This window comes from Crassostrea angulata, chromosome 7, assembly GCF_025612915.1.
Source record: "Crassostrea angulata isolate pt1a10 chromosome 7, ASM2561291v2, whole genome shotgun sequence".
NCBI classification, from domain to species: domain Eukaryota; kingdom Metazoa; phylum Mollusca; class Bivalvia; order Ostreida; family Ostreidae; genus Magallana; species Magallana angulata.
The window spans coordinates 38767582-39030056 of record NC_069117.1 but is presented as its reverse complement, the minus strand read 5'-3'; the positions used below and the strand labels follow the sequence as shown (position 1 = coordinate 39030056).

General features: G+C 32.8%; 25 protein-coding genes across 33 annotated transcripts; 14 read left to right on the top strand and 11 right to left on the bottom strand.

Annotated features, from left to right (window-relative positions):
- The first annotated feature begins 1509 nt into the window (after window positions 1–1509).
- Window positions 1510–8179, top strand: LOC128156003 (uncharacterized). Of its 2 annotated transcripts, none has more exons than XM_052817953.1 (6): window positions 1510–1644; window positions 1739–1800; window positions 2073–2203; window positions 2495–2650; window positions 7092–7138; window positions 8097–8179. In XM_052817953.1, the coding sequence occupies exons 1-6, from the start codon at window positions 1558–1560 to the stop codon at window positions 8127–8129; spliced, it is 516 nt and encodes a 171-aa protein (XP_052673913.1). In that variant the 5' UTR covers window positions 1510–1557; the 3' UTR covers window positions 8130–8179. The 2 variants fall into 2 exon arrangements, with proteins under 2 accessions (XP_052673913.1, XP_052673914.1); XM_052817954.1 differs by having other exon boundaries at window positions 1590–1644; window positions 1754–1800.
- A 3156-nt stretch (window positions 8180–11335) lies between these two features.
- Window positions 11336–17228, top strand: LOC128191473 (uncharacterized). The gene is made up of 6 exons (XM_052863557.1): window positions 11336–11417; window positions 11566–11611; window positions 11855–11985; window positions 12331–12486; window positions 16985–17031; window positions 17151–17228. Exons 2-6 carry the CDS (start codon window positions 11568–11570, stop codon window positions 17181–17183), a joined length of 411 nt encoding a protein of 136 aa, XP_052719517.1. The 5' UTR covers window positions 11336–11417; window positions 11566–11567; the 3' UTR covers window positions 17184–17228.
- A 1659-nt stretch (window positions 17229–18887) lies between these two features.
- LOC128156969 (uncharacterized) lies at window positions 18888–30011 on the top strand. The gene is made up of 6 exons (XM_052819316.1): window positions 18888–18984; window positions 19073–19126; window positions 21314–21471; window positions 27567–27719; window positions 28487–28533; window positions 29691–30011. The coding sequence occupies exons 2-6, from the start codon at window positions 19077–19079 to the stop codon at window positions 29742–29744; spliced, it is 462 nt and encodes a 153-aa protein (XP_052675276.1). The 5' UTR covers window positions 18888–18984; window positions 19073–19076; the 3' UTR covers window positions 29745–30011.
- A 1158-nt stretch (window positions 30012–31169) lies between these two features.
- On the top strand, window positions 31170–34846 carry LOC128156968 (uncharacterized). Of its 2 annotated transcripts, none has more exons than XM_052819314.1 (6): window positions 31170–31254; window positions 31343–31396; window positions 32082–32209; window positions 32374–32526; window positions 33294–33340; window positions 34515–34846. In XM_052819314.1, the coding sequence occupies exons 1-6, from the start codon at window positions 31211–31213 to the stop codon at window positions 34569–34571; spliced, it is 483 nt and encodes a 160-aa protein (XP_052675274.1). In that variant the 5' UTR covers window positions 31170–31210; the 3' UTR covers window positions 34572–34846. The 2 variants fall into 2 exon arrangements, with proteins under 2 accessions (XP_052675274.1, XP_052675275.1); XM_052819315.1 differs by having other exon boundaries at window positions 31194–31254; window positions 31336–31396.
- Window positions 34847–36855: 2009 nt separating this feature from the next.
- On the top strand, window positions 36856–40998 carry LOC128156625 (uncharacterized). The gene is made up of 6 exons (XM_052818842.1): window positions 36856–36942; window positions 37019–37079; window positions 38345–38472; window positions 38642–38794; window positions 39656–39702; window positions 40905–40998. Exons 2-6 carry the CDS (start codon window positions 37030–37032, stop codon window positions 40950–40952), a joined length of 426 nt encoding a protein of 141 aa, XP_052674802.1. The 5' UTR covers window positions 36856–36942; window positions 37019–37029; the 3' UTR covers window positions 40953–40998.
- A 1874-nt stretch (window positions 40999–42872) lies between these two features.
- On the top strand, window positions 42873–47002 carry LOC128156090 (uncharacterized). The gene is made up of 6 exons (XM_052818091.1): window positions 42873–42945; window positions 43041–43095; window positions 43366–43493; window positions 46097–46252; window positions 46667–46713; window positions 46897–47002. Exons 2-6 carry the CDS (start codon window positions 43052–43054, stop codon window positions 46939–46941), a joined length of 420 nt encoding a protein of 139 aa, XP_052674051.1. The 5' UTR covers window positions 42873–42945; window positions 43041–43051; the 3' UTR covers window positions 46942–47002.
- Window positions 47003–48283: 1281 nt separating this feature from the next.
- Window positions 48284–50143, top strand: LOC128156630 (uncharacterized). The gene is made up of 6 exons (XM_052818849.1): window positions 48284–48385; window positions 48488–48542; window positions 48994–49121; window positions 49284–49442; window positions 49543–49589; window positions 50055–50143. Exons 2-6 carry the CDS (start codon window positions 48499–48501, stop codon window positions 50094–50096), a joined length of 420 nt encoding a protein of 139 aa, XP_052674809.1. The 5' UTR covers window positions 48284–48385; window positions 48488–48498; the 3' UTR covers window positions 50097–50143.
- An 11670-nt stretch (window positions 50144–61813) lies between these two features.
- Window positions 61814–64699, top strand: LOC128191791 (uncharacterized). The gene is made up of 6 exons (XM_052864090.1): window positions 61814–61914; window positions 62010–62055; window positions 62238–62362; window positions 63233–63385; window positions 64036–64082; window positions 64617–64699. The coding sequence occupies exons 2-6, from the start codon at window positions 62012–62014 to the stop codon at window positions 64656–64658; spliced, it is 411 nt and encodes a 136-aa protein (XP_052720050.1). The 5' UTR covers window positions 61814–61914; window positions 62010–62011; the 3' UTR covers window positions 64659–64699.
- Window positions 64700–77260: 12561 nt separating this feature from the next.
- On the top strand, window positions 77261–79390 carry LOC128191793 (uncharacterized). Its single transcript, XM_052864094.1, has 6 exons — window positions 77261–77366; window positions 77454–77499; window positions 77698–77822; window positions 78144–78281; window positions 78373–78419; window positions 79313–79390. The coding sequence occupies exons 2-6, from the start codon at window positions 77456–77458 to the stop codon at window positions 79349–79351; spliced, it is 393 nt and encodes a 130-aa protein (XP_052720054.1). The 5' UTR covers window positions 77261–77366; window positions 77454–77455; the 3' UTR covers window positions 79352–79390.
- An 8719-nt stretch (window positions 79391–88109) lies between these two features.
- LOC128191792 (uncharacterized) lies at window positions 88110–89723 on the top strand. 2 transcript variants are annotated; one of them, XM_052864092.1, is made up of 5 exons: window positions 88110–88219; window positions 88366–88490; window positions 88870–89022; window positions 89127–89173; window positions 89654–89723. In XM_052864092.1, the coding sequence occupies exons 1-5, from the start codon at window positions 88176–88178 to the stop codon at window positions 89684–89686; spliced, it is 402 nt and encodes a 133-aa protein (XP_052720052.1). In that variant the 5' UTR covers window positions 88110–88175; the 3' UTR covers window positions 89687–89723. The 2 variants fall into 2 exon arrangements, with proteins under 2 accessions (XP_052720052.1, XP_052720053.1); XM_052864093.1 differs by having other exon boundaries at window positions 88116–88213.
- An 880-nt stretch (window positions 89724–90603) lies between these two features.
- Window positions 90604–95400, top strand: LOC128191790 (uncharacterized). 2 transcript variants are annotated; one of them, XM_052864088.1, is made up of 5 exons: window positions 90604–91488; window positions 91667–91791; window positions 91969–92121; window positions 92223–92269; window positions 95291–95400. In XM_052864088.1, exons 1-5 carry the CDS (start codon window positions 91445–91447, stop codon window positions 95339–95341), a joined length of 420 nt encoding a protein of 139 aa, XP_052720048.1. In that variant the 5' UTR covers window positions 90604–91444; the 3' UTR covers window positions 95342–95400. The 2 variants fall into 2 exon arrangements, with proteins under 2 accessions (XP_052720048.1, XP_052720049.1); XM_052864089.1 differs by lacking the exon at window positions 95291–95400 and adding an exon at window positions 92545–92625 and having other exon boundaries at window positions 90619–91488.
- On the bottom strand, window positions 93524–95839 carry LOC128191784 (uncharacterized). Its single transcript, XM_052864082.1, has 3 exons — window positions 95717–95839; window positions 94580–94612; window positions 93524–94123 (listed from the first exon to the last, which is right to left on the bottom strand). The coding sequence occupies exons 1-3, from the start codon at window positions 95769–95771 to the stop codon at window positions 93624–93626; spliced, it is 588 nt and encodes a 195-aa protein (XP_052720042.1). The 5' UTR covers window positions 95772–95839; the 3' UTR covers window positions 93524–93623.
- A 2159-nt stretch (window positions 95840–97998) lies between these two features.
- LOC128191782 (cholinesterase 1-like) lies at window positions 97999–114501 on the bottom strand. Its single transcript, XM_052864080.1, is given in 10 exon segments — window positions 97999–98474; window positions 103040–103223; window positions 103655–103784; window positions 104386–104700; window positions 105433–105632; window positions 105778–105885; window positions 105888–105962; window positions 106188–106341; window positions 106912–106981; window positions 114145–114501. Coding segments are annotated over 10 exon segments (1719 nt in total). The 5' UTR covers window positions 114429–114501; the 3' UTR covers window positions 97999–98275.
- On the top strand, window positions 109145–111109 carry LOC128191783 (zinc finger MYM-type protein 3-like). The gene is made up of 2 exons (XM_052864081.1): window positions 109145–110447; window positions 110566–111109. The coding sequence occupies exons 1-2, from the start codon at window positions 109319–109321 to the stop codon at window positions 110826–110828; spliced, it is 1392 nt and encodes a 463-aa protein (XP_052720041.1). The 5' UTR covers window positions 109145–109318; the 3' UTR covers window positions 110829–111109.
- A 6489-nt stretch (window positions 114502–120990) lies between the features above and the next one.
- LOC128191788 (phospholipase A and acyltransferase 3-like) lies at window positions 120991–124937 on the bottom strand. Its single transcript, XM_052864087.1, has 4 exons — window positions 124801–124937; window positions 123934–124075; window positions 123260–123389; window positions 120991–121180 (listed from the first exon to the last, which is right to left on the bottom strand). The coding sequence occupies exons 1-4, from the start codon at window positions 124910–124912 to the stop codon at window positions 121082–121084; spliced, it is 483 nt and encodes a 160-aa protein (XP_052720047.1). The 5' UTR covers window positions 124913–124937; the 3' UTR covers window positions 120991–121081.
- Window positions 124938–128712: 3775 nt separating this feature from the next.
- On the bottom strand, window positions 128713–130809 carry LOC128191785 (phospholipase A and acyltransferase 3-like). Its single transcript, XM_052864083.1, has 4 exons — window positions 130658–130809; window positions 129523–129703; window positions 129239–129368; window positions 128713–129088 (listed from the first exon to the last, which is right to left on the bottom strand). Exons 1-4 carry the CDS (start codon window positions 130767–130769, stop codon window positions 128933–128935), a joined length of 579 nt encoding a protein of 192 aa, XP_052720043.1. The 5' UTR covers window positions 130770–130809; the 3' UTR covers window positions 128713–128932.
- Window positions 130810–135666: 4857 nt separating this feature from the next.
- LOC128191786 (phospholipase A and acyltransferase 3-like) lies at window positions 135667–149075 on the bottom strand. The gene is made up of 4 exons (XM_052864084.1): window positions 148652–149075; window positions 142909–143095; window positions 141503–141632; window positions 135667–136702 (listed from the first exon to the last, which is right to left on the bottom strand). The coding sequence occupies exons 1-4, from the start codon at window positions 148773–148775 to the stop codon at window positions 136568–136570; spliced, it is 576 nt and encodes a 191-aa protein (XP_052720044.1). The 5' UTR covers window positions 148776–149075; the 3' UTR covers window positions 135667–136567.
- Window positions 149076–154442: 5367 nt separating this feature from the next.
- On the bottom strand, window positions 154443–169310 carry LOC128191787 (phospholipase A and acyltransferase 3-like). Of its 2 annotated transcripts, none has more exons than XM_052864085.1 (4): window positions 169097–169309; window positions 166339–166525; window positions 155939–156068; window positions 154443–155282 (listed from the first exon to the last, which is right to left on the bottom strand). In XM_052864085.1, exons 1-4 carry the CDS (start codon window positions 169206–169208, stop codon window positions 155175–155177), a joined length of 537 nt encoding a protein of 178 aa, XP_052720045.1. In that variant the 5' UTR covers window positions 169209–169309; the 3' UTR covers window positions 154443–155174. The 2 variants fall into 2 exon arrangements, with proteins under 2 accessions (XP_052720045.1, XP_052720046.1); XM_052864086.1 differs by lacking the exons at window positions 154443–155282; window positions 155939–156068 and adding exons at window positions 163623–164034; window positions 165775–165904 and having other exon boundaries at window positions 169097–169310.
- Window positions 169311–172927: 3617 nt separating this feature from the next.
- Window positions 172928–184603, bottom strand: LOC128191459 (phospholipase A and acyltransferase 2-like). The gene is made up of 4 exons (XM_052863530.1): window positions 184492–184603; window positions 183070–183256; window positions 176677–176806; window positions 172928–173053 (listed from the first exon to the last, which is right to left on the bottom strand). The coding sequence occupies exons 1-4, from the start codon at window positions 184601–184603 to the stop codon at window positions 172988–172990; spliced, it is 495 nt and encodes a 164-aa protein (XP_052719490.1). The 3' UTR covers window positions 172928–172987.
- Window positions 184604–193374: 8771 nt separating this feature from the next.
- Window positions 193375–212680, bottom strand: LOC128155791 (phospholipase A and acyltransferase 2-like). 3 transcript variants are annotated; one of them, XM_052817652.1, is made up of 5 exons: window positions 212586–212680; window positions 202848–203064; window positions 200379–200565; window positions 195936–196065; window positions 193375–193902 (listed from the first exon to the last, which is right to left on the bottom strand). In XM_052817652.1, the coding sequence occupies exons 2-5, from the start codon at window positions 202987–202989 to the stop codon at window positions 193804–193806; spliced, it is 558 nt and encodes a 185-aa protein (XP_052673612.1). In that variant the 5' UTR covers window positions 202990–203064; window positions 212586–212680; the 3' UTR covers window positions 193375–193803. The 3 variants fall into 3 exon arrangements, with proteins under 3 accessions (XP_052673612.1, XP_052673611.1, XP_052673613.1); XM_052817651.1 differs by lacking the exon at window positions 212586–212680 and adding an exon at window positions 209711–209920; XM_052817653.1 differs by lacking the exon at window positions 212586–212680 and adding an exon at window positions 209559–209694.
- Window positions 203725–204966, top strand: LOC128155790 (uncharacterized). The gene has a single exon (XM_052817650.1). It carries the CDS (start codon window positions 203896–203898, stop codon window positions 204922–204924), a length of 1029 nt encoding a protein of 342 aa, XP_052673610.1. The 5' UTR covers window positions 203725–203895; the 3' UTR covers window positions 204925–204966.
- Window positions 212681–213322: 642 nt separating the features above from the next.
- LOC128155788 (polypeptide N-acetylgalactosaminyltransferase 5-like) lies at window positions 213323–223307 on the bottom strand. The gene is made up of 11 exons (XM_052817646.1): window positions 223034–223307; window positions 217204–217360; window positions 216676–216842; window positions 216411–216575; window positions 216060–216276; window positions 215816–215933; window positions 215229–215408; window positions 214739–214876; window positions 214527–214631; window positions 214017–214139; window positions 213323–213725 (listed from the first exon to the last, which is right to left on the bottom strand). The coding sequence occupies exons 1-11, from the start codon at window positions 223305–223307 to the stop codon at window positions 213603–213605; spliced, it is 1767 nt and encodes a 588-aa protein (XP_052673606.1). The 3' UTR covers window positions 213323–213602.
- Window positions 218556–220940, top strand: LOC128155789 (uncharacterized). Of its 2 annotated transcripts, none has more exons than XM_052817649.1 (4): window positions 218556–219876; window positions 220076–220111; window positions 220243–220311; window positions 220411–220940. In XM_052817649.1, exons 1-4 carry the CDS (start codon window positions 218829–218831, stop codon window positions 220686–220688), a joined length of 1431 nt encoding a protein of 476 aa, XP_052673609.1. In that variant the 5' UTR covers window positions 218556–218828; the 3' UTR covers window positions 220689–220940. The 2 variants fall into 2 exon arrangements, with proteins under 2 accessions (XP_052673609.1, XP_052673608.1); XM_052817648.1 differs by having other exon boundaries at window positions 220064–220111; window positions 220411–220938.
- Window positions 223308–230044: 6737 nt separating the features above from the next.
- On the bottom strand, window positions 230045–234605 carry LOC128155480 (uncharacterized). Its single transcript, XM_052817201.1, has 6 exons — window positions 234518–234605; window positions 233031–233135; window positions 232511–232712; window positions 231929–232073; window positions 231696–231755; window positions 230045–230396 (listed from the first exon to the last, which is right to left on the bottom strand). The coding sequence occupies exons 2-6, from the start codon at window positions 233124–233126 to the stop codon at window positions 230273–230275; spliced, it is 627 nt and encodes a 208-aa protein (XP_052673161.1). The 5' UTR covers window positions 233127–233135; window positions 234518–234605; the 3' UTR covers window positions 230045–230272.
- A 6479-nt stretch (window positions 234606–241084) lies between these two features.
- LOC128156692 (heat shock 70 kDa protein 12A-like) lies at window positions 241085–254640 on the bottom strand. Its single transcript, XM_052818925.1, has 4 exons — window positions 254317–254640; window positions 250208–250438; window positions 248102–248258; window positions 241085–243045 (listed from the first exon to the last, which is right to left on the bottom strand). Exons 1-4 carry the CDS (start codon window positions 254638–254640, stop codon window positions 241931–241933), a joined length of 1827 nt encoding a protein of 608 aa, XP_052674885.1. The 3' UTR covers window positions 241085–241930.
- Window positions 254641–262475: the final 7835 nt, after the last annotated feature.

The window sequence follows — 262475 nt, the reverse complement described above, 5'->3', positions numbered from 1 at the left end:
GTCGTTTAAAAAAGTTTATAGGATGTGAAAATGCCAAAACTTGCACGCATTATGTAATAAATTAAATATGATAATTTGAACAAAAAAGTCCAAAGGTATGTGTCGAGATTTCAAGTCACAGAACAGAGGAATATTTATTGACGAGCAATTTACGTTTAATCGTAATAAATCTAAAGTTTTGTTCAGTCATTGTACCGAAAATTCTTCTATATTTGACATGCCATGATAAAATTCATTTTGACTAGGTAAAAATGTTTTTTTTTTTTTTTAAAAATTATGCTGAAATCCTAGTCAGCACAATCCTTTTTTGGGGAGGGGAATATATATATATGTATATAAATATATATATATATAATATATATATATATATATATATATATATATATATATATATATATATATATATGCTATTCCAAATAACATTATTAAGATTTTTTTTTATTTAATTGATTATTCAATATGTTGAATATGCTGATGTAGTACTAAGGAGTGTGGAAGCGTATTCTTCTTTTACATACAAAACTTTCAAACCAACATCTACTGAAATTATGATGAGAGATATATGCAATATTTATTTCAGATCTGGAGACCATATTCATTGCTAAGACCGATGCCATAACTTTAAAACAAAATTTTAAAAAGTTTCAACGAATGATAGATAGGTATACTATTGCTTCTATTTAATACATAAAAACAAGTTGCAAACGATCAGCTAGACTTAAGCCATTTGATGCAGGTTAAATAAAAATAGATCAGGAATGATCTTGTACCTTTTATCTAGAGCTAAACATGCAAAATTCAGTCAGCATTTACTTGGAGTATGTTATAATAACCCAGTTTTAAATGTCCTTTGCTTGTATGTCATAATTCCACAATGTTGTGATAACCTTTCTCTCCTTTTTGATACTCTGTTCAACTCGGAACTGTCTAGAGCTTGGCATACTTCTTTATCAAAATTTTCTATGGAACTAAAAACAGCCGGCGCAGTTTTACAACCGCAGTTAATGCATGTAGTGACTTCTACCTTAGGGCAGTGGAAGGACAAAAACACCCGAATTTCAATTGCTATCAATACGTTAATATTGAGATTAAATGCATGACCGACAAGCAAAACAAATATGAATTGAGGCAAATTTACCAATAAAAGCACAACCTTGGCGAGGGGTCTTCTTAAAAAAAAAACAAATTAAAAGACCAACCATATAAATGATTCTAAATGTACGAAAAACTTTGTTCATTGCAACACTGAACTGAGGTAAATCAAAACAAAGGCGTCAATGCTCACACATTCATACTGAAATCAAAACACATTGGTGCGAAATAAACAAATACAAAATCATAACGTACTGACACAAATCAGTCGTCGGATTGGCGCTCTGACGATTTTGACTCTACAATAATTCGTAATTGCAAATCATGATTTATTGCGTACATATATTGTGAAATATCATATTTGAAAAGAATTACTAAAAATTTTCAAACTCGTTAATAGATAGAAAATGTGAACATTACATCTATCAGTTTGAACTTGATATAAGTTTGATCTTTTGACTATCTATGCTACGATATACTTCTAAACTTATAACAAAACCAGATCAGATCGTGATCAAGTGTATATCAAAACGGAACTCTAGATTTGAACAGGTAGTATGAATATAGAAAAACAAATGATTAAAGAGAATCTCTAATTTTTGGTTTACCAGATATACAAATAAATGTATATATTGTAAATTTTTAGTCCAATCAAATTCAGAAAATGAAGTTGATGGTGTTTGCGTCCTTGGCCGTGATTGTGTTTGGGTAAATATTTTAATTAAACATTTTTTTGTACATTACATTACAGGTGAATTGATTATACACGATTGACATAACAATTTTCGGAAAATGCGTTATAAAACGAAATTCTTAAATATATATGTGAAATTGTGAAATATATAATTTACTAGAATAATTTGTATAAGTAGTTTACCAGCATACTGTTGAAACTCTCGATGATATATATATATATATATATATATATATATATATATATATATATATATATATATATATATATATATATATGTAAACAGCCAGCATTTGAATACCCATGAACTCCAGCAACTTGTTGATGCTGGATTTGTTTCATTGGATGTTAACCCCAAAGACAACCTTCTGGAATACGACGAACTCGTCACTTTATTTAACCAGAAAGATGTGGACGGTAACGAATCGACTTATTTAAATATTTGAATGTAATGTTATAATTATATAACATCGTTTAAATTGAGATAAAAAAAATCACAACTTAGTATTACGCATTTTATTCAAAGAATAAGAAATATTGATTAAAAACATTTTCATATAGGTGTTTGCTTTGCTATTTAGTTGATTTGTATTTACCAATTACAAACAAAACTGCAAATAAGTAGAAAGCTATAACATTTAACAATAACACGTGTAATTATACGAGAAGATTTGAATGAATATCCTGCGGTATTTGTCCTTATTTCAGGCGATGGCCTATTGTCTATGACCGAGTTTCAGGCTCATGTTGGGGCGGACTTTTTATTCGCTGAACCACTATTCAACAATTATGACGTTAATAAAGACCAGAAACTGAGCGTGCAGGAATTTGTGGACAATGCCTACCATGCAATGAACACAAATGGTATTCTCTCTAATCACTTTTATAATTGAAAACACTTAGTGCATATTATTGCTTATATAGAATAATCTGCCCTTTGATACAAATTATAATCAAATAGGTAAACATGAGTTATAGTCAATAAAAAAATTAAAACCTTGTCATTTAAGTTTTGTCAGAACTCTGGTGTGTAAGTGATGACTTTTCTATGAAACAAATAGCATAACGTACTATATACTGTACACCATTTTGTTTATTAATTTTGCAATTTACAGAAAATTAACTAATTTGTGGACATGACAACTAACAGATGCAGTTTTCAATTGGGCTTAAGTTAAATGAAAATATATAATCAACAATACAAAAATAATACCTGCATGTAATGTATGTCTTTTTGGTGAATTAAATTGTAAAAATCAATATTCTTAGGAAAATAGCAAACACATAAAGTTATAATAGCTATATCTAAATGGAAGTACAAATTTCAAAATGCCAATGAATATATATATATATACAGTACAGGTCACGAGTATCCCGTCACCCACCTTGTAAAAAACACGGTGGAAAACGGTCTGTGTCACACCGTGTACACGGTGTGACACAATGTATGTGTATTGGAAAATTCAAGAAAAAGCACCGTGTCGCACCGTGGCCGCCCGTGTAACTCCGTGGGCACAGTGTCACTCCGTGGATATCGTTACCTGAGACGTTGATAGAAATAGCGTATGTTTAGAAATAGATAAATTATGGCTAAACAATGGTTGAAACAATCTCAAATAAAAAAAAAAGAATCTCCACTTAAGTTACGCGGACCCAGAAAATTGTCGGGGCTTTCAATGTGAAGTTAATTTTTTGTGATCTAAAAACTCGACGTAAATGGGTACCTTTTAATTCATTTGTTCTAATATAAATTGAAATAAATTCACTAAATATATTTTAACTATCAATTGATATATAATCAAAATTCAAACCAATTAAATTCATCAGGTTTATTTTTCTAAACACACGTGATGTTGTAACTGACGATCCGATTAAAATGTCGGGAACATAAACGACTTTAAGTTATTTTCTGTTATCTGGAAACTCTGTTTTATTCATTAATTTACAGCCTTACTTTAAACCAAATAAAAAATGAGAAATGAAAACATTTCAGATCATGTTTTTTTTTTTTAAATACATGTTTACGTGCTGTAGTAAATGACAACCCCTATTACCGGTGACTCGAATGATTAGTATTTCAGCTATTTATGTAGCAATAAATAAACAAAAAAAATCAGTTTTATATGATAGAATATAGATAAATACATGAACAAACTCTTGTTAATTTATATTAAAGCATTGTAAATGTACTAAAAATATACCCGCATTTCATAAAATAACTTTCAACTTTATTTCCCGTAAAGCTGGTAATTGCATCGTGATTTCACACTCGTGCGATACCTGTACGGAAGCTGATCAGATACACAGCATTGTCTTTCATCTTGGGTTCTATACACAACAGGTGTTATTGTCTGTCTTGTTAGGTGTCATTGTAATTTACAACTAACTCTGTATATTTGGACGTCTGAACAGGTGTACTCGAGATGCCGTTATTCACACCTTTCCGCGGACACCTGTTTGGTAACTCATCACAACCTGTCGTGTGTATGGTCTGAATATATCTTACTTCTACTTTGTTAGTTCCATGGTTTTTCTTAATCTCTAACAAACAAAAAAATTGTCTGTAGATATGTACACAAACAACTAAACGGAAGACTATCGGCGCAAGGATTCGAAGAACTAGAACTGAACAGCAACTCTATAGATGCGGGAATTTCACAAAGCATTAATTTGCGATAAGAAATCATTTACCGAGTACATATATGTACGAAAAAAAAACATGAAATAGATAAATGAGATAATACTGGTAACTTTTTGCAAGCATTTAGAACAAACACAACTTTATTTACTTTATAACCAATCTAATATGTGTGTTGTGAAATACTGTCGAAACTTTAACGATTAGGAAAAATCTGATTATGTACATCGTCTACTGTACAAACTTTTCGTCATTTTGCTGAAATCGTTATTAAAACCATGGGTCTAAAATAAATGAATTAAATTCCTACAAATAGAACTCTTATAATTCGAAAATGATTGCACACAATTATATGCTCTGAGAGAGAGAGAGAGAGAGAGAGAGAGAGAGAGAGATAGAGAGAGACAGAGAGAGAGTTTGTTTTAACAACGCATTATTCCAAAACTCATACATGCACATGCAGATTAAAAATGAAGAAACTAAACATTGCAAACACTTAATACTTCATTGTTTAACATTTATCTATTTTGCGGATTTAAAAAACAATAAAACAACATTTTTTTCCTTATCATGGAAGGAGCACGTGGTGTATCTCGCAGGCTGATTTGATTGACAGGGGTAGCACGTGGACTCTGACTGCATGGATTCTATCGCATTTTTGGGGAAAAGGGTCAATATAATGGAAAATAATATAAAACTAACTTATTACACTGAATTACAAGCAAAATGTACTGAAAGTTAAGTCTAACATATACCAGTATTCTCTGTCTCTCTCTCTCTCTTTTACGACGATCATTAAACAATCAAACGATTATTTTTGCAATACTGAATAGTTTGTTAGAACACAAATGATTTCTAAACTATAGTTGAGTGAAGATGAAATAAAAATTATCTATAGTACCGATTCACGAATCCTACGTGCTATGAATATGTACCGTGCGGTACTACATGGACAAGTACATCACACATATGTATCATAATAGAAAGAAAAATTACAAATGTAAAGCAATTTAATTATATTATTTAGAGAAAATGCGGTTGTTTTCAACAACCCGTTAGATTTGTGATCGTTGAATAGAGTCTAAGTGTAAAAAGATCACCGTTACTATTCAATGCACTATTGAAACTGTGGAACTACTACGATTACTACTACGTTTAAAAACGGACTCAAACACAAACTTATTTAACTGTATATTTCAATTTTAAAAAGGAAAAGCTTTATGTGGGCGATATCGATTTCTTTTTGTTCCCAATATCAACAAAAATCAACCGTAACAATTGCATATGTCTAAAAATTGCGTGCCTTCAAATTTTCTTTATTTTAATTTTCTATTTCCTTAATTCTTTTACGTACATCAATAAATATCTTATTCTAACAAGTTTTATTCCTAAATCCTCCTCCTTTTTTTTTCACAAGTAAATACTGCATGTTACACCGTGTAACTGTCGGTGTTGCATCGCGTTGCACCGTGTCGCATCGTGTTTTTTGTCGTTTCGATGCCGCAACAGAGAACAATAGATCAAAGGTACCGACACTTCCACGCTCAGCGTGGACTTTTGAACACGGTGGTCGATGTTTTTGTCGGGATACTCGTGAGCTGTACTGTATATATATAGCATAACGTACAATTTCCTGAAGATTATAATGAAACCGGTAGTGTTTTGAATCGGCTTTCTGTTATTTTATATATATATATATATATATATATACACACACACACACACACACACACACACACACACACACACACACACACACATATATATATATATATATATATATATATATATATATATATATATATATATATATATATATAAGAAGCACTAGCAAACCAACAACACTCGTTATCTAAAGTGTCGGATCAAAAGATACAAGGTTATAAGATGAGATATAAAAAAGCACAAAAAATAACCAACGACACGAACAATAAAGTAAAATATTGTCAAATTTTCGGGACAACCCGTCCCTTCTTCAGGACAACAAAATAAAAACTACATAAGAAAGAAGAAAAACATCTACAAAACTAGCACTAAACTAAACTAAATAATATATAAAAACTAGATAATGTTTAAACACCGGATCAAAACATGGCAGCTACATCTTTATATTTAAGAATTCGAGCCCGAGAAAGAAAAATCCCGTCCGACGCAGCGGACGGTCTGTGAAGAAGTGCTGAAAGATAACGCGAACGAATTAACTTGCTAATTGGGGGTTGCTGTTAATTAAGTTGTACTAGTAAGATAATTCGTAGTGAAAGTTTGTAGGGAAGATTGGCCCTGTAAAAGACCACATAAATAATCATGAATGTAAAAACTAATGGAAGTGAAATAAAGCAAAAGAACAAAACCGATTAAGGAAATAGCTAATAATTTGAATAAATAACATGATTAATAGTTTGTACATGGACCGAAAAAGATGAAGATGGTGATATTGCTAAGAAAACAAATCAGTACTTAGTTGATGTTCATTTTGGTGAAGTCACTTAATTTGTGCTTTTATATATATATATATATATATATATATATATATATATATATATATATATATATATATATATATATATATATATATATATATATATATATATATATAATCATACTTCTGATATTTTGAATGCAATTTGTAAGACAACATAACTATATAATTTTGATCATCTTAAACAGGAGATACTCAAGTGACAAGACATGAGTTTGACCACTACTACACGCAGGTATCTATATAGCCAATTTCTTACGTATGTTACATTAAAAGGGTTCTGGTAATAGGAAGATTTCTTTTCTACTTTGACACTATAGTGGTAGATAAACTAAATAGCATGGTAAATGATATTTACAAATTTCCCTACCAAATTGTGAAATTCATAGCCTAGCAATTGTGAAATAGCCCCTTAGGCTGTGTCAATATGGCCATATAGGGAACACGTATTCTTGAAATTTAAATAATGTTCTGTTTAACATTCAAAACAGGGGAAAATAAATGAATGCATGATTATGATGTCCATGAAGTGCCAGACATAAATTAATTATTAAGTTCATGGATACATAATGAAAATTTATGAATTGTATATTTTTTCTGTACCTACACTCTTGGTTTATATTGTCCATTATGCCCTCTTCCTAAATTGTTATATTGTTATTAGACATTGAAAGCATCAGCTTGTAATCAACTGCTATAAATCGCTTTGTCTTTATATTCATTTACTTGTTTGCTGAAGATTATAAGAAGGTTCACTTTAATCAGAACCCTGCAGCAAGGCTGTTAATTCTCACAATATTTTTGGGTACACACTTTCATTTTACTTATTGACAAGTCACCATTAAAGGCCTTCAAGTAATCTTTTTAACGCAAAGTTACATGTTTTGGACCGGGAGCGATTGTTTGGACAATCAAAGATCCCTCTGACTTCTCATTTTATGAATTGACGTTTGCAGAAATCAACTGATAAAAGGGGGTGGTAACAGTAAGAGGAGTCTCTGATTAGGATTCAGACTCCCCCCCCCCCCCCAAAAAAAAAACAAAAAAAACATTAAATGCGAATCCATGATACATTTTTCTACGGTTACATTGTGCTCAGGCGACGGTCTAAACTTTGGACCTCTAGTTATTTTAATCGTATTTTTTATCATAAGATTTACTTTTAATATATCATTTATTGTTTATATTTGTAGCTACTTCATCATTTGAATCAGCATCATGGATAGTGCAGAGCAATGTTTGTTTTAAAAAAACAATAAAGATATTACTGTAAATATGCAAATGGTTCAATTTTTCATTGGCATCAAATAGATGAAAAATACTTACACGTACATGTATGTTATGAAGACAAGTAACAGTGCATTATATGAAAAAGGCGAATTAAATCAAGATGTGAACTGTAACCTTTTCATAAATTCTCATTAACAATAAACTTTTATAAAGTATTTTCATAATTAAATAAGAAATGGGCAAACTAAGTACATAGTAAACACATGTCATCATTCTATGTTGTAAACTTTATCAACCTTATGATAGTTGATACCTTATATTACATCAATCAATTATGGCATTTTGAATGATACTGTTATAGAAAATTAATTATTAAAAAAAGCTCTAAAACCTAATTCTCATATTCTTCTCTAGAAGCCAATAGATGTCACGTTGGGAAGATAACCGACAGCCGGAAGACGATTTTTTTCACAATTGGCATCAACAAGCTTCTGATTTTTACAAATATATCCACGTCTTTCAAGAGGGCTGGCTGGTTGTAATCATGTTTGGCTATACTAACCCTTTTAGATGAAGAGCTTTGTCTAATTATATAGAACAGTGTCCAGTTTCAAAGCTGAAATATTGGAATTTCTTCTATAATAATAAATTGTTAAAAAAAAATCATATTTGAAAATTCAAGGCAAATCTTGTGGTTAATTTGTTGACCCACCAGCCTTCTTGAATAAAGATATAAGAACTTGAAGCTGACTTTAAATAACTATTCATGTTAACGTTTGGTTGTCAATTTTAGTGATGCATGTTTTGTCTATTTGCTGTTGATTAACTCTTTGAACATGTCCGACAGACATAACCAGGGCTGTTTAAATTTTATTTATATTATACATTACATACAAGAATCATTATTTTATTATTCTCCAATGTGTTGACTCGTGTTTCCAAATCATTTACAAAATAAAATTCGCTACACATAAAAAAATGTGTCTCTTTGACGTCTAAATTGCAAGTATGGAAATGGATAATTAAAACATTTATTTACAAAATGTTTCCCTTACTGATTTTGTTCTCAATCTTATGTTCAGATCGTATTAAGCTTGTGTATCCGAAAGTGCATTGCATGCTCTTTATTATTATGCAGGAATGAATGATGGGAAAAACTCAAAAAAAAATTTCTTGTAAATGTAGTATTTCTTTCTTGTTTTAAGATATAATGTGATCTATGGTACTGTTTTAACCTTGACTTTACAAACTCACATTCTTGACTCCGACGACGACAGTCTGTTTAAATCCAATGTAAATGCTTAAAGCTGACATGAATTCTTAAAAACATTTGATCGTCATATTAGTTTCGATCGCTCCTGTACTGCCACTTGGGTAAATATACTTGTTGAGAAAGTACATGTTACGGTTGTTTGTTTTGCGATCGAGGCATTCAGGTTGCACTGACTTCTAAATGCATGAAATACACATTGTTGTAAAATGTTTGTTATAAAGAATAGAGGAAACTACTATCAATAAAATATAAAATATATCTACTCTTTGAACAATTTTTCAATGTATCCGTATCATTTTGCACAGATAGTGCTGCCTTACTTTCGCATGCACACCGAACACGCATGTTGTTCATACAGAGTGCAAATTTTTGAAAACCCCGGCGGCACTACATCTAACACAGCAGATAACTGGGAAAGTAACAACGTAACATCGTTTTCATCGGTTTCTACAAAAACGCTCCGTTTTTTAAATCCATGCGATAATTGAGATTTCTCGATCCGCCGCAGTGTGTGGTTTGCGCATGTGCATTGTTATAGCATACACAGGAAAACAGTCTACAATTATCGAAGATTTTTTAAGTATGTGTGCCAGGATTTCAGCCTGTCTTGTTTCGTCGTTCATATTCCTTGTCATATCTTTTTTTATTCCAACGGTGTTTCTACAAGTCTTTCCGTGCAGTGTAACGTATTCGGGTTTATAAACTACCTGAATGCAGTGAAGCATAAATAGTGCTCTCCGCCTTTTATAGGGGTGTGTGTAGCGATGAGCAGAACAATAGTAATCCACAACTAATACGGCAATAGTCAAAGATAAAAGAGGAATAATGCGTATTTATGAATTTCTTGGTCGACGTGTAGTACCTGTATTCCGTTCTTGGTCTTTGGATTTTATGCATGTATTTCTTATTTTATGTCTATATTCTGTTTGTAAATAATTCGTTGACCTGTTTATTTGATGTTTGTGTTTTCCTGGTTTAAAAAAGTACCTAAATTTAATAATTTTATGACGACCGAGTAACATGGCGAGGCAAGATGTACGTCCAAACAGGCAAAATACTTTAAACTGTTAAGAGGTCTGCGACTTACATAGAGGTTATAGGAATAGCGGCGATGAAAGAGAAATATGGCGACAGTGTCTATTTACAATTATACATCGTCATCTTGTTTTATTTTAATTTTGCTTTCTTACATGTCTACTTTACTTAAACCAAAAATTAAATTGAATAGGTACGCTTTCCAATATTAAAAGACTGGCTTTCGATTATTCCTGAACTTTGCAATACTGGGATAACGGATATCTCATCTCAAACAGTGTCTGACGCCTGCTTCTTTCCAGAAGTAAAATCCTTTTTCTAGAATTTGAAATAGAAATATAGGAAAAAGAAATTGTTGTAAAAATTGAGATACGAGGATTTTTTTCGTTGTGTATATACACCCACCCCCCCCCCCCCCCCCCAAAAAAAACCAAAAACCACTACAACAACCAAAAACCGACGTAGTCTTATCAGTGACAAAGTGGTATATGCGTAGAATACGCAGCACAATTGCGCACTGCCTGACGTACTGTAGATTCCAGATAACTCAGTTTTACATAAAAGAGCAGACCACGTGTACTCTTACCAGTACTAAAAAAATAGAGTGTATCTTTGTTTTGTACATAACATGCATGTGAAATTGTACATAACTTGCATGTAACAGCTTCCATATTATGAAACTTTCGTACTCCAGATTATACTGTTATTATTTCAGAAGGAGCTTCCTCTCGTATTTCAATGGACATATCTTATATTTATAATTATATATACATTTTATGCATACAAAACAACATTTTTAAAACGTAAAAAAATTAAAAATTAAAAACGTACCAAACTATAAATTATCAGTTTGAACTTTGTTCACAGATGTCTGATCTTTGAACGATTTTTGTTAAGATATAACTCTAGATTTATACTTAAACTAGATCTTATCGTGATCAAGTGTAATTGGAAGCGGAACCCTCGACTTGAACAGGTAGAATGAATATATGTATTATAAAGAAAGCTTGTAAATCATTTAATGTAAAAATAAAATCCGGTTTTATTGCTTCATTTAAAAAAAAATATAAATGTATTGTGATCTAAAAGGATTTTTTCAATGAGTTATGAATTTTTTTTAAAAGAAATGAAACTCTTGGTCTTTGTGTCTTTGGCTGTCATTGTGTCAGGGTAAGATACAGATTTAATATTTCTATTTTGAGATTGCTCTACACAATATAATCATACATGTATTTAATTGGTATTACATTTTGAGGGTGTTTTATTGCACTTTTGGTGAAAAAATTAATGCCCATATTTTATGGAAAGAAAATTTTACGGGGAAAGAAAGTCGGCAAATACTAGTACATGTATTTATCTATACAAGAGATAAATTACAAAATACTCGATGCATTCTCGTGACATTCACTGCAGCCAGTATCTGAATACCCATGAGATTCAGCAGATCGTCGACTCCGGATTTTTAGGACTGGATGTTAACCCCAAAGACAATCTTCTGGAATACGAGGAACTCGTCACTCTATTCAACCAGAAAGATGTGGATGGTAATAAATCAATCTAATTAAAATTAGATCTTTGATCCACTCCTATTAGATCGCTACACAAAGTAATCTAATAGGAGCGGATCAAAGATCTAATTTTAATTTGATTGGTAATAAATCGACTTTTTTAGATATTTAAATTTGGATTTATACCACACGTGGAGCTCGTCACTCTATTCAAGCAAAAAGATGTTCATGGTAAATCTGTTACAAAAAGAAGACAAATTTAAGAAAAAAAAACCTCCCCAAAACCTTATGTCAATAAGACTACACAAACAAACAAACGTTATTTTTTTTAAATGCATGTAGATTGTATTATTTTTAATTGTTTGATCATACGATTTCCAGGTGATGGACATTTGTCTTTGACCGAGTTTGAGGCTCATGTTGGGGCTGACTTCTTATTCACGGAGCCTCTTTTCAACTATTTTGATGGCGATAAGAACCAGATGCTGAGCGTGAGGGAATTTGTGGACATTCCATTCAACGAAATGAATACTAACGGTATGCATGCATTTTAACAAAAAAAATTATCTGATTCCATTTATTGATATGCATCCCGTACTGTTGATAAAGAAGATTACAGGGAAACAAGTAATTATTTCATTATAAATGGTGGAATTACTCTAAAGAATTTCCAATAGGTTATCTGATTGGAAGATATATTATAATCAAGATGGCCGATTGAGTTTTCATTTCGAATGTTTTCGCGCAATCCAATACAACACAGTGAATTTATACCTTTTAAACAATTAATTTTGTTTCGATATCATTTATTTATAAAATTGAACACAATAATTTAAAAAATGCGGAATTTTTTAAGTATGAGATTTTTATAGGTAATTTTAATCTTTTTAAAACAGTTTTTTCTTTGTTTGGTAGTTGAGCGTTGCTATTGTGCTGTTATGATGTTATAACAAAATAAAGCTATGTATGATTACGCTATAAGAAATAACATAAAAGGGAAAATATAAAGTATATGCCTTCGAAATTTTACACACCCAATATTATGCTATCTTCGGGGTTATTTTTCTTAAAATTTTGAAGGAATTCGTTGTACGAATCTACATTGTAATGCTTTAAATAAATGTCAAAATTAGGTGCATTGTGATATTTTGAGATGATCGTTTCGAAAAACGAGACTATTCTTATATAGAAAGTAGAAAATGATATAATCACATATTACAATCGCTCTTGTAATATTCTGTTATATGCTTTGAAACGCATAATGTACATGTATGACAATTTCCTTTATATTCCTATAGTACATTGTATATGTACCTGCATTTCGAGATGGCCCCTGAAACAAACCTGGTAGATTTTCTTGAAACTTCGCAAATATATGTATACTAGAGTTGATGTATATTACATATGGTAAAAAAAAACCAAGGCGTTTGGCTGTTGTAGTTTTTACGCTAAAAAAAATCCCAAAATTGGCTTCCATATATTCAATAAAAGACAACCCATGAAAATTGAATTCCTTGAAGATTTAAAAGACCTTATGAATTAATTATTATAAACAACATTTTACGAGAAGGTATGTTTTTCCTTGAGTATTAATTTTCCCACTGTATATCGTTTTTTTTAAGTTGAATTTTAACGCTTTATATACCATATATATTCAATGACCCACCATACAAATGGTAGGTGTGTTAATATTTAAGGAATAAGGAATCATTCTTTAAAAATTATGAGGAAATATTTTTGGTCGTGGCGTGATAGAATCCAATAAAGCCCGAAGAGCTTCATGATAAATTTGATCACACCCGACAAAAATAATTCCTTATTACTTATATTTATATAATTTTAAGCCATCGTGCGATTAAACATTTAAATATAAACAAGCATTCTGAGAGTATTGCATAAGCAATACACGTCCCCTACCGGTTTGTATTATTCTATGAAAGGTTCCAAGCACACAGCTATTTCAGAGCTATTGTAAACGAGATGTCATGCTTTAATCAGAGATAAAAGAACAGAGGAAATTAAAACTATAAAGTTGATATAGAAATTAAATAGGAAATAGGTAAAATAATACTCTTTATTTCATCTCCTGTAATTTCGTCAAGTCTATTCTGTATTCGCTGGTAAAAATTTGTGAAAACAATGCACTGTTATGCACAATATAATTTCTTACCGTCTTCTGTACCCCGAATCAGGTGTCATAACAGTATTTCACTGAAGGTTCACGTCAAAACATGGCTGAGCCAAAATAATTCCCGAATTTTCCTTTGAATTCGGGGCGGTTCCGCTCGAGACAGGAGCTGATTTTTTGTATGAGATGAAAAACAATGTGTAAGAGGTCTAACTATCCCAGTTTTGTAATAATGCGAGGTCATTTGAATTTTTGATGCGCGTTGTTTCTGGAGGGGGGTGAAAAGTCCCGGGCTTGATTTTCAAGCACATGTGTAACTTCGATGTAAACAAAGTCGCACGCCTTGCTGGATGCACGTGTGTATTTTGCTAGAAACTTGTAAATGAAGCGTTGTTTAAAAAGATGTCAAGAGGATTTTTTCCAGAAGTTCGTTTTGAATTTTTAATCTGTATGTAAAGTTGTGCAATTTTGGTAAGAATATATAGTAGAATTTAATACTGTAGTGCAACCTGCAGGAAAACGGGTTTGCTATGTTAAAAATTGTTTTACCTGTGTTTTAGGTGTTAAATCAGTGTGTTTAGACGAAAAATGACAAACAATGGGGTTTTGTAGCCAGCAGCACGCTTATTTTGCTTTTAATGATGCATACAAAATTAGCCCAGATTTCCTCTGAAATGTTCTACTGCCTCAAAACAATGAGCCATTTATAGTAGATCGGACCGTCTAAACTGTCCGGAAAATTTTTAGCAGATCAAATACGATGTAGTATTCATCGTCGTAAACAACAAAATATTCAACGGGGTGTGAATATCAAATAAAATCGGTTGTTTAGGCCCTTGTGTTACAGTAAGAAATGCTCAATTTATGTCCAAAATTGAGAAATATTGATACGAAAGCGGAAAACAGCTGAGATGTATCACTCATGTTAGTTAGATTAGAACAATACCATGCTATTTTGGACAAAGGTTCTCACCATTTTCATAAATTGTATGAAATAATGACGTTTTCTCTACCCCACCCCCCAGAGGCAGGGTCATTGAATTATTGGCCGACATAATTTCTGGGGTCCACATGATATTAATTAATTTGCGTCATTTTATACATTTTCATACATCACTTGTCAATTTAAAACCAAAAAATCACTGAATATCAAAACACCGTGTAAATGCATACAGTATAACTTTGATCATATTTTCATAAATCAGTGGCCACCGTGTACACCGTGGTGTTAAAAAATCGCTCATAACTTTCTGAAATGAGTAGATATCTTCATAATTTTTTGTTAGTCACACAACACATTGAGTATTAATCAATTTATTAATGTTGATTTGGCGATAACAAAAAATGAGTTATATTGCAGGTGTCATAACAGTATTTCACTGAAGGTTCACGTCAAAACATGGCTGAGCCAAAATAATTCCCGAATTTTCCTTTGAATTCGGGGCGGTTCCGCTCGAGACAGGAGCTGATTTTTTGTATGAGATGAAAAACAATGTGTAAGAGGTCTAACTATCCCAGTTTTGTAATAATGCGAGGTCATTTGAATTTTTGATGCGCGTTGTTTCTGGAGGGGGGTGAAAAGTCCCGGGCTTGATTTTCAAGCACATGTGTAACTTCGATGTAAACAAAGTCGCACGCCTTGCTGGATGCACGTGTGTATTTTGCTAGAAACTTGTAAATGAAGCGTTGTTTAAAAAGATGTCAAGAGGATTTTTTCCAGAAGTTCGTTTTGAATTTTTAATCTGTATGTAAAGTTGTGCAATTTTGGTAAGAATATATAGTAGAATTTAATACTGTAGTGCAACCTGCAAACGAAACAGTTAAACAGCCCAACCCGACAACGAACCCGATTGTAATAATACTACAAAAAAACCCTGCCGATTAAATTTACAACACAATGCTTGACACTATTTTATAGAATTCATTTGTTTGTTAGAAATGATAAAAGGAATGGTACAGGAAAAGGAATGGTACAAGTAACGCACGATATTATTACTGACTACATACTGACCTCGTTTATTCAGGTACACACCGAACCCGATAACGAACCCGAACATTAAAAAATTGGAATATAAAAAATTAATTTTTTCGAAAATATGTCAATCAGACGCTACAAAAGTGTAAACTTGATCTGTAGTTTGACATTTTAAAGCTGTTCAGCAAGTTTCATATTATTCCTCAAATGCATAAAGAAAAAAAGTGTGGAAAACTGAAGTGGGACAGACAGACGGACTGACGGACGGACAGACAGACGGACGGACGGACGGACAGACGGACTGACGGACGCAGAGGAAAGCTATAGTCCCCTCCGGTGAAACCGGTAGGGGACTAATAAGCAAACCCCGATGGCGCCTCAATTTGACGGCATTTGAAGTTATGGGTTATATAGTGCAAAATCGATACGTAGTGTTATCAGTGGCAAGGAAACTGGAAAATGTAAATATTTTTTTTATATTTATCATCGGAACGTCATTATATGTTACATTAATGAGCAAGCATAAATTGCTCGGATGTAACACAAGATGATCATCATTTTTGAGTAGGAATAGAAGAATTCTTATAATATTGGACCAATGATGTCAGTTATTGGCTGTCTTTTAAAGAATAGGATTAAATAAAAATCAAAAAATGATATTTTAAACAATAACCCCCCCCCCCTCCGAAAAAATATATAGGGTAAGGGTAATGATTACTAGAACCCGTGATTGGATAACGGTTGAAGTATTCCTTCTGCAAAAATAGCTACCTTCAAACCCGCATGGAGCACCAAAGAAAGCATTTTATTGTTTAAATCAAATCAAGGATGATCTCGATGGCGTCTTACTGATTGTAACGCAGTGCATGGTACAGTTAAAATGTAAGATTCGATATTGATTCGTAACATGTACATGTAACTTTCTGATACAGGAGACTCTCAAGTGACAAGACACGAGTTCGACCACTACTACACGCAGGTAAGAATAATGGCTTTCTCATAGATTTTCTGCTTTATTGACGATTGTTTAATGCTAAACACTGAATTTCTTTACTTGTTAAACAAATTATTTAAAATAAAACTTTTTACTGTTTGTAGCTTATTCACCATTTGGACCAGCATCATGGATAATGCAATTGTGGCATTACCTTAAAAATCATTAAACTTAAAATAGTTTTTCTTCTGCGTTTATCGAATGTTGCTCCCTTTATCAGGTTGGGCACACTTACCGCATTGAGGAATAATTACGCTAAACGGGAACTATTCCCCGTTTCAGTAATAAAAACATTCCCGCAAATGCGGGATTTTGACATGTTTTTTCATTCACGCCTTGTTTTCTTTAAACTGAACAATAAGTGCAAGAATATTTTTACATTTTATTATCAACAAGGACCCACTTACTATGTTTATGCTTCAAATTTTAACATTCACAGCTGCGTTTCAGTGAATTCCAGTAACAAACAAAATCTATTCAGCAAATTTCTTCGGTAGCCTCCATGGATACATTTGTAAATGGAACATCTATAATTGTGTGATTTTATATTTGCTTTATCCAACGAGTAAAGATTGTGTATATATTCGCAAGGCTTGCCGTTTCAACGAGATAACTTTATATTTATATAGTGAGAATATACTACTGAATTTAACAATTTTGTATATTGCATAAATGATCAGTTATTAATAATTTACATATAGAAACTTTATTTTAACAGCCCTGAAATTTATTGTGCCAATTATTCAATGTCAGCCTTCTACCTTAGTTATCTCCTGGAGATGCGACTGTTGTTCAGTAACCACGAAGTCCAGTACTTCTTTCACAAATAGTTTATCAATAAGCATGATCGTACAGTCAAAATTACATTATCAACCCAAATCAAGAATCTGCTAATAAAACATCATTTTACATGGTTATATAACATTTTAGTTATGATGGACAGTCATGACTAGTTCGGCCCATCTACGATGATCATGAGTGAACATTTAGTGGTCAAATTTTAGAGTTATATTTTATAAATAATTTACTTCTGGTTGTAACGTGCTTTCTGACTGGTTAAAAAAATTATTTTTTTGTCGTATAAAGAATGTTGCCTACTTAATAGTAAGACTAACGTCAAAAAATATCAATCCGCCTGACGTTACGTCTGAATTTTGTATAATTTGATGTCATTTTATAGATCAAATAACAGTTTTTATCAACAATTGATTAAAAAAATTAAAATTATTAGGAATGAATTCAAAATTTTAAATTATTAGTTTTATACGATATAAAATGGTTTGGGACATTTTACGCTTTTTTATAATCCGCTTCGCGGTGTATAAAGCATGAACTGCCCCAAACAATTTTAATATCTTATAAAAAACAAATAAATATTGAATTCTTTTTTTAAATAAACTAACAAAACTGTCAAAACTGCCTATCAAAGAGTATATATGCAGGATATGAGTCTCCGAGTTCTGAGTCTCGGAGTCCCTCTCCTAGGTATGATGCATCACTTACTCAAAATACATTCATTCAAACATGGCATAAAAGGTTACAAAAGTTATATAAAATATGCAATACATGACTCAATATAGAGTACCAGAGCGATCGTTGCAGACACAGAATCGCCAAATATGACACTTATTTATAAACTCTCAATTTGGATATCATTATGCCCGTATTACATGTATGCACCTGGTTTCATAATATCACTTAGGAATACTACGCAGGGCTACAAGAGTCACATAGTTCATTCTGTTAGTTATCATTACCCCAATTCAGTGCGCATTATCTAGGTATACATAAATATCATAATAATCAATATTAAATAATAGCATTTCAAGGTCAGAGCATGACTATCAGTTATTACGCAACTCTTATCGGTTTCCAATAAATATCGGTTGTTCATATAATCTTACTATACCTTTCTACACTCTCTTCCACGTAAAAGAGGTAACACTTTTTGACATTTTCAATAAGCTAATGCATGGAAAACAACCTATTAAACATATCCTCTTATTCTGTCTTACTCAATTTTCAGCAAGATGCTGTTATATTCTGTAGCGTTTGCCGGATTTTTTTCCGTAGTACTTTCGTAAGTAGGTTTACCCCAGTACTGTAGAGCAGCATACATTGATCCTCTTTGAACCGAAAATTACAGAATAAGCATACATTAGTAACAATTCAAGATTTTGATTATATGTATGACATAAGAGTCCAAAATGTAGTATTTGAAATTGCTTGAATTTATATCATTAGATTTTTCTTTTTCAAAAAAGTGTATGCACTGAAATGATAATTCAAGGCACAGTGTTTTTATCTGTATGAAAGTTTTGGTAATAACTTTTAAACTGCAATATATGCACAACGCATAACATAATACCGGTATGTACATATGTATGCGAATATTAAACCACGGTATTTACACAATGTGCAATATCACTTTGAAATCAATGCCGTTCCGTTGAGGCTATCCGACCTTCGCCTTAGGGTGAAGATGCGAGAGTGCAAAATTGTGAAAGGGAAAGTGCGATGTATCCCCGAGTAACCAAACTCCGTCACCATAAGCAGAAAACCTCCCGCGTTTCTCTGTAAATTATTTTTTGTGGTTTTTATCATTTGCAATCACTTAATATAATCTGAAACAATATAATTTATAAAATAATTAACAGAAATATTTTTATTTTTATTCAAATAAGCCCTCTGAATACGACGTTTATCACGCGTGCTTATTGTATCTTATGAACCTAGCTCCGTCACCCACATGCTCTATGATATGGAAGGGAGTGAAGACACATTAACAATTTAGCTAAAACTCCATTTGTATCTAGGCCAAGTTATAATAAATAAAAATGGTACTTACAATATAAATTGTATTTAATTTCATGGAAATGAAATGATCGCCAGAAAAAAAAATTGGTCCATGTAACAACAATTACAATGGTCTTTTCAGAATGTATGGATGCCGTTTGATTTATGTCCTTACATATTTCAAATATTTTATATCATTAATTAATGTATAACTTATCACATTATTTATTTATTACATTTTTAGAAATGTAACATATTCTAAATAGCGATATACCGGATATATCTGTAACCCTGTATAAGGCAAAAGTATCGGCATGAGCGATTTGACGTTATCATCAAGAGTAGTGCATAGAGGCTATTGCGGACTGAAAAAAAATGTATTGATTACCTTAATCCAAGATGTATTACAAGTGAAATGTTTCATCTTGACCTCTCTTGAAATGACTGTCCACTGTAAATGATCGAATGGGCCTGCATGTCAGAAATATCGATATTTTAGTGCACCCGTGAAAAAAGTTTTAGCTGATTTCACGCTATTAATGGTGCATAAAATGAACAAGGTTTATTTCTGTTATTTTTGACACATTCTTAAATTTAACCGTTGCATATTGTTGACATTTGATTAAAGATTTTTGACATGCAAAAAATGACGTCTTCGCTTATATTTCTTTCTCTTGGTTAATAACATATAATTTGATGCAGGTATGCCGAATGCTCTCGAATGTTTTTGCGCTAGACAGTGTGGCGGCCATCATGCTTACTATGAAAGTTCATAAGTACTTTACTAAGTTATCTGACATATCTTTTAACAAATGCTGGTTTAGCCAAATTATTATGTACTCCATATAAAATACAATGCCCGCCGTAATGTTTGGCTCTTCCAAACTTCTGTCAATTACAAAATATGAACCAGTTTGCATACCTTAGTTCAATACCGTGGTTTTAGTAAAGAAACATTTATACTTTATCATAGGACAAAATGTTTGGTTTCATAGTTGTTAAGTATATTTCATCAAATATCGTCTTTTTTTTTGCAGACGCCATTTTTTATATATCGCTTTTGCACCTTTGCACCTTCGCGCTACGCTTTTGCATCTGCGCACTTTCGCTCCTTAGACTGCGCACCATCGCACTTTTGCCTTCGCAGGTTTGCACTCTCTCATCTTTGCCCTATAGGCAAAAGTGCAGAGGTCGAATTGGCCCAACGGAACATCAAAAAACTATGCCAGAGTATATTTTTTACAACTCATAACAATTTACGAAATCAGATAACTTTTGAACCAAGGCATATGCGCAACGCTAGAATAACCACTGATTTTTGATCAGAATTTACACCCATTTTTATAATAACATTAACTAACTGAAGAAAAAAAACTTTCATTGTTTAAATAACACATTTTGTTTCTTTTTTAATTTCTAATAAAGTTTTGTAGAGTTGAGTTTTTTGCACAACTTGACCTTTTTGGTACAGTAATGGACACTCCAAACCGAAGAGTCTAAGTCAAGATCAATATAATTACATCGCTCAAGATGTGGACAGGAGCTTTGATTTGGTTGATGTCAACCCTAAGGACGGCAGTCTACAATACCAGGAGCTTAGCATGGCATTCGCTTATATAGACACTAATAGTAATACAGTTTTATGATTTCAAATCGAAGAACCGTGCAATATAAGAAAACATGAGAAACTTAAAACATTATAATCCAACATGTTTCCTTACTAATCGATTTTTGGTTTTTTTTTTTAATTTTATAAATCTTTTTTTTTTAAACAAAAGAGCTAGAGCCACGAAGCATCAAAAATGTGCCTTAAAATTTTCACAAAACTCAAGTTTGAAACAATACAAATTGTAATTACTTATAATGTAGGGCACAATATTCTGCTTCTATGCATATGAATTTTTTTCACTTCGGCCCCACCGTTTAGCACATGTGCATCATCAAACATACTATGATCGTTAAAAATAGCTGAAAATTGTAGATTTTACTGCAGTATTTCCCAAATTTGAATGTGGCCACACTTGAGTACCTCTTTGAAACTTTTAAAACTGAGAGATATTGCATAAATGCTTCCGCCTGCAAAATTTCGTAGAGGTACTCAAGTGTGGCCAATGTGTATTTTACAAATTTTGAAAATTTTAATAACAGAAAATAACACTGACCACTCTATTTTTAGGGTAATTATTTGTTTCCTTTTTATTGCAATAGCAGAATTTAATTAATAATTATGATAATGAATTATTAGTGATTATTTACAAAATCATCATTTTATTAAATATTTGAGGAAGAAATGCATATAATCTGAACTTTAACATGTTTTATCTAGTAATTTTATACTGTGTATTCATGCTTACATCGTGCATCATCAATGACGTCATAGTTTGACGTTTGCGACGTCAGTTGAATCTGTACATGGAATCTTGAGTTCTTTCAGTATTTTGCCAATAGAATTGACCAGTAAAGTATGCATTTTTAAAAAGCATTATTTCTATGTTCCACGGTATTATTCAATTACAGTAGAATATGAGATACATGAACATTGCTATAAACAGAAAAAAAATTAATTGGCAAAGTTAACATTGTACGTACGTAAGTAAATATATATTCCTATACCTTTATGTAGAATAAGCGATAGCATGTATACGTAGCTAGTTGTGGGTTTTTTGTCAAACGGTGAAATGCATTAAACGAAAGGAAAGATGCAAGAGATTTTTTTCACACAAGTACGTGTTCCTGAATACCGCGGGAGAAAGACAGTCGACATCACATGAAAACATGTACATATATGATAAACTTAATTTATTCCGTCAAAAAACTTGATTATTTAATTCCTAAGTACAGCTGTAATTGAATATTAAGCCAATCGTCCCTTGCATAAAAAAATTTTGCAAATGCATACGTCTTTTCTTTATCAGCCACCTGTTGACCAGTGTTGATTTGTCGCGTGGTCAATATATTTCCGGTGAACCGTTACATGCAGTTACACTCCTTTCTAAAAGATCGATTGTGTCCGTTTCGATGAAGACGGCTTTTGGTATACACAGCTTAGAATACATTATCAGCATGTGCTCTATATAGAAGTCTAATCCTAATTGCGATGTCTTTGTTGATAATTTGTCCAATAAAATAAAAAATCACCCTAAATGTGTGTACATCGGTGACTTACTTTTGCCTATAAAATTCTCGATTGAAATCATCTTTGATTATTTTATGCGTATTAAATCTAATTAAAGTTTTTCTTGTATGGAATATAGAAAAAAATCAGATTGCCGGGCCCTTTCTTAAAAAAAAAACATCGATGAGTACAGAGAGATTTAAAACAGTATTTGTTTCCATTCAACCCCCCCCCCTTCCATACCCTCTGAAAAAATCGATTTACGGCCGAGTTCACTACAAATCTATAGATATGATAACACAAATTCTACAGGCTTGCTATGAACTCGATTTTTAAAGACAATTTTACAACATTATTTATGTGCTACTGCTTGATGTTTTAAATAAAAATGTTCATTTTAACCTATCTTCGCTCCGAAATAGTAAACCCACATTCTCTCTCTCTCTCTCTCTCTCTCTCTCTCTCTCTCTCTCTCTCTCTCTCTCTCTCTGAAATATGATCTTAATTCTCAAGACATTTACGGATAGCTTATCACTTGTAACAATTCTCAAAGGACATGAATATCACTAGAAAAAATGAAATGTAAAATAGACATTATGGCATTTATAAGGAATAATTAACTCATAAGAATATTTTTAAAGAAATCGATATTCTTTTTTCATTTAATTAATAAAAATTAAAACACTTATGTAATGTCATTCCTTTGTTCCAGCAGTCAAAAATTTTACTTGTGACAGTCCGATATATTAGAGAGCTTCTTGATATCAGACCATTATCAGTGGTTACAACACTGTTATTCTGTAAAATCAGGCTGTCTCAGGAATCAACAATGATATTCAATTGCTATATATGCCTCAAACACTTCTGTATGAAAAAATATCACTGTTCTCGGCCCTATAACGGGCCTCGAAACTGTTTTATATTATTTCATACAGAACTGCTTTCGGCATACTAGTACATCCATTACATAAACACAGTCGCTAAAAGGTTTTATTTTTCACTTGAACAGTTCGTGAACGGTGAGCGCACAGTGATTGTGCTCTAAACGAACGGCGAGTGCACGCTGAGCCGAATTTGGATAGCGCTTATGAACGGTGAACTGAGAGCGAACGCAGAGTGCAAAGTGAACGTTGAACGATATATGTACTCTATGTGAACGCAAGATGAACGATTTATTCGGAGTGCCCCGGGCGGTATTGTTACATTGTGTTTCGTTGGTAATCAGGAAATTATGGAAGGGAATTACCGCCAAAATTCTATGTATCTTGCTTTTATTCTTATTATGCTTACTTCTTTATTCTTCATTACATTTACACTTGCATGTCACTTTATTGTTTTCATATTCATGCTTATCCAATTTCACTTTGATTCTCTTTGATCCTTCATTGTTTGCTTAATTCTATGTTGCAACATTCTCTTCTTACTATCTCTGTTACAAACGTGAATTCAAACACGCAAACCATAAAGCACTTTCAATAAAGACGAATACAAGTTGCATGAATTTAATGCTGCATTATGACGCCAGGCGGCAGTGTGCGCGCTACAATCGCTGCTCCCCGAAAAAAAACTAACGTAGCTAGCTAAATGTGGGATGTTTCGCACCATGACATTTCGCTCCAATGTTTATATGTTCAGATCAAGAAATGGAGGGGAGGTTAATGTACTAAGGGATAATTTATAATTTTGTTTGCCGGGAGGGGGGGGGTAGGTCGAGTTCTATTTTCAGTAGGTTTACTTCATATGTGAATTTAAAAAAGTTTGAATATTCAAGGGTGGTGGGGTGACTGGACCCCCCTCCTAAAATAAAATAAAATTCTAAGTCTGCCCATCAGTTATATTTATGAGACGATATAATCTTACAGTTCTCATAATTAGCACCCGTATCATAATTATCATCATCGCAAGCTTGATATGGAAGTCGGTCAATTCAACTATTCATTTAATCAAGACGACATGTATGAGGTTCATGTCTCTAAGTTACATGTATCATAGCCTAAACACCTTCAAATCTAAACATGGACATTCAGTTACATGTACATGATTTATATTAGAATAAACAAACCTACAATAAGCATGGTTGTGAGTGATACATACACATTTTTATCACTTCAAAAATCTGTGTAAATAAAAAGCATACATTATTAATGTTTTGTATTTTGGAAGAAAAAAAATATTTTATTTAGAACTTTATATAAGAATTTTTAGTTAGATTTGATTTAGATTTTAAACCAAAACGCATAAACAGTCATATCACATACCGTATTTTAATCTCTCTGTCTGGTTTGTTTTCGTATACTCATTGTGTAATTAATTCACTGATAATTTAGATTCGTTAATTTTACCGCGTTTACTTCTGCGACTCCACCGTTCTGTGCCGAATCGCAAGAATATAAAATCGCGTGCACCAAACTTAGTTTTCATATCACAAGTTCAAAACTTTTAGAAAATAAAATAAGTGAGATTTTAAAACCTGCAGTTTTATGTTTTTCAACCCGGAATTTCACGCGGATATTCATTCATCGCATTTTATCAGGGATACACAGTACTGTAGCCTAACGAGAGGTACATAGTGATTCATGCAAGTGATAATTTTCACACGTACTGGAGTACAAGAAAAGCTACTTCTAATTATTTCGTACCCCAGTCCTTTTATTGTTTTTCAAAAACATCTTTAAATTTGGTTTAAATTTATTTCTATTTCATCTACATATTCCGCGGGTACCTGTGGACAGAACCGTGCATCACCCCACTTCTTTTCACCTCAAATGAAAATAAAGTCCTGTCGACAAGTACTTGTGACATGTTCCTCTTCTAAAAATTAAGCGTTACTGCAAATAATTTGCAAATAATTTGTTACTGCATATATATAAGGTACATCATTGCATTGCGGATCTAGAATGAGATCAGATCCACCCCCAATGGAAAATTCACCCTTATTTAATCAACCAATAAAAATGTTATATTAAAAGTTTAAAAATTTATCAATTTAAACTTAACTGTTATATAAACTTTTATAGTTAAGTTTAAATTGATAAATTATAAACTTTTAATGTAACAAAAACATTAATACAAAATTATCTCTCAGATTACCCCCCCTCTGATTTTTTTTAGAACCGCGCGGAGGCATTTTACATGTACACAAAAAAACTCCGTATCTTTTTAAGTCTGCGTATATCGTGGCTTGTTAAAAGTTGATTATATTAACATGTATTTTATATTCCTATACTAAGCCCTTAATTTGAGATGTTTTCACGAATTTATTAAATTTATGCCATTTGTTAGTTTCGTTTTAATAAATCTTCGGGAGCAGCAATTGTAGCGCACACACTGCCGCCTGGCGTCATAATGCAGCATTAAATTCATGCAACTTGTATTCGTTTTTATTGAAAGTGCCTTATGGTTTGCTTGTTTGAATTCACGTTTGTAACAGAGATAGAAGAAAGAATTTACACGAATAAGAAGAGAATGTTGCAACATAGAATTAAGCAAACAATGAAGGATCAAAGAGAATCAAAGTGAAATTGGATAAGCATGAATATGAAAACAATAAAGTGACATGCAAGTGAAAATGTAATGAAGAATAAAGAAGTAAGCATAATAAGAATAAAAGCAAGATACATAGAATTTTGGCGGCAATTCCCTTCCATAGGAAATAATAACAATAAACTACATGTTTGTATTGTTATAAGCCTAAATATAATATTATCTGACTAAATAATAAGTGAACACTGAACGAACGCAGTGAGCGCATGCAAGGCGAAATCTTTGTGAACGCACGGTGGGCGATTTGTGCACGATGAGCGGGAACGGAGCGGAGCGGAGAGCGCACATGAACGCACGGTGAGCCCACGGGAAACTGGGAAAATTAAACATTTCAAAGAACTGAACCCTGGCATCTAACTGCTCTAAAGCGCCAGGATTGGGTGAAAATATCGAAGCCTTGAAACAAGTAAAATAATCTTGTAGAATAATGTACACAGACTGTTACAGTAATGCATCAAAATTGGAGATTACATATATCTCTATTAAATTCAATTACCGTATCTCTGACATATTCATATATTTATTTTTAATAATTTGTGATTACATTGGTAGAATTCAATGATTAATCCTCAGTTATACATTGCGCATCATCAGCATTACTTCATGCAGTTTCAAATTGCAGAAAAAAGAACTTTTAAGACACTGACATATATAAATGTACCGCCGTTATATTGACCTTCAGCACTGGTCCCTGTAATATGTTTTAAACTATATTGTAAATAAGCTTTTCATGCTATTTTCATCAATAAATTTATTTTTATAAATTAATTATAATGTTTACATGATAATTTTATTGATGTTTTTTGGTTTATTTTATTAGATTCAAGTCATACGTAGTTTTATCATTTCATGACGTTACTTAACAAAAATGACGTCTGTTCTATATTTTTCATCAAAACAATGCCATATTATAAACTCCGTTTATAAAAAAGTATGATAGATATCGAAAAAAGAAAAAGAGTTATGAAAAGCTAAGATCCTACCCTATATTTTACCAAAATATGGTAATTTTTAATGATAGGGCATTTTTTGATGCTTCGTGGCTCTAGCTCTTTGTCTACTGCAGACGATGGCGTGCTATCATTTGAGGAATACCTCAAGGTTACAAGCTCTGAACCAATTCAGCGAGACATCTTCAACCACTACGATACAAACAGAGATGGAGTCCTTCAGAAAACAGAATATGTTGACACTCCATTCAGGGCAATGGACCCCAATGGTTAGCCAATAGATGTTTTGTAAATTTCATCCCGTTTTGCTAACGTTAATTAACGTTTTGAGATTCAATGAGTTAATTGATTATGCAAAACTGCAAGGCTTTTAACTTTACAATTTGTCATCTATGATATCTTTTATGAAAGAAAAAATTGTTCCTTTAAACAGATATGCATTTAATCTTTGAAACTACATGTACCTTTGGACGAATTTCTTTGCATTTGCTTCACTTCTAGTAAATCGTGTTACAAAATTGTCTTTTGTTTATAAAATATTAAATTTTTAATAATGGAGTGCTTAAAAAATGAAACGAACTTTTTCAGAAAAAATGTTTTATTTCTTTCAATACGTATTTTCCAAAAAGACAATGATTAGGTATCAGTAATTATTGATCTACATTATTCAATATGATACTTATAGACATTATTGCCCGAAACTAAAATAGTTCTCTGAATGAATTTGATGCATTACGAAATAAAGTAACTTTTTTGAATATAGAAGACTTGAAATTAACATCCATCTAAATGTATATAATTCGAGATAATTGACATATGTAAACGTGGGATAAATACATGTAGGTGGAATTAAAAAACAATAAGATTGATAGAAATGATGGTAATATTGGTTCCTGGTACCTAGCGAGTTAATCAGAAATTAAACATAAATTTAGCACTAGGTAATGAGAGCTTGATATCTGTCATTTAACGTGACACTTGTATCATGTAATATGATTTGTTCGAATTTGAAAAGATTTTGTCTGATATTTTACAGGGGACTACGTAGTGACAAGACATGATTATGTTAACTTCTACACCAATGTAAGTAATCTAGTAACTAACTTATTATTCATTGGAAAAATTGAAAGGTTGCTTGATATAACTTAAACATATTGTATAAGGTAAACAATGGAGTTTGTTCAAATCATAATCCCAAGGGTAGGTTGGGACCACAGTTAGGGTTTGATGTTAAACATAGGAATAAAGAAAGACTACAAATGTTACACTTCTGTTCGAGTTGAAATACGGATATGGTACAGATATATTTACGAAGCAGTAGAAATCTGACAACGACGGTATACTGAATTTTGACGTCAAGGCGGCGCAGCGATTATACATCAAATTGGTGGAAATTTTGGAAAAAACCTTTTCAGGGCACCCAATTGCTTTAACAAAAAATATACGATGGCAAGGGATATAGGGCTTCGGTTTATTGTCTTCTTTTACTGATTGTTTAGCTAGAATTCAGACAAAGTGACTAAATATCAAGTACCCTTTGCACACTAAATGATGTCAACACTTCTAAAATATGTACAAAGAATGACTGCAGGAGACATTTCACAGTTATTTTACTTTCGGTTAGAAATAACCCGATTTTTTTCACAAAAATCAAGAATGGAGAGAATATGTGAATGTTGACATCTTGTAATGTAAACAAAAAGATGAAAAATAAGGAATTAATTCTTATATCCTTTTGTTTGTTTGGTGTTTAAAACAAAGAATCAATGAGAAGCGTTAAAACGACGTTGCGGTAAGTTTGCGGTTGCGCCAGGTCACTGGACGAAGGCAAGATGGCCCGTTTACCAGGAATAATCAAATCATTCCATGGACACGAAACTTTTCACATTGATAAACTTTATCTGTACTGAACTGTACTGTATTGTATGTATTGTATATAATGCATGTATGTATGTATTTTACATTACAAATAATAGAGTACAATGTGTTTAAAACATGTCCGATTTTAGTCAATTAACAACCTTCAGAATTTTCTTATATTCTGTTAATTTTCCACATCATTGCATAAACGAAGCACTCTTGTTGGTGTTAAATATTTCATTAATTTGTTTTATTTTTTCATTACTGATAGGAACAATAAGTGTTCATTAACGTCTAGAATTAAGTGCGTAAGAAATTTGAACAAAGTACTGGTTTGGTTTGAAAAACGTGTAACTATCTTTTCTTTATATTTCTTATAGGTTATATATAATATTCTACAGCAGCAGCCGCAGCTCGGACAGATTGGACGTTAGGGATCCTTTACACATGGACTGTGTTTTACTAAAGAACTAACGACTTACAACCAACATTATGAATACTAATTAATCACAAACTATTCAATTTTTTGTTCTTTCATCTGTGAAGTATAATTATGGATATCAAAAATGTTGTAAAAAAATGGTTTTAATAAAAATTTGTTCCTTAAAGATTATTCCATTAAACTGAATATGTTTACGACTTTGTCGTAAGCTCTTTTGTAGAACGCAGTCCATACACTTAAAATAAAATTATGAATTCAAGTGACTTTAATTCTTGATTTATGTATGTCGTAAAATTTTCAAGCCAAGATCAATTTGAAATAAGGGCAACCCTTGACTTTTTTTTTTAGTATATTCTTGACTTATAAGAATATGTAGTTAAGTATGACGTAGTTTTCTCCAAGTTAATACCTCTGGTCGCTTTATAAAGGTAAAACTGGTGAAACATCCTTTTTTGATTTCAAGTCCGTTTCACCCAGATGCTCTTTTTGCGCAACGCTATGAAGCTTTGTGGAGAGAGAGAGAGAGAGAGAGAGAGAGAGAGAGAGAGAGAGAGAGAGAGAGAGAGAGAGAGAGAGAGAGATTTTTCCCGTAATCTCAACAAGAGAAAATAAAAAATAAAACAATACTGATTGATTGAAGTCATTATCTTAAGACATCATCTGAAAACAAGAAGTTAATGTTTTTTTCAGCATGCACTTTATATAAATGACAAGTTTTTGCGATTTATTTTACTTCTTTAGTCTGATTAAAATTCAAATCTTGCCGAGCGACCATTGAGGAAGAACTACAGTCGTTGGAATTTTGATGTCTTAATTGTTCTATCGACAGGTTGTACTCACTCTAAACTATTGTTTTAACATAATTTTTGAATGCAATAAGTGTGCCGTCATTTCTTTTGACAACCAACAACGATCCTAAAGTCAACCAAACCCGAAGTGCCCATGATATACATGTGGCATAGACCCAGGTGTCGGGTCGAAACCAGAAGTTTATATTGCTACATCATTTTTTACCACTCGGAAGTTAGATGAAATTCAGCCACCCCAACAGCAAGACAAACGAATGTGTTTATTTTATATGATCAAAATACTGCTTGAACATTTAAAGATTTGGGTCCGAGTATACTATTCCTGTTTATTCTAAAAAAAAACCAACCCAAGTCTTATTGTGTTTTCTTATCTAATTTGCAATATTATAAAAGTGCCAGATGAGTATAAACCGCTCCGAAACATGAACTACTAGTATTCAGAACTACTAGTAAGTGTGCGGAATATTCACTTTATTGATGCTGTTCTTGGTTTTGATATTAACCTATATAAATATTTTTATATTGTATTTTTGAGCATTTATATTATACATTTAGAAACTTGGTTTTAACAGCCTTGAAATTCATTGTGCCAATTATTAACCTAGATATTACACAACTCTTATCGCTTTCCAATAAATAACGGTTGTTCATGCAATCTTACTATACCTTTCTACAATCTCTTCCAAAAAAGAGGTAACACTTTTTGATGAATTCAATATGCCAATGCATTGAAAGCAACCTATTAAACATAGTATCTTATTCTTTGTTACTCAATTTTCAGCAGGATGCAGTTACACGTTGTGGCGTTTGCGGGTTTTATCTCCACAGTGCTCTCGTAAGTAGGTTTACCTAATAATATTGTAAAACAACATAGATTGATCCTTTCTAAACGGAAAATTACAGGATAAGCATACATTAGTAACCATACAAGATTTTGATTACATGTATGATATAAGAGTCCAAAGTGTAGATTTTGAAATTGAATAAATTTATATCATTAGATATTTCTGTTACAAAAAGGCAAGGGAGCGATATAGCAGTATCGCTACTTTGCCTTCGCAACCCAGCACTTTCGCCATAGCACCTTTGCCTTTCGAATTTGCCGTCGCATCTTCGCACTTTCGCTCCTTCGACTTCGCACCTTTGCACTATTGCCTTCGCAACTTTGCACTCTCTCTTCTTCGCCCTATAGGCAAAAAGGCAAATGTCGAAGTTGCCCCAACGGAACACCATAAAACCATGCCAGAGTATATTTACATCTCATAACAATTTACTTAAAGAGATTTTGCGATAACTTTTAAACCACGGCATGTGCGCAATGCTAGAATAACCAAATATTTTCGATCAGAATTTACACACAATTTCATAATCACATTGACTAAATAACTTTCATTGTTTAACAATCACATTTTTATTCTTTTTTATGTCTGATAAAGTTTTGTCGAGTTGAGTTTTTTCACAACTTGACCTTCTTGGTACAGTAATGGACACTCCAAACCGAAGATTTAATTTTCTTTCAGTCAAAGTCAATATGATGTCATTGCTCAAGCCGTGGACAAGACCTTTGATTTGGTTGATTTCAACCCCAAGGACGGCCATGTGCAATACCAGGAGCTTAGCATGGGATTCGATTATATAGACACCAATGGTAATAGAATTTTATCTTTCAAATCGAAGAAACCGCGCAATGTATAAAAACATGAGAAAATTAAAACATTATCATCCAACATTGTTTTTTTATTAATCAATTTTAATTGTTTTTTTTTTAAATTTATATATCATTTTTCAAAAAATAAAATTCGTCTACTGCAGACGATGGCGTGTTATCATTTGAGGAATACATCAAGGTTACAAACTCTGAACCAATTCAGCGAGACATCTTCAACCACTACGATACAAACAAAGATGGAGTCCTTCAGAAAACAGAATATGTTGACACTCCATTTAGGGCAATGGACCCCAATGGTTAGCCAATAGATGACTAGTACATTTCATCCCATTTTGCTAACGTAAATTAACGTTTTGAGATTTAATGAGTAAATTGATTATGCAAAACTGCAAGGTTTTTAAACTATACAATTGGTCATCTATGATATCTGTTAGAAAAGATAAAATTGTTCCTTTCAAACAAATATGCATTAAATTTTTGAAACTACCTTTGCATGAATTTCTTTGCATTTGCTTCACTTCTTGTAAATCGTGTTACAAAAATGTCTTTATATTAAATTTTAATAATGAAGTTATTTAAAGATGAAGCAAATTTTTCAAAAAAATGTTGTATTTCTGTCAATACATATTTTCCTAAAAGATAATGACTAGTTATCAATAATTATTGGTCTACATTATTCAATAGGATACTTAAAGACAATATCGCACAAAACTAAAATAGTTCTTTGAATGAATTTGATGGATTACGAAATCAAGTAATTTCTTTGAATATAGAACACCTGAAATTAACATCCATCTAAATGCAATTCGAGACAATTGACTATTTACTATACATGTGTAAGCGTAGGGTAAATACATGTAGGTGGAGTAAGAAAACAATAAGATTGATAGAAATGATGGTAATTTAGGTTCCTGGTACCTAGCGAGTTAATCAGAAATTAAACATAAATCTAGCACCAAGTAATGAGAGCATGATATCTATGATTTTCCGTGACAGTTTACAGCAGTTGTATCATCTTATATGATTTGTTCGAATTTTAAAGGTTTTGTCTGACATTTTACAGGGGACAACGTAGTGACAAGACATGATTATGATCACTTCTACACCAATGTAAGTAATCTAGTAACTAACTTATTAATTCATTTGAAAAAATCAAAGGTTGCTTTATTTAACTTGAACATATTGTTTAAGGTAAACAATTGAGTTTGTTCAAATCATAATCCCAAAGGTAGGTTGGGACCACAAATACGGTTTGATGTTAAACATAGGAATAAAGAAAGAACATCTTTTTTTTCTACAAAATCAATCAGCCGGTAAAGCTGAAACTTGTGTGGAAGCAGCCTGAGGTTAGTGTAGATTTACGAATTATCATGATCGCCAGGGGTAGGATCGGGCCTCACTGAAGAGGGTGAATTTTTAATTTAACATTGGAACAATACACAAAAATCTTTAAAAATCTTCTTAAGAATCATATCACCAGGAAAGCTGACAATTGTGTAAAAGCATCTCTAGGTAGTGTAGAATCAAATTGATTTAAATCATGATCCCCGTTAATGTGGGACCAGAATGTTTGGGGGGGGGGGTAGATTTTTATATAGAAATTAATCGATATCAATCTTGATCAATAAAGTTTAAACTTGCATGGAAGCGTCCACAGGTTGTGTAGATTGAAATTTCTTGAAAAATATTTTTAAACAAGATTTACTCTACTTGATCGGCATATATTTTGTGTTTGATCAGTTATGGCTATCGTTACTTAGGTGAGCAATGTGGCCAATGGGCCTCTTGTTTTTGTAGTTGTAATCATAGTGCATTTTTTGAGGATTTTTTTTGTTTAAACTTCCCGACACTTTCTTCGTATGATGTGTTAATGATACATTCATTAACAAATCTAAAGAAATCGTAAATTACATGGCCTAAAATTAAAATATTTTTAAAAAGTGTGTGTGTGTGTGCGTCTGTGTGTGTGTGTGTGTGTGTGTGTGTGTGTGTGTGTGTGTGTTTAGCATTACAAATGATAGAGTACAATGTGTTTAAAAAATTTCCGATTTGAGTCAACTAACAACCTTAAGAATTTTCTTCTTATCTGTTAATTTTTCTCCATAAATGCATAAATGAAGCACTCTTGTTGGTGTTTAATATTTTATTAATTTTATTATTTTTTCATAAAAGATAAGAACAGTGAGTGTTCATTTATGTCTAGAATTAAGTGCTTAAGATATTTGAACAATGTACTGATTTGGTTTGAAAACGTGTAACTATCTTTTCTTTATATTTCTTATAGATGGTATATCATATTGTACAGCAGCAGCAGCTGCAGCACGGACAGTTTGGACGTTAGGGATCCTGTACACCTGGACTGCGTTTTACTTTTACTTTTACTTACGACTTGCAACAAAAATAATGACTGCTTATTAATCACAAACTAATCAATTTTTTGTTCTAATATCTGTAGAGTATAATTATGGATATCAAAAAAGTTGTAAAAATTGGTTTTATAAAAAATGTGTTCTTTAAAGATTATTCTATGAAACTGAAAATGTTTAGGACTTTGTCGTAAGTTCTTTTGTAAAACGCAGTCCATACACTTAAAATAAAATTATGAATTCAAATGACTTTAATTTTTGTTTTATGTATGTCGTAAAATTTTCAAGCCAAGAGCAATTTGAAATAAGGGCAACCCTTGACTTTTTTTTTAGTATATTCTTCACTTATAAGAATATGTAGTTTAGTATGACGTAGTTTTCTCCAAGTTAATACCTCTGGTAGCTTAATAAAGGTGAAACTGGTGAAACACGCAATTTTAATTTCAAGTCCGTTTCACCCAGATGCTCTTTTTGCGCAACGCTATGAAGCTTTGTGGAGAGAGAGAGAGAGAGAGAGAGAGAGAGAGAGAGAGAGAGAGAGAGAGAAGTAAATCAGTGTTTTTCTGGTTCCGATATCACAAACATAACTTAAGTAAAATCTCTGACTTTAGTCTGAGTTTTCTCTCCAACTATTTGTGTGTTTTTTCCCCCTCAAATCTGAGAAAACATAGCAGACTTAAGTCAAATCTCAAATACACATGTATGTATATGTCATAAACATCATAAATACCGTATTATTTTGTTTGAATGTTCATTTCGTAGATCTATTCCAATCAATAATCAGTGTATATGCAATATTTCATGCAGGTGTGATAATTTTTTTTTTCATTAAAAGATAATAATTTTGGCGGAGTTATCTCCCTTGACAAAAATGTAAACAAAGGAAACTAATTCATTCGTTTGTGTTAAATGGAATAACTGTGCAGTGAATCTTTCTAATGATATAAAGGTAACCATAATGTAAATAATGTATTTTTTTGTTTTCTATATATTATGATAGATCATGTTGTTATGTAATCTATATTTAGCATAACAAAGTTTCAATTTCATGACTGATTAACATTTTATGACTCTTGTTAATTTAATCCGATTTTCCCCTTTAAATACATAAGCAGATGATTGTTTTTATTGAGAATCAATAGAAAAAAATATATAGAAGTTTTAAGAGGCCGCTTGAGACTATGAATATTCTTGACTCAGCTTAGTAAAAAATTCAGATCAGTTGAGAATTGACTAAGTTTGTTTCCTGAAACGTAATTTGAGAAAAATCTCAGCTGAAAAATTCTCAGGATTTGAGAATAAACTTAGGTAAAAACTTAAGTTTTTTTGTGAATTCAGAGCAAGGACACCGAACACGTGACTATCATTGCAATGACGCTTTGATGTGCTAACTGTATCATGACGTCTATATTGATTTGATCGTATGATGCTATGACGTCGTTTATCCATTATGACGTCACACATGATTTGATAGATCTTTTTTCCGTACTTAATGGCTCTAAAGTAGTCATTTTCACAACATGAGTTGGGGTAAATTAACATTTTTAATTTTAGAAATGTAAATATACAAAACCATTTTATTTATTTTACTTTTTTAGTCTGATAAAAACTTTAAATCTTGCCGACCGACCATTGAGGAAAAACTACAATCGTTGGAATTTTGGTGTCTTCATTGTTCTTTCGACAGGTTGTACTGACTCTAAACTATTGTTTTAACATGAATTTTAAATGCAATAAGTGTGCCGTCATTTCTTTTGACAACCAACAACGATCCTAAAGTCAAACAAACCCGAAGTGTCCACGATATGGCATAGACCCAGGTCTTGGGTCGAAACCAGAAGTTTATATTGATACATCATTTTTTTACCACTTGGAAGTTAGATGGAAGTCAGCCCCCTCAACAGAAAGACAAACGATGGTTTTATTTATATGATTAATATACTGCTTTAACATTTAAAGCTTTTGGTCAGTGTATTCTATTCCTGTTTATTCTAAAAAAAAAACTAGTCTAATTGTGTTTTCTTATCTAATTTGTAATAATATAAAAGTGCCAGATGAGTATTATCAGTTCTGAAACATGATGTACTAGTATTCAGAACTACTAGTAAGTGTGCGGAATATTCACTTTATTGATGCTGTTCTTGGTTTTGATATTAACCTATATTTTTTTATATTGTATTTTTGCGCAATTATATTATATATTAAGAAACTTTGTTTTAACGGCCTTGAAATTTATTGTGCCAATTATTCACCTAGATATTACACAACTCTTATCACTTTCCAATAAATAACGGTTGTTCTTACAATCTTACTATACCTTTCTACAATCTCTTCCACGTAAAAGAGGTAACACTTTTTGACGAATTCAATATGTCAATGCATTGAAAGCAACCTATTAAACATCTTATTCTGTGTTACTCAGTTTTCAGGAGGATGCAGTTACATGCTGTAGCGTTTGCCGGTTTTATCTCCGTGGTACTTTCGTAAGTAGGTTTACCTCAATATTGTAGAACAACATAGATTAATCCTTTCTAAACGGAAAATTACAGGATAAGCAAATCCTGGTAACAATACAAGATTTTGATTACTTGTATGATATTAGAGTCCAAAAAGTAGTATTTAAAATTGCTTAAATTTATATCATTAGATTTCTATTCAAAAAAATTTATTCACAGGAATGATAATTCAAGGCACAGTGTTTTTGTCGGTATGAAAGTTTTGGTAATAACTTTTAAACCACAGTATATGCACAACACATAACATAATACCGGTATGTACATATATATGCGAATATTAAACCACAGCATAGCATATACACAGCACATATTGCAATATGCGATATCCCTTTAAAATCAATGCTGTTCCTTTAGAGCAACTCCGAAATTTGCACTTTCGCATATAGGGTGAAGATGCAAGAGTGCGAAATTGTGAAAAGGAAAGTGTGAAGTAACGAAGGTGAACTAGCGAAAAGTCCAAGTTGCGAAGGCGAAAGTGCAAAAATGCGAGGACAAAGGAACGATCTACTATCGCTCTTTTGCCATGGCACTCCTTTGCCTTCGCCTATTTTTCTTTCGCTTGGTTGAGGTTTGCAATTGCTGGTTAAGCCTTATTAATATGTAGTCCATATAAAATGCAATGTCCGCCATAATATGTGTGCTCTTCCAAACTTCTGTCAATTTCAAAATATGAACCAGTTTTCAGACCTTAGTTCAATAACATGGTTTAAATAAAGAAACATTTGAATTTTATCATAGGACAAAATGTTTACTTTGGTAGTTGTTAAACATGTTTGATCAAAATGTCGTCTTTTTTATGCAAGCGCCATTTTCAATATTTGTATTTCACCTTCGCACCTTCGCGCTTCGCAGCGCATCTGCGAACTTTCGCTCCTTTGACTGCGCACCTTCGCACTTTTGCACTATAGGCGATAGTGCAAAGGTTAAGTTAGCCCCAACGGAACATCAAAACACAATGCCAGAGAATTTTTACAAGTCAACAATTTACAAAATGAGAATCGGCGATAACCTTTAAACAACGGCATATGCGCATCGCTAGAATAACCATTGATTTTCTAACTGAAGAAAAAAACTTTCATTGTTCAAATTATACATTTTATCTCTCTCTCTCTCTCTCTCTCTCTCTCTCTTTTATTTCTTATCAAGTTTTGTAGAGTTGAGTTTGTTCATATCTTTTCCTACCTGGTACAGTAATGGACATTTCAAATCGACCATTGATGGTATTTTTTTAGTCAAAGTCACCATCATGACATTGCTTTAGCTGTGGATAGGACCTTTGATTTGATTGATTTCAACCCCAAGGACGGTAACCTACAATACCAGGAGCTTAGCATGGGATTCGATTATATAGACACTAATGGTAATACAATTTTATCATTTCAAATCGAAGAACCGTGCAATATAAGAAAACATGAGAAACTTAAAAACATGATTTATTACCCAACATTATTTCTTTATTAATTGATTTTAATCGTTATTTTTTCTTGTTTTATAAATTATTTTTTAGATATAAAATTTGTATACTGCAGATGATGGCGTGCTTTCATTTGAGGAATACATCAATGTTACAAACTCTGAACCAATTCAGCGAGACATCTTCAACCACTACGATACAAACAAAGATGGAGTCCTTCAGAAAACAGAATATGTTGACACTCCATTCAGGGCAATGGACCCCAATGGTTAGCTAATACATGTAGATGACTTGTACATCTCATCCCGTTTTGCTAACGTTAATTAACGTTTTGAGATTCAATGAGTAAATTGATTGTGCAAGACTGCAAGGATTATAACTATACAAGTGGTCATCTAAGATATCTATTATACTATTAATAGTAATAGTTAAAATCGTTCCTTTCAAGCAAATTTGCATTTATTCTTTGAAACTATTTTTTGCATTTGCTTCACTTCTTGTAAATCATTTAAATCTTGTAAGTTAAGAGATAAATACATTAGATTTTCAATAACGGAGTTATTTAAAAATGAAATGAACTTTTCAGACAAAATTGTTGTATTTCGATCAATACATATTTTCCAAAAAAGATAACAGATTCGCAGTTTAACATAACTACTATTTAATGTTTAGTTATAAGTATAAGTAAATAATGGACTACGATATTCAAGGTGATACTTATCGACATAAATACAAAAAAAACTACACGAGTTCTTTGAATGAATTTAATGCATTACGAAGTAAACTAATTTCTTTTGATATAGAACACCTGAAGTTGAAATCCACCTATTAAATGTGATTCGAGACAGTTGACTATTTACTATACATGTAATAGCGTAGAGAAAATAAGTGGAATTAGAAAACAATTAGATTGATGGAAATGATGGTAATATTGATACATGGTACCTACAGAGTTAATAAGAAATTAAACATAAATCTAGTACCAAGTAATGAGAGCATGATATCTGTCATTTACAATAAGATCCTTTTTGTCAAACTGTGCACAGCGTATTATTATAGAGTAAAACACAGTTGTATCATCTAATATGATTTGTTTGAATTTGAAAAGATTTTGTCTGATATTTGACAGGGGACAACGTAGTGACAAGACATGATTACGATCACTTCTACACCAATGTAAGTAAGCTACTAACTAACCTATTATATTCATTTGAAAAAAATCAAACGTTGCTTGATTTGATTTAAACACATTGTATTAGGTGTAAAATGGAGTTTGCTCAAATCATAATCCCAAGGGCAGGTTGAGACCACATTTGGGGTTTGAAATTTTACTTAGGAATAAAGAGAGAAACTCTCTTTATTCCTAAAAATCATTTGACCAGTAAAGCTGAAACATGTTCTGAAGCATCTAAATGGTAGTGTAAATTTAATTTACCTCCAGGGGTAGGATGGGGCCTCAATGAAGGGAAGGGGGTTATTTTTACATTTACATAGGAATAACAGACAATTTTTTTTAAATTTTCTTAAAAATCATTTCACCAGAGAGGCTGACACTTGTGTCAAAGCATTGTCAGGTAGTGTAGATTCACGTTTGTTCAAATCATAATCCCCGTGTATAGGATGGAACTACAATGTGTAGGGAGGGGGGGGGGTAATTTTTTACATAGGAAACAATCGATATAAATCTTTGAACATCTTCTCTAAATCATTTGGCCAGAAAAGTTGAAACTTGTATGGAAGCATCATCAGGTTGTGTAAATTTAAGTTTGTTTAAATTTACTCTACTTAATCGCCATGTATTTTTTGTTTGATCAATTACGGCTTTTGCTGCTTAGTTGACAAATGTGGCAAAAGGGCCTCTTGTTTTTGTATGTGCAATCATTGTGCATTTTTTAAAGATCTGTATGCGTAAACTAACAGACACATTCTTCATATGATGTGTTCATAAAACATTCTTTAAATCTAACGACAACAAAGACAACAAATCTAAAGAAACCGTAAGATTTATATTTTGAAATGCGTTCGCCCTTACCTAGCATCAAATTACTTGGCCTAAAATAAATATATTTTTTAAAAATGTATGTATACATGAATTTTGCATTGCAAAATTAAAATGAAAGAACCGGAATGATATAATACAATGTGTTTAAAAAAGTTCTGATTTTCTAAACAAGTATAATAACCTCCTTCGGAATTTGCTTATTTTCTGTTAATTTTTCTTGATTAATGCATAGATGAAGCACTCTCTCTCTCTCTCTCTCTCTCTCTCTCTCTCTCTCTCTTGGTATACTTTTCTTCATTATTTTAAAAAGTTGAAGAAAGTATTGATTTGGTTTTAAAAAAAGAGTAACTATCTTTTCTTTATATTTTTTTTATAGATGATTCATCATATTCTACAGCAGCAGCACGGACATAATGGACGTTAGGGATTCCATGTACACCTGAAAATAAATGATGAATATTTCAAATGAACTTGAGTCTTGTTTCATACATTTTGTCTTAAATAAACGTAAAATTGAAAAGTCAAAAGAAATTTCCAATAAGGACAACCCTTGTCCTCTTTAGTCTCTTTTAGAGAGAGAGAGAGAGAGAGAGAGAGAGAGAGAGAGAGAGAGACTTATCAAAGTTTTTTACTTCTGAACATATTATTCAAAAGATAATAACTAAATGATTAAATTAAATTCGATGATAGATGATGTTAATGGTGCTTTCTAATTTTAAAAGCGTTTAAAAGAAACACCGAATAGATTTACTTATTAAAATATGAATAATCATGCTGGTATTTAGAATCACCTGAAACAAAGTATTTCTTTGACTCAATCAAGTGTGCAATTCTTGATGTTACTATACTTGACATTATTCTTTTTTTTCAATTAGCGTTGATACGTTTCATGTTCCCCCCAACAAAAAAATAATGTTTGATTCGACTCGACAAGAAAATGAGTATAATGCTTGATGTAATTTGTGGCATTCATTTTCCCGTAATATTTAATGCAGAACGAAAATCTATACGCTGGGTGTTTTTTTTTATTATTATTAGAGTTGCTACGTTTTTCCCTAAAGCTTAATGGGGTTCAGTGTACTGCAGTTGAAGAGTTAACTTTATTGTGATAAGATTATTAATATACGTTCATTTGATATCCTTTTTCAGTTTTAAAGAAGAATCTCTCGATGAATTACGAGGCATATTTCTGTGTCAAAGACGTTTGTGTTAATTTTCCTTATTGTCGGGGTGACTGATTTCTACGTGCACTTTCAAATAATTTAGAACTATGCACTGACCTTGACCTCAGGTTGCGACACGAACCTTTGGCTGTTGCTAAATATCACAAACACTTCCGGTTTGGTTGAATTTCGTTTAGAGCTTTTGGATTGTTTTAAGTTGCTGATGGAAATAATCTTACACTTATGAAAGTGAAAAAATTATATCAAAATAACGTCTCCTTTGGATTGCTTTATTTTTTCTACAACAATATTGAGGACAAAATAAATAGCAAATTTAAAGTTAGCACAATCTGTTGTTGAAACAATGCAAACACAATATTCCAACGGCTCTTGCTAATGTCTTAATGATCAACTTGGCCATGTTAAGTGGGTTGTTTTTTTAAACGGTCACCAAAAACTCATATCAATCACAAAAAAGTGTCAATTATGTTAAGCAAGCGCAGAAAAATACCAATTTAATGTTTTGAAGTTTCGTCACGGTAATTAATTTCAATCGCTGCTGTCCTATTTTATCTGTGGTATAGATAAAAAGACAAATCAATTACAAAATACTAAAAATTGTACTTTATTTTATCTTGTTATTTTTAAAATATTCTATTCATCAGGGTGTACACTTGAAATTTTTGTTGAATGTATAAAAAATTGTATACAGATATAAATTTACGCTCATTTATTCCATTACAATTACATTCTTTGCATTTTAACTTCACGTAAATAAGATCTAGACATGCTAACCTTTTGTTAAAAACAAAAACGAATGGCTTGAAACTGTTTTTTGACACTTGGGTCAATTAATGTCTTGAAACTTTTCTTGAATTAGGTATTTTACAATTCGACAAGTTTCCTAAGCATTTAAAAGCAGTTTTAAAATGTTAAAGGTGTGCGTTTGAATTCATACTCTGACAAGACATTTAAAACTAAAAAGTGTATACTTTTTATGTCAATGTTGTTACTTCTGATTTTAAATTAACAATATGCACAATTATCAATTGATTTTTTAAGCTTTAAAAATCGCAATCATCTCCCGCTTAATATACGGGCTATATTATAATAATATTTAAGGCAAAGTCTTACATGTGAAGTTCATTATATGTGTGTTAATCGTCTGTGCCTTATCTTCAAGACAGTATACCACCATATAAAGACAATCAAATTTACCAGTTGTCATAGAAACGTGCCTTACGTGTCCGAAAGGTAGAATGAGTGTTGTGTTGAATGGATATTGATAGTTTTATTTACAATAATAAATAAGTTTTCCTTAAATTTCTATTTTGTTATATTTCTTTTAGGAAACCACAGAATGAAGTACACAATACTTGCGGTTTTGATTGCCTCAGTGCTTTCGTAAGTACAATATGGTTTCATAATTTTTTTTACCCTCAGAAAATGTTCTTTATGCTTTCACTGTCATACACAAAAAAATGTGAAAAAATTAAGTAAACCTGCTTCTGGTAAGATTAATTACAATTTTCAGATTTTAAAATATAGGAATATTAAAATATTTTGGAATCAACAAATTTTAAAAAGGTACGCTGAAGTTTACTAAAAATATTTCAAATAAATTATGTTTAAAACCTTGTTGCAATGTGAAAAATGATAAACTTCTTATTACAGGCAGTATCATCATCATGATATGGCATTGATTATAGACGGTACATTCAAATATGTTGACACCAACCCATTAGATGGTCTGCTAGAAAAAGAGGAACTCTCTAGAGCTTTTGAGAATCTAGACGCTAACGGTAAACTTTTTAATTCATTGATCAAATCTGATTTAATCTGATAAGTACAGAAGGACAACTTCCAAAATGTCAAAGGAAATTTTGGATACAAAAAGTATAGATAATATTTTATTAAGAAATTTCATTGAAAAGTTTTCTATTGGCTTTTCCGCGTATGTTCTAATGTTCGAAACATGAAACAACAATTCTAATAATGAAATAATAAAATAATTTTTGAAACCACATCCATTGTTAGCTTACCTGAGCAGAAAGCTCAAGTGAGCTATTCTGATCACATTTTGTCCGTCGTCCGTCCGTCCGTCTGCAAACTTTTTACATTTTGAATTTCTTCTCTAAGGCCTATTTCAACCAAATTTGGCACAAAGCATTGTTTTGGGAAGGCAAATATAAATTGCAGAAATTATGGGCTAATTCTGTTTCAAATCTGAGTTATTACGACGATAATAATAACGGAAAGGCGTGTTTCAATCAGTTTATAGCTTCGGGTTCGGTATTCCATACAAATCTTGGTAAAATGGGTAGGCAAATCCGGCCTGGGACAAAAAAAAAAGAAGCCGGGGCAGATCGAGATTTTTCGATTTATGTCGATAATAGTTAACAAATATCATTGAAATTTTAAGAATATGTTACAGACTGGTATATTTGTATTCGCTGTAAATATTGATAGACAATGCGTATTTTGGAATTTATTGACGATTGATGATTTCCAAGTTGGTAAAATGGGTAGGCAAACCCAGGTCGACATTTTATGGGTTTGTGGACTTATTTAAAAAGAAACTTAATTCATGTTTGATTTCATACTTCTAAAACGAGGCTCTTTGTTTAAAGTAACCTTGACGTATAATGAACGGGTCGATCTGACAAAGATGAATTTGTTTGTTGTGCAATAGTTCGCGTGCGAAGGGAATCTGAAAAATGCGAAATACATTGATGCCGATTTCGTGTAGTAAATTAAGGTTAAATATTTCAATGCGTTGACAGTTTTCACATTTGACGGTTGTGTTAGCTTGTTTTGATTTTGTTTCGTTTTCATTATTTATGCTTTGTAACCTGGGAACTATCGCCTGTATTTTGTAATTTTTACGTATCAAATCAAACAGAGACTTCAGAGAGTTGACTGTTTACCTGCGCAAATTAACAAACTACTAGAATACGATTCATCCTATCGGCAATTCGATATGATCTTTCGCATAATGGTTGATTAATGCAATGTGTTTTGTTGACATGCTCAGCATTTTCTCTAATTTATTCAGTTTAAATAGAGTTTAATATCGCTGACGGAAATATGTAGGTATATATATGATTCATTTTGAAAAATAAATTGTGCTCTTTATTTTTTATAGCGCATGTTTCTTATGTTTAATTGTTTACAATTCCTATTTACTAACCATATTTGAGTGTTAAGGTTCGAGTTTTAGCAAGATACAGAGTTTTGCTTAGAATTCTATGTTTGTATACAGATCTGAGGCCATTCTTTTGTTTTTTGTTTTAAATCCATTTTAAATGCTGAATTGGAAATACCAGGTTAAAAATCGTAAGCTGAATGTAATAAACTCATGTGAACAAAATATGACTCAAACCCAGCAGAATTTGAGCTCTGTATCTTGCTTATGATTCTACGATTGACGCTGAAATTTTGGTTGATCATTAGAAATGTCTCGCTAAACGTTAAATACTAGTACAAAAAAAAATTAAGAATGATATGCTGTAATTACTCTCTGGGGCCCCTCTTTATACAATGAATATAATATGAAATCTTCTTAAAAACGGCACCGTTAAAACAGTTCACATAGTCTGACAGCTGTTAAGGGGATAAAGGCATTATCGCTATTCCTAAGAAAATATTACAACGGAAAATTATCCTTGTTTGTAGCCATTTGTTATTTTTGAATAAAGATAAAAAAAATTGGTGGACCTTAGTAGAATAGAGTGATATGCCTGGCAGCACATTGAATTTTATAGCTCTTTAACATGTCACGTGACAACATTTTTCATTCCAGTGTATGCATCAATCAAGTGTGAGTAAGGTTACTAAAGTCACATGAGTTTACGCCAGGTAAACAACAGTCGTTTAATTATAATGGGGAATAAAAATTAAATTTTTGAATTGAGCCCATTGAGGTACAATTTCTTCTTCACATCTATTGGAATATTTTTAATAAAATACAATAACTATAAGAATATTTTCTAAAAAAAAATACAATAACTAGTAGGTAGTTGAGGAAGTGAAATGTATCTATATGCTCATATATTTTGATCGCTTTGTAAAGTGGGGTGGGGGGGAGAGAACGAAAATATAGGGAATAGTAAGTTAACAGTGTAGTTACTTAGTGTACCCCTACCAAATGTTTAGTTTAATATCTTGCGTAGGATTTTCTCGGTAAAAATAGTATTCCATAAAGGTACAATGGCAAAGATTACGTGTATGCAAAAAAAGTGCAAAATTTGAATACTTTACAATATTTAATTTTTGTTATTCTACAATATCTTTTGAACGTCCATTTAAAGTCATTGTTGCTCAGGTAAGCGATGTGGCCCCATGCCATTTTTTTAAAGTCTTCGTAGCAGTTAACATTACACGTATGTACGTTTTGAATTTATAGCTGATGGACAGCTCACCTTTGTTGAATATACAAAATACACCAATTCTGAGAGCCAACTTCAACACGATCTATTTAACCACTTTGATACAAACAAAGACGGTGCCCTACAGAGATCAGAATATGTCGATACAATCTTCAGCCAAATGGACCACAATGGTACGTGATAAGTACATGCGTTCTTATTCAAGGTTAACTGAACCTCTGACAAGTAAGATAACCCAATTGAGATAAAAATAGCCAAGGTACGGTGGTTTTAATGATCTTTGTGAGAAGATTTCCAAGATTTTCGTTCTTGAAATTAAACATTCATTGAAGAAAAAATGGCCATGACATACAACTTTAAGACTGTTGATCAAACTCTCTTGCGACGTGTATTTATATCTAGTAAACTGTTTCACCAATGTGATGATTAGGAGCGTACGTCGTAACATATTTTTATGGTTAAATTTGCGAACTTTTGGAAAATGATTATTATAAAACCTTGTTTATTTGAATAAGAAGAAAGATTTGACCTTTTACCGAACAATTTTATCAGTTTAGCTAGAATTAAAATTTCTGTCTGCTACGCAGGTGACAGTCAAGTGACGAGAACCGATTATGATCATTTCTTTACTCATGTAAGTATTGTATTTAGATAATAGAAAACCATGTTAAATGTAAGAAAACGTGCTCGTGATCACTAAATGCTACCGTTTTAAACGTTTGAAATAAAAATCATCTTTTCAAATAAAGATAATGTTCCTTTTAGGTAGTGATTAAAACGCTTAGAAACTTTATACAATGCAAAATATTTTTTGTAGGTCATACAACAACTGATGCACCATCATGGACACAATGGCCGTTAAACCTTTTATCTTCTTCATACAATATTACACACTTTAACAATTAAACAATATAATTGTGTCAGATTGTGTTTCCTTTATAATGAACATAATCATGTATGTACCTTTTCTTTTTCTAAAAATCTCATGCTATTAATTTTGCATTAAAATGATCACTCACAACTGGAAAGGCTTCCATGTAGAGAGTTCTATTAGTGTTTTATTTTGTTGCGATATTCGCTTAATTAGACACTATCATAAAACAAAGAGTGAGGTTAATTTTTAATTCAAAAGAATGTCAATTTATTGGTTTCTTCTTTTTCAAATACTGAGTGTGGCACCACGAAATACATAAATGCAAAGGAGAACTGCTAAAATTCATTATCTTGAAGAAAAAAAACAACCTCATTAACATGTAACATTATTAGAAACAATGACTCTAAGTAAACATCAATGAAAGCATTTGCTACAAGTTGTAAACTTTAAGAAAAGTAATCAGAAGGCATAAAATCTATGAATAACATTGTTTGGTCAAACATAAATTATATCATTTTTAGAAATAAACCGTTTCTGTTACAACTTTTATATCAGTTCAGGAAACTGTTTCTTATTTGTTAAGTTAGTGAATCAACCAACTTTAATTGTGAATATATTGTATTTTTTAAAATGAAAAATTCCGCAAAATTTTAAAAAATTGTTAATTTGAATATATCAAAAATGACTGGACGAATTGCAAACAATGGACAAGAAAGCGAGAATGTAATTAGCATGGCATTCAAAACAAAGCGAATTACATTATAACGTATCAAAGAAGGGTAAAACAAATAGACAATCAATCCAAGTAATAAAAGCACAAGTCTATTTTTTTTTGGGGGGGGGGATTTGTTGTTGAAAGAATTCCCATTGATATAAAACTATGAAGTTTAAGCAATTACAATAAAAACACGTGTGAAAAGAGAGGCAAGAAACATATTTATCAATTTCTTACGAAGCATAAAATGAATAAACCTTCATTTTTATTTGAAATTGTCGCCATCATTTATTTTCGTTGAAAATAAAATGTCACTATTGCTCAATTACTGGCTAAATTTTCATATCAATGCACTCTTAAGTCAAATAATGTTTATTGGTGACACTGGGCCGAATCTTATCTTTACGAATATACAATATTAGTATTATCGACTCTATATTCTTTATTTATCAGTCATGTTCATGAAAGGGGATTGTGCCGATTATTAAGCAACTAAGATAACTTTCACTGTATGAGTTGCGAAATAAAACGAATCGAAATTTTTGTACATCAGAAAGATACCAAAGTTAATACATCTTTTTATAACAGTATCAATGCAATTATATATTGACCCCATCTACCTTGTATCTTATCTATTAAGACATTTACCAACTTATAAAGGCAATTACGTCTCCCCGTTACAATACTAACTGGAACCGTGTCCCACGTGAACTAAAGGTAAAATTGAAAAAGCTCCTATCTTTTTTCATTCCATATTTCTATTTTCGCCCTCATTCTTCGATTCTTTGAAAAAGTATTCTGTACATTATTTTTTTTTAGAAAACAGCAACATGAAGTGCATAATCTTTACCCTTATTGTGGGAACTGTGCTTTCGTAAGTTTTTATTTTCAATGTTGTGGATAAAAATGAACTTCAAATCATGTTTTCATCATTTTATACATACTTTATCATTTTACTCTAGTATCAGTTTTTTGTGCTGTACACCTATTGCCAATAGAAAACAAAGGATTTAACATTATATTTTTGTCGACGCAATTCGGTGATATTTAATGAAATAGACGCGTAGAACATTTCAGAGAAAAGTCTTAACCCTTTTTATTTTACGTTTGATAGGAAATGTATAAGCTATGACATACCCACAGTTAAGTTTTAGGTAACAATATGGCCACTGATATAATAATAAAAACCAAAAAATTCACTGAAAAAACCAAAGATTTCAAAGTCTTTGAAATTGCATTGGAAATGATATTGTTTTGTTTTAAAAAGTAACGCCATGTGGATAGAAATGGAGATGATGAAAAGTAAATTCATTTTCCCTTTGTAGACAAACGTACCATCACCATGACATAGAAATGTTTATAGACAGAACATTTAAATACGTTGATACCGATCACGACGGTGTAATGGTTAAGGCGGAACTCGCTGGAGCATTTGACTTCTTAGATGTTGATCGTAAGAATTTTAAAATCATTAGTTAATAACGAAGAGTGTTTATCAGGAGTCCTTTTACGAACAGTACTGTATGATGCTGTGAAATTTGCTGGCAAGAGCAATAAAAACATTCGTAAATAAGTAACAATAAATAACATTCGTTTGTGTATGGATTATTTTAAGATGACGACCAACTCTCCTATGCTGAATATACAAAATATTCACAATCTGCTGAAAGCCAACTTTCTCACGATGTTTACAACCACTATGATACCAACAAGGACGGTTTTCTGCAAAGATCCGAATACGTTGATTCGTTGTTCAGCCAAATGGACCACAATGGTACATGCCAATTATTTACATCTTAAAATTATCTACATTTTAAATAATAACTGATGTCTTATTGGAAGAAAGCTCAATTAAATTTCTAAGTATATTACAGGTGACGGTCAGGTGACCAGACACGATTATGATCATTTCTTTACAAATGTAAGTGTATTTTTGTATTGAGATAAATGGATGGTCGGGGACATCTATAGAATATAGCCACATAAATCTCCTTGAGATGAAACGCTTTGTATAAAGAGATAAGAAAATATACAAATTCAAAAAGCGAAATATTTAACAAATAGAGGTTTATGACCAAATGCAGTAAACTAAAAACTTTTAGATGGATCGCCAGGATAGTTTGTCGACCATCCATCGTCTTTTAGTTATCGTTATTGTAATACGCTTTACTTCATCAAAGCTGTTTTTGTTTTTAAATATAGTATGTAAAATTGATAAAAAGATAAATGTTCACACTTTTATTAAAGATTCCTTTTAATGGAGTATTTATTTTTTTGTACCAAAAGTATAAATGGGGACTACTTTCAAAAAAAAAAATAAATAAAATAAACGTTGTTTTTTGCTTATTGAATAATTTGAAAAAAACCTTTTCTCCTATTCATTTAGGTGATTCATCATGAGATGCACCATGGACATAACGGTCGATAATTTTGTTCTTGCCACAGGTTTCTAATAAAAGAAAAATTCCTTAAAAATATTTATGATTAAGAACTCAGAAAATATGCCAGTGAAATAAATACATGTTAATGAGTCGGATATAAAAGAGTTTTACTAAAATTAAAAAATTAAAAAAAACCCAACATAAACATTCAATAAATACATGTATTTTACGTTCTGCTTTTAAGCTATTTTAAAATACTTTACCCGTTAAAAACCCTTGAAAGCTAAATTTCATTTGATTAAAACCTCTGAAAACAATTCTGAGAAACATTTCTTTTTAGAAAATACCTTTGATTTTTTGTTTCAAAGTTCCCATTTCGTGGTGTCTGAATGCTTTCAGGACAGATCATTAATCGAAGAGATCCTTAACTAATCATAAGATGAATATATGATACACCAGGTTTACCAAGATCTCTTCAAAATACACTTAATATGAGCAAAATATGTTTGAGAAGAATATTGAACGTCTTCCAATTCATTTGTGAAATTACTGCAGTCTACACCCATTTTATAATGTAATTGTCCTTTACATGTCCATGTAACGAACTAATACTGCTGATTTGTTTGCATTGAGGGTCACCTTTAGATATAATTTTTAGATGTATTTAATTCTAGAAAAAATATTTCATTTTTTACACAGAACAAACCACAGAAACGTTTTTAAACCAGTACAAAGTCAGTTATGGGAATTAGGAGTAACGTGAACAACCTCATGTGCCATACGTCTTATGCACAACAAGAGATGACGTCGCTAATTACGTTTTCTGCTTGTGTATTTCACAGATAGGGAGGCCTTTTTGAATGGGAGAGAAAAATAGCACGTATGTTTAAACTTTTCTGACGTTATTTCGAAAGAATTTAAAGTGTTAGAAGAAAAAGTAAGAAAGTTATCGCAAAGAATTACACTAGCTCAGTCGGGGGCCGATTATATGTGACTGTTTGGACAATCGTTATCTGCTATTTGGTAGTACCCCAATCAATAGTGCACTGAACAACACAGTCCTATTTCTGCATGTACCGCTGGGGCAGACCCTTAAAAAGTACTTTGAATATAATAAAACTTCCATCTAAACTCAAGGTAGACAAATTGCGCCAACAGATTAAGCAGTGCACAACGTTTAAACAAAATGGGCTAGCTCTGCAGAAACTTTTTTACAACTTTTCAGGTCACCTGAGTCACTCAGGTGACCTATTGCAATTGGTCTTCGTCAATCGTCGTGCGTTAACAATTTTACATTTTCAACTTCTTCTTGAAAACTACCAGGCCAATCGTTACCATTTTTGGTGTGAATCATCTCTATGGTAAGAAAAATCTTAATTGTGAAATTCATGGCTCTACCACCCTTGGGGTCCCACGGGCAGGGCCAAATATGCAAAAAAGCTAAATTTTCAAAAATATTCTTCTCTACTCCCACGCATGTGAGGAAAAAACTGGTTGCATGGTTATGATGTCCATGAAGCCCTCTACCAAAATTATGAAATTCATGGCCCCAGGGTTAGGGGTTCTGGCTCTAGGGTGGAGCCAATATGGCCATATAGAAAAAATGTATTAAATCTTAGAAAATCTTCTTCTCTACTACCATATACATTTTTTTTAAAACTAAATGCATGATTATGATGTCCATGAAGCCCTCTACCTAAATTATGAAATTCATGACCCCTGGGTCAGGGGTTCAGGCTCTAGGGTGGGGCGAATATTGCCAAATAGTAAAAATGTATTAAATCTTAGAAACTCTACCTCTTTTCTATCATATATATTTGTCAAAAACTAAATGCATTATAATGATGCCCATGAAGCCCTCAACCTAAATTGAGAAATTCATGACCCCTGGGTCAGGGGTTCAGGCTCTAGGGTGGGGCCAATATGGCCATATAGTAAAAATGTTTTAAATCTTAGAAAATCTTCTTCTCTATTCCCATATATATTTGTTAAAAACTAAATGCATGATTATGATTGCCATGAAGCCCCATATCAAAATTGTGAAATTTATGACCCCTGGGTCAGGGGTTCAGGCTCTAGGGTGGGGCCAATATGGCCAAATAGTAAAAATGTATTAAATCTTAGAAAATCTTCTTCTCTATTCTCATTCATATTTGTTAAAAACTAAATGCAATGTTATGATGTCCATGAACCCCTCTACCTTAATTGTGAAATTCATTACTCCTGGTTCAGGGGTTCAGGTTCTAGGGTGGGGCCAATAGGGCCATATAGTAAAAATGTTTTAAATCTTAAAAAATCTTCTCTACTCCCACACATGTGGGCAAAAAACTGAATACATGGATATTATATCCACAATCTCCTTTACCTAAATTGTGAAAGTCATGGCCCCTTGGTCAGGGCTTCAGGACATGAGGGGGGGGGGGCATTATGGCAATATAGTGTTAATGCATATAATGTTTAAAAATCTTCTTCTCTATTCTCACACATCTGTATAAAAAACTGACTGATAATTATGTTTACCAGGAAGGCCTCTACTGAAATTTTAATTTTCATGTCCCCTCAAGGATGGATTTTGACTCTAGGGCAGGGCCAAAATGGTTGTATAGATGTTAAGCATATAACGTTAAAAAATTATCTTCTTTACTCTCACACACCTGAAAGGAAAACTGAATTCATGATTTTGTAGACCAGACATTTTAGTTTTTCACCAAAATTATGGGTTTCACAGTTTTTTTTGAAATGTGTTCGTCATCACAAATTTATAATTTTCTACTCCAGTATGAAACCTTATTAATTAGATGCATATATGAGACTCCCTGACAAGTTTGTGTATGGGATATATGCTACTCAGGTGACCGTTAAGGCCAATTGTCCTCGTGTTTCTACAATAAAGCCAACAGCAAAAATTTCCTCGGAAAAATTCGAACAATTTTTTTGATCAACCAAGCTCAGATTCAGTATCTACTCATCCATTTTAGTCAACAGCTAGTTCGACTCAATGACATCAAAAATCGTTCAAGCACTACAAAAAAACACATCCGGAGTTATCGCCAGCTCTCTGGAGACGTTTTGATCAGTGGCTTCCTGATCAGCGGCGGCCAAATCCACTATTAACCAGACAGTATACTGGACTTAGCAATTGCGAATATTATAGGGGCGGATCCCGAAAAGGTTATAAAAATATAGGACCGGACTAGACACGTTAGATTATTTGATCTACCGTGATCTACCAAAAGAAGACCTGACGACGGTTTGTCGGACAAGGCAATATTTGACATCCTGTTAAATTCTTATTATGTAAAGTGACTTAATTAAAGGAAGAGTATCTCACACTGGAATACGGTTAGTACATATAATGTTGTAAAGCAGTGGATATTGGAGGGTGTGAAAGTGCCTTTCCACGAAGTTCCTGATAACTTTGATCTATAAAATCATACATTTTCCAAAGCACAAGAATTGTTTATAAGTTCTGAAATTCAAAGACTCATTAAGTGTGGACTGTGTGCCGAAACAAAATGGTAAATATAGGTTAATTAATGACTTGACGAAATTTTATTTGCTCACCTTTTAGATATTAAAATAAGGAAGTGAGAGATCTTGCATCAATTTTAAAACCTCAAGACAGTTTATTTTAATTTATTAGATTTAAAAGAAGAGGTTTACCATATTCATGTCCGTCCATTAGATAGAGAGTATTTAAGTGTTTACTGGGTTTGTTTATTTGTTTGTTTTTAATTTTATTGTCCTAGACCTATAGTTTAAACAATTATTTCACACTACTTTAATCTTATGGCAGCTGCCAGGGATGGGCCTTGACTAAGCTCCAACCTAATACGAAAAAGTAATAGTTTTTTTATATAATCTCGAAGGATGACATATTCAATTTTTTTACGATAATAACAATAGAATAAAAAGAAAGATATATAATGAATGTATGACATTTTAAGTATATTTGAAATATATACATGTATCATAGAAACATAAAAGTACACGTATGTAACAGACGAAACTATTTTGTTTAAACAAATATGGTATGGTGGATGTTTTCGTCCTTGAACTTTTGTGTACATATAATCTAATATACATCTCATTAGATGGGAAAATTATTCTTGTACATTTCTGTATTGTAACCACCCTCATGAAACAATTTGACATTTACTATATGATTGTTGTGACAGAAAGGTCTCCTACCTCTAATCTTTCATTCCAAAACATGATATTCATTAACTTAAAGTAAAAGTAAAAGAAATGAAGTAGGCTTTTTTTTTTTATAAATTAAGTACAGTGATATTGTAAAAAAACCCCACAAACTGGCCAAACAGTTTTTCTCGAATGATATGTTAAAGTATCTGAAACTGTATCGACTTAAAATCTCTGTTCAAATTCTAATCAAATAAATCACTGCAATATAAAAAAAAGTTAGATTGACAAATATACCACACTGAGCTAAACGAGGTTAAAACAATCATGTATTGTATAGAAAAGTATCAATTTTTTCAACTAAACCCTAGACAATTGTTTTGTTCAAAGTTAATATCAACGATATCAACGTACTATGAAAAAGAAATTTTTTTTTTCAAAGCGCATTAAACTGGTCCCAAATTAAGTTAAAAATAGATTATTACCTCTTTGTACTGCGTTGTTAGATCTGTTCTTTGATTTGACATATAATATCAATACATATAACATGTAGAAACTAAAGGAATTCACTAATTTCCGAGAGCTTCATAGCGCAGTTGAACGCCTGATAGCACAATTATGTATTGAATAGTCTACGATTTTGTGCATTACCGTATGATAATAAACGAAATTTTTTATGAGGTATGTTTATTATGTATAATAACCCCTATAACTTTAATCTGTGCCCACAGAGGGGCATAATTCAAACTACATTTAGCAGGGTATAAAATCAACATGTACAGGGATTTTACTATGTTATTATCACGAAGCCGATAACTACTACAGTATATCGTAAAAAACTCGGAAAATTCGGGGTGTGTTCAAAAGCAAAACACAAAATGTTTTGGGTTGTAAATAATGATATAATCTTACAGATTGATAAATAAGGAGTTCACTATTTAAAGTATGTCAAGTTTTATCCAAAAATATCAAGAAATAAGCAACTACGAAAAAAAAACCGTAAAATTTTAGCCGATAACTTGTTCAGTGCCAGTACTCTAGAGCCGTGTGGTACGTAAAAAATATGTAATGTATCAAATCCTGTATGACGTCATAATGAATAACAATATACAATCAAATCAATTATGACGTCATAATAGAGTTAGCTTATCAAAGCATCATGGCAATGATAGTTACGTGATATGTGTCCTACACGTACGTGGTATGTGTCCTGTTTCCCCTCAATCTAAAATTGAAATCGTACAAAAACACAGAAAAATGCACATTAAAAATGATTTTATTTGAAGCGAATCTAAATTTTTATCGTCCATGTCCATGTTGATTCTGAATGACGTGGTGAATCACCTGGAGGGAAAAAAATATCCTTGCATAATTCATAGCAAAGGAACACAAATAAGTATTCTATTGATAGATAAATGTAATCGGACTGACGATAATCAGATACATTACATGTATGTCCTTAAAGGGTCATGGCCCCGATTTTGGTAAAAAACAATTTTCCTGATTTTAATGTTAACAATGCTTTATTAAGGCATTTTCATAGGCAACCAGAATTTGGGTGTCATTCGTTGAGTTTTAAGCAAGCTATAGAGCTTGAAATTCTTTGCTCTTGAAACAACGCTTTTGTTTACATTCGGAATGTTGAAGTAAAGATTACAGTTTTAGATCTTAAATGAATGTGTTAAACGCTAAAAACTGTTTAATTATCCATAAAATGAATAGGAAGATAGAAAAAGCTTGACAAAGATTTTTTTACAGCTTTATTGAACCTATGTAAACAAATACAGAACACGAGCCTTGTTTACATGACAAAGAATTGCAAACCCTGTATCTTGCTTATAACTCTAAGACTGACTCTTAAATTTCATTTGATCATTAGAAATGCATTCCTTAAGCATTATGAATAACAAAAAAAAGAATTTAATTAAAATCGTGACCATGCCCATTAAAGTTATATATGCCGTACTTGATTAATGTTTCAAAGAAGTTTCGGCGTATTTTTTTCATCATGCTACATTAGTTACATGTATATTAAATTTCTAGCAAATCATTCAATACAATTCACATGAATTTAAAAGTATTAATCATAAGTTCCAATCAAAGTCTTATTTTAAAAATATTCATTTTGATGTCATGTAACAAGCATTTCAGTATGTAAAAGAGAAATCGACATGAGAGCCTGATCGACAATGAAGTGGTACATGTACATGTAGTCTCAGGCATTTGTAGACAGAGGAGGAAAAGACAAAGACATAAGAAATGTTAAAGAGGAAGGCCCTCGAAAAACATGACATCGATTCTCCATTCAAATAATCTCGTTAAGTGTGAAAATGATGATCTATGTTTATTGATATTGTTAACATTTATTCCTTCTTATTAAAAGGTATGAAAGAGTCGATCATTTAAATTCTGACAATGGCATAATAAACTTGTTCTCATACTTTTTAAATTTGTAAATATTTTTTTTTCTGACATGCCTTTTTATCCCATGATGTTTTCTCTCGATTACTTTCCCAAGCAAATTAGCAAATCTACACTTACGTGAAATGTTTATAGATATTGCATAAGAAGATTAACGATTCTATATTGAATTATATAATTATCTTAAAAGATCTAAAGGTTAATCCAATGTAATTAATTTTTCATGCGAGAACTTTTACATATATGATGCCGTTGAATTACAATTGCAAGACATGTCAACAAGATGTTCATCAGAAAACAAACAATCTGTTCAACTTACGTTTGTGTAGTAATGGTCATAATCGTGTCTCGATACAACATTGTCACCTTCATCAAAACAAAAAAAAACATACATAACAATGTATTCGATTGTCGCAAATATATGTCTATATTTGAACTTTACAGTGACTACCATTATGGTCCATATCTCTGAATGGAGTTTCAACATATTCTGCTGGCTGTAGGGTGCCATCTTTGTTAGTATCAAAATAATCGAATATGTCGTGTTGAAGATTAGTGTCCAATGAATGTTTAATGTATTCTTCGAAAGACAACTGACTGTCACCTATGGAATATATAAAGACAAATTGTCGGTCTTTGTATATGTAACTTTCACGTTGATGTATCTTATATATATATATAAATAAATAAATATATATATATATATATATATATATATATATATATATATATATATATATATATATATATATATATATATATATTTAACGTCCATTTTGTTCAAAGAAAAAAAAGGAAAGAACATTTAACGATCTCTTATCCTCACCCATGTTTCAAAACTCTAAATTATTCGAATTTTCAATCGCATAATCCGATCACGATCAGTTATTAAACAAAATGTTTAGCATGGCGGGTCCTCAGATATCTACAGTATTTACAAATAGTACAGGAGCTTTAACAACCGATGTACAACCTTTTTATAAATTTAATCTTTGTCTATTTACTCCATCATAATTAAATTTCTTTTAGAATTAATTTTTTTTTTGGAATGATGAATAACACTTTTCATAATAATTATTTTAAAGCCGAGAGTCACAAAATCTTATACGCCTTTAAAAACCCAACATCTTGTGTGTTTTTCTTTAATTGAATAAGATTTGAGCATTAAATGCAATTTAATTTTCGTATATATACCGTTTGCGTCAAGGTAATTGAAAGCCCCCATTAATTCTTGTTGTTGCAGATTACCATCTGTAGGATTCCGATCAAGAAACTGAAACGTATTGTCTACCTACATCTCAATGTCATGATGATGATGAAGCTGACTGAAAGACAAAATCCATTTTACGATATTTAAGTGTAAGTTATCAAGGCCTTCGCTACAGACGTGTGTTAACTTTAAAAAGAATGTTCATTTTGAAATACATGTAATAGCAATATTTCTAAAATATACAGTGATATACATGTAGTTTAAGTGTGTAGTTTAAGTGATTATATTTAACAATAATTCTACTTACTTTTTTCCCCAAAAGAATCACATTCAACTAAAATGTATTAAATCAAACGAGGACCCCTATTATTTTAAACTTACGAATATACGATGGCGACTGCTGTGATTATTATTATATATTTCATGGTGTAAACCTTAAATAAGAAAAAAATGTCATAAAATAGTAATCATTAAACTCTTGTATATTACTGTTTAAATCTATAATCAGTGTCTCTTCATTTTTCTTACCGCAGCACCTCTTGGTTATATGGCTTTTGCGACTTCTTTGGAAGATTGTGTAACTCTAGATAAGAGGCCTGGTCAAAAAATTAGACCTCAATATTGAGAAATCACATAAACGATTTGCTAATCATAGTCAGCCATTTGTCACTGAGACCACACTTTGATAAAAGGTCTAGAACTAGAACATGAACTCATATTACAACATAATAGACTTTGATGCCATATGTTTATTACAATAAATATTCCAACCTTAATGGTTAAGAGATTATAATAAAATTCCTTTTAAAAATAAATTAATTGGGATAGTCATAGTAAATCTTATTATTGTTCTGCAGTACTATGTCAAGTTAAACACTTAAATAATACAAATTATAAATAATATCCCTAAAACGATATTCTTTATGTACTGGTAAAATTTTCTAACGCCCTTTTTTTGATATTCTATGAAAGACTTTAACATCAGTTCTAAAAGCTGATTTGAATTCAGAAATACGCATTATTTCCCTTTTTTCTCCGACTACCGCCATATTAGTTGTCGATTTCTATTGTTCTTCTTATTGCTACACATCCCCTATATAAAACGAGAGCACTATTCATGCTTCATCGCATTCAGGTATTTCATTCACCCGATCACGGTTCACTGGATAAACGCGTCTTGAACAAATATGACAACCACTGCACTGGTAAGGAATATCCAATGAAAGACGAAACAGAACAGACTGAAATCCAAGGACATATATTTCAAAACTTCACGATCATTGTAGAACGTTCTCCTGTGTCGAACTGTTATAATGTCGGACATGCGCAAACCACACAATATGGCAGATCGTGCAGTGGCAACATGGACTTTAGAACACAGATTGGCTTTTCTTAGAAACTGATAAAGGTGATGTTACGTAATACATTCTTGGATTCACTATCACTTATCTACTGTGTTTGATGAAGTGCAGCCAGGGTCTACAATAAGATGCAGACTTAATGCATTCTGTATGAACGACTGTCATGTTCGATGTACATGCGAAAGAAGACAGCATCACACTACCTGTGCAAAACAGGCACGTAGCATCGGGGGGGGGGGGGGGGGGAGGCAGGGGGGGCTGCCCCCCCCCCCTCTTTTTCTTGCAGCAACAATTTTTTTTTAAATTTACATATTAAAAAATGAATCATAATGGAGTTGGCCCCCCACTTTTTTGGAAGGAAGTAAAAAATTGATATGAAAATAAGGAAATGAGGAGTGAAATTGAAGTTACCCCCCCCCTCCCCTCATGGATTAGGAATTTCATGATTTGGAGGGAGAAAAATTTTGGTAGGGAAGAATGTTTTTTTTTGGAAGTATAGTTTAGAACCCCCCCCCCCCCCCCCCCCCCCCCACAGTTAAGGATTTTTGAAGATTTTTGGAAACTTTAAATTTCCTTTTTTTTTTTTTTTTTTTTTTTGCTTGTTGAGATTTTTTGGATGGGTCTGGCCCCCCCCCCCACTTTCAAAAACGATGCTACGTGCCTACAAAATATCGTGGATACATTGGAAGTTCTATTTAAGAATAAACCATCTTTTACTTTTTTTGATTGTAGTTTCATTTATCCAGTTTTACAAACATATTACTACATTGTTTAGTTAGTCCGTGCAACCTGAATGCCTTAATCGAAAAGCAAACGACCGTAACTTTCTTGGCTGGTATATAATTATAATACCCCAGCGACAGTTGAGCGATTAAAACTGATATGGCGTCCTAATGCTTTTTTTAAATTCATCTCAGCCTTAAGTCGTTACCACAGTCGTCCGCTGTTTTAAATGTACAACTTTTTATATTAAAAAAAAAACGTTATCAGTTAAGTAATTACGCGACCAAGACCGTTTTTGTTGAAAAGCGTGGAGCGTTTGTTCGTAATGGTTATCGGATGTTCTTGAAAATGACTCGATTTGATCGGCTCCCTGCTTATAAAAAGAAGCGTAAAACCAATTGAGTATATGGTTTGAAAACGCCATTATAGGACGTACTTTTTTAAATAGTAAATGTCGAGGGATATTGAAGGCTTGTGGTAAAATGTTATGGTAAAAAGTTGCAGTTATATATCATTTATTTCAACATGTTCAGTGTCTATAAAGCCGAACTAATAAATATTATGGGTTTTTTTTTTCATATAAAACAACGAGTATTAAACATTAAAAAAGCGTTTTTAATACAAATAAAAATGTCTTTACCACATTGAATTTTCCCCAGGATTTAGATATTTTTGTTTTGTTACTCAGTTACATGTATCATAACATTTTAAGGTTTTTATATGAAACTTCTTTTAAATTGGATTATTATTTCTTCATTATGTGTCTGTTGGTGATCTTGAGATGTGACACAATTTTACTAGGTTCAACTAGATGAATAATAAGAAACATCATTTAAAATTATATCCAAAAGTTATATAATCATATGCATACAGTATTCCCAAAGCCCTTTAAACAAATGACCTTAGATTGTTAAGTATTTACCAATTAAAATAGAATTGCAAAATTACTTCGAAGCGTTGGTCGTCGTTATTTATTTTTTACAAGAAAGGGGGGGGGGGGTTGAAGAATGATAATAAAAAAAGACAAGTACTTTTTTTTCAATATAAAACATTATATAATGGGGGTACAAATAATGTTTTAAGATAAACTCTTTAATCAAATTGAAGGTGAACAATCTAAATTGCCAAGGTTTTTTTTATTATGTAAAAACTGGATTGCTTTTTCAAAGTAAATTTGATTTTGTAATGGATCAGACAGCAATAAAATGTTAATCAATTGCATGTTCCACTGTATTCATGCTGTAATTTTTTAAAATAATTTTGTTTTTTACTTTTGCTGGTTTAAATTGTGATTTTGTGAAACTTTTCAAATTCAGAATTTTATATACTTGAGAAGAAGAGATCCATATAAACAAATAACAAAATATCAAATTCTAAAGCTAAAAAAGTAATGCAATTTTCTTTAATCAACAGTATTTCATAGTTTTCAATTGATGGTTTATTTGGTTATAATTCAGTTTCAAAGAAAAAGAAAAACACCGCCTCTATGGTACTTCAAGAATTTGATATTGTAGTTATGACTGATAATAAAACTGTTATATATAAGTTAGTATACCTCAATTCATAAACAATATTTAAAAAAAAAATTTGGGGGGGGGGATAAATTTTGCTAGCTTTAAAACAAGAATTTAAAATGCAAAGGTAAAAGCAGACTATGCTAAAAGAATAGTGTCACAAGATACATGTTTTCGAGATCTCTGTACAACACACAATTTACTTGAATGGGTTTAAATGGGGAAAATAACGTAATAAACAACTCTTTAACACCAAATGGTTTTACAATCACCAACAGATTACTAAGTTACGTTTGTCGGTTTTAGTCGTTTTAAGTAAAATAGGTTAAGGTTAAACAAGAACAAGTGTACTTAAATTTTGCGTAAAGACGCTTTATCATTTTGAAATCAAAAGCGTTCCCCCTTGTGACTTTTGCCTTATCTTTACTCGTATATGAAAGTGTATAAAATCTCACCTTAAGCCAATCTATAGTCACATAAACGAAAACAACAGTAGGTAAGCGTGCCTTCTTCGAAATATTTGAGATTTATGAAACTATTTATATGAAGAATTAAATGGGACAGAGTCATTTCTTTTAAAATATTTTTCAGCAATGAAGCATTTAATCTTCGCCATAGCCATCTCTTTCGTGTTTGCGTAAGTGAAATAATGGATCTAGAATTTTGCATCATTCATTACGTCTAAACACACAATATGTTCTGCTTCAATTTAGTAAAAGATTAATATATTTAAGAGGTTCGAGCCTTTTTTAAATGGATGAACCTTTCTTAAGAAAGGGTTACTAGATGACATCACGTCACGTCATTTCGTGATTTCAGGCAACACCATCATGACATCGCGCAGTTAGTCGACACAGCGTTTCTCCGGCTAGATCTTCACCCTAAAGATGGCCTTCTGGAAATGAACGAATTAACAACTATTTTTACACAACGGGATACAGACGGTAGTTGGTTTGACATTCATTCTACCATTCAGTTTACTATAGATGATCATTTTATAAACCCTGTTTAGTAATATTGTAATACCGGTATTTCAGAACAACGTTATATGTATATTCAAATGCATCAAATACTAGTAGTTCTAACTGAGCATTCAAAGACTACAACTTAGTGGATCTGTTTTATATTTACATTGAATGTATATTTTTCATAATTTTTGTACAGGAAATCAGTGACATCCAATGTTCAATAACAAACGACAAAGCCTAATCAGTAATCACTGCGCATAGGCACACGTTTTGAATAGAAATACTTTGTATTATTGTCACTTTTAATAACGCGTTCAAACGTATATGTACCCAGCAAATTTAATAGGTAGTTTGATAAAAAAAAAATATTGTTAAATCTTCTATTCTATCCCACAAAAAATTGATGAAATGAATGTTTTGTGGGTGCTGCATCTTCTGTCCTTATCCCTTACAGAGAGCGTATATGATGGTTAAAAATCTTTAGAGCGACGATGCATAACTACTTTATAAAAATCAACATAAAAAAAAACTTAAAGCATCAAATGCACGTGTTTGGATATTGTCGGTCCTATAAAACGCGGTATTCAATTTGTCTAAACAGTTTTGTGTGTTATAGGACCGACTATATCCAAAAAATTAAGCGATAAAATGATACTCTCAACGACTAACTTGGTCCCTGTTTAAGTTCCCGCCAATAATCAGTCTTTACCGTGTAAGCCACTCGTAATATATTTTTTACCACCGATAATCAACACTATTTGAATTCTAAAACAATTAATATATTAAACTAAATCAACTGTAACACACGTAATTAAAGATATATTTTCAAGTTATATCTTTTTATAGGAAATGGAAAACTGTCATACGTCGAATTTACAGCCCATGCTCACGATAACCCTATGCGACACGATTTATTCAACTACTTTGACACCAACAAAGATGGATTTCTAACAAAGGAAGAAATGGTAGATAACAATTACCATGCAATGGATCATAACGGTAGGTTAAATAATGATCAATACTATACTCTGACCAAGGAATTGTATGCGGTACATTTCGTTTATTATTTAATATTCATAAACCCCCCAAAATAATGTTCAATAAATATTAATATATAATTCCGTAGATTTCTCCTTTGTAAAGTCACCCCTCTACCTCCATTTATGTTTTGATCGCTCCTCAATTGCCATTTGGGTATGCATAACAGTCAAGAAAAATCAATTTGTCTGCTCACCTGACGGCAGTTATTGACACGACGACGTCAAAAATAAATCATTCAATGCTAAAGTAGACGCCACTCCCATTACATGTAAATACAGGGAAAAAATGCATACATATAAAATTAAGCTAGCTTGAAAGTATACAGGATTTTGCGTTGCAAGCGAGATGAAGTACCCGGATAATAACGTTGAAAAGTGTGCTAGGTGTTCATAGTGACTTCTGAATGAAGGAAAGACGTCAACATTTCCAATTATAAGTTTCCGTAGGAAATTTGTTTTTGATTTTTTGATCATTTCCGAATGAAAAATGATCTGTGTCATCATCAAAAAATCGTCCTAATGTGTTGCATAAGTTTAGCCTCAATTATCTTCATGTGAATTATATAATCATTTATGTGAAGAATTTCAACCATAGTCTTTTTCTAATAGGTGACAATCAAGTCTCGAGAACTGACTTTGACCATTACTACACAAATGTAAGTTAATTTCATGTTATTTATTAAATAGTTGTAAAAATAAGGAACTCTTTTATCATAAAAGCTGTTTTCAGTCTACCTTCCTTGATTATTGAACTACATTTAGATTAAAGATGCAAAAGCATTTCCAATTGTGGATAAAGATAATTTCAAGCTATTTTTTTATTTATTATTTTAGACAGGATAGAAGCACAGTGCATCAAAATTAAAAGATAATAAAATGTGTAGACGTTTCAGCATTTAAAAATAAGATAAGTCATCGAAAGACCTCCACATAAAAAAGCATAATTGATGAACTATTATAACGATCAATTTGAGGGTTTTAATTATTGAATCTTGTTTATACCTCCCAAAATTGTCTGTACGTAATGTTAGAAATAGTATTACCGGTATATTTGTTGATTTGATTGTATTTATATGTGATGCTAAAAGCGCATAAAACTAAACAACAGTGTTTCACTGTTAATCATTAATGCTGTTCTTTAATATCAATTTAATAATGTATCAACTAATAATTATAAATTTCCTTTTTAGATAATACACCACCTTCTTCAACAACAGCAACATGGGCATTGATGTTAATCTTTATCAAATATATTTATCACAAAACAATGAAAGGGATTTGTTGTTTCGATATCATTAAAGAGCGAGAGTAACGAGGCATCAACTGCCTTAAATATTTACAATATTCAGGTTTTAAACAACACAGACTGTGTACGTAGGACATAGTATATTGTGCTGAATGTATTTGATAAAGAGAATTACTGAATTGTAAGAAAAAACGTGTGTAAGACTTTCGTTTGTCCTTTTACATATACCATCCTGTCATTTGTATAACTAGTTGAATTCAAAACGTATCGTCAAATTTCATGTCAAATCTTGACAAGACCTTCAAATTTTAATACGTATTCGTTGTTGTTGTTTGTAGAGGTAACTTTTTAAAAAAAACCTTTCATAACCCATTTAACCAATCAATTGACGAATTCAATAATATTGACATTTAGAAGCTCATTGGGATAATCCTTTCTCTTGAAAAAGGACATAACAGTTAAAAAACCAAAAAAATAGATATCCTTGAGAAAAAATATTTCAATTAGTAACAGTATTGCATAATTATTCTGGTCATAAATAAAAGAAATCGTATTTCGTGTTTTTCGTTCAAAACATTTTAGCTGATTTTGGAACTTTTAACCCTCTCTTTTGTGTTTGCGTAAGTGACATCTCGGATTTCAACATTTAAAATGATTTACTGCACATGTAATATCATCTTTATACGTATTGGAATTGCAAATCTTTTCAGTGGATGAACCTTTCGTTATGTTTTTGGTAAGTTTGATAACATAAGTTGACATCAGGTCACACTATTTCATGATTTTAGACAAAACAATTCTAAACATGCGCAGATGGTCAACCAACAGTTTCTAGATCTTCACCCTGAAGATGGTCTTTTGGAGATTAAAGAATTAACTATTTTCACTAATCTGGATACTGATGGTATTTGGCTTATGGCTACTGGCGTGTAACCAGATCTCGCCGTGTACCATTTCTCGCCAGTGCATTGTTAACTTATTTTTTGTACATAAACTTAAACACGAAAAATGACGTTAAAATGCACTGGCGAGAAATGCTACTCAGCGAGAACTGGTCGCAGGCCAGTAGTTGTATCAGATCTTTTTGAAGGTCTATTCTACACATATTGTAAAGTCTATGAATATTCAGAAATCAGTCAAATTGGTCAGTTAAAGGACTATGTTCGGTATTGTGCATTTTCGCCTCCAAAATTCAAGTTTTTTTTTTCTGAAATAAAATTCAAAATAAGGTGGAAGATAGTAAAAATCACATTAAATATAAATGTGTAAAAAGTTATCACCACAGTGACGCAATAAAATAGAAATGACGTCATGAAGATTGTCTTAATTTGATGAATAAAACAATTCGTTTGTTTACTTGATCAAAATTAAATAAACAGAGCCGATCAAGATAGGGAACTGCGTTTTCTTTAAAAAATGTACAATTAGAAATGAATTAATACAAAGCAGGAGAAAAAACATAAATTTTATGGAATTTGTTCTTGTTTTTAAACCCAAAAGTACAGAATATAAACTTTAAGAACAAAGTCTCCATCCAAAGTCATAAAATGTTTACTTTGAAAATAATTTGCTTCCTTTTAAACTATTCTTTATTTTATCTAAATATGATAAAAATGATATTGTAAAGTATACATATATGAGTGAAATAGAGAAAATAATGGGATATTGATCGATTTGTATAGCTCTCTCCGAATAATACATTCTTAAATCATAGAAATTGTAAGTCTAACTGTTTGATATATCTGTAAATGCAGCACATACCAAAATATGAAATAGAATGTTGGATTAGACACTAAATGATGTTATGGTTTAACTTAGTACTACACGTTATTTGCCTTTTTTTCTTTAACTGCGTACAAAACTTAAACAAAAGCATTCAACAAGTTATTATTTTCTTTCGGAGATGGTGGATGCACAGCTCGGATTGCTGAATAAACAGTTTAAATATAATTTTTAAATGGCCGTTTTAATTCAATTTATCTATCAACGAATTAAGAACTAACATTTTCTACTAAATACATCCAAACAAAAACTTTCAATTGTTGAAATATGTTAAACAAACAACGGTAGCATTTCCGAGTAAAGGCTATATAATAAACTACGATAGCTAATGTATTACCTGTTAAAAAGAGCGTCAAATTAAAATTACATTTGAATGTTTAATACGCATCCTTTTCTGTCACTGAAACTTTCTAGCAAAAATGTGCGTATTATACCCGACAAATTGCGGTACATGTTAATCTGTTACACGCAAAACTGGCCATTTAATAACTTTGTCATGAATTGAGTATATGAATAGATATATAATCAACACAAAACAGGTGGTATTATCAATTATCTACGATACTTATCAATTATCTTAACATCTTACATTCAAATATTGGCTAGTCTTTGACTGTACACAGAGCTTCGTGTTTAATATGTTTATTCGCCTCAATGAACAGTGCTACCCAAAACTGTACACTTCTGATCTTACGCTGCGAAAATATATAGAATAAACTGTCTATATTGTACATTAGTCTAGAATATTGCTTTTGAAATACTAATCAATAATAAAAATTGTTATTAAGAAGGCTGGGTGGTAAACAAATTAACCATCAGATATGCCTTAAACATTAGCATATTATATTTTTGCCCCTGAAATAACATTCACTGTTCGTTATTACCACATGTCATTTACTGGAAAAAATCCAAATAAATAAGCTTTAAAATTTGAGCATTTCACAATGTTTTTGTACAGAGCTCTTCTTGACTTGCAGGTACATTATGTAAATATTTCCTAAAGATGATCATGGGCATTTTGCCCTCAGAACACCAGGGATAAAGTCTTTTACAGAATTTCAACGTCACTAGTTTTTGCAATTTAACATAAAATGTAAAAAAAGGATACGTTATTTAGATGTGAGAATAGAACACAATTACTGCGGTCGATTGGTTGAAACGTTTGTAGTTTGTGGAGAGTAGTAAAGGTCTATTAATATATGATATTAGAAATCAAGAAATAATAATGGTATCGTATTTGCACGTAGAATGTTTTTCCAGTCAAATGTGTAGATAAATCAACATTGTTGGATTAATCACAAAGCAATGACAAACAACATGTGTAATTTATACATATCTTTAAAACGCTTTCAGCAACATATTAAAAACGTTACTAGGCTTAAATTAAAAAAATGAAAAGTTTTTTTTAAAACATTAAAAGATTTTAGAATCATCAGCAGACTAGTAAGAAACGCATGTTGGTTTTGGCAGTACAACGCTAAATAGATCAAAGTTTATCTAAAAACTGTGTTAGAAAATTCTGTCTAGACACGCTTAAATACAATGTTGAAATCAAAATCGTTCTATCTTGTGACTTTCTCTTATCATTACCCATATACGACAGTATGTATATAACCTGACCTGAACCCCACAGAAAAGTTACAGAAAATAGAACATCGGTAGGTTAGTGCACTTTTTTGAAATAGTTTTAATAGTCATTTATAGAACTATTCACCAAAAGAAAATATTATATTAAAAAAAATCTTTCAGCAATGAAGCACTTCATCTTCGTCCTAGCCGTGTCTTCTGTGTTTACGTAAGTGGCATCTTGGATTTTAATATTTAAAATAATTTACTTCATTTCAAATATTGATACATTCATTATTATTGGAATTGCAAACCTTTTCAGTAGACAAACCTTTACTTAGATAACTGGTAAGAATAATATTTTAAGTTAGCATCACGTTAAACTAATTCGGAATTTCAGACAGAACCACCCTGAACATACACAAATGGTCGAACAAGCATTTCTCCGGCTAGATCTTCACCCTAAAGATGGTCTTCCAGAGGAAAACGAATTAACAACAATTTTTACAGACCTGGATACAGATAGTATATTTTCAAAACTCCTTGAAATGAATCATTTTTGACGTCCGTTTCAGATGTTCCTGCAATTTTTTATGCATTTGTACTATGTTCTTGCAACTTCATATTCAGCATTTAGCAAATTCTTGATAAATGTTAAAAACTATCCGTCATGTGCGTCTGATTTGCTTTATTTAATGATTTGGGGCTCAATGGCAAAATTTTAACATTGTGTTTGCTAAAATAAGTCCTGACTACAAACGTTTTCTGTACCTGTATAACTTATTTTACCCCATGACCTTACTATAGTATAATTTGAACGTAATTCATATCTGAAGCTGAAATTTAGTCATAAGGCAATGGGAAACTGACATACGCTGAGTTTGCAGCCCATGCTATTGATAATCTCCAGCGACATCAGTTATTCGACTCCTTTGACACCAACAAAGATGGATTTCTGACGAAGATTGAATTGGTAGATGCAATGGATGTGAACGGTAGGTGTATTCATGATCAAAATTTAGAATGTGTTATGTTTCAATTTCATTCAATTCAAATGAAACACATTTGTTAGTAATTGTCTTTCTTTTACAGGTGACAACCAAGTTACAAAAAATGAATTTACCCATTACTACTTAAATGTACGTGTATTTTCATACATTGTACCAAATGGTTGTTAGAAAGATATAAAGAACATTGCCTTTCTCAAAATAAAAATAATTAAATTAATTTTATTGAAACACTAGTGATCAATAGAAAATAGATGCCATTAATGTTTTAACATTCATTCATAAATTATCCTTCTAACGTTTCATTACCTTTATCATTTAACTTCTGGTAAATTTATTTTCCTTAGAAGTATAGCTGTCTCTCTAAATGAAGATCATTTTAGGTCCCTTGAAATTCATATCAAGTTTTAGATTCTCCAAGATGGGTGCAATGTTTTCTATATTACATTCAGAGCGCATGAAACAAAACAATAGTGTTGAATTGTGTCATCCTCAATATTCAAGTCTTAATTTTGTTCTTTCACATGATTTAAATTTATCATTTTTGTATAAAATTCAACACCTTCAACAGCCGCTGCTTGTTAATGTTTATATATTTTATATAAATATAAAATAAACCAGGGAATTTGTTGAGTTGATTTATACTAGCGACTCTTTGTGTGCAATCAATATCTTGTTGTTCACAATGCATGAAATCTATAATATACCAATTATTAAGAAAATAAATAATTCTTTGTTAGATAAAAAAAACAAGATCATGTGGAATCAGTTTGAAATTTATTTGGGAAGAAATCAGAAGACCTAAGAAATTAGTAGCTTTCATTTAAATTCGCCTAAGGTTGTTCGAGATCTTTTAATATATCGTATCACGGCCTCGAGCTAGAGAGTCGAAAAAGCTTTATTTGTCAAATCTGTTCTATAAATGTCTGGTGTTGTCATTTTTTAATTTCACCTTTTACATGAAATGCTAGACTTATTTAAACTATCTTTTCGTTATGATTCAATTAAAATCAATACGGTTTAAAAAGAGGAAATATTCATGACAACATTGCTGCTCTTTGTATTACAGTTGTTCAATCATTAAGGTCCTCCGTTTTAAACGGACGACCCTATTTTCCCCTATTATTTTTTTTTTAACGTTTTCTCAAAAAAGCTTCAGCCGATTATCACAAAACCTACAGATCTTATTCAGCATACAATTTGTAAGAAATTAATTGATCAACATTTTGGTCGTCACTTCTGATCCCGAGATATTTAAGATTTTTTTTTTTTTTTGCTTGTTCACAATTTTTCTCCAAAAGCGTTAAAGATAGAAATTTCAAACTTTCAGAGATGTTGGAGAGTCTTTAGCCGCAGTGTCTTTTGAATATCCGAATGTCGGCCGTCTCTTCTGGTCGTCACAGGAAGGAAATGAAAAACCTTAATTTTTCATTTTTTCTTACTTTTTTGCTATTTTTTCGATAGCAACGTTTTCAAAACTTCGGAATACGAAATTTGTTTGAAAATTGATCCTCGCATTCTCGAGATTTTTGGCTCCAAAGTCATAAAGCCAGAGTCCGCGTAGCATAGTTGTTAAAGTGGTGGACTTGTGCCCTGTCGACTCGGTTAGTCCCCGAGTGCCGAAAATTTTTTCTTCCTCAATTGTGTTAAGATTTATAATTTTATATTTGAAATGATAGATTTTACTTATTTCCATTTTAGTTTTATCAAAAAATCACAATAATAGCGACATTTTTAAGTATAATTTAAGTATAAATCTTTTGAAATTTCAATAGACGGTTCAATGGAATTTGATGAAGTGTTAAGAAATGATAGAAAAGAACAACTATCCCTATTGTTTACTATGGTACACTCAAACGGAAGACCTTTCGTCTAGTTCTTTTTATATTCCGATTATTTTTTTTTAAACAATGATTTATTGACTGATATGACTGCATCATTTGGAATGGGAAAAAGAACCTATACAAAGAAAATAACAAAATCTTTGAATAGAAAAAATGTACAACTGAAACATAGTAACGCAAAAAAGGCAGATACCATTTCATTAAAATAAGTTAAAGCAGTTATCGATTTTCTGTCAATGAGAGCAAATAAATAATGTAGCGAAGTTCTTCGACAAAAAAAATCATTATAAATTTATCTTTAAAAGTTATGGCGGTCTGAATGGATCACTTCGGCTTTCACACTTCCACATGTACATTTAACGTCAAATATGACCTAACGTTCATTATTCTCAATTTTTTCTACCTCCGCAAAGTGAAGACCTGAACTTCTTAATTTAAAAATTAAATTTTTTGTTAGATATGATATTTCTGTATTGGAAAATAGTTTCAATAGAAAATAAATACTATGAATATTAAGAATTCGATGGCAAAACGCCTGCTATTATATGGAACAATAAAAATGTTGCAACTCCAAAAAAAAGCTTGGTAATGTACCCTGAATTTTTGGGTATTAGCATGTTCAAATGCGAATAAATAAGGAATAATATATCAAGGAAATTTATTTTAAAGTGAGAAACGTCTCGTGTGTCCTTAATAGCGAAGGTGCAAGAGTGCAGTGGTGCGTAGTCGAAAGTTCAAAGGGAAAAGGCAAAGGAGCGAAAAGGCAAAGGTGCGAAAATGCGAAACACGAAGATGCGAAGGCGAAAATGCGAAGGCGAAGGGGTGATTCTACTATCGCCATTTTGCCTTTGCAACTTCGCACTCCCTCCTTCGGAAAGTCGCAAGTTCGCCTTAGACTTTTTTTTATTGCATTCAACAACATAGAATTTGATGCAGGTGTAACGAAGAATATTGACCCGGGTTGAAAATTGACCCGGGGGTCATTTTTCAACGTTGAATATTGACCCGGGGGGTCATTTTTCAACGTTGAAAATTGAGACCAAAATCGTGAAATTTATACCCGGGGTCATTTTTCAACGGTATGAGAAAGATTTTTCTAAACTCTGATGTCCTCGACCCGTTGAAAATTGATCCTGTTGAGAATTGACCCAAACCTCAGAGTTTTGATCTGAACTGTAACTTACTCTACACGGTTTAAATGTACAATCATGCACATATTTGAAAGTTTCAGTTTTAAAATGTACATACTGTCCGATACATATGCGGACGTGGCTAATTTCTTTTCGGCTGATATGTCCAATTAATCATTTAGTTTTTAGATTGAAAATATGATACCCATTTATTATTACAATACTATGTATAAAAGCTAAGAAGATGACCGTTTGCTTCGGAATGGAGCAGGCGGGTAGGGCTAGAATATTTTTTGACATAGATGCCATGGTTTTTATTCCCTCATGTGACAGAATTTAAAGTTTAAACTTGTCACAATCTCTGATAAATACATCTAACAAACATATTGTCCGTCACTTTTAAGGCAATTCAACAATTTTCATATATACTGGGTTTTTTTTTATACGTATATATACAGCATATACATATTTACACATGTTTATAATTTTCTACGACTTAAAAATGATTTTTCATAAACTTGTCTGATTAACTTTATTGAAGCACCATCCAATTTTCTGCATATACAGTCATGGTTCTTCTTAAAAATGCAATTTATTTCTATTATTTTGAGTTTTCAATTCTATTATTTACCTGTAAATTAGAAACACAGGCAACTGACGTAATATATTTTCTCAAAATTAAAAACATATACCCTCTACAGCAAAAATGTTATCAATTTTAAAAAAAAAGTAGGTTTGCATCTAAATATACAGTCGGAGGATGGTTGATCTAATTATATTAATGGTATATACATTAAAAAGGTATGCGAAAAGTATACAACTGATAGATATGTTGTTTGGAGCAGCTGTATCAAGGAAAAATCCGAATTGCTTAAACATGTACAAATTGAAGCAACCAGGACAGTGACAGGGATCAGAGTTAATTCTTCTAAAATTATTTTATATAGTGAGCTTAATTTGGAAACCTTGCAATCTCGAAGGGATAACCATAAACTAATTATATTCTACAAGAATATAAATGGTTTAGCACCATAAGATATGTTAGATTGAATTCAATCATATTTTCTTACTGAACATGCATATAATCATAGATCGAATTAGCTTTTTTACTATATACCACTATATACTTATTACAATAGCTTTGCTCCGTCTACATGTAAATTATGGAATAAAGAAAATTTCATCAACTTTATCTTTCTATTAAGTCAAAACTTTAAAAAACAAAATATACCTAGAGTTTACAAACCTTTCAGTTAAGACAATAGGAAATATTATTTTACGTCAATTACGGAATAAAGCTAGTAAAGCTTACTTATTTAAGGATTTTTTTTCTGATGTGAGTCGATGTTTATACTGTGGGTCTGAATCTGAAGGAAATGTGATTTTTCCCCTGGATATCCAAGATACACTCAACAAAAAGACGAACTTTTTAAACAACTTTTTGACATCAGTGTACCATTTTATATGAACTATATACTTTGTGGTAGTTCTGATTTTTCATATAGATAAAATTGTAAAACTGTTCCCCATGTTTATACTTATATTAGATCTCCAAAGCGTTTTTGATTCTATTAAGGTACACTGTTTAAATTTAAGTATTATACCTGTATATTTACTTAATATATAGTTCCCTTTTATTTACTGTTCTTTTCAAATGGGCTGGATCATGAAAATCTCATTCTTATGTTTGTATCTCTGCAGGTATAAATGAAGGTGATATGTTTGTTAATATAGGTGTGAGTGAACATGTCTACCAACAATATGTCATACAATCATACATGATAAATATTCAGATAATTATTTAATATTCAAGTACATCATGTCTTATATACACATAATATACACATTAAACACGTTTAAATTAAATTAATAATGTAGGTGGCTGTGATAGGAAGGTCAATCATCTACTCCAACGCTGCTGTATGATCTTCTACTACTTATTTCTATTCACAAAATGCAATTTACCAATTCATTGACGAAAACAATTACTGTTAGTAAATTTATGATAAATTTTTGTGATCAAAGCAATTTAGAAACTTTAAAGCAAAATTCTATTGTCATCCTGTACAAAAATTAGGTTGCTAACTTGCTACAGATTCCATGAAGCAGAATTGTTAATGCCTAGAAAAATTAGCGATTTGATGATATTTAGTTACATCAAAAGTTATTCTAACGGAACAAATAAAACACCAAAATTCGGCTTTCAAGGTATAGTTACTACAGCATTGTTCATGAAAGAGTACAATCATGTTAGAATACCTTCATTTTGTAAACTGTTATTGGCTGGATGGGTGTGAATACAAAATTCAGACAGTCACAGTTTTAACAAACTGAGTGGGTGCAAACACAAAAATCTCAATATGACATACTGTAATTTTTTTTATTTACATCCACTCAGAAAATTTACAATGAACAATATCAAAGTTTCAATTTACTGGGTGAACGTAAAACCAAAATTAAATAATATGACGTATTGTAATTTTTTAAAAATTATTTACATTTGTACACTTTTCCAGCAAATTAAAAAAAGAGTTTTACTGAATTGAATATTTTAACGTGTAACCATGTATACTAATACATGTATTATTAAAAACATATATTTCTTTAAAAATATATAGATATCACACACAGCAATTATACGCGAAAAGTTTATTATGAATAAAATAGTTATTACATGTACATATTTAAAGGGATACTATGTAAATTCAAAATTCAAAATAATTATTTAAGTCTCAATTTAACCCCCCCCCCCCCCCCCCGTTGAAACATGTGAACATGTATATCTAAAGAATAAATATATAAAAATTGATAATTTTTAATTAAATAAACTCAAGTTATAAAATTGATTCGTTAATTTGTGCTTCTTTGCTGTTGAATTTTGAACCGGTTTCATGATCAAAATTCCACGATGCGGGTCAATTTTCAACGGATTAGGGTCTTTATTCAACACCTTTGGTCTCAATATTCAACGTGGAATAATGACACCCGGGTCAATTTTCAACTCGGGTCAATATTCTTCGTTACACCAGCACCGAACAGATTTAGCCAGTATCATTTTTTTAAAGGGATTGATTGAAAAAGAACTAGTCTAGTGGTTAAGACAGAAATTGCGCAGTTACTCCAATGAAGAAAACATTTAGAAACACTTAGATTTCTAGCTACCGGAAAATACAATTATGCACTGGAGACGACATAGGTTAGTTGCAGTCCACCCTTTTTAGGGCAGTTACTGCTGCTCTTAGAGTCTTTCTTCTCTAAGAAGTTGTGCACAGTTTATTACATTTTCTCTGAATCTTCAGGAAATTCGCAAAAACCAAGAACAGATTTTTAAAATCGCTGGATTTCCTGGATTGTTGGGGTTAAGGAAGAAGGAGACATTCTTAGAGGATATATTTGACAACGCCCCTCAAAAATTATCACTTCATAATATTCAAAGTGTATATATATATATATGAATATATATTATCATATCCAATTTCTACCCTTTTTAACATTTTAAAACCAACTATTTTCTCATGTAGCACATGCTGTTTATTTCTACGCGGCGCAGCCAATACCTTTTTGGTTTTGCTTTAAGACGCGCCAATTTTGTGTTGCTCATCATTAATCAAATAATTGAGCTAAAGGCTTCAAAATTGATGTGACACCAGCAAGTGTTAGAAGAGAACAAAATATACTCAAATTAAACAAATTAATTCTTTAATTTAAAAAAATAGGTACAATTTGAAATATATTAATACAAGAGAATAGTTAAAGTGAAACATTGATTTTAACTATCCACAGACCATTTAAGGGCAAATACATGGTATAGTGGACGATAGATCTTCCAAAAATACCATCATAAAATATCATGAAAAGTAAGTATCATTTTTGAGCATTAAACGTTAACATTTTTAGTATTAATAACAACAAATCTCTGTTTTTAAAATCAGAACACATCCCTTTTTACCCAGGATTTGCTAACAAGTTGAATGAAGAATTTGTTTAGAAAATAAAAAGATAATACATTTAAAATGTGTTAAGAGCACATTGCAGTTCACGTTACACGATTTAATAAATATCACTTAAAGGATAGGATGTAAGGTAAGGTTTCCGGTCACTGGGATATAACTCAAATATTTTAATTGTGACGCAACAGCAACTACCCATTATTTCAGCCATGACATTAACATTTATATGACTTTATAATTGATTTCAGGTCTTTTTTTGTTCGCTTGGTTTTAATACAGAAAGAGGATGTAGTGAAAAACCTTTGTTTATAGGTTCGGCTTTGGTCCCTTCAAGACTTTGTTATTGTGACGTAACACAAACTTCCCATTATTTCAGCTATGACGTCCAAATTTATATGGCGTCATAAGTAATTACAGGTTTTTTTTGGCGGGGTTTCAATAAATAGAAAAGATGAAGTGATAAACCTTTGTTCTTAGGTTCGGATTCGATCCCTTCAAAACTGTTTCCCTTTTTATAATCGGCAAATCGTTTGCTTTCTTGATCATTTTTAAACACAATGACAATGAAAATAGAAATGATCTGATTAGCATGTTTTTTTTCAATAAAAAATTATACAACTGGAAATATATTACAACAAGGAGCGGAGCAAATTCAATGTGGATTTTTTCCTCAAATGTTTCGATACGCAAGGTCATGCTACATGTAGACGTATGTACAATTTCTAAAAAAAAAAAGAAGGCAAGCTACTAAAAACAAGTTGATAAAACAAGAATATCAACAGTGTCGATTTAAGTCTACATTTCAGAAGTTCTATGTCAGCAATTACAATCTTAGCTTCCGCTTAGCTTCATGCAGATAATCTTGACAAGCAACAAAAAAGGGAGAAAGGCTTACTTGGGTAGCGAGGCGTACTTAACCTACATGAATACCTTCAATTTTACTCGTATTTCCTTATTTTCATTTTCATTTTTACTTTCTCCCTAAAATGTGTGTGTAAGGGGGGCAACTCCATGATAAATCAATTTTTTCATATGCCAACTTAAAAATCCGCAACGAAAAGCTTAAGAAAAAAAAGGCGCAAATTTTAAGTATCTATGACTATGAGTTACATTTAAAACAAAAACGTTCTATTCCTTGCATTAAAAATAAATGAAATAGTATTAAACACTAAACGGGGTCTTTATGATCAACAAAGCATTATGTAACACATGTTGGCTTTGGCAATTTTACGTTAAATAGATTAAAGTTTATCTGGACTTTCTGTTCGCGAATTCTGCATAGACACGCTTTAATACAATGTTGAAATAAAAACCGTTCTATCTTGCGGCTTTTGCCTTATCACTTCTCATATTTGACAGTATATATAACCCCATCAAAACCTACAGTAAAGGTACAGGAAAAGGAACATCGGTAGGTAAGTACAGTTCTGTGAAAGAATATCCATTATAGAACTATTCAGCAAGAAATAAAACTTTTTTTTTTTTTTAAACAAATATTTCAGCTATGAAGCACTTAATCTTCGTCCTAGTCATCTCTTCTGTGTTTGCGTAAGTGACATCTTAGATTTAAACTTTTTGAAATATTTTACTGCATTTTGTATGCTTTCAATTACGATTCCTTTCATTAATACCTTGTAAATAAGTATTAAAATTGCAAACTTTTTTAGTTGACTAACCTTTACTTGCATGTATATTGCTGGTAAGATTAATAACACAAGTTGAAATCATGTCATTTTGTGATTTCAGACAAAACCATCCTGAACAAACACAAGTGGCCGACCAAGCGTTTCTACGTCTAGATCTTCACCCTAAAGATGGTGTTCTGGAGAAAAACGAATTAACAGCTATATTCACTGAGAGGGATACAGATGGTATATTGTTTAAATTTATTGTATTGAACCATTTTGAACGTCCATTTTACACATTCTGTAATTTTATACATTAGAGAGAAATGCACGTGTATCCTCTATTTGCAGCATTTAGCAAATTACAGATAAATGGTAAAATCTCGTGTCTTACTTTGATTTTTATTTTATATGATTTGACTTTCACTGATACGGGGTTAACCAAAAAAAGTCGTGAATACGAGGGTTTTATTTCATGACTTTAATATAGTTTGATTTGACAATTTTTATAACAAACTGAATTGATTGATGCTTTTTTTTTTTAAACGCACTTCATTTATTCATAAGGTAATGGAAAACTGGTATACTCCGATATGGATAATCTTATGCAACGCGAAGTTTTCAACTACCTTGACACCAACACAGATGGATTTCTAACGAAGGTTGAACTGGTAGATAACACTTACAAAGCAATGGATATTAACGGTAGGTGTACTCATGATCAACATGTATGAATAAGTTTAACCTTTATTTCATTCAAGTGAACTGTTTATTAACAATTGTTTTTCTTGTATAGGTGACAACCAAGTTACAAAAAATGAATTTTCCCATTACTACTTAAATGTAAGTGTATTTTCATATCAAACCAAATGGTTTTTAGAAAGATACAGATATTTTTGTCTTTCTCAAAGTTGAAATATTCTTATTAATTCATCTTATTCAAACAATAATTTTCATTGGAACATAAATGCCTTCAATGTTTTAACAAAATACCGTATATCAGTTATTTCCCGTCAATTTTCCGCGAATCAGAACCTAGAAAGGTATATTAGATTTACGCAAATCAAATTTTCACTATTTCAAAGTCATGATGAATTTATAATTCACGATTGTTTTAACCTCTGAAGTGACCGTTTTAATAAGCTTGCCAATGGATTATTTAATAAACAACGAGGCTTGCTTACTTGACAATTATCTGGCGCTTGTCCTTTAATCCCGTAATTCTACCTCTAACTTAACTAACTGAACACAGTTCACCGTACTTTTGTTTACCTGCTTACTTTATGAGGAAAGAGACCTCTAATGCAAGATCTAAACTTTGCATCAAAATAACATTGATTCATTTTCTGCGTTTCGCAAATCGTCCTGAAAAAAGCGGAAATTGGATACACGCGGAAAGAAAACTAATATACGGTATGCTTCATCCGTCTCATTACCTTAATCATTTAACCTATGTTAAATTTAATTTCTGTAGAAGCATAATTGTCTTTTAGAAGAGAATCTTTTTAAGTACTCTAAAATTTATATCAAGTTAATATCTTCCCCTAGATGGGAAGTTAAAATAAGTATATGTACTTGTAATTATCGCGTAAACATATGTATGTGTTCAAAATGTTGATCTTACAATGTCAATTTGTGACGTTAAGAGTCCGTAAAAAAATAAATGTTAGCTTTTCTCAAAGTTTTGGCCTTAATTTTGTTATTTGACATGATTAAAATTTAACTTTGTCTTGTAGCTAATCCAACACCTTCAACAGGCGCAGCTTGGGCGTTAATGTTTATATTTTCTTAATAAAATTACTTTAAAAAGTGTATGGAATTTGTTGAGTTGATTTATATTTAGTGACTTTTTGTGTCCAATTAATATCTTACAGTTCCCAGTTCCTGAACTTCACAATCAAGCAATTATTCAGAGAAAAATCATGATCATGTAAAACCGGTTTAGAGTGTATTTTGGGAAGTAATCACTACCTAAAAAATTCTACATGTTTTATTTTAATTCAACCGAGATATTTCAAGAATTTTTCAAAATATTTTTTTTTGGTTAGAAATAGCGCATCATTTGTTTTACTTGTTAACCAGGTTTTTAATTTATTTCTACTCTTCTGATATCGACCGAGAGAGTCAAGTAGGCTTTGTTGGTTAAAATTGTTAATAAGTGTGTAGCTTTGTCGTTTGTTTTTTTGAGTTCACATGAAATATAACACTTATTCAATCAATCCTGAAATAACACAGTTTTCGCTTTGATTGGAATTTAGATTAATACTATTTAAAAACAAAACAGAAGCCAACATGCCTTAACGGTCACTCGAGTACTTAGCCCATACACAAATCTGTTGAGGATTATCATTTGCGTTTGATTAAGCGTCATTCTGAATTATAATGAAATCCAAAATATGATAATGACCACCATCTCCTACCTGAAATCTTGCAACAAGGAAAATTAAGCCTATAACATTGGCGAAAAACTTTTCAAAAAGACAAGAGTGCACGACCGAACATTAAATCATATTGGAAATAATTTTCTATATTAGTTAACTTCAAACAACAATTATGTTAATAATTGTATTTATGTGTTTTCATTCATTCATTCATTCATACTTTATTTCCCTCATATGAGGATTATTTCAGAACATACAAGTATACATACATGCAACAAAAATCATTATAAGACAAAGCATAAGTATTTACATATATACAAATAATAATAAGGGGGGGGGGGGGGGAGGTCCTACACGGGGGACGGGGCACACACGTACACAGGTTATGCTGCTAACATTCGGTTGGGTTGAGATTTGAGGGTCTGATTATAGCGTGCAGCAGTGTCTCGGATGTAACGGAAATTAAGTATACGAACTGCACGTAGATCTTTTTCTGACAACCATGTGAAGTATTTCCCACCTAGAAGAAAGAAGAATATATCATTCTCAGTCATGGCACACAGGTCCGCGGAGAGGTGAATATCAAAAGAGTTGGTGATCTGATCCCACCAGTATGTACGTAAGTCATTAGTAGAGGGACAGGAACAAGCGATATGTTGAAAAACGTCTACAAACATGGTGTTGCATAGTAGGCAGATAAAGGGAGTCTGTTCCGGAGGGCAAGCTATAAGCTTGCAGATAAATTTACAAAGAGAGATTTCGTATGAGTTGGACGGAATAGACCAGATGAAACTTGGGTTTTGGTTTTGGATAATGGATTTGAAACGGTAAAAATCATTGTCATTTATCATTCTAATGTTACGGTTTGTTTGGTGTAGCTTAGATACAGCAGATCTCACTATCTTTTTCCAAGTCTGTTTCGGTGGAAATGAGCAATCAAGGAGCCACGTTTGTAGGTATTCAGTGAGGCTGTAAGTGGACAAAATATTGATGACATCCGGAATAAACCCTCGCTGTTTATTGGAAATGTTCTCCAGGAATGAAAATAGGCGTGTTGAAAATATCTTCTTTGAAAGAGACTGGTGATCCATGAGACAGAGTCGGCCTAGAAATAAGAGTTTGCGGATATCTATTTCCGATTTGATAGGTAGAACGTTGAAAACACTTTCACAGATATCGGATCTTGTTTTGGTCGGAAGATTTTGTGCATTTTTGCAAACAAAATGTTGAAAAACATTTAGGCGTTGAAGATCGTTGGTAGATATATTGCTCCATAATTCACAACCGTAGAGGACTGTGGGAAGAACGATCGTCTTATAGAGGTGTGACAAAGTAAGCGGGTTAAGATAGTTGGAGCCTATATCGTTGAGAGCAAAATATGATTTTTGTCCTTTTCTACAAGCTGTTATAATCCTATCTGAGAGTGTAAGTTTGTTGTTGATAATAATGCCTAGGTGATTATAGTTGTCAGCACATGGAATTATTGTATCACCAAGTTTCCATATATAATCAAAATCTAGTTTGGAGCCTTTGGAGCGGACTTGTAAAATGCACGATTTTTGAGCATTGAAGGAAAAACGCCACTTCCTGGAATATTCGGAAGAGACATCAAGCATGCGCTGTAACGCCGTAGGTGTTATTGCAATACACGCGATATCATCAGCAAGCGATGGACAGTTGCTGGTTATACTAAAAATACCAGTATTTGTACAGGATTTTTCAAGGTTAACAACAAGTTCGTTAATATACACAAGATATAAATAGGTTGACAGAACTCCACCTTGTCGTACACCTTGTGACACGGGAAACCAGTCTGATTGGGTTTGATTGACAACAATTGCACTGGTTGTGTTTGTATGACAATCATTAATGATTGACCAAAGTTTTCCAGATATACCCATTTCGCGTAATTTGATAAGGAGGCCATGCCTCCAAACCGTATCGAAAGCTTTTGAGATATCTAAAAAGCATACGTAAATATTGCTGCCCTGTTCAACGTTATGGTATATAGTTTCTTGCATATTGAAGGAAGCGGTTAAACACCCAAGGTGCTTTTGAAAACCCTGCTGTTGTCCGCAGGGGAAATGTCTGTCAATAACAAACTCTGATATTCTTGAATTGATAACATTTTCAAAAACTTTAAGGAAACATGACAACAGGGCAACTGGTCTGTAGCTATTGCAAGATGTCTTAGGTTTGTCTCCTCCCTTGTATAATGGTACGATGAATCCACGTTTCCAGAATTCTGGGATTTTCCCGATATATACAATTGCGTTAAAGAGTTTAACGAGACACATATTCAAAAGGTCACCGCCAAAAATTAGATGTTCATAGGTAACAAGGTCTGGTCCCGGAACTTTGCGGCGTTTGAGTTTGTTGAACACTGCTAATATGTCATTGGTTGATATTTGGCCACCAGGTAGTTCGTCATGCGACTGAGTACATTCGGTTTCGATGTTCGTGTATTTAGATTCAGTTTGAACATAAAAGGTTTCATCAAATGACGAATCCTTAGACGGGGTATATATATTTTCATAGTACGTCGCAAATGCACTTGCGACGCCCAGGGGATCGCGAAAGGATACGCCCTCTGTCGAAATGATTTCTGGGTATGTGCGGGAAGTTTTAACTTTGTGTTTTTTCACAAGTTTCCAAAACAGACGTATATCGCACTCAGCGGCTTCATCTAGATCTTGATATACTTTGCGCATGTGATCTTCGTATTGTTTAGTGAGCGCATCTCTAAAGCGTCTTTTAGCGCGCTTATAGTTGCGATAGGAGTCAAAGACCATGCCACGTGGCCTCCCTTCGCCTACCCATATGCGCCGGAAGTTTCGTTCGGTGGAGTGCAGTTGCTTAATTTCCTTGGTCCATCCTGGTCGAGTGTGAGGGTTATAACCTGAATGGGGGATGCATTGCCGTGAAGCTACGATAATAATGTTACACAGTTGTTCACAAAAATGATTCAAATCGGCAACTGAGTGCATTTCACATTTTAATAGACTGCGAAGATCGGGTAGCATAGTTGCCTTGTAGCAATCTATAGCCTCAGCAGTTGCTTTATGCCAAGCTGGTAATTTTAGTGTGGATGTCTGAAGACAATGGCGTGAACATTGAGATTTAAAAGAAGCTAATACAGGCAAATGGTCTGAGGTGTTACAAAAATAGCCCTCTTGAAAAATCTGATAGGTAACTAGTGAATCCAACATGCATTTGTTAAATAAAATGTAGTCAAGCATTGTGTTTTTAGGAACAAATGTAAACAATTCGCCTGAAGTTTTAAAATCTCTACCAGGCATACAAAATTCGCATTTGCTAACAAAGTCAATCAACAGTTTGGACTTGTAAGCGTTTGTGTTAAGATGACTTATAATACTACCGTTGAGATCACCTGCTATAATAACATTACCATAGGATCTATAATGACAATATAAACTTTCCACATGGTTAAGCTCTTGTATATAAGTATCTACATTACTATCAGCAGGGAGATATACACCAAAAATATACAGCACTTCACCATTGTTGTATGTAAGTACAACACCAACAATCCGATTTGAGTTAAAACATGGTATTTCTCTGATTGAATATTGTAGTGACCTTTTAAACATTATACCCACCCCACCTTTGCCAACAAAATGTTGGTAGGTAGGCAATTTAACATCTGTATCTACCTTAACAAAACTCAAATAATCTTCATGTACAGAATTAAGGTAATTTATACAAGTTGCATTGTCTTTCAACTTATGTTCAGAAATAACAGCTAAGTCGCATTGAGTTTGGTCTAACAGCTTTGACAAACTCATAGTCGATGACATAATCCCTCTAACATTCCATGATAAAATAACTACCATAGCAAATGATAATAATACATTTAGTACAATTGTGATATTGTGAAAGTACATAAAACAAATTTAGTAATAGGCACTTCGTTAAATTAGTCATACTCTTGCCACCGTTCTGGTTGTCGGTGGTACCTTTCATTGTCACTTCGATTTTGCCATTTATTCTCCCATTCATGAGAGCTGTACCACCTGCGGCACGAAATACCGTCAGGCCAGAATCCGCGACTCTCTACACGTTGCGCGTGTTGGTGAGGTACGTTGATTTTTGCTGCCAATTGCGACCGATGAGAGCGACCGGAAAACAAGACGATGTGTGCTATTTTAACACCTTTGCTTGCGACATAGTTTATTATGCCTTGTTTTGATGATTCGGGATCAATTCCTGAGAGATAAAATCTGGAGTTTCTCTTGTAAGTTACCCCTCGGAAAATGTCTTGTGTAGAATTTCCGGAGCCTTTGCTGTCGTCAAAGGTAACGTTCAGATCAGCCGAATGAAGACTAACATCTGTGACAAGGTCGTGCCTGACCGGTTGTGGTTGACGAGACACGGTTACACGAGTACCGCTATCTGCTTGATTGACCTGGCTTGTAGAGTCGGTGGAGCGTGCTGTACACTGAGACACAGGTGTTTGTACGTTTGTTGTTTTTATTTGCTGATTTATTGTATTTTTCATGTTTATGTTTGATTAGATAAGTTGCATTTCCCAGGCCTTGTAGAGGTCGTTGGCCATATTATGTAATTTCCCTGCAGTGGTCACTGTCCATGTCTATTTTTAGCCCAAATTCCTAGTTTAAAAACCTCCCAGTGACCTATTAAGTAATTGCTAAAAATTCCATGGTGTAATTCTCCCCAAATTTAATTTTATAGCCAATCAAATTAAGCGATACGGTCACGTGGTTTGATGCGGTCAGTATCTGACCAGTGAGAGTAGGGTCATTCTGTCTTCATCTATGAGAGTGTTAGCACGAGTAATGTTTTGATACAGTAGGTTTTTGAAACGCAGTTTCTAGTTTTTTTGTTGTATGCGATATCGCATGATTATTTCTGCTGGTTCCGGTTGGGGTACAATATGTAAACAATGAGTATTTTAAATGCGTGCGTGATTGGACATTCTTACATCAGAAGATTAAGAGATTATTGTATGCAGACAGAAACAGACAATCTGAATTTAGACCCTAAAGTGTTTAAAGTATCATTTAGAGGAAAAGGCGGGTTGAGATTAAGCAAGCGTGTCTTCAGGGCGGAGATTCTGCATTTTGACTCAATTTCTGATGTGGCGTTTTTACAGATTGGTGAAAATGATATCTGTGAAAGTACAAACGGTGAGAAATTAGCTAGGGATATTATATCTGTTGGACAGTATTTAAGAGATGGTGTTGGAGTAAAATTAGTGATAATAGGCCAGTTAATTCGCCGAATGCAGTTTGCATCATGCCAAAGTGGTTCAGACTAATGAACATTTGAAACGTTTTGCTGAGCCCCTTGGTGGAATTTATTTCTGGGGACATCGGGGGTTTTGAAAGGACTTTCATTATTTAGGCCCGGATGTGTCCATCTGCTGTGTACCCCTGCCGAGGACCAGCCCATGAGGAAGTTTCGCCGCAGCATTAGGAATGCGGTGATCCTGCACTCAAAGTTTTGAGGCCAGTATGATTTTAGATCGTATGTGCTACCACTCTAGAATAATGATATTCAATGATATGCAGGCACGTAGCATCGTTTTTGAAAGTGGGGGGGCCAGACTCATCCAAAAAATCTTGACAAGCAAAAAAAAAAGAAAAAAAAAAAGGGAAATTTAAACTTTTCCAAAAAATCCTAATCCGGGGGGGGGGGGGGGGGCTGGCGTAGTAATATAACTTCAATTTCACTCCTCATTTCCTTATTTTCATATCAATTTTTTACATACACCCGAAAAAGTGGGGGGGCCAACACCATGATAATTCAATTTTTTATATGTAAATTTTAAAAAATTTGTTGCTGCAAGAAAAAGTGGGGGGGGGGGGCAGGCCCCCCCTGGCCCCCCCTGATGCTACGTGCCTGATATGTGAATATATATATCCATATTTATATATATTTACATTTTATTTGTTTTAATTAAGACAGTGTAGGGGCAGTTTATGTCTTAACTCCCTGAAATTTAAATGCGTGATTTTTTCATGTTGATGAGTATCAGTTCAAGTTTTACCTTTCATTTTGAACTAAGTGTTTTGGCTTGAACTGATAAATTTTATGTTTGGTGTTTACCGTATAGCTGGTCATTTTGACGGGGATATAGTTTTGGCCTATTTTGGCGATTTATAAAGATTCACCAAAATTACAAACACCTCAATTAAGTACTTTATAGATTTTGTTGGTAAATTTGGCCTATTTTGGCGATTTATAAAGATCCATCAAAATTACAAACACCAAAATTAAGTACTTTTTAGATTTTGTTGGTAAACATGTAGACATTACCTTTTTGAGCTTATTTTTCAGTCTATGTCCATCATTAAAAATTGTCAGTTGTAACAAGCACAAAGTGTTTCAGATACTTATGTTTTTTTTTCTCACAATCAATACAAAACTGGTGTGAATAAAAAAAAACTAATTTTACTATAAATAAGAAGTTCAAACACCATTTCACTTTCCTGAAACTTCAGGTGTGCAATTAATCCCAATTACAGGGGTGTTAGATAGTGTTATTTTATGAGACCTGTGATCCATGATCGACTCAGGTGCAGATAATTATTTGATTAAGGGTAATTTCCTTTATAATTATAATAAGATTGATTGTGAATATTAGGTATAATTTTAAACATATTTTGATTACTATTATTTCTGTTGAAAATATTCAAGTGTTCAGTATCTTACATAAAATTGTATCGCCTCCTAAAAGCGACTTACGAAGCCTGAGTACATTTATTTTTCCGAATGTTCAAAATGAATTTCCAGTCGGTATACATAATACAGAAAAAGGGGATTCACCAAAATTAAATTTATCCGCAAAAATAAATGGTATACCTTATAGGCCAAAATCCGCCAAATTTATGTCCCGTCAAAAAAATCTCTACGGTATTTAGAAACTTTAAAAACTCTTTTGGTTGTTTTGTTTTATATAGTTAAAATACTTTTTTAAGGTAAGTATTCATACATCTGACGTAATTCACGCGTTATTACCTCTTGTCCGTACCAGACCTAATCGAGACTTTAAAGATGCATTTCACAAAGAAACCAAGCTGACTTAATTGATCCCATTGTGATCGGATCCTATGTCATACTGGCCCCGCACTGGGCCTGAACCTCTGTCCCAGGGGTCATGAATTTCACAATTTAGGTAGAAGGCTTCATGACCATGCATTTATTTTTTTTTCAAAATTTTTATTTGAGAAGGAAAGAAAATTTTCTTAGATTTAAAACATTATTACTATATAACAATATTAGTTTAACCCTGTAGCCTAAATCCCTGTCCCTGAGGCCATGGATTTCATGGGGCCTCATTGACATCATTACTAATGTGGTGGAGCCATGAGTTTCACAATTAAGATTTTATTTGCCATAGAGATGCTTCACATCAAAAATAGTTACAACTGGCCTTTGTAGTTTTCAAGAAGAGGTTATAATGTAAACTTGTAAACGAACGGCTCTCGACGACGGACGAAGGCTAATTGCAATAATGTACGTCACCATAGTGACTCAGGTGACCTAAAAAGGAAAATATTTATGAAAACATAACTACAATTTGTAACAGAGTTGTTTAAATATTCTTGTTATAATTCTTTTTTAGGTAAAATATAGATCAGTATGTGTTACATTACAAACGTATATACCGCAGAATATCTAGTGTTGTTTAGATAAGAGAACGGAACACAAAAAAAAAATGACAGCGGTCGACTTGTTGAAATGTTTGCAGTCTTTGTAAAGTTTTATCTATAATATTAGACATGTAAAAACAAGACAGGGATCGTGTGTGCACGTAGAACTAAATGTTTTCAGACAAAATATAAAATAAATCCACTTTTTGGATTCGGCAACGAAATGTCGAGCACCATGAACAATTGATAAATATGGTCAGAAAGCTATGAGCAACATATATAAAATGTTGCTGTGTTAAAATGATAAAGAAATAAATAAAAATAATTAGCAAATTATTAAGTAACGCATGTTGGTTTTTGAAGTTTTTCGCTAATTCAAAGCAGTTAGATCACAGTTGATCTTGGAACTTGTGCTACTGAATTCTTAATACAATGTTGAAATAAAAAAAAACATTCTATCACGTGACTTTTGTATTATCGTGACTCATGTACGACCGTATATATAATCTCACTTACACCTACAATAAAGTTACAGAAAATAGTACATCAGTACGTTTGTACACTATTTAAATATTTCAGCAATGAGACACTTAATCTTCGTCCTAGCCATCTCTTCTATGTATGCGTAAGTGACATCTCGGATTTAAATTTGATTCACTGCAATTTATACAGATTTAACTGAGTTTCATTTCACTTGTACATTTTTTGTTGTTGGATTTGCAAATCCAAGTAAAATTGATAATGTAAATTGACATCACGTCGTGATTTCAGACAAAACCATTTTGAGCATGCGCAGCTGGTGGACCAAGAGTTTCTTCATATAGATCTTCACCCTAAAGATGGTTTTCTGGATATGAACGAATTTACAACTTTTTTCAACGTCCTGGATACTGATAGTATTTAAAACAAATTGTTTCAAATCATTTTGAATGTCTATATCACACATATTGTAAAGTCTTATTCGCTTGTATGATGCACTTGTAATTGAATACTAGTATATCACTTTTCAGAATTATGCAAAGTCTGAATTATGCAAAGATAACTGTTAAAAATTGTCAGGTGTCTCGGTGTAATTTGGGATTTTTTATAACGTGGCGTTCAATGACAAGACGTTATAATATCAGATTTTACACAAAGTAGCCGTGACTTCAAAATAAAGAGTACTTGTACATGTTTTACTTTTTCATCCAGTGACTTTATTGTAGTTGAATTCGATACAAATTCATGACAAACTGATTTGGTTGATTAAAAAAAGTTACTTGATATCTTTATAAGGAAATAGAAAACTGACATACGCCGAGTTTGCAGACCCTGATATTGATAACCTTGTGCAACACTGGTTATTCAGCTATTACGACACCAACAAAGATGGATCTCTGACGAAGGTTGAATTCGTAGATAACAATTTCAGTGCAATGGATATTAACGGTAAATGTTATCATGATCAACATTTAAAAATAAGTTCAGCTTCAATTTCATTCATCTGAATTATCAATGTAACGAAATAGCAAGCAGCCATCTTTCTCTTATAGGTGACAAGCTAGTGACAAAAAATGAATTTGCCAATTACTACTCAAATGTAAGTGTTTTTTATATATTAAATCAAAATAATGTTTATTTTAAAGAGAGAAAATTTAAAAACCTTTCTCTTTATCAAAATATTAATTACTTTTTGTTTTGTCCAAACACCATCTATGCCCTTTTTGTTTTGAACATTCATTCATAATTAAGACATGCCTCGTCCGTCACATTAACTTTATTATTAAACTTCTGTTAAAGTTAAGCTCTGTAGTAGAAGGATGATTGTCTTTTAAAAGTAGATCCTTTTAATTGCCTTGAAATTCATATCAAGATTTAAACTTCCCCCAGATGGGCAGTTAAAAAGTAACTATTGCTTCAACTAGTGTAAACATATGTATATATGAAGGATTTTGATCATATTATATGTGAGGTATAGAGCTCATTAAACAGAACAATAAAACTGAAATGTTTCATTGTTAAAATTTTAGCCTTAGTATTGTTCTTTCACATGATTTTAAATATATTTTTTGTTTTGCAGTTAATTCAACACCTTCAACAACATGGGCGTTAATGTTTATATTTTCTAAATAAATGTTCTTTTAAATTGCGGAGGGAATTTGTCGTGTCGATTTTACTAGATTTTTGTGCGCAAAAAATATGTTACAGTTCACGGTTTATGAAACCCGCATGGTACAGAAACGATTCAGAAAATTAAAAGAATTGGTTTGAGAAAAAAAAATAGTTTTTGTATAATTTAAAATTAAGATCGATTATGATTCAGGCGCGTAGCATCTTTTTTGAAAGTATGGGGAAGGGGGAATTAATTCAAAAAATCTTGACATGCAGGAAAAAAAGAAAAAGAAAACTTCTCAAATTCCCCTGGGGGGGGGGGGGGGGGGGGTTGGGGTTAGTTGCGTAGCTAGTAGAATACGTGCTATCTTACACGTAACGTGACGGGAGTTTAGTTTTCAAAAAATCAACTGCGGTTAAAAATCACGTAATGAATTATAATATTCAACAACTACCAGGTCAAAATACCGTTTACAACAGAGAACGCCAACACAAGAAGGATATTTTTTAACTATGAGCGCATGTTCCTCCATTGGTCTCATTTAAACATAAGATTATTTATGTACAACTACGGTATCAACAAATAAAGAACAATAAATAAACATGCACTAAACATGTTTTATTTCTGTAAAAAAAAAAAGAGCATTCCCAATATCCTCTGGACTTCGAAAGTTGTAAATACGAACCCAACAATACTTTCTTTTTTGTTAGTGTGGTTTATTTTGTTGTTGTTCTTCAAATGTGTGTGTGTGGGTTTTTTTGTGGTTTTTTTTGGTTTTTTTTTTTTTTTTATTTTTTTTTTGTTTTTTTTTATTTTTTGTTCGTTTATTATTCCTATTTGCAAATCGTTTGTTACCTTGATCAATATCATATAATTTGCGCAGATCAGTTAAGGAATTCCAAAGTAAGAGTATTATTCAAGAAAAACAAAAGTACAATTGGAATGAAAAAAATATTTTTTTTTAAAACAAATAATCTTATGTGTAAAGCATTAGATTTCCCCACCGAGTTTCCATCCAAAATGCAAATTATGCACACAAGAGAATAACAATGCATTTTTTATCACTTAGAACTCCGTAGCTACAGACATGAATTCAAGAATAAAGATCTGAAAAAATCTGAAAGGAGTTGGTGGATATTGTCCACTCTGCAACAATCTGTTGAGGAAAGAGTATAGGCTTGCTTATTTTGCAACTTTGTCTCAAAGGAGTGTAACCTATTCTTAAAATTGGTCAAAGAAACTATCAATTCTCACGAGATATTTTTGTCTGTGAGGGTACGTTGAAATTATCTATATGTGGTTGATTGTTGTTAATTCAATATGTTTGTTTACATGTAACCATGTGGTACATCTTTATTTGTAAATTATAGAGACAAACTCAGATCAAAAAAAAAAAATTCCGTCAAATAATTTTTTTTCGTAAAACCCTATAGCGTAATGATGCAAATGTTATACCGGTGTTCATGTCTAATACACAAGAGAGGTGAAGTGGAGTTTTGGAAGACACTAAATCGTTCTGTAATCTAACTTTTGCGTTATCTGCCCGTTTTGACAGTGTATAAAACTTCAACAAAAGCGTCGCTGTGCAAACTTTGCAGTGTAAACCTGAGCAGCTGGTAAGAGTTCTTTGTTATAATCATGACGACTTGAGTAATATTCATTCCTATCGTAGTTCCTACTTAATGATTTTTTTTATTTTTTTCTACTGTTCAAGAAATAGTTTATTCATTAATTCCTTTTTTGCCATATGTTTTAGCAATGAGACATTTAATTTTGGCCTTTGTCGTTTCTTCTGTATTGGCGTAAGTTAATTTTTTGTTTTGAAATAAATGGTTTTATTTTTACGTTGATATTATACAAAGTCTCAATTTCATCTTATTAGTTAAAGAATTTTCTAGACAATAAAGATGTGATTCATATTGTCTCTCTTTATATATAAGACTTGATGACATTTTTTATTACTTGGTGGCATCCTTTTAGTCAACACCATCATGACATTGCTCAGCTGGTAGACCAAGCTTTCCTCAGGTTGGATGTTCACCCGAAAGATGGCCTCTTGGAATTAGAAGAGCTAGCCAGTGTTTTTGATGTTCGTGACACAGACGGTAGTTAAGATTGGAAATATGCTGTCATTTCCAATGCCAATACAAAAACCTTTTATGGTCGAGGGATCAATTTTATTTAGAGCGATCAATTTTATATACGGCATACAGATATTTGTGAATTGCGAAATCTTAGCAATTATGAACATATACACTTTATAATCATTTTCTACGTTTAAGGGGATGCAAAACTATCCTATGCCGAGTTTACAGCCCATGCCAACGATAACCCCTTAAGACACGAGCTGTTCAACCATTTTGACACCAACAAGGATGGTTTTCTCCAAAAACATGAACTTGTCTACGCCAACTTTTTAGCAATGGATCATAATGGTTTGTATGATGATGACAATAATAATCGTAAAAACATTACCACCAACAGTTCACAATTTGTAGTATTACTTGTATTAATGTACTTAAATATTTGTTGGAAGGTGACAACCAAGTTACAAGGCACGACTTTGACCATTACTACACAAATGTACGTATATTGCCAGTTAAGTGACTATAAAAGCTGATTTAGATTTTTTGATTTAATACAAGACTTTCAGTTACTCAATAATCAATAAAAACATACAGGATAAGTACATAATTATTCTTAAATTGTTTTGCAATAGAATGTATGTTTATTCTTTAAACACTTATTCGGATTAGTATTAGTTACATGTATGTAAGTACATACTTGTACGTTAAACCTTTAATAATAGCATATTTTGCAACAATTTTTGGCTAACTAAATCTCACTTGATATTTTAGATTATCCAGCATATTCAGCACCATGGACGCTGATGTTTAATATTTCTATTAATGTGCTTATTAAACAAAATTGTTTTAAAATATTCATTTGTAAGTTTGATAAGCAAGGAATATTTAGAGGTTTCAATGCAGGTTCCAAATTACTAAATGTACGTTTCAGCAAGAAACACTATGTATGGTTTTTGGGGTTGGATTTTTTTTTTATTTGTGAGGGACGTAGTTGTGGTTGGATGGGAGCCTACGTGTGTCAATGAAAATACGTGTAGTCTACAGTGAGTAGGTGTGCAAGTCAGTGTGGATCGAAGTAGGCGTGTTTTAAGATAACAAACTTGGAAATATTTAATCTCGGTTTTCGTGACTTGTCAAACAATGTATGGTTAATGCAGCCTAACATATTTGATTGACAAACGGAAAATCGGTATTGTGTTGATAATATTTTGGGGACGTCCATCTCGGATTAAGAGCAATGCATGGTTACAGGAGAAGCTTTATCCTTTGATTCAAAAGATGATTAATGTGCCATAAACTTAAGAACTTCTCTGCACTACAATGCATTTCAGATATTGGCAGATTTGAAGAGTTATGCTTATATTGACAATATCAATAATGGAAGTCTAAAACTTTTGCAACATTTGCCGTATAATGCCTTAAATGTATACAGTCAAACATGTATATATACATGTAGGTATATTAAATATTTGAAATATTATTTCGTCTGAAAATATTTATGATCTTTTTAAAACTTTAGTGTTTCATTTTGATGCGATTCCAATCATATTGATATCTGTCAAAGCATCTGATGCTATGGACTAAACGGCCGTTTTAAAGCAACAGCAACGAGAGTTGTTGAGACTTGACTCGTGCTAGAGTCTGGTCAGATTCCTGTTTAGTCTCGCTCCCCGCAGACTTTCTACCTCGAGAATTGACTCGTGCGAGAGTCTGGTCCGATTCCTATTCGTTAATATAATATAAAATCCAGTTAGATATTTCAATTCTTTATTTATCAATTAAATATTAGCCCTATAATTTCAATGAATACAGCAACAGCAAGAGAAATCCGCCTTCATGAGGTTCGTACTTTATCGTTTCTTAAATGTGGCGACTGAAACATCAGGTACACAGAAACAGCTGATTGGACACTTCTTTCCATTGATTGTCTTGTACTGTGTGTATGTGGAGACACAATAAGGATTAGCCGGGTCTGGCTTGGGACATTTGACCTCCTTTTTACAACACTGGTGAATGCATCCGAACGGACATTCCGTGTTGTCGATAATCTTATTTCTATTTATAGTAACACAGTCTGCCGATGGGGCAGGAGGGCAGGTAGGGGGGACGGGGCACTCGCACTTGAGTTCACATCTTGTTGGACAGACCTTGTCTGATCTGATGTGAGAGTACTTGTACATTGGGCTGCAGCCTTCTCTGGGTTCTGGACATTGGGGTAGAGGCGGGCACCGGCTGTCGCACTTAGTTTCGCATCTGACGGCACACACGTTTGTTCCTATTTTTTCGTACACGAGAGATGCCCGGCAGTTGGGTGAGCCTGAGTTAGAACAGTGAGGCTTTGGAGGGCATTCTGCAAAATACATATCACATTTGTGAAAAAAGATGTATGCTTATTTTGTGATTAAAACCATTTCAAATTACGTGTCATTGATTTATATGAAAATCAGTATTGATCTTAAGAAGGTTCGGTGGTTGTGGCCATTTTAGACTGTATTGATCTCCTTCAGAAGAAGAGCTATCTTGTAAAATTATAGGAAAATTCCCAAATTTTAAAGTCAAAATTTATGATTTTTTTTCTCTAGGTGATAATTATTTATATGTAAACAAGCCATATCGTCAAATTTTAGGTAGGTCTGATTGTTACTTTAACTTGTTGACCACCGAGCCTTTTTAATCACGATCTATATTTAATGAAAGATTTAGAATATCAAAATAAGTTTCAAAATGTGGAAACTGACAATATCGTGACAAAATCGTGACATTTCAAAAAAAGAATTACATAAGATCGACTTGGATAGAGTCTTACCTGCATAATCTGCAGTGATCACCTGGGTAGCTCCTACAATTAACAAAAAAACTGTGCATTATTTACATGTAGGTCTTTCAAACATTACTTAGTATGTACAAGAGTTACACGTTGGAATACTTTTTCATGGAGAGAGAGAAACACAATTAAGGACTCAGAGGGCAGATGAATGTTGTTACATACATAAGACGCACAGAAATCGCGACTTAAAGAACATTTACTGCCTTTGCTATTTAATTAAAACGCGCACAGGTGAGAAATGTATTCTTTATTCATTATTTTTCATAAACTAGGATCGACCTTGAGCTGTGTTACTTTCACAAGAATTCGAAGAACATATAGTTGATAATAATAATGATTTCTTTACTGCATAACTTTATCAAGTACCTGAAAATATTTTCTATGAATAATATTTAAATCTAAAAAGAAATCACATGAATTGATGGCACAAACGCGCACCTTGCTGGCTTGCAGTACAAGTTAACAGTTGTTAACATGGTCATAAATAATCTGTAGGCGCTGTTACTAACTTCCGCTTACATGTTTTCTCTCGTTACGTATCTTGTTATGTTTGAATATTTCTCTCTCTCTCTCTCTCTCTCTCTCTCTCTCTCTCTCTCTCTCTCTCTCTCTCTCTCTCTCTCTCTCTCTCATCTTTTTTACCGAATAACGAAAGACCATATAGTGTATATTTTATATGTTTGTTTCCAGTATTTATTCTGCGGATTTATTTGGAACAAAAGAAAAGGAGGGAGGAATTGATTTATACATTCATCGCGTACAAGAAGTTAACATAAGAAGTTATTCACCATACTGCGTCAAGTTAACATGAATAGCAGTTTACACACAACACTAGATTAACATTTTTGTTCTTTGTAAGACCATCGGCCAGTTGTTTAATCATCGATTCAGCGTTTAGCTGTGTGTTCTGATTGTCAAATTGTAATTGTTTACGTTTTTCAGAATGTATTTTTAACAATTATTATGATCATCAAATTTAATAATTATCATATTAAACGTTAACCTTGCAGTTAAATGTTTTGTTCCTATTGTTTCGTTGTATTTAGGATTCAATGTTACAAATATGGTTTTTTTCTAAAATTCTGCTCGGATATTTACATAAAATGCCTTGCTTACCTGTTGTACAAGAGAATATTGCACATGCAAAAGTAATAACCTCTTTCAGTAACATGACTAGAACGGTATTTGGTCGTAATACGTTGTCAGCGCGGGGATTTATATATATAGGGATGTCACGCCTGATGTACTTCTCATAAACAAGATGTCATCATTTGAATACATTACTTGCCTACGGACCTACGCACCAATAAAAAATCTGCGTCAAAATCACGGGTTTTAACTAGTGTAACTTTTAGTAATTTATGTTGATGAAAATAACTTATGACTAAAAAGCTGTTGATTTTGTTATTCAAAATATGTGTGTTTTAGCAGAACAGTTACATGTAATTATCTTTTGGTAATTATATGATGACTAATCAAGATAAACAAAACACAAAAAACAACAATAAAAATACCATGAAAACAAAAAAGACCCCAAAAACGTTATGCGATAAAATTATCCATTGAATACTAAGTTTTGAATTTCTAGTAGATTATTTATTCATATATTTATATTATTTCTATTATAGTGCTATTGATAATGAAGATTATTTTACACAAACAATAGCTCTACACTGTTAATGCTTTTTTGGTAAATATGCAGGTTGACAGTTGCAGTAAAATGAAAAAAAAATGTTTACAAACAAACATAAGTATCTTTAGTCTTTGAATGAAAACATTCCTAAATCTTTTCAATGTAAACATTAAAATAAGATTATTATCTTTTTGTTGTGATAAAACATATTCCTGGTCGTAAACATGTACGTAGCAAAAATAATATTCAAAAATTTTGATAAAAGCAAAGTAACTCTCAACTGAAATGCTCCCAACAATAAATCTAAGGTTGCAATGTATGTTACATCACTTCTATAATTATAGTTAAGTTTCTGCATATCAATTTGTGTGTAGTTTACAAAATAGTGATGCTGATATATTCAAATGAATTTTTTTCTGTAATCCATTTTACAAACTACATTTATTTCCTATCATATTAGTATTTGAATTTTATTAAGGTTTGTTTAACTTGTCAAATAGACGTGATAAATTTTTTTACACTCCATTCTATCTTAAAATTCAATTTATGCACACATATATCATATTATACAAAGTCAGGCTAAATCAATGGCGGGACAAAGTCGTATGAATGGATACATGTACATGTGTTTTTTGCAAAAAGGCGGAGATTTTTAATCAGATTAATTCAACGCATGTCCATAGGTAGACGTAATTTTCTTAGTCTGTATGCAGAAAACTTCAAAAAATGTTTGACACATTTTAGTAAAATTACAGTGGTTTGTTTGAATTTCAGTTAATGAAGTAAATATTAACATGTAAGTATATAGCTACCTGTGTAAGTATACTGGTATAACTTGTATATCAATTGTTGTAGATAAATATTGATTTTGGTTTAGTGAACTTAGTCAATTGTAGCTCAATGTATACTTCAGTATTACATTTTTCCTTGACTGAATTTTTACAATTTCCATTACTCAGTTGCTGCGGAGTGTACAGTCTGTTTACATACAAAGAGAAAACACGTGGTTTTGAGGGTAGACTTGTTGGAGCTACATGTAGATATTTTGAGAAAATGTGTATCGTGTGTCCTTAATGTGTGTCTGCTAATTCGATAGGTAACAGTTAAATAAAATTTCTTCCGAATACTTTTGTCAAGAGAAATGCAAACTGATTTTTGATATTTTTTCCCTCTAGTTATATAGTAAAAAAATACCGGTGTGATACCTCAATACTGACACAGCTTGGATGCTGGTGAAGGCCTTCAAATGTATTTGCGCATGATTGGTGCTCGGGGCAACCAATCAGTGAGCTCGGGGGACCTTAATTTTTAACAGTGACCTTGGATTTTGATGTCGCTCGATTTTCCCCTCTAGTTTCACATCAATTTTGCTGAGCGAAGAAAAACTAAAACGCTTTTACGAAAAGCATATGTCGCAAACCGAGATGCACCTTAATAGTTTAGAGCCCATGCTGATGATTAACTATTTGAATAAGTCTGTGGTTAACAGACTGATAAAAAAAAAGCCACGGTAATTGCGCAGAATTTTGTTTGGGGGAGTCTACGGGGATTGTGCATTACAACAGAAATCAAAAGTACTCGAATGATAACGTTGAAAAATTGTGTCCCGAGTATTTCCGAATAGGAAAAAGAGGTAAACATTATTCATCATAAATCTACGAAAGAAATTTGTTTTTGTTCATGACTGTTAATTTCTTAATATAATATAAAAAAGATGAATTGTCAATGAAAAAGTGTTTGGTTTCTTTCTCTTTTTTCAGATTTTATTACTACTTTGACATGTGTAAGTATATAAATTGCAAGGAAAACAGTAATCTGGGACAGATTATAGTTTTAAACGTGTATCGGTTATTATTTAACGGTTGGGTATCTTCGAAAAAAGGTCTTAATTAGAATAAAGAGCCTTAAGGAGCATTAAATTAAACACATTATACAATTCACATAATATCGTAATTTTAATATTCGTATATTCTTTCCCAATTTTTCTAACGTTATCTTTCACTTGGTCGACATGACAATTCTACGATGGACTCCAGGATACATTAATTAACGCAATGGCTCTGTGGATCTGGCTCTGCATAAAAATTTAGGTAATCAAATTTATCCCAAAGAGCTAGCATCCGCTGCCTGGGGTGGTTTTTAATTTCAAGCGTGGAGTTGATGACTAGGAACTCTTTTCTTTCATCAAATGGATTCCATACATCGCCGCTGGGTAGAATTAGAGAAGTCTGATGGGTAGCTCTTAAAAGAGAAAAATAACTGAATGACAAAATTTGTAGATTTCCTGTTACCTTTTTGCTTTACATAAATTCTAAGTTATGTCGGATAAACTTATACTTCAGAGGAATTTGCTTGTAACCGGTGTAACGAAGAATTTTGACCCGGGTTGAAAATTGACCCGGGGGTCATTTTTCCACGTTGAATATTGAGACCAAAGGTGTTGAATAAAGACCCTAAACCGTTGAAAATTGACCCGCATCGTGGAAGTTTGATCATGAAACCGGTTCAAAATTCAACAGCAAAGAAACACAAATTAACGAATCAATATTATAACTTGAGTTTATTTAATTAAAAATTATCAGTTTTTATATATTTATTCTTTAGATTTACATGTTCACATGTTTCAACGGGGGGGGGGGGGGGGGGTTATTAAAATGAGACTTAAATAATTATTTTTTGAATTTACATAGTATACCTTTAAATATGTACATGTAATAACTATTATATTCATAATAAACTTATCGCGTATAACTGCTGTTTTGTGTGATATCTATATATTTTTAAAGAGATATATGTTTTTTTAATAATATTAGTATACATTGTTACACGTTAAAATATTCAATTCAGTAAAACTCTTTTTTAAAATTTGCTGGAGAAGTGTACAAATATAAATATTTTAAAAAAAATTACAATACGTCATATTATTTAATTTTGGTTTTACGTTCACCCAGTAAATTGAAACTTTGATATTGTTCATTGTAAATTTTCTGAGTGGGTGTAAATAAAAAAAATTACAGTATATGTCATATTGAGATTTTTGTGTTTGCACCCACTCAGATTGTTAAAACTGTGACTATCTGAATTTTGTATTCACACCCATCCAGACAATAACAGTTTTACAAATTGATGATATGCTAAAATGATTGTACTCTTTCATGAACAATGCTGTAGTAACTATATCTTGAAGCCGATTTTTGGTGTTTTATTTGAGAATAACTTCTGATATAACTAAATATCATCAAACCGCTAATTTTTCTAGGCATTAACAATTCTGCTTCATGGAATCTGTAGCAAGTTAGCAACCTAATTTTTGTACAGGATGACAATAGAATTTTGCTCTTAAGTTTCTAAATTGCTTTGATCACAAAACTTTATCATAAATTTACTAACAGTAATTGTTTTCGTCAATAAATTGGTAATTAAAATTGCATTTTTTTGAATAGAAATAAGTAGTAGAAGATCATGCAGCAGCGTTGGAGTAGATGATTGACCCTCCTATCACAGCCACCTACATTATTGATTCAATTTAAACGTGTTAAATGTGTATATTATGTGTATATAAGACATGATGTACTTGAATATTAAATAATTATCTGAATATTTATCATATATGATTGTATGACATATTGTTGGTAGACATGTTCACTCACACCTATATTAACAAACATATCACCTTCATTTATACCTGCAGAGATACAAACATAAGAATGAGATTTTCATGATCCAGCCCATTTGCAAAGAACAGTAAATAAAAGGGAACTGTATATTAAGTAAATATACAGGTATAATACTTAAATAGGTTTAACAGTGTACCTTAAGAGAATCAAAAACGCTTTGGAGATCTAATATAAGTATAAACATGGGAAACAATTTTACAATTTTATCTATATGAAAAATCAGAACTACCATAAAGTATATAGTTCATATAAAATGGTACACTAATGTCAATATTTAAAAGTTCGTCTCTTTGTTCAAGGGAAAAATCACATTTCCTTCAGATTCAGACCCACATTATAAACATCGACTCACATCAGATAAAAAAATCCTTAAATAAGTAAGCTTTACTACCTTTATTCCGTAATTGACGTAAATTAATATTTTCTATTGTCTTAACTGAAAGGTTTGTAAGCTCTAGGTATATTTTGTTTTTTTAAGTTTTGACTTCAAAGAAAGATAAAGTTGATGAAATTTTCTTTTCTGCATGAAGATTATTCCATAATTTACATGTAGACGGAGCAAAACTATTGTAATAAGTATATAGTGGTAGATAGTAAACAAGCTAATTTGATCTATGATTATATGCATGTTCAGTAAGAAAATATGATTGAATTCAATCTAACATATCTTGTGGTGCTAAACCATTTATATTCTTGTAGAATATAATTAGTTTATGGTTATCCCTTCGAGATTGCAAGGTTTCCAAATTAAGCTCACTATATAAAATTATTTTAGAAGAATTAACTCTGATCCCTGTCACTGTCCTGGTTGTTTCAATTTGTACATGTTTAAGCAATTCGGATTTTCCCCTGATACAGCTGCTCCAAACAACATATCTATCAGTTGTATACTTTCCGCATACCTTTTCATGTACATGTATATACCATTAATATAATTAGATCAACCATCCTCCGACTGTATATTTAGATGCAAACCTACTTTTTTTTTAAATTGATAACATTTTTGCTGTAGAGGGTATATATTTTTAATTTTGAGAAAATATATTACGTCAGTTGCCGGTGTTTCTAATTTACAGGTAAATAACAGAATTGAAAACTCAAAATAATAGAAATAAATTGCATTTTTAAGAAGAACTATGACTGTATATGCAGAAAATTGGATGGTGCTTCAATAAAGTTAATCAGACAAGTTTATGAAAAATTATTTTGAAGTCGTAAAAAATTAAAAACATGTGTAAATATGTATATGCTGTATATATACGTATAAAAAAAACCCAGTATATAAGAAAAAGGATAAAAATATGACAACCATTCATTTATTATTTTGTCAGTGAAATATTCTGACTTCTTCAAATTAAGCATAGGTATCTGACATTATACCCTTTTGTCTTGATATAAATATATATTTACCCTTTACCCAATAAAGCAGTGTAGAGGTTATATATTTTCAATTATTTGAAAAATATACAACGTCAGGTGCCTGTCGAAAAGAGCTCTGTTGAACTGTCTTAAAAGTGACGATAACGGGCAATATGTTTGTTAGATATATTTATCAGATATTGTGACAAGTTTAAACTATGAGGGAATGAAAACCATGTCATCTATGTCAAAAAGTATTCTAGCCCTACTCGCCTGCTCCATTCCGAAGCAAACGGTCATCTTCTTAGCTTTATTTACATAGTATTGTAATAATAAATGGATATCATATTTTCAATCTAAAAACTAAATGATTAATTGGACATATCAGCATAAAAGAAATTAGCCACGTCCGCATATGTATCGGACAGTATGTACATTTTAAAACTAAAAGTTTCAAATATGTGCATGATTGTACATTTAAACCGTGTAGGGTAAGTTCCAGTTCAGATCAAAACTCTGAGGTTTGGGTCAATTCTTAACAGGATCAATTTTCAACGGGTCGACGTCATCAGAGTTTAGAAAAATCTTTCTCATACCGTTGAAAAATAACCCCGGGTATAAATTTCACGATTTTGGTCTCAATTTTCAACGTTGAAAAATGACCCCCCCCCCCCCCCCGGGTCAATATTCAACGTTGAAAAATGACCCCCGGGTCAATTTTCAAACCGGGTCAATATTCTTCGTTACACCGGCATCAAATATTGAAAGGTTAACGTGCATTGAACAACTTTTTGAACACATATCCTACTTGAAATGATAATTATTAAAAATATGTATGGTAAATAATAAATTTTTTAGCATTGTGAAAGTAAAGGAAAGCTTTTGTAACTTTTTACCAAGATATATTCAAAAATGCATTTTTTCCCATAGACTTCAATGTTAACTTCAAGATGGGATAAATTTGTTAATTTTCAAAATTTTTAAAGTTTTAAAGATGAATCTTTATTATTAAATAAACCCCTAAAATCACACTAAGATTTTAGTAATCAAACTTGCAATCTATTACATATGAAATGTGATAGTTATGGATGGACTATCTTAATTAATTCCCTTGTCAAAACAAGTTTAAAATGTCGCTGTTTCAAGCATAATATGCACCGATTGCGTAGTCCTAGCTAACAAGCCAGACAAATCTTGTCGATTTCAGAGAGCCATGGCGGAGTGGCTGACAATGAAATAGACAGGCCTACGTCACATCGCTGTTTGACACAGCTACCCAAAGTCCAAACTCTTGTAAAAATGGTTCTAGTTTTATTGTACATGTTCATGAAAACTCTATGAGTAATACAAAAGAACGTGAAACTACAGTCAGATAAGATTAATTTAAAGGTTGTTTATGCCTCCTCATTCTCCTACCTACACATCAAACAAACTCACAAATGTGTTGAAATGTTATTGATCAGAATATGATTATATCCTGATCAAAACATATAAACATTGATGTACATCATCTCTAGTACATACCAATAATTCAAGTAGAACAAATATCAAAATACTGTAACTGTAAACACATGTTAAAACCAACTGCAACATATATAATATGTAGAGCAGAATATTATGCAAGGTTGTTTATATTACAGTCACTTTGAGGCATGGACCCCTTTCCCTTTTTTCAAGTGCAGCCAAAATATTAAATGATCATACATGTACTAAATGTAATATGTTTAAGGACATAATCACATGCATGAACCCGTTTTGTAAACACTGTACCTTAATTTAGCAAATGAAACCCAAATATTGATCAGAATATCGCTGATTCTCTCATCCTCTGAGTCCCAAGTTTGATCTGTCTCCCATATCTGAGGGCAAGTGGTGTTCCGAAGTCCTGGACACGGCATCGAATTGAACAGAGGAGCCCCGAATACAAAATACAGTTCACTGGAATGGTACACACCTGCAGCACATTTTATATATCACACTCTCATCTAGCATCCCTCACACGAAAAGCACTCTTATTCTGATTGGAGGGTTGGATTTGGGGGATAACATTCAGCAATGGGTTTGGAAGTTATATGAGGCAACGGTGCTAGATATAAATGTAATATCATGCAAGACATACAAATGTAAGATATACCGGTATATGAGAGAGAGAGAGAGAGAGAGAGAGAGAGAGAGAGAGAGAGAGAGAGAGAGAGAGAGAGAGAGCGCGTTCGTGCCGATTACCAATTTGATAATATGCAATTGAATTTAACTAGTTTAAACAAGTTATATCTATCAAAACTAACGTTTTGGCACTGTGACCGTATGGAACCTATAGAAACTAAAGGAGAAATATCAAGACTCAGCTCGAATAGAAAGTACTAAAAAAGTTCTGGAATTTTATACCTTTCCACTCAGGTTCCGGTGTATGCGCAGAGAGATAATCAAACTGGTACATCCATGTAAGAACTCCCTTACTGGTAAGATCAGCTGACATATGTATAGTGGGAAATCGAAACTCATAGTCAGACGCCAGCTGTTAAACAGGAAGTATCAAAAGGTCTTACAAAAATACCAGAAAAGCATTCATCTAAAAATATTTCTTCTATTTTTCTTAACCTAAATAAAGACCATTTTCTCTTATTTTCTGTTCTAAATATTTCTGACATATAGCAGATATAATTTGAAAAACAATATACATGTATGTCAGAAACGACATAATTATGTATAAATATTATATTAAATTAACATTGACATGTAAATTAACTTCCTCACAAGTTAAAATTCAAACTAATACCCAAAACTTATTCATTTTTTACTCTATAATAAAAGTTATTACACTAAGCAAACGGAATTCCTATGGATTTGGTTACGTTGGTCACTCTTTTTCTAAAATGTCCTTATGCTTATTTGGGGCAAACGTTTTTGGTCAAAATAAGTTACATGTACGTCATGATTTTACTGTCGTCTGTAACGAAATCATGCGAATTATGTTTATCCGAGTTTATATTCCTTAAACAGTCAAATTCAACATAAAAATAAAAACACCCATGAATGTTTCCTGACATGCACACAAATTTACATAAAAATATTTGCTATAATATTTATACTTTGTATTCCTTTAAAAGGATAAGCACCTGCATGTATGTCTCCACGTTCTTTCGTGAATTGTTTATCGCAGGTGGATAAAGACAAATCAAAGCAGACTGCACCTTTTCTCTGTGGAGAAACCCTGAGCTAAGTTCGTCTAACAATGCTTCATAGAAATGGACGTCATATCCGCCAGATTTGTCGAAGATACTTGGTATAAAGATGGACGCTTCATCATCTACAAACCCGGTCATAACCCGTATATTGTTATGAAACTCTCCTCTTTTGAGCAAATTTTCGGGGACGTCGTGTAAAAAGTAACCATCGACTCTGGGAGCAAACGCTAGAGATAGTTTGGGGTACTAGGAAAATGCAAAATTAAAGATGTCATATTAATTCCAAAGATACACTGTAAAATAGGAAATTTCTTCGAAGCTAAGAAAACCACTATTCATGAAGATTCCATTCTGAAGGTTTTTTTTCGAATGATTTTCTAAAACAATGAATTAAACTAGATTCAATCCAAATTAAAAACAAAAATAAAACTTAATAGGTTTGATATGATTATTTTCACAAAATTTAATTTTCGTAAACAGTATTAAGGTGGTATGGGACACCTTCATTATTTTGAGGAGCATCCTAGCAAAATAAACAATAGAATTAAGCATAAGTTTATGATTCTTTTTCTTCCATAAATTGTTCCCACAGAGAGAAGCTCTTGATGAGCCTTTCGCAATCTTTACCTATCCAAAAACAATTTCAAAACATTTATTTTGGTCAAATATTTTAAAACTTGGAAATTCTAAAACGGTGAAAGTATTTCTGATTATAACGTTTATCCATAAAATCTACAGGTGTCTCATGCCACCTTGAGTACCCAAGGCCTGGTAGTCGTTGTTTTATCTCCGTTATAAGAAATTAAAACTCAGTTTAAAGTTTTAGAAAATTATTTAAATTAGTTGGATTTTTTCTTTACTCAATGATAGTTTATGCCAATAAAACCGTATCTAAAATTTCAATGTAGTGTGTTGACCATCGGGCCATCTTATGAATTATTAGAGAAAACAAAAGTGTCGGCGACTCAGCCATCATACATGTACTACTGGCTTCACTTCAACAATCTCTTGAGCTGATTTAGTCCTTAAGCATTCAATCATTGCCCTGGAAGAGGTGGCTGGACAACCCAGTGAAAGAGCCACGCTTCTGGTGTTGCTAAGTTGCGAGTAAGGCGGTCTATATATAGCAAAAGGACTTAATGCACATCCGCTCTGGGTGATCAGGCCATGAAATAATCCTAGTGTTGAAAATAAAATGCAGCACTTTTTTCAACTGCGGAAACATGTAGATTTCTTTTTCAAATATCATGAAACGAGAGAGAGAGAGAGAGAGAGAGAGAGAGAGAGAGAGAGAGAGAGAGAGAGAGAGAGGGGGGGGGGTACCCTCAGATAAAGGAGAAAACATATGCAGTGAAACAGCCGCCCCTCCTGCACTTTCTCCGAAAATGGTCACCCTATCAGGATCTCCACCAAAGCTACGAATATTTTTTGGACCCACTTTAATGCAAGCACTTGGTCTAGAAGTGCTTGATTTCCGGTTGCCATTGAATCAAACGTTGATAGGAACCCTGTGATACATTGTGTCAATCATGTACATCTGCATTATGTAACAAGGAATTGTAATGCAAATAACTGCAAAACATGTAGGTTCTAACAAGAGAGAATAATCTTTATTTGAAGGTATTGATAGAAAACGATTTTGCACATTTTTGAAATGGCATTTTGCCAACCATTTTTGCATAAAGTCGTTAAAAAATAATCAATTTTTAATAAAAGTAACTGAATCTAAATACCAAGGGCTCCGAGTCTGTAATTCACAGTGACTACAATAACTTCTCCCCGTGAGGCCAATATTCTTCCGTCGTATGCCGATCCCGATGACGCTTCATAATATCCTCCATGAATCCATACCATAACAGGGAGTAATTCCGCTGGGTGGTTGATGTTCTTTTAAAGTTTAGGTACTTTGTTAGTTAATTTTGTTGATTTTTGCTTATAATGCGAAAAGTTGTAAATTTAACGTTTGAAGCAATTTTCCCAATATTTTTGCTAAAACCTTCTTTTAAAAATTATAATAGTGTATCCCAGGTTGCCATTTCCGCCACTTTTTGACGATTTTATTCGTGTACAATCACATTTGACAAAAGAGTACAATGGAAATCGATATAACAATATTTATTCACACGTAATCGCTACTTACCCGGAGAATTTCACTAATAAGAAAAAAAACGATTTCTTTTTTATTTATTTATACCCATCCAACCCCCACAAACATGGTATCTTTTGAGAACTTTTCAGGCACGTAGTCTAGGAAGGGGGTGGGGACGCCCGGGGGCACTTTTTCTCGCAGCAAACATCTTAAATTTACATTTAAAAAAAATTAATTATCATGGGGTTGGCCCTCATTTTTTGGAGCATGTGAGAATAAGGATTTTAATAGTAAAATTGAAGTTATAGATATACGCACATCCCCCTACCCCATTTTTTAAAAATTATTTTTTACTCATTCATACTCACCTTAGGTGCGTAGATATTAAGATACAAACAGTCTTCATTTATTTTTGTATATCCATTTCCAAAATGTGTACTATTAAAAAAATGTTTCAATAATTATGTTGACATAAGTTTTGGAGCTTGTTTGATATAATTCAAGATGTGTTCACCATTTGTGTAAAAGTCGTTTCTTAAAAGATTTATTTGATATTTATCTTGTACGCTTTTCATCTGCTCCTATAAGGGATCATACGAATGAAATTCAAAGACAAAGTGCGAGATACATGTACATATATACTAATTAATTTTATAAATAAAAAGCTTAGAATGCAATTGCTTTGTATCGTCAATGAAACATAAAACCATCTGAAATTTTTGTAACCTTTACTATACATAAATCGTATTGAAATTAAAAGTTAATACATTAATAACTATAAAAGTTAAACATCTAAGCTACTACATCCCCTTCCTTTAATAGATTGTGATTTTTTGACAAGTGTTTTGTGTTGTTGAGATTTTAGTGTAGATCTTCTCCCTCCCCTTTTGCATGTCACCTATGAAAGCCAAAAACAAAAACCCAAAGAAAATACTGTAAAACGAACAGTCGACGGTTCACTTGCTTCTCAGATGGAGCGATTACAATTTCCGAATGCAAAAACTGAACGCTACTTTGTCAAGTATGTACGAAAGCCGAGAAGGATCATTCGAGATTCGAGATTCGAAATACGAGATTCGAAATACGAGATTCGAGATTCGAAATTCGAGATTCAATATCTAAATTAACCAATCAAATCAAGGATCTGAAAATATGTATCCTAGCGACATCAAACTGTTCTAAATAAAAATCATACGTACATGCTCTTATATACAAATAAATGCTATGTTCACTTCTCCCTACCTAACTAAATTATTATTGGTATTTACTTTTACACAGAATATCTGAGTAGGCTAGTAATAATGCAGTGTGCTTCGCGGATCTAAGTGATTTTGTTTGCCCTGGTGCATTTCAACCTGATGCGTTTGAACCCTAAGGTATTTCACCACCAGTAATAGTTTAAAACCCGGGTTTATTCACCCCTTTTGTGTAAAAATGCGGTTATGGTAGAGAACTTCATAAGCGTAGCTAATTTTTTCTGTAGGGGATCCTAAAAGCATAAAAGCATATGTTTCACAGCCAAGTTAAGTTTCTCTGTAGTCCCCCCCCCCCCCACCGCACCAAAATTGACAATAATTACATATACATGTAAGTGATATAAATGTTTACTTTTTTTGTAAGTAAATCTCTCAAGATGTAAATAAGCACTGCAAACAAAGATGTGTATATTTAATATACTACTACATTACACTTAGCCAGATAAAATGTAATCAGGATGTAGCTACAAGGGGTGCGTGGTGCAAATTTACCAATTTGTCGCCATACACACAGAACACCAAATAAAGAAACTGTGAGTAGGGTGTGTGGAATGCATAAAAGATGGCGGCAAATTATCTCAAATAATCAGTGCAAAAACCCACAAATAGGCTGTTATTCGTTACATATCCTGCAAAAACATTGATAAAAAATGTTATCGTCCCATAACATAGCCGATTAAGTTAATGTGTACATATGGTCAACGTACATGTAATTCTAATGTCCATGGAGGCGGACGTATCAGGCGGGGATCCAGAAAATTAAATTTCAAAAATGATCGGTTGAATTACATTAAATGCTTTGAAAATTGTTGTAAACTATCGTACGGGTCAAAATGCGTGATAGAAGCTATGTACAGTGTAATTGGAAACTTTCATTTTATATCAATATGTAGTTTAACCTATTATAACAAATGAGAGTATAGCACAACTGCCACAAGCAATACATGTCCTTTACCGGCACCACCTCCCTCCCCATAAAAAAATGAAACAATTGTCGTTTTATTTGCTAAAATGTGTTTAGTTCAAGATTTTTCTATAGGACATACCCGATTAGAATTGAAAAGGAGTCGTACGTTTAAAACTAATTTTGTCAAAATTTTTAGATTCATTTGGTTATATTTTGGTCCATTTGGGTAAATATATACACCAGCGCAGCTCTAATTTATATATAATCAGGCCATAAATTCAAAATATTTTAAAAAATTAATAGCTTTATATCCAGTAGATATATATTCTTTATTTGCACAAGACATACATCTTATGGCATAGGTTAGTTATAGTTACATGATGACCCGAGAGCATGTACGGAATATATCGCCTCACTTTTTGGCACGAGGGGGCGGAGCCCCCGAGTGTCAAAAGGTGAGGCGATATATTCCGTACATGCTCGAGCTGTCAATCATGTAACTGATTTGTCCAATGGTTTTGGCACATTTTCCCGCCATCCGGTGATATTTTCACTTTTTCCCGCTCTCTGGTACAAATTAAATGCGCAGTTTCAGAAATTCGGTGGAGGAAGATGGACGTACTCGGCGACTCCGATGACTTGATTTTAAGCCAAGCGCTTGAATCTTTTGAAAACTTTGATGAATTGGACGAAAAAGATGTTGAATTTGGAAACTTTACTTTCGACGTTGATGAATTTTTAAAGGAGTTAGAAAAACAGGATAACATTAAAACTGAACAATATGACGTCAGAACCGACCCTCCGGAACGTTTCGGCAAACCAGTGAATTCTACAGAAATAAAGGAGCTTCACAAAAGTCAGGAAAGTACCAATACACGACGCAATACATCTTGGGGAGTTAAAGTTTTTGACGACTGGCGAAAATCGAGAAACGCTAATTCAGGTTTAGAAATGCAACTTCCTGATTTACTATCGTGCAGCTCACAAGATTTAGACCATATTTTGTCCTGCTTTGTGATCGAGTGCCGCAGGGCTGATGGTAGTCCATATCCACCTAAAACCTTGTACCAGTTGTGTGCTGCTATTTTAAGATTTATGCGAGATAATGAAATCGACTTAAATTTTCTTGACGGTAAAGATATGCGTTTTCGGAATTTCCGCAAAACATTAGATGCCCGAATGAAACAACTCGCCACGGAGGGAATAGGTGTGACAATTCGACAGGCGGATCCAATTTCCCCCGAAATGGAGAACGCGTTATGGGAAGGCGGACATCTGGGTATGAAAACGTCAGTTGCACTTACCAACACAATATTCTTCTACAACTGTAAATTATTTGGGCTCAGAGGTCTTGATGAACATCGTTCATTAGTGACGGAGCAGTTCAAGCTCGACAAGATTAGTGACAAAATGTTTATTACATTTTACGGTCGTACTTCCAAGAACTTTGCGGGGGGATTAAATCAGCGAAACCTAACTGCCAAGGAAGTAAAACACGACTGTGGACCCGACGGACCTCGGAATTTATTTCATGTGTACCAAACTTACATTGACATGGTTGGACCGGGAAGCATGTACCGTCGTCCATTAGCAGGTGAGGGACTGAAGTATTCCAAGCAGGTCATGGGAGTAAACAAACTCGGGAAAATCATCAAGGATATGTGTAGTGGGGCTGGCTTCCATGGGAATTTCTCCAACCATTCGGGCAAACGAACATGTGCTACAAATCTATTTCAATCAGGTAATATTTATCTCTCTCTCTCTCTCTCTCTCTCTCTCTCTCTCTCTCTCTCTCTCTCTCTCTCTCTCTGGCGTAGTTTTTTAATTTTCTTTTGTATTCATAAATTTTTATTTGTCAGGAATAGAGGAACAGCTTGTAATGTCCAGAACAGGACACAGAAGCACGGCAGTTCGGAACTACAAACGACCAAGCCAGGAACAACTTAGTGCAGTAAGCATGGCGCTAAATCCACCGAAATTGGGCTCGGAAGAAAACGAATGCGCGGCAGAATTCGAAGCCAATAATAGCAAACTTCCAAAGTTAATGGTTGATCCAATGCGCACCCCAATGATCAACATTACAAACTGTAATGTCCATATTTTTGATGCAGGAAACAAGTAGGCCTAATGTGTATATTGATCACGTAACATTTTAAAGAACTGTTCAGTTTTTGTTTCAAACTGTTAAAGAAACAGAACATTTCAATTTTAAATTTTCATTTTTTTTTTTCATGTTTACAATTTGTTGAATAAAGTTTGTTGCCAGTATTGTGTGTTTTCTTTAGCCAATCGCCATGAGGGGGCGTATCTAATTAGTATGCAAAAATATCACATATGTGATATTCAAATAACAAAATTGTATGCGATATATCAGTCGAGAAACATCAAAGAAAAAACACCGCACCATTGGACAATTACATATAAATAATAGCAATATTGAAATAATGGTATGGTACATGAACATGTAAAGTACATTGACAATATATATAAAATAAAATTTTACTAACAGACGAAGAAACCAGAGAAATTTTTCTTAATTATCATGAATATTGAAAGCTAGATGGAGATACTTCCCCAAATTACACAGTTCTTTAAAATTTTGAACACTTAATAATTGTATAAATTTGAATACAGATGGTTTTTTCCAATAATATTTCTTAATATATTTTACTCGGATTTCTCTATACTGCTGACATTTCAAAACAAAATGGAAAAAAAGGAAAGCAAGTCGAACTCGATGAGTGCTAATACCTGTGTTGAATGAATGGTACAGTAGGATATGCGCAAAAAAGTCCCGTCTACTCTTTCCTTCCCTATAAATATTGGAATATTAAATCCGATTATAAGAGTCAAATTAAATATCAAGTACGGATATGTACCTGTTTATCAAAAGTAAAACTACTCATAATTTATCTACAGTGCATCGTTATGGAGGTAAACAGAAAGTTTTATATTAATTTGCCGAGCCAAATAAAAAAAACCTGGAAAACGAAGAGAAAACAAAGTGGGGACAGAATAACTGACAAATTAATTAGGACTAAATAGCCCCCCCCCCCCCCCTCTTGAAATGTATATACTGAAAACAGATTATTGGCGTACAACATCCGCACACAATTTAAAGAAAATTTCATGTTTTTTTATTATTTTCGCTAGCTAATGTAAGACATCACAAATACCCCAAACCCCCTCACGGAAAAGGAAATGCTAGGTGATGAGAGAGAGAGAGAGAGAGAGAGAGAGAGAGAGAGAGAGAGAGAGAGAGAGAGAGAGAGAGAGAGAGAGAGAGAGAGAGAGAGTCGATGTAAATCACAGGTGCGCTAACACCGTTAAAATTAAAGCTTGCTAGTTGGTCTGCCCTGCCCTAGCTACCTCCTCTCTTTTTCGTTTTAGAGGCTTAATTATTGTCTATATATGCTTGTAACAAATCAAATCAATTTCAAATTCTAAATCAAAACTGAATTTGACACTACAAAACTCTCTCTGTGTCTGTCTGTCTGTCTGTCTGTCTCTCTCTCTCTCTCTCTCTTTCTCTCTCTCTCTCTCATATCGACAATGGCATTGCCATACCCTACAATACACTATTCTTATCTGTATTTTTGTCTTTGAGTTGTAAATCAGTATATCTTCTATGGTTTAAAACTTTATCAATACCTATATTTTGACATGTCGATTATTTCATTGAGTTTCGTTTCATAGCTAAAACATTTAGATTCAACAGATCTTACTTCGCGAGCCGATTTTTACACAGTTGGGGCGAATACACTTCGGGTTAAAATTGTTCGGGGGGAAATACATACAGGGCAAACAAAACCACTTAGATTTGTTTATACTGTGTGGGGTTTATTCATCAATGTTAATTTAACCATTTTATAACCACTATATAAGAGCTATTAAGACATGTATTTGTAGGAAAGAGCATGTACGAATGATCTTTATTTAGAACAGTTTGATGTTGCTAGGATACAGGTTTCAGATCCATGATTTGATTGGTTAATTTAGATATTGAATCTCGAATTTCGAATCTCGAATCTCGTATTTCGAATCTCGTATTTCGAATCTCGAATCTCGAATGATCCTTCTCGGCTTTCGTAAGTATGGTATTAACAGCGGGAGTTCAGGAATAGGACTTTGCATTATTTCGCAGAGAAAAATAAAACTAAAGAAAACATTAATTCAGTGGAGACTAAGAAATGTGTCCCCCGTGCATATTCTATTCAAAAAGTAGAAAAATTCAACTAATGGAAACGAATCACGTCATATTGTAAGAAATTATTAAAAAGTTGTACTGGGAGGCATTGATTATTAACCTTTTCGAGATGATATTTGTTGTATTAAAAACGTAATTTAGCATGGTTCGATGATTGTTATTTCTAAACTTTGAGTAAAAGAGTAAGGTTTGCACAGGTAGGGCACATAAGCAATGTTGGGACAAAGCAACGGCAACAGTTTGGTGGCCTGGTTAATATAAGGAAGTGAAGAGGTAAGTGAATGCCCTTGATTCCAGATAACATATCTAAAACAATCAGGTCAAATCAGCCCAGCACATTTACCGACGGACTCATAGAAGGAATTTTTTTTAGCCAAAGACTTAGAACATATAAGTACTACGGGATGATATGTGTTACATGTACATTAACTTGATGCATTGTAAAGATTTAAATTTTGATTCGAATGATCTTCAGGTGTAAATACACTGTACATGTATCCAATTCTCCTTTAACATTTTTTTCTAGATCTTAGGGAATCAAAGTTTGTACATGACAATTATGTGTAGAATGATAAATGAATTATAATAAATCAGACCATGACATCTGAGTAAATTACCTGGCCAATTAATCCCCTTTGAACTATTTAATGCCTGTAAGTGACTTTAGTAGCAATATGAAGATGTTCATTTGATATGAAGAAATATGAACAATAAAAACAAGTGAGGAAATTCAATTATCTGAACCCCTATGACATTTGACTTTTTTTACTATCATGAAAATATATAATAAGCATTTACATGAGATTAATTTTACGCTAAAACATAACAAATGCGTTTCCTAAACAACAATCATAAATCTAAACCTGAAAAATTATTTTGATCAAAGTTGCGCTCAAATTTAGAAGAAAAAGATAATAAATACAAGAGAAACCTTTGAAACGATAATTTTCTGCAAAATTGTGTTGATTGGACTTTTACTTGATAAAACCATACATGTATACTATGTTTTCCTAAGTGCCATGTGCAAACGATCTAATATATAATTGTTTGTGCAAAAAAGTAAAACTTCAGTATACTAATAAGTCACACATTGTGCATTTTTATCGTTTTCAGCAGTATACTTCTGTGTTGTTTTTATCGGACCATAATACATTGCATATTTTACTATGACCATATACAAACAGTGAATTACAACAGAATTTTGTAGGGCCCCCATCATTTGAGATCTTACCGTATGTATTTGATATTCTGTGGACACACTGCACCAAATTCGGTGGCATTAAGAACCTGGGGTCTCCAATGCCTTTTCTCGACAGGTGGAGCAAAACGCAAGTCCCCAACAGGGGGTTCAGCAAAAGGTATCCCCAGGTAAATCTCTAGCTGTCCATCTGGTGGTGTGGAGACCATGTAACCACGTACGACCCCAGCATGTGTTTCAGTGGTAACAAACGTGCTCACTGTCAGAGAGACCCGACAGAGAAATACAAATAGCACCAATGCATGCATATGTGACATGTTCACCTTTGAGCAAGAACTTTATCTGACTATCGTTTAACCTGTAATGTGCATTGCTATATAAAGATGTTTTTGCAAAGACATACGGAAACCAATTTAGGACTTAAGAACAGAATTGAATTCAACACTATTTTTTGTATATTACCCTATTGAAATATTTTTTAGATTTTTTTTTCTCTCATGAATTATATTTTTCGAGTCGGCCTTGGGATACTGCAATGTACAAGTTAATCGTTATTGAAATCGTATTTAAAATATATCTCTCTTCTTCTTTTTTCTTCTTCTTTTTTTCTACTTCATTTGTGTACATTGACAAGCTTATTTTTACTTTCAGTGTCAGTTTCTAATTTTATACTGTTAAAACACGGACGCTTTTGAAGTTTATTTTTATTCTTTCTTTCTTTGTTTTTGTTTTTTACATACATGTATTCATTACATTTCGTAATAGCACGTTTCCTAACAGGCATAAATTCATCAAATTATCGTAATTTAAGTACAGCCAATGAATATTTGTATCATTATTAGTATGATTTAATTAAATTTAAAAATCTTAAACACGACATTCAACAACTGTTCTGTATGGATGTACGTGTACGTGACCCAGTTTCGATGTTGACATGTCGCTTTTTAAATACGGTTTCTCATCGTCATCACAGGGTGATGAAGATAAAAAAAAAAGAAAAGGCAGAGAGGAAACTAAACAAAAATATGAGAAAGAAAAGCGATCACGATCGTCTTCTGCCAAATGGACTGAGGAATTTCCATGGGTTAAATATGATGAAAGCGAAACGTTATGATTTGCATGGCGTGCAAAAAATTAAATACGGAAAAGAAGGGAGATTTGTAGAAGGCACAAGTAATTTTCGAATTGATTCCTTAAAGCAGCATGACTCAAGCAGCTCACATACAGGAGCATAGAAGAGGTTTAGAGTAGAAAAAATGAGAGAAACATCGTCCACTGTTTTCTTTTTATACACTGGTGAGGTTGAGACTGACGATGCAAAGTACACAAGAGACTGCCAATTGTCGGGGGGGGGGGGGGGGGGGGGGGGGCTAACGATCGTATGCCGGGGGTTGTTGGGCCTTTAGACCTTTCTCTAAGAAAACTGAACCAAGAACAAAGGGTTCAGTTAGTTTCTTGTTTTGACACTGCATATTTTATAGCTAAAAAGAATTACCATTTTCTCATTATCCCGATTTAATTCAACTTCAAATGAAAAATGGAATCCAGATTCCATTACGTTACCGAACAAACAAAGCATGTGGTAGATTTATGGAGTTTATCCATAAAAATATTATGCAAGAAACGGCTAGATCTTTGTCAAATGCACGAGTTATTTCTATAATGTTTGATGGAGCCACAGGTGTTTCAATTTGTGAAAATGAAATAGTTTATGCCAGGTTTGTTGAGAATGGGATACCTAAAAATTTGTTTGTGAAAATTCAAGATGTTAAACATGCCCATGCTGCTGGTGTGTTTGAGGCAATTGAAACGTCCCTTGACAGTTTTTAAGTGACAACTGGAACTGGAAAGAAAAGCTTATTGCAATAGGGTCAGATGGGGCAAAAGTAAACATTGGAAGGAAAAACAATGCTGCGGCTCTTTTGAAAAATGATGTCCCACATTTAGTGGAAATGCATGGAGTTTGTCATCGGTTAGAGCTAGGGGCACTTGATGCTATGAAAGAGAGAGATAATAAAATTTTCTCTGATTTGAAATAGGTTTTCCTTAATCTATACAAACATTACCATTAGGTCCAAAGGCTTTAAGGGAACTAAATTGGTATCAGAGGCAATGGAGCAAAAGACGATAAAGCCGGTGAAGTTGCAAGGCACACGATGGATGCCCCATCTAAGTGGTTGTCTGGATATTTTGTTGAGATAATACAATGTATTCATTACTCACTTTGAAAATAGAGTGGAGGGGAAAATCGTCGAGCTAAACTAGTATTGAAACATCTAAAAGAGTACGATCTTTTACTCTATAAGCATTTTCTGAAAGACGTACTTGCAGTTCTGAGCGAACTTTCCCTTCAGTTTCAAAAAAGATGGTTGTTGCTCGCCTGATGCTAGTGAGGCCCTGGAAACAACCTGTCTCCAGCTTGTTGCATTACAAAAAAGACCTGGTAAAAGCCTGAATATGTTTCTTGAAGGTGTTACACATGAAAATGACGAGTATAAATTTCGAGATGTCAAACTAAAACCACCTACAGTAAATGCAGATCAGTTCAAAAGAAAACAAAAAATACTTATTGAGTCTGTTTTGAATCATATCAACAAAAGGATAGGTGACTTAGACACAAATCATCTTTTGAGGTTCATGCAGATATTTTACCCAGCAAACAAGCCTGTCACTGAAGCTGAAGAAGCTGTGAAGACCTATGAGTTGTTTGCGGGTGTGTTAAACAGGTTTGAATGTGATATAGACCATCTAAAGCAGACGGAGTTGCCAGCCTTAAAGGTTAGAATGAAAAGAGATGGCAACAACACAAGCGTCCAGGATTTCTACCGCAGACTGTTCACGAATCCCAATCAAAAAGAAACCCTGAAAAATATCCTAGTATTGGGCAGAGATTATTCTTTGCATCCTTGTGTATTCTGATATATGTGAGCGTGGCTTTTTTTCTATGGCCAGAATAAAATCAGATTGGCTTTCAAGGCTCACCCTAGACATGTTGAATTTTCTAATGGCGGTATCCATCCACCCTGAACCCATGGACTACCGGTAAAATGCAGCAAGGGCACTAAATTTATGGTGGCATGGTGGTGAACGTGCAAGGAGACCATATTTTGAATGATTTACCATTACCTTGGCTACAAACAAGCATTAAGGAAAAAAAAGAGACTGTGAATTGAAATTATTATTCATATTCAAACAGAAACAAGTGAAAAGCTGTCAATGTGACAGCAAACCGGGTATTCTTTTATGTGAACTGTATCCATAATCCATGTCAACCCGTATCCAGTGAAATGGAGTACCCTATATGCAACATTTTGCCAAAAAAAATGACTAAGTTCAAAAGCTAGTATTTTTGTCATAAATCATCGGAAATCAATATGCACACCTCTGATATATGTACAATTGATCTGCAAAAGAACAACTTCCTATCTTGAAAACTGTAGGAGGAGTTATCCGTATAATGAAGGTACCCTATATGCAACATTTTGCCAAAAAATGACTAAGTTTAAAATGATATTTTTTCGATAAATTATCGGAAATCAAAATCCTAGCAATATGCACACCTCTGATATATGTACAATTGATCTGCAAAAGAACAACTTCCTATCTTGAAAACTGTAGGAGGAGTTATCCGTACAATGGGGGTACCCTTTTTGCAGCCGCCCGCCCGCTATTTTCACCATTTTAATAACCGGATTTTTCCGTTGGAAAACCCGGTTAATAAAAGTAGTTTAAAATTTGAGAATTGTAAATGAGTTTAAAAAATAATTTTCTGTTATATTGGTAGGATATACCAATACAATTAAACAGAGAAATCTTTAATATTTGGTGTTTGTTGTTACTTTTAGTCTATTTTCAATTGTTAAAATTGGTCAGGGCTAGTGGAAAAAGGGTCAGGGTTAGTGAAACATTGCTGAGGAAGCCCGACTGGTCTAGTAAATCAAAAACTTAATGTCAAACCCTGTAAGGAAATAAAATTATAACAAAATTGATAACTAGTGAAAATGAAAGTAGATTAAAAACTTCATTTTTGCTGTTCATAAAGCTCATTCATGTTTTAGTAACTCTGTGCAAAGTTTTCATTACAGTTAGTCACCTTTCTCACGTCCATGTTTTGACGCTAAGTTTTTCATGCAATATATCAATTTGATATCAAACACCCTTCAAGTCCACAGCCGTAACGCAATGTAGGCAAATGCCTCACGTTTGAAACGACGATGAATTTTTTAAAATATTTTTTATGTCCCAGAACTCGCCAAATTTACAATAAAAAAAATTATTATGAAAAATTTAAATTACAGAAAATGTATATACATGTAATGTCTTGAAGATGACAACAAAACTTTCATTCTTGATTCATATCAAACGAACCGACTCTCATGTCTCCCTTAAACCATCAAGCTGCTGTCCTCACTGTACCTTTAGAGATGATCCTTAAAGATAAACTATCCAAGTTTGACGAATCTTTCCTCTAAAAAAAACAGAGCAAAATATTGAAATCCCATTTGTGTGCATGTTTGTTCAAGGCTACAAAGCCCACACATGCAATGCATAAGGTACTTGGTGAGATAAAAGAAGCAAGAACTTAAAAAGAATCATTCAATCCTTTATACTAACGAAACTTTGTGCAAGTACAGCACTACCGTGGACAGAATTACTTGTTTCAGAATGGGTCGCACGTACAAAATATTAAGTAACGCGTCTTGTCGTACAAACAATTGCATTTATCTCATCGTATCTAATGTTTGCTTAAAGCAATACGACCTCCGCAAAAGCAACCACCGTTCCACCATAAAGACCAAAAACAAATCGAAAATCAAAGAGTCCGACGGCATCGACCATTTCAACCTCAGTGGTTACAAATAAGCTATTGACATTGGTTCTCACTGAACGGACACCAAGAGGGAAGTTTTGGATCCACATACTTGTAAAGTTCAGATATAAGGAGAATCATCTGGCTGTTCCCTCTGCATAACGTTTTAGTCAACATTAATGATGATTTCATATTGTAAAATAGTTTTTTATGTAAAATTCATTGTATAATTCAGTAATATAAACGGTAATATTAATAGGTCGTTCGTTGGTGTTTCGTACGGGCTATGAAGTGAGCTAGCATTGCAGAAAAAATGGGGGGGGGGGGGTTTCTCTGCAATGTAAGCTACTTTTACACTCGCATGAAACACCAAAAGAAAGAATTCTTTTGTATGCTTGTCTTCGAGGACTTTATATACTTGCCCTTGAGGTTATTCTATTGCTTTTCTCTAGAACTTCTCTCCTTTATTTCATGTTAGAAGCAAAAATTATAGTCTTATACTAAACATGGACCTTTTGCCTCAATTGCAAAAGGGTGGCGCTAGGAGGATAGTTTACAGCCAGTGCCAACATATAAACCAAGTTCACCTATTTGATATGATTAATATACATGTATTACGTCTTTGGTAGGTGGACAGAATAAAAAAGCGAAACAATTTAAATTGCAGATAACAGCAGATTGATTAATCACTAGAGAACATCACTTTGTATTCACTGTAGTCTGTTTTTATGGATATATCTAGGTCATAAGTATTTATCTTTTGTCAAGAACATCTGTGGTTTGAAAATTTCATCCCTTGGGAAATATTGCAGTCATATTTAATGATGCTAAGTATGGGTCTCTTAATTATGAAGTGTTTCAAATGTTCACATGATAATTTATTTATCTTCGTTTATTTATTTTTATTTATTTGCACTTACTGGCACTACATGACGTCAGAGGTTATGCTATTTGTGCAATTCAATCAAAATCACATTTTAGATAGCGATGAAAAGGACAGGCAAATCAAGCTTGAACAACAAAAACAATATATGTTAGTTATTTAAGCATTGAATGCTTATTTTTTGGATGACACACCAAGCGGTGCAGACAAATTGAATCTAAGCAAAGAATCGATAATTTCTGCAAAATAGCCCAGTTGAACCTGCCATTCTGAGTATTAAATGGCTACTACAACTGTAGCTAACCTGTTTTATAAGATAAAATTATGGTGGCCTAAAGCTAAAGCAGTGGCTTGTACCCCGAAACACCGAAGTGCATGACAAAGTCGTACCGAAAATCATTCTTATACGTGACAACAACAACAACATTTGACGTTGTGTATATATTAAAAGGCGTTTTTTTTTTAATTTTTAAACCGAAAAAAAAAGAATTGGTATATATATATATATATATATATATATATATATATATATATATATATATATATATATATGTAGATAAATAAAGCCTTGGTACAGCAAAATATATATATATATATATATATATATATATATATATATATATATATATATATATATATATATATATATTAATACTGTATTTTTATAACAATAATATGAGAAATATAAGACAAAGAAGAAAATAATCAATCATTATAACAAATTGATGAATCAAAATTGTCAGTTACTGACGCGTGATACATTTGAAAGTTCGCTTTGTGATGATTTATTATGGTAAAACATTGTAGACAAGCAAGGTCCTCTGATCGATCTACTCTTAACAAACGTGCGAAAGGCGTATGTACAGAGAATTAACAATCATTATTTGACATATTTCGCATAGAATTGTAGAGAGGTTTTTTTTAAATAATGAAAATGCATAATAATTGTTTGATTCATTAGTATTTCATATTAACAACACTGTCTTGACTCTGAGCATAAAGGAGACTGCTGAGTAGTCAACAAATTTCTTATCAGGTCTATGTTAAAATTATACTGATTTTACAGATTTATAAGTATATCTTATGTTATTAAGTATTATTTAGTCAAGAAAAAATGTCAAACACTTTAAGCTCCAAAATTTAAATATTTTACCTAATCTTTATACCGGGCTCTTTTTATTCTTAATATAGTTTCAAAACTATAACGGAAACTAAGCATAATGCGTGTGTATGAAAAAGGTTAACAAGCTTGTGGGTTAGCAAAAGCAGAAGAAAAACTAGCAATTTTTAAGTCTTCTATGTTCTTGAATAATATTTTCTTTCAAACGCCACAACTCCGTAGCTACGTGCAATCCAAGCATAACAGCATCTTTGACCTGAAATTAATTATAACATCTCATATTATACCGGCTCGTTCAGATATTTATCAGCTATAATTATAATATTACTAGACTTTGACCCGTGCGTGCACGGGTTGACATTGCATATGGTATCGGGCATTTACAAAATAAATACCATCGAATCACCGTATATTGTTGACACTTGCATAATCAAACTTCAAGCCTACAATAATGCTATCTGCTGAGTTAGAATAATCTAACTGTCTCTCGGGAAAGGCCTTCACAACAGTTAAAATGCCTCCCATATACCCGTAATATAGCAGAAAATGGCAGAATCGCTTCAAAACGATTTTGGAGAAAATAAATAAAGTTGCATTGAAAATAACAGTCAAATTGTTCACAACAAACCATTTTGAAGCTGTAAATATCTTTCTTCGAAAAGTTTAATTCTATAATTGCAGAATTCAACATATTCAACAACGTTTTTTGCACACAATGTTGACATTTGAAACTCTCGGGATTTTTTTTATAGTAAATGCACTGTGTTAGCGTTATCTCCCGTATTTTTTTTAATGAACTGAAAAAAATTTCAAATGAAAATTAACACGCATTTGTTTTATCGTTTCCAAGTTTATCCATGCAAATGTGATATTCCATGATATTGGGGAAACATAAAATAAAGAGCCTCCCGTGATTTATCGTGAATGTAATGCACATGCGCAAGATTGTAAAATTCAAAAAATTCAGATGATTTCCGGAATTTTTGGAGGAATTTTCGTTGATTATTCATTAACGAAGCTTGATTGAGAAAAAATAAAAACAAATTGGTAATCATCAAGTACCAATGATGTTTAAAATATATAAAACAAAAGACAGTACTCTTCCGATTTATCGGTATTAAAGCTCAAATTCGAGTCTATTATTTAAAAATAGTAGCATAGATGTCTGCATTGATTCAATGAAATGAAGGTTTCTGTCCATGTATTCAATATATAGAGGATTTCTATATTGTGTGATTTTATATTTGCTTTATCCAACGAGTTGAATTGGTGTATATATATATATATATATATATATATATATATATATATATATATATATATATATATATATATATATATATATATATATATATATATTCGCGAGGGATAGGGATGAAGATGTTTTCGCCATATTGTGATAATTTATTGATTTAATTGTGTTTAAAACGTGTAGCTTGGATACATTTAATATACAATATAGCCTCTTTAAATTCCAGATAAAAGTCTGCATTTCTTTTCTCCTCATTATTCGTTCCGCGGTAAAGAAGTGACTTTTCATCTATTTAAAGCTGCTTGGTCCGATTTTATATCAAATTTTATGCACGCTTTTAAACGATGGCTATGCTTAGTATATGTATAATAATAGACATTGCAGTAGTTTTACCCGTCAATTATGCCAAATTTCAATGAAAAAAAAAATACGTACAAAATTTGCTAACAAAACAAACGACATTAAAAGGTAACTCGTTATTTCGCCTCATGTTAAATTTCACCCCTGACGACGAGACGGGTATAGTTGTATTACGAATTTGACATCGCTTAAAATAAAGGTCGAAATGTTCAGACAAATAACAAATAAACATGTGTACGTTTTGTTCGCTAATATTTCTAAAGTCTGCTTTCTTTACAATCGATGCATAGCATGCGGGTTGAATAACCCCAATCATTCGGGGGACGAAACCAAGCGGTTTCCTTTTCTAAACATTCCCGTGATGCATTTTGGTTTGTTTTTTCGTTTGCCCAAAGAGAAATTATTTTTATTTACTTTGAATATTTCTATCTTTGAAAGGAGACTGGTTCTGCTGGTGTAAATAGGAGAAAGTCCATAACTTTCTAAGATAAATTATTTGTATGAAAAAAAATTTGATACTATAATTACAAAAAAATCGGACCAAGCAGCTTTAAGATACCTGAAATCGTTTAACCTTAAAATTAGCTTTGTGCCCATTTTCAGTTTAACAAATAAAAAGAAAATGTCGCAGACACATGTCCACTAAATTTTCCGAAGATATTTCGCTTGACCTATAAGTGCTTTGATACAGTTATTAATAATTTATAAATTGAAATAACATACCTGCTGGGAGGAGTTAACACCATATCTACAGAAGGTGGCAAAGTGCTCGCAGTTTTGCCAGAACATGTTGTATTTAGTGTTTCCAATTTTTGAAACGGCGTCCTGAACTTTTTCTTGAGCACTTCGTTGTCTGAAATTTAGCATAATTTAAAGTACTCAAATAAACATCATTAATCAACATGTGTTATACCTTGGCTTAAATTTTCGAAAATTCGGGTAAAAATAAATAATAAACCCTTAAAATAATGCATATCAATACAGACGCATTTTACCGGAAAACTACATGTAACTAGACATCCCACCACGAAGTTTTAATTTTAATAGGAGAGAGACACAATTTAATGAGCTGTTCCTTATTGCTGAACAAAAATAAGGACCAGAGTTAATGAACCTTATTGGTAAGATTGCTTTAATGGAAAATGCATAGGTGGACTATACTCAATTTTGATTAACAAAAACAAGTTTGATATACATGTACGTGTAAATTTTTTTAATAAAATCAGATTTATCGAAATTGACAAATGTTCATTATATCAAATTTTAAACACTAAACGTTCTAAACGTGTATCCATTGGGCATTTCAAACGGCAATGATGAAAATTTTTTATGATAAAAGAAATTCAGTACTTTCTTTACATGTAATTGATCACGTCATACAATTGCTTTGAGCTAACCTGTGTTTGGTATCGAGTTTATTATTGATGTCGACTCTGGAATCCTTTACTTGGTCCCAAACGCTCTCTCTTACGACTTCGCCCTTGGTAGTGATAAGTTGCATACCTTCCTTACTTTTTAGATGTACAATCTCTTCGTTCCCTGTATAGAACGAGTTAATTGGACAAAAATCTTAAAAGAAACATTACGAAATTATACGAAACATCATCTGCGTAAGCCAAGGGTTCTCGGTCCACTTTGGTCCTCATAAACCCTTGGCGGACTCGGTGATGTGGTGGCGCTATCTAGCGAGCAACTTGAGTTGCGCCCCTTGCATATTTACATTTTAATCGAATTAAACAACGGGCTACATACACATCATAGCATTACTACAACTTGAAAACATGTTGACTACCGAATATCGAAACATAATTAACGATGGTATGAAACACGAACTAGGTTATAACTAAGGGAAAGCACGGGATGTTTTATTTATAATGTTTTGTAAGGACCTGTACAGGGAGTGAAAAAGTCGCCGATTTTTATGAAAGCTTTCATCCCATAAAACCAGGTATCGTTGTCGTAAATATTGCGGAACAAAGAAATTAAATAAAAAGGTCTTGATTATTTTGGTAAGTATGCATCATATCAATGAATTTAACTGCATAATTATAACAATTTTAGTTTGACCCAAACGTCCAACGATTCAAACATACAATTACTATTTACATATTAGATTCTACTATTAAAAAAGTTCAAAAAATCACACATAACAAACATTATGGATTTTTTTAATCTTATTCTGGTTTTAAATATAAACAATGATAACTTTATAATAGCAAAATGAGTCTCGAATCCCATATTCTTGTGTTTCTACGTATATTTACCTATGTACACGGCCCAGTGGTTATACCAACTGCGATGGAATTCCAGTAGATCCCCTGGTTGTGCTCTCTGTATTACTTTTTTATTGTGAGATTCATACGATTGTGTTGCCATTTTCTAAACGTTAAAGGTAAAAAAAAAATCAAGATTGTAAATTTAAAAAAAAAATTGAAACTAATGTCTAGACCGAAAATGGTATCTAAATTTGTGGGCTAAAACATTCTGAAAATTTAGATGAACATGTTATTGAATATGTTATCTATTACAAAATATGGCTATATTAACAGAACTAAATGATTGATTTAAAGGGGCATGGTCACGATTTTGGTCTAATTCTATTTTGCTGTTTCTATTATTTACAATGCTTTAGGAAAGCATTTTTAAGGATCAAATGGAATTTGAGAGTCAGTCGTAGAATTATATAATAAGCAAGATGAAGGGCTCCCAATTCTTTGTCATGTAAACAAGGCTCGTGCCATAGGCCCGTTTATGTTTACATAGGTTCAATATACTAGTAAAAAATCTTTTTCAAGGTGATTTGTCACCTTCTTATTCAATTTAAGCATAAATAAACAGTACCTAACGCTTTACACATTCATTTTAGGTCTAAAACTTGAATTTTACTCCAACATTTAAAATGTAAACAAACGCTTTGTTTACATAGCGAAAAATTGTAAGTTCGAATTCTGTAACTCGCTTATAACTCAACGAATGACACCTAAATTTTGATTGCCTGTTAAAATTGTTTTACTGAAGCATTGTAATTATTAAAATCAGAAAAATAGAATTTGATAAAAATCGTGACCATGCCCCTTTAATCAGACTAGCAAACTACTTTAAGATTAGCCTACAGTAGTACAAAGTAAAACCTTTATTATTTTAAAACATTTTTAAACTACATATAAAGTTAAATACGACTTTTAACTTTTTGGTCTTATCAGATACAGTTCGCAAAAACTTATCGTGTCTTTCCTGCAGTGTTTGGAAAAACGTTTTACAAATATGGTTTCCATGATAACTAGCATGTGCTATGCTTACTAATAGCCGTGTTTAACATTAAGTAAAGACTTAACCAAAGACGCATTAAACATTTTATGTAAGTTTGATGTCTATGATTTAATTCAAATAGTTGACTTTTTCAAACTATGAGATTTAAGTCTGACTACATCAAATGTAAATTTTCTCTATAATTTATTTTCCCTTCCTCTGAAATAAGCTATTGTACTACTTCCCTTCTTTTCATCCCTCCAATGAAAATTAAAGAGAAATTTGTTTACCTTATTTTTCCAGGCACCCTTTAGCTGTCTTGGTTAAAGCTCTTCAGTGTTTCCTTTTTATTCTTTTAATATTGCTCTTAAATTCCTAGAAAAACCTTACGTCATATCCTTATTTGTCTGTATTATATTCAATTGTATGGTAAGGTATGGCTTGATTTCAATGGAGTTTTTTATCTTGACTCTGGATCAAATTGCAAATTAAAAAGCTGTTTTAGCCTATTGTATTCAACAGCTCAGTGCTAATGTAGTATGAAAACCCGGTTTTAAGAATGCTTGCTAACCCTTTTCCAGGAATAAATGGATAGAATGAAATAAATTCAACAAAAAATACCAATTATGTCACAAGGTAGTCATCAACATGATTAAAATTTAAATAAAAACATAATTATGCGTTTGTAACTTTAAAAAAGCAGTTTCTTTCTTTGATATTACACCTTTGATATTACACCTTATGATAGGCTTAAAGAGATTTGAAAAAAGAAAGAATGCATTGTGTAGTGCCGATTATCAGATCTGTCAATAAGAAAACTGTCATACAGATTGGGTTTATTGGGAGAGCCAAACTTTGACTTAAATTTAAACAAGAAAATAATCATATTATTATTTATATACAGATTTCTTTTATCCTTAAGCCCACAAATCAAAATAATGAAGAAGTCAATCCAGCTTCAAAGCAATCTATTCATAGGATTTAAAAAATATTGCTACACTAGAAGCAGAAAAAATCGTTGAGGATTTAATTTCGTTAATTTCGTTGGCAGTAGGAATCAAAAAAATTTTAACATTACTGTTAATAAATACGGAGTTGATCCGCGATGTATTTTAGGTATTACAATATGACAATATTAAATGCCAACAAAGTTGTTTTTGGTTTAAAAACAACGAAATTTTAACCCAGAGAAAACATGTGCTTCTATATTAGACTTGATGTTTATGAAAATAAAAGCTGAAGTATCTTTTAAACTTATATACATATAATTATGTATAATGTAATAAGGAGTCCAATATATTCAATAAATATTCTTCAGATTTTAGAACTAAAATTAGAGATTTTATCGTTTGAATGTAAATAATATCTGCATAGTATGTATGTAAGTATTGCTTATATTCGATTCAACGAGACAACTCTGGAATTGTTTTGATGTAACCTTCTCTCTCTCTCTCTCATCAAAAGAAGATGAAATAGACATTGTTTACAAGCAAAATATACTTCTATAATTATGTAGGCGCTGCTTTAGAGTATGACAAATATTTTCAAAGAGCCATAATGGCGAAATAGCTGACGATGTAATAGGCAGGCATAAAAAAATAGTTATGAAAGTCAGGGATCTTATTTTAACTTTGATCTATGAAAACGATTTGTTTTTTTAGTCAACCTGAGAATCGAGCTGTTCTTGTTACACTACAGGATATCAAATCGGTACTGCGTTGTTTCGTAAGGAGGAAGATGAAATTTGGACCACAGCTATTGAAAGGCATAAATTTGATTGTATGGAATTTATTGAATACTCTCTCTCTCTCTCTCTCTCTCTCTCTCTCTCTCTCTCTCTCTGCCAACTACTATGTCAAACGTTTTTTTGTAATTTCTTATTCGGTGACTAAGGTCCAAGAAAGCTGATAATATTCTACCCCGACCTATCTACATGTAGATAAGATGCAGTTAACTTTAAATCTAAAGACGTTATGCAACAAATCATATGACCTGCCCACTAGAAATCCACAATTAAATCCCAATTCTAGGAAGTTCATTGAGTCTTTAAAGGGCAAGTCGCCTAATTCCGCTTAATTCCGCAAACAGTTAAAATACTCTATTGTAGTGAAGCATTCATCTGATTAAGTTCGGTAATGCATAATTCATTCAATCGGTTCTATAGAAAAACATTGGAGATTTACGGAAAGCCGAACAATGGTCAACAGGAAGGTACATGTAGATAATTATGAGCTTATACAGTTTATAGAAGAAACGTATTTCTCTGTCTATTAACATTTACATTTGTAACATGTTTTCTTTCTCAATCTCAATCAGCACCCTTTTTTGTCTCTCGTTGGGTTATATCAAAATTTTAAATCTTTAAAAATCATTTTCTCAAATTTCATAAGCCAAAAAAGATAGAGTTAGTGTTGAAGCATCTTTAGGTAGTGTAGATTCAAGTCTGTTCAAATCATGGTCTCTATAGATTCAGGCATGGTAGCTCTGTAATGGGGCGGGGATAACTTTTTTAACATAGGAAGATAGTGATACTAAAATCTTTAAACATCTTCTGGAAAAGTATTCAGCCTAAACAACTGAAACTTGGTGAAGGCACAGATTGTGCAGATTACAATTTGATGAAACCATTATTCTCTGGAGCAAAGTTGAGCCCCAGGGTGAAAATTTTATATAGGAATAGAGAAAAATTCTCTCACTAATACTAAAACAACAAATTGGGTTTGGTATTTACCATAAAAATATGTTGATAAAAGTGTCAGATTTTTTAACCTTTTGTGCAAGATCCACTGTTCTTAGTTGTCAAGTTACTTGATAAGAGTTAAGGCTGTTGTTGCATGCTCAGTGAGCGATGTGGCTTCTGGACCACTTGTTTAGTTATCGGTTAATAGTTGTAAGACTTTATTTTCATAATTTTAATAAAATTCTCCGATAAAAATATTTTATTTTCAAAACTTTCTTAAAGTTAATAATTACAACAGAATATTGCACTCATTGGTAACTATTATTACATTACAAAAGGTTTCTTTTAATTTGATTATTACACATTAAAATTCAACAAATTCATCATGATATAACAACTAATAAAATAGTGAAACTATCGTGCCTCTACAAGTTAATGTTTACTTTATGCACATTTGAAAAGTTCGTTTAGGACTCTTTGTTTTCCTTTTTCTTCCCTAAGCTGTTGTTGAAGAATGCCATCATCTTCTCTGTGTAAAAAACTATCTTGTTCTTCGTATTGTAAAACAAGGCTGCGATCGTTATCAGAATGAAGATCAAAAGCATTCCAAGAAAAGTGTTAGCCTGAAATAACATGAATGGGAAATGTTTAGTATAGCATATAACCTTTAGAACAGAGAAACAAACTGGCCTTAAAATGCCATTAAATTTTAAAAAGCATTCATTACAAACTTAAACATGCATTTAGGATCACGTTACTTATACTAAACATACCTTTTTGGACCACACTTCGTCATATCTGCAGAAGGCGGCGAACTGCTCGCAGTTTTGCCACAGAGCATCATATTCAATTTTCCCAACTTTCTTTTTAGCAACCTCAACGATTTTCTGTGGTTCTTGTGGCCTAAATTTATAAGTAAATGCAAAATTAATTCAAAAATTTCATACAAGTACTTTTTTCACTGATTTCAATCATACAATGGCATGGGTTACAATAGCTCGTCAATGTACAATTAAGATTGGCATGCTTCATAAATAAACAAACCTTTGATAAATACCTGCAGACACGGTCTTTGGTGTTGTTAATGTCCACCTTAGAATCTTGAACTACGTTCCATACACTCTCTTTTTTGACCGAGGCCTTGTTGAAAGTTTCGCCACAGATTGTGAACACCGAATCTGGTTGGTTGGCAACGCCATCCTTTTTGCTACCGACTAGATGTACCACCTCATCTTTCCCTATTCCAAAGAGAAACAACAACAATTCGGCATTAGATAAAAAAACAAACATTGAGCCTCAAATGCATAGTAAAATCTGGTTTAAAATATTATTCGTGACAAGTTTACGATTTAAAGGAGCTCGATGTATGATTTAACGTATGCTATGTGATATTTTGAAAACTCATGTCAGTTTATGTAAGTGAATATTGCATGCATTTCTTTTTAGAACTAAGATGGCATTGGTAAGATCATCTTCATTCATGAATCAATATCTCATACAAAGAAAAATAGACAATAGTTTTTAAAATATCACATGAAAAAAATTTACATTGTTTATAAAGATTCAAAGTGTATGATATCCTGAATTTTTCTTAAAATTACATCTATAATACTGGTGTTTTAAATAAGCCTCAAATTTTAAACAAAAAAAAATATTTATATTGGTGGATACATTCAAAAATTAAATTCAGCATAAAGAAGTAAAACGTAAAGAAAAGTTACTTTCTCTTATCAAAATACCTGAATAAGAGTTTTAATCTCAAGTATTACAAAAAGTCAAGCGAATTTACAATGGTATGCGTGATTTATTTGACAATTGCACCTAGAATGATTTAGACGAAATAGATTATAAATCTCCTAAACAGAACATGCTTCAACCGAAAACACCACATATAGACATTTAACAAACCAGAACATTATCGGAATGGAGTCCCGGTATCTTTATCAAACCGAAAGTAATCTTAAATATTTATTCACAATTCAATAAAACTAAATAACTCTTTCATTCTATATCGGTTATATAATTTTTTATCACGTACCAAATTAAAATATCTTTTCTTAAACCTGGTCTGATTCTGGTTTTTTTTTAAATTTAATCTAACAATGATAAGACTGAAACCGAAACTTGTCCTTAAACATCAACAATTCTATCATATAGAATGTTAAACATCTTTTTCGTGTGTTCTCATTCACCTATGTAAACGGCCCAATGCGAATTACATCCTCGGTTAATTTCCAGTAAGTCCCCTTCTTTTGCTTTGCTAATAACACTTCTATTGTGGGATTCGTATGCCTTTGCTGCCATTTTACGTCTTATTGAACGGAAATCAATTTATGATGATCACGTGATTCTTTTTTTTTCTATTTTCATTTTTTATATTTATTTTTTTATTTTTCATTCAAACAATTCTGATACACAACTTTGCATATGTATGAATGATCATTGAGAAACAACATAGTTTTTTACTGCAGAAAAGTTAAATTAAAACAAGTGCTTTCTTCATGTACATTTTAAATATAGACTATCACTTCATTGTGCCCCATTATTAGCAGATCTATTTTTGTATTCTTATGAAGCAGAATTTATTCAAAAACTTGTGCGTGAAAAAATAAATCACTCGCTGTGGCCCTCAACTCAACATTCAGGTATATCGACGACGTATTATCAATTAACAATTGTTATTTCCATACTTACGTCGACTCGATATATCCCAGTGAACTTGAAATAAAAGATGCCATAGAGTCTGCGTCATCTGTTTCATATTTGGATATTTTACTGGACATGGACATTGATGGTAATCTAACAACAAGACTTTATGATAAACGCGATGACTTCAATTTTTCTATAGTCAACTTTCCTTACTTATGTAGCAATATACCTTCCTCTCCTGCATATGGTGTTTTTGTCTCTCAGTTGATTCGATACACAAGATCATGCTTTTCGTATGAACAGTTTCTAAGACGAAGCAAGCTACTGACAAACAAGTTGATAAAACAGGACTATCGACAGTCTCGCTTGAAGTTATCTTTCCGTAAGTTCTATGTAAGTTCTATGGTCGATACAACGACTTTGTCATCAAATACAATCTTCCACTGGGTCGCATGCTGACTGACATGTTTCATACTAATTGTTTGACCATAATTAATCACCTAATTGTCTACGGACTTTTCTGATTTTTTTTCCCAATTAAGACAAAGAGCACACGGCGGGTGTGACCTGTCAGCAGAGGATGCTCACTCTTCCTAGGCACTTGATCCTACCTCTATCTATTTGGAGGTTCGTGTTGCTCTGCTTTGAATATGTATTTCGTTTTATGGATTTTTGAGATGGTTCACGGTTTGTTATTATCGTAAGATAACTTTTGTCCGGCGTCGACATTACGTGTAAAAATTTATTTGGATTGGACATGTTCTAAATGCAGAAAGTGACCATTATTCAGAATTTGAAGCGTTTCACCTTTTATAAAATTTTAAGTCATGCAATTTGCAGTCTTATGAGATGATGTATTATACCAAAACTGCTTTGTACATGTTACTACACAGTAACATTTTACTTCCTGAATGTTGATTTCTTTTCGGATGATATTTTTGTTGATTAGTCCAACACTCATAAAACTTTACAAAGATACAGATAAAAAAGTATTAAAATTTAGCATTAATTTATGCAATTGATTTGTTTTAAAATTTCTCAAGAATTTAAATTGATGTAAAATAATAACAAGAACTGGACACGATCTCGTTGCGAGCAACGGGGAGTTTACCTAACCGAATTTTAGAATGTGAAATAAGACTTTGACTTCAATATTCGACAACCCAACATGATCTGTAAATGGGGGACGGGGGGATTTTCATTCGAAGGATCAAAGACTATTTTGTTTTAAGTTTTAAGAAAAAGAGATGAAAATCTTTAGAACCCAGCTCGCCCCTGAATTGAGGGGCCAGTCCCTTTTTAGCTCACCTCAGCTGAAAGCTGAAGTAGTCTTTTCTGATCACATTTTGTATGTCCGTAAACTTTGAAATTCACTTTCCAACATCCTTTCCAGAACCACTTGGCCAATTTCATCCACACTTGGCACAAAGTACCCTTAGGTAAAGGGGATTCAAAGTTGTTAAAATTAAGGACCACGCCGTTTCTCAAGGGGGGATAATTGGGAAATATTAGCAAACTTTGAGAAATTTTTAAAAATCCTCTTCTCAAGAACATTTTTGCCAGGAAAGCTGAAACTTGTGTGGAAGCATTCTCAGATAGTGTTAATTCAAGTTTGTTCGTATCATGATCCCCGAGGGGTAGGATAGGGCCACAATGCGGATGGGTCGAATTTTTACATAGAAATTCAAGTTTGTTTAAACCATGATCGCGGGGGATAAATGGGTCACAACGGGGGGGGGGGGGGGGGGGGCAGGGTTTTTTTTACATAGGAATACTAAATAAAATCTTTAAAAATCTTCTAAAAATAGAAAAACTGTAAATTTGGGTAAATTTAGTGAAAGCGACATAAATGTAGATTCAAATTCATTAAAATCAAAATATTGAAGAGTAGGGTGGAGCCACTTTAAGGATCGAATTTTTCAAAGGAAAACATTTTAATTCACAAAAACTAAAATGTTATAATGTTTTTTTTTATTTACTTTTAAATTCTGATTGTTTATGCTTAATTATGTTCTGATAAGATTGTCCAGACAGAATTTTGAAGTTGTAAATACAAAGATTACAACATGACAAGTTGACAACATTGTCGTGTTGTAAATTTTGTATTTAAACCTACCCAGTAAATTCAAATTTTACAACGACCCTGAACCGAACATCATGACACAAGTCTCCGAGTTGGGACGCTTGTGTAGGTGCAGGTACATGTACGTTCGTATACATTACGGTACGTTCATTACGTACCGGTGTGCTCTTTTGCGATAGGAATGATAAAAATGGCACTTCTTTTCACAATTAAGATGGAAGATGATCACTATTTGAGCTACGATTCGGCTTCGGCAATATAAATACATGTAGTAAGTCAAAACTAAACGCAAAGTCTTAGACAGCTCTGCATAATGGCTAATTTGATAACTATCCAGGCTTCTTTAATGAATTTTTATTCATTAAATTTATTTTATCTTATATTTAACTCTTTCAGTCTATGAACATGTATGAAAAAGACAGAGACAAAGAGAGAGAGGGAGAGAGCGGAGAGGTCATTTATTGATACATAGATGTTAAAAGTCCTAATTAGTTTTCGTGATCTTGCGCGGATCCAGAAAAATTTTCCCGGGGGAGGGGGTCTGAGAGTAAAGCTTTTGCTCCTCTACCCTGCCACTCCTCTAGATCCGCACATTAAGTACCCACTCTAGGCAAGACAGGTTTTTGTAACAATGAAAAAAAATCCCATCCGCTGCATAGGCCAGAACAAATAATACAACTCCCTCCCCTTCATAAATAAACACGCACAGTTGTGAAAGATTTTGAGAACCGGGCTTATATTCTGGCATCGAAATATTGTGTTAATATCATTGACTATTACATGCTTCGCATCTATATATACATGTTTAAGACAATTTATTATTTGTAGAAAAAACGACATTCCAGAAAAGTGTGGAGGCGCTTGAGCACAGATCCTCATCCCATCTCCTTCATTTAATTTATTGCCAGATCAGAAAGTCTAAATATCTCGTCAAAAATACTATAAATAATAACTTATCCATCTGAACACATAAAAATTCGTCCGAACAATCCCAATTTGTCCGAACAAATATCAAGTTCGAACAAATAGATTATTCATCCGAGCAATTCCCGAATGCGTCCGAACAAATCCCAAATTCGTCCGAACAAAACATTTATTCAAACATATAATAATTTGTCCGAACAAATGAAAATTTCCCAGAAGAAATAGCTTAATCGGTTAAAAAATGATAAGGATCCTCGATATTCCGTGACCTCTCCTTTTAAAGACAGTATGTCACAACATGGCGATTTGAACGCATTATTGAACAGTTTATATCGCCAAATTTTGCTCTCTATATGTTTTGCGTAAAGGGTGTAGCTTCAATCTACTGATCTGCAGGTCCCGAGTTCGAATTCTACCGGGATAGTAGTACATGTACAATTTAATAAAAATATTTCCCCCAAAAATTGAAGTTTTTCCTGTTATTTTCAAGTTAAACACATGCTAGAAATCCATATCTCTAAGTAATTTAAAAGGTCATGTTTGTATGCAGAACCTTTTTTAAGTGTGTAGAGGACCCTAAAGATTTTTGTTTTAAATCACCTGACCCTTCACCACCGCCATTCACAACTAATAGCACATTTTAATTTAAGATATAATAACCTACATGTACCACGAACGTAAAAATAAATTTTGATGTAAAGTAGTCATAACTCTTCTTATTTTTAAATAAATATTATTTTATGGAAAGACAAGAAATACAAATTTGCAATACTAGCTATTTATATGGCCCTTAACACATTGACACATTTTACTTTTCTGTGATGTTTCTTGGCAGGTGGGGGAATAAATTTTTACATTCACCTTTAAAGTTTACATTTGTTTCATATTGAAAACGATTTACATACTAGATATAAATTAAAAAGTAACAATATGAATTGAATTGAACATAGTTTATTGATTAAATCAAATGGATTAGACACAAGTTCTAAATAACTTACATGTAGATAGTCTTCTCCTTATAATGAAATTTTATAAATATTGCCAGTAATAACGTTAGATATGAATACACATAAATATACATGAATATACAATCTGCTAGTACTTCATATATAAAATCACCTTATAAATTCAGACATTTTTTGAAAAGCGATCATATTCACTCAAAAAAATTTGTACCGTCTTGAAAATTTCAGTGTGTTGTGTATTTGTCAAAGAATCACCCCCCCCCCCATAACAGTAAATGCATCTATAATGTGTACATAAAGTAATGTCAATAGCTTATCGATTAGAGAATTCCGAGCTCTTGTATACTTTTTACAGACAAAAACAAATGATAATGCATCCTCTAATAAGCCACACGAACAGTTTGGACTGGCTATTAAGTTACAGCGGAATAAGTCAGAATTTAAAATACAGTTGTGTCTCAAACGTGTATGAGTTATGTTTAAAAATCTTTTTCCGAATGAAAGATGTTTCTGAGGCTTTACATTAATTAAATATTTTAATAGAAGTTGCCTCCCTTGTATTAAGACTAAGGGCATGAAAGATGTTTCTGAGGCTTTACATTAATTAAATATTTTAATAGAAGTTGCCTCCCTTGTATTAAGACTAAGGGCATTAAATAAGGCCACTAATTTAACATTTTGTGACTGATGCAATAAGGACCAACTGCCTTTAAGTTATTAACTGGAATGATAGATATGATATCTAACTATTATGACTATATATCTATCTATTTTATATCTAACTATTAAACTGCCTTTAAGTTATTAAATGGAATGATGGATATGATATCTGTAATCTCATGCTCTTGTATTTTTATATCTGAAAAAGAGTTATTAAATCTACACCCCCTATAGTTGGAATGTCATGGTTGCTGTCATCTTAGAAAGTAATAGATGTAAAGTAATTGTTAAGTAATTCAATCTTATCAGTGTCTGAAAATGCATAACCCTCCTTATCATTGTCCATGGTATACCTTATACATGTAGGTGGGATGTCGTGTGTTAGTTTAGTGTGGAAACAATCTTTCAATAATTTCCAGTATAATTTTTGACTGTTTAAGCTAGCATCCTTAAGATGAGAGTCTATATTGTCATAATAGTTTGCAATTGCATGTTTTTTTAACAATATGATATAAGCGATGCATAAAATATCTCAGTCTAGACTAAGAAAATTTTGTGAATTAGTTATGACACATGCGCGGATCCGGAAAAAAACTTTCTAGGGAGGATATTTAAGTTAGTCGAAGGGGGATCCGATCGCGATGCATAGTTTTAGTAAATTAACTATGTAAATTAAAGAAATTTGAAATTTCTAAGGGAGAGAGGAAGGGAGATCAAACCGGACCCTCTATCTCCTCTAGATCCGCGCATGTCACAAATCTTAGGAGCCTCCTAAGTTATAAATCCTCCCTTATTAAACATTTGTAAAACGGATTCTAGAACTATAACCTAGATTTCATCTTTTCCTTATCCTTCCGAGCTAATATCCTCTTCCACACGAACAGAGTAGATAAAGCGGTCACAGAGACATATGGCATCATCCAATAGGTACCGACGAGAATGCCAAGGTTTCTGACCTAAAATAACAGTTTAAAATATTCATACAGGAAGACTTTTATACCTTATGACTGTTTGTCTTTAAGCATGTTAATTTGAAGCAGGGTATGCAAAAACGTGGGAAATACTCATATTTCCCAGGACGGTGGGATATACTGGGAATTCCGGGAATTATTAGTATTTCCCGGGAAATACTGGGAAATAAAGTTTAACTACATATTACTAGTATAGTACTTCTTTCGTAGTCTTAATCAACTCTATTGGGATGTAGACAATAGTACACCTTGTCAGTTATGAAATATTATAATAGTATTTGATTTTAACAAGTTTTGACTGGCCAGTAATGCATTGGTTATCTTCTTATGAATATTCCAAACATGGTTCATTCATACACCATTGTTATTTGTTTTTAAGACTTAAGTCAGGTATAAATGCATCTATACAGTTATCATAAACATGATACCAAAAGTTCCATTTTCTGGTTATTTAGTGTAAGTGAAAAATGGGCCAGGAAAATTATGAATATAAAGTGTGACCAGTGTCACTTCCTCAGTATGCAACACACTTGAGAAGCCAAATATAATTAGCCCCACTCATTGTTTTCATCTCCCAAAACAGGAGCACAAGCTTTAAGACTGTCAAGAGTCAATTATTAAAACTACACGTGTGATTATTTAATTGTTACTTGTAACAGTTATTATAACAGTTTAGTTTGTGCTTTGAATTATAAATCTGTAAAGCACTAAACTTGGGATACAAAAAGGTAGACTAAAATATGTAGTCTAGCAGCTATAGAAGTCTTTGGGAATAGGTGATCTGTTAAATATATTCATAAACTGACAGTGAAATTGCGAAATATACAAAATGGTTTGTTTGATGCTTGTTGTTAATATCTTATATCCTAAACATACATTTTACATTCATTTGAGCAAACTAAAGAAATAAATATTATAAATTTTTATTTCCCAGTATTTCCCAGTTTAATGAAAATCAGTGGTATTTACCAGGACGGAAAATACAATATTTACCACAGGTAATTCCCAACACTGGTTTTTCCCGGCTAACCCTGATTTGAAGTACATGTACATTTAGTTTTCTCTCTCATACTTATTTTTAAATCAAACGTATAGTTAAGGTGGCTCGACACACTTGTGTATAATTTGATGTATCGAGAATCAGTTTGAAATGTAACAGTCCCGATACAAAAATGAGACCAATATCGGCTTCAATAATTTTATTTTTTTTTTATACAAATATTTTTCATAGAAACCAAAAATCCATTTAGCTTTGAAAAGGATACACGTAATTTATCGCTAAAAATATTTTTGATAAATAAATATTCATGAAATTCAAGGATTGTAGATATTTTTAAACCTATCAACTGTAACAACTGTAATTATTGTTTTACTATCCTATTTTAACCTGAAATTGATACGAAATTGTAAAATTCGAGATAAAAAGGAAAATCTTAAATTCGAAGTGATCAAGATTGTAAATAAAATGATCCCGTACAAAATTATGTAAAGTTGAAATATATCTCAATTTTGCTCAAATTCCAGCTTTAAGATAGTTTGTTCATTTATTGATTTAATAAGACATATCAATTTCTCAGAATTAGCTGCAGCATATTTGAAATTTTTAATTCTAAACTGCTTCTGATAAGGATAAGTGTTTCCTCATTCGGTATTGGTTGAAAGTATGAAAATTTGTGCATATTTTCTACAATTATACATAAAACTGTTCCAGATTATGCCAGAGCCAAGATGGCATTTTTGTATCCGCTTAAGATGCAGTTTCGAAAAACAATGATGTACATGTATATATCAAATGAGAGACCATTGTCGAAAGAGTGCATAACATAACTTCTTTTGTTTTTAGTGTGTCTCATCAGACAGGTGAGGAATTGTTTTATCATTTAGCATGCATATATTTGTATTTTTTCAATACATGCAGCTTAGATGAGTGCGAATATGCCACCTTGGCATTGGCATAATAATCAGGCACAGTGTTACATTTTGTTTCAATTTCTTTGTAAATATCATTGTTTGATAAGTGCTTTATGTGATTACTAGTATTTGTTATTCTTTAGATTTCATACATAGATTTAAAAGATATAAGAGAAAACTAATTTTTATTTTTTTATATTTTAGAAACATTTTTACATAATCTGAAAATTATAAACTTGACCAGACACTTTTTGGCATGTATTTATTGATTTTTATATTACGCATCAATTGAGACCAAATTTCATGCTTTAAAATACCCTGTTTAAAGTCAAATTTATATTTCCTATATCATTGAACAAAATTAATACAAAACAATCATATATATAAAAAAAAAAGCCGATATCAGTCTCTGTTTCTTAAATCATATTTGTAAAAAGATTCTATATTAATCCATCATATAAAATTTCGTTGTGTCAAGGAACATTAAATTTAAAATATTTTCAAAAGATTAACAATTTTTTTCTTTCAATTTTTTAATATAAATGCTAAAGGGAATAACTTTACCCCCCCCCCCCCAAAAAAAAATAACAATGTTAAAATCAAAGATCGATATTGATGGCCATGTTCTGTTTATTTTAGGAAGCTGCGACAAAGGGACAAAGGCAGATTAATGTTGAAACAGAGGAAATGCGGACTAAATTTTTCATTTTTCTTTTAAAAAAAATTATAACGATAATATCGCAAAGTTACTGGTTTGCATGCTTAATTAAAAATCTATAATACATGTCAACCAAAAAAAAAAAAAACAATTTTCAGTTAGCATAGCTTAAAAATGGGTTCATTAACATTTTTTATTTACATCCACCACGTATGATGCCCTCTTTATTTCAATTCAGTGCTCTTTAGAAACTGACAGGTCTGAATTTTACAGGCCACGCTTATCTATGATAAAAACCTTCATCGACCTTGGAAAAATCAGGGACTGTACAAAATAATCATAATGATGTGAGACTCGTATAAGACTCATAGGAGACGATTTGGCTATGTCAGCAATGGTAATTCATATGGGTTATGAAGATAGCGATCATTGCAAAAAAATACACAACCCGATAAATAACACGGGTTATTGCTGCAATATCGCCACCTTCATATCCCGCATGAATCACAAAAGAAAGCACTTTATTGTTTAAATAATAACTGCTCCTTATCAACAAAAAGAAAAAAATGTTATAAGTAGATAAGTAAGTTACAAATTGTTAACAATTCATCCCGTCAGATTTTGCGCAGTCTTAGAAAGTCATTACCCAGCATTTTTGGTTATTCTAAATGTCGAAATTACTATTTAAAAGTTTTATATATTGTGTATTCCTTTGGCGTGCATTGCCAATCGAGGATGTATGAGTGGTGAATGAGTGAATAATTATTATACCCCCGTTTCGAAGGAGAGGGGGTATACTGTTTTACCCTTGTGTGTCTGTCTGTCCGTCCGTAACCAATATTTCTGTCGCATTTATCTCAGCAACTATTTATCGCAGATGCTTGAAATTTTTACACAGTATTTGTATAGGCATGCCATATCGTGGGGTATATTTTTGTACCAATCAGACGTCAACTTCTTGTTAAATGAGTTCTTTTTTTATTTTAGCCAAAATTTTAAAACAAATTTTTGTCAAAGATTTTTCAGCATCTATTTATCGCAGATGCTTGAAATTTTAACACACTATTTGTTTAGGCATGCCATATTGTGGGATATATTCATGTACCAATCGGATGCCAGCTTTCCCTTTATTTCTTACGTAAACTATTTGTTAATCCTGGGCACCTGATCCTACCTCCAATAAAATGGAGGTCCGTGTTGAGTCAAGGTTTGTATTTTGACCATCACACAGACCAAATCATCAACGTTTCGTTTTTACTTTATTATGACATTTTACTGACTTAACATTTACCTCGATTATGACATGTCCAATTGTGACAAGTATCGCGCTATGGGTGCGGCCGGTCGGCTGAGGATGCTCACTCCTCCTAAGCACCTGATCCTACCTCTATCAATTTGGAGGTCCCTGTTGCTCTGCTTTGAATTTGTATTTCGTTTAATGAATTTTTGAGATGGTTCACGGTTTGTTATTGTCATTTTTTCATTCATACATACTCTATAGATACTGACAGGACTGAAATCAACAAGCCCCGTTTATCGATTAGTCGAAACCTACAGCGACTGACACTGACAGGAAACTGACATGACTGAAATCTACACGCTCTGTTTATCGAACATTGCAGAAAAAATTAGATAACTCTCTAACGCGGGTTATGTATATTTTTTCCAAAGTCGCCACCTTTATCCCGCATAAATCAACAAAAATTGCCTTTTATTGTTCAAATAATTGAGTGTTTTCTATCAAGTTAGAATGTTGTTTACTGGTTTGGGTTGACTACCTGTTTTCTGTGTACTACTACATTAATGCTGACAAATACGACTGAATTCATTAATTATCATGATTTACTAATTTACCATTAATATAGTCCCTTACCCCACGACTTTTACGGTTTAGCTTGTAACTGAAATATCTATTAAATATTCAATTATTGTAAATAACTATCATTTCAATTTATTCAAATGCTCTCAATAACCGTGCAATGTTGCGTATGAATTGTGTGACTGTTTGTGAGGCTAAGTGTGTTTATACTTATATGTTGTAGGTTATTTTTTACAAACAAAAATCCTCGAAATGAAAGAACCAGTACATATAAACTAGCTGAAATCTATGTCAGGAATCAGTGCTATCAATTTAAATAACGAATTAAAATGTTTCCTTTGATATTAATTTACAATGTATATTATTTTATATAACAATTTTAAAAAAGTATTGATACCTGTTCAGACCATTTGATACCATATCTGCAGTAGGCAGCGAAATGCTCACAATTGTCCCACAGCAAGTTGTATCCAATTTCTCCAATTTTTAATATGGCTTCCTCTACAATTTTATTGGGCTCAAGTGGTCTAAAATAATGCACAATAACACAGCTATAAATATATTATGTATATTAATTCATTACTTTCAAACACTTAAAAATGTATAATGTTAACGTACAATTATTTGATACATAATTGATTTTGATACAGAGAAAAATGGACCTTCTGAAATGTAGGAGGACTTAGGCATGATTTGAGCTCACATTTTTAATGTCTTAAATAGTCAGTATGGGTGCTTTTAATGCTTTGCTTTAATTTGAAAGTCAAATATCGAGTTACAAACGAGTAACAGAGGGTTGAATACTAATTTGAAAACAAAGTTTGAGTCCTGTTGTTGTTAACATGTACATATATGTTTTGTATTGGTATGGTATAAGTTTTAATCTAATGTGCTTTTTGTTGTTGACAAAATTATTAATGAACACATTAAATCAGTTTATTTTGTTTGTCACAAGTTACTTTGTTAAATAATGGTTATGTTTGCCAGAAGTTATTTTGTCCAACAATGTTAATTTCTGTGCTTTACATAATTTGTAAACAAATACAAGATTCGAGCTTTATTTATATAACACTGTTTTTCGCTTGTAACTTGACTTCCAACATTAAAATTTGGTGAATCATTCAAAATAAGCACGTAAACCATTTTATACATAAAAAACTAACAAATAAATTTCCATTTCAAATCATGTCTAATCTCTTCACAGGTAACTGCGGTTTTAGGACTGTTATGATATCATGATGATCAGTATAAACGAGATTCATGATTTTGATTTTTGTTTAATGACATGGCAAACCATGTTCACTTTTTAACGATCTCCGGTCCTCAGCGATGTTCAATTACTCTGAATTATCTACATTTTTCATTATTCGTACTATAAATCTACCTTTTACAAAGAAAAATTTAATTAGTATTGTAGTGTTATTACTAACCATGACTATTCAACGACCTGCTTGGCCTAGTGCCTCCACGGAGACCTACTAAATAAAGGTCGAGGCCTTCGAGCCACCGATGAACAGGTACTTTTAATTTGAATTCAACTTGCATGTTTATTTCATTACATCCATTGTGACCAAAATTGCAATAACTCCCTAAAATGCATGGATACCATAAATTTTTTTTTTTAATTTATTTCATTTACAAAGTTTGAACGATAAATAACTTTTTTTATGATTTGAAAAAAACGAGGACCAAAAACCTTATAATAACGTCAACAAATAGTTGAAAAAATGTGTTAAAACAATAAAAAATATTTTTTTATTAAAAAATAACTTTTCTATCAACACACTAATTTCGCATGCTTACTGGCATTTTCGATCTTTCTCATTGTTTATCTTGACTTTGGAGTCTATCAGCACATCCCAAACACGCTCTCGTTTGACCATTGCCTTGTTAAATTGTCTTCCACAAATAGTGAAGACGTGACTGGGATTGATGTTATTACTATTAATACCATTTTCAATACCAGCTAAGTGTACCACCTCCTCGTTACCTGTCAAACGATACAAATAAAGTTTAATAAAACTCATTTAACAAGACACATCCACCACGATATGTCTGTCTGTAAACTTTTTTTTAATGTTAGAATTCCCAAGAACCCCAAGACCCATTTTAACCAATGTTGGCTCAAAGCATTTTAAGGAAAAGGGATTAAAGTTATTTGAAATGAAGGACCAAACCGTCTTTTAAGATGGATGATAATTTGTAATTGTTGAAAAAAGAATTCATAAATTTTCTCTCCAAAAATATCGTCCAGAAAATCTGGAACTGATGTGGAAGCATCCCCATGTAGTATAGATTCAAGCGTGTTAAAATAATGATCCCCGGAAGTAACAATAGAGGTTCAAGTGTAACATTAAAAAAATCTAAAAAGAAATCGCCGCACCGCTATTTTTTAAGAATTATAATTATACATCACTTATGAGAAAGAACCATGCAAAATTGTTGATTTTGGAATAAATTTTAGACTGTGCAAACCATGAACCCAAAACTACCTGGATCTTCTGAAGGTTCACATTAGTAAAGGAATACGAAAAAATCTATTTAAAAATTTTTCAATGAATGCAAAGCTGCAGTTTGCAATAATACAGGTTTCTCAGATTATCCATGCAAATGTGATATTGTGGAAACATAAATTTAAGAGCCTCCTGTGATTTAGCGTGAATGTAATCCGCATGCACAAAATTGCAAAATCCAAAAAGTCCAGATGTTTTCAAGATTCTTCGTTGATTATAATTAGCGAAGCTTGATTGAGAAAAAATAATAATAAATTGGTAATCTTCAAGTACCAATGAATTTTAAAATATATAAAACAAAAGACAGTATAGTAGTATAGATTAATACCATGCCTTTATTCAAAACAAATTTTAATACTATACAGTGTGATTCTTGCAATCGAAACAAAAAATACACAAAAAAATCAGAAATCCATCTTTGAACAACAAAATAATTTTTTATAAAACGATCCACAAAATAAATTTCTGTCGTAGCATTCAACCTTAAAATTGCTATTTCCTGCCTTTTTACCTGCCAGCTTTCAGTCTGCCAATACTGTCATAAACTACCATGTACAATGGAGGGACATTACTATTAGTTTTTATTTCCACTCCAATCCATAAATTTACTATATTCTATATTCTTGACTGTATAGAATAAAAGAAACTATTGTATATTTATGCACTATGTACACCGTAAGCTCATTATTAATCTAATTAGTAAATTTTAACTGATCATTTTTGTATTTCTTATTAAAGACGCAGCTACGATTGACAACTCTGCACTTGTTAATACAAAAAATATGAATTGTTTTGTACGTGTTCTCAATCAAATTATGCTATGATCAGGTTAATCGTGAAGATCGTTCAATGCGATAATACGTTAATCGTTAACACCGTTTATCCATTCCTCTCGTGTATCAATTCTATCGTTTCGTGCATTAACCCAATTCTATTGTACGTGAATCATATTAAAATGTTTATCTTATACACTAATATCTCCAATATAACGTAATGATTATCATACTTTCACATACAAACCGCATTATATATTCAGGAGAATTGATCTTTACACACAATTTATTTAACATAAATCCATTCTCTCAAATTTGCTTGATAAATGTCGTCCTTTTTTGTATAAAATTTGGTTTGAAAAAGTACCCTTCAAATCGATTAATTTATTTGTAATGACTTTAAAATAAAGAAAATCTTCAGTTGGTACATGATGTACACTTTTAACGGATTTTTCGATAATCTCCAAGCAAGAAATGTAGGCCATTGACCTAGTTATCTGAAAGTAAAAAAATACATTATAATTATTATAATAGTTTTATTTTGCTCCTCTGAGTAACCGTAATCCTTAAGGGAATTATAATAAAAATGAAACATTTCATAATTCTATTTAAATTGTGTAAAAAGCAATCTCAATATCTATGTAGATATAAAGATGATTTTCCTTACATTATTATAGTTGAAGTATATGGGTTTCTTCTTTCTGCATTTAATAGCTAAATAAGTCATCTTTAAAAAATATAATCAAGATTTTATGGTTAATTGGTTGACTCCAATTACTCCACTCAGCCTCCTTATCTCAGCTTTTGATAGAGAAATCAGTTTTCAAAATTTTAATAACCTGAAGGGTTTTTCTAATCACTACTAGAAAATCGTTTAATAGATAAGTCGATATAGACGCCTAAACAATGCATCTGCTCTTTTGTATTATTTATTCATTTTTATCAATTATAAACTTTTAAAAAAATGGTATTCTTAATATTTATTAGGGCTTTTCTACTTGCGGTCGAAAAGACCCTTTTTTTTGTTTTGTTTTATTGGGGCTTTTTGACTTTCGGTCGAAAAGTCCTATTGTTATTCTTCTTTTTTATTAGGGCTTTTCGACCTTCTGTCGTAAAGCAAAAAAAGATTTTTCTGTTACCATTTCAATCGGAAAATCCGATCAGGCGAAAGCGCTCTGGATTAAATTTGAGAGAAATGGATTATTGTGTTATCGTCTACTGAAAACTTTTTTTCTATATTGTTACTTATACCAAGGCCTTATATATATATATATATATATATATATATATATATATATATATATATATATATATATATATATATATATATATATATACAGTACCGATCAGACCCAACCTAACACCAAAGTAAACCCCAACTATGCCCCGGGTTTACTTTCTGGGTTTACTTTTTGAAAATTTGGGTCCGCTCGGGGTTTACTTCGGGTTTACTCAGGGTTTACTTTGAGTTTACTCGAGAATTGCTTTTGGAGTCAACTATACGCACTGAAGTGTGAAGCAGACCTGTATTTTATCATATCATCCTACTGCCTGTAATTTCTGCCCCTTGTATATTCCGAATACACATGTAGCGTCTGCTTTCAGGGTATTCTTCTGATCGGGGTTTACTCTCTGTGTCCACTCTGGGTGTACTTGGGTTTACTCTGGGTCCACTCTAGTAAACCCAGAATAAACCCAGAAAGTAAACCCAGAGTTTAGTTGGTGTTTACTTTCTGTTAGGTTGGGTCTGATCGGTATATATATATTTGCATTAGATACTCATGATTTAGAAAAACAAAACACTATGAAATAAATAAGCAACAAAACATATATAAGCTATAAGTTCAAGGTAACAGCTTGCACTTGGCAATCTACAGCTATGTGCGTGCATGAACAAACGGGACGAAATGTATCATGACCCATACCGATGACGTATTGCAAATATTTTGCCCTGTACACGTACATCAACGAGTACGCGTTGATTCGCTAAACTCTCTATTATATTTAGTTGAGCAGTGCAGCAGTGATCAATACAGTTAAATATAAGTACAAGTATAGTGTAGAGCAAAGCGTCGAGCAAGCTGTATTTCACATGATATTATTATGCAGGTGGAAATGAATGATACTAACTTGTATATAATCTGTTGAAATTGCTATTCTAAATTTAAAAGAAAATACGAAATAAAGATATTCTGTCAATTTTTAAAATATTCGAACATTGTGTATCCGACATATACATGTAAGCTAGATCTTTGAATTAATGAAAGCACTGGCTACCATATATCAAGGGAAATAAAAAAAAATTCTAAATGAGTAAATCTACAATCGATAATTTATGATTTGATACATCTGAAACTTTGTGAGAAACCTTTTTTCACTTAGACGCGACTCTCAATACTCTGTTTAACTGTTCGTTCGGTAACCGTTCAATTTGACACCGCACTCAAATCCACTTTCATTTAAGGAGCTTCACACCTCAAAGTTGTTGTATCAAAATTTTCACTAATTTGATTTATATCATATAGAATAAGTTTAAACTATATGCCATGGTCCAATCCAATAAAACATGATAGAGAAAAAAGCGATATATGTCAAAAGTACCATAGCGCCAAAAAAGCATATTGATCCCCAATTTTTGTTTTGAGCTTAGGTTGAACTTTGTGATTTTAACTAAAGAGATACTTTAAAAATAACTTTAAAACTTTTGAATCAGGATCCAATCCCCTTAAAATGTTTTACTACAAGATTTGTTGAGATTTTTTTTCTAATTTAATATTTTTTATTTATATGTTTATTATTATATTGTATTTATATTTTTGAGCTTCTCAAGTTAGCTGTTCTGATTATTTTTTTTCCGGTGTCCGTCTTTCTGTCTGTCCGTTTACATTTTCCACTTCTTATTTGATGGCATTTTCAAAATTCTTCTCAAAAACAGAGAAAAGTTAGAAAAGTTGTAGCTTGTTTGGAAGCATTGTCAGGTAGAGTAGGTTCAAGTTTATAAAAATTATGATCCCCGGGGGTAGAGTGGGTGATCCACATTGAAGAAGTCAAATTTTCACATGAGAATATACATGTATAGAGAAAATCTTTAAAAGTCTTTTTTCAAAACCCATTTCGCCAATGTGCGTGAGCATCCTAAGGTAGTGTCAATTTACATTAATTTGTTCAAATCATCATCCTCGGAGATAGGATGGGCCTACAATAGCGGCATATATTTTTACATTGGAATAAAAAGAAAAAATGGGGGTTTTTTTTACAACAATAGGCTTGAAAATATTTAACTTGTTTTTCTTGTGCGGAAGCATTCTCATGTTTTGTAGATTGAAGGTTTTTTTTTTAAATATTGCAGTTTCGGCTTCAAAGGGGGGTATATCGGGATACATAAAGAAAAATCTTTGAAAAATTTCTTTTCAAAACCCATCTGTAACTTGTGTGTAAACATCCTTAGGTAGTGTTTGTTCATTTTATGATCCTCATGGTATGTTTCAGCCATAGTGGTGGTTGGATTTTTACGGAGAAAGATCTTTTAAATCTTTTTAAAAACTTTTTTGCTAGAAAATTTGTTACTTGTTTGGAAGCACCTTCAGGTTGTGTAAATTCAAGTTGGTTAAAATCATAATCTTTAGGAATAAAGTTAGGCAAGATCTCAAGATCTTCTTGAGAACTGCAAAGCTCAATGTGCGATAAGACTATAAAACATTTTGTTACAAAAGGGACTCAATGTTAAACTAAAGAATATTTGCAGAAAAACTTCATTTTTTATACATGTACTATGTTACTACATTGTCAATATATTTTGTATAACTCCTTAGAGCTGATTTACTATGGCTATTGTTGCTCAAGGGAGCGATTTGTAATGTTGTTTTTGTTTGGTGGTTTGTTTGGGGTTTTTTCACCATTAACAATTTTCTAGTATACTCTTCACTTAAAATGTGAAGACTGACTGCAAAGACAATCGAATGACTTGTTATATATGATGAATTATACAATGCTAAAATTTATATTACCCTCCATATTGTATTTCATGGAATAAAAATAATTGAATGGTCAATAGTGATACTTAACAAGAGATAAATCTTGTCTACAGATCAATCAGAAATATAATATTAAGGTATATCAATACACATTCATACAGGTCCAACGACGTCCCATTGCGCTTGAAGCATCAACCAAATGTTTGTTATTAACTATCAAACCTTCATATATATATATATGTAGGGTTTAATATGTATATACTTTATATTACCCCATTTTACTTACCTATGTAAACAGCCCAGTGTGAATACAACGAGCGTTCGATTTCCAGAAGATCCCCTTTTCGCGCAGTTTGTATCACACTTCTGTTGTGTGAGTCGAACTGTTTCGCTGCCATTTTCATTTTCATACCATAGATTTTTTTTTAAATTGGAAATACCTAGTATTTTCTATTTTTAGACAAACGACGAATGTCAAGGCTATGAATGGTGAAAGACAAATTGATCTATAGCGAGCGAAGCAAGCTCTAAGAACCAGTGTGCGCGGGAAAAAGAACGAACTAAACCTACAGATTCATCAAACAAAATTTTTGTTTACGTTCCATGGTGCTATACCAAAAATGGCCGACATTTAACTCGTCTTGAGGTTTGAAGACACGTTTTGAGTACCGCACAAGCTTTAACGAGACCCAAGAGATTTGTTACATACTTCCATTCCTTTGTATTGAGTCGAGATACGTTAACAAAGACAAAAAGGTCATGGATGACGTCACAGTGCTCTCGCGCTATATTTCCCGAGATAAAGAAGTGGATCAAACATCTGTAATGCGTGTACTTGCTATTTTAATATAGACTGCGATACTTGCCTCATTGACAAGTGATTTGTTTTTTTTTTTCATTTTTTTATATAGAGATTATATAGATATTTACTAGCAAGAGCCATACTTTCCTGTTATATCGATCCAATTTTAAGCTAATTGTGCATGCATGTACAGTAAGCAGTTTAGCATATGAGTAGGGAGGAAATAATCAATAGGACATTTTGAGCAATTAAATAAAGAAGAAGTCAAACCATTAAATTTGAAAGTGGGAAATTACACACAGGGTCTACAACCACGGATCGCTCTCTCTCTCTCTCTCTCTCTCTCTCTCTCTCTCTCTCTCTCAATAATTCTTTGACGATCGTCGATACCTAAATAACACTAAGTTGACAATGATGCAAGGTATGTGTAATTCTTGCTGCGCTCACCACAACGGTAGCCCCGTAAAACATATTATTTAACAGAAATGTTTTGAGACTTACACCTGTCCTAAGAATCAAACAAAATATCATAAGCCTGGCCTCAGGAACGTGAAACATCTATAGAGTGACTTAAGGATGAAGTTTACGCAGAATGAAATAAAAAAAAAACCACTGATGATAATGAAAAACCGTCTATTGTATGATATGGATCTTTGATTGTGGTGTTATTTTTCACTTTCAAAAAAGTAGGTCAATGACCTACTTTTTGAGTAAATGGTTATTGAATATTTTTTGAAAGAATTTTTCAAATTTTACACTACAATTGAAATTTTCTTAATTGTAAATATATTACAAATAATAAAACACTTTGAAAAAAGAACTACAGTTAATGAATGGTAGTGGCACTTAATAGGTACAAAGCATTAAGATTTCAGCAACAATTTTAAGAACTATTCAAGTTCGAATTTCCTCTATCAGTTTTCAAATCCCTACCAATTTTTGATCCAATTTTACAAAAAATTGAATGAAGATAATACAAAAACATTTATATTATGAAAATACCCATATTGACGTTATTCTATTGACATAAAATTTATATGAGGTCAATGAACAAAATTTTGAGATATTGTGTTTTTTATCAGTTTTAAGCATTTTTAGGTCCTCAGGTGACCTACTACTATCCCTTTTCGTCCGTCGTCGTGCGTCGTCCGTCGTGCGTTAACAATTTTACATTTTTAACTTCTTAAAAACGACGAGGATAATTGTTACGATTTTATGTGTGAGGCATCTCTATGGTAAGACAAATCTAAGTTGTGAAATTCGTGGCTCTACCACCCCCGGGGCACCACAAGTGGTGCAAAATATGCAAAAAAAGCCAAATTTTCAAAATCTTCTACTCTACTCCAAAACATGTGAGGAAAAAACTGGTTGCATGATTATGATGTCCATGAGTCCCTCTACCAAAATTGTGAAATTCATGGCCCCTGGGTCAGGGGTTCTGATTCTAGGGTGGGGCCATTATGTATATGTATATATATATATATATATATATATATATATATATATATATATATATATATATATATATATATATATATATATATATATATATATATATATATATATAGTAAAAATTTATTAAATCTTAGAAAATCTTCTTCTCTACTCCCATACATATTTTTTAAAAACTAAATGCATGATTATGATGTCCATGAAGCCCTCTGCCAAAATAGTGAAATTCATTACCCCTGTGTCAGGGGTTTAGGCTCTAGGGTGGGGGGGGGGGTCAATATGGCCATATAGTAAAAATGTGTTAAATCTTTAAAAAAATCTTCTTCTTTACTTCCAAACATGTGGGCAAAAAACTGAATACATGGTTATGATGTCCACTACCTAAATTGTGAAATCCATGGCCCTTGGGTCAGGGGTTCAGGACATGGGGGGGGGGGGGCATATAGCAATATAGGGTTAATGCATATAATGTTTTAAAATTTTCTTCTCTATTCTCACACATATGTATGAAAAACTGACTTCATAATTATGTTTACCAGGAAGTCCTTTACTAAAATTTTAAATTTCATATATTTCCCCTGGAGTATGGGTTTTGACTCTAGGGCACGACCAGTAGGGATGTATAGGTGTTAATGCACATAATGTTTAACAATTATTTTCTTTACTCCCACACACATGAAAGAAAACTGAATTCATGATTTTGTAGCCCAAATCTTTAAGTTTTTCGTCAAAATTGTAGGTTTCATAGTTCTTTTTGAAAAATTTCAGGCAGGGAGGTGGTCGGCATTACAAATCTATAATTTTTCTACTCCAGAATGAAACCCAAATAAATGAATATATGAGACTCCTCGACAAGTTTGTGTATGGGTTATATGCTACTCAGGTGACCTTTAAGGCCTATTGGCCTCTTTTTCGATATTTTTGCAATTCGTGCCATACGCTTATTTTAATGAATAAATGAAGTAAAACCATCAGAAAATATGTAAAGTATATAGACTAAAATATAGAACCTTTCCTTTTAATATTAGTGTACTGCCAAAAATGTTTAAGCGAAAAACAAAATCTGCAAAATTTAGTCCTAATTTCCTCTGTTCGGCTAAAAGTCTATTTTTGTTTGAGCCTTATTCCATGATAAAGTAAAAATATCGAATTTTTTATCAGTAATAATTCATTTCATTAATACTTTTGTGTTTAGAACAAATTTCACTCATTACATTGATCTTTATAACAATCTGAATTTGAGAACTCAAACCCTGAGTTAACACTTCCTTAAGTCAAAATTTCAATATTCAATAATATTAAATTTTCAACGTAATATAGAGACACTTCATATACCGGTTTCTTTTTCGTTGTTGTCAATCGCAAGACAATAAGACAGTGCCCCATGATCCTTGGGCCAGGGCAGTACTTTTGAAATTCATTACATTGTTGTAATTTCAAAAGTAAACCTAAGTAAGTAAAAATCATTGAAAACAGATATTCTTTGTCAATAGTTTGTGTGTGATTAACGCTTTTTAAATTGATTCTTTAATTGTAACGAAATGCATGCAAACGAACGTTTGAGTTTTAACATTTTGCCATCTCTAAACAGTCCAAGTTAATTTTTCAGTTTAAAAGATTATTTTTCTTCTATATTTTTTTTGGTTATTCAATACAGGTGAAGGCCCTAATGGTATATAAAATCAATCGAATTTCCAAAACTCGAAGTTTCAGTGGATGTTGTATGTTTGGAGCCCAAATTGACTTTTTAAAGTTCACATAATCTATGAACTTTAATTATACACGAAGAAAGCACAGGTATAAAAAGAAACAAAATAACATTACATTTTGTAATTAAACTTTGTTTTAATAAATGTTGTTTTTAGATATTTGACACTTCAATGCACTTGAAAAACATTTTAAGATAAAAACTAACTTAAAGTCAATTTGACTCGGTTGGCTCAGTCGATAAATCTGGGGCTTTAGAGTACTCGTTTATTTATTTGAAACCCTGTGTCGTTTTCAAATCATCGTATCTAAATTGAGAACACTGATGGTATGGCAGTTCAGCTACTTTATTTCATATAACTGTACGCAACAAAAATTTGTATAAAAAAGAGGCCCAGGGGCAACATCGCTCACCTGAGCAACACAAGCCTTAACTCTGATCAAATTTGCATTACAGTATCAAAATCAAAATATCTTGACAACTAAGTACAGTAGATCTTGCTCAATTTTTTTTTAAATCTGCCAATTTTTATCCACATATTTTTATGGAAAATACCAAGCCCCTTTTGTTGTACCTGTAAGAAGATTTTTCTCTATTCCTATATACAACCCATGCTTTCACACAAGTTACTGCTTTTTGAACTGAAAACCTTCCCAGAATATTTTTAAAGATTTTCTCTATACATTCTGTAAAAATTCATCCCCAATTGTGGCCCCACCCTGCCCTGGGGAAAATGATTTAAACAAACTTGAATTTACACTATCTGAGGATGCTTCCACTCAAATTTGAACTTTCCTGACCTAACAGTTTTTAAGAAGATTGTAAAAGATTTTATTTTTATATATTATCTATGTTAAAGTTCATCCCTCCCATTGTAGCTCCACCCTACCCCCGGGGACCATGGTTTGAACAAACTTGAATCTACACTACCTGAGGATGCTTCCGCACACGTGTAAGCTTTTCTGGCCTAAATGATTTTTAAAGAAGACGATTTTATAAGATTTTCTCTGTACATTCTTATGTAAAAATCCATCCCCCCATTGTGGCCCAACCCTACCCCCGGGGACCATATGCATGATTTGTACCAACTTGATTCTACACTACCTGAGGATGCTTTCACACAAATTACAGCTTTTCTGGCCAATTACTTTTTGAGAAGAAGATTTTTTCAAAAATACCAACAAATTTTCAATAATTCTAAATTATCTCCCCTTTAAAGATGGTGTGGCCCTTCATTTGAACAAACTTGAATCCCCTTCACCCAGTGATGCTTTGAGCTAAGGTAAGTTGAAATCTGCCCAGTGGTTCTGGAGAAGAAGATGAAAATGTGAAAAGATTACAACGACAACGCCAACGACAACGCCAGACAACGAACAAATTTTGATCAGAAAAGCTCACTTGAGCTTTCAGCTGAGGTGAGCTAAAAACTAAAAGGATAACGTTGCGTCATGTTTTTTTTTTATTTGAATAATGGATAACACAGGATGAATCTCTGCCATTCAGTGAAAACTGAAATGATACTGATCGGTTTCTGAAAGGTGACTGAATGGCATAGCTATGCCATTCCGTCACCTTTCCAGACCATTCAGTTATCATTCAGTTGACTGAATGACAAAGGTTCATCCTGTGTAATTTAATTTTCTTCGAAAAAGAAGGACACAAATGGTGCTAAAATTCTAGCCTCCAAAGAGATCATAGCTTTTTTCAATATCTCTCTATCAGTTAAAGTTAATTAACACAAAATCTTAGAATTATATTTTGAATGTTCAAATAATCATGGATATTGATCAGATCTGTTTATGATGCATTAACTAATGCAATTCAGGACAGGAAAAGTTTTCTTCAAGTACAAATATGGAATTATATTAACACTTAAGTTGGGTACACTCCATTAAGGGAAAAATAAAAATAAATAATGATCACGAATTATCAATTTTAATTTTGAAATATAGATCCCAAAGTTTATGTCAAATTATGAAAAGTACATGTACTTATAATACCACATTGTATTTTATTAATTTCCTTGTAAACAGCTTAATAGTCCCAATCAAACTTCCTGTTGATTGCATGAAATGGCAATAAACTTCATTTTAAAAAAATAAAATTCAAGGACAGTGTAAATTAAAACAGATTTATTTCAAACACAACAAAATTCAAGTATGGATTTCTCAATAAATAAACAAATACATAATGAATAAAACCAAATAAATATCAAACATTAACATAACAAACCCTGAAGCGATGTGTTAGACACTGCTAAAGTCAAACTTAACAGAAAATATTGCCATATGATGGGCAGTATAATTAATGATATATACACAATTCTTAAATTCAATCACAGCAAAAAAATCTATGTACATACACAATCTTTGAGATCATGAAAAAATATCTCTTTTTTTTTGGTTTACAAAGCTTTAAACATTGTTTTTCACTTTGTGATAATTGTCATGTTACACATTGCTTGAATATTGTAACAAATGAGTTATACGTCTATTAGAAAATTAAGATACAAGCATTGAAACGAGGAGTATTATTTTACATTAGAGTCATTTCAGACGCAATGAATAGTGGAAAGATGACCACGATTTTATATAGACTTACTAAACAACGACCGACTAGTCCTGAATACTTTAACTATAAGATAACAATATCTATCACCAGGTATCATTACAATCACAGGAAAGATATAAAACAGAAGATTGGATTAATTAAAACAATAAATATGACATGTCTATAGAGATTCAGGCAGGATATTTTTGAGAGAAAATGGTAGAAGAGTTTTAACATAGCAGAGTCAGCTAGCTAGGATATCCTGCTGTATCGAGTCAACACAAACCGCGGCAATAACTAAGCTTTCTCCTTTTCCTTCTTATCTCCAATGAACATCTCTTTGAATAGTGAACCCAGAACTACAACTGCTCCGGTGGCAACCACTGCACCCAAAAAGTTGTTGGCCTGAAATTAAAATTAGGAGTATCAATGTGTTGACGTCCGAAGTTTAAATGGCTGTCTGTATAAGAGTCAGGCAATGTTTAAAACTCCATCATCGCTATATATTTTGAAAACAAATTATCATTTTGGAAAAATTAAAAATTTGGTTTAAATATATCCATAAATGTCGTTATATCAACGCATCCTATGATACATGTATACATACACTGTATAATACTAGGTATGGATATAAAAAAGTCTTATCTTCTCTACATGCAATATCATGATTTATTTTTTAAAGTACATCAAAAGTAATTTAATTGCTATTTCATGCATAGTGTTTACTTTTACACCCTCTATAAATAATTGGCTGTAAGGGGGGGGGGGGTAGCATTTAATGATTCTCTGTTATCCTTCTCTCTATCTTTCCTTAAAAACACTGTATGAAATACACTTAATCATATGTCATCCTTTTGATATTAAGACAAAAACTGTATCAATTACATTTACTTCTGATATTTTCATCGAAAATGTCACAATTGTAACGCATATTAGAAAACACGTACTAATTGCACAAAACAAACTTACATGTAGGATACCCAGTCGTGTTTTTTTTTCTATATATTTTAAAGTGGACTTAGCCTTGTTTACGATAGAAAAAAATTATAAAGTATTGCTACCTGTTCGGACCAGTTCACACCATATCTGCAGAAGGCGGCGAAATGTTCGCAGTTTTTCCAAAGCACGTTGTATCCAATGTCTCCGATTTTCATTATGGCTTCCTCCACGATTTCATGGGGCCTACGTGGTCTGAAAAAGTTTAAACAATAGAAAACTATGAATATGTTAGGAAATTTTTAAACTTTCAACTTTCAAATTCATATAATAATAAAAAAGTGCGTAATTCAAATACAGACTAGAAATTGATTGCCATCCAAGATAAGTTGATTTTAAAATAAATGATAATCGATAAAATCAACTCCCGTCAGTACTTCAGTACTTTGATTTTTAACTTGTTTTGACGCACGTATTAGATAGCTGCGTCCTACTGAAAGTCCAAGGTCTTGTTAAAATTGTTCTAAAATTAGAATTTCATCCGCTCCCCAGATTTCGATACACGCGGCTTGTCGATCGTAGCCGGGGAGCCGACTGCAGTTCCAAAATTTATCTTAATTAGTATCGTCATCCTTATACATATAAAATAAAACTGGTGATAAATGAATGATTTTTCTTCGAATAATTATGAATAAATGATAAATGATGAATAGCTTGCTGAATATCTTTAACATAAAATGAATCTGTGAATATCCTAGTCGAAATATGGTTTACTTGATTTCGAACACCTATCGGTGTGGTGGGCTGCTCTTTAACAGAAGGGAAAGGACTTAACCATTGCAGCGACTTATTAATTAACATGAGTAATTTGCATTTCTAGAATAAATTTTAACTTTAGATTGAAAATTGGTAAAAGACATGCTTTAGATTAATTTTTTTTTCTCCCGTTCCTTCTGTTCACATGCGCCTAATATACAAAAGCATACATTCATAACTAATACATGGTGTGTCATCAACAGAAGGGTATTGAATTTCCAACTGTTTGATAAACTACTTATATATTGTTAAATACCTTGAGTCAAGACCATTTAAAAAAGTAGTCAACAGTCAACACCGTTCCCTGCTCCTGTGTATTATTTTTCGATTAGTAGTTGTACAAATGAAATATATGAAATACGTATGCAAGCCATTCGTGCGTGATTTATACAATATAAAGCAAAGCCCCTGTACTGATCATCAATTATTTTAAGAGGTGTCCTGTATTAAAAAGCAATATAGGAAACTTTAGGCCTATAAAAAAAAGTTGTGTGTTTAGGGTAACACTGAAGAAAAAAATAGGTTAGGTAGGTAGGGATTTTTTTTTATTTTATCATATTTTTTTCTACTTGAATTCTAAGAATGTTTGTTTGTGTCATATTTAAAAACAGATTTTTTAATAGAAATAATATAAAATTCACAATCGGATAAAAACAGACTCTGAAAATGGTAGGATCGGGGCATTTTTCTAGGTTATGTCGGGTTACCCTAAACACACAACTTCTTTTTTAGGCCTTACGTATACTGAGCTAAAAGATACATTATGGCCTCATCCTATCAGACAAATTTGCTCTTTTCCGCTGTGTGCATACAAACCTTGAAGAGTAGGTTGAGCGCACCCTACCCTCAGCCATGATACAGATAAATGTAGGATTGTTGGACATGCACTATTAATACTTACATGTTGCTAGTCTGTTGAAATGAATTTTCGAAAAGAAAATACCAAACTAAAAGAAACCGTCTGATTGAAAATATATACATGATGTACCCGATGTTTGAATTGATCAATTTTTGATTTAAATAAAAAGAGTTTTCGTTATCATGTATTGAAGACATGTGTGCGAGGACACAGTATAGTGAGATTTATTTTCATATCGTAATATAAATGATTGATGAAACATTGACAAATCAACTATCGTTTAAGCTACATGGCAATATAGAGGGATTAAAGAATTCATTTATTAATAAATGTTTGACGGGGTTTTTTTTTTTTTTGGACAACTGAAAAAAATCAATTTGCTCATTTTACTATAGTAATAATGCATTTGTTGATGTTTTGTACAATGCATTGCGAAAAAGAATGAAACTATAGAGAAACATGAAAAGGGATATTTTGGTGTACCCCAAATATAATATTTAATAATAATAAATTTTAATGTACGTTCGTAGCCACGTACGTGTTAGTCGTATGGTACCTAGGAATAATGAAAGGCTACAATAACGTACACTGAGCGCTACCAGTTGACTTAGGTGATCTATAAATAGTTGGGAAAGGCCCCTTCGATACGTCAAAGTGTTACGTCACACTTTTTACGTCTAGCTGTACATGTTATATGGACATGTTTACTTGACTGTACATACAGTAATATAATAAAATATCTATAAATACACATATTACTTATACAAATCCAAAGACTTCCCCTTGTTAAATATGATTCATCAATTCAATATTGTCAGGTATAACAAACTCGAGCTAACATGTATACATCAACATGTCCCGAATGATCGTAACCATGCAATAAACAACCTCTATATGTTATAATGAGTTCTTTTCTACGCTCTACGCTAAATATGACTACCTGATTTATATCTGACTTCACTCATAACTAAGTACCAGGTCAAATTTAAAGAATATTAAACACGGAATTGTTTAGCAGTATACATAATATTTATGTACTTACCTATGTACACAGCCCAGTGTGAATACCATCCGCGATGGAATTCCAGTTGATCTCCTTTACGGGCCCTCCGTATGACACTTCTGTTGTGAGAGTCAAACTGTTTCGCTGCCATTTTCCTTTCTTTCGCTTTATCAAGGCAAGTGGAACTGGACTATACACTACCTGTGTACTTAGTTTTATTCGTCCAAGGGAAAAAGAGGAAATACCTAATTTCTATTTATAGACAAATCAACCAAGGCCAAGGCTAGCGATGCTATTTTTAACCCACAGAGAGAGAGAGAGAGAGAGAGAGAGAGAGAAAGATAGATGGATTTGGAAAATTTTATATTCTGTAGTGTATGTAGTGTAAAAGAATTTTTAAAAAAGTGATTTACTTGTTGTAAGTTACGATAAACATATCTATCTTTAAACTAAGTCTTGATTAACAACTCGCCATGTCAGTACTTTTCCGATCTGCGGTGACTTCAAGGACAAAATTATGATAAAATTTCGTACATGAACTATCAAAACATTGACGATATAAAGGTTGTTAACATATATCATACTCGTACATGTTTCTGCATCAGACATTTTTTGAAAACTTCTGTCCTATTTTCACGAAATTCATTTGAACGTGTAAGTACATGTGTGAGTTTTGAACTTATGCAAATTGTACGTACGACCCATATAAATATTTCATTCCTTAGTGTTAACTTTGGGGTGAATTTTCTTTAAATTTTCTTACAAAATCGAGAGATTACAAAAAAAAAATTCTAAAATTCAAGTTGACCTAGTACATGTATATATTCAACACGCAAAACAACCATTTCCATGCTTGTATAATTCTAACAATTTTAATGACGAACACTTGATCAATAAATAATTATTTCCTGAATAGTTCTGATTGTAAATTATCGCTAAATATTACAAATATCGTGCAACATTATTGAATTATACATGTGAATTTCAGTTACAAATTGACGTACAGCTTTTATGCAATGTTAACAATATTAATTACAATCAATTCTAATGGTTTATAACGGGTTACTAAGATTTTGTAGAAATTTAATTTAAAAAAGAAAGACGAAAAAGTAATAAAATAATATTATATGTCAAGATTTTTTTTCAAAAGTGGAGATTCTAACTTACACAAAACAGCTTAATGAAAAGTTTCCAATACATGTATTTCTAAAAGACTGAAGTAATTAACGTTTTGAATTTTATGAAATATGAAATGAAAATTGTCACAAGTATAGGTTTAAAAATATATTTAATCATTTCATCAGCATTTCTATACATAGACTATGCTAAAGCTATCAATAATGTTTGTTCATCAAATAAATCGCTCGAGGCCTTGCAATGATCCAAAATATCTAGTTTCAGAATTTCGCAGGACAGTTGAAGGTTACATTTTTTCATTACTTGTGTATTTCTGTTTAGATAGAAATTACATCTATGTAGTATAATTTCCTGTATTTCCTACGGAAACTTATAAATAATTTATAACTCTATAGAACAGCTGAAGAAACTGACAGGGCTTAAATTTACACGCCCCGTTTACCGATCGGTCGAAACCTACAGCGACCTAAGAAAAAAAAACACGGACTGCACGAGATAATCATGCTGATGTCTGATTTAAATTCCAATAGAAGACATTTGATTGTTTCTTTTAGCTAACACACTGATGTACATGAACAGTAATTTAGTGAATTTTACTTACTTTTCACAATCAATTTATTAACTTGTTAAAAAAATTTAAATATAAACAATATAATGCTTTCTTTGACAATTCATGCGTGTTATAAAGCGATCATTGTAGAAAAAAAAATTACTATTTTAATACCTATGGAGAAACACTGAAAGTTCTTACTTCACACATATACTGCTTATGACCTGAGTGTTTGTCCTGAACTTGCCTCAAGTTCATTAGGGCAAGGTCAATGTCACTGGCAGGAAAGGTGCAAAATCCGTGTCCCATCATATCTTTTTTTTATGGAGAAATATTGGATGTACTTACTTAAAACGAAAATTGCTTTCGACCTAAGGGTGTGTCATGACTTTGATCATGACGTACGGTCATTTTTTAAAGTTCAAGTTCAATGGAAGAAAAAATTTATAAAAGGACTATATATGGTTTGAGCCTAAAATGGCCCCCAAAAAATGAACATTGTCATTTTTCTGTAATTCTTTGTTTTATTTGTACAAATATACATTTGAAGTTTTTTCATAATTTTCATTTTGATTTTAGTGCCCACAATTTAAAAATATGACATCATAAAGTTTACCTTTTCCCGCCATTTTCTCATTTTTAGCATAAAACGGCTTGTTTTGAGGCAGTTTTTCTTTCAGAAAACATTGAGCGACTACTTGAACAAACAAAATATTTTCACCAAAGATGTATCTTTCCAATACTTATAAGTGACAAAAAGTTCGTTCTTGTTCAAAGAGTCGCTCTATATTTCCCATTCGAAAAAAGATTAGAAAAATGTCAATTTTTGGTTGATTTTGATTAAATTATAAAAATAGCGTCACTTCTGACGTCATATACTGCCAGTGGGTGCATATAAATCAAATAAATCGGTAAAAAATATATTTCATGTCAACTCTTTTATAAAATAACACAAGAAGTTAATGTACATTAATCATTTTAAAAATAGCGAATTTTGGGGGCCAAATTTGACTAATATCATATATAGTTCTTTGTGTCTGCTTCTTACTCTTCTTATGGAGAAACATAAGAAGTTTTTTATTTTATTTTTACTTTATAAAGATTGCTTGCTTATGACCCAAGGATGTGTCATGGACTTTTATTTTAATTTTAAAGAATAGTTTAAAACAAAACAAAATTAAGAAAAATTTCGGTCAAAAATAAACAAAAAAATCATATCAATGTGTAAACGGTTTTTATTTACACGCTTGCGCGGAACTGAGCCTGTGTAACAGTAAGTATTGACTGAGCCTATGTAAAAGTAAGCATTGATTAAGCCTGTATAACACTAAGTATTGACTGAGCCTGTATAACACTAAGTATTGACTGAGCCTGTATAACACTAAGTATTGACTGAGTCTGTGTAACAGTAAGTATTGACTTTGCCTATGTAAAAGTAAGCATTGATTGCGCCTGTATAACACTAAGTATTGACTGAACCTGTATAACACTAAGTATTGACTGAGCCTGTGTAACAGTAAGTATTGACTGAGCCTATGTAAAAGTAAGCATTGATTGAGCCTGTGTAACAGTAAGTATTGACTGAGCCTGTATAACACTAAGTATTGACTGAGCCTGTGTAACAGTAAGTATTGACTGAGCCTATGTTAAAGTAAGCATTGCCTGAGCCTGTGTAACAGCAAGTATTGACTGAGCCTGTATAACACTAAGTATTGACTGAGCCTGTGTAAAAGTAAGCATTGACTGAGCCTGTGTAACAGTAAGTATTGACCTTGCCTATGTAAAAGTAAGCATTGATTGAGCCTGTATAACACTAAGTATTGACTGAGCCTGTATAACACTAAGTATTGACTGAGCCTGTGTAACAGTAAGCATTGACTGAGCCTATGTAAAAGTAAGCATTGATTGAGCCTGTGTAACAGTAAGTATTGACTGAGCCTGTATAACACTAAGTATTGACTGAGCCTGTGTAACAGTAAGTATTGACTGAGCCTATGTAAAAGTAAGCATTGCCTGAGCCTGTGTAACAGTAAGTATTGACTAAGCCTGTATAACACTAAGTATTGACTGAGCCTGTGTAACAGTAAGTATTGACTGAGCCTGTGTAACAGTAAGTATTGACTGAGCCTGTGTAACAGTAAGTATTGACTGAGCTTGTATAACACTAAGTATTGACTGAGCCTGTATAACACTAAGTATTGACTGAGCCTGTGTAACAGTAAGTATTGACTGAACCTGTGTAACACTAAGTATTGACTGAGCCTGTATAACACTAAGTATTGACTGAGCCTGAATAACACTAAGTATTGACTGAGCCTGTATAACACTAGGTATTGACTGAGCCTGAATAACACTAAGTATTGACTGAACCTGTATAACACAAAGTATTGACTGAACCTGTGTAAAAGTAAGCATTGACTGAGCCTGTATAACAGTAAGTATTGACTGAGCCTGTATAACAGTAAGTATTGACTGAGCCTGTGTAACAGTAAGTATTGACTGAGCCTGTATAACACTAAGTATTGACTGAGCCTGTATAACAGTAAGAATTGACTGAGCCTGTGTAACAGTAAGTATTGACTGAGCCTGTATTACACTAAGTATTGACTGAGCCTGTGTAACAGTAAGCATTGACTGAACCTATGTAAAAGTAAGCATTGATTGAGCCTGTATAACACTAAGCACTGACTGAGCCTGTGCAACAGTAGGCATTATCCAGATCTAAGCATAACATACAACATTTCTAATGAGAGAATTCCTGAGTGCCAATGCATTGTGATGTTAAACGGAATTCATGAACACATATTGTACTAACAGTGTATTAAAAAAGCTTATTTAGTTGCATGGACATGTACTTTTACAGACAAAGTTATTAAGCAATAAACATTTTTATAAGAAAATTGGCAAAAGTCTGTGCATATGAAGCAGAACTTGAACTTGCTTCTTAAACATTAGTAATATTGAATTGTTCAATCTAAGGGACCATCTCCAAGGTCAAAACTCTGGAGGTTGTTCTTTTTTTACTACAATACTAAGAAACCTTCTTGATTTATATTGAATTGACAAATTTATGAATATAATAAAGAAAATATGACTAACAGTAGTCGAAATTAAGTGTACTTCTTTCAATTTAAAGATCTTAAAGTGGATGCATGTCAATTTTATATTAGCCATTACATTAGTGTTCTCTAGATATTTACCTTTATTAAATTATTCTACAGAAAAAAATAATGAAGGAAACATTAAAAAGTTACATGGCATTTGCAAATTAAAACAACTGAATATTGTTCTCTTTAATTATTTTACTTTCATTTGGCACTAAGTAAGATGTTTGAAACGAACATAAATGTTTTCAAAATATATACATACATGCAAGTAAAATGGGTTAATTTCATATACTCAACATAGTTAAAAACAAAAAAAGTAAAAGTATAAAAAAATATATAAATAAATAAATAAGATTTATATATGCATTTTTCAAAACTATACATATATTTCTGAAAAATGGTTTGCGTAAGACATTGGCTGCTTGAGGAAATTATAATTTAACTCGTTACCGTTTGGACATATATTATCTTTTTAAATGTTGATTTAGGGTTGGAATATACATTTACAATCACAGCAAATTTATATCACAGAAGAATCATGACTAAGTAAAAGTCGTAATAAAAAATTATAAATGACTCATTATGGTTAATATAGAATAAAGAAGCATAATTAATAATGAAGTCATAACTGTATAGCAATCCTCTCTTCAAAACGAAGAGGCCCTTTACTAATCCTTTTTCTTTCTAAAGAACTCTGCAACTATGCCAAACACAACTACAGCGCCTAGTGCTAGCATGGCGTTGTCGGCCTGAAATAATAATTAATGCATTTTTTAAAAAAGAAAATGACAGATTATTAACAATGCTTTATCCGCAGGAAATTGATTTGAAAAAAATCATGCATAGTAATACCCTTTTGTATGGAGTAAATAAACAATAATAAGGTTTTTTTATTTCATGGAAAGAGCAAAATGTATTGCCGTAGTATACTGATTTTAAAAAGTTAAAAACATATTAAAAAATGGCGCCCAATTACCTTGCTAAATGTCATGTATAAACTTCTCTCAGGATGCATTAGTTATAGAATAAGATCTACCCTTGATTATCTTATTTCAGAAACACGGTCTGGTTTTATGAAAGGCAGATACATAGGTGAAAACATAAGGTTTATATACCGGTATGACCTTATGGCATATACAGAGTAATAAAAAATCCTGGCTTACTTGTTCTCATAGATTTGGAAAAGGCATTTAATTCTATTGCATGGGAGTTTATTTACAAAGTTTTGAATTTTGGGGGGTTTGGAAAAAATATAATTAGCTGGGATAAGATTTTAAATACAAACTTTAAAGCATCTATTTTGCAATGTGGATATCTGTCTGATCATTTTGACATACAGAGAGGTTGCAGACAAGGAGATCCAATTCCTCCATATCTATTTTAACTGTGTGCGGAGATCCTAGCCATACGGTATTATAGTCAAAGGTAAAGAACACAAGATAACTCAATATGCGGATGATACAACACTGACACTTGATGGTTCACCAGAGTCTCTTTTTAATTCTCTAGATACATTAGAGTTTTTCTCAAAATTTTCTGGATTAAAAATTAACAGCTAAAAAACCAAAGTGGTTTGGATAGGCTCAAGAAAGTTCTCGGATCAGGTTTTTCACCATACTCGATGGAAACTCGATTGGGGTTGTACAACTTTAAATCTGTTAGAGATAGAATTCTGTGTAGAGTAAGATAAAATTACTGAATTAAATTACAACATACAACTGCCAAATATTCTTTCACTGATTCAACAATGGAACAGAAGGATTCGTACTCCTGTTAGTAGCGTTTCATTTTTTGGTTTGTGTGGAATTTTGGTTTTTTTTTTTAGTTTATTCAATTATTTTTCTTAAGGTCAGACGACACGTTCCTCAAAAATATTTTTTGTATCTCCTCGTAATAAAGAGTTCCAAAAAAAAATATTAATTTTATAATTACTTTAAAAATGATCAAAATTTACTTAACTTTGGTTATATGTCTAGATGGTCGAGTGGTTAGAATCGTGGCCGCTGTCTGCCAATAGCGTATAGGCTCTCGAGGTCGTGAGTTCAAAGCCCCGACCCGGCGGAGATTTTGTTCTATTATAGTGAATTTTGCTGTGTTGTAGATGTATTTATCTTTATATCAGCATTCCAAGTGTATTTTCAAGAAGATCAATAAGATATTGCATACTCTAGTATTTTGCAGAAATGCCTGGAAAGGTACCCTAATTTTTTGCAAGAAAGCTTATCAAAGTAATAGTAAACCATTACCAAATTCCTGGAAAAAGTTATCTAAAATTGAGGAACGTGTCGTCTGACCTTAAAATGCTTTTATACATGTATGAACAGCAGCCAACTATATAGTAAAAACGGATGAGAAAGTGTGAATAAATGAAAAATAAATAATTCTTGGGGAGGAAAAATAAATATAACATGATAAACATTTATAAAGTTGTGATAAAAACCCACATCAACGCCCTCGGGTTAGGCGAGAGAAAAATTAATATAACATACTTGTTTGGACCAGTTCACACCATATCTGCAGTAGGCGGCGAAATGCTCACAGTTCTTCCAAAGCACGTTGTATCCAATTTCTCCGATTTTCATTATGGCCTCCTCCACGATTTCATGGGGCCTACGTGGTCTGAAAAAGTTTAAACAATAAAAAACTATGTATATGTTAGGAAATTTTTAAATTTTCAACCCCCTGGCAAATTTACAATTTACAATTATTTTACTTATCACTGACGTTGACAGAGAACAATGGGCCTTCTATAAAAAGTTAAACAACAACCGATATTATAGCACACTATGTTTTATATGTCCTACTCCTTATCCAAGGAATGTGTATGATGTGTCTCGCAAATTTTAAAATTTAAACCAAAGACTATGCAAAAATATTTCTTTCAAAAATCATCCCTTAACTACTGGTCATAAGTTTGATGATTTAGGTGGAGCTTTCTTGCCACCTATGGCATGACAAGGCATGCTGGATTTCTTTTTTTTTGGGGGGGGGGTTGTAAATAAAGACTACCTATATCCAAAAAAGAATATATTCTTAAAATTGCGTGTGCTTACTTGCATTTGCGATCTTTGTTATTGTTTATTTCGACTTTGGAATCCAGCACGACTTTCCAGACATTCTCCCGTTTGACCACCGCCTTGTTGAAAGATTTTCCACAGATTGTGAACGCGTGACTGGGGTTGATGTTACCGTTAAGACCGTCATTTTCATCACCGGCCAAATGAATGACCTCCTCATTCCCTGGAAAACGAAACTAAACTAAATCTTTAAAATTAAAAAGGTTATCTAAAAGGACTCATCCATATCTCGATGATATTGTCGTCGTTACATAAAAACATGTTTCCATTGCATCAGTCTCAACAAGATAATTAGAACCATTCTAGCAAGAGCTTGGACTTTGTGTAGTTATGTTAAACAGCAATGTGATGTAGGCCTGTCTATTTCATTGTCAGCCACTCATGACCAGCCATGGCTCTCTGAAATCAACAAGATTTGTCTGGCCTTTTAGCTAAGACCACGCAATTGGTGCATATTTCGCTTGAAATCCCGTCATTTTTAACTTGTTTTGACGCAAGTATTAGATAGCTACGTCCTATTGAAAGTCCAAGGTTTTGTTAAAATGGTTCTGAAATTAGAATTTCATCCGCTCCCCAGATTTCGATACATGCGGCTTGTCGATCGTAGCCGGGGAACGGACTGCAGGTCCAATATTTATGTTAATAATTATCGTCATCCTTAGCCATGTAAAATAAAACTGGTGATAAATGAATGATTTTTCTTCAAAAAATTATGAATAAATGATAGGTGATGAATAGCTTGCTGAATATCTTTATCATAAAATGAATCTGTGAACATCCCACTTGAAATGTGGTTTACTTGATTGCGAACACCTATCGGTGTGGTGGGCTGCTCTTTAACAGAAGGGAAAGGACTTAACCATTGCAGCGACTTATTAATCAACATGAGTAATTTGCATTTCTAGAATTAATTTTAACTTTAGATTGAAAATTGGTAAAAGACATGTTTTAGAATAATTTTGTTTTTTCTCCCGTTCCTTCTGTTCACATGCGCCTAATATACAAATTCAAAAACATTCATAACTAATACATGGTGTGTCATCAACAGAAGGGTATTGAATTTCCAACTGTTTGATAAACTACATATATATTGTTAAATACCGTGAGTCAAGACCATTTAAAAAAGTAGTCAACAGTCAACACCGTTCCCTGCTCCTGTGTATTATTTTCGATTAGTAGTTGTACATATAAAATATATGAAATACATGTACGTATGCAAGCCATTCGTGCGTGATTTATACAATAAAAAGCAAAGCCACTGTACTGATCATCAATTATTTTAAGAGGTGTCCTGTATTAAAAAGCAATATAGGAAACTTTAGGCCTATAAAAAAATGTTGTGTGTTTATTAGGGTAACACTGAAGAAAAAAATAGGTTAGGTAGGTAGGGATTTTTTTTATTTTATCATATTTTTTTCTGCTTGAATTCTAAGAATGTTTGTTTGTTTCATATTTAAAAACAGATTTTTTAATAGAAATAATATAAAATTCACAATCGGATAAAAACAGACATCTAAAAATGGTAGGATCGGGGCATTTTTCTAGGTTATGTCGGGTTACCCTAAACACACAACTTTTTTTTAGGCCTTACTGAGCTAAAAGATACATTATGGCCTCATCCTATCAGACAAATTTTCTCTTTTCCGCTGTGTGCATACAAACCTTGAAGAGTAGGTTGAGCGCACCCTACCCTCAGCCATGATACAGATAAATGTAGGATTGTTGGACATGCACTATTAATACTTACATGTTGCTAGTCTGTTGAAATGAATTTTCGAAAAGAAAATACCAAGCTAAAAGAAACCGTCTGATTGAAAATATATACATGATGTACCCGATGTTTGAATTGATCAATTTTTGATTTTAATAACAACAGTTTTCGTTATCATGTATTGAAGACATGTGTGCGAGGACACAGTATAGTTAGAGTTATTTTAATATCGTAATATAAATGATTGATGAAGCATTGACAAATCAACAATCTTTTAAGCTACAGGGCAATATGAAGGGATTAAAAAATTAATTTATCAATAAATTTTTGACAGGGTTTTTTTTTGGACAACTTAAAAAAATCAAATTGCTCGTTTTACTATAGTAATATTGCATTTGTTGATGTTTTGAACAATGCATGGCGAAAAAGAATGAAACTTAAGAGAAACATGAAAAGGGATATTTTGGTGTACCCCAAACATAATATTAACTAAATTTTAATGTACGTTCGTAGCCACGTACGTGTTAGTCGTACGGTACCTAGGAATAATGAAAGGCTACAATAACGTACACTGAGCGCTACCAGTTGACTTAGGTGATCTATAAATAGTTGGGAAAGGCCCCTTCGATACGTCAAAGTCTTACGTCACACTTTTTACGTCTGGCTGTACATCACAGTGTTATATGGACATGTTTACTTGACTGTACATACAGTAATATAATTAAATATCTATAAATACACATATTCATACAAATCCAAAGACTTCCCCTTTTTAAATTTGAATCATCAATTCAATATTGTCAGGTAACAAACTCGAGCTAACATGTATACATCAATATGTCCCGAATGATCGTAACCATGCAATAAACAACTTTCTATATGTTATAATGAGTTCTTTTCTACGTTCTACGCTAAATATGACTACCTGATTTATATCTGACTTCCCTCATAAGTACCTGGTCAAATTTAAAGAATATTAAACACGGAATTGTTTAGCAGTATACATAATATTTATGTACTTACCTATGTACACAGCCCAGTGTGAATACCACCCGCGATGGAATTCCAGTTGATCTCCTTTACGGGCTCTCCGTATAACACTTCTGTTGTGAGAGTCAAACTGTTTCGCTGCCATTTTCCTTTCTTTCGCTTTATCAAGGCAAGTGGACCTAGACTATACACTACCTGTGTACTTACAGTTTTATTCGTCCAAGGGAAAAAGAGGAAATACCTAATTTCTATTTATAGACAAATCAACCAAGGCCAAGGCTAGAGATGCTATTTTTAACCCACAGAGAGAGAGAGAGAGAGAGAGATTTGGAAAATTTCATATTCTGTAGTGTAAAAGAATTTTTAAAAAAGTGATTTACTTGTTGTAAGTTACGATAAACATATCTATCTTTAAACTAAGTCTTGATTAACAACTCGCCATGTCAGTACTTTTCCGATCTGCGGTGACTTCAAGGACAAAATTATGATAAAATTTGGTACATTAACTATCAAAACATTGACGATATAAAGGTTGTTTACATATATCATACTCGTACATGTTTCTGCATCAGACATTTTTTGAAAACTTCTGTCCTATTTTCACGAAATTCATTTGAACGTGTAAGTACATGTGTGAGTTTTGAACTTATGCAAATTGTACGTACGACCCATATAAATATTTCATTCCTTAGTCTTAACTTTGGGGTGAATTTTCTTTAAATTTTCTTACAAAATCGAGAGATTACAAACAAAATTTCTAAAATTCAAGTTGACCTAGTACATGTATATATTCAACACGCAAAACAACCTTTTCCATGCTTGTATAATAAGAATTTTAATGACGAACACTTGATCAATAAATAATTATTTCCTGAATAGTTCTGATTGTAAATTATCGCTAAATATTACAAATATCGTGCAACATTATTGAATTATACATGTGAATTTCAGTTACAAATTGACGTACAGCTTTTATGCAATGTTAACAATATTAATTACAATCAATTCTAATGCTTTATGACGGGTTACTAAGATTTTGTAGAAATTTAATTTAAAAAAGAAAGACGAAAAAGTAATAAAATAATATTAGATGTCAAGATTTTTTTTTCAAAAGTGGAGATTCTAACTTACACAAAACAGCTTAATGAAAAGTTTCCAACACATGTATTTCTAAAAGACTGAAGTAATTAACGATTTGAATGTTATGAAATGTCTCTCAAAATTGTCACAAGTATATAGGTTCAAAAAATATATTTAATCAGCATTTCTATACATAGACTACGCTTAAGCTATCAATAATGTTTGATCATCAAATAAATCACTCGAGGCCTTGCCATGACCCAAAATATCTAGTTTTAGAATTTCGCAGAACAGTTGAAGGTTACATTTTTTAATAACTTGTGTATTACTGTGTAGATAGAAATTACATCTATGTAGGATAATTTCCTGTATTTCCTACGAAAACTTATGATTAATTTACAACTCTATAGAACAGCTGTGGAAACTGACAGGGCTTAAAACACGCCCCGTTTATCAATCGATCGAAACCTACAGCGACCTAAGAAAAAAAACACGGACTGCACGAAATAATCATGGTGATGTCCGGTTCAAATTCCCATAGGTGACGATTTGACTGGGGTTTTTTTAGCTAACACATTGATGTACATGGATAGTAAATTTTACTTACTTTTCACAATCAATTTATCAACTTGTTAAAAAGAAATGTAAATTTAAACAATATAATGCTTTCTTTGGCAATTCATGCGTGTTATAAAGATAGCGATCATTGTAGATAAAAATTTAATATCTTAAATACCTATGCAGAAACACTGAAAGTTCTTACTTCACACAAATATTGCTTATGACCTGAGTGTTTGTCATGAACTTGCCCCAAGTTCATTAGGGCAAGGTCAAGGTCACATGCAGGAAAGGTGCAAAATACATGTCCCATCATTTCTTTTTTTTATTGAGAAATATTGGAAGTTCTTACTTTTAAAAACGAAATTTGCTTTCGCCCTAAGGGTGTGTCATGACTTTGACGTACAGCTTTTTTTAAAGTTCAAGTTCATTGGAAGAAAACATTATAAAATTTGTGTCTGCTTCTTACTCTTCTTATGGAGAAACATAAGAAGTTTTTTATTTTATATAAAGATTGCTTGCTTATGACCCGAGGATGTGTCATGGACTTTTATTTCAAATTAAAAGAATAGTTTAAAAAAACAAAATTAAGAAAAATTTCGGTCAAAAATGAACAAAAAAATCATATCAATGTGTTAACGGTTTTTATTTACACGCTTGCGCGGATATCTTCTAACTATGCAAATATTTAGTACCATTGAAGTATTTCAAGGTTCATTGGGGTATCATTGGGGTTCATTGGAGTATCAATGGGTATCATTGGGCATCATTGGAGTAACATTGGGGTACACTTGGGTATCATTGGGGTAAAAAGACGCACAGAGCATTAATAAACCTAAATTCACAGTAAGCAATGTCCGAGCCTGTGTAACAATAAGCATTGACTAAGATGTGTAACAGTAGGAAAAACCCTATGCCTAAGTTACAGTAAGCTTTGACTTAACCTGTGTAACACTAAGCATTGACTATATCTGTTTAACAGTAAGCATTGACAAAGTCAGTGTAATAGTAACTAATGACTTCGCCTTTGTAACATTAATTAAGCAATGACTGAGCCTGTGTAACAGCAAGCATCGACTGATCCTGTGCTACAATAGGCAATGATTAAGCCTGTGCAACAGCAGGCATCGACTGGGCCTAATTATGTAAAAGTATGCGTTGGTTGAGCATGTGTAACAGTAAACACTGCCTGAGCCTGTGCAACAGTAGGGATTATCTAGATCTAAGCATAGCATACAACATTTCTAATGAGAGAATTCCTGAGTGCCAATGCATTGTGATGTTAAACGGAATTCATGAACGCATTGTACTACCATTGTATTGAAAAAAATCTTATTTAGTTGCATGGACATGTACTTTTACAGACAAAATTAATAAGCAATAAACATTTTTATAAGAAAATTGGCAAAAGTCTGTGCATATGAAGCAGAACTTGAACTTGCTTCTTATCCTTTAGTAATATTGAATTGTTCAATCTGAGGGACCGTCTACCAAGGTCAAAACTCTGGAGGTTGTTCTTTTTTTACTACAATACTAAGAAACCTTCTTGATTTATATTGAATTGACAAATGTATGAATATAATAAAGAAAATATGACTAACAGTAGTCGAAATTAAGTGTACTTCTTTCATTTTAAAGATCTTAAAGTGAATGCATGTCAATTTTATATTAGCCATTACATTAGTGTTCTCTAGATATATAACATTTCTAAATTATTGTACAGAAAAAAAAATGAAGAAAACATTAAAAGTTACATGGCATTTGCCAATTAAAACAACTGAATATTGTTCTCTTTATTTCAATTTCATTTGGCACTAAGTAAGATGTTTGAAACGAACATAAATGTTTTCAAATACATACATGTAAGTAAAATGAGTTAATTTCATATACTCAACATAGTTAAAAACAAAAAAAAGTAAAAGAATGAAAAAAAATATAAATAAATAAATAAGATTTATATATGCATTTTTCAAAACTATAATACATATATTTCTGAAACCAATGGCTTGCGTAAGACATTGGCTGCTTAAGGGAATTATAATTTAACTCGTTCCCGTTTTGACATATATTATTTTTAAAATGTTGATCTAGGGTTGGAATATACATTTACAATCACAGCAAATTTATATCACAGAAGAATCATGACTAAGAAAAAGTCGTAATAAAAAAATATAAATGACTCATTATGGTTAATATAGAATAAAGAAGCATAATTAACAATAAAGTCACAACTGTATAGCAATCCTCTCTTCAAAACGAAGAGGCCCTTTACTAATCCTTTTTCTTTCAACACAACTCTGCAGCTACGCCAGCCACAACTACTGCGCCTAGTGCTAGCATGGCGTTGTCGGCCTGAAATAATAATTAATGCATTTTTTAAACAAGAAAATGACAGATTATTAACAATGCTTTATCCGCAGGAAATTGATTTGAAAAAAATCATGCATAGTAATACCCTTTTGGATTGAGTAAATAAACAATAGTAAGGTTTTTTTATTTCATGGATAGAGCAAAATGTATTGTCGTAGCATATTGATTTAAAAAAATTAAAACCATATTAATGTCAATTCATAAATCATAATTTTCTGTAAAATATTTCCCTGATTTTCTGTCACACAAACAAGGCTTTCAAGACATCCACTTAGCATGCAAAGGGGCAAACAAAATTAAATTAAATAGAGAGTTATTAAACCAAGACAGTATTTCTACCCACTGTTCGAAGACAAAAATTTCATTCTAAAGTTGAAAGCATTGAAAATTCAATCCTTTTTTAAATATGTATAATTCCAAACTTTTTTTTTTGGTTTAGCATGTCTTTTATTTCCTATTTGACTCATTGACCAATTTAATATATCAATGTTAATAAATAAATATTGCTTTTACAACGTTTTTTCCGTTTTTAATCAATTTTGCAAATTTGTTCATAAGATAATACATTTTGAACCTCTTATTAAAAAAAACTCCTTTAAACGTTAACTTAATCTCATGATTCATAAATCAATTCGTTTGTTACTTAGATTCATGTAATGATTCCCCGAAATTTTCAGCAAAAACACTGTGATGGCTGTATATTTACATTTCCTACTGTCTTTGTCTGTGATAACATGAAATGGGGAAATGTTTCCTTTTAAAATGTGTTTCCATATGTTGCAGGTCTCTCTGCAAATCTTTCAGACTTTTCAAATCTGACTTACAAAATCACTAATTATTACCCATTCGAAGACTATGCATTTACTCGTTACTTCTATATGTTTTTGTGTGGCAATTTAAATTATACACATCGAGGCCACATCGAGGATTGAATACAATTTTGGTTTAAATGTCTCTTTCGTCTTGATCAATATATTTATAACCGGCCGCCAGAAGGCTTACAGAAGGCGCTTTGTCAATCCGCAATTCAGCTTTGCCCAGAGAAAGCATTAAGGTGGAAAACACACCTGGAAAAAGTCGCTAAAATAAACAGCTTAAATAGTTATACAACACTGAAAAAAGGAATTCTGAATTGATTTGAATTGAACATATTTTATTGATTAAATCAAATGGATAAGACACATGTTCTAAATAACTTAGATAGTCTTCTCCTAAAAGGAATTCTAACAACAGTTAGTCGTATGATTATAGTAAAATCTGTAGTGATTTAAAAAAATCAATCACTTATTTACTTCTGTGCAACACGCAAAAGGATGGAAAATTCATCTCTCAATAAAGACATTACAAATGTCTTTATGAATAGATACATGTAATTCCTGGAGCTATTTATGGTGTAAGTATTGTTTACAAGAACTTGATTTTTATGATGCATAATTATAATTCTGAATATATAATTCCTAAATAGAATATTTTCGAGCAAGATGTTTAAATTCGTTTCTCTGTTAGAAATTCTTTTGATGAAAGTTTCCTCACAAAGAAAACTTTACTATCATTCCTGTTTGAAAAAAAGTTGGTATAAGAACATCGTTTTTAAAAGGCTAGTATAAAATGGGTGTAAAAATCTTTGGTGATTTGCTTGATGCTGATGAAAATCTTAAGTTATCTTAAATCTTTTCTAACCAAAGATTTGTTCTACAGATTATTCACTCCATATATTCCATTATTTTTTTTAAATCTTTGCTGTATCAAACTAAATGTGCTAATTTTCTGTAAATACATTTAAATTCAAGTAATAATATTGTGATTCATACTTCTATACCTAAGTGGAATTCAGAGTTGGTTCAATATGTAGCCAAAATCTGAGGGAATGATGTTTCAATGTAAATAATAATGTTTTTAATCCTCAATTGGATTGTCTTTACACAAAACACAGCAACGTTCTTGTTGAGGTTAATATCATTTAATATTTATTCATTTGATGAGATATCGGCGCTTCTGATTGGTCGAAAAATTTCTTTGATACCTGCATCAATAAAATTTTCGCCGGATCTACTTTTCTCAACTGTTCTGATCTAACACTATATATAGAACGGGAATTTCCAAGATAAACACTGTCAACAAAATGTCAAGTTGTGTCTGTTTTATTGTCAGCAAACAAATGCAACCTTGTGAATATAAAAAAATGAAAGTTTAACCTTCAAAAATAAACAAAACACATTATTTGATTCACGAAATAGAGAATTAAGCGTCTTCTCACGAGTTCGTCTGCTTGAGATCAATCAACATTTACAGCGAGGCTGGCTGTTCCTTTTCCAGGAATATTATAACGAACATATAGGCCTATAAACTCTCACGGTAACACTGCTGTTCAAATTTGGTAACGATGATTTTTGAATTTACACACGTACATCATCTGTCATCAGAATAAGCGTCGTAAAGAAAAGCTATGAGTAATGCATCAACTCCTTCGGCGCATTGCAAGCGGCAGAAATATCATTTAAGTACATCACTGGCTATCTAGTTACCACAACGTTTACAAAAGTCGCTTATACATACTATTCTCTGTCGACATTTTAGCTATTTTCATCCACGATCGCCTTTCCTTTGATGGTTACATGTTTGTCCAGTTGCATATTCCAGCGATCTCATGAAAACTAGTTTTATTACGAGTTTTTCTGCACAGTGAATAATACCACAAGCTATCGCATGTATTTTCCTTTCGTTTTCAATTCAGCCGGTTCAGATTTTAACTCACTATTTGTGTTTAATCCTTTAATTCAGCTCAATAGCTCTGCATCAGCTGAAGGCGCATTCATTTTGAATATTGTTGCTGTTGTTGTTTTGTATTCATACGCGCCGCTTCATTTACATTATTTACATTTTTGATCAATGACACTTCACATTTTTTTATTTGCAAATGTTTTATTAAATTATAACACGCGCATTGATGAAGTTTTCCGGTCAATTTTTTCTTTGATACGTCGATCAATAGAAAAATTATTATCTTCATTTCTTAAATCGATAACGATCAGTTTTTATCCTGAAAGGAAGGATTGTGCCATCAAAGACCGTTCCTGTTTGGTTTATGTTCATCGTTACATTGGGTTCTAACTGAATCTTTTGTTTGAACGTCATATATGTCCTGAGAACTGTTTTCAATTTCCATTCATATTCATAATATTCAAATAATTTAGATTTGAATTACTAATTACTATAACTAAATCAAAGCCACACTATTTTTGCAGTTATATTTTGAAAAAAAAAATTCCATTTTTTGTTTTAAGCATTATTTCCCTTATTATCCTATTATTTTCTCCTTTTTTTTCTTTTAAACTTTCTTTTAATTTACCTGTTCCATTTTTTGGTTTGTGTGGATTTTTGTTCTTCTTCAGTTTATTCAATGATTTTTGTTATAATGCTTTTATACATGTATGAGCACCAACCAACTATATTGTAAAAATGGATGAGAAAGTGTGAATAAATGAAAAATAAATCATTCTTTGGGAGGATAAATAAATATAACATGATAAATATTTAAAAAGTTGTGATAAAACCCCACGCCCGCGCCCTCGGTTTAGGCGAGAAAAATTAATATATTAACATACTTGTTTGGACCAGCTCACACCATATCTGCAGTAGGCGGCGAAATGCTCACAGTTCTTCCAAAGCACGTTGTATCCAATTTCTCCAATTTTTGATAAAGCTTCCTTTACAATTTCTTGAGCACTACGTGGTCTAAAGTTAAAAAAATATACAAGAAAAGATCTCGTTATTACGAGAAGATTTCGTTACTACGAGAACAGATCCAGTTATTGCTAGCGTTAGCAACTACGTTAGTATTTTCCACTGGAATACGCATACTCGACTCCATAGTAGGGGATTCTGGGAATACTGTACTACTGTAGATAAACTGTACCATTTGAATTCCGTTTTATCATCTTCACATGATCAAGTTTTGTGTTTTATTGAAAATGCCATAAAGTAACAGTAGTTTAGATCTTACAATGCAAAGTTATTTTAAGTATTATATTAAATAGCTAGCTTGATCTTAAATTTATTCAAGCTCGGAAACAACCTTGGATATGTTTTCCGAGCTTGCCGGAAAGGCCCGAGAAGATACGATTGCTACACAACAGTACCAATGGTTCTTGAAAATTTTCACCTCGAAATTGAAACAGAATGATTAAGAAACATTCATTGAGCTATGCCATTGCCGTTGTGAAGCCCACACTAGATTCACAATTCTAAATTGAAACCCCACTCCAGCACAATTCCAGTACACCACTGTGCCTTCTTATTGTTAATTAATCGATTCAGGAATTTAAACCAATGTTTTAGAAATCTGCTTCTGTGTTTTAGGATGGCTACGGCGCTAGCTCACAAATCTTTTTAAAAGATAAGCTTGTAACGAGTAAAGACTAGACCATGACCCGTGCGTGCACGGGTTGACATTACATATGATATCGGACATTTACGAAAAAGATACATTGACACACCGTATTGTTTACTTCTACATAACCAAGCTTTAAGCCTACAATTGTAATGCTATTAATTTCACAACACTCTGCTTAGTTAGAATAATCTAACTGTTTACTTCTACATAACCAAGTCTTGGAACAGACCTTCACCACAGTTAAAATGCCTCCCGTAGCAAAAATTGCAGAAATTTTGGAGAAAATTAATGAAGCTGCATTGAAAATAACAGTCAAATTATTCATAGCAAACCATTTCGAGGCTGTAATTACCTTTCATCTAAAAATTTAATTCATACTAATGAAGAATTCAACTCTTTTTCATGAACGTTTTTACTCGCTTCGAATTTACACACCATGATGAAATTCGAAACTCTCGGGATTTTTCATATTAAATCCACTGAGTTAGAGTTATCTCCCGTTTTTGCTTTGGTGAACAGAATAATCTAATGACAAAGAAGGTGTTCCAATACCTATGCTAATTTTCCCTAAAGGAGTTGCAGATGAAATAGAAAAATCAAATTTTCAGAATTCGATGTAAATCTTTTTTTCATGCAACGCTGTACATAAGGCAGAGTAGAATTTTATTTGGAAAGTCTGTACTAACTTATTTAAGACCATGAAATAAATTTGAAAATGGTTACACAGACAAATGTGGCAGAATTCACGCTATATAAAAGGGGAATCCTCATTATTGTGAAAAAATGCCTCCTTGAAACAAAATTAATTTAATCTTAACGTTTGGAGTAAGACAATTTCTTGAAAACTGCCATTTCCGATTTTTGTTTCAAAGAGGCATATTTTTAATAAATCTGACTTTTGGAAAAAATCATTAATACCTTTGAAATCTAAAAACTACGTATTAAATTTTCCCTTCTTAAGTCATGTCTAGGATAGTCGAGTGGTAACGCAGTTGAATAGATTAAAACAGTATCTTATGCTTTTGACTGGGTTCGAATCCCGAAAAAGTTGGATTTTTTTTTTAATTTTATTTCTTTTAATCGAATGGAAAGGTAATGTGTAGAGATAATTTAAGAATGTCAGAATTAAGTTATTTAAACTAGCTCTTGTTAATGTAATATTTTGTATGCCTGCTTATTTTGTTTTCAACATTACTGTGTGAAGTCCGCGTTATAAACTTGAAAAACACATTCTTCTGAACAAAAGATTTTAAAACAATATACTTAGTATGCATCAATGAAGAAAGTTGATTTTTCACCCTTTTAATGAAATAAACGGATATGCTGATTTCAAAGTTATACATGCACAGGTTGTTAAAAGCAAACAAAATCATCAGTTTAGAAAGTTTGAATCGGTGATGAAGCAATAGGTTACTGAAAATTTGACCTTTTTTTTTACTAGACTTAGCGTTTATTAAGATACTATAAAAGCATAGGATGATTATAATTACAACTCTGACGGTTTTGAAGAGCTAGAATAAGATTTATTCATGTATCTCAAGAATGCTATTTTAAACACTCTGGACAGTAGATATCAAATTGAGATATGTTAACATTCGAATACAGAAAACATGTATATGGTTATCTTTCTAACTGTATTTGGTGGCTGCCATGTTCGATAGAAATGCGCGTAAAATGTTTGTTTATTTTGCCTCCGTAGGGAACATACCCGCTATGCAAATATAGTCGTCTACGTAATGTGTCTATATTTAGATGTGACTCTCAAGCGATACGGATATTTAAAGGCCCTTATCACGTTAGGGAATAGTCCCACTGTTTTGCAACACCTTCTTTTTGATGAAAATTTACACGTCTTTGTAATATCGTTTCTGACTTTATCCATGCAAATGTGATACATGTATTGTGAAAACAGAAACTGAAAAGCCTCCCGTGATTTAGCGTGAATGTAATGCGCATGATGATATCCGGATTTTTTAAAAGAATTTTCTTTGATTATTAATTAGCGAAGCTAGATTGAGAAAAAATAAAAAAAAAAAAAAATTGGTAATCTTCAAGTACCAATGATGTTTAAATAATATAAAACAAAAGACAATACTCTTCCGATTTCTCGGTATTAAAGCCCAAAAATTCAAGTCTATTATTCTAATATAGTAGTATAGATTTCGTTACATGTATAACGAGTTAATTATCTCGTTATTACGAGAAAGGATCTCGAAATAACGAAAAAGATGTCGTTACTACGAGAAATTAACTCATAATAATAATAATAATAATAATAATAATAATAATAATAATAATATCTTTTCTCCTTATTAGGCTGTTCAAAATTAATTCTACGTTTAACATAACCCGCGCGCGTAGGTTTAGGCGAAATTGTCGTTTTAAAAAAACAAACAAATCCGGATTTGTAAAAGTCGTTCCGGCTCGGGTTTTCATTTAGCGATATAAATCTACATCCTGTTATACAAAGAAAATGAGATTCTACGCCACTATCAAAGTAAAAAAAAACCATTTAAAAACGATAAAAGATGGATCAACGCATGATCGAAGTTGAAAGAAAATTCTTTTTTCAAGATTATATGATGTCGGTTGTCAAGTCACAGAGCCTGAACCATGCTGAGGCCGAAAAAAAATTGTGTGTTTCCTATTTCGTCAGATTTTTAAAATAGGGTAGATAGGTCTGCTTTTTTTTCCCTTTTTTTTTAATGAGCTTTTCAGTTTTCCCTTTTCCTAGCATATGATTTTTCTATACATTAATAAAATGTATTTTACAGGTGGAGCAATTATTATAGTGACAACTGTTACAGAATTAAAGCTTTCATAAATCTAAGATTTATTTGGAATGTATACGAAGATTTTATTTTCATGTAAATAGCAAATATAAATATGACAGCCGCTTAATAGATTAACTGAGTATAATACTCATTACCACGAATATATTATTAAGTTATTATTAGTTCTATTTTCCAGGTCAACTGACATAACAGTAGACATTAATATCGTAAATGTAGGTGTTGAATTCAGAAACAGAGGAAATTCTGGTTGATCAGACGAGAGCCTTAGAATTAAATCTTTTCAATAATTTAAAAAAAAATGAATACATCATTAATGGTTTAAGACTAATTTTTAAAATTTCATTTGCATCTGAAATGCAGCATTTTAAAATCATATTTATAATGTTAATGATTGTTCAGCCTATTCAAAGACTTACGATGAAATATAAAATAAACTTTGCCTCTGCTTTTTTCATGTACATCTTTATATTAATCTTTAACACATCACTGACCTAAAAAAAACTATTTATTGCATTGACAATTAAGCTAAAAAAAAACAAGGATAACTTTCATCCATGCTGTCAATCTGCACTTGGAAATCTTTAAAACGCTTTGATAAGTGGTGTTTTCTATTGAATTATTACAAGCGTTTTTTAAACTCTGATTTGTAAAGATTCTATTGTTTAAACCAATTACGGTTGGTAATCTGGATTTGGAATAAAAAGTGTTAGGGTCGGTGCATAAAAAATAGGGTCGGTCGGGAAACCGGAAACACACATATTTGGGTTTTTTTGGCCTGAACCAACTTTTGCCCAAAAACGAGGTTTGTTGTATAACTATTTTTTTAAAGTAGTCCAGCAAAAACAATCAAAATGTGTACTTTGAAGTCACGATTTTGCATTTTTTTTTAAGATTGGAAAAGCTTAAGCAACTTCTTACTGTACCAACACTGTACTGAAAAGATATATTCAAAAGACTTAAAAAAAATATCCCTTTCCCCATGAACTCCAATGTTAACTTCAAGATGTGATAGATTTGTTACTATTGAATTTTTGTTCTATTTCAAACTGAATAAACCCTAAATCATACTCAGATTTTAGTGTTCAAACTAGCAATATTTGATGTTAAATATGACAGTTATGGATGTAATATCTTGAAGTGAAAGCCAAAGAAGAAATATTGAGCCCAAGCGTTATATTCATTAAGTCAGCATAATTTACTGATTAGAGTTCTTTCATGATAAAGACTGCAAATCCCTTACATTTGAAATATATCTACATTCAAAAAAAGCAATTTTAATAAGGAATAATAACAGGAAAGAAGAAGTTGAATACACTTGTAGAGTGGCAGTTATTTCAAGAACACTGTATAAAGTTCTTAGTAGAAGGTACATTGATTCTGACGATATGATATATTTTAAAATGTATCATTTTGGAAATGTATGAAATAATTTCATTATTTTTATTGTAGATAACTTGTGAGTCACATGCGTTGAGCAACTTTTACCACAAAAGGAAATTTAAAGTTTTCCTTTGGTTTGTTACGTTTGTGGTGATGAAAATTCATTGGATGTACCACTTGATGTGCTTGCAATTCACTCCACTTCTCGTCCAGTATACATGATGTACCCACAGAAAGGATATAAACCCAAATTACACATAAGTATTTGCCTGGAAAATCCAAGAAATAACATGGACTGAATCCTACCATATGTATTATATGACAGTGTTGATGTATTGGTAACTGAATTGGTGACTTTCAATAAATACACATTTGTTTGAAATTTTTGTTTGTTTATTATTTTCCTCCATCCCTCATAGGTTTTAAATTTTCATGTGATGTTAAACGTACAATTAATTTTAAACAGCCTTACAAGATCTTTTTCTCGTAACTACGAGATTAAAGTAATTTTAAATATGTGGCCGTATTTGTCTTCCGTAGTTATATATTTTGTTAAGAAATAAACATAGTTTATCTGAATTGATTAGCTACATGCACACGACGTTATATCTAAACGGCTGCTATTGGTAAAATTAACGCGGTCAATGTATTTATTTGAAAATTATACGGCTACTTGCTAAAAAAAAATGCCCAAATAGTAAGTATTTTCTTCGAACATTGAACAAAATGCCATTTTATTCAAATATTTTAGCTTAGTAGAGTAGTTGACAACCCTTACGGAACAAATTACGTTTTTTGACACTAGAATATCAGTTAATTTTTTTGGTTATAATTTTTTTTATTTTAAATAAAGAATTTACATTAGTATTAGCAAATAAATGTCGTTGGTTTAGGTACTTGTTCAAGCAAACAAGTCTTTTGAGGTTGTTACTGTTAATTGGTATTTTAAGCATTGAATCATCATTTTTTGAAAGATATAGTCTCATAACTGCAACGGTACATATGTGCATATAAATTAAGTAATGCGCGTTAGCACGTTATGGAAATTTGTTTGCACATACCGTTGTTGTTATAATGCTACATATTTCGTTATATGAGAATAAAATGCTCATATCTATATTTTTTAACTTCTTGCTTTGTCCGCAAACGTGAAATATACCAAAAGTACGGTACAAACCTGTGGGTAAGTTCAAATTAATGGAAGAGCCACAAGCGTGAACTTTTCACGTTGCATTTTACAGCGTTCAACGTTTGTGGCATAATAACAAAACTCGTCATTTTAACCTTTTGGTGCTCTGTGTGCGTTACATTGCTCTAACTGCAGTAGCTTTCCACACACTTTACATGCAAAAAAATGTGTGCAATGTCATCCAATTGTCTTCTGGACTTTAACAGCTACACCTTACATTTAATAAGTACTATGTGCATACTTGAGTTTGTGATCCTTATCGTTGTTGATTTTCACCTTGGACCCAAGCATCACATTCCAAACGCTCTCTTTTTTTACCATCGCCTTGCTAAATTTTTTTCCACAAACAGAGAACGAATGACTAGGGTTGACGCTAGCATTCAGGCCGTCGTTGTCGACACCGGCCAAATGTACCACTTCATCGTTCCCTGTAAACAAACAATGATTTAGCTTATGAACTATTTTATCAATATCATTATCTTCCTTATTCTTGTCATCATAATATGTTTAAACAATAGTGGTATTTTACATAACATTAATCGATCAACAACAAAAAAACTGACGCAAGCGTCAAAAGAACTACAGTAACTACAAACCACCATTTGCTTTCTGGGTTTTCAAAGTTTTTACTCACAGACCTTTGAACAAAGTTGTGTATATCTGCACATATTTATACATAATTTTACAAATCTTTAGAAATACACGTATAAGATGTTTAGAAATATGTCTACGAAAAACTTGGGTAAAAGATTACTTATATCTATATCATTTCCAATATCTACAGTTTAAAACAACATTTTAAAATCACTATTTTTTAGATGTAGCACATGCTAAGTATTACTACGCGGCGCAGCCGATACCGTATTTCGGTTATGCTATAAGACACGCCCATTTTGTGTCGCTTAGTTTTTCATGAAATTATTGGCTTCAAAATTGATTCTGAATGTTATCATAAACAGAAACATTTGAAAATGTAAATATACATGTATAGTTCATTAATTGATAACGAACCTTGGTTTTAGATTATTCTAAATACTACTATGATTGTATAAAACTTTAAAAAAAAAATTAATGGGTAATGTAAAGAGCGTCTGAAACGATAAAAGGATTATCTCATTCCTCCTTGATTCATACGAAACCAAATGTACTGCAACGCATCAGTAAAAATATATTAAGGACGTTTTAACAAACTCTTTTCTCGCAAGTGCTTGAAAATACCGTGTTTGTAAAATAAAAAAACTATTAGGGAATTTATACGAACCCTTGCGAGTTCAAACTTTCCTTATGAATATGATCTTCTATTCAATAATTCCATATTTGACATAGGTAAAACTGTTATAGTGGCTTATCATACCCTTTGGTGAGTAAGTCAGGGTCGGTTTTTATATTGAAAACTCTTGAATTTTATATATATATATATATATATATATATATATATATATATATATATATATATATATATATATATATATATATATATATATAATAAGTGCACAGAACGTAAAGTTCCAATTTTTATATTATCAACTTTTCAACTTTGTTAAAAAGAATTACTAGATAAGCATAAAACTGAATAGTTTCCTGTAGGTTATAAAAAAATACAAAATGTATCCTAGATCAAAAGATGTAGTCAAAAAATTCAAGTTCTTGTAATTGTACTAGCCTATATACACAGCCCAGTGTGAATACACTCCACGATTGAATTCCAACAAGTCTCCCTTATTTGCTCTCTTTATAACAGCTCTATTGTAAGATTCGAGAGTTGTCGCTGCCATTTTCTTTCATTTCGGGTAAAATTTGGAAAAACCTTATCACTATTTATAGACAAACTAACTAAGGTCAATGCTAAATCAATTATTTATATCTTCAATAATATCAATAGTTCAAAGAAAAAGATAAATCATAACAACTGTAAGATTTATTATAATTTTTTATTTATTAAATAAAATACACTTTATGCATATTTTAAACGTAATGACAAACATTGAAAGAGCACCACAATATTGATTTTTAAACGTTTTGAGGCCTGCAAAACGTATACAAATAAAATATGAATAACCGTTGTGGAGATTGTATTTTTCTGCAAACAGCACAAAGGTTCGGTATCGGGAGAATCGTACTCTGGAGAAAACGTAACTTAGAGAAAACGTACCCACGACTAAGGGTACGTTTTCTCTAAGAGAAATATGCAATTTATGACCACTTATATTAGGAAATAGAATGTAATTTCAAAAATTCATAAAAAGAAAACTTAATATACATTTATCAAAACTAAAAAGGAAGACAAAAAGACCAGGCTACCTGAAACAGTAAAAACGAACAAGAGGCCCAAGGGAAACATCGCTCATCTGAGCAACAAAAGTCTAATCAAATTAGCACGGCACTCTCAAAATCAAACTATCAAGTAGATCTAGTTCTAAATGTTTGAAAAATCTGCCGATTTTCACACACATTTTTTATAGTCGCTCTTTACTCTCTCTCTCTCTCTCTCTCTCTCTCTCTCTCTCTCTCTCTCTCCATTCTCAATATCTCTCTCTCCCACCCTAACTCTCTCTCTCACCCTCCCCACTCTCATTCCCTCTCTTACAACCTCCCCATTCTCACTCACACCCTTCCCTTCTCTTTCTCACACACTCTCACATCCTCCCTCTCCCTATCTCTGACACCCTCCCCACTCTATTTTTTACACCCTCCCCACTTTCACTCTCTCTCACGCTCTCCCCACTCTCTCTTTCACACACTCCCCACTCTCTCTCACCCTCCCCAATCTCTCTCTCATACTTTCATGATTAAAACCAAATAAGATAAAAGTTGAATTTCTGCATCAATGATAAAAATTTATTTTGTTGTTTGAATTATTTATGAACATATTCAACAATTAGGCAATTATAATTATGTGTTTTGTTTTATTTTTAATGAATTTATTTCATACAAGAACAACATTTATAATGACAAAACATGAAAGTTTTAGATAAATGACATAAATCTAAAAACTTATCGATCGATCGATCGAGAGAGAGAGAGAGAGAGAGAGAGAGAGAGAGAGAGAGAGAGAGAGAGATTATGTGAATAAATGCTGCCATCTTTCCTATGTGTTTTTAACCTCATTCATTGTTTTGTTTTATTTACTATTTAATATTTTCTACTAAATAAGTAATACTCAGTGTTAATTTAATCATACCTGTGTTTAAACAAAAACAAAATTCAACTTTCATAAGTAGTTTGTCAATTTCTTGGGAAAATGAATTTTGTGGGAATTTAAAAGACTTACAACAATAGCCATAATTTTAATCAAATCAGCTTTATATAATATAAAATACAAAATATCTGGACGATAAGTAGAGATGATCTTGTATAAGAATACTTCTCCACATATTCCGATATGTTAAACATCAAGTCCCTTTGCTGTTTATTTTTTTTAGAAGATTTAAAGATTGTTCACTATTTATTTCTTGTGTCCCATTGTGAATCAACCCTACCCCCACTCAATCATGATTTTCACACACTTGAAACTTCCTTACATGAGAATTACTTTACACAATTTAAGTTTCAGATGTATTTTGCCCCATGCAAATGGTTTTAAGGAAGAAAAAAATTAAAGGATTTTTCTCTGTCTATATCTATATAAAAATTAAACCCATATTTTAACTCTACCTTAATTTCTCCCATCCCCTTGGAATTCATAAATTATTATTGGTTTATATTCATTTTATATGATATCAGCATTAACAGTACATTAATACACATTGTATTGACAAAATATATTAATTTTATCATTGTTTGAGAGGCACAGTTTTATTGTGAACAATATGTATAGATAATATTGCATCAGTTGTGATACATTGCATGTGTATGTGGATGCTTGCCTAAAAAATTTGGATCTTTCACTACATTAACTTCGTTAAATGGTGTAATGTACATACACTGTATAATTGTAATGTTTATACAATTATTGCAAACGTTTAAAACAAAGGTAATCACAGATTACAAAGCTCACTGACACAAGGCATCACCTTCATGAGGCATCGCGTGCATCTTTATAAGACCAAGTGACCTTTACCGATTTATATGAAAACAATAGGGTAATTATGATGTTGGATATTCATGGATACTGTTTTGACACAATATCGTATATCATATGTTAAAAAATTGTATGATAATCATACATTCATTTCATATGGTATTATAAGATAAAATGTTTATCAATACAATAATACAAAATATCATATTGCATCCTATGATACTTTTATATGCATCATATAATACAATACAATACCTCGGGGCTAATATAATCAATGTTGCCCTCAACCCAAGTCATTATTTGTATGATCTACTACTGTCATAATACTATCATATATGATACAATAGAGTATTATATGATATAATTTCATATCACATAATATATCTCAATATTGTTACATATGATATTATATGAAATGTTTTACCTTTAAAAATTCCGAAGTTCATACAAAGATCCTAGAATCAATTTTGAAAAGAGTCATCTGCTAAAAAAAATTCCTACAAGCAGAGAAATTCAGCCAAGAAACGCCTTAACGGGGAAGGGGCGGTTTAATGTTCTTGTTATCAAAGATGTTAATGACCATAAGAATCATCAAGTCATTCCATTATAAGGATACAAAGAGAACAATTTATAACTTTTTAAAAATCTGAAAAGTTTTGTGTTCATATTAGTGACAAGAAATTAAAACATGCATAAAAAATTGATTCCGTCACTTAATAAAAAAAACTTGCTACACTCTAAAAATTCGAAATGATTTTTCTTAGATTTCTAAATTGCAAAAGAAATAGTTTAACCTTCCAGCACAAAACATATTCAGAATTACTTCCAACTTTAGATATGCATATCTACCATGGGCAGATATATGGAGGTTCCGGAACCACTCTCTCACCCACGCACAGAAAGTTCAAACTAAATAAATTGAAATATTAAGATACTGAAAATAAGCTTAAACCATGAAAAACAAAATCATCCCTCAGACCCCATCCACCACTAGGGAAATAGTAAACACGTAGCATCAGAGAGGCTACCCCCCCCCCCCCAACCCCACGACCCCCCCCCCCCCCCCACTTTTCTTTAGGGTATCATATTGTTTGATGAAACCTTACGCAACCTGTGCTTTCACACTATTTTAAGCTTTTTGGGATGAATGCTTTTCCACAAGATTTTAAAACTATATATCTTCCTTTGTAAAAATTGGACTACTCCTTCCCCATTGTGGCCCCATCATAGCCCAGAGATCATGATTTAAACAAACTTGAATCTACCCTAACTAAAGATCTTCCACACACGTTTCAACTTTTCTGGTCAATCGATCAATGACTGAGAAGATTTTTCTCTATATAATCCTTCCATGGATGGCCCCACTTTTCTTTTGGGTATCATTTGGCAGCTGAATGCAATGTTCCAGAAGATTTTTAAAGATTTTTCTCTATATATTCTTTTGTAAAAATTGAACCCCCCCCCCCCCCATTGTGGCCCCACTCTACCCCCGGGGGCTCTCTTTTGAATAAACTTGAATCTACCCTACCTGAGGATGCTTATTTGGTCAAACCGTTTTTGAGAACATTTTTCTCCATATCTTCCAATTTAAAAAATTTGACCCCCCTCCCCATTGTGGATCCACCCTTCCCATTGGGATCATGATTTGATCAAACGTGAATCTACCCTACCTGATAATGATTCCACCCAAGTTTTAGCTTATCTGGTCAAATGGTTTTTGAGAAGAAGATTTTTAAAGATTTACTCAATATATTTCTACGTAAAATTGGAACCCATCTACCCAACCCCCCCTCCCCCCCCTCAATTATGGCCCCACCCTTCCCACAGGGATCATGACTTGAACAAATTTGAACCTACACTACCTCAGAATGCTTCCATGCAAGTTTTAGCTTTTCTGGTCAAATGTATTTTGAGAAGAAGATTTTTGAAAAATACAATGTATCAACAAATGTTTAATAAGTTTTAATTATCTCCCCTTAAAAGAAGGCATGGCCCTTCATTTAAACAAACTTAAATCCCCTTCACTAAATGATCCTTTGTGCCAAGTCTGGTTAAAATTGGTCCAGTGTTTCTAGAAAAGAAGTTGAAAATGTACAAAGTTCACAGACAGACAGACGGATGGACGGACTTACAGATGAACGCCAGACAAAAAGGGATCAGAAAAGCTCACTTGAGAAATCAGGTGAGCTAAAAACGATGCTACGTGCCTGTATAGTAATTGAATAATGGGTGCATGACATTATACATTTACATTTAGAACAAAACAAATTAAAGAAAAGCTCACTTAAGAAATCAGGTGAGCTAAAAACGATGCTACGTGCCTATATAGTAATTGAATAATGGGTGCATGACATTATACATTTACATTTAGAACAAAACAAATAAAAAAATGCAAGACTTGTAATCGTTATCATAACAAATCAGCTGAACAGGCGATTCTTAATGGTGCTTATTATCACCATCCCCTTTCCTCTACATAACCCCCCCCCCCCCCCTCCCCCCCCCCCATGCACATGTTAAATTAGTTTAGAACTATTTTAACAAGTTCTTGGACTTTCAGTAGGATGTAACTATCTATTTCTTGCGTCAAAGCAAGTTAAAATTACGCTGGTTTCAAGCGAAATATACACCGATTGCGAAGCCTTAGCTCAAAAGCCAGACAAATCTTGTTGATTTCAGAGAGCCATGACCGAGTGGTCTACAATAAAATAGACAGGCCTACGTCACATTGCTGTTTGACACAACTACCTAACGTGCTTTTTTCATTGTAATTATGTTTAAACTGTTCAGGGTGCACTTTCTAGCCTACCTCTAATGATCGGCATTGCCTAAGGTGATATCAGCGCACTGAATGAGCACTCCAAGACTTGTCCAGACTTCGAATGAAGGTCCGGCTACTGTCGCTGCTATTGTTCAGCTCCCAAATAGGAAAGGCTCAGCATAGAGGATTCTTCTAAAACAGTATATGTAAAATCAAAAATGTTTAAAACAGCTGTAAAAGTTGAATAACGCATTCGTCACCACCGTAGTACGTTTATATCTATGAAAATTGTGTTTCCTGAGTTTTTTAATCTGAAATTTTTGTAATTCAGTTTTATATCAATATAGACAATATTCATTTGGAGAGCGAAGCAAAAACTTCAACAAAAACAAACGATGAAAACAGCACGTACATATATATGTTAGTCATTTAGTATTACTAGTGGTACTAACCTGCCGAGTTCTATAGTATTTCTAGACAGTGGAATCTTTTTCCTGGTGGGGTCTCTTTTTTTGATCATGGATTTACGTACCCTTACATGTACATAGTCCCCATAAAATGTAAACCCCGCGGTCACTACTGTTAAAACAAATTTAAACACTCATAAATTTTATATTTACACCCACTATATGATTCCCTCTTTTTTTACGAAAATTAATTGTAACTGAGGGGAATGAAATATAGACGATCCAGTTCTAACCAGTTTATCGATCGGTCGAAACCGTCAGCGACCTATGAAGATCACGGACTGCACGAAATTATCATGATGTTGTCAGACTTAGTTTCCCAAGGAAGACGTTTGGTTGTTTCTTATATCTAACGTACTGTTACATGTACATTAACAATAATTTAATTAATTTTACTTCCTCTTTACGATCAATTTATTAATTTTTTTATAGAAACATTAAAATGCTTTATTTGATGATTCATGCTAATAGTTATAAACGTAGCGATCACTGCAGAAATGATTTAAACACTGTCCCAACCCAGGTTATTATACTTGAATAAGTTGGGTACATATTGAGTTTATTTCATAAATAAACTGGCATATATCGCCGCACTGCAAGTATCTTATAGACTCCATCCATGTTGAGTATTTATACGGAACAAAGTATTAATCATATCTTTTATGTACAAATTATACGAATGTACGTGTACATTATGTACATGAATTATGATATATAACATTTCATATGCTTCTACTACACACGTTTTCAAGAATTGGCGCAAAAGCTTATTGACAGTGTCAATGCACATACTTTGGTACATGTATGTTACCATTTCAAGCACAAAGAAGTTAAACTGCTATTCAAGTTTCTAATAAAGATAAGTATTATGTTCGCTAATCAAATTACACTATCTATTAAAAAAATACGTCACAATTTGACAGAATTTGTCGAAATGAAATTCATAAAATGGTATAATAGCTGCGTTGAATTTTCCAATACTGTATGTACAAGAAACAATGAAAAAATACTCAAACAAGATATCTGTGAGCCAATGCTCACTAGTGATACCCCCGCTCTGATGTGAATATGCAAAATAAGCAAAGTCGACATTTAACAGACAGCTGGCATCCGATTGGTACAGAAATATATCCCACAATATAGCATGCCTAAACAAACACTGTGTAAAAATTTCAAGCATCTCCGATAAATAGCTGCTGAGAAATCTTTGACGAAAATTTGTTTGAAAATTTTGGCAAAAAATAAACAAAGTCATTATTTAACAGGAAGTTGACGTCCGATTGATACAAAAATATATCCCACAATATGGCATGCCTAAACAAATAGTGTGGTAAAATTTCAAGCATCTGCGATAAATAGCTGCTGAGAAATCTTTGACGAAAATTTGTTTTCAAATGTTGGCTAAAAATAAACAAAGTCGTCATTTAACAGGAAGTTGACACCCGATTGGTACAGAAATATATCCCACGATATGGCATGCCTATACAAATATTGTGTTAAAATTTCAAGCATCTGCGATAAATAGTTGCCGAGAAATCTTTGACGAAAATTTGTTTGAAAATTTGGTTAAAAAATTAGCAAAGTAGTCATTTAACAGGAAGTTGACGTCCGATTGGTACAAAAATATATCCCACGATATGGCATGCCTAAACAAATAGTGTGTTAAAATTTCAAGCATCTGCAATAAATAGTTGCTGAGAATTCTTTGACGGAAATTTGTTTGAAAATTTTGGCAAAAAATAAACAAAGTCGTCATTTAACAGGAAGTTGACGTCTGATTGGTACAAAAATACATCCCACGATATGGCATGCCTTAAAAAACACTGTGTAAAAATTTCAAGCATCTGCGATAAACAGTTGCTGAGAATTCTTTGACGGAAATTTGTTTGAAAAGTTTGCTAAAAATAAACAAAGTCGTCATTTAACAGGAAGTTGACGTCTGATTGGTACAAAAATATATCCCACAATATGGCATGCCTATACAAATACTGTGTAAAAATTTCAAGCATCTGCAATAAACAGTTGCTGAGAAATCTTTGACGAAAATTTGTTTGAAAATTTTGGCTAAAAAATAAGTAAAGTCGTCATTTAACAGGATGTTGACGTCTGATTGGTACAAAAATATATCCCACGATATGGCATGCCTTAACAAACACTGTGTTAAAATTTCAAGCATCTGCAATAAATAGTTGCCGAGAAATCTTTGACGAAAATTTGTTTGAAAATTTTGGTTAAAAAATAAGCAAAGTCGTCATTTAACAGGAAGCTGACGTCCGATTGGTACAAAAATATATCCCACGATATGGCATGCCTTAACAAACACTGTGTTAAAATTTCAAGCATCTGCGATAAATAGTTGCTGAGATAAATGCGACAGAAATTTTTGTTACGGACGGACAGACAGACGGACAGACAGACACACAAGGGTAAAACAGTATACCCCCTCTCCTTCGGAGCGGGGGTATAATTATTGAACAAAAACTGGGAAATAATTTCATTGAAGATTCATATATGCAGGGAATTTTGGCCGATATTTTTTTCTTCGCGGACACGATAATGTAAACTAGTATTAAACAAAGACAAAACAAAGACAAACAAAAACAAAAATAAAACTTAATTTTGCCATCTATCTTCAATCCTTAGAGCAAAAAGCAAAAATTTTAGACAGTGTATCTCATGATTTTTTTTTCTCTCTGAAATGGGAAGCTGGAAGTTCGGTAACATTTAACGCGACTCGTCAAATTTGATATCTAAGCAGCGATACATTTTACTTGAAATGACAAGCAGCTTTTTATCTCATTCAAAAGTTCTTGGAAAATACATAGTACCTCGCGGCTAAAGAAAAAATGGTGCTAATATATATTACATAAACTTCTACAGTATTTCTATTCATGTTTATAGTGACACATAGGTCAGATGAAACGGATGTTTAATCATTAAGTTATTATATGATATACATGTATCTATATTTATTTATAAAACACATGTCACTACAATAAATCATTTACTTACTTACTTACTTACTTACTTATTTATTTATTCTTTCAGGTAAATTGAAACATATTCACAAATTGTTCTTTATAACGCCTTTTACTCCAATATACAAGACCATGGCAAACGAAGATAATATACAGTGTCAGAACAAGTCGTTATTCATTAGATATGCGGTAATTACCGTGTGAAATATATGAATATAACATTTTAATATTATTATATTTCATTAATTAAGTGTAAATAAAGTTTCACACTTATCAAAATGCATGTACATGTATAGTTTGACTTGATTCATACAAACACATACTAGTAACTGTCATGTAATGTTCAAACAAAAAATCCCATTGTTTGTATTTCCCATGTCAGTTTTAATTTGGAAATGAAACACAACATTTACAGAAATTCAAAATACAAGAACATGCAAATGTCTCAAAAATTTCAAAGTGGTTTCAGAAACAATGTATATCGGGATTGGAAATGTAAACACAATGCCCGTCGACATTAATGTATACGGTTTAATTTCATGGATGTAAGACGACTTACAATATGCTACATTAACATAGACAATAGTTTATATCACAGATGATTAGTTAAGCATCATTTAGATTAATAAATTAGTCTGATGATAATGGTGACGATGATTTTCATGATGATGATGATGATGATGCACTCTTGACATCATTTCGATCCTCTTTACAGAATGAAAATACGACTGAGGAACAGTCCAACTATTTAGTCATCTTTTATGAAAATCTTGTAGAACTCATAAGCCAGGCCAGCCACAGTTATGATGGCACCACCAACCACGATTGCCGTCAAAGCATTGTCGGCCTGAAACAGAAAAAAATAATGTAACTATCCTTATATCGATGTATACAGACGAGATTGGTAAAACAATATACACTGCTTTCAAAGTCAGAAGTTAATAGGAGTAATTTATCGCTTGTTCCATCATGTCAAAGGAATTCAATGAAAGAACAAAATATTTCTCATTGAACTGGCTACTGGATATTTGGCGTCAACAAATCATATCTTTACACAAAAAATGAAAGTGATGTTACCCTAACATGTTGTGTACGTTTGGTTACAATGTGGGGGTACGGAAGATTTTATTAGTTCACTGGAGCCAAAGGTTAATGCAAGGTCTTGTCAATATTTTAACAGTAAAATATTTGTTTTGGAGGTTTCTGCGGATATGAATGTACTTAAGAACATTGCAGAAAAGATATATAACACGCGCCATTTTTGATGAGTTAGATCTAATACTTATAATAGATAACATTTTCGATAAGCTCCCTCGTTATGCCGGGTTTAACGTTTGTGATAGTTTAATCACTATGCCATGAAAACTGTTGAATTTCACGAGACACAATCTAGTCATTATATAAATAGTCCTTGTTTGAGAGGGTAACAGTATACATGTATAAATAGTGCCTGTTTAGGAGGGTAACAGTTGAAATTGGCACCCCGCGAAAACCATTGTCAACCGACGCGAGGGGTGTCAATTTCAACTGTTATCCTCCCAAATAGGCACTATTTATTTTGTTATACTGAATGTCTTAATTTAAATAAAAAAACATCACTGTTTTTAGATAGGAATAATGTGAATTCTAAGGCGAACCGTACGCGCATGATTTTAGCGCATGTAACAATTCGTAATGTTACCCGTTGCTAACGCTGAGGGTAATAGAACATGGTTAAGACGCAGTTAATAATATTTTCTATTACCCTCAGCGTTAGCAACGCATTTAGCAACGGGTAACATTATATAAATAGTGCCTGTTTGGGAGGGTAACAGTTGAAATTAACACCCCGAGAAAACCATTGTCAACCGACGCGAAGCGGAGGTTGACAATGGTTTTCGAGGGGTGTCAATTTCAACTGTTATCCTCCCAAACAGGCACTATTTATTTTGTTATACTGAATGTCTTTTTTAAAAATTTTAAGAAAATTTTACTGCTTTTATATAGGAATAACGTGAATTCTACAGCGAACCGTACGCGCATAATTTTCGCGCATGTAACATTTTTTAATGTTACCCGTTGCCAAGTGCGTTGCTAACGCTGAGGGTAATAGTAAATATTATTAACTGCGTCTTAACCAATCAGATTTCAGTATTTAACATGAAAGTATAACAATAAAAAATGTTACATGCGCGAAAATTATGCGTGTACGGTTCGCTGTAGAATTCACGTTCTTCCTATATAAAAGCAGTAAAATTTTCTTAAAAATTAAGACATTCAGTATAACAAAATAAATAGTGCCTGTTTGGGAGGATAACAGTTGAAATTGACACCCCTCGAAAACCATTGTCAACCTCCGCTTCGCGTCGGTTGACAATGGTTTTCGAGGGGTGTCAATTTCAACTGTTACCCTCCCAAACAGGCACTATTTATATAATGTTACCCGTTGCTAAGTGCGTTGCTAACGCTGAGGGTAATAGAAAAAATTATGAACTGCGTCTAAACCAATCAGATTTCAATATTTAACATGAAAGTATAACAATTTCAACTGTTATCCTCCCAAACAGGCACTATTTATTTTATTATACTAATTGTCTTAATATTTGAGAAAATTTTACTGCTTTTATATAGAAATGACGTGAATTCTACGGCGAACCAACCGTACGCGCATAATTTACGCACATGTAACAATTCGTTGTGTTACCCGTTGCCAACGCCTGAGGGTAATAGAACGGTAATTATCAACTGCGTCTAAGCCAATCAGATTTCAGTATTTAACATGAAAGTATAATAAAATATAATAGAGAAGGAGTGTGTCGGAGAGAGAAGACGTAGAAATCAAGATTTTAAAAAAATCTGAAGTTAATATGTGACTCAACAAAACCAAGGAAGCAGCAATACCTGTTTGGACCAAGCAACACCATATCTACAGAAGGCGGCGAAATGCTCGCAGTTTTGCCAGAAGACATTGTATCCGATATCTCCAATCATACCCATGGCTTTCCTAACGATTTCATGGGGACGAAAAGGTCTAAAATGATATGTTATTATATTAGTCAAAAATCAAGAATTCACACACACGCACTCATGCACATACACACATATGCGTGCACATTATAGTTACAGAGGTTATTAATGCATCTAGATCTTTAATTGTCATTTAACTAACTTCAAAAACCACGCTCGAATTCCATATCCCCATTAACCAGGGATTATACCTCTCTGCTTTTATGGAATATTAGATTTGTTACCGAGAGTAAAGGTACCGTGTAATATTTTGAACTAGTTGTCATGTACAAAATTTGATTCTCAATAATCTAAATTTTTGTAAAGGACAGTATGAATAATGCATTTTCAACAGAATTTATATATTCCAGCCAATAAGCCCAATTCTCAAATCCTACTGAATCTTTTTGACAAACAGGAATAACACTTACACAATTGTTATGAAATATCTTTATTTTGTCTCAATGTAGTTGTTGGTAGATAGGTTGTTTTTTTTTCTATCAGGGAGAGATGGGGTCGCAATATTTTTTTTTAAGAATAAAGGCGCACGGTGAACTACGTATGTGGCAATGCACTTATAGAAAATTACGCACTTTGGCAATTTTATTTTAAAGTGCGTCAACTTTTGGACTAAGTACTAAAGTACTTTAAAAATCTTTCGAAGTGCGTCATGAAGCTTAAGGTACACTAACATTTTTAAGTATCGAGACACTTGGATAATCAAAGTGCTGAAGAACTGACGGGAGTTGATTTTGTCGATGTTTGTTTATCTTAAAATCAATGACATGTTATTTTGCATGACAAGTACATGTAGTTTCTAATTTGTATTTGAATTACGCACATTTTTATAATATAAATTTTTGGACTTTTTCGACAAGAATGTCGAGAAAACCCAATATGAATCATGGTAAATAATATTTATTAAAATAAATTTAATCAAACTGTGTATCAGTAATACAAAATATTCCTCGTAAATTGTATTGATACTCTAGTCTCGTTCAACCAAACGCTCGGCTGACACCGTAAATCTCCGACAAGCATCTACGTAGACAGCCGAGCGTCCAGTTGAACGAGACTATATTGAACTCTAGCGTAGGAATACATACGACTACAAAAAATATTTAAATTGTTCGTACCATTTAAAATCTGACAATTTTCAAGGTATTTAAGAAATAAAGTACGAGTTTTCGTGAATGTTGCAGAATAACCTCCGAGGTCGAGAAATGTTGTTTTGAAATATAAAAGCCGAGGCGTTAGCCGAGGCTTTTATATTTCAAATAACATTTCGAGACCGAGGAGGTTATCCTGCAACATTCACGATAACAAGAACTTTATTTCTATTCTACTAACAGCCCAATATTTCTACAGATCGTTTCTCCTATAGAGAGACGATCTAGGTCATTTTGACGGCTGTTCCGTGTAACCCCAACGGTTTTGTTAGTAATGTTTACATGTGTATCGATCAAAGGAATCACATGCAGACGACAGAATTTTTCTTTGGATTTTTAATGCTCTTCACCTATTTATGAAATATCTTTGAATCATGTTCCTAATATTTTAAGGGCAATTTAATACGATTATTACTACTACACGTTATATATTTTATGTAAAAACACGCAGTGAAAATGTGGTGGGGAGGTCCTAGGAACAGCTGCATTGATCTCTTAAAAATAAACAGTTGAGGCAATACACATCGTTTTGACTGGAACTAACACATGAAATTGACATGGTTTTAAAACAATTACGGTTTGAAGTTGTACTTTCATGATCAGTGCGAGACAATTAGGTATTTCTGATCTGATAATTTACTGATGACGTTCGTGGTATATTGGAGAATAATGTCCGCGGCATCTCTTTGATCTCGGCAATAACTGTAGTAGAATTATAAATAAGTTTCCTTGAAAAACAATGCTTTAGCATACATTACATCGATTTCATCGATCATTTTCAAGAACTAAGTCTTGTCAGCAGCGATGATTTGTGCTGAGGTCCAAACACTGTTTCACTTTCGGTTTGTCTGAGTAACTGCATAGGAGAGTTGATTAAAATCAACTCCAAAATATATATAAATCACAAATTCTGGAATTTATTTCCTAATTTGTTGATAGTATGATGATTTGGTAACACTATTGAATCTAATTTACCGTCTTTGAGAACGGGGATGTGTGGGTTAACCAAAGACACAGGTCAATTACCAGTACATCATTTAATTGATAACAGGAGGAAGGTCCCCTACCCCTGTTTTTTCCTTCCAAAACAAAGATAATATTCAGTAGCTAGGAAGAAAATGTTTAAGATCGGGGAAAGAAATACGCTTTGTTATAAATTAAGTACAGTGATATTAAAAACAAAACGAGCTGGTCAAACAATAATTTCTCCAATGGCATGTTAAGGAGTCTATAAGTGTTTAAACATAAACCCTCTCTTCAAATTCTAATCAAATAAATCACACCATTATCAAAAAAAATTACATGTACATTGACAAACATTAAATTATTTTATTACATACTTAGTAATAAATACAGGTTTTTTGCACATGTGATACAGATGACATCACAAAATCCGTATCGGCCTCCGGGGCTGATACAGGTTATCAGCACTCCAGGCCTGATACGGATTCGTATCACACCCCTTGCGGAACTCCTCTGCCTTTTTTCGCTTTGGCATTTTTGCATGTTTACAGATGAAAAATGAAACATTTTCAGTTACAGTCAACATTTTTAAGTGCAGTTGAAAACTTCAAATGCTAGCAAATGTTTTAAAGCAGTCAACTTTTAAAACCTGATGAAATTCCGTTCTGTAGCTTCATGTTTGTTAAAACAAGAAGAACTCATATTTTTATTAAATGCATGTACATGTCCAGACATTTTTCAAATGATATGAATAATCAATTTGTTCAAGTTGATGGCCTCGGGCTGATATTGGAGTCTCGGGCTGATACAAGCTGTGATATGGAAAAGGGTATGTATTATTCTCTATATAAACTTAAAAATAAGCAATTAAGGGGTAGGTTTTTTCTCATCCTGGTTCTCTCTAAGATCATATTGTTTTTGATAACCATAAAAAAACATTCTTTTTTCACATCATGTTTGTTTATAAGCACAAGCAATTGAAGCCAGTTGAAATATGTCATACAATGTCTCTATTAACAGTAAATAAATTAAATCATATTCAATTCTAGTATAGCCCAATGTACCAGATAAGAAGTAAATTTGCTGCATACTCAAAAAAGGAAAATGCAGTTGCAAAGCGATGCAGTGTATGATAATAGGAGTTGTAACATACATTTGTACGTATGAAGTCTCAGTACGGCTAGAGAAATTGTTTTCGGGAGGGCGCCTGTAAAAGTGCGAAACCAAATCGAAACGAAACGAAACGAAATCAAACGAAACGAAACCAATCGAAACCAAACGAAACCAATCGAAACCAAACGAAACGAAACCAAAATTCGAAACGAAACGAAACGGAATTTAAACAAAACTAATATCAATTTTGACTACATAAAAGTGAAAATAAATTCATTGAAATAAATTTTTAAACCATAAAGTATAACTACCTGTATGTTTCAGATTGCCGCTGTAAATTTTTGAGCCGATTATCCGAAATTTGCAAAAATTATATAATTATGTAAATAACTGATGTACATTCCTATACCTTTTAATGCTTCTAATTTGTTTCATTAAATGATATTCAGACGTTCAGAGAGAGAGAGAGAGAGAGAGAGAGAGAGATGCCTTAAAACTCTTCAGCGACATCACATAGCAAAATATATACGCAAGTATAAAAATAAAGTAAATAAAATAAAAATAAAAATAAAAATTTACAGCGGCAATCTGAAACATACAGGTAGTTATATTTTATGGTTTAAAAATTTATTTCAATGAATTTATTTTCACTATTATATAGTCAAAATTGATATTAGTTTTGTTTAATTTCCGTTTCAGTTCGAATTTTGGTTTCGTTCCCAATCGTTTGGTTTCGTTTCGATTGGTTTGGTTTCGTTGCGATTGGTTTCGTTTCGTTTCGTTTCGTTTCGATTTCGTTTCGCACTTTACAGGAGCCCTTTTCGGGAGGGGGTCTAAGGGATAATTTTGTTTTCGGGGAGGGTGTCTACTTAACTTTCTATGAATTTACTATGAAGTTTCTTGTGTGGGGGGGGGGGGGGGGGGGGTTCTACCTCCTTGGGAAATTCTTAGTAAATTCACATATTAAAATCAAAATTACCGATAATTTTGCTAGGACAACCCCCTCTTCCTTCTAGATGGTCATATGCGTTTCATAATATACACTGCATATATTTGCAATTCTGAAAACAAAACAAGTACTATATATACTAACCTACATGACTTATCCTTATCATTGTTTATCTTGACTTTAGAACCACGAATAACTTTCCAAACGCTTTCCCTTTTGACTTCGGCTTTGATGAATACTTTCCCGCCGATAGTGAACGTGTGTTTGGGATTAAAGGTGCATGCACTGTCGAAACTGTTAATACCGGCTAAATGTATCACTTCCTCGTTCCCTGTCAAAAAAGTGTTGAAACTGCTTGATGTGAGTATCTTTCAAAAAGTAATCATTTATTCGACATTATCATCATCACAGTTGAAATCAAAAATCATAGTTTATATCATTTTTTCAACAATTATATCTTAATGCTTCTATCTGTCTGGGTTTTTAAATCTTTTTTTCTTTTTTTTTGGGGGGGGGGGGGGTGTTTGTTTTTTTAAAGGGTGGGGCTGCTTGGGAGATTTTTTACGTTTTAGTTATACCGGTATATTCGAAATATCTGAAAGTGATCATCAGTTCACCTTTTTTATGCCCCGGTCAAAATCGGTGTATAATTTTTTGGTAGATGAGAACCCATAATGAACATGTTTAAACCCAAGATGTAAATAAAGTTGTGTAATACCCATAATTCCTTTTATGAAAGAGTAGATACATATGTATGGGTTTTCCCATATTCAAGATATTCGACTTTAAAATGACTTGAATTTTTTCACTGTGCGCAGCCGATCTCTCGCTTAAAATCACTGAACTTGTTAAGAAACTTGCGTATATATAGTTTTTCATGTCCGTAGCAAATACTGCCACAAGTCTTGCATCACTAGCAAACATTGCACACATCATTTAACATCTTATAGAGTGCGATCAGAAATACGGTGACGGTGTTGCATCGCCATTAAAAAAAATCACACTCATACACAATTAAAAGAGATTGTGGATACCTGACAAACAATAATCATAACAGTAATATAATTATTGTAATAATATAAGCAATTCGTGAAAAAAATTAATGTCAATCGAAGAATAACTTATACCGGTATTTTCGTGAAAAAGGCTGACGAGGGAGATAGCGTAGGAATATCATAATGAATACTTCATATTTACATTTCTTTTCCAGAAAGGTGTTTTAAAAATTAACTTAAGGTTTGTTTTCTAACACGTATTACATATACATCGATAATCTAAACAATGTTGTATCTGCCAATCATGAATAGAACAATTTTTTCCGCAAAATTGTGTGAAGAGTACCCAACTATAGTTACTGTAATATATCTTGAATAGATAGTAAGCATTGATCAAAAATATTGAAAACTTTAAACTGTTCTGTAATCAATGCATGTTTTAAAAGATCTCATATCGAATCGCGTTTTCTCTAGAGATTTTGAAGTATAAGTTCTAAAAAATATGGTGGATTTGAATCAAGATCCGCACAATTATTGTAGTCTGTCCCAAGATATTTATGCAGCATATTGGGGCGATTTTTAATAAAAATAGACATACATGTGAAAGAAGTGCAATAGAAATCTATCAAAGGGAAAATATTCAAGATATCTTCATTGACATATTATCATTTCTCACTCGGAAAATTAACCGGCAGGAATAACAGGTTTCTCACGGAGATTTATAATGACAAAAGTTTACAACTTTTCTCCATTCGAAAGACACTCGGAATACCTCGCATAATTTTCCAACGTTATCATCCCAGTACTTTCATTATTTTCTTTTTGCAATGCAAAATCCCCTTAGACTTTTTTTTTAGTCGTGCATTAAAACAAGACAAGATAGAGGGAGCGTTTCAACAAGAAAATTTTTCATATTGAATGAACATCGTTTGGTATATAAATATAAGTTAAACATACATAAAAAAAAATGTGCTGCATATACCTTGGGACAGACATAGTACTTCGTGGAGGAAATATATAGGGAAGCTACTTCCTATAAACAAGGTAATCAATTGGTAATAATTCATCGTAATGTGAGGTAATCATACTGTTATATATTCACACATCTACGATATTGTTTTCCTTCTGAACCATTTTAACAAGACCTTGGACTTTCTGTAGGATGTAATATCAATATACTGCGTCAAAACAAGTTAAAATGGCGCTGGCTTCGCACCGATTGCGTAGTCTTATCTCATTAGTTGGTTTGAACATATTTTATTGCATAAACATATACAAATGGTTCGAACACAAGTTCTTACAACTTACAAGGTTCTTATCTCATTAGGACGGTGGCTGCCATTAGACATATGATTTGAGATTTTTTTTAATTCGGGGTCACGAAATAAAAGTTGTTCCAACGAAACAAAAGTCGTACCCACGAAATAAAATCCGTGGCCACGAAATATATTTCGTTCCCATCGACAACTATTTTCCTCGGCTTCGCCTCGTGAAATAGTTGCTGTCTCGGGGGACAATAAACTTACTATCGTCCTCATAGCCAGTCAACAGGTATACACTATTTATCCCGGATTCAATGTTCTTGAGTTTAATTGTACCGCTGAACCATTGTACCTACCTACATACACAGCCCAATGTGAATAAACTCCGCGATGGAATTCCAGTTGATCTCCAATTCGAGCTCTCTGTATAACATCTAGTACATGTATGTTGTCAAAATCCAACTTGCGTGAGTTGAGTCTTCTGAATTTTGCTGCCATTTCAGTCGTCGATTTCACAATGTGATGCAATTGACGTTAAAATACTTCCTTTTATCAGTCTAATGATTTCACGTACTACAATAATAACAAAACGGAGTCACAATTGCAATTGCACATGTCTTTCCTACAGCGGTCGGATGTATAATATACTTCTTATGTATCTCATCTCCGTCAGAAACCCACAGACGCCTCCGCTTTTTTCACATTCCAAGATGTACATCTAAGAGAAGCGAGACAGACCGTGGATTTCCGACGATGCTCTCTCATTTGACGCTTAAAAAAATAAATGTGTTGACTATAGTCTGTCCCAAGTTATTGCTTCCATCGCTTTTTGATGATTTTTAATAAAATTACACATACCCGTGAAAGAAATACAGTTGAAATCGTTAAAAGGGAATTTTTCCAAGATATCTTCACTGAACAATTATCCCTTTCCACTCAGAAAAATTCACAGGAACGAAAACAGATTCCTTACGGAGATTTATAATGGGGAATGTTTACATCTTTTCTCCATTCGGAATACACTCGGAATACATCGCGCAATTTTTTAACATTATCATCCGGGCTTATTAATGGCTGTTGCAATGCAAAATCTCCGTAGACTTTCAATTTCTTCTCCCCCAATTGGTGCCTCTGTCTCAAATGAGATGATAAGATTATCGCGTGGTTCATAGATAAGTTAGCGTGGTTCAGCAGCAGACATGTATTAATTATTATCAAGTATCTGGATTTACATTGTGAGTTTTATTATAGGACTGTAGTGATTTGTGAAATTTAAATAACTTTGCTCAAAAATCATATAGCGTAATTAACGCTAAACTGCGTATTAACGCTGAACTGCGTATTGACGCATTATTTTGCGAATTATTCGCATTGACAGTTGCGTATTTAACGCATATTCATGCAATGAGTGAAAACTCTGAGCATTCGGAAATGGCTGGTGGCCTTTCGGAAGAAAAAGAGGCTCCAGTGAACCCATCAATACTGACAATGATGAAGGAAATGCAAAACAATATTGCTTCCTTGGCATCATCTGTCGTTGAGTTGAAAAGACGAGGACAGAAACGGAAAGCCGAAAATCAACCGTGTTCCTCGAAAGATTTGAGTGATGTGTCATCGGATGAAGAAGATGAAGAGAAAACTCAGAGGGACGAGTTCGGCGATTTAGTTGATGAAGTAGATGAAGTTGAAGAGTTCGATAACGACACTATTTTAGATGAACTTGCCGAATGTTTTGGCACAGAAGAAAAATGTGGCGAGCCGGTTCATGAAAAACTGGCCAAAGTAACTAGCGATGGTGTGCGTGCAGTGCTCAATGCTGAAAAGATCAAGGAAGTGAGCGAGAAGTATAATCGACCACGGAATGTGCTTAATCTGTCACCACCTAAGATTAATGAAGAAATTCGAGCACACCTCAGTCGGAAAACCCGAAATCAAGACATCAAACTTCAACGTACCCAGACTCTGGTAGCCAAGGCAATTGTGCCTCAACTGCAGCAGATCAATCTTCTGCTTAATGCAAAGCAAAAAGGAGAGGGCCCGTCAACGAAGGACCTCACAACCCTGGCAATGGACGGTCTCAAATTGATGACGTACGTCTACTGTGATCTATCACAAAGAAGACGAGAGTTCATTATCCAACCCGAAAGTAACGACGAATTCCGGGTGCTATGCTCAAACGATTATCCCGTCACTGACAAACTGTTCGGGGATGATCTGGGGAAAAAGGTCGAAGATATCACGAAAGCAAATAAAGTTGGGTCAAAGATCTCGGGTAGCAGCAACAGACCTGAGAAGAGGAGTTTCCCAAGTCGGAAATACCAAGGTCAAAGACCCTACAACCAGACCAACAGGCCTCAGCCTTTTTTAGGCCAGCGTTCTTTCCAGGGCTACAAAAGGAAAATGTACCCAAACAACAAGCTGACGAAGAAATAAATCAGGAAGTGTTACCTTCAGAAAATGTGAGTGAATTTCTAAATACCTCTAAAAATTTTACGGCAGGGAAAATTGCCGGTCACTATGAAAATTGGAAAATGATTTCAAGTGATTCAAGAATTTTAGAACTAGTGAAAGGTTATTCAATTGAATTTCAAAATACACCTTTTCAACGCAGCAATCCCAAACCAATTAATTTCAACGAAACTGATTTAGAAATCATTGATATTGAAATCAAAGAACTTCAATCAAAGAAAATAATTGAAGAAGTATCGGATTATAACGAAAACGAATTTATTTCAAATATCTTCGTCAGACCAAAGAAAAATGGGACGTTCAGAGTTATATTAAACTTAAAACACTTGAATGACTTTGTAGAATATCATCATTTTAAAATGGAAACGTTGTCGTCCGCAATCAACTTAGTGTCAAAGAATTGTTATTTTGCGTCGATTGATTTACAAGACGCTTATCATTCGTGTAATGTGTGTCAGGACGACAGAAAATATTTGAGATTTTATTGGAAAGGCCAGAAGTTCCAATACACGTGTTTGGCCATGGGGTTGGCATCAGCCCCACGAATATTCACGAAACTGTTAAAACCTGTGTTTGCTACTTTAAGAAAACGCGGACATGCTAATGTGGCATACATAGACGATTCGCTTTTAATAAGCAAAACGGAATTAGAATGCCAACGAAATGTAGAACAAACAGCTCATTTATTGGACACTCTTGGTTTAACTATCAACGAAGATAAATCCGTATTTAAACCGACAAGATGTATTCAATTTCTAGGATTTGAGATTAACTCTGAGACTATGACAGTAGCTCTAACAAAAGAACGCGCCATATCTATTAAGGAAAAATGTCAAGATATTCTTAACCATCATCAAGTGACTATACGCGAATTTGCACAATTAATTGGTAAACTCGTGTCGAGTGAACCCGGTGTTAGATATGCACCTCTGTATTATAAGTCTCTTGAGATTGAGAAGGACAAACATTTGAAAATAAATTGTGGAAACTTTGAAGCAAAGATAACAATATCGGATTCTAGTAAAGAAACGGTGAAATGGTGGATAAATAACGTTGCTTTATTTCCACGATATATTAATGTTGACGTCGCGTTAGTAACATTAAAAACAGACAGTTCACAATCAGGGTGGGGCGCCTTTAACGAAAGTAACGGTGAATGTATCCAAGGACAATGGTCAATAAATGACAAAGAGCATATTAATTATTTAGAACTTAAAGCTGGGTTGATAGCAGTAACAACATTCTGTGAAGAAATGCAAAATTGCCATGTGAAACTTTTGATGGATAATACGGTTGCGGTAACTTATGTTTCAAAAATGGGTGGAAAAATTGAATCGCTTAACACTTTGACAACATCTATTTGGAAGTTTTGTATGGATAGAAATATTTGGCTCTCTGCAAGTCACATTGCTGGAGTTGAAAACACGGAGGCAGATTTTCTTTCCCGCCACAAAAATAGTGATTTGGAATGGAAATTAGATACCGCCGTATTCGATAAGATAATCGAAACATATGGTCAATGTGACATCGATTTATTTGCTTCTAGACACAATTTTCAATTCAGACCGTATGTGTCCTATACCCCCGATATAAACGCAGAGGCAATTGACGCTTTTAGCATACTGTGGAGAAATAAAATGTGTTACATTTTTTGTCCTTTCAGTCAGATAGGATCGGCGCTTCAAAAGATTTCCACGGACGTAACGGAAGCCATTGTAATTGCACCAATCTGGCCGACACAACATTGGTTCCCGCAGCTACTACAGATGGTTTGCAAACAAAGTTACAGATTACCAAACATACCGAACTTACTAACTCTTCCAAACGAGCCTCAGAGGAACCACCCGCTGAAGAAAATGAGACTGGGAGCCTTCCGTGTGTCGGGAAATCCTTTGAAAGTCGAAGCCTATCAAAAGACACTCAAGCCATTTTATTGTCTTCATGGAGAGAATCCACTAAAAAACAATATCGGACATATATTGAGAAATGGATGTCATTTTGTTATAAAAGAAAAATTAATATTTTTGAAGCAAATGTAGACAGTGTTTTAACATATTTGACTGAATTGTATAATGCTGGCTTGGGATATAGTTGTATTAATACCGCCAGAAGCGCATTGTCATCATTTTTACAATTAGAAAATTGTGTAAGTGTCGGGTCTCATCCCCTTGTACGTAGATTTATGAAAGGTGTTTTTAATCTTAGACCAAGTTTACCAAGATATAATGTGACTTGGGATGTGAATATTGTTCTTAAGTTTTTAAAAAATTTAACACCAATTTCATCTTTATCATTGTTAAAGTTATCGCAAAAATTACTTATGCTGTTAGCCTTATTATCAGGTCAACGAGGCCAGACTCTTCATTTGATAGACATAAGAAACATACATTTACAAGATTCTTGTGTAAAAATTGTAATTGGTGACTTGTTGAAAACATCAGACAATAAGAAACATCTGGGTGAAATTAATCTGTCCAGATATGACGAAGACACCGATCTCTGTGTTGTGAATGCATTAACGCACTACCTGCAGCGTACAGAACACTTGCGTGCCTTAGAGACTAAACTGTTCATTACGACACAAAGGCCGCACAAACCAGTGTCTCGAGATACCATCGGCCGATGGCTGAAATCCGTTATGAAGCAAGCTGGTATTGATGTCAGCATTTTCAAACCTCACAGCACGAGAGCAGCTTCCACCAGCGCCGCATACGCTATGCGCATCCCTGTAGATACTATCATACGGACAGTGGGCTGGTCTAAGGACTCAGTGTTTAGAAAATTTTACAAGAAACCTGTTAGTCTTGATGTACAAATGAGTAAAAATTTATTGGAAAACTATTCGTAGATATTATATAACATGTACATGAATTGGATTGTTTTAGATAAAGTTCAATGAACTAATGTCTTTTGTTTTATTAAACGAGATATATTTTTACCACAAATTTGGATTCAGCTCTAAAGTCTCATTTGAGACAGAGGCACCAATTGGGGGAGAAGAAATTAAAAAGTTAAACGAGACTTACCTGGAAGGTGAAGTTTGACTGTAATTTCTTCGACCCAATTGGGTGCCGAGGGATCAAATGCCCAACCCGAACAAGGATGATTTTAAAAATGATTTTCCCGCCCGTTATTAAAGTGAATTAATCCAAATTATGTGCTCTGAAGTATGAACCACGCGATAATCTTATCATCTCATTTGATCCCTCGGCACCCAATTGGGTCGAAGAAATTACAGTCAAACTTCACCTTCCAGGTAAGTCTCGTTTAACTTTTTAATTTCGGGATGTGTATTGAAACCTGAAGCGGTAGAGGGGGCGTTTCAAAACAGATAATCTGGACATTTTTTATATTAGTGGATGAACGTAGTTTGAGCACAAAGGTATTTACTATTATTGAAATATCATGCAAAAAGTGGTGGAAGCAAAAACTCGGGACAGAGTATAATTGATAAACAATGCGATATTATATCAGTTGTAATACAAATTGTCATATAATAAAATAATGTTGGGGCATACGTATTTCCATAGAATTTGCTCTGAAATTTAATCAGTTTAAAACAAAAGCAAGTATTTGTGCCCCGTAAATTGCAACTTTTTTGTGAAGAGCTGCATGTACATGTATAAAGCATGTCAGCCTGAGCTCCTGATGCACAAAAGTGCATACAAAATAAACGTACCCGTTATCATAAGCAGATGCTGTAACATACCTACACTATGCAGAATAGAACTGCATGTACATACCTATTTTTTCAAAGACGATAACAATGCAGTGGCGGAGAGGAAGGAGTGTGATGGTAGTAATACATACATGCATGGTTTTTAAATTAGAAAAAATCATATTGAAATAAAACCAATCAATACAAACATGTAGCATCAGGAGAGAGGGGGGGGGGGGGGGCAAGTGGGGATGGGGGGGAGGGCTAAACAACCGTATTTTTTCTCGCAGCTAACAATTTCCTTAATTTGATTAACATATTGAAAGTTGAATTATCATATAGCAGCACCCCTTCCTTTTTCGTGAGCATGTAAAAAAATGAAGTGAAAATAAGAAATTAACAGCGAAAATGAAGTTATATGCAGTATATTGTCATCAATAACACCTTCCCCACCCCGGTCGGATTATGATTTTAATGACGTTTTTTATGAGTCAGCAACCCCTCATTCTTCTTTCAAAAAACGGTGCTTAATACCTGATAAGAAAAATAGACTGAGATAGTCTTTAGGTGATATCAGACACATTGCCATTTTAATGTTGATGAGATACATGTACCATCAAATCACTATTTTAAAGTGTTATTGTTTTGCATTGGGTTTTTTTGATTTAAAAAAAGATAAAAACTGTGAAAATAATTCCTATTCGGTTTAGGTAAACTTACAAACTAATAGATAAATCTTACAAAGTATCAACCTTTCTACCTAAAGGCCCAATCCTCATATCCTGCTGTAGCTTTTTGAAACGCAAATAAAACTGACATAGTGACAGTGCATATGATTTTATTTAATTTTACATCACAAATTACGGCTGTATTCAAAAAGTTTGTATAAAACTTTATTTTTAAATGTAAACAAACGAAGCACATAAAGTTTATAGCTTACTTGGAACTGTCAATTATCCACTAGTATAGAATGTGAACAAACTAGCTGTTGGTATATAGACAAATATTGTAAGCATATAACTGATTCAATGCCGCGACCGAAGGTGACACAGGTGTAATCGTGCGATCACTTCGACGTGAGCGTTAACTCACCTTTAAACGTGTGACCAGCTCGAAAACAGGTAAATGCACAAATACACAAAGTCTTATCCGTTCAGCGATTGTTCCAGGTCCAGTAGCACAACCAATGCAAAATTCAACCCTTCATATACATAGAAAAATTTATGGGAAGGTTACATTTTCAAGTTTTCCTCTCCCTAGAGAAAAACATCTCTCACCTGTACTATACATGTATGTTCCAGCGCATGCGTCATTCCAAAGACGATTTGTTTCTTATATCTATCGTACTGATGTACATTAACAAAAATCTTCTTAATTTATTTACTTTTTACGATCATTTTTTTTTTATCATAATGTGTTAAAAGAAAGGTTTGAATATAAACAATCAAATTTTTTTAATGATACATTGCAATACTTTAAAATAACTGTAACAAGCGCTTAACAAGCCCCACCTATAAGTGCTTATCTACATTATCATCCTTTTTATTATTTATGTCGACTTTAGAATCAAGAACAATATACTAAAGTAGAAGCCCGTATTTAATTGCAAATTTTCTCTATAAAATAAGGGGATGACCAATACTGAAGCTTACTTCACGCTTTCGTTCTACTCTTTAAGATCTCAGAAGCCATTAGAAGATTCTAAATGCTTCGCCCCTGGACCCCCTGATCATACTTGTCTCTAAGCGAAAGCCCCAATCCCCCTCTCTCTAAAAAAAATCATGCAAGCCTAAATAGCCTACAATCGCAAACCACGCCCAATATGTACAATCCTCTTTCACGTACGCACACTCCAAACCCAACAATAGGTAAACAATGATCAATATAAGATCAATATAATCATGTTTAAAATATATGGAAAAAAAATTGAAAGCAAACTTACGTTTCTTTATTCGAAGCAGACGACCGAATTAACGAGGCCGAGTGCAGATCGAGTTCGCACGCTTTCGCGCAGCGTTTCATTTGTATTGTGACGTCATCCTTTTGCTTGGTTGACGCCATGGCGTGATAGTTTTAACTGCAGATAATCAGCGAAATTTGTTGAAAATAGCTCGTTTGATGCGTAAAATTGATATAATATAGTGGAATTAACATAAATGTCTCGAAGTATAAACTATATTTGGGCTCGGATCGAAAACGTGAAGAAGGTTCGGCAAGCCTAGCCCTCTGTCACGTTTTCTTAACCCGCCTAAATATAGCTTAATTCATATATTTCAAGACAGTACCATGTAATTCATATTAATGACACTTTATATGTGATGTTATATATTTATTCATTACTTAAATATGTCTGAATGTTTAATTAGTATTACTAAAATGATCACCATAGGCATTTCCGCCTTTGTCAAATAAAAAATAGTCATTATCTGACAAATCTGTGAAATTGGGCATACAAAAACAACTTTGATAAGACCCCTGGAACAAACCAGGAGGTAAAAGGATTTTTTTTATTTGACCATTTGATGCCTTTTAGCAATGACTTTAATATGTAGAACAGAAAAAGAAATCCCTGGGGCAGAGGTTTAAAAAAAATGTAAAACATGTAAAAAAAAAAATTGATACATTTGAAGCAAAATCCCTATGTTAAAAATTAACAAACTTTGAGATAACCCCTTACACAAACGGTGTGTTAAATGTCTTACTTTTTTATTCTAAAATAATAATTATATCTGACAGTAGAAATTCATGTGAAAAATTTCATTCCAAAATCTAGGGCAGAACAAATCAGAAGAAGCGATTATCTTCAAAATCCCATGAATAAAAGTTGCTTGGCCTACATTTCGTCCAATTTAACACACTCGATATCTTCAAAATCGCATTCTCACCTTTCAAATAGTCTTTGAAAATCTTTGCTACACCCTTGTTATTTTATAATGATTTGTTGCAGTTTAATTTCAAACGTTTACTCCCTATCCGACTCCCACAGAGGTTTGAGCAAATTTCGACGCTACCATTTAATTCCATATACGTTAGCTGCTCCAGACACAACAATGTGACGTCAATTCAAGGGGCAACTACTCTAATATAAAAGTAAATTAAAATGGCAACTACTCTAAATTAATATTTCAAGAACTTAAAATAAAGAACGCTAGCTGCAGGTCTGTAGCTCCGGGTCTCTGTCCGAAGTTTTTGCTTCCACCACTTTTTGCTTGATATTTCGATAATCATAAACACCTTTGTATTCAAACTACGTTCATCCTCTAATATGAAAAATGTCTAGATTATCTGTTTTGAAACGCCCAATCTACCGCTTCAGGTTTTAATACACATCTTAAAATAGAAAGTCTACGGGGATTTTGCATTGCATCGTTGAGAGATTGCGCGAGGTATCCCGAGTACTTCCGAATGGAGAAAAGATGTAAACATTTCCCATTATAAATCTCCGTAAGAAATTTGTTTTCGTTCCTGTGAACTTTTATGTGATATATATATATATATATATATATATATATATATATATATATATATATATATATATATATATATATATATATATATATATATATATATATATATTAAAATGAAAAAAATAACAACACTAATCGCAAAACGTAAGCGCTTTCATATCTTCCTAAGACGTTTGTGTGTGTGTGTGTGTGTGTGTGTGTGTGTGTGTGTATATATATAGATAGATAGATAGATAGAAAGATAGATATATATATATATATATATATATATATATATATATATATATATATATATATATATATATATATATATATATATATATATATATATATATATATACACACCATCATTTCTGCATCAAACCAAAGTGAAGGAGAGTACAAATATAAAATCTAAAAAACTATCTGAAAATATATGCTAATATTCCATAAAAACTCAGGTTTTATTTTTTTTATGAATGTCGATGAATGTTTACAAGGTGATACAGGAATATACTCACTTGTCAAATCGAGTTAGACCATAACAAACTTTCCTTCAGATCTATGCAAAAATGAGATCCTCCAAAGAGCCTTCGAACCTGAATGCCTCCGTTAAGATGTCTGAGACCAGGTGTCATTCTAATTGGTCTTTATTCTTCATTTTAAATGACGTAGTTCTAAATGATTAGTAGATTCTGCGACTTTTACCTTTGTTTAACAATTCTTTAATTACCTTTCCAACAGAAGGGGGATTCTGCAAGGCTGATTTGTAATTAGACCAAAAAAACCTTCCTATATTATAACAAAATTTGTAAACAGTTAACACTAAAAATATATTCGCGTGGCTTAATACCATATTTCCTGGGAATAAAGCAGACTAAAAACCTCCATGGTTAGGATGATTAAGAATGCTTAGACTACCAAACTTGTGAAACTCATGGCCATATTGGATAATAAATCTTGTTGTGTGGTGTTAAACATATTATATGAAGCAATTGTTCTTTAATACCTTTGAAGACTGCATGTATATCAAGATCGATAAAGGAAAGGGGGAGGGGGAAAGAGAGAATCCGGACTTCTCTTGAAAATTCAAACTAATTATATTTCCATAGAAAAGTTACCACAAATAGTCCTTGGACCCCCCCCCCCTCCCTTTTTCCCCTTCCAAGAAATCAAATTTATCCTTCGGTCCAAAACCTGTTTTCTGGATCCGCGCATAGAATGTAAAACTAATTCATTAATTAAAATGAAGAACCAGAACATTTACCAGTTTATTTATCTAACACATACAAATATACTAGCCTCTCTATCATACGACGGAACAAATTATTGTTTCCGGGTGGTCAAAATTAAAAATATCAATTCAGCATTTTGAAGTTCTTTCATAATCATGTAAAACTGATTAAAGTTTGATCTATAACTCGCTATTTGCTGTGGGTTTTTTTTTACAACCGTACCATGTTTTAACTTTGACTGCCCCAAAAAATTAAGATAACTTCAGTATTTCCATGCACAAAAATATTATTATGTATAAAATGTTAAGTCCGTTGCATGTTCCACGTCTGTGTAGGTAGTTTTTGGCAGTTCTCTAATGTCAAGGTTTGATTTTGAGCTAAAAGTGTCAGACACAGGCCACTCTCCTGATGTATGATTTCTCCGGACTGAAAAATGCATATACTTGATGTGTATCAATATTAAAGATTGAAAATTATTCATTCATGCAGTTATCAACATATTAAGTTATGTATGTTTCGATAATCTGTGACATTTAAGGTGCAACATCCCTTTTTTATTCAGAAATAATTTATCTGTGGCATAACTCTGGTATTCATTGCCAAACAGGACTTAATAATTCATCCCAGAGAGAGTTGTGTCCCTTGTTTTAATAGGGACGTTGCACCTTAATTACTAAAGTTATGATAAGCACAGTCTGAAGCTATAGTGTGACATACTTGGTCGTATGTCCATTTCTGATTGGGGTTGGCTCCACACGGCACCGTTACCACATTCCGGTCCTTCTTATTCCAGCACAACATCCCGTGGCGTAATTCGTCATTTGCAGATATTTCCCAATACTGTGGAATTACAGATAAAAATATTCGTCATTATGGTATCACAGTGTCCATATTTTTTTAGTTCACAATATGCATTATGCTTGTTTAGTTCATATTTTTAAGAGGAGGCTATCACATACATGTAATTCCATGTAACCAATCGTAACTACTCGGTCATTTCCGTAACCACAATTATCGGTTACGGAAAAGGGCGAGCGCGATTCGAATTCAAAAATAACAATCATATAATCTAATTACATGTACAGACAAACAGTACATAAATTAATTATTAACAAAGTTCATGTTAAATTGGCTTCTTCTTTTTTTCATTTTTAGATCTGAATTCTTCTAATTGAGAGCGTAGAATGAGATAGTCATAATAGGACATTTGCAAACAGCATAAATTACCTGTGGACCTCCTCCTAGATGACATGGATAAGCTACAAGAATGTCTTTTGGGAAAAACGAGTTGGTTCGGCCATCCACGCACAAATTTGTTTCTCTATGTTGTATCTAAAAAAAAAGAAGACTTGGTTATTGCCATGCTATGGTCATACAAATTTTGCATGTATTCCAATTAATCCGAAACAAAATTTTAAAGCAGTATTTCGATTGTTTACCATTCCTTTGGCTTTCAAATTCACAGGAACATAATAATGGACGTATTGCTGTATCGTATCCAAGAAATACTGGAAGGATTTACAGTTATTTCTCTTCCTTATCATCTGTCGCTCCGATATGTCCCCGCTATTGAGGCTCTATAATAGAAATGGAAATTGATTTTTATTCGAAGTTTTTTTCAAATGCGATGAAAATGACGTTCTAAAAAATCCAAAGTTAATCAAGACAATTGAGACATGATATGAAATACAAATGTATAATGTACATTTTACATACATGTAGTTGCTGTCGACCAATCACGGTTGTGTATTAGCCCCCCCCCCCCCCCCCCCTCATAATATTCACCAAACACTGTTGATATTAAAACGATGAAACTTGCCGGGTTTCAAAAAGCCCAAATTTAGAATATCGCACTATTACTGAGTTCGAATAGATATTAAGGCGAAAATTAAACGAGGATGAAAATTTTTCCTGTACATATGAACTTACCGTCTTATTCCCGCCCATTTCCTGGAAGATTTTGGCGTAGTCGTCCATCCAGACCGCGATGACCCTGTCGTTGTTGTTGGGCCGCTCCTTGTCCAGGTCCTTTACCCAGGCTACGTTCCTGTAGAGATGCGCGGCGCTGGAACATGGCAGCATCTCTATAGAGCCCCCACACTGCCACACCTACACAGAATCGTTTCCCACAATGTGTTTATAAAACAAAAGCTGGTATATTAAATATATAAATATTCCTGTACGAATAACATTAATTTTGTTACAAGGACAGCTACATGATATGTAATGTATTTTGATTTTCTAATACTGTATAAGATACTAGTAATTGACAAAGCTGTAATGAGATTGTACTTAAATCCGTTTTAGACCTTAATTTTGTCTTGTGGTTTAACCACAACACTAATTAAATGAATATAGTCATTCTTCAAACAATTGATACTGCTATGATTTATCATTCTTGGCTTGGGTTTGCTTTTTCATCATTTTTTTATAAAAGAGTCTCTTATATTTCTGTTTTCATTCAAGATTATTGGTTTAATTTTAACAAAGTGATTTAACTTAAGAATCTGGGATACCTTTATGGACAGCTCGAACTGTTCAGCTCCCCAGACTTTCATACCCAGGTCAAAGCCCCCTAAGCTCTGGAAAAACGTTTTGTTGATTCCAAACGCCATGCCTTGAATTCCGGGGGACCTTTTAGAAAAAATGTATTTTTCTTTATAAACGATGTAACATATCATTCGTAAATGGATATTTTTCTTAACTACATGCTCATATTATAAATGTGTGATGCAAGGTCTGGTCTAGTACATCATTTACTTTATAGGTGACAATTTGTGTGGTCGACTGTTAAGGTATTCTGATTTGGTCGGCACGTGATTTTCCGCCATGTAGAAATCGAAAGTAACCAAAAAGACCGGGTCTTGTAGTTTGCTGCTGGTGATCTCAAAGGTGTCACGGTTGATTCCGCCCATTTTAGGAAAAACCATCACTTTTGGATCGTCTTTTATTCTTTGTACAAGTGGTTCTAACCAACCTATAAGAATGAATTAGATGCAAGGTGCAATAAATCAAATACAAAAATGACTTTTTTGACGGACGTTGTCCCAAATAATATGTCTCTAACTTTCTGTGTATACATTTTATTAATACATACAAATACAGGCCTACCTGGTGCCAATTCTAAATGCGAATCCATTACAACAATGACGTCAGACTTTGCATTGTTTATCCCTGTCTGTCGTGACGTCATCAGCCCTTTACTTACAGGTAGTCGAATGAGATTCACCTTCGGAAGGTGTGAAAGGTACAGCTTGAGCTTTGTCTTTAAATCGTCTGAAAACAAAGTTTAAATTGTGTAGACCTCGATGAAACTAAAATAAATTTTCATTGTACATTTATTTTATCAAATAAACTTCGAATTACTTTGTATTACCTATATCGGATCCATCGTCGACCAAGATAATTTCTTTGAGTATGTTGGGGTTTGATTTGTCTAGAACACTATGCACTGTTCTAAGCAAAGCAGAGAAGGCTTCGTTTCTGAACGGTATGATCACGCTCACTTCCGGTAGATCGGAGTCATATTCAATGTCATAACACCTGTGAATAAAGAAAATCCAAATAACAAATGGAGATCTCATTTTGAATTTTGTGTGTGTGAGAGAGAGAGAGAGAGAGAGAGAGAGAGAGAGAGAGAGAGAGAGAGAGAGAGAGAGCAAAAGTGAAGTCCCAGTAATCATTGAATTAACTATGTGTGGTCATCTATATAGTAAGATACACTAAAATGCTTGGTCTTCTTCATGAAAGTTTTACAAAGGGAACAAAAAAATTGCAATATGAATACGTTGTCCTTTAAGTAAAACCAAAATTAATTTTTTTTATTGGAAGAAATCAGACGAGTAAATGTATAGACAGAATACGGTTCTCCTCGCTGACAAAAAGAATTCATATCATACTGTACTCTTTTTCTAGTAAATCCGGTGGGAAACTCCTGCGGAGAGGAATGAGATCACTGACGTAAGAATTATATAAATAGACTTCATATCCCTTCTTGTAACGCTGGAGGTCATCTCCCTCGAGGTCACTTTCCTTGACGGTGACCCCTGACCCTTTCTGTCCTGTGTAACAAAGAATATTTATTTTTTAATAAGAGCAGTAAAATGTTTTCATTGGTGTTTTATGTGGATACAAAGGTAGGAAGCATTGCTGGAAAAAAAAACACCTATAAACTTGCTTTAGATCGTAATTTAATATTGTCATAAGCTGTTTGAACTGAACACAATCAAATTAGAGCCATATTAACAAGACCTTGAATTCTCGGTAGGTTTCTTGCATCAAATTAAAACAAGTATAAAACAAGAGAAAAGCTCTCAATGGGACATTCAACATTTCTTTTGTGTGAACAGCATCCATAATCCATTTGTCAGCCATGATTGATAAACACTACCCATCCAGAGAAACGGGGTACTCTGTATGCAATATTTTGCGAGAAAATAACTAAGTTCAACAGATGGCATTTTTTTTTTCTCCATAAATTATCAAAAATCAAAATCCAAGTAATCTCTCCATCTCTGATATAAGTACAATTGATCTGCAAAAAACTACCTTTCTTGAAAACTGTAGGAGGAGTTATCCGTACAATACGCGTACCTACATGCAATGTTATGCGAGAAAATGACAGCTAATACTTTTTTATAAATTACTGATCAAAACTCAAAATCCAAGTAATCTGCACATCTCTGATATATGTTGATTGATCTGCAAACAACAACCTTCATCTTAAAAACTGTAGGAAGAGTTGTCCGTACAATAGGGGTGCCCTAGCTTTTGGCAGCCGTCCGCCATTTTCACCATTTCAATAATGGGATTTTTCCTTTGGAAAACCCGGTTAATAACGCTGGTTTCGAGTGAAATATGCATACATGTAGATTGTGTCATCTTAAATAGCTCAAAGGCCATACAAATCTTCTTGATTTCAAGTAGCCAACATTGAAATAGACAGGCCTACGTCATATTTAAACAATAAAATGCTTTATTATTTATATTTACATTGATCTTTTTAAAAATTTGTAAATTGATTGTAAAAAGTGAGTAAAATTTAATAAATTAAGTAGTAATGTTAATGTACATCAGTACGTTAGCTAAAAGAAACAGCCAAATCGTCTCCTATGGGAATGTGAGCCTGGCATCATCATGATTATTTCGTGCAGTCCGTGATTTTTCTTAGGTCGCGGTAGTTTTCGACCAATCGATTAACGGGGCGTGTAGGTTTCAGTTTGGCTGTTTCTATAGAGCTATGAATTAACTTTATTACCTAATGAACGGGATTTTCTTGTTTTATTACAAATGAAATATTTTCGTCTATTTTGTATGTGTATTTAGTTTTTCTTAACTATTGAAACGATCTATTGAACTGCCGGTCAATAGACTGTGATCTATTAGACCGCCGGTCAATAGACTGCGATCTATTGGACCGCCGGTCAATAGACTGCGCGATCTGATGTATTCCGGAAAAAACCGATCCAGGTTTCGAATTTATATTAGTAACAGTAAAGTAAGCAGACGTAAGACGGTTAGTTGTAAACAATGGAGGCAGCGAGATTCCCCGAGTTAAATGTAGAAGACTTGAGTGAGCTATTGGATAACAAAGATTCAAAAAATACGAAAAACGCCATTAAAATGGCTGTGAATGTGCTGATTTCTTATTGCGCGAGTAAAAACATCATTTTTTCGGATTTTGAGAAGCTTCCATTGGACTCCCTGTGTGAGCATTTTAAAACATTTTATGCATCTGCGAGAAACCAAAAAGGAGGATTTTACTCGAAAAAGTCTATGATAAGTTTACGATACGGAATTCAACGCCATTTTCTCAAAATTAGAGACATAGACATTGTTAATAACGATGCATTTAAGCCAGCTAATCTTGTGTTCCAAGCAATGATGGTAAAACTGAAACAAGTAGGAATGGGGTCCAGTGAACATAAACCCCCTATTGAAGCTGACGAACTGGCTGTACTTTACACATCATTCGATCTGGAAAACCCTAGTGATCTTCAAAACAAGGTATTCCTTGATTTCATGATATATTTCTGCAACCGAGGCAGAGAGAACTTGAGGGAACTTCAAAAACAGGACTTTAAATTCCATGGTTCTGGTCCAAATAAGTATGTGACTTTAAGGGACCACTCTACAAAAAACCACCAAGGAGATTCTACAGATACTGATGAAAGTCAGGGTGGGCGGTTGTACACTGTACCAAACAATGTTTTGTGCCCAGTGAAATCTATTGAGAAGTATTTAGCTGTGCTCAACCCTAATTGTGATTCATTTTGGCAACGTCCTAAAATAAAAGAAAAGAAAACAGAGGTTGTCTGGTATGAAAATATTCCTGTTGGTAAAAACACATTGGGAAATAAAATGAAAGTTTTAAGTGAGAAGTACAAGTTAAGCAAATCTTACACAAACCATTCTTTGCGCGCCACTACAATTACTCTGTTGGATGAGGAAGGGTTTGAGGCAAGGCATATCATGTCAATTTCTGGACACAAATCTGAGACAAGTATAAAACATTACAGCAGAACAGGAGAATCCAAAAAGAGGATGATAGCAGAAACAATTAGTAACAAAATTCTAGGTAAGATCATTTTCATCCACCATTACTTTAAGATTGAGATGCTCCTGCTTATAGATTTATAAAAACCCTTATAATAATGATAATATTGATATGTAATGTAATGCATCTTTTCTTTATGTTTATTACCAACATGAATCTTGATTTGATTTATAATTTTGATTCAAATTGTATTCCTTTATAATTTTAGGGAACCCAACAGCAAAAAAGAGCAAGGAAGAGCCAAAAGGAAAAACAGGTAATCAATCTACATATGAACATATGTTTATTAGTGCTCATTTCAGGTGATCTTTTGGTTATTTGAGAATGTAAGATTTAAATGGTGGAAAACTTTATTTAGAGAGTCTCGCTACTTTATTTATATTACAGATGCACCACAGAAGAGTAAAAAATCTTCCCCACCAGATGATGGAGGCAACAATATTCTAGACAGTGCAGGTATTGTTTTATTTTCCAAATGGTGAAATTATCTAATATAAAGACATTTTATAACAGAACTAATATGATTAATATGTATGATTTTGCTTTCCAATGCAGGTCAGGATGAAGAGAATTTTCAATCGTTTCCAGATGACATGGATTTGTTAGAACTCAGTCTTTCCCAAGAACACGCTTTACTCCAAACTATCCTTCCAGAATCTGATTCACCAAACCCGTCACTTGTTGCCACTAGTACCAGCAGCTCCACCTATGTTCAGAAAGTACTAACAGAGCGTGCTGCAAATACCAACTATGGACCAAATATGGTGTTTAATCATGTTAAAGAGGTTCATATGCATTATCACTATAACACGCCTCATGATCATTCAAACTGATGTAATGTATGATAATAAACATACACAGTTACAAACCTAAAAACCTGTTTGTTAAATTCTTCAGTTAGAAATGTTATCAATTAATTGCTACAATATTAAAAGATCACTGTATTAAGTTTGTTTTACTATCATTCTTAATATTTAATGTTTAGGTCATATAGGTATTGATTTACAATGATCTGAACGCATAATGTTTGAAAATCTTTTATAACATACAATTATGAACACTAAATACTCAAAATAGAATTAGGTAATAAAACAATTATTTAATGCCTAGGCAGTCAATAGACCAGAAAATTTTTCCCTTGGTGCAGGGAGCAGCTCAGTGTGTTCTATTGCCCTCGGCCGTTGGCCTTGGGCAATAGAACACACTGAGCTGCTCCCTGCACCTCGGGAAAAATATTCTGGTCTATTGACTGCCTAGGCATGAAATAATTGTATAATAAGTTTCAGTAAGAAATAGAGGGAATCATACTCAGTAGATGTAAATATTACTGTTTGAAACAACTATCCATAGTCCAAGCTTTTGTTAAATGGTTTTAAATTCGTAGGTTATAGGGAGGAGAAGTGTAAAAAATCTAAACCACGAAAAAAAACATTGGCAAACAAAATCATGTGATTTTCGAATTCAATATTCTGAAACTGTGGCTTGTAAGAGCATAGGCGATGTTAGGGCAGACGAAATATTTTTTTAAAAATCGTAAATATACAAATCAATTTTCAAACATGGAAAGGCCGCCCGGGGTTTTATTACAGTAGAAAAAATCATTTATCAACAAAAAAAAAAGAGAGAAAAGTGAGACAGAAGCAATTTTTTTTTCAGAAAGAGTGAACAAGATTAACAGATATTTTATTCAATCACTCTTTATAGGCAATGAACTTTGAAGATAACAGAAAATCAATTAGTAGACAAACAAGATTAGATGTCGCAGCACAGTTGAAGTTTGATCTTTTTTTTAATATGAATTGATACAATCTTTCGCAAAGGAACATATTGAAATTTCGTCGTGAAGAAAAGGACGTCTCTGCATAAACTAGACAGCTGTGCCTCTGTCATTATTGTTTTCTATTTAGACGTTGATCGTGACCGCAATCGTTGCAACGAATAAAAGCACTCGCGTAAAATACATGTAAATGAATGTATGAAAGGTAAAACTATGTACTAAGTGTACATACACTTATATACATATGTAGCTAGATTTACTATGGGCTGAGTGCATGATTTAAATAGAAGGCATTTTTAATAATATACATTATTTAGTTAAAATATATTTACTAGAGACGCAAATTACACAATTACCGGGTTAAAAGAGTCTTAGTTACATGTATTTAATTAATTAACTCATGAATTGTATAGAGCAAAATAAATGTCTGTACACTTAACGTAGTTCAGCAGTGAATGACGTCAATCCTCTAAAATGCGTAGAATGGCACGATTACATGTTTCTGTTTCATATTTTGGGCAACTCTCCCTTTCTGTTGGTACCCGAAAGAATACAAGATTTGTCATTTCTTGTCGATTCAAGCTACAGTCACACACTTACACTTTTATTGGTTGACAAGCGTAGAAGGCGGAGTCCCAAAAGAAAATTGCACGCAAATGACCTACAATAATTTTTACAATACATAGAAAAAGCGAAAAAGTTGTTGAAACTGTAATTTATAATTTAATTAATTAAATTATAGCTAATCTCTCTCTCTCTCTCTCTCTCTCTCTCTCTCTCTCTCTCTCTCTCTCTCTCTCTCTCTCTGAGAAAATAATAATGCATTTTTATAGTTAACTTACACAATGTTTAATATTTATAAGTATACTGTGAACAATCAAATTGGTGATACCACGCATTTCTTTCAAGTTTTGGTTTTAGAAATCGTCCATATATAATCAGTTTTATCGATAACAAAAGGACTCATGAAGGTCTATCAAATGGATCTAAAAAAATATATCGAACAATTTCTTGCAAGGTACGGTTTGTTTTGAAGATGAAATAGCACCGTTTATAACGTTTCTAGTTCGTATTTTGGTCAAATCTGCCCTTGATATCCGCATTAGTACATGTACAAGAATGGTAATTTCTTGTCAATTCAGACTAAAGGGGCAAAAATTACTTACATGTTAGAGGACAAAACTCTTCATACCTATCTAATGATGTAACATACTTTTTGCAAAAGTGAAAATATTGAGCTTATCGTACTGCTTTTTAAAGATAAATCATACGTGTATGGGTGAATAAAAGTTGTTTAAAACAAATTTGCTTATGCATGTGCAAGATCCCCAGCCCAACAGCAACCCCAACACCCAACCTCCTTAAATAAGAGTGTCCATCGTATAGAAAGTGAAGACTTACCAGGTCCTTCAATATCATTGTTCACATGAAAATATGCCTTTTTTCGCAATGTCTGTGTTGGTGTAGTTGTGCGTGGTTTCGGTGAAAGTATCTGTTTTTCATGAATAGTCCTTATTGCTTTTTTATCTGACGACCACAGATAGAAGCATATAAATGGGTATAACACAACCAAAATATAGCACCAAGTTCTTTTCCGGCGGATCATGTTGAAAGAAATATATTTCATTGCTACTTTTGTTATGTGCTTCACGTGGGTATTATATTCTTCATACATGTGATGATAATATGGAAGCCTTGCCGTGTTATTTCTGTTACTACTATCGGTTGTTGTAGTAGAATTGTATGTGAACGTTTAGACAATAAGGAGCTTTTTTAGTGGTTCAAGCGAACATGAAGGCAATTACTGTAAACCGACTTTTATTCGCATGCGAGAAATTTTCGCAAAGTTTGCGTGGGTCTTGACGTCGCGAATATTTCTCGCCGCGAACCAGTCGTTGTCGCATGGTTGTTTTAGCGAGAAGGGTCTTAATAAGGCTTGGTCATGAAAATGAGTCGTCGCGAACCAGTTTATCGGAAGTAAATCGCGAAATAAAGTCGTCGCGAATAAACGTTGATTTACAGTAACATGCAAGAAAATGATTGCACGCACCAGCAGGTTGTGGACTTTTTTTTAATCACAACCTTCATAGCCCATATGAACTACCAAAGAAATATTTTACTGCACAGTGTATATATTTACAAAATTTTAAAGTTACTTTACAGAAGAAAACAAAGTTTGTTGTCTCTTTGTTTAATCAATTTTTTTAATGTTGCTAGTTTTCCATGAAAAGCAAATTTAAAAAGTACAAAATAAAGCATTATTTAACGATATATGAAATTGCACTTGGATGTTTATTAACACTAACCGTAGAAACATAATTATTTCTTTGAAATATACACCAGTTTCAAATCCATTTATTGCGGAAATTTATTTTGCCTTTAACTATTCGGGTTGCTGTTCAAACACTATTTAATTAACCTAAAGTAAAACATTTTTATTGAAACGATTTTAATGTTTAATAATTGCCTTATACTCACTAGATGTAAAAAATCAAAGGCCTGAAGGGCCACAATGGCGTCGAGTTAAAGTTAATTTGAAGAGTAAAAACCTCAATAATTTTTTTAACAAGTGAAAAGCTGTCAATGTGACAGCTAACCGGGTTTTCTTTTTATATGCGAACTGTATCCATAATCTATGTCAACCCATATCCAGTGAAATAAAGTACCCCATATGCAATATTTTGCTAAAAAAAGACAGTTCAAAAGCTGGTATTTTTTTCACAAATAATCAGAAATAAAAATCCTAGAAATATGCACACCTCTGATACATGTATAATTGATCTGCAAAAGAACAACTTCTTATCTTTAAAACTGTAAGAGGAGTTATCCGTACAATGAGGGTACGCTATATGCAATATTTTGCCAAAAATGACTAAGTTCAAAAGCTGGTATTTTTTTCATAAATTATCGAAAATCAAAATCCTAGCAATATGCATACCTCTGATATATGTTTAATTAATCTGCAAAAGAACAACTTCCTAGTTTAAAAACTGTAGGAGGACTTATCCATACAATGAGGGTACCCTATATGCACTATTTTGCCAAAAAATGACTAAGTTCAAAAGCTGGTATTTTTTTCATAAATTATCGAAAATCAAAATCCTAGCAATATGCATACCTCTGATATATGTATAATTGATCTGCAAAAGAACAACTTCCTATTTTGAAAACTGTAGGAGGACTTATCTGTACAATGAGGGTACCCTATATGCAATATTTTGCCAAAAAATGACCAAGTTCAAAAGCTGGTATTTTTTTCATAAATTATCGAAAATAAAAAAATAAAAAATACATTAGTCAACTTTAAAAAAAAAATAGAAAATGTTATTTATCACATAACTAATAAAATTACAATTCATTACAAATTTGCTCACCTCTTAAAAAGTTTTGAATTTCAATTGAAAATTTAAGTTTATAGAAATATCTTAGGAGTTATAAATTTTTTATATTTTTTTCTCTATTTATATGGAAATAAATATTAAAATTATTATTGTGTTTAATTCTATATATTGTATACTGCTGATAACCACTCTGTCTCTTATTATCAATTTCATCTAAAATTCACAAGGGTCCAAATGACACGGGCCGAAAATATCGGGGGTAGATAAAAGAAAGCACCCATTCACGTTGTTTACAAAGTGAAAGTAGTTCACTTAACTTTTGGTTGTAGATGTACTTATCGCTCGATTAGGAAGTTTTGTTTCTACAAGATCAAACATTTGTGCATTGTCAATTTTCGATATGGATACAAAATAATCTATTTTGCAGGCTAGTACATTTCATAACCAAATTGAGTATGTAAGCCCAGCTATCGCATGTGTCTCGGTGCTAGTGTATTCATCCGCTGAAACCGAGACATATTGTTTTCAATAAAATGTGAACATTTTTAAAGACGGCAACCATTTCGAATCTGCAAACTTGTTTTGTTGACGTACAGTTCTGCTCGAAATTGAAGTATGTCATCTATTTTTCTTCAAACACATACGAAAACTTTGCACTCATTTGAGTTGTTTGGCTCCTAAAAATGTAACTTCCGGACGTGCGATCCCTAGATGGCTTTCGAGCTTCGCTCGACGCCATAAAAATAACAATTTTGATAAAAATTACTAAATATGTCCCTTAAGGGTTTCTGTATTAGTCAAAAAAATCTATTAAACACAGAGAAAAATGAAAGACTCCAAGAAGATGTGTAAATTGATCTCCCGCCAGATGTTACATTCAGAGGTTTAAGAAATGTATGTAAATGAGAAAGGTTGCTCCTGACATAATGCATTGATATGCCGTTGACCAATTGAATTAAATCTTTATTCGGTTTGCTGGCGACGGGCTCTGATGATCAGTTACTAGCATATACTAGAATCTATTTATTTCAGTCGATACATGTACATACAAGGGTTGATCCAAAAGTAATGTCACACTATGCACCGCAGTTCTCATGGGCGCTGTATTGTGTAAATTGATACATAAAAATTTTGGTAATTAAAGTTTTAATTTCGAATCAAAAATGTGATTAAATTTCGTTGAATGTTTATAAAGATATTAATTTTTATATCATGATATATACGTGACAACACCTCGCCATGACATTACGTCTTCTTTTTAAAGATTTTTTTTTTGTTGGAGTAAATTTTATACTTCAAAATTTAAAAAAGCTCCAAACAACACTACTGATGATTAATGAAAAAGTTTTCTGGTCAATTTTTCATTTAAAAGAAATTATTCGTCCAACAGAAGCGCCAATATCTCGTCAAATTAATAAACATTAAATGATACATGTGTCGTAATTAATGGTTAGCACAACATTTCAGAACTGGTCCTTTTACAAGTATCACTCTCCCATATAGCATTTTGCTATTCAAAGAAAGCGTGGTTTCGTCGTGATTTTCTCGTGTAATCGTTTGGCTCGTTTGTCAACACAAAACCAAGTCAAATGAATGCTCTATCACAGCTGTCGCATTCAATAACCATCAATACTGGACAAACAAATTACCGATCGGAAAATTTCTTTTAAAAAAGAAGATGAATAAAAATCAATGCTAGTACAATCCTATCTAGATCTGGACATCACGTTGAGGACATCGATTTTAACAGCATCCCCTACCGTGTTATGGATAAATCGAAATCAGATATGGCTGCACATTGTTCACACCTTTCAACCTCAGTCCTGCAATATGGTGCACTGTAAGATTTGTATTCAAATATATAATGATATATAAATCGCTTTCGGTAAATGAAAGAGGTCGAGGCCCGTAGACCTTAACACTCACGTGAGTTATAATTACGATATCATCTAATAAATACCTAATTCATCAATTATTCATTTTTATTTAACCTGTACTAAAAATATTAATACTGCTTAAAAATTTAAATATCCTTAATCCGTGCGCAAGAACAGAAAAGTTATGGTTATAAGAATATTAGCACATTTGATAGCTGTCTTAAAAAAACGTAGAATTGCCCTTATATGTCTAAATCGCCATGACAAGGGGCCATACATTGCACAATTAACGTATTGATATTCTTCCTACTTGTGACCATAAACAAACATTTGCAAGAGTTGAAAATTTATTTTGCACTTTGACTTCTACTTAAAACAATACCTAAACAAAAATTTTCCTACTCGAGGGCATTAAAAATTTAGATTATGGATAAGTATATTATAAGGGTTTTCTTTCTTCTTTTTTTTTTGGGGGGGGGGTAAAGTTTACAAGCGGAAGGTATTAAGATACATGTAAGTTCAGGTTGAAGTCTCAGAGGAAAGAATAAAAAGTTAATTCTGAATTCAAAATTGTCATGATCTGTATTGTCCACACATGAACCAAATCTCTCTCTCTCTCTCTCTCTCTCTCTCTCTCTCTCTCTCTCTCTCACACACACACACACACACACACACACACACACACACACACACACACACACACACACACACACACACACACACACACATGATAAATGTCTTTATTTACGAAACAAAACTAATTAAAACATAGGCTAGCTTAAAAGAAATCGATGTTTTAAAAAAACAATCATTCAGTGTCTAAACATAGGTAACATATGGTTCAATCACAAAACTGCCTTGCAATTTCCATGCATAAAGGACACATTGTAATAAACTAAGAAATAAAGTAAAAAGCTGTCCATTTGACAGTAAACCGGGTTTCTATTTTGTGAACAGAATCCATAATCCATTTGTCAATTCTGAATTGATAAATACATGTACTACTTATCCAGAGAAATGGGATAACCAATATATGCAATGTTCTGCAAGAAGATGATTAAGTTCAACATGGAATTTTTTAAAGATAAATTATCAAAAATCAAAGTAATATGAACATCTCTGATACATGTTCAATTGATCTGCAAAACATCAACTTCCTTTCTTGAAAATTGTAGGAGGAATGATCCATACAATAGGATCCAGAGTACCCTATGTGCAATATTCTGTGAGAAAATGACTAGATTCAACAGTCAGCTGATAAGTTTTTCACAAATTATCAAAAATCAAAATCCAAGTAATATGCACATCTCTAAAATACGTATAATTGATCTACAAAACATCAACTTCCTATCTCGAAAACTGTAGGGGGATTATCCTTACAATAGAGATGCCCTATATGCAATATTTTGCGTGAAAATGACTAAATTCAAAAATCAAAATCCAAGTAATATGCACATCTCTGAAAGGTGTTTCATTGATCACTACAATAGGGGTACCCTTCTGTCAGCCCCCCCCCCCCCTGTCATTTTCAATCAATCGGAAAATCCGGTGAAAAATCATTTCCAACTTTCTTTTAGCTTTTGAATCAGATGAGCAAATAATTTTTCTGTTCACGTTTATTAACAAAAACGCGTTTTTTATTAAGCCAAAACGGCTTGTCTGAATTTTTTTCATTTTTTTTTTTTAGCAATTCGAAAATCTCATGTTTACAAATATTTAATTGCTTAATTACACACGATATAAAATATAACATAAAGCAAAGATATTATAATTTGTTTACACTATAGCTATACATACTGTACTTTGTAAAACACTAAACCTCATTCGATATAATTTTGCGAGTTTTTTCCATATATATATATATATTCCCATATCTTATAAAATTATAATGATTGAAAGGTTGAGAAAATATTCTTTACAAATAACATTACGCAACGCATCACACTGTTCATGCAACATGCCTTCTTTCATGCTTTACTTATATATTGCGTGCAACAAGAAAAGAGTCATTACTCATTTTGTTATTTTAAACTTCATCTTCTTTTCATCTTTAACTAAACAAAATAATAAATGACATGTTAATACACAATAACATATCAATTACAGGGACGTAGCATCGAAGGACGGGCGGGCCTGCCCCCACCCCACCCCCCCCCCCCTCCCCCGTCCCCAATATTTGTCGCAGCAAAAATTTCTTGTTAAATTTACATATAAAGATGTGAAATATGATTGAGTCCCCCCCCCCCCCCTTTTTTTGAGTATGTAAAAAAAAATTGAAATAAAATAACGAAATGAAGACAGAAAATGAAGTTATAGATAAACTAGACTACGCTATGAAGCTCATGTATTTGTAGAAAACACCCAAGAGGCCCGTGTGCCTGAATAGCCTCTTGCTTATACTGCAACCAATGGGAATCTTAATACACCCAGGTAACTGAAGCAAAGAATAAACTACTGCAAAATAAGTTGTTTTAAACACACCTGTAAAAATTAAGTTGAATGAGGATTTAAATAGAATGGCGAGGAGGGTATAAGAACATTTCCTGAATACTTTTACTTTTCACCCTTTCATGCAAATATCATGATGACATAAGCATGGCTAAAAGAAGAAACTCAGTCCTTTGACCATCTATAAATTATGGGTAAAAATCTATATAGAGTTTGCAATACAGAAGACGACATGATTTGGGCATCTGAACACTTTCATACATATTTTTAGAGATCGAGGCATTGGTTTCATACAAAATGTGTTTAAATTTAGTAGTGCTTTAAAAATGGCAATTATGTTTGGTAACAATATTCACTCTGGGTAAATGGGGCTTTTATTTGTTTTTTGGAGTTTTTGTTTTTGTTTTTTTTTTTTGCTAAAATAAAAAGTTCAGCTAAATATTATACAGCTCTGCTCTATTTGTAAGCCTGATCTTTGTCATGAAAAATGAATATTATAACATAAAAGGGCATGATCATCTCATTTCAAGATATGACCAATTTCATCTCATTGGTAGGGTGACTCTTTATAGATAATTTTACTTTAAGAATTACTTGTTATTACCACTTTCTTAGTACATGTACTGGCATGTTTGCTAAATTGCCAAGAGTAGATATCAAGATTTGGAAGAATTAATGCATTTTTAGAATGATATGAATGTACCTTAATTTATACACATTTAGGTAAACAAAGAAATATACAGATCATTAGAGCATCTTTTATTTTTGCAAACATGTACTCACACATGTGTTTTGTTAATATACAAAAACATTTCAACTATAATATTGACAAAGATATAAAACAATTAGTTAGTTTTACTTCAAGTATTAAGAATAATACTTTAAACATAACAATTGCACAAGTGACAAGTCTCAAATAAAATAGCATTATAGGCCATGTAAGCGATTTACTTTTCCAGGAAAACTATTGAGTGCTATAAATCCATTTCATTTTCCTGTTTGAGTTTGTTTTGTAAATGTTCATGAATTGTTCCCCTTGGATTCTCTGCATAGGATGGGTGGGTATAAACTTGGCGAAATAACTCAATGTCTTTCATCCTTAAAGGAAATAAAACAAGATTGGTAGAAATTATCATACACAGGTATATGTATGATATGAACATACTGTAGAAGCAGAAATACTCGTTGAGGATTTAATTTTAATTATTTTCCTTTGTAGTATTTTTCAACAAAATTAAATCCATGAAGAATTTTTCACTCAAGCATTCATACCTGTAAGTACAATACCGGTAGTTGATACATCATACATTTTAAGAGAATATGATATGATGAAATTAAATCTCAATGATATTTTATTTGGTTTGAAAACAATGAAATTTTAACCCAATGAACCCAATGAATATATGTGCTCCTACAGTATCTTAATCATTCAATACAACTTGTTGAAACAGGAAAGGAAAAGTAATCCTTTCTTTAAAGAATATAATCCTTTTTCTTCCAAGGCCAAAAATATTGTTTTTTAGTTTCTCCTGCCAAAAAATTTCTAAAAACATGTTGCAAGCTGTTATTTTCTCTTTTTATAATTTTTACAAAACAGAGACAACTGACAAAATGGGGCGTTGCCTAGTTAAGAAACTAATCATTAATTGTTTTCAGCCCTTACCAGCCTACTTTATGTAAATTTACATGAATTTGTAAACATCCGTTTAGTGTTTTGACATGTTCAAATGAGTTTGCTCTCTCAAGACTAATGTATGTTTCCCCTGCAGGGCTTCTCATTCCATATCATTCAATAGTCTGACTGTTACAGTCCGTTTTATGTCTATAAATGATAAATCTCTTCAAATTGACTAAGCCGTAATAATCCAACAGAAATGTCAATTTTCCTTTATGCATTAAGATGCATTGACCCTAAAAGATTGATTTCAAGTAATGCTAGAGCACATTATTCACGGACTTGCATTATGCTGGTTAAAAAAAAAAAATTATGAAATTTTCCGTGTATTGAATTTTTGAGTTTTGAAATAATTCTGCAATATTTCCGAAATAAGGTATCACCTTCAGTAAAAAAAAAAAAAAAATTAAAATAAATCTACAGTATTTCTGAAATAAGGTATCCCCTTCATTACTTTTTTTTTTTTACAATTTTTTTTCAAAATTTAAATATTTTAAAACTTATTTAATACTGCACAGCTTCAACTTTACATGTATGATGATGTATAATTTAATCAGCAGCATTATCTTTACCTGTCAGCTATAAAAAATGCATAGTGCAAAAGATTTGTATAAACATTAATGTGGTGACTATGCTTTTATCCACATCAGATACAAAGAAAAACTTATACATGTATGCATGTAGTGATTCCTTATGTATAAGTATTAATATAAAATACTTACATTTGCTTCTGTCTTTTTTTCTCTTTAGGTATACTTCGTGGTTTCTCTTTATTACTTTCTCTATTCAAAAATTAAAATATGGCTTTTAGCATTATACTGATCTTGCTTAATACTATCTGTGACAATGATGTGGGACTTGAAAACTTCATGTTCAAACCTTCATGGTCATTGTAAAACTTTGTAATAGAGTTCAATGTTGGAGCTATTGTGGGAGCTATGCATAGTTTATTTACTTTTTCTTGTGCTCGTCACTTTTGAGGAGCATGTCCAGTGTGGGGAGGGCCTCTCCCAGCAATCCAATGTCCCCCACCACTGGCGTACTCTGTTTCTTCTTTTTCTCTTTGGCTGCCTTCTTAGCGGCCTCCACGGCATCCAACTCTGCCAAAGAAAATAAGAGTTAACATTATTAACACTTGATTAACTCTCTTTTTAACATTTCACAAGTAGTTTTACATCCATAATATGAAGGTACAACATCCCCTTGTTTGTTCAAATATCAAAAATAATTTGCTATTTGGTAATAATATTTCAAAATGAATTCTCTTCTATACTTAAACTTTAATTATTACTCTTCTATTTAAACCAGGCAAAAATATTCATCATACAACAGCATTTGACAAGGTGGATGGAGTTGGTCTAAGAAACTAATTTTTTGGCCTTAGCATGACAACTTTGTAAAGGAATACATTATAAATTATAATATGTACTGATTAATCCCAATAAAAGTTGCCTCTGTTTTTAAAAGTTACCTTGAATTTTCCTTTTTTATTACTAATGAACCATAAGTCAAATGACTGACAGTGTAATTTACATACTCTGGACCAGAAGTTCATGTCTCAGTTTCTTTCGGTCCTTCTTCTTTAGTTGTAGTCCCTTCAGTGAGGTGCTAGTAATGGCACTCTTGGTGTCCCAGTCATTCGGAAGTTTCTGTACCAAGGCTTCCTTGTCAATCTTTAAGTTCTTGAAGACGTTACTCGTCAGGGCTGATCTACCAGACATGGAAGCAGTGTCCATGCTCTGAAACATATTTAATCACTTTTATATTGTACTCATATTTGCAAATAGTCCTAATCTTGGAAACTTTCTGAAAGTGTTTATTGAATAATCATTTTCCGGTAATCATTTTAATAAGTCTCTACAATATTTACTTGCATACAAAGAAAGAAAGAACATTTACTATCTGTAATTCAATACCTCCATCAGGCAATTTTTTTTTTAAAATTACAATGTTTTCAATGTGTTATGTGTATATTAAAATATTTTATATAAATTAGTATTCATTTGTTTACATTATTTATTCAAGCAAGGATTATGATGGCAAGTACACAAGGTTACCTCCAAAGTAGCATCCTCATCTTCCTGTTTTTTGTCTCCTTTAGGTTTTACTGCTGCGTTGTGAAATTTTTGTCGACTTCTTTTCTGTTTACCCATATCAGTTATCTATAAATTAAAAAAATACATTATCATACTCCTGTGAATATTTTCTTTGTAAAATTACAAAAATAAACACGCTATTCTATCTATTCATGGAATAGTTTCCGTGCTATCTGCCCATGGTGAATAGTCATCAAAAATATTCACCGGCAGCATTTAATTTTCCATGGTTTTAAACTTGGAACACCTCTGTAATCCTTTTACCATTAAGAAAATATTCATCGCAGACAAATCAAGTTTCTTGGATATAATAAAATACCTCTTTTCTGAATATTCAGATGATAGCAAGTTTAGGGAATAGTGTCCTCCACAACAGCAACTATTTCCCTCAGTTTCGCCTCATGCAATTATGCCAATAGTTGTCATCTCGGTGGACAATAAACTTGCTATCATCCTCATAGCCAATAGATAGGTGTATAACATTACTTTATATTTATGGCTAATCTAGCTACAGAATGAAATAAAATAGTAGTTTGATAAATCATCATCATTCAATGGTCCCGTTAAACTGTAAGTATAATCTAGTTTCTGTAGATTCCAATGATCACACTTTACATATTATTGCCCATAGACAGCATTCATTATTAGAAACTCAACTAACTGATAGGTTTAACCTTACTAAATGTGAGGCCACATTGAATTTTCTTTAATCTTCAATCCTAAGTGTGTTTGCAACACTCTTTTGGCATATTTGATAAGGATTAGCTGGATTAATCTTAATTGGTCGACTCATAAACATTTATTATCATTACATTATTGAAGATCAAACATTTTACATGACAAACACCTATCTTCTTCATGAATTTCCAATTATAGTATTGGTATCACTGCTATCTTATAGACTCATTCACTGTAACTGTGATCACAGTTACAGTGAATGAGTCTATAAGATAGCAGTCTTTAATTCTATTTGAGGAAAATAAAATAAAGATCATATTGTAACAAAGACATCTAATAGGAGCCTATTTCAGCATTAAAAATCGTAAGTACGTCAGCAGTATGTATTTGAAAAAGGCTATTTCTGAACAATTTTAAATCTACAAATAGCCTGCATTAAACAGAATCATTTGTTTTCTTTATTTTAACGTATCATTTTCCATGAACATGAGCTGCGTACGCAGAAACTTAAAAAATGTTAAAACTAATCAAAAAGGTAACATCGTATCAAAGATTGTGCCAGGAATGTACTCGATACACCCCACGTATAGTATGTCCTATTCTCTTTTGAGAAGTGGACATGTCCACTTCTCAAAAGAGAATAAGTGTGTCCATTTCCCTGGCTATGAACTGAAGGAATGTTTTCAATAAAAACTAAGTTTGTAGTAGAGCACAGCCGTCAATAAAGCAACACATAAATTTAGAATCATATCAGATCATCATCTAACCACCTTAGACAAATATGTATCATCTCTTAAAGACTACTTTTCAGTTTTCTCATGCAGTCATGGGCGCTGCCATCTTGATTTTCTGTAATTCGAAATCAATGACGTACAAACTGGACGATCCCGGAAAAATGAAGTTGGTGTAGTCACTAATATAAGGAATATTTCATTATCACAATGATACGTTTTTGACGTTAGTCTTACTATGACGTAGGCAACATTCTTTATACGATATTAACTAATTCTTTAGCCAATCAGAAAGCGCGTTCCAACCAGAATTAAATAATTGATATATATATAATCATAGCATTTTTATACGAGTCGGTTGAATATTTCAAGAATTTCGACATTTTAAATAGTTTTAAAAAATACTACTTTTATAGGCGTCAGAACCGGGGGGGGGGGGGGGGAGAGTTAGACCTAATGCGTGGTAGCAAGACTTTTAGGCCCCAAGATGTTTAGGCCCTTCATTGATAAGACGCTTAGGCCCCAACATGTTTAGGCCCCAAGATGTTTAGGCACCAGCCTACATTTTTCTAAGTTAATTATAAATATAATTTTATTTTTTAAATGAATAATGGTTAAGGCACCAGCATACATTTGTCTAAGTTAATTATAATTTACATTTTATTATTTAAAACTTCATATACTTTAAAAATTATAAAAGAAGTATAATCTGCATCTTATGCATACTTTGTTACTTTTTTAAATATCATATTATTTTGTCATATCATATTATTTTCTATATTTAATTTTCTAATTGCAAACGGTAAAGACTTTCATTTACTTTGTGTATGACATGAATTAAATTGTTAAAACAACACCCCCACCGTATCATGCTCCCTTTCTAGATAGGTGCTAATTAGGAGAAGATAATGAAGAGATCCTCCAGTAATACAATGAAGGTTTCACACCTCACTTTGGAAGTAAACCATGAAGAGAAAAATATTATGTATAAATCAGTTGCCAAATAAGCTTACTGGACAATTTTATGACATTCAATAAAAAAAAAAATACAATAATTTGTTTTCTTTTCTTGAAATATCAATAATGAAATACTTCCCCTTATATAACATTTGTTCGTTTCTTTGTGATGATAGTATGATTTGATCACGGTATAACTGATTTAAAGCACGGACACATAATCATGCTGGATGATACTATCATTGATAGCGTGTGCATGCAAGTTTATAGCATAATGTTTTCGTGATTAAAGTTTTTCAAGAATTTGTATATAAAGTAAACAACGCCATGTTTGCGTAACGATTGTTAGTTTACTACAAATTAAAGTAAATTGCATTTATTAGCTCAAAAGTGCTTAAAAGCCATGTTCTTTCAACTATCAGTTATTATTATAAACAACAGGTGCCTAAACATCTTGGGGCCTAAACATCTTGGGGACTAAACATCTTACCTGAGGCCTAAAAGTGTTGGGGCCTAAACATGTTGGGGCCTAAACGTCTGCAATTCATCATCAGGCACAAAGCATCGGGGAGGAGCCAGCCCCCCCCCCCCCCCTCCCCCCACCGCACTTTTTCTCGCAGCAAACATAACTGTTCATATATTTACCTTAAAAAATTGGAGTCGTAGGTATACTACCCTCCTTGGCAAGCTCAAGTTTTGGAGTGTGCCATGCTTCAATTTTGTTCTTTTATTTCGGCTTCAACTGTCCCCCGCCAAGTGACTTTGTGCTCTCTCCCAAGAGAGCTGTTTTATGATGCTGTTTGAGTATCTTCTAAGTACGTGTACATGTACATGACCAAGCCAATTCCAACATCTTCTGAAGACGAATGTGGCCATGTCCCCCTGCTGACACCAGAGGCGAATTCAGCGCTCGCTAGCGCTCACCAAAATTTGTGTTGCAGGTGTATGGAATTTTGGCGAGCTCTCGCGAGCGCTCGCTCTGTTGAAGATGCATGCCTTTCCAGAAAAGGTCCTGATTTGAGCTGGTATCCGCCCAAAAGAGTCTTAAGATCCTTCTCATGGACTTTGTATGGAAAGTTGACAGTTTGCTCAGATCACTCTCTGTCATTCTCTGATCCGTACAAAAGCATGAAAAGGATCTAGGTCGAATGCAACTTTTGTATAGTTTTAGTTTTCTTCTATTGGTGTACTGACTGGATTTCCAAACATTTTTACCAGTGGTTTTTTTTTTAAGAAAAAAATTGATTTTAACCTATTACTTTAATAAAAAAAAGTTTTTACATCATCCATTTTCTTAAAATCACAAAAGAGATAGTGAGAAAAATTGTTTAGAACTTGTAAAAAAAAAAAATAATGAAAAAATAATTGTTTGATAATAGCACCAGCTAGGTTTTCTTGACGTATAGCATGCATGTACAATGTACGTGTAAGTACAATCTATATGCTGGTACAATCACAGGCGCCTGGCGTTTAAAATATTTTTTAAATAAGAAAACTATATCCCTTGTTCATGTACTATAAATTAATCCTCTGTACTATAATAATATTATAATACAGGGGATGATTTTATCATAAAAAAAATTACACTTAAGAAATCAGCAATTTGAGCGATGAAATTCTGAATTTTCTCCAAATATTCATTTTTATAAATTTTAAATAAATTTATTTAAATCAACAGCTAGTTCAGTTCAATTTATTTCATTAACACCGTTCCATCATGAAGTATAATTATATGGTTGACAATCATTCATTGGCGGATCCAGAGGGGGGTTCCGGGGGTCGGAACCCCCCTTTCTCCGGGACTAATGATTTATTTTTGAAAACTTGTAATGTCTTTTTAAAGGTAATTGTCCCCATTAATAATATAAAAAGTGAAACTATCTCAAATAAATGCTTTTAAAATTGCTTATTTAAAGAATTTTTTACAACGTACCGTAATTTACATGTACATGTAATTCTTGATGAAAAAACCCCAACGATTTTTTTTTATCGAAAAAGGTAATCCTTTTTACTCATCAACATCCGGTGTTTACATCGATTCATGAGTAAACATGTGGACAATTTAACAAAAATTACTTGAGCAGTTTCGCTGAAAACACACATTTATAATAACATCTACAATGTATTTTCTGCTTTACTTCTTTAAAAAATGGACTATAGTTCATACAGTTTTGAACTGATTGGCCATCGAGTAAAACGACGTTCAAGTACGAGTACGCGCATTCGTTTTACTTTAAACAGTTGCTTTAAAATGTATTGTTTAGTTAATTAACTTAATTATAATAGAAAAGTTTTACTTCGTTTCATACGAAAACATCGACCCGCTTATGCAAGTTATGCTATTTTTCTGGAATGCTAGCTATGCCGTACCTTCATACCCACATGAAACACAAAAGAAAGCCCTTTTTAAAGCGCTAAGCATAGCTCAGCGCTTTATTGTCGTTAGACTTCTATTTCCGGTGCAAGGAATAACTGCCCTCTATGAGCAGAAATATACATCATTTAAACTGGTAAGAGGTATAGGGAACCAGTTATCTGGGTGACGGAAATGGCCTAGTAGATACGATTGGTTTGCGGGGCTTACGTACATCAGCACGGGATGCTACGCAGTGATGAAAAAATATAGTGCGTATTCAGAAGCTAAAATATAGAAAAATATAATCGATTCTTTGCAAGAAAATGTCAAAAACTGTGATAAATTACTGTTCAAAAGGTATAATTCGTGATTTTAACATATCTTTTTTCAGGCAAGTATCCATATACAAGTCGTGTTCAGCTTTAATTCACATCATTTTAGAAAGTAACATATATTTAAAGAAATCTGGCCTTCGATACTTTAAATTGATATTTATTAAACATAAACCAAAATTTCAATAAGGCTCATTTCCGCCTACGCTTGCACACAGTAAATTTTCTTAGAACCAAGCTAGGTTAGCGCTTTTCAGTACTTTCAGTACTTTGATTTGTTTTGTTTCCAAGAATCGGAAATAATGTTACAAAATTCCGTGTAAGGGGTTTATATATAAACCATTATGAAAATGCACAACTTTTCAAAACTTTTCTGAAAAAGATCGCATCTGTACTAGTGCCGGATGATGTGGCGCATCCATTATACAGAGGTCACATCAAGTTCCCTGGGACGACTATTGCTTGTACAGTAGTATTACATATGTTCCATCTATTCAGCAGATAAACTATCCCCATTTTTGTCATATCCTATCATTTAGACCTTTATTTAAGATGGCAATCGATAGAAATTGAAATCAATAAATAGTTCAGAATTTAAGCATCAAAGACATAAAAAATTTTACCAAACATTCTTTTTTATAATAGCTTATCGTAATAAGTCTGAATTATTTCTTGTTTCTTAGTGTTTCGTTCTATTAAGCATAGCATAGACGCACATTCTCATTGCTGGAGACTTGGTTTTTGAGGCTAGATATTTTCCTTACCTAAACCAAAACGTTTAATAATGCAGTGCACTCTGATATTAAAATAGATATGATATAGATATTGACGAGATAAATGTTTATTATATTTACGCACGGAAAACGTTCGAAAGGGCTTGTTTATTGACAAATAATGAATTTTGCACGCATTAATTTTCATCAATTGGAAACCCCCCCCCCCCCCTTTTCAAAATTCCTGGATCCGCCTCTGTCATTGATGTTAGAGATTAAAGAAAAAATGTACAAATATTCAAGGAAAGTACAAATTAACTATCAGATCTATGTTAGATTTTAAAATATGAATTGTACAAGCTATAAAAACTATTGTTTAGTGAAGAAAAAAAATCAATAAATCTTACATTTATAAATAGAGCTCTTCTTTTAAAGGAGATCAATACAGCCCTCCTTAGTAAAAATATACAGAGTTCCGGTTTCTCCATAAACCATATACTGGTATGATGGAGTACATGTACAACCTTGTAAATTAGATATGTGTTTAAAAAAGTTTAAGATGAATAAGTTCTATATAAACATGTAAGTACTAGTTGTACATTTTCATAACCCCATATTTTACATCCATAAACTAAGACATGTACACTTGTACTATAACATTACAATTTTATCGAAAAGGCCTATAGTCTGTCCCAAGATATTTATGCAGCACATTTGGGCGATTTTTAATAAAAATACACTTACCTTGAAAGAAGTGCAATTGAAATAGTTGAAAGGGATATTTTCCAAGATAATTTCATTGACACATTATCATCTTTCACTCGGAAAAATTCACAGGAACGAAAACAGATTCCTTACGGAGATTTATAATGGGGAATGTTTACATCTTTTCTCTATTCGGAATACACTCGGAATACATCGCGCAATATTTCAACGTTATCATCCGGGCTTGCTGCAATACAAAATCTCCGTAGACATCACATTTTTTAGCATTGTATTGAAACCTGATAAGCTAAGAGGGGCGTTTTGACTGAGAAATCTTGGAAATTTTTTATACTTTTGAATGAACATCGTTTGAATCCTGAGGTATTTATAAATATCAAGCAATTAAGCCAAATGTGAATCCAAAATATCTTAGGACAGAGTATAGCTGACAATCGACTGGTAAATAAAATTGCTAAAGACCTCATACATTTTGAACATGCTCAGATTAATTTTGGTAACCTTATAAATAGAACCTGAGCGTGAAAAAATCATTTCTGATCCTATTCTCTTTTGAGAAGTGGACAGGCATAGCCTACATCCACTTCTCTTCGCAAGCCCTCATATTTTGATTCTGGAAAACGTGTAAATGTCAGAACCAAAGACGGTTTACACTTCGACCCATGTTTCGACTCCAGTTTCCCTGAATTTTCGTAACAGACCCATTATTTCTACATTTTAAACATAAATGCATCCATATATTACAAACAAAACACCACTAACCCGCTGTCAAATCATTTTCTCAACTTCTACATTCCGGTTTTAAATTATGAGATCATTCGCTTTAGGTGGTTTAAAAAGTAGAAAATTTAGAGTCGGAAAAAACGGAAAATAGTGCTCCGATTGTAGACTTTAGATTAAAGGTATTTTTCTTAAAATTCACAGAGCTATATAGAACGGTTTTACATTTAAGACAAATTAACAAAATGCATACAATAAAATAAGTAACTTTGTCACAAAAACACTCTTTATTTTAATCTTTCTTGTATGCTATATTAATCAATGTTCGTTTTATTGTTAAAAACAGATGTAGACAAATTTTGTCACCATAAGAGATGGTTAAAAAGGGAAGACATACCACTTTGTAATTATTTGGCTCAGTATTTGTTTATACATTGTAAGATTAAATTGATTCAGTTACGTTTTCGACATTATTGTCTTAAATAGGTTTCCAATTTTATCCGAAATATAAACATTTAATCTGCGCTGACCTAGATAAACAATGTGATACACACAATTTAAACCCGGGATGTAGAAGTTGCGAAAATGATTTGACAGCGGGTTAGTGGTGATTTTTTTGTGATATATGTATGCAATAATGTTTAAAATGTAGAAATAGTAGGTCTGTTACGAAAATTCAGGGAAACTGGAGTCGAAACATGAGTCGAAACGTAAACCGTCTTTGGTTCTGACATTTACACGTTTTCCAGAATCAAAATATGAGGGCTTGCGAAGAGAAGTGGATGTAGGCTATGCCTGTCCACTTCTCAAAAGAGAATATTCTGATCCCTGAGCGTGAAAAAATCATTTCAGGGATCTGATTTTTTAAATACATTTTCTGTATCTCCGTTTTAAAAAAAAAAATCCTTTTTTTCACCGGGCGTTTATAAAATACCAATATTTTTGTTTTATTAATATCAATATTTAGCTTTTATTGCTCACCGTATGAATAACATTCACTCAGAGCATTTTGTAAATCTTCAGCTGTTTCAGTAAGAATTACAGTATTATCAGTATAAAAACAGTTACAGAGTTTGAGATATAAAAATAGTCCATTTTCTAGTGACACTTTGTAAACCAGTTATGTGTTTATTCATCAAAAAATATTCCAAACCATTAATGTATACAGATAATAACAATGGAGACACATTTACAGCTTAAAAATTCAAGGGTACATCATTCATAATAGTCTTTGATTAGACTTCCATAAACTGTTAACATATTTCTAAGATAATCAAATCATTTCTCATTTATTTCACTTTTAAATAATTTATTCCAAAGACCATTTTCCCAAACTATATCGAATGCCTTTCCTAAGTCACCAACTACACACAAGTGTTTATTCTTCACACTTTACAAGTTTATGCGACAAAAAATGTAAACTAAATTTTATAATCTAAAGTTGATTTTTTTCCTACTACCTGTTTGACTAGTTTAATATAAATGATCGATATCTGAAGCCATAATATTTTAATCAACAACAAGTACGGGTATTTTACACGTACTGTCTGGCAGTGCATGTTCGGTTATGAGCTAGTATTCAGATGTACAATTTGATTTGACATGCATGCATGTTTGAAATTTTCCTGGAGCTATGACCAGGTTCAGGCTATCAAATTTCAATGTTATTTTTTGGCAGGTGAATTTCTGGAGAGAGAAGATCAAAAACGCGTTCGTTTTTCTGTTTAGTTCTACAATTGTATAATGTAACTTCAATATAAGTATGCCACAAAATTATCGATTCCTCGATTTCCGCATTCGTTAGGCGTTCGTTTTTTCTTAGCGGAATTGCAACGGTCCCCAGCTTTACACAACCAGGGTCATCAATGTACGTTGGGTTTCTCTGATTTGATACAAAAACGCCACACTCAAGCTCATTTTCGCCTTTTGCAAGTGGTTTAAAATATTGGGACTTTTTTAAACCTGGTGTGATTGGATCTTCTTTAGTAAATATTTTTAAGAACACGTCTCGACATCTTTCTTCTCCGTTCACCATTATCTTTCTATCAATAGAATGTTTGGATTTGTCAAATTTTGGGCAAATGTGAAACCCGTAAGTAAATCTTGCAACTACATGTAGGTCTTTGCTGTGACCAAAGTACACCGCCCCTTTCAAGACTGCAAGGCTTGCTTCGTCTGGAAACACTAATTGTTTAGTGTCTCCAAAACGGCGCTTGAGTCGCTCTCGCACTAACTCGCATTCTGAAAAGCCCCCAACGAACAAGATTGAGTTAACATCTGAATCCAGTTCATCTCTAAACATTTTTGACAAGTGATCGACGAGTTTATGTATATTTGGACAAAAGAAATTTTCAAAAATTTCAATGGGCAAATTTAGCTTCCCTCCTTCACAAGATATACCTGCATCGCAATATTTTGATTCTCTTAAACACGTTTCCATTATTTCACGATGATTTCCCTTTATTTTCCTATGATATTTTGCTATATCTGTTAATGCTATTGGAATACTTAAACGGATCTTACTGGATTTCATGGAACATGCAATCTTTTTTACTTCAAAGTTTTGCCAAAATTCATAATATTCTATGATATCCTCTGGATCCCTTTCGAATGTTTCAAGCACACTGCTTCCAAAGATTTCCTCCAAGAACTGCCTATAAACTCTATCAACATTGTTTCCACCCCATTCTCTGCCAAAGGACAGCACAATCTTTGCTAGGGTCTTGTTTTCTTGCAATTGGTGTACTGTAATGTCAGCAGTACCGCCTAAATAAACAGAATCAAATACTGTTCTTACCCATTAATACTGGCCACAGATTTTTTTTTAAATGCGTTCAAAGAGCTGAAGCTTCAAAGCATCAAAATGTGCCTTAAAATTTTCACAAAAATCAAGTTTAATGATTCATGCAGGTGATGAATGTAGCGATCATTGCAGAAAAAATTTACATAGATTTTTCTCCACAAAGTTTCTGGCACACTATTTTTTTTGCAGAAGCTAACTAAATAACATGTTAATATAGCTGTTCCATGTATGTTTCATGTTCTTGACTAAGAGCGCAAATAATGGCTTTATAGCAACGATACACAAATGGTTGTAGAGAGGACATCAATGAACCCCTTCATATTTTTTCAGATTTTTAAATCTGCGCAGTTCGACAGCTGTTCTGAGTAATTAAACAGGCATTGTCCTGTTCTTGTATGCATACTTTTCAAACAAAATAACATGTAGGACTTCATATTTATTGCTTTTATATCTTTTGGCAACATTTTTGGCCAGTTTTGGCTAGAAAAAAAGCCAGTTCAAGAAATGTTTACATCCTTATTACATTCTTATCCTCAAATGTACAAGATTGGCTGCACATCCCCCTTAAGTGTTTAATTGATTAAACATATATTGATTTAAATATCATGAAGTGATTGCAGTTGCTATCTTAAACTATTTACAGTGGGACTGACACAGTGAGAAAAGAATTTTACGTTATTTAAAAAATTATTCCATGTCGTGAGTATAAGAAATAAACATTCATAGAGAGTGTGTCTTATTAAAGACATTTATTGAAGAATTCAGGTTTCAATGAGTGGCCGCTGGCGCATGATATATGCCATACTGTATCTTTTATACACCGTCATTTTTCAAAAGTTCATTTCTTAATATGGTATATAAAATATGTAAAAATTGTGTAAACTCTTTCTGTGCATAATTATAATAGACAAGCATTCTGGGTGTAGATGTTTTACCAATACAACTTGTTTTTAGCTCACCCAAATGAAGAAATATGTGCAGAAAAAAATTGAAGATCTTTTAAAACAAGATGTACTCTTCTACAAGTAAACTGTCAAGATGATTCTTACTTGATACAATGAAATTCATGTTATCAACTTGTTGCTCAGGCGAGCAAAATGGCTCTTGAGTCTCCTCTTGTTTTATTACTAATCGGTTTGTCTTTTGAAAACTCGTTAACCAAATTTTCTTCAGACCTATTAAGCACACATAACGACAATTGGGTTCCGGTATTGGTAAAGCATTTACACACAGAATGCTTGTCTATTATAATTATGCACAGAAAGTCCAAATATTGCCGTGCCTTAATTGAAATGTATGGAGCATTGTGTATTTATTTACGTGAAAATCGAACATGCGTATTTTAACTTGGACTTTAAACCAAGTCATGTTAGAATGAAATATGATTTAAAGGATATTGGTATTTATTAAATGTGATATTGAGATAGTGTTATATTCTCCCTCACTACGTTCGTCCGAATATAAAACAATAAAGTGCTAAATGAATAAAACCAACAAGTACTACATAGGTACGCTGCTCGCTAGCGTTATTTTATTTATACACAAAAACACATATTAAACAACCATCTGTTAGCCAAAAATCAACACTTTCCATGTCATCTGCAGCCATTTTAACTACTACTACTAGCGAGCGAGCTTAGAGTGCCACGCCACCGCATGGTCCTACTATTTATATTACCTGACCACGTGACCCGAAACCCCATTCGAGTACGTATGATAACCCATCACGCACATAATTTTAATTAAATCTATACAGATGATTAAAAATATACCTTAAAAATATATACGCTATAATTTACGTCAATTTTGAATGACAGTGAAAACGCATGTGTTTGTCTACTTATAAAAGTTATCCTTAATCTGTAAATTACAATGGTGAATTCCATTTCGTTACAAAGATATAGATTTTTAATTGTTTATTTTCCTGCCAGGAAAATATACCTTTTCATGAATATTGATGAAGGAAGAGCGAAACCGACCTCATTACGCATGCTTAACAGTTGTTAATTTGAAATACATACATGTATAATGAGTAAAATACGTTTGTCATTCACGATACCCTTACTTCGGCATTAACACTTATATGATCTACAAATAGCACATAGGGGAAACACACAGGTCTACGTCATTTTTTTAAAGGACGTATTCATATCTACTCACAGGCTTGTATTTTTTCTTTTGTTTGTACTCGTATATCGGACAAATTTATGCTTTACTGAAAATATCCTTTCCTTTGTGAAACTATCACAATTATGAAGATGTTGACCCTTCAGCAGTTTTGGTATGATAGACTAAATTTAGCTCTCAATATCACGTGATAGATTGATATTCACGAGGAGGCATTACTTTCCTGGCAGGAAAATAAATATTTTTTATTGTTTAATATTTGATATATTTGTTACGTGATCGAATTGAGCATTATTATTAACAGCATTGAGGTAACTTTTATAAGTAATCAAACATACATTTTCCCCTTTATTCAAAATTGACGCAAATTATAGCGTATATATAGTACAGGTTACTGTACAAGGTAACCGTGTTTTTGTCTCTTCTATAAATATCAATGCGTCTAAAACTATGCCCATACAGTTTTAGAAACATAGCTAATATCTGCTATTCAAGACAACAACTTTGTTTGAGAGAAAATTCTAGGAAATTTATCTTGTGACGGAAAATGTGAAGGTGTCAAAAATATTGTGCAATTTAAAATGAAAAAAAATCGATTGTGTGAATCTTGCGCGAATTCATTGTGATTAACGACGTACATGTAGCTCTAACCCTATCATAATTACTAGACTAGTGGCGTCGGAAGCAAATTGAAATTGAGGATGGCGGGCAGCTAGACCTTATCAAAAATCTTGACAAAAAAAAAAAAAAAAAAAAAGGCCCAGGGGCCACATCGCTCACCTGTGCAACAATTGCCTTAATTATGATCAAATTAGCATTACAGTAACAAAATATCTTGACAACTAAGTACAGTAGATCTTGCTAAAAAAATTGAAAATCTGCCAATTTGTATCCACCTCTTTTTTGGTAAATACCGAGCCCCTTTTGTTATTGTACATGTACCTGCAAGAAGATTTGTCTCTATTCCTATGTACCCCCCCCCCCCACTTTTCTCTAGGGAATCATGGTTTCATCAAACTTAAATCTGCATAACCTGTGCTTTCACACTAACTACTGAGTTTTGGACCGAAAACTTTCCCAGAATATTTTTTAAAATTTTCTCTATCTATTCCTATGTAAAAATTCAAATCGCCTGCCCTACCACCAGGGACTGTGATTTTGCAAACTTGAATTTACACTACCCAAGTGCCCCTACACAAGTTTAAGCTTTTCTGGCCAAAAAGTCTTTAAAAAGAAGATTTTTAAAGATTTTCTCTATATATCTATGTAAAAATTAATCTCCCATTGTGGCCTCATCCTACCCCTGTACTATTATTTAAACAAACTTGAATCCATACCATCTGGGGATGCTTCCACTCAAATTTGGGCTTTCCTGGCTTAATAGTTTTGAGAAGAAGATCTTTAAAGATTTTCTCTATCTATAAAAATTTAACCCCCATTGTGGCTCCGCCCTACCCCCAAGGACCATGATTTGAACAAACTTGAATCTACATTATCTGAGGATGGTTACACGCCAATTTGAGTTTTCCTGGCCTAATAGTTTTTGAGAAGGAAGATTTTTAAAGATTTTCTCTATATATTCCTGCATAAAAATCTATCCCCCAATTGTGGCCCCTCCCTAGCCCTGGGTACCATGATTTGAACAAACTTGAATCTACACTATCTGAATATGCTTCCACTCAAATTTGAGCTTTCCTGGCCTAATAGTTTTTGAGAAGAAGATTTTTAAAGATTTTCTCTATATATTCCTATGTAAAACTTGATTCCCCCATTGTGGCCCCACCCTATCCCCGGGGACCATGATTTGAACAAACTGATATCTACACTATCTGAGGATGTTTCCACCTAAATTTGAGCTTTCCTAGCCTATAAGTTTTTGAGAAGAAGATTTTTGAAGATTTTCTTTATATACCGTATTCCTATTTAAAACTTGATCCCCCCATTGTGGCCCCTCACTACCCCCAGAGACTATGTTTGAATAAACTTGAATCTACACTACCTTAGGATGCTTCCATTTTGATTTGAGCTTTCCTGGCCTAATAGTTTTTGAAAAGAAGAATTTAAAAGATTTGAACAAATTTGAATCTACACTATCTGAGGAATCTTCCACTCAAATTTGAGCTTTCCTGGCCTAAAAGTTTTTGAGTAGATTTTTTAAGATTTTCTCTATATATTCCTATGTAAAACTTGACCCCCCTCTTGTGGCCCCACCCTACCCCCGGGGACCATGATTCGAACAAACTTGAATCTACACTACCTGAGGATGCCTCCACACAAGTTTCAGCTTTTCAGGCCGAATAGTTTTTGAGAAGAAGATTTTTGAAAAATACCAACAAATTTTCAATAATTCTCAATTAACTCCCCTTTAAAGAGGGCGTTGCCCTTCGTTTGAACAAACTTGAATCCCCTTCACCTAGTGGTGCTTTGTGCCAAATTTGATTGAAATCCGCCTAGCGGTTCTTGAGAAGAAGATGAAAATGTGAAAAGTTTACAACAACGACGAAGGCAACGACGCCTACGACAGACAACGGACAAATTGTGATCAGAAAAGCTCACTTGAGCCTTTGGCTCAGGTGAGCTAAAAAGAAAATATTATGGGTAGAACTAATATTTTGAACCTGTGGATAAAAAGTAACACAGCTAAACTCGATATGTGATATTTGCTGTGTTTGATGAAAAGGTACAGTAAGATCTGTTTCATAAAGCCCTTGTTTCAAACTTTATCGGTAGGACATCATTAGGAAGCTATAAAGGTAACAAGCATGCAGAAAAAAATATACTATAGTAACCCGAATAAGCTGGTTATGTATTTTTTTTTCTGCAAATGTAGCTCCTGTACCTTCATACCCACATGAATCACAGGGAGCATTTTACTGTTTAAATAATATGTACCTCCGAGATCCACCATCATATATTTCTCGCCAGGCCCTCTGGTGAAGCTTTTTATAGTGTTGTCTTTTTGGGTTTCATCTAGATGCATCAAGTGGCAGTAAATGGATGCTGCTTCTGGCTCTGAAGCTATCTCAAGCTGATCGCCTGGTATTCCAGCCTTAATGTTAAATCAAAAATTGCAAATCAGAACTCTGTCTGATATTCTTGATAAAGCAAATCTCTCAATTTATGATGTGTAAAAAACAAGTGATTGTAACCATAGTAAATCAGACTTTTTTATAATGACAAAACTTCCACACTTTTATGTTGAAGTTTTTATTGCTCTAAACAAATGTTAAAAAAGGTCAGACGACATGTTCCTCAATTTTAGATAACTTTTTCAGGAATTTGTAAATGGTTTACTACTACTTTGACAAGCTTTCTTGCAAAAAATTAGAGTATGCAATTTCCTATATAATCTTCTTGTGAAAACACACTTGAATTTCTATGCTGATATAAAAATAAATACTAGTACATCGGTGCGTCTTTTTACCCCAATGAACCCCAATGAACCCCAATGATACCCCAATGAACCCCAATGATACCCCAATGAACCCCAATGTTACCCCAATGATACCCAAATACACCTAATGATACCCCTATGATACCAAATGATATCCCAATGAAAATTTGCAGAACTTGCGCCGGGTCACTGGTCCAAGGCACGTTGAACAACCAAACTAGGGATGATCTAATCATGCCGTAGACTGAAAACTTTTCACATCAATAAACTCTATCCTTATTTAGATTTTTGTGAAATTTCAAGGGTTAATCATTGTTCCTAAACGAATAAGAGAAAATGTCTCAATAATTACTGAAAAACTCTCGTATATGGGTCCGCACGTATACAAAGCACTAAAAATGGCTAGCGACACGAAAAATTGAAATTGTGAAAATTCGCGTTGTTAGCCATTATCAGTGCTCTATATATTCAATTTACTGGCTTAGTATCTATAGATATCATTAGATCCGACACGTTAAAGGTGCGTTGTGATATCAATATTGGGGATATGTTTTGTATAATTTAATAAATGTATACAATGTACTTTGATAATAATAGGCATTTGATAATAACTAGAGGTACTGCGAGCAAGCTCACAAAGGAAAATATTAAAACTGAAGTCTTTCTCTAATGGAAAAGAATCGATATGTCCCTTTTTCTTAAAGCCATTCACGCTATAATTTGCGTCAATTTTGAATAAAGGGGATAATGTATGTGTTTGATTACTAACAAAAGTTACCTTTATGCTGTTAATTATAATGCTCAATTCGATCACGTAACAAATATATCAAATATTAAACAATAAAAAATATTTATTTGCCTGCCAGGAAAGTAATACAATGTATTTCAAAGTTCATTGGGGTATCATTGGGGTTCATTGGGGTATCATTGGGGTATCATTGGGGTTCATTGGGGTATCATTGGGGTTCATTGGGGTTCATTGGGGTATCATTGGGGTTCATTGGGGTAAAAAGACGCACCCCTAGTACATCTACAGCACAGCGAAATTCACTATATTAGAACAATTTCTCCGCCGGGGCGGGCTTTGAACTCACGACCTCTAGAACCTATACGCTTCTGGCAGTTAGCAGCCACGGTTCTAACCACTTGACCATCTAGACATATGACATATAACCATAACCAAGTAAATTTTGATCATTTTCAAAGTAATTATAAAATTAATATTTTTTATTGGAACTCTTTATTACGAGGAGTTACAAAAAAGATTCTCGAGGAGCGTGTCGTCTGACCTTATCCTCTTAAACAGGCATTATTTATTTTATCATACTGAATGTCTTAATTTTAAAGAAAACTTAACTGCTTTTTATATGAATGACGCGAATTCTATGGCGAACCGTACGCGCATAATTTACGCGCATCTAACAATTCGTTGTGTTTCCCGTTGCCTAGTGTGTTGCTAACGCTGAGGGCAATAGAACGGATTATCAACTGCGTCTAAACCAATCAGATTTCAGTATTTAACATGATAGTATAATAATAAAAACAATTGCCCGAGGCGTTATAAATTTTCACAATTACATGTATACTATTAATTTACAACTTACCTTTATGGCAGCCTCACGCATAAACATTTTGGCTGTGTCATCCCATATCGCTGGAACGGTTAGAACAAAAGCTATGTCATTAACGTCTAAACCATACGGTTCGCATACATGTCTATCTAATATATGTTGTAAAAGATGATCCTTTAAATATCGTATACTGTGCGCGAAAACTTCCATTGCCATCAACTCCCGTCCATTTTCGTCTGTGCACTTTGTCTCTCTATGAACTCTCTGCAAAAGGGCACTAGAATTACCTTTATTAATGAATAGATGTACGCGGGCTGTGTGATATGTTATGTGTATATTACATAGCACAGCAAATTAACGCTTTGCACGATTTCGTGGATGATATTACTCTTGAAAATGTTACAGGTCTATAGGCGGCGGAAATGGTAAAAAAAAAAAAAGACATTCATGCAAAACGAATAACTAAAATATGCTAAGATACGAAACAGGCAAACTAAAAACAAAATCATCAGACTCTTTTGCAATTCAACAGACACCGATGCAAAACAAACGATCACCGATGCAAAACCAACAGTCGTATACCGAACAGCTGAATAACGCTAGATGGCGTGCGAAAAGGTATCAAGAGAAATCGTACTCTGGAGAAAACGTAACCCAGGGAAAACATTCCCATAAATGAGATAGCGTTTTCACCGAGAGATAACGTATCTTGGAGATATCGCAATAAGAAATGAAATGATTATAAAAAATATTCTAATCCAATAAGATTATTAAATTGAATTATTCAATAAACATTTGTATCATTTTTGCTTCTCTCATTGTATGCATAAATAATTATACAATAAAGACACGTAGGTTAAAATTGTTAACCATTTAGTCAAATGCTTCGAGATATCATACAATACACATACATATCCAACAATCCTCGTATGATAGTGTAGCGGCTTAGGTCAATATTTCAGCAAGATATTTCACTTGTGGAGACAAGCACCAAATTTTGCATGAGGCTTCCTTGAACATTACTTGATCAAAAAATATCGTTGGCCATTCAAGTTTTGGTCATTTTCAAGATGGCCGCCTCTTATTTCAAAATGGCGTCTTTTTTCATAATGGTTTCATGATATTTTAAATATTTCTGGGTAATGTTTTTATTTTCTGTGAAATTATGAAGAAGAATTCGTTGTATGATATAATTTGATGTTCATTTCATATATGAACACTCTGCGCATGCGTTTAAAAACATGCTGCAGCTCATTTTTGAATTTACGTGATCTAATCGTCTAAGCAGTTGCACTGCAAAGAGCAGTGCAAAATAATTCGGACTTGAAACATTTGCATTCCCCAGAACAACTAATATTACATCAACATTTCAGTAGTTTTTGACATGAAGCTGCAATTGATGGTCAGGATGTCCCGTGTGAAACCAATAAACCGCAATCTTATGCCAACCCTATCTGGAAGGGGATGCTGTGGTTTTTTTACTTACATAGTAACTGACCCAATGTATGTTTAGCTTGCAATACAGATCTCTTAATGTATGCTCTACAAGAGCAGCTCTTGAGGGATCGAGGGATGCCATTGTATGGAAGCTGCTTACGAGCAAAGAGGCCAAGGTGCGTGTCATTTACTCTATTGAAAGTGCTAGACCGAACGTAAATGATGACTACAAATTCTTCTAGTTTATTAATTATATGTTCTGTCACACTGTCACAAGGAGAACCTAAGATAGTTTCTGTCGTAATAGTTGCAGATACGATTTGGTCTGCTTAAATCCAGATGGTCTTGTTTTGTTCTCGTTACACCGAAGAAAAGTGTTCCAAGAGTTTGGCGGTCTAGTGTTTCTAGTTATCTTCCGTCTAGATCTTATGCCTCGTTTTCTTCTAGTTTCACCTTTATGACTATCATCTTTGTAAACATCCGAAGACAATATATACTCTTCGATGGCCTTGCGCAAGCGAAGTGATGTGAGTTAGGATAATGTCATTGGCATAGTTATCAAAGGTTTGACATTGTTCGGTTGTTTTGAATTGACTAATGATGGGCCGTCAAAAACAAGTGAGGGAACTGTCGGTACACTGTTTGGCAATACTTGACTAGCTTCCAAAATAGACATCGACTGAGATTTCACACAAGTATACAAAAAAAATTTTGAGAAAGCGAGGGGGGAATTTCTACTGGATTGTTCAAGCACAGCCAATGCACAAGCCCATGAGCAGAACAGTGCAATTGTAAAAAGTGATGATGGTGCGATATTGCTAACTGTCAAAGAATCTAGAGGGTAGGTAACTGGAAACACTAGACTTGGAACTCTTTTCTACGGTGTATCGAGAAAAAACTGAAGTATTGGGTTTTTAGCAAACAAAATCGTATCTGCAACTATAACGACAAAAACTACTATAGTTGTAACAAAGGCAAAAATGTTGTCAGTAACAGAGCTATAGATACAGACTTTGTATCATCTTGAAACCATGAAGAAGCTGACACTTGTATGTTCCTACGTACAAAACATGCAGCCTTGGGTAGTATCAATTCAAGTTCGGATACAGATTGTTGTTGTTATTGGTGTGGGTGCTTTTAAGGATTTGAAAGTTGATGAGCTATATGGGTGAAAGGGCAGGAATTTGCAATCGATACCAATTCATGATAATGTTTGATCAGTGGGTCCAAGATCAAAAGCACTTTAATTCTTTCATGCATTCATGGATTATGATACAGAGTCCGTATTTGATGGGACATGTAAAATGACAGCATAGCAGGCTGAAATGTGTTTGAGAGCGTTGCAGAGGTGTTCGGATTCTTAAGTTCTCCTTGTGACAGTGTGACAGTATATTCGCGTCGGTTGACAATGGTTTTCTCGGGGTGTCAATATCAACTGTCATCCTCCCAAACAGGCACAATTTATTTTATTATACTGAATGTCTTAATTTTAGAGATTTTTTACTGATTTTATATAGAAACGACGTGAATTCCACGCCGCCGAACCGTCTGCGGATAATTAACGCGCATGTAACAATTCGTTGTGTTTTACCCGTTGCTAAGTGTGTTGCTAACGCTGGGGGTAATAAAACAGATTATCAAATGCGTCTAAACCAATCAGATTTCAGTATTTAACATGAAAGTATAATAAAACATATAATCAATTTGTACACATCATGTACGTTCGGTCCAGCACTGCCAATAAAGTAAATGACACGCGCCTTGATCTCTTGTCGCGTAAGCAGCGTCCGTACAATGGCATCCCTCGATCCCTCAGAAGCTGCTCTTGTAGAGCATATTAAGATATCTGTATTGCAAGCTAAACATACATTGGGTCAGTCACTATATAAGTGACAAAACTCGCCATCCCCTTCCAGATGGGATTGGGATAAAGATTACGGTTTTCGGATTTAACACTGGACATCCTTACCACCAATGGCGGCTTCATGTTAAGAACTACTGAAGTGTTGATGTTATATTAGTTGTTCTGGGGAATGCAAATGTTTTAAGTCCAAATTATTTTGCACTGCTCTTTGCAGTGCAACTGCTTCTAGACGATTAGATCACGTACATTCAAAAATGAGCTGCAGCATGTTTTTAAACGCATGCGCAGAGTGATCACATATGAAATGAACATCAAACTATATCATACAACGAATTCCTCTTCATAATTTCACAGAAAATAAAAACATTACCCAGAAATATTCAAAATATCATGAAACCATTATGAAAAAAGACGCCATTTTGAAATAAGAGGCGGTCAATTTGAAAATGACCAAAACTTGAATGGCCAACGATATTTTTTGATCAATTAATGTTCAAGAAACCTTCATGCAAAATTTGGTGCTTGTCTCCACAAGTGAAATATTTCATCCACTATCCGCTACACTATAAATAGATTATCTATATGCATAAAATTTTCACAAAATCAACAGGAAAGATCTAGAACTGTGCATGATCTTGTTTCATTACCTCTATTGATATATATATCACAGCCAATCATACACTGGGTTGACATATGTGTGTGTGTGTGTGAGAGAGAGAGAGAGAGAGAGAGAGAGAGAGAGAATTTGGGACAGTATCGCGGAATTCAGTACTATAGCTTAAAATAAGGAAATTACAATAGGCTTAATCAATATAATACCACCACAATAGACGATACAAACCTTCGTGAAACTTATTATTAACGTCATTTTAAATTGATGGAAAAAGTAGTATTCTTTGTACGATCGACCTTCATCTCCGCCATCTGCAGCAATATATCCGTATGCTCTCTCGGCTTCATATCCAAAAGAGTTAAACGATTTGTCTGGATTTAACAGAAGAGCTGTTGGGGTCTTATGGGTCATCAGCTGACCTCCTTCCCATTTGTTCATGAAAACCTTTGTCCAGTCTGATTTGTAAGAATATGCATATCCTGAATATGTTTTTCCAATATCTATTGCTGCTACAAACAGCCGGGAAGAAGTAGATTTCCTTTTTACAGACATTGTCAATACACTTTTGTTTCACGTGTAAAATAAGGTCACCTCTTTCTGGCAGCACTTGAAATTGTTCTAGCACTATCCTTATTGTCCTTAATGAACCACCGTTTATCTATATATCATCGATCAAAGATTCAAAGATTCTATATACAGGTAAATGTAAAGTTATGTCCTCTTGTATTGGTGTAAAAATATTAGTTCCTCGTTTCCTATCTTTTCGTACAGTGGTACCTTTATAGGACCAATTTCTTTCAAAATACACGAGATACAGGTAATATGTCATAGTATGTCATGCAAACGACATATATTATCTCATGCGCGTAAGAAAATATATAAAAAAATTTCCGGTATCTTTGGGAAAAAACCATGTGTCCTATATGTACCATCGTATATGTATGTGTTCAATCATATGTCCTTTTCCGACCAACAGTCAACATAAATGCAAACAAGCAAACAAAAGTTTCTAATCATTAATGAGATTAATTTAATTCACAAATTAAATGGATATATCATTGGCTTTTTAAATAGAAACGAGAGGCCACATGCCTTTAAGTTAACAGTCACCTTAGTACCATAGACCATACAACGGTCCAGTCGAGGAGTCTCATATATGCATGTAATTATGCTTCACTCTTAAAAAAGTAAAAAAAATCTAAAATAAGATAATAATCTCACCCCTTTCTCCTACCTGAACTCTTGCAACAAGGACTATGAAATCGAAAATTTTAATGAGAAACTTTATGATATAAGAGTGCATGACCGGATATTGAAAAGGTGCAAGACTTTAAAATTGGAAAAAACAATCCATAATTTGTTTACTATCAAGATTGATTTTATGTTTTCGTTCATGAAATGTCTTGAAAGGATATTAATACTATTAAAATTTTATGAATTCAAATGCTCTTTGCTAACAGAAAGTAAGAAAACTGGTATATACTCGTGCATGTCTTTTCAAACCCCCACCTCAGGGTCCAAACAAATTTTTCCTCCAGGACATTTGAATGAAATAACTACAGGGGCCATATCGCACATCTGAGCAATAATAGCCAATTTAATCAGCAATTACAGTATAAAATTCAAATTATCATGACAAATCAGTATAGCAGATCTTGCACAAAAGGTTTAAAAAAATATTCGGGCTTAATTGGTCACAGGATTTGGTCACACCCGACTGTGTTTAATCACACTAATACTTGAAGAATGATTTCTTATTCCTAAAATAAATTCACATCGAACACGCTTATCTATATGGGTGTCACGTGACACGCGTTGTACAGCATTGTAACATTATGAAAGGTTAATCGAGTTCACACAAGGTAAACAACATCAGTTTAATGGGGAAGGCTAACTCGACTTTTGGATTTTTTTTATTGTTACAATGTACCTATGAGAGCATTTAGGAACATTTTTCTCCTTTCAGATATATGTAAAGATTTTGACAAGAAACACTGATCAGCTAAATGAAAAAAATGCACATGTTCCTAATTGCGCCAATGTATTCTAAATACTTTCAAATGTGGGGCAGATTAAATGTAAACAGTGTACCCCAACCCTAAATATTTCATGTGATTGTTTTATCTCGGATAACAAAATATTTAAGGTTACATTTATCAAATATTAAGTACATGAAAATTAACAAATATTCCGACATTTATTTTCTTTTAGTCAGTTAACTGTGGCCGTATTTCACATCATCTTTCACAGTTTTAAAGTTCAGTCAGTTTCTATTCAGTGTCAGTAGAAGAAAAGTGCTATTAAAACATTACATGCAACACTATATACATGTACATGTATGACCATTTTAGCCCCACCCTGGTCAAAACTACCATGTCTGAAGTGCAATTTTCCCCCTGCCCCTACGGCCCCTGTGGGGCAAGAATCATGAAATTAACAACTAATGTTCCTCTTATCTCATTATCTCAAAGATGCAAGATACTACACTTGAAAAAAATTGTCAATTGTTAACGCACACACACGTTGCTGCACGACGACAGATGACGACGGACGGACGGAAATCAACAGCACTAACACGGGTGATCTAAAGAGGTAAGCATTGAATACTGCAATAGATTCTAACCATTCCTTAAACATAATTGATTTAAATGTTTTATGCAGTCACATGTGCATGTCTTAAAGACATTCATTTTGATGGCAATGAATTCATTATAAAAGAAATAAAAGAAAAGATCAATGGGCCATATCGCTTACCTGAGCAACAGTAACCATAATAAAAACAGCTTTTTATGGAGTGATACAAATTTTCTGGATATAAACAGAATATATCCTGAATAAAAATGGGATTCAAAATTTTCTTCATATATATTGATGTTCCACCAAGGCCCTTTGTAACACAATGATTTCATAGTCACATCACATATTGAACACTGCAGCTCTCAGGAAGGTCTTGAACAAATGTTCATATAGCTATCAAGAGGTCCATGGGCCACATCGCTCACAACAGTTCCTTGTAACATTCTATTTTGTAGCTTACATGTTATTTCTTTTTTAAACTTTGAATCCCTTTCTGGGACCCAAGTATTGGTCCGGGGTTTATGGTTGGCTTTAACATTCTAGAATCTACAATAATATTGTCAGTATATATATATATATATATATATATATATATATATATATATATATATATATATATATATATATGCATCTTTGTAAAATTCATGTTAATCAACAACAAGAGGCCCATGGGCCACATCGCTCACCTGAACAACAGTTCCTTGTAACATTAAATTTGGTATCATATGCTATTTCTATTTTAAACTTTGAAAAACTTTCTGGGGGCCCAGTATTGGTCCAGGGTTTATGGTTAGCTTTAACAATTTACAATATACACTATTTTAGGATCCTTGCATAGTAATCTCATAAACTGTACCAATGTAGGTCTCGAGAAGATTTTAAAATGTTTTCCCTATATATTTCTGTTAAATTTTGAACCCCTCTTGGGGCCCCAGTATTAGTCCGGTGGTCGCAGCTTTATTAAGTTAGAACTATTTAGAATTTACATAACTAATTTTCAGGATGCTTGCATAGTATTCTCACAAACTGAAGCATTGTAGTTCTCCAGAAGAAGATTTAAACAATTTCCCTATATATTTCTATGCCAAACTTTGAACACCTTTTGAGCCCCAGTATTAGATCGAGGGTCAAGGCTTTCACAATTTTTTAAACATTTTCTCTCTCTCTCTCTCTCTCTCTCTCTCTCTCTCTCTCTCTCTCTCTCTCTCTCTATATATATATATATATATATATCTATGTTAAACTTTGAACCCCTCTTGTCGTCCCAGTATTAGTCCTGGGTCACGATTTTAACAATTAAGAATCAACGATAACTAAGGATGTATGCATAGAATCTTCACTATATATACAAGATTTGGTGCAAATATTGGCATTTCTGGTGCAGAGGTTCTTGAGAAATTTTTTTTACATTTTTCCTACGTATTTTTGTTTAAAATTGAACCCCGCCTAGGGCCCCAGTTTTGATCAGGGGGTCACGATTTTTACAATTTGGAATTTTCACTATATATACAAGATTTGGTGTATATATTGGCATTTCTGGTGCAGTGGTTTTTGAGAAGAAAATTTTTAAAGACACACACCCTATATTTATATTCATTGTTTCGCAATGATACCCCTTTTAAAAAGGGTTTAGCTCTTTATTTTAACAATTTAGAATCCCCTTCCCATTAGCTTAAGGATGCCTTGTATCAAGTTTGGTTAAATTTGGCCAGTTTAGGAGAAAAAGTAAACATTGGTAATCATAGATTACAAAGCTCACCGAGACGGGGCATCACCTTAATGAGACCACCATTATCATATTATATGAAAATCCTAGTTAATGATCTCGGATATTCATGGATACTGTGTGGTGGTTTGACAAATTGTAAAGATTGTAAATTGTAAAATATTATATTGCATTCTATGGTACCATACACTATTGTTTCATATGATATATCATACGATTCAATATAAGACTGTAATAAATAATGAAACAATATGAAATTGTTACATTTGACATTGTTTTAAGATATGAAATTGTTTCATAAAATATAATATGGTATTGTATCTTGTTATATATTATTATATTATCACATAATACAATATTATAATATAATAAAGTATAACATGATACAATATCATATAATATATCACAATATTGTAACAAATGATATAATATTGTATGACAGATACTATAATATGAATTATGATATTGTATCATATGATATTGCTTTGTGTTAAATTACAATTATGTATCATAAATGATACATTATATATTGAATGATACAATATGATATGATGCAACAATGTATCTTATCATATAATACTATATCATATCATACAATATTATGTCATAAATTTTTATATTATATAATACAATTTCATATCATTTGATACAATATTATATTTTAAATTAGGTATCATTTGTTACAATTTTATGTAATACAATAATACTTTTCAATACAATATTATAGTATATTATATTATACAATATCATCTCATACAATATAATATATAATACAATATTGTATCATATGACGCTGACGTCGACACCTACAATGGGGGTATAGCATAAGCTCCCCACAACTTTAACTCAGTGAGCTTAAAAATGTGAAAAGTTTACAGACGGACAGATAGGTGAGCTAAAAAGCTAGAACTGGTATATAGTTAGTTGTATCCAGCAGGGATCTTTCTCATCATTGCCAATAAAAGAAGACTTTCAAAACCATATGGAAAATCATGTCTAAGCCGATCATAATACATGTACTATTTCAATATAATACCAGTGTGCCAGATATCATATTCTGGAACGAAAGAGATTTGATTGATTATGGAATGATGCATCAAAAAACATGTCAGTACCATTTCTTTGTCTATTATGAAGTATGGTACATGCACACATTATTCTGAATTTTTTTAAGTTATATCTTATGCTGCAAACGCTATAGAACATCTTTACATCAGGAACTACTGTACAACAGTACAACAACAAGAGGCCCAGGGGCCACATCGCTCACCTGAGCAACAATTGCCTTAATTCTGATCAAATTAGCATTACAGTATCAAAATATATTGACAACTGAGTACAGTAGATCTTGCTAAAAAAAATTGAAAATCTGCCAATTTTTATCAACCTCTTATTTTTTGGTAAATACCAAGCCCCTTTTGTTGTTGTACCTGTAAGAAGATTTTTCTCTATTCCTATATACCCCCCCCCCCCCCATTTCATGGCCCCATTTTTCTCTAGGGAATCATGGTTTCATCAGACTTAAATCTGCATAACCTTTGCTTTCACACTAAGTACTGAGTTTTGAACTGAACACTTTCCCAGAATAGTTTTAAAGATTTTCTCTTTATATTCCTATGTAAAAATTCAAACCGCCATCACGGTCCCGCCCTACCACTAATGACTGTGATTTTGCAAACTTGAATTTACACTACCCAAGGATGCCTCTACACATGTTTAAACCCTTTCTGGCCAAAAATTCTTTAAAAAGAAGATTTTTAAAGATTTTCTCTATATATTCCTAAGTAAAAATTCATCCCCCATTGTGGTCTCACCCTACCCCTGGACTATTATTTAAACAAACTTGAATCTATATGATCTGGGGATGCTTCCACTCAAATATGGCCTTTCCAGGCCTAATAGTTTTGAGTAGAAGACTTTTAAAGATTTTCTCTATCTATAAAAATTCATCCCCCATTGTGACCCGCCCTACCCCCAGGGACCATGATTTGAACAAACTTGAATCTACACTTCCTAAGGATGGTTACATGCCAATTTGAGATTTCTTGGCCAAATATTTTTGAGAAGAAGATTTTTAAAAGATTTCCTCTATATATTCCTATATAAAACTTGATCCCCCAATTGTGGCCCCACCCTACCCCCGGGGACCATGATTTGAACAACCTTGAATCTAAACTATCTGAGGATGCTTCCACTCAAATTTAAGCTTTTCTGGCCTAATAGTTTTTGAGAAGAAGATTTTTAAAGATTTTCTCAATATATTCCTATGTAAAACTTGATCCCCCAATTGTGGCCCCACCCTACCCATGGGAACTATGATTTGACAAACTTGAATCTACACTACCTGAGGATGCTTCCATTTTAATTTGAGCTTTCCTGGCCTAATAGTTTTTGAGAAGAATATTTTTAAAGATTTTCTCAATATATTCCTATGTAAAACTTGATCCCCCAATTGTGGCCCCACCCTACCCATGGGAACTATGATTTGACAAACTTGAATCTACACTACCTGAGGATGCTTCCATTTTAATTTGAGCTTTCCTGGCCTAATAGTTTTTGAGAAGAAGATTTTTAAAGATTTTCTCTATATATTCCTATGTAGAACTTGATCTCCCAATTGTGGCCCCACCCTACCCCCGGGGATCATGATTTGAACAAACTTGAATCTACACTCCCTGAGGATGCTTCCATTTCAATTTGAGCTTTTCTGGCCTAATAGTTTTTGAGAAGATTTTTAAAGATTTTCTCTATATATATTCTTATGTAAAACATGATCCCCCTTTTGTGGCCCCACCCTACCCCCGGTAACCATGATTTGAACAAACTTGAATCTACACTTTCTGAGGATGCTTCCACTCAAATTTGAGCTTTCCTGGCCTAATAGTTTTTGAGAAGAAGACTGGCTCAGGTGAGCTAAAAAAGGTTAAGTTTACAATACAATAAGTTTCTGGAAGAAGAGACTTTTTCTTAATAAATATTGACAATTTTTTTTACTTTTTTAATCTTTAGTTTTTAAGATCTGTGTACAAACATAGAATTGTGAGCAAATCTCTGTATCTTGCTTATAATTCGAAGCTTAACACTCAAATATGGTTAGTAAATAGAAATTGTACACAATTAAAACACAAGAAACATGCACTATAACAAATAAAGAACACAATTTATTTTTTCGAAATGAATCATATATATACATGTACATGTATATACCTACATATTTCCGACAGCGATATCAAACTCTATTTAAACTGAATAAACTCGAGAAAATGCCGAGCATCTCAACAAAACCTATTGCATTAATCTACCATTACGCAAAATATAATGCCGAATTACCGATAGAATGAATTGTATTTCAGTACTTTTTTGATACATCAGATTTTGCTTAATTTGCGCAGGTAAACAGTTAACTGTTTGATTTACCGAAGTCTCTGTTTGATTTGATACCTAAAAATCACGAAATACAGACGATAGTTCCCAGGTTACAAAGCATAAATAATGAAAACGAAACGAAAATCAGAACAAGCTAACACCAACGTCATGTGTGAAAACTTTCAACGCGTTGAAATACAAAGAACCTCGTTTTAGATGTATGGAATACGAGACTTGGTAAAATGGGTACGCAAACCCGGGCCGTGGCAAAATAAAAGCCAGATCGGCAATCGTCAATTCCAAATACGCATTATTTTGCAGCAATATTTACAGCAAATACAAATATACTGGTCCATCATATATCCTGAAATTTTAATGAGATTGGCAGATTAATAACTGCCAATCTTTTGTTTTGCCCAGGCCAAGTCTTGTCTACCCATTTTACCGGATGCCGAATCCGAAGCTATTAAACTGATTGAAACACGCCTTTACTTTATTATTATTTTCGTAATAACTCAGATTTGAAACAGAATTAGACCTTAATTTTTGCAATTTATATTTTCCTTCCCATAAGGATAATTTATGCTAAACTACGTTGAATAGGAATCAGTAGTTCTTGAGAAGAAGATTTTTTAAAATGCACCCCCCTTTTTCTACAGTTTCAAGGTTTTCTCAGCTTTGAATACAGATCGGACTTTTATTTCTGCAATTTATATTC

Bases quoted from the DNA above. Each gene is read 5' to 3' on its own strand.
- LOC128156003 (XM_052817953.1), top strand. From the start codon at position 1,558: ATGCTACGATATACTTCTAAACTTATAACAAAACCAGATCAGATCGTG. The intron at 1,801-2,072 runs GTAAATATTTTA...ATATGTAAACAG, and splicing joins TTGGCCGTGATTGTGTTTGG to CCAGCATTTGAATACCCATG. The intron at 2,204-2,494 runs GTAACGAATCGA...TCCTTATTTCAG, and splicing joins TAACCAGAAAGATGTGGACG to GCGATGGCCTATTGTCTATG.
- LOC128191473 (XM_052863557.1), top strand. From the start codon at position 11,568: ATGAAACTCTTGGTCTTTGTGTCTTTGGCTGTCATTGTGTCAGG. The intron at 11,986-12,330 runs GTAATAAATCAA...TACGATTTCCAG, and splicing joins CAACCAGAAAGATGTGGATG to GTGATGGACATTTGTCTTTG. The intron at 12,487-16,984 runs GTATGCATGCAT...TTTCTGATACAG, and splicing joins CAACGAAATGAATACTAACG to GAGACTCTCAAGTGACAAGA.
- LOC128156969 (XM_052819316.1), top strand. From the start codon at position 19,077: ATGCTGTTATATTCTGTAGCGTTTGCCGGATTTTTTTCCGTAGTACTT. The intron at 19,127-21,313 runs GTAAGTAGGTTT...TTTTTGGTACAG, and splicing joins TTTTTTTCCGTAGTACTTTC to TAATGGACACTCCAAACCGA. The intron at 27,720-28,486 runs GTTAGCCAATAG...GATATTTTACAG, and splicing joins CAGGGCAATGGACCCCAATG to GGGACTACGTAGTGACAAGA.
- LOC128156968 (XM_052819314.1), top strand. From the start codon at position 31,211: ATGCAATCTTACTATACCTTTCTACAATCTCTTCCAAAAAAGAG. The intron at 31,255-31,342 runs GTAACACTTTTT...CTCAATTTTCAG, and splicing joins CAATCTCTTCCAAAAAAGAG to CAGGATGCAGTTACACGTTG. The intron at 31,397-32,081 runs GTAAGTAGGTTT...ATTTTCTTTCAG, and splicing joins TTTATCTCCACAGTGCTCTC to TCAAAGTCAATATGATGTCA.
- LOC128156625 (XM_052818842.1), top strand. From the start codon at position 37,030: ATGCAGTTACATGCTGTAGCGTTTGCCGGTTTTATCTCCGTGGTACTT. The intron at 37,080-38,344 runs GTAAGTAGGTTT...GTATTTTTTTAG, and splicing joins TTTATCTCCGTGGTACTTTC to TCAAAGTCACCATCATGACA. The intron at 39,703-40,904 runs GTAAGTAAGCTA...TTTTTTTTATAG, and splicing joins ACGATCACTTCTACACCAAT to ATGATTCATCATATTCTACA.
- LOC128156090 (XM_052818091.1), top strand. From the start codon at position 43,052: ATGAAGTACACAATACTTGCGGTTTTGATTGCCTCAGTGCTTTC. The intron at 46,253-46,666 runs GTACGTGATAAG...TCTGCTACGCAG, and splicing joins CAGCCAAATGGACCACAATG to GTGACAGTCAAGTGACGAGA. The intron at 46,714-46,896 runs GTAAGTATTGTA...TATTTTTTGTAG, and splicing joins ATGATCATTTCTTTACTCAT to GTCATACAACAACTGATGCA.
- LOC128156630 (XM_052818849.1), top strand. From the start codon at position 48,499: ATGAAGTGCATAATCTTTACCCTTATTGTGGGAACTGTGCTTTC. The intron at 49,122-49,283 runs GTAAGAATTTTA...GATTATTTTAAG, and splicing joins TGACTTCTTAGATGTTGATC to ATGACGACCAACTCTCCTAT. The intron at 49,590-50,054 runs GTAAGTGTATTT...CTATTCATTTAG, and splicing joins ATGATCATTTCTTTACAAAT to GTGATTCATCATGAGATGCA.
- LOC128191791 (XM_052864090.1), top strand. From the start codon at position 62,012: ATGAAGCATTTAATCTTCGCCATAGCCATCTCTTTCGTGTTTGC. The intron at 62,056-62,237 runs GTAAGTGAAATA...TCGTGATTTCAG, and splicing joins GCCATCTCTTTCGTGTTTGC to GCAACACCATCATGACATCG. The intron at 62,363-63,232 runs GTAGTTGGTTTG...ATCTTTTTATAG, and splicing joins TACACAACGGGATACAGACG to GAAATGGAAAACTGTCATAC.
- LOC128191793 (XM_052864094.1), top strand. From the start codon at position 77,456: ATGAAGCACTTAATCTTCGTCCTAGTCATCTCTTCTGTGTTTGC. The intron at 77,500-77,697 runs GTAAGTGACATC...TTGTGATTTCAG, and splicing joins GTCATCTCTTCTGTGTTTGC to ACAAAACCATCCTGAACAAA. The intron at 77,823-78,143 runs GTATATTGTTTA...TTTATTCATAAG, and splicing joins CACTGAGAGGGATACAGATG to GTAATGGAAAACTGGTATAC.
- LOC128191792 (XM_052864092.1), top strand. From the start codon at position 88,176: ATGAGACACTTAATCTTCGTCCTAGCCATCTCTTCTATGTATGC. The intron at 88,220-88,365 runs GTAAGTGACATC...TCGTGATTTCAG, and splicing joins GCCATCTCTTCTATGTATGC to ACAAAACCATTTTGAGCATG. The intron at 89,174-89,653 runs GTAAGTGTTTTT...TTTGTTTTGCAG, and splicing joins TTGCCAATTACTACTCAAAT to TTAATTCAACACCTTCAACA.
- LOC128191790 (XM_052864088.1), top strand. From the start codon at position 91,445: ATGAGACATTTAATTTTGGCCTTTGTCGTTTCTTCTGTATTGGC. The intron at 91,489-91,666 runs GTAAGTTAATTT...GCATCCTTTTAG, and splicing joins GTCGTTTCTTCTGTATTGGC to TCAACACCATCATGACATTG. The intron at 91,792-91,968 runs GTAGTTAAGATT...TCTACGTTTAAG, and splicing joins TGATGTTCGTGACACAGACG to GGGATGCAAAACTATCCTAT.
- LOC128191784 (XM_052864082.1), bottom strand. From the start codon at position 95,771: ATGTTACTGAAAGAGGTTATTACTTTTGCATGTGCAATATTCTCTTGT. The intron at 94,613-95,716 runs GTAAGCAAGGCA...TGTTAATTGTAG, and splicing joins AATATTCTCTTGTACAACAG to GAGCTACCCAGGTGATCACT. The intron at 94,124-94,579 runs GTAAGACTCTAT...TGTATTTTGCAG, and splicing joins GATCACTGCAGATTATGCAG to AATGCCCTCCAAAGCCTCAC.
- LOC128191783 (XM_052864081.1), top strand. From the start codon at position 109,319: ATGGACGTACTCGGCGACTCCGATGACTTGATTTTAAGCCAAGCGCTT. The intron at 110,448-110,565 runs GTAATATTTATC...TTTATTTGTCAG, and splicing joins TACAAATCTATTTCAATCAG to GAATAGAGGAACAGCTTGTA.
- LOC128191788 (XM_052864087.1), bottom strand. From the start codon at position 124,912: ATGGCAACACAATCGTATGAATCTCACAATAAAAAAGTAATACAGAGA. The intron at 123,390-123,933 runs GTTAGCTCAAAG...GCTAAATTTCAG, and splicing joins AAACTCGATACCAAACACAG to ACAACGAAGTGCTCAAGAAA. The intron at 121,181-123,259 runs GTATGTTATTTC...AATTAATTTCAG, and splicing joins GTGTTAACTCCTCCCAGCAG to GTCAAAGATGCTGTTATGCT.
- LOC128191785 (XM_052864083.1), bottom strand. From the start codon at position 130,769: ATGGCAGCAAAGGCATACGAATCCCACAATAGAAGTGTTATTAGCAAA. The intron at 129,704-130,657 runs GTGAATGAGAAC...TCTTTGGAATAG, and splicing joins GCATTGGGCCGTTTACATAG to GGAAAGATGAGGTGGTACAT. The intron at 129,089-129,238 runs GTATGTTTAGTA...ATGTTATTTCAG, and splicing joins ACGAAGTGTGGTCCAAAAAG to GCTAACACTTTTCTTGGAAT.
- LOC128191786 (XM_052864084.1), bottom strand. From the start codon at position 148,775: ATGAAAATGAAAATGGCAGCGAAACAGTTCGACTCACACAACAGAAGT. The intron at 143,096-148,651 runs GTAAGTAAAATG...ATCGTTTGACAG, and splicing joins ACACTGGGCTGTTTACATAG to GTAACGAGGAGGTGGTACAC. The intron at 141,633-142,908 runs GTAAGCATGCGA...GCATTATTTTAG, and splicing joins GAGAAAGATCGAAAATGCCA to ACCACTTGAGCCCAATAAAA.
- LOC128191787 (XM_052864085.1), bottom strand. From the start codon at position 169,208: ATGGCAGCGAAACAGTTTGACTCTCACAACAGAAGTGTTATACGGAGA. The intron at 166,526-169,096 runs GTAAGTACATAA...TTCGTTTTCCAG, and splicing joins ACACTGGGCTGTGTACATAG to GGAATGAGGAGGTCATTCAT. The intron at 156,069-166,338 runs GTAAGCACACGC...AAACTTTTTCAG, and splicing joins AACAAAGATCGCAAATGCAA to ACCACGTAGGCCCCATGAAA.
- LOC128191459 (XM_052863530.1), bottom strand. From the start codon at position 184,603: ATGGCAGCGACAACTCTCGAATCTTACAATAGAGCTGTTATAAAGAGA. The intron at 183,257-184,491 runs GCTAGTACAATT...GTTTGTTTACAG, and splicing joins ACACTGGGCTGTGTATATAG to GGAACGATGAAGTGGTACAT. The intron at 176,807-183,069 runs GTATGCACATAG...TTTTAACTTTAG, and splicing joins GATAAGGATCACAAACTCAA to ACCACGTAGTGCTCAAGAAA.
- LOC128155791 (XM_052817652.1), bottom strand. From the start codon at position 202,989: ATGGCAGCAAAATTCAGAAGACTCAACTCACGCAAGTTGGATTTTGAC. The intron at 196,066-200,378 runs GTTAGTATATAT...ATATCATTTTAG, and splicing joins GATAAGGATAAGTCATGTAG to ACCTTTTCGTCCCCATGAAA. The intron at 193,903-195,935 runs GTATTGCTGCTT...TTTCTGTTTCAG, and splicing joins GTGTTGCTTGGTCCAAACAG to GCCGACAATGCTTTGACGGC.
- LOC128155790 (XM_052817650.1), top strand. From the start codon at position 203,896: ATGAGTGAAAACTCTGAGCATTCGGAAATGGCTGGTGGCCTTTCGGAA.
- LOC128155789 (XM_052817648.1), top strand. From the start codon at position 218,829: ATGGAGGCAGCGAGATTCCCCGAGTTAAATGTAGAAGACTTGAGTGAG. The intron at 220,112-220,242 runs GTAATCAATCTA...TTTATATTACAG, and splicing joins AGAGCCAAAAGGAAAAACAG to ATGCACCACAGAAGAGTAAA. The intron at 220,312-220,410 runs GTATTGTTTTAT...TTTCCAATGCAG, and splicing joins CAATATTCTAGACAGTGCAG to GTCAGGATGAAGAGAATTTT.
- LOC128155788 (XM_052817646.1), bottom strand. From the start codon at position 223,307: ATGTATGAAGAATATAATACCCACGTGAAGCACATAACAAAAGTAGCA. The intron at 214,632-214,738 runs GTAAACAATCGA...CTTTTTTTTTAG, and splicing joins ATTTGAAAGCCAAAGGAATG to ATACAACATAGAGAAACAAA. The intron at 213,726-214,016 runs GTATGTCACACT...TGCATTTTTCAG, and splicing joins AGAAATGGACATACGACCAA to TCCGGAGAAATCATACATCA.
- LOC128155480 (XM_052817201.1), bottom strand. From the start codon at position 233,126: ATGGGTAAACAGAAAAGAAGTCGACAAAAATTTCACAACGCAGCAGTA. The intron at 232,074-232,510 runs GTATGTAAATTA...TTTCTTTGGCAG, and splicing joins ACATGAACTTCTGGTCCAGA to AGTTGGATGCCGTGGAGGCC. The intron at 230,397-231,695 runs GTAAGTATTTTA...ATTTCCTTTAAG, and splicing joins AAAAAAAGACAGAAGCAAAT to GATGAAAGACATTGAGTTAT.
- LOC128156692 (XM_052818925.1), bottom strand. From the start codon at position 254,640: ATGTCTGTAAAAAGGAAATCTACTTCTTCCCGGCTGTTTGTAGCAGCA. The intron at 248,259-250,207 runs GTAAGTTGTAAA...TTTAACATTAAG, and splicing joins TGCGTGAGGCTGCCATAAAG to GCTGGAATACCAGGCGATCA. The intron at 243,046-248,101 runs GTACATATTATT...CTGTTTATTTAG, and splicing joins TATGATGGTGGATCTCGGAG to GCGGTACTGCTGACATTACA.